This window comes from Anopheles marshallii, chromosome 2 (assembly GCF_943734725.1).
Source record: "Anopheles marshallii chromosome 2, idAnoMarsDA_429_01, whole genome shotgun sequence".
Classification (NCBI taxonomy): Eukaryota; Metazoa; Arthropoda; class Insecta; order Diptera; family Culicidae; genus Anopheles; species Anopheles marshallii.
In genome coordinates this window covers 36,706,641-36,994,998 of record NC_071326.1, presented here as the reverse complement: position 1 = coordinate 36,994,998, position 288,358 = coordinate 36,706,641, and the positions used below count along the sequence as shown (strand labels likewise).

Here is a 288,358-nt window from a genome sequence, read left to right as displayed (position 1 = left end):
TCCAGATTATTGCGCTGCACAACCACCACCACAAAAGGTGGATCGGGTTGTGCATCTCCCTTAGAATCCTTACCAATGCTAGTACAAAAAAAAAGAGGCGGAAAGTCAGCCCCAGCCCCGCACACATCGTGCCTTGCTTTTCCATTTCCCGCAACTGGACGATGCACGGGTCAGTGTGAATGGCTAAATTAAATGAAAATAATACTCGCCTCAATTAATGTGAATCAGAGCCAAAGCCATCTAGTGCCGCAGCTAAATCCAATCGTGCGGTCATTCTATCCCTGGTTTGGGTTTTCACGCTTACCGCATTCCGTTCCGTTGGGTAGTGTGAGTGTGTATGTGAAAATGGGAAATTCTAGCCATGGGGACGGACCGGAAGGCTACTAAATCTAAATGAGTTCTTGTTTAGCATTTACACAAAACGATGTTGCATTCCACGAGTTTTTTCCCCGGTTTTCGGACTCATTTCCATTCTAATATTCATGATCCGGTTTGGCAGTGTCGAGCGTTCGGTGGAATGTAATGGTAATTATATCGACGAACACAATGAATAGAACATGTGCAGCGAAGGTGCACAATGGTGACGATGGAAATTATGTTTGAGGCTTACAATTTGATTCTGTTTTTCGTTTGGAGAAAAATGAGCCACTACGAATTAAAACACTTTAATATTTAAGGTAACATGGTTTTTGTAAAATGTAATTCGAATGGACAAAAAAATTGTTTTTTGTGATAAATTAAATATCTCTCACTGTTCAACTTGATTGCTTTACAGATGTCTCCCCTTACCTTACTAACCGGTAATGTGGTATTGAAGATGCAGCTGGCATTGCATTGATGGTTGTTGCCTTACTACTGATCGCATAGTGAGTTGCCAAACCCAGTGATGTTTGAAACATGCACAGTGCAGTGAATTTAACTAAAAGAAGATAATTTTCCAACTACGGATATAGTTTAACAATTCGCACAGCAAGATCACTTTCGCCCCGGTGCCGCTCGTCACACTGTTCGACTTTACGGTGGTGCAGTGAAGTGCCAGTTGTTGACGTGTTTTCGACACCCTATGTCACCTCAGGTGTGCACCAGAGTAGACGCTGGGTAGCCGTGCAAGATTCTGTCGCACTTTGCGGTTTTTACACCGGCCCTACCATCACCCGGAGGATGCGCACAGTGGTGTTGAATAATTTATGCAATTACAGTTCCCATCAGGTGCATCTTGCCTGCACCGACCAGCCGCAGCACGCTTCACTCACTCGACAACGGCACCATACGTACGTTGCGTGCATTTTCGGAAGCAAACAACTGGAACACACGGCTCACCAGACCGGTAAGTACCAAACAGCGCTATGCATACCATTTTCCTGTACGGCTTTAAGCGGGGACTAAGCGGGGTTGACTTAAACTTGTGTAACATGAAAATAGGGACAACAGATATCGAGTCTTTTAAAACTGGTCCTTCAAGTCGTCGCAGTCATGTTCGCTGACTGTATTATAAACCCGGTTTAAAAGACTCGCAAAGCTCGGTGCATTGTGGTTGCTCGTTCGTTCTGCTAAGCTATCTGTTTCCAGAATCTCATTATGGAAAAGTCTGCGGTTCGATATATATGAGCTAAAAGCATGTCAAACATTATTATGACGGTAGTCGAGTGTAAAATCAGACTGACATTTGAAATTCTTACCACCGTTGAAGCGCACGCGAGTTGCACCAGCACACCACCAAGCCCTTTGCTGGGACGGTGCGCCATTATCTTCCACAGCCTGCGAGTAAATTGGATCCAGCAGTGTGTATGTGCGCAACCAATTCCAATCAATTATTAAAAAGGGTTAGTAATCTTGTGTTGCGAACGACGCTCGATCAGCGCAATGTAGGTCGGATTACGAGCACAGGCACAGGTGTTGCAGTGTGGGCGAGCATATTGCATTTAGCAACGGCTCTACTATTGTGGGTGATTGAACATAATTACGCTCCACGAATACACGAAGCAGTAGGATATCTTGGGATAGGTGCTTTGTTTACACATTCGATACAATAGGAAATTGGAAGAACACAACACTAGCCACCTTCGAACATCCAAATCCCAGTCGATTCACGATCTGACACCTGATTATTATTACTTGAAACACTTAACGTTCCGCTATCTGAGATAGTTATCGACATCATTCTGCAACGATTCATCAAGTTCGACATTCAATTATCTTTGGAATGGAATCGAACGAATTCTAGTTGAAAATAAGTCCCGCAAAGCGCGCACTTCAGTGCCGCCGGGAGAAAGTTTTAAAGATCCCGAGCACCTACCGTGCACCGAGACAAACTGTACGTGAGGACTTTGAGAAATGATTTTTATGCCAGTTTTGCCACCACTCGTTCCACGCTTTCCGGTGGATGAATCGACGCGATTCGGGAAGATTTGCTTTCTATGCACGGGTCGGTAATGGTACGATGTGTTTTTTTTTCTCTTTCCCTCCTTGTTCACTACTTTCAAAGTTCACTTTTATTGTCAGATGCTGGAGCAATGGTGAAAGGGTGAGGATTTTTTTGCTTTGCCTTGCTTACCCAAAACTACCATTACATGATGAAGTTATTGCACCATAAAGCTGTTGCGATAAATTATTAGAACTTTTTCAATTTACTTCCGCGAAGGAGAGTAAGAACGGGAGAGAGATATTAATAGTGAAAGAAAATAGGAAAAAGAAAAATGAGTTCCGTAAACAGAGAATGTCCTTGTTTCGCTATTTTATATAAAAGTGATCAAATACAAATGTAAGTGAAATCAATGCACTTATTGTACTATTAGAAATATATGATAACAAATTCAAGATTGAAATAAAAACATAGGAATAAAGTAAAAAATCTGTCGTTGCTAGCATAAAGAAATTCAGGAAATAATTCAACTGAGCTCCAACTAAATATAAGCAAAAGTCTCGTCATCATCCTGCTGATCGTACTCTAATGGGAGTTTCGAGGGTGAAAGGACACCATAAATGCGAAAGTGTTCGACTTTTATCGATGCTTTAAATGTGTGGCTTTAGTGTAACATTCGCCTAAACGCACATAAGCACACTTACCGCACACACACACAAAATGACCAACTGCAAGCGATACCATTGCGGCAGAAAGTAAAAGTTCAAACGCTTTTTTCGAGTGGCTTATTTACGAGCATTCGTAGCAACTTCCACTGCCTCAGTACTACTAACCATGCTGTGCATCACGAATCGTTCGAATTTACTTTTTTTTTGTACAACTGTCCTATTCAGGCGGAAAGCTTCACACCAAACGAATGCTGCCTTCGAAAGGTTCGTTACTGAAGCATTCTCTACAAATTCAACCACATACAGAACGTCCAAGTCTTAGTCCGTATAGTAAGAGAGAGAGAAAGAGAGCGAGATAGAGAGAGCAAAAGTGGTCCACCCAAGTAAGAAACCAAGGAAGTGAGTTTATAGACTATTCAATTGAAAATAGAGTTTTCCAGAGTTGGACACTCACTCGACCTCAGTCGGGTCAGGATGGAAAAGTGCTGCTTTTGTGGGGGCGAGGAGGGGGGGGGGATGATATAAAAAATGCAACTCCTAAAACCAACCCCTACTCGTCGCAACACATTCGCTGGAAAATGTATTGCATTTCAGCTGCTGGAAACTGCTTGGACGGAGAGCATCTAGCATAAGCGACGTAACCGAGCAAAACAAAACGATCGTGAAGAAAGAACTTCCCACACAAACATAAAACGACCGCTAAGAAAAGTGGAAATCAAAGCGAACCGGAGTGAACGGACGAACGCAAAGGAAACATCTCACTGAAAATTGATTCCGACGGGCAAATACAGAGTTGTATGCACCGAACGCCACCAACCAAAGCCAATGGGTGTACCGCTGTGAAAGGCGACCGAAGTGCAACGCGGACTAAAGAAGCACACGAAGAACGAAACCAGGTAGTTCGGGTGAGTTGAAAGGATTGAAAGCAGGCCTCCCACCGACAGAAATGTGCCGAGCTGCGAAGTGATAGGAATAACGGCCCGGAAGAAAAGCCACAGAGCTGGAAAACTTATTCTCTTCTCGCCTGGCACTGCAAACTTAAGGTGTACCGTTGGAAGAAAAGACTCGACAAGTCTCGCCAGCGGAAAACTCGATCTGCAATTCTTTTCGCCGATAGTGATTCAACCACGGGGCGGCCTACGAACCGTAGAAAAGACAAGTGCACTCGAGTACTGAATTGATTCGTTCGTCAATTCCTTTCCGCCACCGGTGACCTCAGCATGCTTGCGTTACGAAACGGATACGATGTAGCTTTTGCTTCCTGTAACCTGAGCAGCACCTACCGTCTGATGGGCAGGTATGGTGGGAGTCTCGATGGTGAGACGTTTGGTTTAAGAAAACATTTTCAACACCTTTTACATTTCTTCTGATTTGACGCTAGTTTGTTCTCGCTACTTTACCGCCCAAGTTCGGTACGATTCTTGTCCGTCCATACTTTTTTACGCTCTTCTTCCAAGGAATCTTCGGCAAGATAGGCCACTTGTTTTTTTCTAGGAAATAAGGATTTTGCTGACGTCGACTTTCTTGTAGTCGTGTTTTTTTTTGCTTTGTACGACAAGATAGTAACTTTGCAATGGAAGTTGAAATGATTTTTTTGTTTTGTTTTAGCGTCGTCTATTTCATCAAGGGAAAAGGAATAATTCATCTTCCAAGATTGATTCGGTAGATGCACCTGATCACTGTCTTATTTCGCTTAAACGATAGCTATCTGGCAAAGCTTTAATCATTAAAACAGTGAAAATTATCACAACAATAATCAACATTGTGGAACTAGTTGCTGCACAGAAATTAATATTATGAAAATTCATAAATGCGTCGCTATTTTATTTGAAACATAAAATAATCAATTACAAATAAAAGTGCGTACAATTAAAATAACATGAATGAAAATAGCTATGAAAATATTTTCTCACGATAATAAAGTAAAACAAAAAGATATATTGTGGAACTGGTTTGGAATTTGGATACAAAAATAACAATTCTGTATGAGGTGCCAAAAATACTAGGCGCCTCCATTGTTAACTTTTATTTATTTAATTTATTAACTTAACTAGTGTAAACGTGTTACAAATGTTAAAATGAGCGAATAAATTAATCGCAAAATGTGAGCCCTTTCATTTATATAGCAGAACACACATTCCTTTCTTTTTAATTCAAAAAAACATCCGCCAACACCAAAATCAGTTGAAAATACCTCACCGTACATTGTAGCGAATTCCAGCAAAAATGTACCAAAAACCGGCTAATAAAACAACACAGAAACACCATTTCCATATCGATTCCACCGCTTCACCTTAAAGATTTATACTTCATTCTAATTCCACGTCGTGTATTCTTCAGCACCTTTACAATACCCCCTTCCTTCGTCAGTACATTTCGATTACATTTTCTACAATGGCCAACAAAGCACGTTGGTTAACAATTCAAGTACACATCCTTCATCATGGATTTCGTTTTGCGCGGCATTCAAGGCACGGAGCGTTACCGCTGTATGGCTGTCGATTGATTTTCCTTTTTTTTGCGACCGAATGGAAAAGCCGTTTGTGATGGAATAAAATTACAGCCAAATAGTTCACCACAATCAAGGTTCGGCGGCGGCTAAAATCGATTTGCGATCCATGATTGAGCAAAGCAGAGCAACTTTCTCTCGGCAAAGTAACGACTTCACAACCTTTTTGGTAGAATTCCTCTCGAATTTATTACAGGTCTACCGATTGTGTTATGGGTTTTGGCAATTTACAATAATAAAAAAACTATCAAAAACTGTTAAAGTTTTCTAATTACAACCACTTTAGAAACTGGTATCGATTGCATGCAAAACAATGTGCTGTAACGATCGGTATTATTGTTCACCAGTTAGCTTCTAGATTAAATAAAGGTCATTGGAGGAAACTAATGATAGAGTGAAATTGATCCTCAACCGAGAGTTCTAAAATATACCCAGTGTTTTGCATGGACCAAATGTTTGCCAAAAGCGCCTAAAGCGTTGGGAAGGATGGTAAGAACAGCAAGAGACATGGCTGACAGGTGCATCGTCCGTTCAGGGCAGCACCAGCAGCTCTCCATCCATTGCCATAAATATGCAAATGGAAAAAGTGTCGATGCGGATGATTTGTTTATGCATGATTCAAAAACTTTAAAAGCAACACCTATCCTCTGTGCATGTTTTCTCGTTTCTCTCTCTCTTTCTCTTTCTCTCTCTCGCGCGGCCGCTTTTTCTTTCTCGCTGTATCTATCTCTATGTATGTCATGTTTTACGTAGCATGCAGACCTCAAAACTAAAAAGCGGTACCTATTTCCTGCAACTACTCCCTTTTTACTACCTTTTTGAGAACCAGAGTAGGGTCATACGTGTATTCTGATTTTAAAAAGACCCACTCCCTGCCACACTTTCTACCAAAAATTATCCAGGTGTAAAGTGGCACGACTTTGTTGAAATACTGCGAAGTTTTTGAGTGCTACGGTTGACCGTTGGATTTATTAAAGTACCTCGACTAAATATGTAATTTTTAAAATGTGACAATTTTAAATTCTGAATATGTGATCTTTTCCATGGTAACTTAAAAATAAGTAATCCTACGCTAATAATTCATTCAATCGATCTCAATCAGTTTCCTTCATGTTCGTACACCTTTAATCAATACGCTCCGTATTTCAACTCCGAACTGCGATAAGCTGATGATGGTCTGCAATTTAACGACAAGCAGCCGGAAACTTTCATATGCAACATGCACGGCTTATGATGAATTCAATCAAACTCCCTACAGCGTGCATGCGACATTATTTATTCATGCAAAATTTGCGAAAAGAAATCAGCCCGTCCGCCCCACCGAGAGGTGAATGGCCACACCGGTGGGTCGAAGGGGCGGGTGGGTGCGAAAAACTTTTAACTACGTGTTCGGAGCGGCAACGGCAACCGAAAATATGCAAATCGCATTTCGCACTTTCGTGGGCGCAACTCGTTTCCAATTTGCTACAGGAAATGACGCAACACTGGACTTGGTTTGCGCTTTTTTTCCTACTTTGCAGCTGAGTTTTTTTTCTGCCCCAAACCCTCTGCGCTTTCCCTCTGCTCTTTCTGCCACGTCCATGTAAAGTGTGATCGCATACTTTTCTTGTACGATAATTTTACCATCATATCTTGCTCAGGAATGGCTTTTTTCCCTTTCTTCTGTTCCGCATTGGTTGCGCGTGGCCCAAAATGGCATGGAATGGAATTTTCTTATCGTTCCGCTGGTGCGAGCGAGCGTGAGAATTGAAAGCGTTACGAAATGGATTCCCAACGCCTGGCAGGCAGCGTTTTGGTGTGGAAAAATCTGATCCGTTGCTGCATGTCAGATCATTTTTTCTGCTTCTGCTCATTTATAAGAACAAAGCATACACGCGCGCAAAAAAAAAGGTGCATGGTCCCTTACCCGACTGCCCTTGCTTCGACCCACCCCTTTTTGAAAAACTATTTTGCATACACTCATTTAGCCGTGTTGTTGGAACGGTTCCGTGCCCAAGATGCGGGATTGAAACGAAAAACTGACGAGAGAAATATCGTGCCTTCTTCTTGACTTTTGGCATTCCCGGCTCTAATGTACACCTTTTTCCCTTGTTTGACGGTTGGCTGATCCCGCAACCTGATTAAATATTTAAAATATTTTTGTGCCTGGTCTTCGTACCCCCGTGGCCCACCATGGACCACCGGTTTCTTCCCGATCACCGGTTGATTTGGTCAGCACGGCCCTTTTCAGGTCAGCGCAAATTCTTGTTCGCTTTGCCGGGAAATGCATGCTTTACAAGCTGAGCGTTGTTTTTTTTTTCGTTCCCAAAGGCCAGCCAGATTTGGTCCGAAAGCATCGTCTTCACCTCGACTTTATGGTAGATAATTTCTTTCCCCTTGAGCTGTACGCGAACCTGAATCAAAACGAACTCTGCAATGGCCGACGCTCTCTTTCTGGTGGTTCACCTATTCCACCTTTTCACCTCGAAGGAATTCCTCCTCTTCACGCACCAGCGGCCGGCAACGGTTTAGCTCTGTTTCATCCGCTCTTAAAACATTGAAATGCTCCCGTATTTTCGTACCAGTCCTTGACTTTACTTTCGTACCACGACCCTTTTTTTTTGGTCGAGATTACTTTTTTCCGGCCTGTTAGTCATTTCGGGTAGATGGTATCGTTCACGGAGCAAATTAATTACTGCAAAACGGTCACGGTATCTCGGACGCGTGCGTCTTTGCGAACCGGACCGGATAACACACCGATGCGACCTTTATTTATTAGGGCGCTTTAATGATACACAAACGCGGAACGTACCCATGCGCACGATCTTCGTCGCCGTTATCAACGCCCTTTCGAGTGGTGGTTCAAGTTAGGCCAAGCACTTGGACGTTACCCGTAAAATGGGTAATTGGCATCTCTGAGGCGATTTAAGGTAAACGTTAAGCTGATTAATGATATCGGGCTTGTATTTGATTACAGTGTGCACACAATTCCTCTATTTGAAGATTATCAGCCCAATTGTTCACACGATTTACAGAGATTAAATAGGCAACTTTTATCACATTGAACTACTTTTATTTAAGCTGAATAGCTTGTGAGGATAGGAGATAGAATTTCTTTTTGAGAGACACAAACAAACTAAAACCAAAGTATTTCAAACAAAAAGAATGATTAATTGAAATAGTACCTTTTATAACTCCAAGCTTAATTTAACTTGCATATAAATAGACAGTTCTGACAGGTATTTAAGCTGCAGAAGTAAATCCGAAATATGTAACGCATGTTGAGATGTCAAATGCCTCTCAAAAAAAATCTCAATGTTGAGATGTCAATGTAATATAGACTTTCTTTTCTGATATGTGACTTTTACTGCCCTTGGTAAATGAAACCTTCTTTCATTCTAGCGAATCCATTGAGATTTTTTCTCAGTTTCACTGATTCCTGAATTCCTGAAGTCATTACATACTTTATTCCATTTGTCGCAAATTCGGCTATGTGCAAAATTCGTTCCCAACCGTTGTGTTTCAGATCCTTTATTCCAGTTAACCATGAAGTATTTTATTTTTTCTTTACTGTCCATTACGGTAAATAATGTGCTTGATATCATCAAGATGGACGGCACTATTCATGTTAATAAGACATTATTTTCAAGAGATCTGAGAGTAATGCTTCCTCAACATTTTACGAAAGTTTTAGGGCTACGTGGAAGCATTGTATCATCGCAGCACTGGTCGGGCTAACGAGACCACAATACGAAATTGCAAACAAATTCTTAGAAAATGGACAGGTTCTGAGCACCTACAAAAACGGGAACACGGCCGGGCAACCATCAATTTGACGGATTTTATTCGCATTGTGTTTCGTGTCCTTCCACACATACGTCAAATAAAGGGAAAAGAAGAAATAAACCTCACTCACACCCCGGCAAACAAGAACGCCAAAAATTGCTACACCAAATACCATTATCTTACGTCGGTTGTCGTACGGTTCGGTTTCGGTCAACATGATGCTCATGATGCCTGATCTACCGCAACAGCACGTACATCGAAAAACCGTCCCGTACGGACATCACGTATCACCATCACCATCAAAAGCTCTCAATACGCCTCGCCTTTCGTTCTTTGCAGCCCAGCTACCCTGGACAGCGTTCCCTTGCGCTATTGCTGGACCGACCATTACACGGCCACATGCGGCTCTGACTATGAGCCACGATTATTTATATATTATCGTTTACTTTTCCCATCGATCCCATCTATCTTCCTTGCACCCAGCTTTCACCGTACAGGGAGCTCATCCACTTGCTTGGGTGAATTCCTTTCGTCACACGAAAGTCACACGCTTCTCCACCTTACATTTCCACGCTGGTCCGCTTCGGATCGGTAACGATAGCCCTATGCTGGCGGCACATTGTTTCGGTTCACTGTTCGGAACTTCCTGCCACAGCACGATGACGACCGACGGCAATGGCGTGGCTTTTAGTAGTTTCCATACGCGAGCACCCCTCATCACGACGCATCAAACAACGTGAAGTCGTGCCAAACTGGCTGTATCGGAGCGGTGTTTTTTTTTATGTCTCGCTTCGTTCGACGTCCGAGACACATCGCACGCCTGGTTTTGGGCAGTGGAAACACCCGCATGACTGACTTGCCGGCAATCTTTCATCCGCTTCAACTTCCTAATCTTCGCCTGTGATGAAGCACCAGCTTTTTTGACAAGGCTCGTTTGTTTTCGGCTCGTTAGTATACCTTTACCGCAAAAGCCAACTCTTGGCTTCAAAAGTTGGGATAAGACAGTGAGGAACAAATCAGCCATCATCGTCGATAGGGAGTTTCATGCTCACTTGAACGTTTCTAGGCTTTTCCCAATTGCCTTGGAGTATCGATTATTGTGATGATCAGAGTCTTCAACTGTGTTCAAGTGATTATGCAATATTATCCTATAATAGAGTATTAACCCTTCTAAATAACCACGTAAGAATCATTGGCTTACTTCATAGTTGATTAGCATTAGCTATGTTTGACGAATCTTATTCACAAAATTATTACATATATTAAAATTATTGAAATATTATGTCTTCGACTTGAACTTATTTTTTGTTGCAAGAGAATATAATTAAAAACAAAAGATTACGATTACACATCATTCAACGCAGCACAGTTTAAAATATAAAAATGCATTTCCCTGAGGAAAACACCTAACCTTTCACCGATAAGCTCAACACAAATCATTCAAACGTTGCCCTGGTGTTAGAACCAAATTTCCTACATCTCCTGCAACGAAAAAAGACCCTCCTCGTGATGGCCGGAAACTCCCCCCATCAACTCCACTGAGAGTTCCGGTGAGCAGCATCGGAAATTCCCTTAACCAACGTCTGCGACGTGTTGCAAGCAAACCGCAACCGAACCCATCCTGGCACCTGTGTGTGCTGTGTGAAGACACCTGGTGTGACGCCCACGTCCACGACGTATCTAGGTGTGTATCTTGGGAAACAGAATCGTTGCGAAACATCGGTAGGCTAGGGATGTGTGCCGCTGTTCTACCGAATAGCTTCCCATCTGCACTAGACTTTGCTTGATTTCACTTCCGTTTTCAATCAACCGATCAACGTGGCACGCCTTTTGATGGATTGCATATCACGGAGCGTTCCCCTTTCCATTGAAAGCATTTCAAACTGTTCAAACCTGTTTGCAGCTTAGTCGTAAACAAACGATGTTGCTTTGCTCCACAAGGCTCCGTTCATTTCATATACAGAGTTTGAAGTTAAGTGCATTTTAAAAAGCTAATAAAGCTGCAGTAACCGGATAATAAAGATGTAGGTTTAAGTATTCAATTTATGTTTCCTTGAATACGCTAATGTTGGAATTTGCAACAAACAAAATCAAATTCAATTTTAAACAGCTTCATCTTATCAGATGGATTTTAAGTTGAGCTTGATGTTTACCCATTGCCGGTTTTAAGCGGCACGCTGGATATTAAGTTTTCAACAAACTTCATTTGTAGCTACAATCTGTCCATGTAACGATATGATGGGTGATTTTTGCATATAAGTCCCACCTCAGAAGCAAGACTAAAGGTCTCCAATTTGCCAATAACCGATGGTATGGTGTCACTTATCTGGCAAATTGTATCAGCACTAACGGCTAAAGACGTTATCTCAGGATTATCTACGTATGCTTTAGCCGTTCAATGAAGGGGATCTTTGGTCGTATGCTTGCGCAAGAGCGGAAACGATACTCACTGCATCTTATAGCGTATGATATTGCGCTCAAACCTGCAAACCCTCAAACGTGGCATCAACATGTCGATATTTATAGGGGTTGGAAAATCCTTCATCGATAAACCACCATCCTTACCACCAAATACCGGTGGTTTTCGATGATGATCGATGAGTTTCCGCTTCTTTGTGGTGGATTCTTCGTCATGTGTTAGGAATCCACTATGGGCAGGCACAGCCCTGGTGCTCACACACAAATTCATACATCGAAAACGATTCCCTTCCAGTGTAACCTTTGCTCACTTTTTTTTTGCTTTGTGGGTTAAAGTGATTTTCCCAGCATTTCCGATCATGTCTTTATGGCCTTTTGCTTTCTCACTGTGTCTTGTTTTCTTTGGGGTTTTTTCTTACTCACGACTTACCACAGTGTTTTTTTCATTTCTCCGTTTGCTTCGTACGCTGAATGTTGAATGGCCATGCATGATTCCATGCTGCGTGATTTTATCTCTTATAACATGAGCCATGCCCTTTGCTTACAGAGTGCCGAAAAAGGGAAGTGATCGCATGGAAAATACAAACACATAGACACACCAAACACTCTTTTAGGTTGTTTCTTTTTTAGCACGGCTGCTTTATTGGTCGACCTTCTCCATTTTTTCGAGCCCTTACACTTACGTCGGCCACAAAATGGCAGGTAATGTGTGTTGCGATTTATTGACACAAATTGGTTAGCACCCGCAAGCGCGACGGTCGAGCGGATCGACCGGGAGCCGTGTGAGTTATTTTATTGATACTTCCGTTGATAATTTCGTTTCATGACCACAAAACATCAGTTCGATAGCGATCGGAAAGGTTAAGGGCCGATTGGCGAGTGAGCAGTGTGTTCGTTCGGATGGTAGTGGATTGAAACTGACATCTAATCAATTTATGTGCTGTAAACGAAAACCAGCTGTTGATTTGTTGTGTTGCTAAAGCGTGACAGATTGATTCGTTTCGGATTAGATATCATTGTGTTAACCCTATTTGATATGTTTGTGATTCGAGGATAACTTCAATCCGTGAGGTCTTTATACTTGAAAAATAAAAAAAGCCTTCACTAAGCAATGTTATTTCTGCTCGTTTACGATGAATTACTTTATGAGTGATATTTACTTGGAATTTGATTAATAAATTGTGTAAAAAGCGGAATAAAAACGCTTTTGCCAACGCGAAGCACAACACGAGTCAATAAATTAATTCAACAAAATTTTACTTTATGAACCGACATTGTTAAAAAAATGTTTCATAAACTTCAAAAACCGAAAGCATTTTTATTCTTTTTTTTGTATTATTACCATGTGTTGAAGCTGCTACCTTCACGTTCTATTTAATTATTACTTTAAATTTACAATTTCCATGTTTTACACCTATACAACTTCGTGAAACATAATTTGTAATTATCATACATAACTTTCTTTTTTATTCTCAAAAACCTTGTCACCGTTGCGTTATGCCACTGACTGTATTATGATAAAACAATCCAACGGCGAAACAAAAAATAGAACTAGAGTTTTTTTTAACAACGCTACAATTCCTGATAAATTTTACCTCTCTCATTTACCGGCCGTGCCAACGGCGAACAATTTCACCGACGTATGGGAACCGGTTTTCGCAAAAGTAAATGTATCATTTTGTGCTGTGTTTGCCATTTTTGGCCCACAAAAGGTAACGCATTCCCTTTAAACATTCCATTCGATTGGAAACGCCTCTGACCTTTTCAAAGTACGGAGCATTGTGTGTGGAGGAAATAGAAATAGAAACCAAAAAAGGAAGGAACAATTTGGGCAAAAGAACAAGGTTGCACTGGTTGGGTGCACGCCAGTAGAGACACACGGAATGGAACGAATGACAACATCGGAAAGCAATTGAAATTAAAATTGGCATTTCAATAATTGCTGGTACGGTTCGCCACCAAAACCACAGTGCGGTTGATGCGGTGCGAGGCGAACAAGATCGTAAAAGCAAAATAACTTTCCCCACCTACCGTTAGTCCGCTGGTGGGTGCATTCTTTTGTACCGAAAATGGTGCACCCATTGCTCAATGGCACCGTAAAATGACGATTATGAGGCTGGCCACGAGGAGAAGACGGGATATCGAACACATCGGTTCCAGCCACCAGCGAACAAACCTGAAGCCACAGGAAACATTCCTCACCGTTGCAAGCAGTGAGCATTGAAGTTCTTTTTTTTACCTTCATCTGTTATTATTTGCCAACCGCGTTCCCGGCCAACAGTGAATCGAATCCATCTCAAACAACGTTCACACCCAATGCAAGATGAACATTGGCACGTTTTATTGCATCATCACGTGAGTTTCGGGAGTGCAGAGCTCAGAAAGCAAAAATATCGTATTAAGGAAAAATAATAAAAATGTCACCTCAAGCATATCGAAACTGCCATTGACAGTCGGTATAGAGTGCAAGAAAAGTCACATCTTCTGGCAGTGTCGAACGAAAAGGAAACAACAACAAAAAATCCCACAAAATCGATCCAACCATTACCGTTCCTCTGTGCGGGCAGTTCAACAGTGAGTGTGAGGGTTAAATCCAGTCCTTTCACTAACATAATATGATTTCACGACAGTTTCTACCCACTGCCATTGCTTTGTGCTGCCAAAAACTAACACGTCAATCCGCACGCGTGCCCAACTGGCCGGTACCCGTCCAGCAAATGGGCACTTCCCACTCGCGACGACGCGACACCATAAATTTTCCAAGCAGATATGTACGAAGCGTTCGGAGCCGGTACGCCGGCGGAGAGAAGCGTTAGTGTCAGCAAAGGCAGTGACCAAGCAGCCCGAAATAGCCGTTATTATAACGTACATAAAACAACTCAATCAACCCTCGTTTACGGTCGATCGGAAGAAGTTGGGTCGTAAAAGCCAACAGCACCAGGAAACTGGGACGACGTGCGCCACGGGCTGGTTTGAGCGTGTATGTGTGTTTCGGTTGCGTACCAAGCGTACACGATATGTGGTGAAGAAAGTGGTCGTAACTCAAACCGCACCGAATTCGCCATCTCAGCAACGGGTAGGTCGGTTTTCGCTTCCAATAACCCAATCTTTCTGCCGCTGCTCCGACACATTGTGTGGCCGGGTTCGCTGTGGGAGGGCTAAGTGCATCATGATTATTCGTGGTTTTGCCTGCTGCTTTGCTTTACGATACCGTGATTCTGCCGTTGAACTGCTATTGTTCATGGGGATCCGATACAAATACAACAACTGATGACTTTGCCGAGGAAGCATAGAACAAGTGCTATGGACATGCTATCTTCGTAACACTTGCCGACGGGACATTGTCATAAATCTTCCTTCATGTTGCAACCTACAGCAATAGGTTAATTTGCTCATTTTTAAATGCTCCACAGAAAGAACGTTTACGTTAGTACTGATCTTCACGCCACGTACCCACAAGTCCCGGCTACATCCTTAACGGGAGCGAACAGTAAGCAAAGGAATTTATGAACATAAATGATTGAAAGACTATGAACGGCTGATTCGTGTAGCTCATTATTTCCTACCACACTAGCATGGAACGCTTATAGAGCGAGTCTGTGAAAGTTACCGGCTTATAAAGTGTTCCCGACTCATTCGTTCGCAATTTTTTCCCCATCTGTATAAATATCTGTCCGCATCGGTGGAGACGCCCGGTGCTTCGTGAACCCGTCCGTTGTTTCACCTATTTACAGGCGGTCTAGGAGCGCACCGCAAGGCATTTCGCATGATCAGAACCCATTACATTAAATTTAACTTTCTTCACCTCATTCTTCATCAGACAGAGCTTATACTTTTACTGTTTACCCCGGGATCCATATCAGGGCACGTAACCCATAGCCATCCGAAGAAGTGCATTGGATACGGTTCATCTGCACCTTGCAGCTTTTTGTGGTGTGTTCTATTGTTTTTTGATAGTTTTCTTTTGTGATATTTTTTGCATGCGGGCGGCAAAGTTTTCGGCATGCTTGCCACTTGTACACTGTCCAGCTGCTGTGGCGATATGCAACAAGGTACACCGGGGAAGTGTAGTTTCCAAGATTTTTTTTCCTTTCAAACCATGTTTAGTTCCAGTACACGCGACACGAGATGGCGTGATTGCGATGGACAAATCTTACGCGCGGTTGTACCGTCGTTGGTGCTTTAAGCACTCTCATTTGCTAACCCCAAACTGAAACCAAAAGAAAAGTGCTAACAGCGGAAGAAAATAAAGCCAAGACAAATAGGTGAAAGATATAGTGCCCAATTTTCTACGATTTAAACGAAATCCCTAGAATCAAAACCATCGTCGGTAGAGGTGTTGCAGGTATGATTTGATTTTATGCTATTCCTTGTTTCCGTGTCTCCCCAGCCTACTTTCTTTCCATCAACAACACTTTACTTTTGGAGCACTAGTGCCGCTTGTTAAGGAAGTGTTTTTGCTTTTACTATCTTCAGCAAACGATCTGGCTGGTGCAACAAAACTTGTACGAACGACTATGAACGACCGAACGGAGCCTCTTTCGCGGTTAAAGCACAAGTTGAAAGTTAGTCCGTTGATGTGGCTGGCGAATGTTTCGTTGGAGATTTTTTACGGCTTTGTTCCGGTCACCAGACGCTTTACTCTACCTGCGGACAGTCGCTTACGACCGGACCACAAGTTCAGGACACTCGGAAAAAGGCTTCAGTATAAATATTAATGAAGTTGAAGAATATTATAAAACTTGCATGGCGGTCCAAAAAGAATTAAGAGCCTTGTGTTCTGGTTGCAATCATACCTTCGCTTGTGTTGTTGCATTTCTTTTCCAAAGGTGAAGTCTTGGAGTTGACGCGTCAACAAACGATTCGTTTGAAACATGTTTGAGTTATGGTTTTTTTTACAAAATGCACACAAGAAACTTTCTTGCACAAAAGATACAATTATTTTCCCAACATTTTCAGAACCAGTTTTTACAAGTGATGCAGTTGAAAGAAGTCAATCATACAGTTTTTTTGTTAAATAGTCAAGTTATGTAAATAATAATTTAACAATAACAGCTTGGGATGATTTGGTACAAATAATTAAACTAATGAAATATATTTTTAAATAAATTTAAATTAAACCCGATTGACATGAAGATGCATGATGAATATCTAACAATTGAAATCTTGTTAAAACAATCACAAATAACAAATATTTGAGCTATTCGAGGTCACAATCTTTTCCATAAATAACATTCTGTACATTTTCAACACCATTGTTGAAATCTCTTTTAAACATCCAATTTGGTGCATATTAGAGGAAAATGCTAATTTTGCCACACATTAAGGAATTGCTGTACAGGCACAGTCATACCACAAATCGCTACCTACCATCTAACTGCTCAAGGTTCCGAACGGTGAAACATTCGAGGAAGGAAGCGATTAATAGATTCAATCATTGCAAATGTTTCCATCGTTTGCCATCAGCGTCGTACTCCCGCGGGAGTGATTGTGAGCTGTTACCGCAATCGAAGAAATAGGGTTGGGCTGTACGGAAACGGTACGGAAGGCATCATCATTTCGATGTTCAAGCAGAACGACAGACGCGAATACGGGCGAGAGAAAGAGAAACTCAAAGACGAACTCCAATACGAATGTTTAATAGGCAGAGTAGGAAATAAAACTGTTTTCGGAACGATCTCAGAGGTGTAGGTTTACGCTAGAGCAGCGCAGCAAAGTTGTTTGCTTCCGCGTGCTGCTAACTTCAACGCATTGCCGACTACGCTTTCGGAGCAAAAATGTTGGCCTTCCGCATTGGCTACAGGTTTTACCGTGGGAATAAATTATGCTCCACTCAATCCAGAGCATGTCAGGTCGGAATATAATTGAGTTTAATGGCCCTCTCGAGCATTCGATAAACGAGTTTTACCCTAAATTTTCGTTTCCGAATGCTTGTGGGCTCTCATTGCCGGGCTAAGAATAACCCGAAGAGCAATCCAGTTCCCTTTTACGTTATCGCCATGGTGGGCATGGTGCGCTGAACCAAAGCTTTGATTTTCTTGTTTAAGGTTTCCACTCGAATAAGGGTGCTTTGACAAATTTTGAATAATCTTGATTGTGTAGCTTTTATTCATAAATTGCGATTACAGCAATCGTCACATAGCTAAGTGTGTATTGCTCTATCAAAGGAAACAAATTAATCGTTCTGGTTTTTGTTTTTGTCTGGCTACTTTGTTTTAAATTGCTTGAAATTCATTATCTTACATTTTTTCTTTCTTTGGTAACAAATACACTTTGCAGAATTTCTCCATACATAAGATGCATCTTTGAATATATCCGGGATGCCCTTTCGATGTATACCAACCTTAAGGAACTCTCTACCAACCGTTGAATAACCCAATAACCCCCGCAAAAGCAACATAAAATGACCGTTCTTTATGAACGTAACAAAGATTTGGCTGGAAGCATTATTTCTATTCCTTAATATGAATACAATTTCGCGTGAGTTCCAAGAAATTTATTTACCATAATTTAGGATGAACATATGTACCAAGCCGAAACAGTAAAACAAACTCATTTGCCACCAAGTAATAATCCAATAATCCTGGCTCCAGGCTGTATCATTATGTACAGATTCGTAAAGGACATAACATTTGACGCATACATTGACACAAGGGGTCACTCGGTATTACAATTAAAAAAAAAAACTGAGTAAAGTTTAGAAATTTAATTTTTAATTGAATTTATTTGAAACAATATATAAGTCTGATTATTAAAATAATCCTTTTTCAGTTGTATTCGTTTAAAAAAAAAATTACATTTTTTGCACACCTAGCAAACCACCAGCTAGCAAAAATCATTGTTTTGACATTTGTAGAGCTTGGGTTAGCTGCTTTCATTAGAAACCAATCTAATCCTTGTTTCCTAGGGTTAACTTGGCTTGTTATTTGTATGGCGAGCTGTAAGCGGATAAGCCTTGAAACGTCAAAACGCATACAAAAAAACTGGCTTAGAGTATGATTCCGGCCTATGGTGGGATCAGAAAGGTAACATATAATACGAACAGCTTTCGAGTAGTCAAATCAACACTAGGAAATAGTATCGAATTCACCTGTTTAATTACGGTGAATATTGTAGGAAAAGCGGCTCAAAGCAGCTTCGTTGAATAACGATTTTGAAATCAAGGATCTAGGATGAAAAATTCTAACCACCTTCTGTACTTTGCACTGCTTAATTTCCAATTGTACCGATAGATCAAGGATGCTATCACGGGAATCCATTTATTTTTAGTCGAACTAGATACAAATTGGTTTGATTCGTTCAAATGTTTCAAAACCGAAAACATGTTTTGATCAGGTATTTAAAATTGTACAAAAAAAAAGGTTGTGGTTTTTTATCGGAAATACATTGAATTGAAGGTGTGCATTATATGCCTTCAATATTTTCTAATTAAAAAATCTTAATACATATACGAATATGATAGTATTCGAGCCATCAGTCCACTTTATTCTTACTGCGATAACGCTGCACAAGTATTATCTGTATTCTAATTGATCGTTAACGTTGTTTTTATTTAATATTAATATCTTTCTACCCCTTCTTATATGGTATCATCTGCCTTTTTTTAATCCGCTTGCTCCTTATCAGTATTGTAATGTTAGTTCCGGACACCGGAACGGACACATTTTTCTTACTTTATTTGTACTTTTGTTCCTGATTTTACGACCTTTCGGCACGCCAGACTCAGACTGTGTGCAGCAAAAACTGCGCTGAGCAAGGAAAAACAAAATAAACTGTGACCAAAAAAAAGGGACTCACAACGTGGTGGAAACGCTTTGCCAAGCAGCAACAGCAAAAAAAACCCATACAAACTCAACTGGCATCCTTACGGTTCGTAACGCTAACGCACTGTCACGCGGCAATAAATCAAAACATCATCCTTTCGTTTCGTACTAAGCATCGAGGAAAACTAGGGCACACACAAACGCACACGTAGCCCGACGCAGTGAAATGGACAGAAGGGGATAAAAAGGATTTATCTTACGTTTAGTGATGCTTCGTTTGTGTGTCACAACGGGTTCCAGCATCGATCCCTTAGGATGCTCGTTTAGAAAGCGCCCTCAATGATCGTCTTTTCTGTCGTGGCGAAGAAAGGGCCAGCTTTTTCCTTCTTTCCGTGCCGTATCCGATCTGAGAGATGGTTGTTTGTGAGAGTGTGTGTGTGTTTTTTTTTTGCTGTTGGTTAGCATGTATTTTAAAGTGAGATTATTGCGTAGTTTTTACAGCATTACTTTCTCTCAAAACCCCTGTCGGGGTGTTCGTGCTATCAAATGCTTGACTGCCAACGTTTTTCTATCGGTTCTGCACTAGGGTAGAGGACAACCCTTTTCTGCTGTGCTTTATCGCATTCGCAGTCGGTCAGTTTCACACGAAGCTTTGGAAGGGATAAGCCTTATGAATGTTTAAGTGACGTGTCACCCTTCAAGCATTACAATCAGCGAACCGTCTTAGAACACAGTCCAAGCTTCATCAAGCGAGTAGCTTGCATGGGATAACGTAGAACTTAGAGGCAGAAAGATTTTACACTACTAATTTGGGCACATGCGAGCATGTGAGCCATCGAAGTTTACCAAATTACGTCGTGGATATTGAAAACAAGTATTAGCTATGACAGGCATCTTCAACCCTTGTTAAAGTAAAGCAAGATTATTTATAGGAATCCTAGGCAAATTGGAAGGGAAAGTATTTTGTTACCAAGTTTCAACTACTAACTAAAGATATTGGTGTAGGAAATTGTGCTCCAAATGACGAACGAATTCCATTCGTTCCATTTTGGTACACTTCTTTAATACAATAATCAGGAATTATTCATTTACCTCAAGTACCTCAAAACATGACCAAAGCATACCAGTAATCCGATGGAAAACTAGCAAGACGAGCCAAAATCTTATCAACGTTCGCTTCGTCACATGAATTTCGGATGAGATTCTGGTTTTGAAATGTTTACTACCCGTGTAAAGTGGGAGGTGGAAGATCGTTTTGAAAAACTATGAAAGCAACGCTTAGTGTTTTCTCCAGCAATGCTCAACCAACTGATGATCTCCTGCCAAGATGAAGTTAATGTAAGCATCAAGAGTTTTGATAAGGTTTCCCCATGCAGAAGGTGTTGAGAAGCCGTTACGTTTAGCATTACCGTCGCCGGTGTAAAACCACGCCGTGAAAGTGAGAGTGAAAACAAACAAAATAAAATGTAAAATATCACTTCAAAGCAATTTGTTGCAAATGATGCTCCGAAGCTTTTCCGAGCCGTGGCTTCAACATTGGGCGCACTCTCGTTCTAGACTAGCGTTCCAAGCGTGAGGTAGTTTTTTTTTTCTCAAGGCTCGCCGTACTTTCCTGCCTCAAATTGGAGATAAGATACTGTTTCTTTGGATCTTTTGATATCGTTTGATGAGAAAACGGCCATGGTCGGATGCTCACAAAGAAAATCATTCAACACTTCTCTGTGTAATGCAGCCAGGTAATTCTCTACCTGGGTAACACTCGCGAAAATTCAAGAACGTGACGGTTACGCTTCTCACCCCCATTCAATTTGGCATTTTCTTTGGTTAATGTTTTTCTGCAACAATGCGGCATGATTGAATATCTTCAACGCGCCGGCGAACCATAGTCACTAGATATTACCAGACCTGAGTATCAACAGGATCAATGCAAAAGCAAAAGAGATTTATTTACAAGCGAACACACTCAAGCCCAAGCTCACTAGCTTCTGATTGTGTTTGTTCTTGTCACCTGTAAATGCCGCCGTACGGAAAATGAGAAAAGCGTCCGACTTACAACTTGTCAAGGGTATCAAGTTACCAGATCAAACACAAGCGTGTAGGTAAAACGCTCTGTTAACTTCAAGGTGTTTCGAACAGGTCCCTGTCATTTGCATGAAAGGGCTCAAACAGCTGTTATTGAATCCGCGATACCATCCACAGCAAACTGTTTTCTATTCAATCGTAAGCCTACGGAGGTAAACATATTGATATTCCGCAATGGAAAACGATAAGTCAACATGTACACCAAACACCAAAACGAAGGGGCACCGAGCAGCCAACGATTGAGAAATTATCATTTGCCGTTGTGCTTTGGCTGAGCCTAACGAAATGGTACACAGATTTCTTGGGAACGTCAGAAATCAACCCTGAATTGATTGATGCTGATATTTGCGGGATAGAGTTCTATCCACTCCAGGAGGCAAGATCAAAGGTATTATTTTATCCGAAAAAGCTTCATTTCAATGGCATTTGTCAATGTTTTGATAGCATGGAAAATATCGTTGCCTGATATACCACGCGGTTTATGAAAAACCTATTCAACATTAAAAAGTTAACTCATCGCTAGCTTCAGTTGGGTTACACTTTTATAATTATTTATAGTAAAAATAAAACCCTATTCATCAAAACCCCCTAAAAGTATTTTGAGCATGATTATTGCAGCATAAAGTTGATTGTTTAATATTCCCAACATTCAGTGCATTGGATTTAGATACCATTTTCATGCAGCCTGCATACTGGATCTCATGAAGTTTCACCAAAAAATTCACTCATTCGTATTTCTAGATATTTTTCTGTAATTTTACAATTTTTCTCAATAACAAGGACACAAGTTTTTTTATAGAGTTTTTTTTTTTGTTCGAGAAACTTCAAAAACTCTAGTAATGAATCGCTTTAGCAACTAACATTAAAACAACAACCTATGAAGGGTTTATAAATATAACAGGAATCATTCGAATTTACGATGGCACGATGACACGAAGACACGATGTCTACAGATGCGAATGAATTTTAAATTCTAAGGAACTTGAAATTACAAGGACTTATCCCAAATACGCTTAAAATGTGACATGCAATGAGTAGTTTGATTAAAATTTTAATTGCCAACTCCAGCAATGATCAGAAGATGTGGGTAAGATCTTTTCAAACAAAACACGTTAGAACTTTAATCTTATTGGGACAAAATAATTAACAACCCCATGCCACAAACGCTAGTGATCAGAATGGGCAAATTACGTTATGTTATTTGGGTAATATCACTTAAACTATAAATAAAGCCGTTGGTATGAAAGTTTTGTTAGAAAATTTTCCTTAACTGTTGGTGTTAAATATTAAACTCTTGTTGTTACATTTACGAAGATTGTTCAATGTTCTCGTCAATATCTAATCAAACAATCGTCTCGATTGTATAATCGTGATAAGTGATACAAATGCAACACAACAGACAGATAAACACGTACTGTTACTAACATCTAGAGCATGTCACACGATGAAATCCATGAACGATGAAATTGTGGTGTGCTGCAGGGCAATATGCGACAACACATAAAGTTGACGGACAGTATGCACCAGCGAACAGCAATCTGACCGCTCTTTATTTAGATGCTTCCTCCTTCTCTTTTCTACACCCTCCCTTCCCCATCCTCCATTGCATTTCCTCCCCTTTAGTCGAAGGTGTAGCCGTTGTACAATTGCACAGTACACGATTCCTGCACGCGAATATTACCATTTGTTACCTAACCTCGTCAGTGGATCATTCACCACCCATCTTCTGTCTCAGCTGACCAGCACGGCAGCAGTGCAAATCTTCACAGATTGTTAATCCCGGATCAAACTTGTCACATTCACGCCTCCTTGACACGTCGCTTCCTGCCTTTCACGAAGAATGCGCCCCCGTAAGCGTCCTTTGGGCGGTCCGGCATGTAATTGATGGTTCCGTGTTACAGTTTAGTGTCCGTATGCTGAACCATACGCCGGGGTTTGGCAATGGAGGTACTACACGTTCAACATGGCTTCAGGGCATCTGGTATAGCAAGCGAGAGATCAAACACACGAACCGTCGTCGGTGGTGAAATAGGGTAATGGTGAAAACACACCAAAACAGCACTAAAACCCAACCACTACAACCACCGGGACCGGACCGGGACGCTACCAGCGCACTCAGCAATTGCTACCCAGCAGTAAGATAAAATAGTTCATTTTCATGGCAACAAGATTTTTCTCTCTTTCGCCAGGACATGGAGTTCCGCTAAACGGAAAAAATAGAAAAGCATCGTAATAATAGAAATTCATGTCTTTTGAAAACGAAGAAACTGCAGCCTTCTGTGAATGCATCCGACTGCGAATGCAACCGGCCAGCTAGCTCGTTACTTCGGGCAGGTTCCCACTGTCTTAAGCTTGATGATTTACGATCTCCAAAGACCGTTTCCGACCGTTCCGAATCCTGTCGTTTAGCTTTCTTGCAACGCCATCCGGGATATTTATGTGTTTTCATGAGCATGAGAAAGCAACCGCGCTAAGTTAGAGTGTACCAGACGCATATGACGGCAAGGACGAGCAATAGACAGCAGTAAAGGAAGAAAAATTAATAAGAATATGAAAATAGAACCGGGTAAGCGAAAGGGTCACAACCACTAGCGATCCAGTGCAAAAACTGAGTTCATCATGTCTATGAAGCGAATATTTCACTTACTATTTCTTCACCCCATCCTTCATATATCTTCCTCGTGGGGTAAATTCCACCATCGTTTTACAATTGTGCTTACCTCCATTGCATCACCTCTCCCATATCCCGGGCTTGCTGATCCCGGTGGTTCCGCACTTCCGACAGCTCGGAAAAATCGTAAAGTTCCTGCAGTGCAGCAACTGGTAATATTGCACTTTGCATTCTATATGACCGCTGGCTCCGGTTCACTTCCATTTGCTTCGGTTGCAAAGGGCGAGTGCGAAAGCAGAAGATTCCATCCCGTGCAACTGAAAGTGAAAAAGTGAAAACTGACGGACAGAATGATGCCAGACGATTTTCCAACGATCGCCTCACTCGGCAGTGATCTTGGTCGTTCGTGTTCGCCTGAACCGTGTTCCAGGCAACAGCGTGCAAAAGCATGACGCAGAAACCGAAGATCCACCTACCGGATGCCGCCGCCCGAAAGGAGTGTGACAGAAATTTAAATAGTGATAAATCATTCAGAACAATAATGATAATTTATTATGAAAAGCTCATGCGCTAATATTAGCGCTGTTTTCTGTGGCCTGAACAGCGGAATGGCGTGCGGAATTGGCGAAGGAAGTCGCCGGATCCTTACGGCTTATGGAGGATTTGTAGCCGTTTCCCGTAGCCGTGATGCTGCCACCCTGCACGACAGCAGCAGCTGGAAGATTGGATTTGTTCGGGCAACTAGTGGCAGTCATGGAACCGCAGCACCACGGGGAAGAGTATCAAGTAATTTCATCATGTTCCGTAGCATGTACGCTACTTAACCGTAAGCCTTTGCAGCCAGCTGGCCACGTCTTTATGCCAGCCAAATGCCTCGAGGGAAAATGCGGATTCTCTGGTTGCTCTGTATGGAATGGGGCTCAAGTTAGGTGTTAATGCTGCCTAATTAAGAAAAATGACTTCAACGCTCACTGTGCGTGTGTGCGAGTAAGTTTTACTTTAACAAAATGGCCCGCAAACAGAAAGTTTGAAATATCTATCAGAGATGGGTAAAGTGACAACTATAATTAGGGCTGTTGGCAAAACAATGCGATGAAGGTATAAAGGGAAATGGAAGTAGAATTTTCGAGTTCAATTCAAACATTCTGACATAACAAGGTTATAAAAATTTGATAGCGATTTATAACTAATTATTTACCTATGTTGTGCATTTTTAACAAAACAGAAACGATAAAAAATCCATGACGAATTAAAAGTCTCTGTTGAATTAAAGTAAATTGTAAAAGAAAAAACGATAAAAAACAAAATACTCAATAGCCTAACAGGTTTTCCAGAATTTTTGGATATATATTCAATGTTCAAAACGTTGTTCTGAGAAAACCATGTTTGAACAAAGAACCATGCGAATGACTGTGGAGAAGAGTTTATTTTTGGGCTGTAATTACCAGCTATGTTTTCCAGAAATTTACCAAATCAGGCCTGAATTTTCGAGAAAATGCATTTAACAATTTTCGAAACGGATCAAATAGACTGATCGTTATATTCGCTTGAATATTGAGCATGCCCTGTTTGATTAGTGTTAAAATTATTTAATGGAAAATCAAAAACGTTATGAAACTGAATGGATAAGTTTCATCTTATCATATTGTTTTTAAATGGATTTACCCAAGATTAATGGGGATTCGGCTATACCATTTAACTATTTATTGAAGTTATCAACTTACTACTGTACTATCTCGATCTGGCAATACACATTGCCAACGATAAAAACCACTGCTAGGGAAGATATGTGCCAGTCCCATGCTATTGACACACACCACACCTCGCATCCGTGTGCGCTGAATTTGAATACACTGCGCTTTTAATTTAGTATCCTTTCATTATCATAAATGGTGACAATGAATAAATTTAAGCTTCCTTTTTGCAAGCCACTTCAATCCGTGTACGCCCGGATCGATCTGCCGCTGCCAAACATTATGGCTCGGCCATTGTGCTGTTCGTTCCTCACAATTGAATTGCATTTTCACTGCACGGTGCATTCATGCGTACCATGCACTGCAATGCATCATGCATCGATAGAATTTCCGTCCGGATCTGTGCGGCATTTATTTTTTCCGGTCGATATGAAAAATGGCAGTAATGCGGGCAGAAGTGGGCAACAAAAATAGAAGCCCTGACAAAACAAAATGAATCAAAGTATGAAACAAGATAATGTTTATATTTTTCGATACACCTCCACAGGAATTGGACATGTTTTCCAACAACCTCACAACACTTCCTGTCCCTGTCCCCGCTGTGCATTTTCCGATGCTTCGTTGAACGCTTTGAACGAATGCCCGAATAATGCTAAAGTTAGGGACTCGATGCTGCAAATGTGTTTACAAACAGACAAAATAAAACTTTTGCCACTGCGTTGCGCACAAAAAACAAACGGTGGCTCAAAACCGCTCAAACGATTTCGTGGTATAATTTTGCAATGGCGAGAAAAATTATGCAGCAAACGAGACGCATCGAACACTGCCAGACACGAACACACAAACAACGAGTGGTACCATGTTCGGAGTAAAAAAACAAACACATTTTCAGCTCTGATCCTTGCAGCCTCGTCTGATGAAGCACGACGAACGGGATTCGGCACGGATGCTTCTGCAGTGGGGAGTGGCATCTTCCGGGTGGGTTGTGTTGGAAATCGTTTTCCATTAATTAAATTTCGTTCCATTATTCAAAAGCTTCAACAATTCAACATTCGGCTGACGGTGGCTGACGGTACCCGGCGGTATCTTGGTCCGTGATTTTATCGCCATGGTGCACATAATTTCACTCCTAAATGACTCTCGCCGAGAACGGTTGCTGGTGGGAGGCAACGTGCGAGGATGACAAAAGGGGTTAAAATCGGTGACTCCACCTTCCCCATTAGCAGTGGGCCCAAAAACTTCACAACAATCCGCGTAAAGTGATACTCCTCACCAACCAAATGGGTTCGGTAACGACGGGAAAAATCGTGGTTCGGTGGGAACCCCCCTGAAGGAGGTGAAAACCCGGCACCATTGTTATTCACCAATTTATTTCCTTCGAAAACAATGATTGCTCTATCATTGTCGGATTGTGCCGGTGCTGATGAAAAGCATCGAAAATGCGTTCCTCGCGGGTCCCTCTCATTTCTCTTTCTTTTTTTGTTCCCTTTCCATAAAGCATATCTCGCGAACCCACCCATTGACGCACTGGGTCATACTGTATTCCACTGCGATACGAGATGTATCTTTTTTGTCGGGTCATATTTTCGCAGCAACCAGCCAGCCAAGCCTATTTCAATTTAATTGATGCTTGAGAATAATTTACTTTGGTTCGGGCATCGAAAAAGCGTGATAGGTTAATAGACCATTGAGTGGTTAATAAGGGCGCAAAAGTCCAACTGTTGGCATGATCCCGTTAGTGGAAATTATCATTACAATGATGAAAGGCTTTTCAACATGGGGCAAAGGCATTCAGAGTATATTTCTCGTTAGTTTTTGATACAGAGCTTGGATACATTACGTATCTCAGTTTGAGTATTGCATAGTTTAAACAAGCAATACTACAATCTAATGCATGGCAACTTATGTGTAGAAAGTTTAAAAAAACTGATTTTTTTTTATTTAATATTTTTGAATTGAGTTATTTATTTACTTACCGAGCCATCACAAAAAAAAAATCTTAATTAATATGTTAGCAATAAACAGCATAAGAAATCATGAGGAACTAATTGAACATTACTTTTCTGCCATCAAATTATACGGAAGCGACAAACTTCAATAATAGAACTAAATTCCATTTAAACCCATCCGGTTTAAGCGTCGCTTGACTGAGCACTGCTCTTTCCTTTGGTATGTGTATCATTTCTCTTATTCTATGCTCTAACTTTTCAGTAACGGTGCAACGATGTCAGTTATAAATTTGGTTGTTGAAATGTATCAAGAGTGAATCTCATAAGTAAGGAGCTGTGTACAATAGTGTCCTAGAGCTATGTACCATCTATGACACAAATCAAGCAGCAATAGTCAAAGTAGCTAATACGACTATCAGGTCCTTTATATCAGCATTGAATAGGCTACGATCTATGTCTTAAGATTATGAAATTGAAAGTCCTAAAGCAAAAGAATTAAAGTCAATGTAGTCTTATGTTTCTTATTAGGACTATTACAACTTGCAATTAACAGCCTCATCGCGATTAGTAATTGTCAGATTACAGTAATAAAAAAAATCAACATGTTTAATTTCAATTTAAATGAATCGAATTAACGAACCTTTCTTAGTATTAACCCAAAAATCACGAAAAATGGGCTGTTGGTGAAACCTATTTCTGAAACGTAGACATAATATATAACCATTTCAAGTGCAGGCGATGGAGAGACCTGCCACGCTATTGTTACCCTCGTCGTCGAGTGCGGAAATAATACATGCATTATGAAATAACTTCAAGCCAAAAGTCAAACATTCGTGCTTGCTGTGTACACTACTCCGAACGTACGCTTACATGCATAACACACCGACAGCATGTACGACAATGGAAGAAACACAGTAAAACTAAATAAAAATAACCCTCAAGATTACAGCACACAGAACACCACTCCGGTACAGGAATGCGTTTGCTGGAGCAAACAACAACGCGGAGCATCGTTCAAGAAACTTCAAGCCTCCGCTAGGAAGAACGAAGCGTCGGTTTCTTAAGGACGCGTGGTGACGCTGTAACGAGTTTCCTTCACTGTGGGAAGCCACCGAACTCTATGATGAGGAAGTCGATAAACCCTGTTGCAGCTTGTGCTGTCACAAACATTCTTCCACAGAAGTATCGTATCACCGGCGTGACGCAAGTGACGAGAAACTTTGATGCATCGGGAAAATATGACTAAAGCATTGGTGCCCCAAGCTAGAAACATGAATTTACTAAAATGAAATACGTAAAAGTTGTGAATCCTTGAAACATCCAGATCAACTCCCAAACACGCTTTTATAAGCTAATATGTAGTTATGCAAATTTGATGCAAATATTTGCCACTTTATTGTTTGTAATTTAAACTGCTTTTAATACATATAAATTCATGCGAAACGGTTGAAAGACATAACAGCATGATGTTTGTTAAGTGGATGACATTATTCACTCTATTTTACATTGACTCGATTCCCAACTTATAATAGTTGGTGCAGGCAAAATAGAATTTATTGCATTTCTTCTAAGCTTTGACTTTGCAACTATTTCTAAAATGAAGGGAAGTTGTTTAAATTACTCTGCATAAAGGCACAAATAATTCACAACAAATTGTTCAATTACTCTAACCGACTGCAAGCACAAACAAGTCACAACAGAAAATCGGTAAAAAATTATGGCACTTCCACTGGAAGTAGACAACCTCTTTGCCATTAAACACTTTCCCGTTTACTAAATCATCCCAGATAATTTCTGCAGTAACGGTACACAATTCAACAAACTGTGCTCATAGCTCGGTCAACTTTAGGCAACGATACGACCAGCAACAAAATAAACAATTCCATAGTCGCTTTTTACTTGAGAAGATCGGCTTCTGGATCGACTTCATCGGTGAACGATGATATGCTTCAATATGTTTACACACCGACACAGTACAGAGCGAACCAACGACAAACGACCGGACGAGAAGCTAGAATAATGTGCAGAAATGGCGCTCTGGCAGATGATGAAAAAGGTGCACGAGCGGGCAGTGAACGGGACTATTGTTTATTCATGGAATAACTAATAATGGAAAAGTGCTAAATTCAATGTACGACACTAAGAGGCTTAAACCTTTGTTTTCCGTACCCTTGTACTTCACCATCATTATAATACAACGTGCACCTTTCGATCTTCTGTGCGGAAAGTGAATCTGACCGAACGGAACATTCCGAAAGCAGCACCATCAGCAGAGATCATAACAATGAATGGTTGGTTGCAAATATTATGCAAACGCTTAGGTAGTAAATGCGAGCAACTCTATAAATACCCTCAAAGAATGGCCAAACCACGTTTGCATTTGTAAAAGTCTTTGCGGGGTAACATTTTTATAACTAGCTGGTAAATTTTCCTACAACGGATTGGTTGCCGTATCTGTGTTTGGGGGGTTTGCAATGCTATTTTATACAATTGTTGGTAATATCTTCCAGTGCAATGTCAAGCATTAAGTTTCTGTACAATTTAGTAATTATTTTTCAAGATTTTTTATTCTTCTCCAAGTTTGTTTTTCATGTTTATTGGTACAAAATTCATGCAGGATTCGTGGCCATAACTTATGAAGCTCTACCTTTCTTATTTTCATTTGCGCTTGTATGGCCTTGAATAGTTTTCAAAATAAATTAAATTTTTAAAACTTTTGAACTGAAAAATGCAGTTCTGAACTATGCAAACTAAAAATCAAATGAAATAATCGTATTCAACAACGAAGTCAAATTTTCATTAATTGGTTTCACTTCCATGAAATGTCTTTCGCAGCTACCACTTATATGAAAGATATAACTATCCCACAACAATCTAAACCATCCACCTAGTCAGCGATAAGGAGAAAACCATTTCACCTGCTCGTAAACTGCCCGAACAATCTGATCACTTAATGAAGCGATTTGGATTCCAGTGAAGAAACCACATCCCCGCAAAAGTAGAGCGAGATTACGCGTAAAACACTCCACCCAAACACGAACAAAGCTTTTATCACTCGGTGGGACGAACGAACGGTAGCTTATTCGAATGGAGAATTGCATTTTTTTATCGCTCCCTTAAATCGTTCTTACCATCTTACCGCAAATAACGACGCGCGACCGGTGGGCAAAATTGTTCGGGTACGTTCTTTAAAAGATGGATTTTTATTATTCCTTTCTTTCAGCAGGAAAGAAAACCTCCGCAGTCCGTAAGCACATTCGTTGTGAGGACAACAACAACGAAAAAAATGAACGACCACAAACCCGGCCAGAAAGCTTCGTCCATAAAATTATGCTGAAATTGAATGACAGGCTGTAAAAATGGGATACGTTTGCTTTCCCCCCTAAAGCCAGGCGAGCACTAGCGACCGGGATGGTTGGTTTAATGGTGAGAAAATAAACATTTTCATTGTGGGTGTCAATTTTAACACCACACCGTTCCGCCCGTGCCCGCCAATTGTTATATATTTTTTAAAAGAAAAATGAAGGTTACACATCTTGTGTTTGCGTTTCTACAAAAAAGGACGGCGAACACTGTATTTATTTGAACTGTTGCTGGATCCACATGTAACGTTGCTTGTTAATGTAAACCAACAGCTCTTTAAGGGATATCGCGTACAAATAGGGAATAGTTATACAAGTTTGTTTGGACTTTCGCTATGAATAAGACACACGTTACAAGTAATATTTTCAGCATTCATTTCGAATTGAGAGTTAAAGGTGGAGATTTTCGAATTGTGACAGTGAGACATACAGTAGAAAATGTCGGATGCATGTTGAATTTGTAACCTGTTTCCTCATAATAAATTTAAATACCTTTCGCTATATCAAACACTCAACCATCCTCTAGCAATCCCATTTTCTAACCCACGTCTTGGGCAAATAGTGAACAAATACAACCAACCAAGTACCTGCCTGAAACATCTGCAGAAGGAAACAAAGTGCTACATTTTAATTAAACATCACAAACGGCCCGAAATGCGGATCGATCGAGCGTAGTAGTGGGACTCGAATCAAGTTTACTTTATTGCATGCATCATTCCCCATGCTTGCCAAACTGATGCCCATCGTTGCTTTGTCGCCGGTTGGTTTACTTGCTGTGAACAGAACATCGCGTTGTTTCCCGGTTGCACTGCGTAGAACAACTTCCTTTTGCCAGGATAAAGCGCCCACCCGCAAATTGGGTGTACTGTTTTATGAGCCCGTGTGTAAGTGTTGGCGGTAAGCACCGGGTATGATATCGTGATATATTGGAAGGAGTTTCCGACGTCCGCAGGAAAACCGCAGACCAGAAGCTTATTATATTTACAACCAACCATACGGTGTTCGCACGATCTCGTTCTGGCACAACGGGACGGAAAGTTTAAGTACGGCTAAGCTGCCCGTGAACCCGCTGCCATCGCTCGAGTGTGAAGCATCTTAGAAGGCAACGGCGACCGACAAATTTTCCTAATAATAAGGCTTTTTCGCATCATTTTATGGCCTTTAGCAACTTTAAATGAACAGCGTTTCAAAACTTCCCGTACTGCTTGCGCCGCGCCGTACCATGGCAGAAAGGGACTAATAAGCGACCGAGCGTATTACCGGCGTACAGAATGCAAAAGTACCCTATCACACCCTTTCAAAAACTCAATAAAGGCTATTAGGATAATTTTTTATTGACTCGACAATGGGTTTGACCAACGTATAGCATGAGCGAAAACAAAAAGAACGAGATATCCCTTTGCTCGCATTTATTTTGCTTTTGTTGCTCTCCACTGAAGTTTTCCTTTTTTTTGGGTTCCATCACACAAAAAGTTTAGCACCATTAGATATTCAAAATTCTTCTTAAGATGTCCCTGGCCACACACCGCTCACCACCCACAGCAACCTCTCCGATGGCCGGTTCTCTGTGGAATTGAAGCAATTACAGTATTTTTTCCCCTCTTGGACCGTTCCCCCAAACACCTCCAACACCGAAAGGATCGTTTGCGTAATGAACGATTTGGGCAAGCTTTTAATTAACATTCCATCAGATGCAAAGGGATGCCAACGAGGGCTGGAATAGAAGAAACGAATAGTCGGACCGGTACAGTGAAGAAAAACCTGCCGAGGAAGAGTGAGACACATCATCAAGAAAACAGGATGTCACCGGCACTAATTATCTCACTTCAAGAGACAACGACAACGAGTAGCCTCCGGAAGAAAATGGTCTCTCGAAGGCGAGATTCATTGCATCGGGTGTGTTTTTGTTTTATTCTTATCGATTTTTAACGTCCGAGATCGTGTGCGGAGATAAAATACCATTTCATGCTAAACGAATTTCTAATTATTGTTATCACTAGCGCTATCCAATGACGATGTCAGTGCTTACAAGGCGCTTTAAACGTTGTTTTATTTGAGGTGATTAACGTTATCGATAGGTACAGGTTTTCATTTATTTTCACCAACCGTTAATCGGTAAAACATTGATTTCCAGATTGATTGTAATGAAAAAAATATATTAAAGCCACACTAGCGTTTTCCATCCAAACTAAACGAAAGCTCAAAAGCACTTTTTTTGGATATGTATAAGTTTAGTCACTGTTTATAATACAGTGATAAATATCCTGCTGAAAAAAGATCCTGCATAGTTGCGAGCAAAATTGAATTGCAGAGTTAGCCTTCTAATGGCACGATTTTGATTTCAATAGAAAATAGCAACGGCATCAACGTTCGACTAATTTCCGCTCACATATTACTAGACATTTATACTGATAAGCTTCAAATGTAAAAAACTCAATAATTAATCCTGCAAATTACACTACATACATGCAAGCTTTTTCCCATGTTGTCCAATGTATAAAAAATAAAGAAGAGACTCAAACTTAAAAATAAATCACAGGAAAACTTGAGTCAAAGCGAAAATCAGTCAATTGTGCTATGTCGTTTTTGTGATCAAGTTCTTCTTGAAATCAAATGTTGAAGAGAGAAACAAGATTATGTTCCCAACTCACAGATTAAACCATAAGAACGACTGTGGCTACAATAGGTGGAGTGTATAACAAATGATTATTTACAAAAACGTGAACAAACAAATTAATAGCCAGTGTACAAAAGAACAAATTAATTTTACTTAAGAAAAAAACCTGATCCAAATATATTATTAACTCACTTATAGACCGACATGTTACATTTTGCGCTTGACTCATCTATACGACTATGTCCTAAATAAATGCACACCGATTTTTCGCCACTCTCAAGCAACACTTTCCGTCATTCCCAGTAGACCCCACACGAAAAATGGCTTCGGTTTTAGCCTCGGTCACGGCAACACCTAGAACGGTAACTCCCGGCTTGGCTCACCATCGATCAACCACTAGCAGCCATCTTCGTCGGCTGTGCTTGGCACACGGTTTTAAAACGTCGCGCTAGTTCACACCACCATTGCCCGGTCCGTGTGTACCGGGCATCGAAACAAAGACCAGCATCACACACAGACCGCCCTGTTTATGATTTCCCTAACAGGCAAATGCAACCGTGTCAACTCGCTTGCTCCACTGTGAGCAAAGCGTGCGGCGACCATTCCACAGGCCTGCGGTAGCTGACCGTTTTCCCATGACAAATTACAAAACAAGCGTTCACTTCATTACAAAAATGTTTGCCCCGTTGGAATGAAAATAGAATCATCCGGCAGGACGGGTGGCTCAAACCTGGCACAACACTGTGGAGACTGCAAGCAAACCTTCTGCCTGTTTGCATCGCGCCCCGTCGTCCTTCGGGCAATGAATCTGATGATGATACCCGGAGCAGGAACAAACCAGCTGGAACACCAGTTCACAACAGTGAACACAACGAAATTTAAAGTTCTCTCGCACAATCTCGCTTGTACCCACAGCGTGTACCATCCATTTCGGGGTCCGCACAACCCGGTTTTTGCCGACCGCATCTCTATGTGAACTGTGGAATGCTTTTTGAATGTCGGCTGTTAACGCTTTTCTGGCTGGTTCACATTTTCGTTCGCACCGTTCGTTGAAAAGTGGATTCTTTCACACACTCTCTTGCACACACTCATTCAAACACGTATATGCAAGTGCTTTACCACCCACGCCCTCCCCCCAAAATAACCCCACCCTGGAGGATTAGACATTTCCTCCAAAAACTGGTGGCTGAATGGGAGGTAAGCCACCCGCCAGCCAGAGTCAGGGACCCAAAAGCAAACAGCAACAGATGATGATTTTATTTCCCGCGCACTGTTACACAGCTGTCGGCGGTGGCAAATGTGGCAAAAGGTTCCCGCAGCGACCGTGTAATGGATAAGGGCGTCCCGTTGTACGGTCGTGGAAAGATTTCCACCGCAAACACGAGCCCACCGAAAAACATGGACGCTCCGTCGCAAGCACGAAGGGTGGAAAAATGAAAAACCATTTTACCGTTCACCGTACCGCCAGCAATGCGTGAATGCGTTAGACGGGCCCGGGCTTTGGTAGGGTCATGAGCCATTTTAGGTGCTTGTAATATACACACGGCAAAAAAAGGGAACAGCAAGAATGCCCATATTCACAGTATTTGCACGGTACATCCAATGTAATGTGAATTCCCCGATTGTAATATGGGACGGTTTGGGCGGGCGGAAGGGGTTTTTTTTATTTTTTTGGGTTCGGGTTGACTTTTGTGATTGACTGAAAATAATAATAATAATAAAAAAAGATGAACGCCACAAATAACCGACGCCATGTTTGTCCCGCCAACTTTGCGCTCCATTTTCCGGCACGTGAGTTCCGTTTTTTTTTCTGGGCCTTTTTTCTCTTTTACGGAAGGTCATTATTACATTTACTAGTTGCCTCCCGTTTTGAAACCATCTCACCCGCCCTGCCTGGTCGCTACGTACGAGAATGCCCCTTTCATAGCTGTGAAAGTATGCCATTCCATTGTGAGAGATGTTGCTGAAAGCACTCAAAAAAAAAGCTTCACAATCAGTGGCTTCCGTACTTCCGCACGGGCACATGATGCGGTACAAACTGGTACGCGCGTGTTAGCATGCTTTTGTTTGCGCTTTCAACGTATGCGTGTGTGGGTAGTTGTACTTTTTTTTGGGCTTGGTCTGCAAGATTGCCACATGCACAAAATTTGGCGGCGCACGCTGAACGGGCTGATGGATGAGCGTAAAAAGTTTCGCGTATTAATCACTCCACGAAGCGCAAACGCTTTCCATTTTTCAAATGAGTTTCGAAATCCTACCCACTCTGCATGCCCGTTCGTTCCCGAATGACCACTTTCGTTCTGCGGCAGCTAGGCATATTCGGAAATAAACGCAGTTCGTCTCTTTTTTCAATCGTCGGCAAACGGCTTTACGATAAAGTTTGACCAGCGGCGAGAAGTGTGTGAGTGTTCTTTTTCGTTCTGTCCGCTGTCTACCATTGGATTCTTTTTTTTTTGCATTCATTCAAAAACGAGTCCATAAGCCGTATGGATCTCTTTGTTTGGGGCGAAACGATTTTACTATGATCGTTTCTGGAAGTTGATATTTTCTGATTTTTAGTTCCTTTTTTTCTCCTATTCATTCATGTTAATAGCACGACGCATGTTTTTTTTTGCAATCACTTTCGCTGTGTTTCTATCTTACAGTACATTAATCGAACGTATTGTTTGTTGCTTCGGGAATTTTTCTTTAAGTTTTTTCGCTCATCGTACATTTATTTTCATTAAAAAAAAAACGAGTGTATACAATCATCTTAACACTATTTTGCTCCTTGCATCATACTTAAAGGAAAGCGCCAATCATTTTTTACATTTTTTTCCATGCCAAACGCTTTGTTCCAACAAGCACGATTATTACTTAATTAGAACGTTTGCTTCATTTCAACGGCTAGAACAACATTAGAAGGAGACATCGTGAAGAAAGCGTGAACACTCATTTTGTTCACCAGATGTTATGATGGTATCCTCTCAGTTTTTCCGTATTCTCTCCCCAGCTGTACGTTTTACAGCACTACCAATCGTAAAACTGTCGCCAAACACGACCTAATGCTTATGCTGGGCCATTAAATTAAATGGCTTCTTCACTGTAACACTCCCGACACATTCCGACTCCAAATGTTCGGTGCCTACAGGGTTTCTTGAAAACAAATTCTTCCGAAGTTGCCCATTTAACAGTGAAGGTTTTAAACCATGCCGAAAAAAATAAATCAATCAATCATCAAATAAATATATGTAAGTCAAGAATGTTCAGTACAGACCTAAGTTCATTTTAAACGGGAACCCATGTACTTCCCCTGTACCTCAATAAATCCTACCTCAATTTTCAAAGAATCCAGAAATTACTCCAACTTTACCGCGTGAAATTCGAAACCCCTGTGAAAGCTTTTTCACTCAAAACACACAAACATATTGATGCGCTTTTGTGAATACAATCGAAAAGGCATACATAAACAATACCAGTGTAGTACAACAACAAAAAAAACCCCGAAGGATAACAACCATCTCCTTTTGGTGCTGGGTACGGTAAACAGCTTTAACTTTACCATCTTTCTATTAGCTTAAAGCCATCTCTTTCAGCTCATTTCGAACGACTACTTCAACGGTTGCTTCTCGTCTCATTAAGAAAATGTCTCCCATGATTTAACCGAAACTCATGTATCGTTTTAACACCGGAAAGGTGCCTCCACCGATGCAATCAGCACGAAATTAAATAAATAACATGCCATTTCTTATTGAATTCCATCACATACCATCAATACCACCCGACACCCTCCAGCGGTTTGCCGTTTCAATCGCATTCGCTCCACCAGCTTTTATCTTTTATTTATCCTCCTGCATCGCACAGACGATCATTAGCATAGATAACACACCTTTTCCACGCCCGGCGGCGACTACCGAGGAAGCCGTACGAGATGAAGCAAATTAATTCCGTGCCTCGCACTTGCTTTTCCATTTTTTTTTTTTTGGTGCACCAAGTGGTGCAAATTAAAAATCAATGAAACAAGGTCCCCCACATCAAAGTGTGCGCGGATAGGAGCGATGACAGGGACGGAGGTTGGGAGGACAGGACGGTTCCGATTTTTCTCGTCCACCTGAACCGCTCACGTCCCACGGGGGCAATAAAGAGAGCAACCTGCCTACGGTGCGATACGTAAACACACGCATACCGCTAGCGACGCACATAAACACATCTCACATCCGGTGTGAAATGAAACCCCGAGGCGATCGGATCCATCGCCAGGAATGCGGTGATACCCACCACCATTTTATTCATCTCGCACGAACTTTCCGCATTAAAATGCGATCAGAGCAGCGCAGGCAAGGAACGCAAGCACAGGGAGACGATCAGAGACCCGTAGGTAGAGTTTGAGCTCGACTACCACCTAGCGTTGACACCTTCGAGGCGTCAGGTAATTGGTGCTATAATAAAGTGATAAAATCTTACGCAATCAAAATTATGCTCGGATGACAAAAATGTTTAATTTACGACCAATGCTCAATCATTCCACTGGTTTCAAGTAGACGAGAGCCAGTGAGTGCTTTTTATATGCAATGAGTGAAGATGTTTCTCGAGAAGAATTGTTTATGAACGAGTGAGGTAAACGATGCTGTTTAGTAGCTAATCAAATCTTATATAAGAGTGTAGTACATTAGGGTACAAGTAGATTTTCTACGTTTTTTCTAAATCATTTTAAATATTATTTTGAAATGCTGTCAAACAGTATTTTTAATTTGAATTTTTCCATCAAATTATAATTTTTTTTAATAAAGAAATTAAGATTTCCGGAACAAGTTATCGTTTTTTTTTTGAGGCGACCAAACAAATTAGTTGAGTTCTTCACCTTTCCCGCTTAATAGTGTATCCATTTAAAAGTGGTTCATAGTAAATCACACCCGTCTGATCGCTCCATATTAATAGTACAGCAAAACTTCCTGCGAGTGAACATTTCGCTTTGATGTCATTTAAGTAAGTAATTAAGTAAGTCATTTTAAGCAAGTAAGATATCATTTAAGTTTCTCTTGTTTAAGGAATTTTGTATGAAATTTTGGGTTACCATACATTCTATCCAACAAGTTTTCTCTAACGAAAACCTTATCATGATAAACCGTTATCAAAAGATTTCTTATCATCAAATGCGTGCAAACCAAATCTAACGTTCAAATTATTTATTTATTTATTTATTTATTTATTTATTTATTTCTTCCATGATGACGGCGTTTGCCGTATTATCAACAAAGTGTTGAATTATTACAAATATTTCAAATTTTACAAGGCATTTCCTCCTTGCGAATTGCCTTATCCCGGGCATACTCGGTTGGATTGGTTGTAGGTGTAACTTTCAGATTATGTTTAATTAATTTTTGTAAACCCGCAAGAAACTTACTTGAAAACCCAATACAAACATACAGTGAGCCTAAAATAATCACACAGCAGCTAACTTCGGCACTGCCCTAATAAAACTACCAAAACAGTTCAGCAACACTAACTCACAACAGGCGCAGAAATGCAGTAAAAAAGATGAAACTGAGCCTTGATCATCCTTCCTGCCTTCGATCGAATATTTTATACACAGCCAACTCGTCAAAAGCAACAAAAAAAACCGGAACCCATCCCCAAAAGAAAGTCGATCAAAGCGAGCGAGGATAATTTAATCTGCCAACCCCCATCAGGATCGAGGTTTTCACGCGTTCCCGCACACTGGATCGTGTCCTATCGCTGCGTCCTATGTTTCGCACCACGGTTCGATCAAATTACCACATTTCCCTACCTTTCTTCTTCACGTCATCAGCTCGTGGGGGTTCCTCTTCTAACTCACTTTACTTAAAATGAAAATAAAATAAAGTACTTCCCGGTGTTCGCTTTCTCTCACGCTCGCTCTCCACTCTTCCAACCCATTACTACGGGAATACCGCGAATGTGGCAACGGCAACCCACCACGGTCGGAAGGTGCCTCATTAGGTGGAATTAAGTAATAAATTGGGAGTAGCAATACTCGGTACGTTTTACCTTAATGATTCCGCGGGTGTCCGCTGTCGACGAACGTCTTGATGCTGTTGATTGTCTTTGGGTTTTATTTTCGAAACAGACCGCGTTTCTTTAACTCATAACTTTTTGTTTCTTTTTTTTCGTTCTCTTTGCCTTTGCGTTCTCCTTTGCTTTTCGGGTTTTCTCGACTAGTGTTGTTCTGGTATTGTTTTTTTTTTCTTTCTTTCCGCACTAAATGCTTCCAAGCGACCTGAGCGCATCCTGCAAGGAAAAGTTTTTACATCTGGGATCGTTCATTATTTTAACTTTTTCATCGTTTTTAAGAAGGAGGTAGCTACGGCTTGTATGCGCGGAAAGAAGAGGCTGGGTTGGGTAAATAAAACTTTTATTTATTTATTTTTTGTTTCATAACACTTTTCAATAAGAATCATACCGCCACCGTATGTTGGCTCGGCTTGTTCTTTGTAAGTCATTCGAGAAACCTGACATTATTTAGTACTATTTACGGCCACCGCACAGCACTATGTCCGCTGCTGCTGCAGTGTGATTGCAATTTGTTTCGGCACAATCGAAGGACAGAAAAAACAAAGAACTCAGCTCTTTGCCACCGATGCCGATCCGTTCAAACCAGCCCGTAAAAGGGTTTCCAGCTTGAAAAACGCTCCGGAGCGGAGAAACTTGATTAATGGTACCTGCCGTTTGTTGCTGCCAGTTTTCCGGACGATGTGACCGGTAATGGGCAAATGCTTCCCGTTTTATTTGCCGACCCGAAAATTAAAGCTACCGGGAGGCTGGGTTGATGAATATTCCACCATTAAGGGCGGAAGTTTTGTGCATGAAGCACCCGAAAACCGCTTCCTGTTCGTAATGACAAAACTCGTTTGTCGAGCTGGGAATGGGGCAACGGGTTCGCGCATCGGGGCATTATTTTCAGAAATTTGTTTCATAAAACAGGTCATTTGAAGGACCTCATTGAGTCCAATCATCTCATTAGTCGATTGTGCAGCATTGTTTGCTGTGCGCAAAGTTCCGTTCCACGGTGTATTATATCGGTTAATTTTGGATTGTTCAGTATCAAATGCACTTTTTTACAGATTTTCCGGTTTTACGGAATAGTTAATTTATGGTATTAATTATTTATTATTTATGATTATAATTTTTTCTATAATTTTCTGTATGAGAAAATCATTTACTAATTAAATTTGATCAAATTCTGCTTCAATATTACATGTTATTCATATTAATTTCAATTTGGTTATACTGAGATAGAAAGAGATCGATCGTGATTAATCGGGAAGTCTGACGTTACCAGAATATAACAGACAAAAAGAGAAGAAAGCTCATCTTCCTCGGTATCATTCAACACATTTAACGTAAAGATTATCAAATTAGAGTTATTTTCGTGGAACAAAATAACTTTTCTATTTCTACAACTGATCTCCAATTCCTATCCCACAGTATTCTAAGAAACCGTTCGCAAGGTTCGATCGCAAAGATAAAAATTCAAACATTATTCGGTCTTGATTGGACAAAACCCGCAATTGGATTATAATGATGGCACCCAAATGAACTGCAAAGAAACATTACAGCATACATATTAACGTCTGCTTCATAAAATGTATGTGTTATTTCTTAGTATTAAAATAAAATATTAAATACTTCTTAGTATTAAATAGCATTAAAATACTATTTTATTCGAGTTTTTATCAAATAAATAAAAAAACTATATTTAAATAATTAACTAGCCAACTAATCATCGAAATATGTCAAAAATATTTGGAAATGAATTACAGAAATTTAAGGCATTCGTAAGATGTATGCAAAGAACTATCACATTAGTATACTAATCAGCAGCAATCAGCTAAATGTAGGAAAGGGGCGTATTAAGGGGCCTGAGCATAGCATGATGGTAGCGGCGCCGGTCTTTAAACGAACGGACTGGACCAAGATATTATCCGAACAAATCCTCCGTAGCAAGGATTGACTACCCAGCTATGTGCTATAATTAATCTAGTTAGCCATAAATGGCATGCATGAGCTAGTAGGTTGTTACGCCAGGAAGAGAGAGAGAAAGCGACTACAGGGAAAATATAATTGGTATTTATATTTTCAAATCCGCTTCACATTCGGCTATCCGGTAGTCTTTTGTAGCTGCGTAATTTCACCCAAAGTCTGATATCGTTGAAAACTACTCTGTTTCGAAACGATGACCTAAATAGTCACAGCAGTTCTACAAACGAAACCTTTCGTAATATTGGATAAATGTTGGCAATATTGAACAGTTAGTCTACTCTGAACCCGAATTTAAAGTCAGTAGATAAAAAATACAAGAAAATTTATTTCGAGTTGGAAATTGAGTTTTGATCATCCGAAAATAATGTTTTTGGAGGGTTATGTACAACTTCATATGAGTAAGTGCAATAATTTGGTAAATTTGGCTCATTACTCAAACATGCAAATTATTACTATTTTCATCATTTAAAAATAGCGCAGTTATAGAAAACAGTTACCAAAAATTAAGTAGTGACAATACTCGTCAATCTAATCGTTAATCCACTCAGACAGATAATTTAGTTTCATATTCAACTGCAATTGTTTATTTCGAGACTAGGTTTTGCTACTTGGTTAGAGTGAATGCGGATTAATGACCCTCAACTGATGAATCTGTCATTTGGTGAAGCTCTATCTATTTATTATGCCAGTACATTGCAACGCAATCTGTACCATAATCCAGAAATATGATTAAACTTGAAAGAAAAACTATTTCAGCACTAAAAAAATACCTCCACCCGTCTTCTCCATCCCACAGTTACCAAACAAAAACAACCATCGGAACGTAAGCGTTCAGCTACCCTGCAAAAATCCCAGTCTGCACGGAGCACATTTTAAAATGTGTCTCAATCTGCAAAACGATGCGATCGCCGTTGCACTCGACACTTTCACGACAACTCTCGGCCAAACCGTAATGACGTCCACCCGGTGGGTTGTTTCAGCTGGTTGCCACTGCAATTACTGCAGCAGCAAGCGAAAATTTGTCCAACCGACAAATTCAATCCCAGCTCGCTGCAAGACGCTACACGTTGGTTGACCGAACGGGAAGGAAACATGCTATAACAATTTTCCAACACACGAACCGACAGCAGGTTCTAACCGCTCTCCTGCGCTGAAACTCAGCTTTACGCAAAACGGAACGAGGCGCTACGGGGCGAACGGGGAGGATTGGTGGGCAAGGATTGAAAACTGTCGAAGGCCCATCACGAGGGTGAACGGGTTCAAAGGCAACGCTCGTCCTCTGGTCGGTTGCATAAACTCATCTTAAATTGTCACCTAGCTTCCACCAGCTTTACCTCATGCCCAGTGGAAAAATCTAACCCTTGAACCCCTGCTGGGCATCCTTTAAAATGCACGTTTATGAAGAAGAGATTTCGGAGCATTCCAACGTACTGCACCATTCCAGCATGGTTGCCTGCCATTGGGGCAATGCTGGCAACCTAGACTATGTACGGTCCGGAAGCTTTGGCGGGAAACGATGCACCCGACTCTGTCTGCACGTCACTGCCCCCAAAAAGGCACGTACTCGGCCAGTACGTGTTGCTTGCCGTCATTGCGGGGCCGAACAGTATCCGCATGGTCTTTTGCCGTTGCTGCTGCCGCTGTTGTTGTTGTTTCTGTTGTTGGCCTTGTCTATGTCCAGCCACCGGAACCGGATACTGGTGGAAAAGTGAAAAAGACCCGTACCCAGAAATGATGAGGTTTGAAAATCCTAACTGTATGTCCCATTCCACTCCGTTTCCGCCCTCCATCGTCTCGGTACAGCTCACCCTTAACCTTTGCTCATCCACTAGCTTATAGGCAAGCGGCTAAACGATAGCTTCTAAACCAGAACCGTACAGTACGAGGGATTGTAGTGGAACCGTGTGGGGAAGCGGAAAATTGCTAGTTTAAAATACAAATCACGATTTCGAATGCGGTTTCGTCTCACCAGCGTTTGTCCTGTGCGCGCTCCAACAATACCCACCCGTACATCTCGTATCGTGCCGAGCGTAAAATCGGTCTCGATTGCGCCTAGCACGGTTTGTCCGGAAAGTCTCGTCACAAGGACTCCGTCCGCTTTCGGTCGGTCGGAAGAGGAAAACAATCTGGTTTGTGTCCTGTCAGGTGTTATTTGCTGCAGTCTGACACTATGCTTTGCTCCTGCACGGACGGTGATGGCGGTGGGTCGGCGAAAGCTGAATGCTGGTCGATGGAAAACTGGTTCTACCAGCCCCAGGAAGGAACGCTGTTAGCCTCATTTCCGGGCAAGTTTGGCTGAGTGGCTACCAGGTACCACTTCTCGTGGAAGCCATCTCCATGTTGTGGGTCATGGAACTTTGCAGGTAGCACGTTGGACGACACAGCTTATTTCGCAAAAGTATCGAAGTTCCGATTGGCTGTCATGGAAGAGCAACAATCCGATCCCGTTTGCGTTCCATCCAGCTGTCACACCGCCACAGGATGATACCGAGTTCGGCTGAGGGGGGATGAAGAAGTCCCACTGAAGTGTGTTATAAATTCTACACTCGCAACGAGACTAATGTAATTATAAGACAGTCGATGGCAAATTATTGCCATCTTAGCAGAAGAACTTTGGACGAGCCTTGGGCACCAAAACCAATCCTGTACGCCATCTTGTGATGTTGCTCCGTTTCCTGTGAACTGATGCATATTTTCAAAGGTTATCAAATCGGATTACGAACCAGACGTTTCGGATTCTTCGCAAAACGGGTACTACAGAAACCAAACAAGTCCAGCTTTCCAGCTCCAGTACCTGATCTCCATCTCCACTAAGCCACCAATATCGCATTACAACATGCAGCTTTTAAACCGTTGTACATAACCGTTCGTGCACCGTTAATCCCGGTAACTTGAAACGGTCACGCGTATTGTACGAACCCACTGTCGGAACACAATGCCCACCGGGTTCATCTTCATCTGCACGAATGCCCGATAAAACCCAGACACGATGGTGCGGAATCGTCGGTCTGCACACCGGAGACAACGAGATGTCTATTATAACGATATGAATATTAAATTTAATTTAAGACCTTCTCAATTGGCATACGATAATTCGCAGAGCGGCATCTTGGCTCGTTGGCCCAGTAAATCTAAATTACCCAGCAATCTCGTGCCCCTTTTTGCTACGGCCAATAGTGAATTTGCACAGTGCAGTGTTGTGATTTAAACTGAAGCCCCCTTTGAATTGTGGCGACCGTTGCCACTGGAAAGTACAGCGAAGATTTTAACATTCCTTTCTGCTCATTAAATTCAATTGGCTTTAATCGAGTACGGAGATGCTTCTTTGGAGTTGAGGTTTATTTCGAATCCCCGCGGCATTTATCTCATCCAAGAAATCTTTGAAGTCATTACGCTACAAGCCAGCACAACCTGAATGGAAAATAAAACCATCACAAGTGAGCACAATTACTAATCTTCGAAAGAAAATGCGATTTCAATCGAACAGCAGATCAAAGAAAGAACTCACCTAAAGCATGTTCTGACATGAAAGTTGTTGAAAAAAGAACATTTACATTAAATGAAAAGAAACATTTACATTAAATTCTTGCTTTAATAATATCTAGTACAAATGCATTTATGATAGAACACAAATTTTTGTTTTCTATTACAGATAATTAATACAGCTGGACAAACAACAATGGATCCTTCTGGGGCTTCGGGAGCCATTGGAAACATTCTAGCAAGTGTTCTCGAGGGTTCGGTTCGATGTTCTAGTTCAACAACTCAAGTCAATTAAGGTACGTACATTGACTCCTCCAAGTAGCTAATGAAGAAATTGTAACAAATTTCTTTCGATAAAATATGTTATTCTGTAAGCTACTGTGGCAGTACCGCTTAATTGAAAATGCAACCGCAATTAAATATATCGGACTCAATTGGTATAAAAAACTGGATGTGTTTACAGTATGACTAAAAACCCGTACAATGAAAAAGAAATGTTTGCCCACGAAAGTAAACCAACGAAGAATCACGTGCTCGAACCGTTAAATGAAGATTTTCTGACCTTTCGATCCGTAACCCGCAAAACACACACCCACTGGCATACATGGCTACCCACCTACCATTTAATGAACACAAAAAATGCGATTCCGATCAAGTCTAATTGGAATCACCTGACGCGAATGTTGCCGACACGTTCCGAGAGCCACAACGATTTGATGATCAAATCAGCAGGAAAAAAGTAATCAAAAACCTCCCTTAAAAAAAGGGGCAGAAAAACAACCTCCCACTGCTGATCCACAACTCATTTGCCCGAGAGAACCCGAGAACGGTCACTTTCACCTAACGCACGACGCCCCGTCCGACTCCTTGCGTGTAACGGTCGATCTGAGGCGCGTGCCTGTCAGTGTCTGTCGTTTGCAGCACACTGGTGCGATAAAGACGATTTTACCCCTACCCCTCGCCACGCCTCGTCCGCGGGGCCAAAATGCGGCCAGGCAACGAAAGTGGATAAGCGAACTCGTTATGCCGTTACGCGCCGGCTCGACGGTCGCCTCATTTGCAGTCCGGCGGTGTCCTGTATCTGTTCGGCCAAATTTATTCAACTAATTATCACATCATTTTCCCATTATCTACTACACTCGTTTTCTTTTGCCATAACATTCCACACGTTTTACGTGCGCGGGCGGCGGAAACTTTACCACCAGCCGGGAATTTGAGCTGGTCTCTGGCGGGGGACCGTTCACCTTATGGGGTTTTGGGATGCGATGCGGTACATGAGCGGGAAGGGAAAAGGGTGTAAGAAATTGTCCACACGGTTTTTGAGCAGCAGGCAGCAACATCATTACATTCGTCGTTGTACAGGGAACCAGCCGGCAGGACGAAAGTGGCTCAAAAAAGAAGGGCCAAACTTAGAAAGATAACGATAAGTGTTAGTACAGTGTCAATCGTCACATTATGGACTAAGTGGTAAAGCGGGGAAATTCGTACGAAAATCTGATTGTTTGCTTTCGTTGCTTACATGAAAGATGTAATCGAATAAAGGGACATTAAAAGCAGCATCCTTTTAAGCTGAGAACATATACAAGGTAATAAACCAATGTAAATTAATTATGCTTATTTATTAATTCACTCACACAACTTGTATATTAATCTTCTCAAGAGTTTCAATATTTCCAAGTTCAAAAAAATTTCAATGAAACCTTATTATGATCAAACCATTTGTTTGTTATCAAACGATTTTTTTCAGTGAGTGCGCACACTTTAACGCACGGCACTGTAAATAATGAAATATTCTCACGGCATTCCATCCCCGACCCCAAAAACGCAACTCGTCGTTAAAACCGTAAGTTAATGCCGCAATCTTTCACGCCACTTTTTGGCGCTCCCCTTCGAAAAGCTTCCACACGCAAAAAGGTAGAACCGTCGTTGGTGAGGCTTTCTGCAGCTTCCTGCAAACCGAAAGCCTGAGGCTGACACGTGGCTGCCTTAGAAGCCCTAGCTCCGGATATCCATTCTCGTGCGCTTCACACCACCAGCAAGTACGCAGCCACTTTGGGATTTCAATCGCAACATCACAAGGTTCACCCCCTCTCTCTCCTATCCCGTTCTTAACGCTTCCCTTGAGTGGTACCTTCCGGTTCCGGTGTCATTCCGGTGGAAATTCCGGCCCGATGCAAACCAAACCGGCGCGGTACCGACGGGGCGAAACTTATTATGACTAACGTCACTCGGTTGGAAAGTATTTTCCCAGACTTGTCTTTACCGAACAGCAGCAGCCGACCCAGGCCTCGGCTGCGGCGTCGACCAACCATTGGGTCTTGACATTATTTTAGCGACGCTCGAGGTGCTTATCGTTGCCGTGAAATCCTTCTGAAGCCTATCTCCCGAGACAGTGAGGTGTTTGGTTCGCTGTTTTCTGCGCGAGCGTTTTTTTCTGCTTTCCTTCTGTCCCTACTGCCTAAGATTCGTTTTCCTTGCGGAATCATAAATAAGTGGAATGACTTTACATTACAGCAGAGAATATTAATTTAGTACTGCCATTGCGAACGCGCTTGATGGGATCAGCGAAATTGTGAGCAAAATGAAGTGTTTGTCCTCTTCCGGCTGCCGCTTTTGCGGATGTATCGCGCCCCCGTCCTCACCGTGCGTTTCAATTCCACCGGGAACCGCACGCATCTGCGGCTCGCCACTGCGGTGGCTAAAACTTGCTCATCACTTTTACTCATCGCAGGCGTTTTTGACAAGACAGTGGTCCTTCCCGGGGGGAAACGTTGTTTGCCACCTGGAGATGCCATGTATAATGTCAAAAAAAAAGTACTGCATGCTTAGAATAAGGGGCGCCGTGTGCAAATGGTGTTTTGCAAGATGGTCTACGATGCGTGGCAGTAAATGATTTATGTCAGACATAAAAGCATGAAATACTAAGCTTTTTATTTAGTGACACACTGAAATGCTGCAGCCGGTACATAATTTGGAGAGTGAACAAATCCCTTTTATTTCACCGCTTTTAAGCAAGCTGAGCGAAACTGGAATTAAAATATCGCGCCAGTTAGTCAAAATTCCAACGCATATCATTTATCTTTTTATTCGGTTTTTGCAGTAATTGATGTCAGAATGGTTGTTTTGCTTTGCTTTTGTTGTTATTTTTTAAATAACTCAATTCAAATCAGGAACTGAAATAATGTCTCCTTTGTTACAATTTGTGGCGGATGTACTCGCCCAAAGAATTCCTCTTTGATAAGCAAATGAGCTGTACCATTGGTCGGCAGAGTACGGCTCGTGACACTTTCACTATGGCTCTCATCGAGTCATTGTGGATCTGAGGGTCTATGATACTTTATAAAGACTGCAGATTGTATCTTAAGCTATTATCATCATATGCAACAATTATTAGGCTTAAACTCGAACTGATATATTTCGCTTCATTTTTGAATTTCTGAGACTGATGTCTGCCTCGTAATGCCAAGTTATGGTTTCAAACTTGGGTTGGGTTTCACGCTTTTTCGTAACTCTTCCCATTTTTGATCCAAATGATTCGAAACTGTGGTATTGAATCGTTCGTCATTTTATTTTTTCATGTATATTATATACTTACTCTATTATGATTTGATTTATTGCTTACGGTGGTTTGGAACTTTAGTTCATATTTGGGTATGTCGTAGGTTTTTTGGTAGCTAGTGATGGAACTACAAGGAAACTACAGAATTAGTGATCTTTGAAATACTTTAACCATAGGGGAAAGAACGAATCTTTGAGAAAAAAGCAAATTGTATTTTATGTAATTTAGCAATAGACTTAATTAGTAGGCATTGATTGAGATTGATGCATTAAGTTGATTCAGTACACAATAAATGAATACGCAAGTACCCACATCGGAAGAGATCAATTACTAAATGTATAAAGAAAAGTAAATTGAATAATTTATTTTTGTTTTGAATGACCTATTCTCAATCCCTGCCGCATGATAAAAAGAATAAATTATACTTCAACAATGCTGTATGTACGCATTGCTGCGTATTATACAATTATGATAAATCAATATGCGTTTACCACTATAGAAGAAATTAACACAACATTAGACTGAAATGTGACCACATCCAAACTGGATTGCACGGAAACAAAAAACCGACGGTAACTTTTATTTATGTTTTACTCTAAAGCGTGCCCTCGGTTTACTAGAACAATGTTCAACATTCACTTGATCAAAACAAACTCATAACAGAAAATCCTTTAATCCCTGCGAGACCAACAAACCGGAAACCCCCCAAAAAGTCATGACACCGTACAGGACCAGATTCGGTCGGTGCACATGCTTGACTATTCTATCGCTTTGTAATTAGTTCGAATCGTCCAAACTTTTAATCCCTAACGAGAAGTGTCAAGATTTCACACTCGTGTGGTAAATGCTTCATACTGCATCAACAAGACGGAATGGTTTGGAAGCGGTAGCGGTAGCGAACAAGCGAGCTGAAAGTTGGCTGTACTGGTTTTGTTTCCTTCCATAAGCTAGAACATTGAAGGTTGACCGAAATAAATAAAGTACCCAGAACCAGCACAACGAAACGAACCGGGCCGGAAGTTGCACCATGCAAGCATAGCCCTCCGGGTCCTACTCATTAGAAAACACACGCATAAAAAGCGGAAGCTAAAATGTTGTAATCTGTTTATGCTCTCGGAGTAAGTTGCCTGTACCGGCCTCTGTCGTACCTTACCCCACCCATCCCTTACAGCCCCAAACGACGAGTCACCCGTTGGCAATATCCAAAACCGGCCGCTGGATGACATCGGTTAGAGACTGCAAAGAACTTCTACTGCCTGGACAGGTGAAACAACCCGGTCGGTCAGCCAACCGGCCAGCCAGTCAGCTACAAACTCATCTTGAGCTGGCTGCTAGCTGCAAACTTGGCTGGGCTGCACCTTTCAGAGAAAAAACGACACAAGTGGAGTCGTAGTGCCGGTGTAAAACTACGGTAATTTAAAAGAGAAACTTTTCCTACTTGCCAGTCGATGGCCGGTTTTTGCTCATCTCTTGTTTCTCCTTCTTTTATCTGCTGTTGCGTTACCATTTTGTTCAGCTCGGAATTGTTGTGCCGTTTGCCTCCGGTAGGTTCTGGACTGCAGATGTCCTGCCGCGTTACGCCATTCTCCCGATGTAGGACACTCACCTTCAACCGCATTATTTTTTGTTGTCTACTTGTTAACCGCAAATAACTCACCCATTCCACAAACTGCTCACCGGCTAGCCGGCCATTTGCGGATGGTGAAAAGAACAGCACAACTCTGAGCTACTGAGAAAAAGACGATACACACACTGGCTGGCACTGGGCAGCATCAGCCGCAACAGCACAGCACAAAACAAGGCTACCTTCGAGGCGATAAGATACCACGATGGGTTGAGTCTTGCCACTGCGAAACTGCATACAAATGCACTCAAGTAAATAGTGAATAGAATAAATTCCTTCCAGATATTGTACGCCACATCATGCGCACTGGAAGTTGATGTTGGGGCTATTATTGCCCGACACTACCGCAACTGCTTGGGATGACGGTTTCAATGACGATCGTGATGGTGCTGATGATCATGATGATGCTAATCTACCCAAGCGCACCGAAGAGTGTTGGTCGTTGTCGTTTTCTTTTTTGCTTTGTTTTGAGCATTGTCTTCGGCAAGATGCGGGGCACATGTTGCCATAGTCTGCGGCATGTTACCATTATGCCAAGCCGTGTACTACCTGTTCCGCCTGTTTTGTACCGGTTGCCTGATAGATGTTACGCTTAATCCCGAGCGTAGTTTGCTTGGAGCGTTTTGTAGTTCAGCTTCTTCTACGTACTCCGCGTGGCTTCGGTTTATTTTATTTTCCCACCGGAAACCGGTCGCTGCCCGTTGTAAAAGCAGCGCGAAGAAAACGGTATGCGGCGGCAGTAGGGTTTGCAGCTCGTTTGGGTTTTTGCATATATTGTACCCACTTTGTATCCACAAGTTCATCGTTGTGCGCTCTACAAACGCACCGCCAGATGCAGTGTGTTGTGATGCCGTGATCTCAATGGCTGAACTCGAGCAGGGCTATAAATGTGACTGCATTTAAACCGCAGGCTTGTTCGCTACACTACTTACACTTCCCTCACAATGTGTTTTAGTCTACGTGCATTTCCTGCGCACGACGGTGAGTTTATGGACAGGTGGAACGAAATTTGTAGCTTTGAAGTGATTCAACGATAATTAAAGTGATTTATGTGATAGCTGCCTGATAAAGTGTGGAGTATGCTCGAGCTTTTATAAGCAAATGATTACTTTAGAAAACATCACAAAAACAAGTTTCGATAGTTTTGGTGAAGTACATATGGTAAACATTTTCGCGTTTAGGGCTCTAAAGCCTTTGTACCTATTGAGGGACACGAAAAATTAATACAAACATGATTTTTATGTGCGGCAAACCAGGACAGTAAATTAAGTATACATCGTTTTTTTAAATAAAGGATTCGCTCAGCTGCTCAACAAATAAAACCAAAAATACAATAACAACGTGCATAAAACGCAATGGTACAAATGATGCTATATTTTGAATAATTTAAACATAATCATGTTTTCAAGGACATTCTTCATGAAAGCGCTGCAGTACAGTCAACATAACCGAATGATTCTAAAACATTCTTCTTTATGATACCACAAAAATTAAACTTACCGCACAATATTATCTCGATTGTTTCATGGGAGCCACCTTAAAGCTACAGTTTTGCAACATAAACATCATAGACCCCTATATATTGTTGTATGCTATACGGCAACAACGCTTTAGTGGTTACACACATGCTATAAAAAAGAATGGCTGCTTCTAAATGCACTAACGAATTATGTTGAAACCAACACAGCGAAAGATACAGTTGCTATTTCAATTCAAACCACAATCCATGCGGCGCCTGATTTACGGGCACGTGCCGTTTGCTGCCATGATAGTCATCATTCTGAGGCGAGTGAATAAAACTATAAATCAAGGAACGTGCTTTCTCATTCCGTTCTTATGCTTGGTTGACTTACCTTCACGATACGCCTCACCCGCATTGGGTTGAAAGAGTTTTTCTACACGCTGTCGAACAGTCTGCCGAAAGACGCTTAGCCTCGCTTCGCGTCAACCTTAAAGCGAGCGACAGCCTTCTCGCCAGCTTTACAGTTCGACTGTGCTCTATAAATCACCGAAAGTATGCCTTTGTTATTCAATTATGCACGATAAAAGCCCAGCTAAAGTAATCTCACCTTGCTTGCCACGAAACGAAAGCCCTGCCGTGTGGATTGTGCGGGTTAGAAGCCGTTTCAACACGTGGTCTTAATTTATCCGTTCATTGAAGTTTAACGGCGACAATGTGAATTCATTACAGCTTCGTAGCCTCGGATAGCTCAATCACGAAAGCCACAAACATCACTTAACATTCCATTGCTTCGATTGGTTCGTGCCAAAGCTGTTCCATAATCGCTTGTATTAATTGCTTTACTGGTACTTGTACAAATAACCAGGCGTCTCCATGGTATTGCCAGATGTCAATAAACAACGTGTTACGGAAGGGAAAACCTTTTACGTAAATACTTTTCATCCGTTTAAAAAATAAATTGTAACATGCGAAAAATATACTGAAACTGCCTCATTGTTAATTTTATTTTATATTTTTTATATTTTCAGATAAACAATCTCCAATCACCAACGCACCACCATTATGCACCCGTACCATCACGATCGCAATTAATTAGTGAAGTTATGCTGAGACATAAAGTATGAAATACAGTAAAAATTTTGTAGCATTGTATGTAGTAATTTAAACGTTAAGATCACCACTAATTCAACGTTGCCAAAGTTTGCCGATACTGTTCATCCACCATTCAACCAACGACGGCACCAAGCTCTCAAGGTGGCCAAGGAGATGAGTGCAACCTGGCGTGCGGTAGTATTGCTAGCGATACTATGGCGATTTTGCTACAATAGAAGCCTGCTCGTACACTGCTGCCCGTTAGAGTGTATCTGTCTCTCACAAACACAGGTAAATGGTTTTGAGCTTTTTCAAACTGGTATGCACATGTTTAGTTTTATTTTGCTAACTTTACATACTAACGAACTCGCAGGAAGCAAATTGTTATAAAGATTTATTATTTTCCCTTGTGAACCTGAAACAGCTTACCGGTTAAAATCCGAATTTATAATTGATCGTTCATTCAGCAACGTGCTATGTAGAATAAGCAATGAGTAATCTCCATTCTAATGAATTAGCAACCCTTTAAAGGTAGATCGGTAGAGGATTGCTTCTCATATATTCAAACGCGTCCCCACCTCCCAACGGAACACGGAACAAAAGCAAGAGCTATTTTAAATGTTGTTCGATGCTAAACTTGTCAAGCTGCAAAAGCCCACCCTAAACAAGATTAAGCTTAAATCCTTTTAAAAGATCCAAAAAAAGAACCTACACAAAAAAAAACTTATTTCTGCATTCCCATATAACCTGTTCAAATTTAAACTTCTCCCACACTCTGCCTCTCCATTCCTTCCTTGTATCCTCCTTCTTCTGATCGCTTCCTTATAGCACCCCAGGTTCAAAGTGCTTCTTTAGTTACAATTGTGCCTTCTAGCCTTCGTTCCTATCACACCCACTGGCCTGCCATTTACGGTGACACATCGGCCAGCCTTCCCATTTTTTTTTCTGGTCCGGAAACAAAACTCAACATCAGATAGGTGACCCAAACGTTACCGTTCAGCATTTCATCTCTTCACGAATGTCATAATTTGAAATGTTGATTCGCTCACCTAATCATAGTAATACGGGCTGGTCCCTGCGGACATTTGTAGTGCAAGTCCAAAAAAGGGTTTCCGTTCCGTCCCGAATATGTGTGCCCGCTGTGTAACGCCACTCGCTCGGTTACTAGCCTTTCCGCACGAAGGTTCCATACCGGGTGCCCTTTTTTGTTGACCTTCTGCCTGCTTAGACACCCAGGTTCATCAGCTCAAACTGCTATGTTCTTAATAGGACGAAAACGAATGAGGCTGGTGATGATGATCACAATGATGCCGACGAAGCAGCTGCTGTTAAAGCAAAAACAACAAAACCGGACCGCTTGCACGAGGTAGCAAGATGTCTGCACTCTCGTATGCCACCCAAGACGGTTTGTGCCGGCCCGAGATATGCTGAACCCAAACGTTTTCCCCGGGCTTGGGCTTGGGTCGAAACTGGTTGCACACAGGTTCGGTCTAGCGAAGGCGATAAAAGGGCTATCCGATTTAGCTTGAGCTCATTCATTATTCAGCGTGCAATAACGATACTCCAGGACAGGTAGGAAACAAATTTTGGGCAGAATATGTGTGAGCAAAGGTGAGTACGGACACAACGTTACACACCAGCAGACACTTACAAAGTTATGGAAAATATCATCTCTTGAAATTGGTCCACGCTACTGCTACCGCCCACATGAATGGTACGGCTCCCGTTTCGAGACCTTCTTACTGGATGCAATATACAACACACACTCTATATCATCCACACATACATCCACCACACACAGTACGAGTCACCTGCATAGGTTGGTGGTTGGTGAAGAAAAGAAACACACTTGGCTACCTTCAATGCCTCCGTGAACCAAAGCTTATAGGCACATAAAAAATAGATAGCTCCCACTTCACGTCTACCCGGCCCACAGGCAATACACAGGGAAAAACAAGTGTTGCAACTTCAAAATTAGACAACGTGCTGAAACTACGCCATCGCCACTTCAAGCAACGTTTATGGTTCGCAATAGCGTTCGTTTTCGGGTTTCCGTCCATTTTCGGCTACTTCCGGATGCTAAGCGTAAACTCTCCCGAGACAGGTTACAATTCCACACTGTGCTTACTGCTTCCTGTTTTCCTTGTTTTTTGAGGATGGAAAACAAGTTTCAAATTGCCGGGAACCAAGTTCTGGTATTGGTGGAACATACCGTCCGCTCTTTGGTAATCGATTTATGGCGTCTCTAAGTGGTACAAGGTGATAGAAAATATTCCATTACAAACCATTTTCGATTTGCCGGCGAAATAGATAAAACGGTAAAAATGGCATATAACACTTAAGCGTGACGGTAGCAATCGTTTTACGTTGCGTTGATGGTGTGATTGTAGCAATGAAGATATAATCGGAGTTTTGGATATCGTCATGCTGAAAAATAAAAAAAAGCACAGTAATGCCTACATTTATACCAACTGTACCTAACATATGCCAGATTTTTCTTCAATAAACAATTCTGGAATATGAATATTTTCATGAAGCTAGATACAACTTACAATGCTTTTACATAATGTTCCAAGAACATGTTAGAATATCTTTAATACAAGATTTGAACTACAGAATAGGAAACTATTGTCGTTCAAGTTTCAGTAAAATCACTCCCTTACCAACGAGATCAGTCACATATCAGATGAGACATTTCTCCAGCTGTCAATTTTCCATCAACGAACATAAGCTGTCACAAAACTTTCGGTGGAGCGCACCGCTTGAAAGATCTTTGCAACTTATTTTTCTTCATTTCTTTTTGTTTGTTATGGCATCCTTATTCAACTGTCAATTTTTCACACTAACGACCTGCCCAATTTGTGATGTCTTTATCTTCCCCTTTTCGCGTAGGTCATGTGCAACACCGGTGCATTGCGCGAGATACCACTGAAAGCCATCCCGGTGACGGTGGAGCAGCTGTCGCTCACGAAGAACTACTTTCCGATCATCAAAAGTGATGCGTTCGGAGGGCTTCGAGCATTGCGAAAGCTTTCGCTCGATGGCAACAATATCACCACCATCAAACCGTTTGCATTTCGCGGTCTACCGCGACTGCGGGACCTCTCGATCCAGCACACCCCCCTAGCTACGGTTGCCTCGTTTGCCTTCGCTGGGCTGCAGAACGTTTCGCAGATACAACTATCGCACAACAAGATATTGCGCATCGAGGGATACGCGTTTGCCGGTGCCGTTAACATCAGACAGATCCATCTAGCGGACAACCCAACCGTAACGATCGAGACGAATGCATTTTCCAGCCTTAGCAATGTCGATCGGCTCATCCTTCCGTCCGGGATACGATCGATCGAACCGGACGCATTCTATGGGCTCGAAACGGTCGGCTACTTGAAGCTATCCTTCATGGACCTAGCGTCCCTGGTGCCGTACACGTTCCGCGGCTTAACGCACGTGAAGCTGCTGTCGCTGCAAGAATCCGACCTCGGCATCATTCGGGCCGGTGCCTTCGACGGTCTGGTGCACGTCGAGCTGCTCAACATACTCAACAACAAGATTGACGCCATTCAGGAGCTCAACATTACCGCAGCCAACCGGATACGGGTGCTGCGAATACAGGGTAACCATCTGCTCGAAACACCCGAAAGTGGCGCGATCGTGCTCGAAGGCATCGAGACGCTGCATGTAAATAGCAACTACTTCCCCTGCGGATGCCACATCCACACGCTCCTAGATAGTCCGCTAGCGAACGGTAGCTACACGTCGCACGGTGGCCCACCGGGCGACTTCCTGTCGAAGAACTACTGCATCTCGCCGCTCGAGGTGAACGGGCTGCCGATGAGCTCAATCGATCTCTACTCGATCGGTCGCTGTTTGGAGCAGGTGACGCGAGAAAATCTCGATGCATCCAACTCGGCCACACCGAGCGTTTGGCGAGGGAATTCCTGGCACTGGTGGCAGCAGTGGAGCAGTGAGGAAGACTCACGGGCCCATGATAAGACGCTCGTTTCGGCCGTATCGTCAGCGGTGCGGTTCCTAACAGCATCCCCATTGGCGTCGATGTTGTTTGTTGGATGCTTTCAAAGTTTTAGTATAAAAATCAGTTGAATGTAACCCCATTCGGTATAGATCCGTAAAGAGAGAAGATGGTTGCGTTGACAGCAAACTGCTTGTTTATTCTCGTTCTTCTCATTTCTCTATTTGCTTTCGGGGAGAAGCTTTCATGGATAGCTGTCAAAGTGTATCGATACGTCTAGAATAAATAATTATAAACATACCTATATCAGCTCTGTCTTATTCACCATAAACCTAAACGAAGTTGCATCAACGCTGAAAACAAGAAACAGTGAGCATACAGGTGTTTTCTTGATTCCTGCCACAGTGATTCTTTCGGGAAGTAAATGATAACGTGTTCAAAATTTTCGGTATCGTTGCTTAAACTTTTGTTTTGTTTCCATTCCATCCAGACGATGTAAAATGTACGCACCTTGACTGGCTCTTTAACCACACTACCCTTTTAGCTTTCCAATTAAAATGGACGGTTACCACAGAGACAACACTCACCATCCTTTGTGGTTACTTTTTGTGCTAACATTTTATTGCGTGGTTTTTCCCATGCCAAACAATATTTGATCCTTTTCCACAGGCAATCTGATGCGCTTAAAAACCGGGAAAAAAACATACGCACTCAAACCCAAACACTTTATCACAATGCGTTTATTTTGGTGGTTTTTGTGGTTGTATCTTTGATAGCGCACCATCTATAGTGAAGCTCCCGATATAATTATTATTCAATTCCGTACAATGGATATTGTCTAATTTTTATCTCAAATAAACTTCCATGCTGGTAGCAGTAGTTCATTGCGACACCGTATACACCTCGGGACCATCAGCCATGAGAGGTGAGATGGTTAACGAGAGAGATATCGTTTCTTAGTACTACCCCGATGAACACGTGCACTGCGGAAGTGCCGCTTCGTTCAAAACTTGTGCAACTGACCAAACAAACAATCCGTTGGTTGCTCTCTAACCTTCTAAAAGCATCGTCAACAATAGGAATAAATGTGAGAAAGAAAAACATGCATTTTCCACGCTCCGAAACAATGCCCCAAACTCCGTAACCGTTTCACCAACCGTAATATCGACATCATCATCATCACCATCATCGGAACTGCCTGTTAGCCATCAGCCCACAAAAACCTCGCAGCATTTTTGAAGAGGTTTCTTTTTTGCACCAACACCAACTGCCAAACTGCATTATCATCATCAGCATCATCAGCACTGCACCGACCATCAGCAGCCAACGTTGGATGCGCGTTGCTCTCTGCCGCCTGTGTACCCAAGAACCTCAACAAAAATACATTGTGCCGCAGGACGATGGTTTTTTTTTCTCGAAAGATTTTTCCGCTCGTTGAATAAATTAGTTTTGCAGCAGTTTTCTTGTGGGTTTTCCCAGGGTTTCTCGAATGATGTGCCGTGTTATCTAATGTTTTGGTGCTGGGAAAATGGTGTTGCGGAGTCTTGTTGACTAGTATAAGAACTGGAATCAAACATTTGCCCGATACACAATGCTTCCTATTGTGTGCATAACTGTTTGTTCCTTGGATCTGCTCCAATAAATGTGCTACAACATAAGACATCAAACTTTTACATCTGAATCATTTGTCTAGTACACTACGTTTAAATATAGTGTATGTTTACAACGGTCGAGGCAATTAAGAAACGAACATAGTTTGTTTAATATGTTATCCATATCACTCTCTCTTTGACTACCAGAAGGCCATTTGTTCCTCGATTCATTGAAGATGAATTGGTTAACTTGTTGCTGATGGTATCTGAAGGTCTATTTTTCTCGACCTTTTCCAAGAGCAACTTTCAACAGTAACCACCAAATGGGAATGGTTCCACATCAATCTACACAAGTTCAAGTATGATTTAAAGATAATCGAGAATTGCCTCTTTATTTTGAAACCCCTGTTTAATTTCAAGTTATGTTCTATTGGATTTATTTTCATCTATGAAGAGATTCATGTTGCACTATTCATCTTAAATATGTTGATTCATTACGCGTTATACTTCTCTTTCCACATTACCTACCAAGTTGTTAGAAACATAAACAATACCTATCAATTTCATTTTTCATAGCAATTTAAAAGTGTCACCGATCATCATTGTGATCGAGTAGAAATTATTTAAAATTCTTACCTAATCCTGACTGACCTCACTAGTGCTGGACCTGACTGGACAAGTTGCAATACACTCACGATTGAGACTGACAGTATCAGGTCAGCGGAATTCCATGGCGTTTTTGAACATCCATCCTACCAAAAGTTGATCCACTGTTTGTAATCCACCTTAATCGTCATTTCGTCAATAAAGTTTCTAATTTGACATTCAAAACGTTTGGAACACAGTATTGCTTTCAAAAATTGAAACCTACCACCTTACTTACCTCCCCATCGTTTGGTGTGGTGTAATGGCTTTACTTGTACGTATCCTGACTATGTTTGTCGTACGGCATATCTTTGAAAGCTGAAAATGGATTCCTGCAAAGCATGTTTTTCGTCAGTTGTCAATTAGCTAAGATGCAAGGCAGCGAAAACCGATTACACCGTAAGAAATGTTTTAACATGATTGCACTATCTTACGTTCGATTCACGTTCAGCTGCACGAGCGCGGTTTTGGGAACAGCAATGTTTAATATTAATGTAAAACTAGTAGCGAGTCTGGTAGTGAGTCAAAGCAAGCATTGCGTCTTCTTCACATTAATACTTCACGTAGGCTTATCGCATAGAGCAAACGACACAGAATAAAAACCGGGAGACAGTCAAACCGATGCGATAAAAGCAATGTAGTGCATCAATTGTCGAAATATAACAATGAATGTAAATAGTTAACCGTAAGCCATTAGCGAATATATAATTTATAAAATACCAAACAAAGCAGATTCACGTTTCAGCAGGAGCATCTCTGCACTATCAAACTATAAGATCCACGTTCTATGTACCATAGCACGAGCGTTACCAACTGACCGACTGTCTGGCAGTATTCGAACTGATCTAGGTTTATTGTTAACATGTGGACTAATCTTACATATGATTGAAAACTGCGCAGTCAGTATTGCTGGCTAACAAACAAAGTTGGATACGGCTCACAGATACACACTGCCATTGCTGTTTTGAAACACAATATTCCTGAAACAAAAAGCCTAAACCCCGTTCCAAATTTTAGCTACTAACGTAAAAGTTAAACAACATATTTTAGTCCATTACATTTAGTTTCTTAAATTTAGTAACCACGGTAACGAATATTTTATTTTATTTTATTCACATTCCCTGTACCTTGCAAAATGTTAAATTTATCTGTTAAACGTAGCCGCTTTTAGTTTAAGATTAAGATTAAGATTTATTTTTATTCTTTGTTCTTTTCATTCTTTTACCGGCACAACAAGGTCAAAAAGTGTATGCCTGTGATTTTGCGGTTTCTTTAATTTTATTTACCCTTAGCTGGATAGTAAGTCCTCCACATGGGTTTATTGTGTTTTCTAATACAAACTATTTTAAACCTAATAATTCATCCGTTTATTTGCTGCAAAAACTGTGAAGTTATTATTCCTGGTGTGCATCGGTGTTAATTATTTTAAACAAAATACTATCTCTGAATCTACCACTGCGAAAGAACGATGCTGTTGCGAAGCATACACCAACGCAACATAAAACTTTAAAGCAAAAACAAACTAGGCAAAGAATTTAGTAGTACTTTTTTGTCTTCATTTGTTTGATTACATTCCAAAGAAATTCCATAAACTGTAAAACTTTAATACGGTCAACCTCCTCAAATTTTCCAAAAGTTTAATATAGACACCCAAAACAAACAAACGCCCACGGTAAGCTTCTTTAAATATATAGTCTACAGGGATTGATTCAAGGTACTGTTGAACCAAATTATATTACAGCACTGAGATTACAACAAATGAAAATCAAATTAACCCTACTGCAAAAGATAATTGTATAGCTGTGAAGGTTATTGCTCCTGTACACAAATCACAGCGCATACAGGATGCGGGAAACACATGACCGGAAGCAAATATTGCGCTACGCGAAAGCCTATGACGCGAATTTTGGAACGAAATCGAAACAAAAAAAAAACACAAAATAAATTCAATGAAATTAAATGGACCTCATTCAATGAGCAAACTCATCCTTCAGCAACACATCGCTCATTAATCACGCCATTAACACTGATTAATTTGTTTTTGTTTTAACAGCTTGTGCTAACGGAAACGGAATAAAACGAAACATAATACGCGAAAAGAGTTTCATTGTGCTGTAAACATGGTAAAAAGGTTTGTTTTCAATATTTGTTATAAGACCATCATTCATTCCATCCCACAAAACAATACCGGAAACGAAATCAAAATTAATAATATAATGAATACTTTCCAAGGCGGACAACTCTGAAGCAGTACATTCTCATAGTAATTAATGTACACATTCCTTATTCAAATGCATTCAATACATCCCTTAGTTAAATGCATGTCATTCCTCTACAATAGAGGATAAGATGGCATTCGGTAATGGTTCGTTAGGAATGATTTTATTCCTTAGATCATAAGTAGTAACACAGTAAGACAGTAACAGAGAATTAGCAGCAATGTCACACTATCACAACCGAGATGGATTCTCAATGGAATCGGCTGTACATGTTCGCGATAGACGTAAGGTACGCGTAATCACATCTTACAAATAAACCATATCAGCAAAAACAAACGAAACGCTCAAAAAACATATTATAATATACGAAAACTCAGCGGGAGGGCAAATAAATACACAAAACGGCAGAACAAAACGAGCATCAATATTGAAATCCATCACATTTGCCAATGTTTATGCCTACGCGTACGTACGCCAGGGAAGGAATGAATGATTATACGAACATGGTGGAACAATTAAAATATGTGGGAGTTGTTAATATGCACCAAGGAGAATAAATCAATGTAACTTTACCATGTGGTTGTAGTTAAATAAATTAAACGAAATGTTTTATACAAAATATTATAATGTTTCACTGTTCCTTTGCTGGTATCAATGGCATTTGCCACGACTGCGATGTTGAAGTAAGTATTATTTAAAATTTGAATTAGAAACATAATTACAAGTTGATTCGTATTAAATAGTTTAATTATGTTTACATCACTCGACGGACGGATCGCAAAAGAGGAAGATCCTTGTAGAGCAGCTCGCTCGTGACCTTACTCGCCACTCACGCACTCATGCGTGAGCGTGTTTATGGTGTGAGGCCGAGTCCTGTAATTATATGTTACAAAAAATTACTTGGTTGGACTATCTGGACTATGTGTACATTAAACAATCTGCGATGATTGCAGATAGAAACACAAAGCATCATACATAACATGTTTCATCATGAAGTATTCTCTAATATCACCCCACGAAATCAGAGAAGAGATAGGAAGGTTAGAAATAAACGTCACTAAAACCACGGAAACTCACGAAAAGGTATCCATTTCAGTCAACAGGACTTTAATTATCGAACCGCAAACGGAAAATATACTCCCATTATATTCACTTGAATGTGCAGTGCAAGTCGACGGTCAAAATCTTCAAAAAGATTAACCAAAACCGCTCAAATTTTGCGTGAATTTTTCCCATGTTCCAACCAACTCGCGTACGGCAATTGATATCGGATAGGGTGTTGATGCATTTTTTTTTGTTAAAAAGCTTATTAAACTTATGATTCGAGCTGTTCAAAAAACCACTTCATTGTTTAATGCATACGTTATTTTAACAGCATATCGACATATTCCGTTGAACATTCCCAATCAGTTGCTGCAGGATGTTTCAATCCTGACTAAATGGTCATTTTCTTGATTTGCATATCACGAGCTCGTACCTCACATCGTACCAAAATCAACACGCTTGCATCACAAACATCAACGATTGATTCCGATGAAAAGGTACCATAGTGACCTGAAGGTATGCTTGGCAATTCTATTTTACCTACCTCACACCGATATTAGAACACACTCCAGTCATTGCGGACGTTTGTTGTGACAAATGGCTGTATTGAACGCCACACGACTGCATCGGGGATTCTCGGTGCAAAATCGAAACCCATTCATACTTCCGCATACCGGTGAACGTAAACAAACCGGTAACACAAATCGAGGTTGTCGTGTAGCTGCGGTTAAACGTCTAATTAAACTCTCGGGTAAAATGAAATGTAAAACACTTTCGTTTCCCGGGTGATGTGACTAGACCCGGGTGCCTAACGGTTGATGCCATCGATTTGTGCAACCCATGTGTAACGACCGTTTGCCATGAATATGCGGATTGAGGGCAATTTAGCATACGCAAACGGAACGGCTTTCAATTTTCGTTGTACGCTTAACGAAAGAACGCAGCATAATGTTAACACATGTTACTCATTGAATTTGAAAACTTGTTGACATGAATGAGGTAAGCGGTCAAAAGTAGATTGTATGAAGTAGAAATGATTTAGCTGGGTGTTAATTGAACTAAATTAGTTGAGCAACACAGTACAACAATTATGGACTATCTAAAAAATTACATACAAGCAGTATACAAATCATTTAAAAATATTATTGATTGTCGAAAAACAAGAGAATATTATAACATATTTTTTAGGTAAATCGCATGTTTGTGCGTTAAAATAATCAAAGTTGTTTTTTTGTACGCATGATTTTGTTTAAAATTCACCGAATTGGGTCACGAGTTTCATGCATATTTATCACACTCTCGTCATGTTCATTGCTCCGCATATACAACACTACACCCCGTACATTCCCCATTATTGTTCTCACATGATTCAAGATCGCAACAGCTGCTCCTAACGACTAACCGTGCCCGTGCACCTGCTGCTTGCACATAGCGATCGCCCTACGCTTCCGCCCCACTCCGAACAAAACACTGCAACAAAGTGTTGAATGTCGTGTTCTACCAAATCGCTGTCATTAATCAATCTTTAATCAACGCAGCTTTACTGTGAAACGACCGGTTGCACCGCCCCACTCAGAAAATCGGTGTCAGAAGTGTCATAAATTTAAAACCAATAAAGGGAATGGGTGGTGGAAAACAATCACGACGACTTTATTCAAAACCATTATCCGTCCTGATGATTGGTAGCAGGGAAAAACAAACCATCCACGCTGGTGCTTAATAGGTGAATGGAATGAGTGAAATCGAGCATAGAATGCGAAATCGATAGTAAAGAAATTAAATGTTTAAAAAATTTCGCTTTTACCTAGTAAAGAATTCTTAAACTTATGGTGCAGTCGTTGATGCTAAAAAACTTTTATCTAATGTATGTATTGACAATTATAGCAAGAAAGTTATTCAACCGCTTTATATGATATATTTCATTCCTTTACATATTGTACGTAGGCAAAACTTCTTCGTCTGTATCATGTGTGCAGAGTGTATCACCTGTATCGACTAATAAGACGTTTTGTCACTTCAAACTCGGCTTGCCAATCAACGAATTTCTGGTGATGTTTTGATACACGGCTATCCTTTGCCTGACACACTACGCGAGCGCTAACAAGCAGCAGTAAGCACCTGTCAAGACCCATCTCATCCCCAGCAATGGCAAATCTTGCAAAATTAAACGTCTTCTACCGGGTAAACTGCACCGACACAAACCAGCCAACTTCTTTACCCATTTCATACCTTTTCCATTTGAAAACTTCAATGCACCCACTGCAAAAATCGCGCATTGCATGGTATCGTCTAAACCGTTCCTTTATCGCGCACGTCGACCAATCTGACGCTGCTGACGTGAAAATTGTCACAGCATGCCGACGGGATGCGGCGTAATCATTCTAATCAACTCAATTTGCATCCACCGCGCTCGTGTAATACAGTTCCCTGTTTCCATGCTCAGCCGTAAGGAATTTGCTTGCAGAGCATCCTTTTCTAACCTCCCACCTAGCTCCCACATCACCCACAATGGAGCGTTCATAAACTTATCACATTCATTACCAGCAAACGGTGCACCATGCTTTCCAGCTGCACGCTGCTCGGTGTGCGTTTGCCGTTCATTAAAATGCCGCAAAAGAACGGCAAGACGTGCAGACGTCGCTTCGCCGTTTGCCGTGCCCGGGGTGCAGAAACACAGTAACCGGGACTTTGGATGCACTCGGAAAGGAAGTGACATGAATGGTTTGCGTAGGACTTTTAAGTACCGCTGGAAAAGATTGTTTCTATTATGCATCACATACACACACTCATAAACATACGCTCGCAGCATCACATTGGTGGGTGTGAGGAAAACTGCAGTGGGGAATGAGCCATCACGTTCAGCTGCTTTTTTTTTTTTTGCTTGCCAGAAACACTTTCGGAAGGAGCATCAGGGTTGTCTGGAATCAGCGCATATTCAAGCTCAGACGTGGCATAACTTGCTGGAAAGATTCCAACGCCACTGACAACTATCAACAGCACGCCTACCCAGCCTATGATCGACTATATGTGTTTCACCCGGATCTTTTATGGTGTGTTTTGAAATGATGCAGTTTAGGTTCAACCAATAGTTTTTTAGCCAACATTCTCAATAGGTTTTCGCTAGAATGAAACATTTTTTATATTTAATTTTAGCTTACAACTAAAATGTATAAATAACTTCCTAAATAGTTCATGTTTCGGGGCTTCTTAAAAAACCTCTGCTACTGCAGAGCGGTCACGACAAGCCCACTAAAGTTTGCCCAGACCTTGGCCTCTTTGCAGAGAATTTATCGTGCATATCAAAGAGTTTTGAATTGGAACGGCTCCTATAAGGCGACAAATCCTTTTCAGCTATTGGCAATCGAACTTTAAGATGATTTTGACAGTTTTTGGAAAAGTCCATACGCTAAGGACGTTAATAAGTTGTATACCATGTTTTACATATCAAGTGCAACTTTGTTCTAGGACGGTTTATAAGGACGCTTTACGGGCTAGGTTGTCCGGTTATATTACATGACTTGACATGAGTCTGGTGAGTATAATCGTTCTAAGATAGTGAGTTCATCATGCAACTGTTCATCACAGAACTCGACATTATAGCGGCTGCTATATTTTCTTCCTCACATCCGGACCAAAATCTTTCTGAGCATTTTCCTCTCCATCGCAGCTTTGTCATTTTTGATGCCTAGAGCATAGTTAGTGACTAAACTAAACCATACAGCGTAGCAATCATTCATCCTTTTCGAAATGTGTCTAAAATAAAAATGTCATGGTATTGTGACATAATTGTCTTACTATCCTAACATAGTTTAAGGTACGAGGTGATACAATCAATAAATGTAATAAAAATATTGTTTGAAATTGTTGAAACGGTTTAATTATTTGCATGAAATGTTTCACGGACGACAATGGCGAGATTGCCCTAGATCAGATTTTGACGCATCAGCTAGAGCAGTTATGAATTCATTAGGCTTAGCAAAATGAACGATTATACGAAATGAACTAAAAGGACAATGAATATACAGTAGCAAATTGAACTTCGAACGCACAACACGGTATTTTTCTTCTTTCGGAAACTCTGAATATTTCACACCCAGCAACATTTCGCGATAATTCGCACATTTTGGTCCTTCGAACCGGATCGTGAAGTATCAGAGTTTAGTTCTTTCTTCGGTTCCATTTACATTCGGTAAATTCGGAAATTTCGGTACGCTCCGCATCACGAGCACGGTGCAATTCAGTTAAGCGCCATCCCGAATTCACGCGTAGAAGTTCATCGCCCGCACGGTAAGGGCAACGTTCGAGTGCGCGTCATCGTTAAAATCTGCGCCATCGTTAAAATTAGCGTCATCGTGATTGTTGTTAGTTTTCGGTTTTGTTTTACGTGTTAACGAACAGTGAAAGTGAATAATCATGGACAAAAAACTCAAGGCTGCTCAACATAAAAAACTAATCGCGGTAGAGAACATAAAATCGCTGGAGCGGTTTAAGCAGTGCTTTACCAGCGACGATATAAGCCAGATTCCGGAGGCTTTGGAAGGGCTGTAGCAACACTGGCAGGACTTTTTCACCGCGGTGGCGAAACTGGAAGAATGTGACGACAGCAGCGAGGCGATTCAAGCCTGTATCAACGACAGGATCGATATGGAGGAGCGGTGCCGACGGCTGAAATCATTCTTCAGGGAGAATCAACGGAAGGACGCCAACCCACTAAACGAATCTACACTTTTGGCAAATTCAACGCTCGCGTTTGGACGGCCAAGCGCACCCAATCTTAGGTTGCCAAAAATCGAACTGCCAACGTTCGATGGGGATTCAACGAAGTGGTTGTCGTTTCGCGATCGGTTTGTCGCGATGATTGACGCTTCCGCCGATTTACCGCCTATTGCTAAATTACAATATTTACTTTCTTCATTGAAGGGCGACGCGGCTGTTCCCTTCGAACATGTAGCATTAACCACTGAAAACTACGCCGTGACCTGGGCGTCACTTCTTAAGCGGTACGATAACACACGGATGCTGATTCGAGAATACTGGCGGCGGTTACATTTTCTACCGGGAATCGCAGCCGAAAGTGTCGACGGTTTGACCTGTTTAGTGGACGAATTCACACGGCATGTGAATGGCTTGGTCAAGCTACAAGAACCGGTCAATACTTGGGACACGCCTCTGTCCAACCTGCTGCTGATGAAGATCGATCATGAAACGCTCTTGGCGTGGGAAAAACACTCCGTGCATTTCGAAAGGGACAAGTATAGTGAGCTGATCGAATTCCTTCAGGATCGAATTCGAATTTTGAAATCCAGCAAGAGCTTTGAGTGTGAAAGGGTTGCTCCGACTAAGGTGGCCGGCGCACATCGTTTTCCTACACCACGAAGGGCAATTACAAACGCGGCAGCAGTGCAGAAAAACCCGACTAGTGTTTCGCCCGTACAACAACTGAAATGCCCGTTGCAGTGTCCAGAACCGCACCTGTTACGCAACTGTCCAATATTCATCGGCAAGGAGATGCAACAACGACGGGACATAGTCAGGATAAAGGGCTTATGTTGGAACTGCCTTAGCGGATCCCACCAAGTAAAGGCGTGCAAGTCGGACTACTCATGTCGGTCATGCCATGAACGTCATCACACCTTACTTCATCACGCGGTGGTTCAACAGGCATCTCAACAAAAGGTAACCATGGCGGCCCAATGCGAGGATGAAATGGTGTTCCTTGAGACCGCAATAATCTTCATCGTGGACGATTATGGAGCGAAACACGAGGCAAGGGCATTACTCGATTCAGGTTCGATGTCCAATTTCATTTCGGAATCACTGGCTCGGAAGCTAGTGACCCCTCGTACAAGGGTGGATGTTTCTATCTCTGGCATCGGAAAGGCTACACAGCATGTGAAGGGTTCGATCACTGCGTTTATTCGATCCAATGATCTACACTTCGCCACACCGTTAGAGTTCCTCATTCTAGAAACACCATCTGCGGACATTCCTACTTCAGCAATCGACGTGTCTTCGTGGAATGTGCCCAACGTACCACTCGCGGATCCTACGTATCACGTTCCAGGCAAGGTGGATGTCGTCATCGGTGGTGATACGTTCTGGGAATTGCACACTGGGCGTAAACGTTCATTAGGCGCGGGTAAGCCGTGGCTAGTGGAAACCCAATTTGGCTGGGCTGTCGCCGGGAATACTACGCAGTCATCTCATACCCCTCGTGTATGTCACATTGCAACGAATGATGGTCCCTTGGATGCGCTGATGGAACGTTTCTGGGAGAGCGAAACCATCTCCGATGAGCCCGCTCTATCTGTAGAAGAAGATATATGTGAGAAGCATTTCATGGGCAACACAACTCGAGACGATACGGGAAGGTATGTTGTTAGCTTACCACACAAAACTAATCCTAGCATCATTTTAGGAGCCTCAAAGAAAATTGCAGACCGTCGTCTTCTGTCGGTGGAACGGCGACTGAAAGAAGATCCTAAAATGAGAGAAGCATACGCGTCATTCATGGAAGAGTATGAACGGTTGGGCCACATGATAAGACTCACGGAGCCAATTGATGAATCGCATCCACATTATTATTTACCGCACCACGCTGTTGTGAAAGAGTCCAGCACGTCCACCAAGGTTCGTGTTGTGTTTGACGCGTCGTGCAAGACCAGTTCAGGATATTCGTTGAATGATTCACTGCTAGTTGGACCTGTCGTTCAACAAGACCTGTACACGTTAATGCTTCGGTTTCGGTCACATACTATCGCGCTCACAGCGGACGTGGAGAAAATGTACCGTCAAGTACGTCATCACCCCGCGGATAGAAATTTCCTTCGCATTCGGTACAGAACGGATCCTTCAGAGCCCATAGCAACTTTCGAATTACAAACCGTAACGTATGGGACTGCATCTGCTCCTTTCTTGGCCACACGGACTCTGAAGCAAATTGCACACGATCATAGCGAACAGTATCCTCGCGCTGTGACACCAGTGCTTCGAGATTTCTACGTGGATGATCTGTTGACGGGAACAGATGATTTGTCAGAAGCGATCGAAATGCAGAGGCAAATTTCGTCGATGTTACGTTCGGCTGGGTTCTCGTTGAAGAAATGGGCATCGAATAATCCAAAAGCGCTGGATGGAATTCCGCAGGAAGATTTGGCACTGCAAACATCGCACGAATGGAACAAATCACAATTTGTTTCCACCTTGGGTCTCATCTGGGAGCCAGCGGAAGACATGCTTCGATTTCGTATCGAGCTACCACCTGCCGCATCATCATTAACAAAGCGGTTAGTATTGTCGTACATCGCTAAGATTTTCGATGTTCTTGGCTTACTCGGACCAACGATAGTTCTTGCGAAACTATTTATGCAGCAGTTATGGTCGCTCAAGGTAAATGGAATTGCGCTGGATTGGGATAGCGAGTTACCTGCGAACCTTCAGCAAGAGTGGAATAAGTATCACTCCACGCTACAATCACTTCGGGAGCTGCGCATTCCAAGGTTCACTTCGCTTCGAAAGGCAACGGCTCTTCAGTTGCACGTCTTTGCGGATGCTTCACAAGCAGCATATGGGGCATGCTGCTATGTTCGGGCAGAAAACCATTCGGGGGTTTCTGTTAACTTATTGACTGCTAAGTCAAAGGTTGTAGCGTTGGCAAACACTCATTCGATCGCCAGGCTCGAGCTGTGCGCAGCGAGATTAGCCACGCAATTGTTCAGCAGAATCATCCAGGCACTCAATGGCGATATCATCACCTTCTGTTGGACTGATTCGATGACGGTGTTACATTGGCTGAACTCACCGCCACGGCGCTGGAATCCATTTGTCGCCAACAGAGTGGCACAGATCCAACAGGAAACGCGAATAAAATGCTGGAGACATGTTCCCGGGGTGGACAATCCAGCAGATGATATTTCTCGTGGTCTGCTTCCAGACAAGCTGCTATTATCTCATCGCTGGTGGCATGGTCCACGTTGGTTACGCAGCAAGGAAGAAGATTGGCCACAAAACCCTAAAACAGACGAAATAGTTTGCCATGAGGAAGAGAGAGCTGTACAGTTGGTTGCTGCAACTTCTTCCACGAATAGTTTCAGCAGCACATTCTTCGCACGGTTTTCTACTTACCAACGACTTCTTCGAACTACGGCTCATGTGCTGCGCTATCTTCGCTGTCTAAAGGACAGCACATCGTCGGCGTCAGCAGTAATCAAAGGCAACAAATCCATCAAAGAACTCATCGGTGTGGTTCCCGCACTATCCAAAGATGAGCTCCATGACGCTGAGATTCGGTTGTGTCAACTATCTCAGCAAGATTCATTTCCGGAGGAGTTTCGCGAGATCACCAATGGCAGAAAGACACTACGGCACTCACGATTGAAATGGTTATCACCTTTCGTCGATCATGCGGGAACTATTCGTGTTGGTGGCCGGCTTCGGAATGCACAGATCGAAGATAACACGAAACATCCGGTTGTGTTATCGTCGAGACACCCGCTTGCAGCATTGCTGGCTGTCCAGTATCATCGTCGTATGCTACATGCTGGACCACAACTTCTGCTTGCCTCACTCCGTCAGCGGTTTTGGATAGTCGGAGGCCGCACGTTAGTAAAGTCGGTATTCCATCGTTGTCACGACTGCTTCAAGACAAAGCCTGCACTAATACAGCAGACTGTTGCCGATTTACCCACTTCACGAGTGTCACCAACAAGGCCATTTTCGGTGTGTGGCGTCGACTACTGTGGACCTGTGATGATAAAGTCGACCATCCGTAATCGTAGTGCAACCAAGGCATACATCGCGATTTTCGTATGCTTTTCCACGAGAGCGGTGCATATCGAACTTGTCAACGATTTATCAACTCCTTCATTTTTAGCGGCGCTTCGTCGATTCATCGCTCGCAGAGGCTTGATTGCAGAAATCCATTCGGACAATGCTACCAACTTCAAAGGGGCTGCACATGAGCTGCATCGTGTGTACCAGATGCTAAAGTGCAGTGACGCCGATCGTGACGAGATTTTCAACTGGTGCGCGAACAAGGAAATACGGTGGAAATTCATTCCACCACGGGCGCCACATTTTGGTGGATTGTGGGAGGCTGCGGTACGATCAGAAAAGCAGCATATCGTTCGCACAGTTGGTACTGCGAGCTTAACTCAGGAGGGGTGGTTGACACTGTTAGCCCAGGTTGAGCAATGTCTGAATTGTAGACCGTTAGTTCCACTATCGAGCGAGCCCACTGATATGGAGCCACTTACACCAGGGCATTTTTTGGTAGGGTCAAATATGGTAGCACCACCACAAGTCGATCATAGGAACACACCATCAAACAAACTGAAGGAGTATGAGCTGGTCCAAAAGCACCTTCAGTGTATATGGAACCGGTGGTATCCGGAATATTTACAACAACTACAGGCTCGTGCAAAACATATCTCGCCCAAACCGGTAGACCTAAAAGAGGGACAGCTAGTCATTATCAAGGAAGACAACACACCACCTACCTTATGGCCAATGGGTAGAGTGACGAAACTTCACCCAGGAAAGGATGGAATAGTTCGTGTTGTCACGCTGCGAACTAGTATAGGAAAGGAGATAGTGCGTCCTACAGCTAGGATTTCAATTCTTCCGAATCCCGATGTTTTAAACACCGTAGACACGTATACATGTACACTTTAACAATCACGGGCAGAAGGTAAACAATTCGCAGCACAAACACATACACTTAGTCACACTGACAGCTGAAACCCATTTGTATAATAGGAAGGAATTTAATTCATGCAACATTATCGGTAAGGAATATTCGCTATTTAAAGCATCCACCATTGAACTAATTACAGGAATTTAGGATCTTCTTAGTTTAGTTAAAGAAATACTTTCTTTGGTGGCCGGAATGTTTGAAATTGTTGAAACGGTTTAATTATTTGCATGAAATGTTTCACGGACGACAATGGCGAGATTGCCCTAGATCAGATTTTGACGCATCAGCTAGAGCAGTTATGAATTCATTAGGCTTAGCAAAATGAACGATTATACGAAATGAACTAAAAGGACAATGAATATACAGTAGCAAATTGAACTTCGAACGCACAACACGGTATTTTTCTTCTTTCGGAAACTCTGAATATTTCACACCCAGCAACATTTCGCGATAATTCGCACAAATATGTAACCGTAACTTCAATCTGATGAAGATTACATTTAGTTTTATTTTATTGTTAATGGTAATGTTTCTGAAACTCTAAGCTTGTTTAAAATAAAACTTCCGGTGCATAACAAAGCATACACTTTCGCATCCACCCAAAAGAATTGCTCCACTAAACTCAGTACGGCTCCAACGACTAGTTGGCTCTATACCATTGTTCCCATCCGTTTCAGCACAGCCATTTCACGCAATTCACACCGGTTTCTATTGGCGTTACTGAACTGAAACACCCAAGAAGCGAACTGACTGTAGACTTTCCTGTAACAGCGTGCAGGCGCACCATGAATAGCCCGGGAGTAGATGAAAAGCATCCAACAAAGTCAAATCTATAGTAATTTGCTGCCTCATTTTGCTCCGCATGAACTTATGAATTTTTCAAGGACCTTTTTGCGCACCACAGTGGAAAACTGGGGAACGAACACAGCAGATTCACCGAATCCATACCCTGACCCATTCGCTTTTATCGGAACGTAAGAACCCTTTAATGAAAACTACTCACAAAGCTGCATGAATGCTCAAGTGTTTCTTCATTTTCATTATTCTTTTTTGTCAGTTTTATGCCATTCATGCAGCGTCTATTTTGTTACCTTCCTTGAACTTTTAGCTTTATGCTTACCGCCTCACTGGGAGCACCTGTGATTGAGCGGCACTAGGCAATATGGTGAGTTCAGACTATTCTCACGATTGAAAACAACACCGTTTCTCGTAAACATCGAATACAAAATTGTCATGGTCGGAACATCCAACCGGTTCTGGTTGCACCGTTCTTTCTTTCTTCTCGCTTCTAATTAGAAAAAGAAACGCTTCCGGCCGTCTATACCAGCTTACAGCAAGTCTGCAGAAAAGACACGAGCTCCGCATTATGCCTGCGCTTCTTTGCGTTCAACGAGTTGTACTGGTTTCTGAATTTGAATGTGCCGGTAAATAGAAAACTCAACACAGCGCCATAACTGCAGCGCCTGGGAGATCCAAATAGTATGCAAAAAAAAAACATCTGCCCTAGACCAGAATGTTTTATGCAAAATTACAGACACATGAGAACTTAATGGGCATTGGGTATTTTAGTGAAAGCTTCGTCACAGTACCACTCTTTAGCGCATTAATAGTACAATAAAACAGTTGGATGCCCTTGTCCTTTGTGCAACTGGTTCTGCGCTTGTTCTTAGCTTCTTCTAGCTTTTTGAACACGAAGAAAAACACAATTAAAAGACGACCGTGTAGTTGGGTAACTGTAGGCCAAACCTTTAATTGACGTTCTCGTCTTTGTTTAAACATTTCATGCCATGAAGATACTTGTTACAATCCTTCCGTCGTGTTGTACGATGAAGGTATCTAGTATAATTAGTAGTTCCTCCCAGCACAAAGTTTACGTTGCAAATTGTCTTGCTTGACTTGTTGTTGCATATTGACGTTAATTACGATCTGTATAATTGCGGCACGGCAGTGTATGTGGTAGCGGGGCTGTTTCCAAACGACAGGACCTCTACAAAATCTCATCCGGACCGTACCCCCGTAGCAAGGATTGATAATTCAACTACGTGGTAAATAATTTCGATACGATCGTTCTAACAAAAGAAAGAGAACAATCAAGTTGATTGAAATCCACTGTAATTAAGAATTGTTGTATTATTTTAACACGACTGTACGAATTGCTGCGGTGTAATGTGTTTTTTAATAGAATTATTTATAATATTTTCCCATTTTCAACAGCATCTACTACAATTACATCAAAAAGTCTATAAAAAATTACCTAATTGTTTGTATTTCTGGGCAAATATTATTTGAGAAATTACTAATTTAATTCAGTGAAACTATGCAATGATCACGCAAACTGTGGAAATATATAGCTATGTGGTTCATCCGATATTGAACACCACCACGTGGACAAACGCATCCGCGACCCAACAACCACGCGGATAGCAACAGTAAGACGACCCGGCGCATGGCCACGCGCTTCTAGTCTGCGTAAGAAATTTTGTAGTTAGCAACAGCAGCGGGCTCCAACCAGCGACGCCAGTGGGTTCTAGCCAGCACATCGACAAATCAGTTTTAGTTTAGAACTCTGCGAGTTTAGTTCAAATAAATAGTTTTTTTTTTATTTTAAGCTATCTCCACCCGCGCGTGCATAATTTGACGTTTCAAGGTAAACAATAAGAATGAACAAAAATAGAAGCTTTTTGTTGTCGATGATTCTTCATGGAGGTATCGGTGTTCTGGTAAGAAATGCAGTTGCTAACGAAATCTGCAAAAAAAACTCGGATGTCGTAAATCGGATTACAATAAAAAGAATGTACATAAACCGTCAGTGTAAATGTAAAGCCACATGGGCCATTCATTAGAAATAATAAAAACGGTCGCACATTTCAGTCAACATTTTAGTACCACAAATTATATTGCAGCTGAGCCGAAAATCAACCTTCATATACAAAAGCAGTATCATAAAAAATGGATGACACATGAGCCCTTTAAAATAAGTTTGTCTGGCAAGTACTAAAACATTTTGGACGCATATTTTGATCAGTTCAATGTGAATGATGCGTTCTCAGATAGAAATAGAAGCAATTACAACTTAGAATAAGAATTTTAGATTTTTTTTAAATATTGTCGGTACCTATGTTTGAACTCATTGATGACCTCGAATATCAATTCATAAAGATAACTTTGATTGTTATAATTTTATAACTATTTTTCCTCCAAGCTTCTCCAAAAAAAAAACAAAAACTTCATCAAAATCTTTGACGCTTGACAAACCTTTGTTTTCATAACCAGATATACATTAAACCGATTAACAGTAATCTAATTGCTGTGGAAAATACATAAACTAACAACCGGTGTTAAAAAAAAACCCCCCTATTTGATTTGTCCCTATTTGATTGGCGGAACTTCCACAATATCCCATGCACAAACATGACTTGCAAGCAAAACACAGCGCGAAATTCAACAGTGCGCGAAAAAAAAATCGACCATACCACAACACCGAAACCGAAATCAACAGGTAACACAGTTAAACTTATGAATACTTTCGAACAAAACGATTCTGCCACTCCCTTGCGGGCTCGTTCGCTACTTTGTAGCCTGTCAGAGTAGCAATCCGCAAATCGGTTTCACAACTTCATTCCGGCGCGAGTTGTCCGGCGCTCGGGACAAAGTTGCGCCCCGTATCGGCACGGATCTGCACGGGAACGCACCGTAATGGATCATCTTTGGAGCGACACAGTGCCGCCCAGAAGTTGATTCAATTTACAACAAAACTCGTTCAACAAAACCTCTTTTTACTGTTACCGCTCCCTGTTCCGGGCTGTGCTACCAGGTTTGTTTTGCTGCCTCGCACCTCTCCGGTCTTGCATGCTTCCCTGTCGCTATCTGTCGCATTTAAGCCAGTTTCTTAGACAGAATCATCCCCGGTTTCCCTACGGGAAGAATGCAAATATAACTTTTCTGTTTTTCATCAGAAGTTCCTCCACACACAAAACTGAAGGTTCGCACATATGCATGTGTCTCTGGCATGTAGCCTTCATTCGTCCGTCCCATTCGCTTGAACCGGTATTCGGTATGTGTGTGTGTGTTTTTCTTTTTGCTCTCCCCAAATCGGCAAAATGTACAAGGTAAGGAACTCGTAAGGTAGCTTAGTTGATTAGGTTTGGATAAATTTGAAAAATTGATTCTATTTGCTTCATTGTATTGTCGTACGGCAGGAGGCACTTTTTGTTTTGCATGCGAAATAAAACGGAAGTTTTGTTATCTAAACCCAGCATCCGGATAGTGCTGCTGGGCAGGTTCCCGTGAGCAAGGCAACATGCCATACGGCGGGGGTTTGCTGGCAGTTGCGAGTTTGCACTGCCCCGGGAGACATTCAAATTCAATGATGACAGATAGTAATTCCGGAATCGTTCCCAGAATCGGCCCTTGCACGATGCGGTGGGAGTGGTGGTGGTGGTGGAAACCTGATTCAATTTCAAAAACTCAATAAACTGTATATTTTCTACCAGGAATGGTATTTTTCCTGCCAACGAATGACAATATCATCTTTCACAAGAGTTTGGGGAAGATTTTCACAGCATTTGACTGAGCTCGGCACACCTTCGATGCAGTGTAATTTGGTTAAATGTTATACAATCTAACGTATCCTGGTCAGCTGCAGGATATGTGAACGAATGATAGCACTCACATAAATGAAACACACATTCATAATGCAAGGGTAATGGAAGTTTATTTAATATCCAACAATCAACACAACGACACATGATGCTGATTGAAATCGAGGCTGAAGTTACGTACACTCTTGTTATACAAATCTTCATGTTAAAATCCTACATTACTCGTCACAAAAAATTGAAAAAAAGATAAATGTTCCGAGGACAACAATGCACAATTTTGGGACGCATAATAATCCTATTTTAACAAATGATACCAGCTAGACAATGCGTGAAATGAAACAATCCATTTCAGTGCACATGCTGTTTGGCAGTTAAATTTAGATAAATATAACTAAAACACAAATACATTCGTACAATAAAGATAGTGGTTGGAATGGAATGACGAACGTTTTCCATATCAAGGACAACACCATGGAGACACACACCATACTAATTCCTAGAACCGAACCAAGTGTCTGACAGCTGAAATCTGATAGAAGGTATGCGAAATGCATTCGTTGTTCGAGAGACAGTGAGGTAAATTGAATTTTATCTCATTTTTCGCTTGATGTACCATCCACTCCAGAGCGATTCACCAAAGTGTCATTCTACATTTGGAGCAGTACATTAGTGTGTATTAAAAGAAGTTGGGAGAAGTTTCCACAAACACGCACACCCTCCAATGCAGTCGTTTTTATCCCTTGTTAACTCGTTCGGTGTCAAAAAGAAAAACATAGCACCATCTGAAGATCCTGCCAGCCCAGTCAACCATTTCCACCGCAGGTGTTCCCCTTGCAATGTCCCGATATCCCACGTCCTGGAAGACGGATGAAGGCAAGTTAACGGTGGCCATTCTAGTTCATCAGCCGGAACGGAAAGCGATCGAAATATATTGAAATCATCCTTTTCAGGATGGGATGGTTTGACGTTCTTTTGATTTTCGACAGTTTGCTTCTCTCCTTGCTGTCCCCTCAGATACCATCGTTTGGTTGTTGCGTATTAAAGCGGTTTCGCCTGATAGGACATTCTTATTTTGCCATAGCCGCCAGCTTCAAACTCTGCTTCCGAACAAACAAACAATCTAGCCACGGTGTGTGGGACCTTGTTTTCGACTGCGATAAAGTTTTGCTCAATTAACTTTGCGCTAACAGTTCGATTATTTATTGACTGTCCCATGCGTGAAGGGTTAGAGAAAACCCCGAAATTGTTGTCATTTGATTTAGGCTTTAAGTTGTAAATTTAAGTTAGAGGTGGGTCTCAGCATTATTCGGTGATTTGTATTCAATCGGGAACTGTAACTGGTAGCTGTCGTTTCAGATTATAATATGTCAAGTTTAGTTAATTCATTTTTTATATAACCCCATTTAAACTGAAACGTGTGCATATAAGAACAATAACTGCATGACACAATTATTCCTTATGAATACATATTCGTTATGAAATCCTGTTAATAAATATAAAAGCCGAATTAATGAATAGAAATATTTGGTTTTCAGTTTAACAGCTTCAATTATACTTTTCTCTGTGTTCCACGAAAATCACTTATTTGCCGAATAAACAGAACATTATCCTATGGTGCTTGTGGATAATGGAAATGTCGACCATCGTCTATTTGCCAGGAAATGGTCAACACAAGCGTCTGTGACTATTACCCAATGAAACTAACTTCAATCAACTCTTTTTTGATCAACCTTTCGCTGGCCCATGACCATCCGATAGCCTTCTGTACACAGTTTTTGACAAATAAAGTCCTACGGAAGCATTTAACATAACGTATCACCGTTTAGCTCGCGCCGCACATGCTGGCCCTAACTCCACTGCACAATCAAAACTTCGCCATTTGCATCGCTGAACAGCCAAATACCGTTTCCGACCGGTCGGCACAACTGCAAAGGACATGGTAAAAGTGACGAACGTACCGGGGCCCCATTCGACGGCCGATAATGACTGAGCGACAGCCATGATTGAAAACAACGCCATCCGCTGTCGAGACAAGCAATGCACCACCGTACCTTTAACCACTACAGCGAGTTACTCCGGTGCAAGGATTCGCACCGTGCGCTCCAATTATACGCTTTGACGGTAGCAAAATTTGACCTATAAAATCTTTTAATACCTCGATTGCACAACGCCGCTGACCGGACGCCAGTGGCGATGAAGTGAATGAAAATTGACATTTTAAAATTACAAACAATCGGCCCGGACGCTGTCAACCGTTCCGACGCGTCAAGCCCGATCGAAATTTTAATGCTGACAGCCGGTACATGTGGAAGTACTGGGAGGCAAGTTGTACACCGTGTGCGAACCTGTGGCTGTGACCGAACCGTCGCCAGCCGAACAGATCGTAATTGTGTTTTAATTGTACCGCGTATTTTCCTAATCTGTTTTCAGCGTCAATAAACACTTATCCGTTCTAATGTTTATTCATGCATTAGCGGTTGGTAAAATTGGCAATGGCTACCCCGTAACAGACGGCTCCAATCAATTCTCTCACTCTCTCTCCATCTCCTACGCGTGTTCAACGGCAGGTTGATAATCGCATCCCAATGTTTCAAAACACCAAAGCGCGGCCGATTGTACCCGAAGTGGATGTCGGATAAACAAAAAAAAACAACAAACAGGATGAAACAATTCAACTCTCATATAACCCTTCGTAGAGAAAGGTTTAGTAAACGACTCGAACGCAGTGCGGTGGTACCATTGTTTAACCAGCTTGATGCGATGTTTAGCTGTTGCCTTGATTAGAACGATCCGATAAACAAACGATTTTTCGGAGGTAGCTCGTCGACCACTCCATGCAGTCTATATTTAACTGCAACACGGGAAATCAGCTGTTAGTGCGGTGAAGGGCCCACTGTTTGCGTATCGAACGCGATTTAACATATTTCGACACTAATTTGGTCTATTCGCGTACGTGCTTTTTGGTGACTAATAATGCTTGTCAAGCTAAATTTGATGACATTCTTCAATATACCGATGTGGAAAAAAAACTTGATCTCACGCCATCGTTTGCATTAAGTTAATCTTATGTGATGATTACCATACTTAAGCTAAATGGTTGGATAAGTATCATATTGGAAGACCGAGTATAATGATAAACACATTAAGAAAATTTGTTTATGCAATATGATAAATAAAGCTAGAAGAAATGTTCGAATTTTGTATAATGGTAATTCTGTGGTGCAGTAAATGCAAAAAAATCTATACCAAATCCTGTCTAGATTAAGCACCGTAAAGAACGTACTATACAGCAACAGAGTAAACAAAAACTTAAGGAACGGCGGAAAGAAATAATTATCTATAAAAATACTAAAATGATTGAAAAATAGTTTGGGAAATACATAAAACACATAAAAAAGTGATTCATCAACAAATTATTAATCATGATAATGATTCCTTAGCATTTGTACAACAAAAGTCGTGGCTCATAATCCATCCATTTGGGGATCCATTAACTCAACTAGTTGCATTCATACACAAAAGCAAATATTAAATATACCGTCTCACCGCTCCCTCAGAATTGAAAACAACGGAAGCAAATATTGCATCTGCGCAAAAAATGCACCGGACATGTTATTGAAATGGACAAATTATGTCAAAACATTCGCTTCTAACCAATGCTCGAAGGCTTTTGGTTTCATGGTTATGAAACTGCACTCCCATGCACTAATATTTCAACAGTATTTTAGCATTTTATTTTAGCTTTTTTTACTCACACAATATTTGAATAGAATTTGGTATACACATAAGTTTAGCTTTGTTAAGTGCATGATGAATAATTGTTTCTGGTTTGTTGTTTGATTATAATTGATTATTTCAAGCTAAATTTGTAGACAAATAAGTTATATACAAAAATACTAATGGTGCACGAATCATGCAACCAAAAATAATGGTTACGAAATGTAAGCAACTTTCCCCGATGCAATTGAAGTTCACCTAACCTGAAGAACTCTTCACTGACAATAGAGACATATGGGAAGTAATTAAACCGTTTCTATCCCATCCGCTTAACTAAACGATACCGCTGCTCTACTCTTTCCATTATTCCGTTTCAACCGGACATAAGTGTACCCGTTGGAGAGCTTGTCTGATGAAAATAATCAAACCGCCCGTCATAACATTCGGGACCCTTTGCCAAACCGCAATCGTACTGCAATCAACAATGACGGACAATCACAACTGACCCGTCGGCATCTGGCACCTGGTCGGCAGCAATCGGGATTGTCTCACAGCGCAACGGTGCATCGATTTCGTTTGGCTTGGTTTTATTGAATTCCGTGTTTCAATTGACTGTATCAATGCGCAGTCCGTCTGCCTCGGGTATCAAACTAACATCTTGATGGCTGGCAACGTCCTGCCAGCCGGTCCGGAACACACCGTGTCACAGGATCCTTGTCAACATCGGGTTCAAATGTATGAGTGTATGCTTTTTGGGGCGATGTTCCGACACCGAATGGTAAGGCCCTAGGATTTAGTTCCCCGAACCCGAGGGGGTTTTGCAACCGCTCACAACAAATCCGACGATGAGACCGGTAATCCAAACGAAATTCGTAGAGGTGCCGTGACTGCATGCTTTGAACCGGATCGAAAAACACCGTTACCGGACACCGAAGCGTTCGTTCCCGGTAGAACAATTCGAGAGATATTTTAATTCTACCATTTACCGGACGGTATCTAAACCCTTTTGCAAACCGTCGCGAATCGGTATGGCTACCGGTGCCCAATCGCACGGCAATAATGTTTGTTTTTATCGAAGCATTGTGGTTAGCCGTGTCACGCTCAACACGCTTCGATCGATGTCGTACGATGGATGAAGTCATGCGAAGAGATTTGTCAGGTCTGCGATTTGTTGTCAGGTTATGCACGTTGTTCTTTTGACAATTTTATCAGTACTAGCCATCTGTAGGAACTCTAATAACAATTTAACTTAATATTGAACTTTCTTTTAACCACACTAGATGGATTTACAGAACTGAAGTATTCATGCAGTTGCAAAAAAAACTATATAAGTCTTTTATTTTTTCAAACAATACACTCATATTTACTCGCATTATTTTTTTGTCTGTTATAAAAAAAAACATATTAAGACAACCTAAGCGACCAAGAACGGTAACTCAATCTCTTTATCTAGGCACGTTGCACTTTGGTCATTGGTCGGCTTGAATGGTCAAAACTTACTATTTATTAGCAGCAAACGAAACTTGGGCAATTAAGATTTAACTATAACAAACTATAAACATCTTATCTTATTTACTTTACCTTCACATCTGGTTGATTCTTAGTACAAAGCTATCAAGTTTATGGTTTGTAAAACAAATGTTGTATATTTCCCTCTTTTGTTTGGGAAACTTCTAATCCATGTATCGCTGTTAGATAAAAGCTAACCGTAAAATGGTAAACATTGCAAACAATACATACTTATTGTTTTAATTTCTCCCAATTGTTGCTATCGTTCCTCTGATTCTTGTCCATGTTTGTCAAATTTTAGTTAACTAACCAGCATCATTGGGTATTTAAGAAAAGAAAATGTCATTTCTCATAAATTTATCAAAAGATCTCACTTGAAATGGGTTTTGTTGGCAGCAGGAAATATTCATAAGTTTCCTGAACTTAAAAGCTATTTGTTCAGCACCATAAACGAGTCATGATTACGACCAACAAAATTTTTTTTTTCTATTTTTTCTATTTTTTTCTAAACAGTTCTCTATACCGACATTTGATCCAAACTGCCCACTGTGCAGTGGTAACAGCTCTAAGCTAAATAATTGTATTCCCTCTGTCACCATAATCATTCGCTGTTCAAGAACAACGATCGACTACTAAACAAAATCATTCGCCCTGGACCGTTTCCAACGAAGTGATACCCTCACGAGGATAAAATAGACCCTCACCGGGGAAAAACCGTTTCAATTGGCCACTAATGCCCGTCTAGGGCGCACGTTATATTGTTTGTGCTCAATCATCGATTATTGTTGTTGTTTAGATATTATTTCCGAGGAATTCGATAGCGTTTGTTCCCATCGTTAACGGCCAGGTTGAATATTGGCTAGACATTCTACATCCGAGCGGACCCAAGCAACAATGAGCCACCCGGCACCGGTACGTGTAGTCTGCTTGCGGCTGTTTAGCGCACCTAGGAACGATTCTCAGTGCTGCCAGTCATATCGCAAAGAAGACACGGCCACGCGTTTCTCGGAAACATTTCATCCTATCAAAAGACTGAATGTGCATCGGATGTGTGAACTGTAGACACCGAACCGAGCAGAATCGGATGGATGAGTGGCATGATATTATTTTTCCGATCCTCCACCATTCACCACATCTATCTATCCGGGAATCTTTCTGGGCCAATCAAACAAATTCTGAAAGCATTTTTGCATTCGGGAACATCCTGCATCCAAGCACAGAGCATAACATCCCACAGTCATCCGCCAATCGACCCCGAAGGCAACCGGGCACACACGCGCAAACCTTGTGATCCAGCTTCGTGTGATCATTTAAAGTGCATATCTGCAATCGAAAACACAATACGCTGTACCTCGTCATAGTGCCATTCTTAGAACCGACGAACAAAATAATCCTATTATAATGTTCGATAAATAACCTCATCGTATCGTCCATTTGGCTTCCTGAAAGTGTACGCACCAATCGGCCCATTCGGATGGTGCATTGTTGTCGATACGCACAATTGTTTCAGTCAGAGTAGAATCTCATGACTGGACAACCTCGAATGGCCTGTCACGGTTAGGTCGTCGGCAAAGCTTGGCAAACCGTTGTAGAGTGGTACAGACGCAAAATATGCCTTTCGGAAAAGGCCACGATGGAAAGAGCAGCATATGCTGGAAATGCAAAAACGCTTACGCACGAACTAATCCGTTGCATTTGCATTCGCATGCAACACATATTCAATCCCGCTGCCTATTGCTCCCTCTCATCACACACACACACAACCACTCGTGTGTAGATGTTTAAACACAGTCGCAAATATGCATGCAGCTGCACTGTTTAATGCAGCAGGAACTTCCCATTGGCACCTCATCGGTAGCGCAAGAAACACACATTTGCCTTTCTTATTACGCTTGCTCGAGTGCATTTGCCCGGATGGTCACGGTGCCTGGGTACACTGGGATTGTACATTGCCGTTCAATATTAGTCCCGAGGTTTAACTAATTTGCCATTAGGCACACTTACGGACGAGGCTAACGTTTGCGAGAAACTCAGTTGAGCGAGTTTGTTTCTCTTTCGTAAATAAACACACTACCCCAACGGTCAACTCGGTGAGGTTCGTAGTGCTGGATCTACTCTGTTGGCTGCAGTTTAACCGAATCCACTGCTGGAACCCATTACTCTACATCCATCTGGATTGGAGATGTAAACTGTCCGATGTGTTGCACCAGTAACAAGATGCTTGCGGCGTTTAACATGTGTAGACCTGTCACGTTTTGCAAACCGGTTTTATTTCACCTCTAAATCGATTCCAACGTCCAATGTCCAACCTACCCACGTAATCTTTCCCGAAACGTATAGATGGAGTGCGGTATAGTGCTGCACAAGCAACTCTGCCTTCCATCACCAACACTGAAACAAATGAACATTCCTACAGTTAAATAACTTTTTGTTTTTCTATTATTTTACCGATAGTCGATAATCAACACGTGTTTTGAAGCTTTTAAATACTATACAGCTTAAAAAAAAGTCACTATCCGTTTCACACCGAGTTTACAAGACTTGTGATTTTACTTGGCAACGTCGGAGCTTTTTCCTGATTCGATTCAAACAGAACTGGCATTGATACTGATAGACTCTGAATCATTCGCATCATTTGGAACCAACTCAAATAGCTGACTCTTTTCCTGCAAAGCTCACTGTCAATTTGCAAACGCTTCAGCATGACAAGTGTTTCACGAGAGTTTTCCACGCTGTTAAAACACTTGCATGAACGAGACATGAAGCGTTGCAAAAGTGTCAGTCAGCTTTGCGGGAAAAGATTCGGCTTCCAAATTATGCGAATGATTCAGGGTCTATCTGTTTCAATATTAGTTCTGTTTGAATCAAATCAGGAAAAGGTTCCGATGTCGCCGAGTAAGGTCGTAAACTTTGTAATGGATGTCATCTTCTTTGGTCGTGCTGAAAACAACCATGCGTCTCCATTGGATATTTTTATAGTTTGAAGTTTTATATTTTATGTTTACCCAAGAAAAGAAGCATAAAAGGAGATAATGGAGATTATATAACGTACACGTGTAAACACCAATATATATTTTTTCTAGTCTTACAGTAACTGAATCCATCTAAAATCCTCCAAACCTCTGCTAAACTACCAAGCAACGTGAATAAAATACTTTTAGCAAACATTTATTTTTTCTTGCTTTCTTTCTTTGCAATCTTATTCAAAACAGGTCCACAATCTCAAGGAGTAACCTAAATCATGATAAACATATCTCTAAATTGTATTCCTTTCAATATTAACACAATTTATAACCTCAGCTTTTAATTAATATTATCGACAATGTCCAAATTAAAACCAACCATGCGTCTCCATTGTTCATTTGTAAAGGATTTAGGATTTCTTAATTTAAATTTCTAAGACTTACTACACATACGTGGGAAAAATAAAAAAAAAAATGTTTCTGTAATGTTAGCATTAAAATTATTCGAACATATGTAGCTCTATTTAATCTAAAGTAATGTTTCCATCGCAGTAAAATAACCTTCGCTAGCACAATTTGACAAGAACACCCAAAACATTGATAGCATTTCTGATACTTTATAGAGACATTAAAATAAATTTGCTTCATAACGAGCAACCGGTGTACCTTGTTTGCCACGATTCATAGACCCTTTATTCGACGCGCTTATTGAAACACGAACCATCGAAACGTTGTGTGCTGTGCATGAAAACAAAAAAAAAAACAATTTAACAACATTTATGCCACAATTCGCTCCAAAACATCTCACGTACCACTTTTTGGAGCGAACGCATTTTGCCCGATTCAACATTAACGGAAAGATTAATCGTACATACCTAGCAAACCTCGACCGACCTGCTGCTGTGTGAGACACATGTGAACTATAAAATTTATAGCTCCCGATGGGTTAACAATTCACCGTAAAGCATGCCGCTCGCAATGCAGAGCTTTGGGGGGATGAGATTTTTGCCATATTGTTGCTATTTGTGCAGGTATTTGTTTCTTTTTGACGATTGTGCCATTTCGTACCCGGCGATTCAAACGTGTTTGATCTTCTAGAAACGGTGTGTAGCTGCTACGTACACCAAGAACGACCGGATCAGTTTTTATGTTCACAGAATTCATTGTTTTGAATAAACTTGTTTCAAAATATGGTTTATCAATTTATGATTATTCTCATTACATTTTTATTGTTCGGGTTTGATTGTTTAACGTGTGGTTAAGATATGTTTTTTTTTCTTATTACGGTATTCCTACCTGCCCAAAATAATGTATCTTATTGCCTTTGTTCCATTCGTATCTGTTTGTAATCTTATTCAAGATACTCATTCCATCGCTTCATATATGTCGCGCATACATTCCAGGAAGGGTGTGTTAACATGGACATAAACTGCTTAACTACAACTGACATACCCGTGCCCCGGCCTACTTTGCGCACGTTTCGGGGCAGTAATCCCGTTTCGGCATCCGCTCCATCTGAAGCGCGTCTATCTAGCCAAACATTACACGCACTCTACCGCTTAATGCTGGTTGGACAAAGGGAAAACGCGGTAAGTTTTCGCACACATTCAAACCAATACGCGTTTCTCGCTTCGCTCCATCCGTCTGTGCGCTTACAATTGAATTGTTATAATAATATCAATTATGTATCAAAAAAGCGATAGACAGATAAATAGATAGTCTTCTACCCTGGGTCAGAACGGTTTCGGGCATAGCCGCCCAACGCGCGCCGGTAATGATGCTGATGTTGCGTATATTTGGCCAATGGGAGCGTTGTTCGTGTGAGTGTCTTTTTCAGATTTCCAGACGAGTGGTGGGATTTGCTCCACTCGCTCCCAACAGTCCTACCCGTGTGGAGTAGCGTTGGGCGATAAATTTGTACCATCTAAGATAACGGCGACAAACTTAAATACATTCCATTATCAACAACTTTATTGCACTATGGTCTAAAATTTAGACACAAGTGGCTAAACTACACACATTAAATACATTTGTTCACTATTAGGACTTGCTACTTGTACAATTTTTATAGATGTAAAATGTTTTTCTGTTACCGACTGCACATTCATTTATTCTTTCTTATTTCATATAGTTTGTACTCTCTCTCTCTCTCTCTATTTCTGAACTCTCTCGAACACGTTCTACATCACTGCATCATCCACATTTGGGTGATGCTCTATGGCAATCGCCTTGAACGATTTTGACACGGCGTTGACATAATTAAAATGATGCAATAAATAACTAAATTTAAAAATGTCTATACAAAATCTAAAATCGAATATCTATTATAACTAATATAATCTTATAACTTGAACTCCATTTGTATATCCGAAAAAACAACAGTTACTTGTTGCAATGAAACACAATTTCACGACATTTAGCCAGTATTATCGCAATGGAAAAAAAAATAATTTTTTTACATGTTAAGATAATAATTCAATTTCATTTCAATTAAGGGTTTACTGTCAACTTTAAGTTAGCTGATTTTCATTAAATGTTTATTGGGTATCATATTTATTCCACCAAATGAAGAATACCTTGCGAACCCACAGTACTATTCACACTCAAGGCCTTTCGGTAACGCCACCTCATGTGTTGTTCCCTTTTAACAACACCCACTCGAACCAATGGATAAAGTGTCGATAAGGATAAGACGCTTATGTGACAACCGGCCACCCCACGGCTCCGAGTAGCACCGAGCGAACGCGTATCGGAAACTTAATGAAGGATATCGCTCGTCTCGTAATCGAGACTTGTTCCGCTGTAACGGGGTGAAGACGAAACAGGACAACACACTTACGCGATGTGACTGTCTGTATGGACAATCTGTCTCCCTGTTCGGTTTGGTACGCACAGCGACTCAGAGAACTTTGGACCATTTCAACAGCGATTTGCCGAACAACAGTTCCCAAGTATCCTTGAACCGCCATCGAGTTTTCCCATCAATACCGAGCGTGGGGGAAAATCTACTTGGCTGCTTGGCAGCCTCGCCTGTGCAAACCGTATGTGAACTGTACTATCCAGTGCCGGTATACTGGCGTGCTGGGTTGTATCTTCTACCTACCCTGCTACTGCCCTGGTTACGGGGAACTCTTTCTCCCAAACAGGCCTATTCTACCGGAAGCAAATCGGAACAGCTTTTGCAATAGGGTGGTGATGAACAGACGGACAGGCACGGCTGTTGAATGCTAGTCACGTGCGACATTTCTATTAGCTTATTCGCTACAACATAATAATACCGACTTAGGAAGGCAATTTCATTACACATGTAGCACTTTCCGTTCGTCTCGACTGGTGTACCAAATGGGAGTGGACGACCATCGACGCGCGAGGATCAGTGTGTGCGTATTGTGGTACGATTACAATTCATGCTCGGCTGCTGGTAAATGATAAGACCTTTTAGAAGGAACCGGTATCGGCACCGATGCTGCCGAGGAATGGAAGCGTCAGCGGGAGGAACATGTCGAACCAACTTCGCTCGCCCTAAACTCGAGTGCGTTTTCCAAAACTCCCCAGTGGGGTGTGCGATCGTTAACACATCCACACATGCGAACACACCAATATAGCAGCTGTCAAATTGTTGTAACGATACTTCAACCTTGTTCGTCGGGATTTCGAACTTTTCCCATTTGAATGGGAATATAATTTACGATTGGTTGCTTCTAGGTCTATATCTATTGTCCTCGCCATAAGTACTCTCACTCTGCTCTTGTTTTTAGGGGTATTCCTTTTTCCTTTTTCTTTCCGTGAGTGTGCTTTTCTTCACTGACTTATCACCATTGTACACTGGTATGTTGCGTGTTTTACCTACGATACATTGTTCCACCCATGTCCCTTGATCAACTTTCTTCCCTTTTTTATATATTTTTTTTTCCTCCGGCTGTCCCGTTCAAAGCGAAAACTTTTCCAAACAAGCATTACTGCATTAATAATATCGTTTCCAAAGTTCCGAAACTCGTAAAATGTGATACATTATTAATTTGCTGTTGCCTGAATCACTTCGGCTATTTGCTCCCGTAAACGATTTGCAATAATGTTTGTTGTTAACGATGAAGTGTGTCTCTCGTCCTTACTTCTGCAATCTTTGAGCATCAGGAACGATTTTTCTATGGCAATGCTTATGCTTATACCACCAGACAATACAATAAACCATCAACATAATTGATTTTTAATTACCTAATATGAACCGTTCCTTGTTTAGTAGTAAAGAACGATGAAAATTTAATCGAGTTTGACAGTCCCACCACGTTCCGCAAAGAACCTCTCAATTCAACCATTTGAAACTAAACCTACTTTTCGATGCAAGGATGTGCAAATTTGCTTGCCACGAATAATGGTGTCCAGGATAATCCCGCTGTAAGCACAACAACCACCCGCACTTAATCCGAGATTAGAATCAAGAAATCGAGCAATCAAAACAATAACAATCAACCGTCCAACACCTCTGCCCAAATCATCGCTCCCCCGGGGGGAAGAAGCTTTTCTGTTTCGTCCGTCGACTCACCAAAACTTCGCTTCCGCTATCATGGTTTGAATGCGCGTGCAGAAGTGTGCTTTTTTATCGTTTGTTATGTTTTCTCATTTCCCTTTGCTGGTTTTGTTTTGTGCCTTCTGAAAGTGAGACTTACCGCAACGGTACAGTGTTTTGTTTATGTGTTTACGTTCGCTTAGCGTCTTAATCCTCGGGCACGGTAACGAAACGAACACAAACACCCCTTACCGTTTGGCAAAGAAGCATCCGAAACAATAATCAGATAAGAAGCTACCCGGACAAAACTTACCGTACTGCGGGAGCTCGCGGTCGCTGTTGTCATCCACTTTGCACTTTTTTGCGAGGGGTAAAAACGTTTCGACCCAACTGCAAAACGATCCGTGGATTACATTATTCCGCAATCCAACCGTTGCAAAAAGCACCGGTACGGACCACTGGCAAAGGCTGTGAGGCGTGAATGATGGGCGTGCGTTCTGAGGAAAAATCCACGCAACGAAAAGTTTTTTTTTTGTGCGGCCGTCGGTGAAGTTTCGCGCGGTTGAATAATGTACTGTGCGGTGGGTTGGTGAAGTAAGGAAGCAAATAAACGTACTCAGTGAGATCTAAGCCAATCTTATGCTTATCTAATGATTTGACAGTTGTTGCACTGTATGTGGCGATTGTTTTGAGCAATCATGGCCTTCTTATGATGGGATAAAGTTGTTTCTTTTCAAATCATGTAACTGGTTCAAACGAGATAGGTTTTTTTATTTAACCATGCTTATTGTTTTCCAATTGTTTGATTAGATTAATAAATTTTAAAACACTGATTTTTAACTAGCTCTGAAATTATTAGTCTAATTAATTAATGAAATATACAAGCTACATTATGAATCAGTTGAGTACGATTATTAATAAAGCTTTATCTAATCGAACACTTGGAAAACTTCCAGACACAACGAATATTTCCAACCTTACATTTGCCCATAACAACACAACTTTTCATTCAGATAATGAATACAAACTAAACCTTTACCAAGATGTCAAAATGACTTTCCACTCATCCAAATGACAGCTTTATTTATCTCCATTATACTACTGCCGGCAGGATACAACCTCCGAGCAAAGCAAATCCAACACCCAGATTGATCGGTCGCCCAACTTGTTCCGGCGCAACTTTTCTCATTCATTTCCCCTCCCTCTCCTCACCACCACGATCGATAGGACTTTCCTTCGGTCTGCGGTCAAATTCAATTTACTCCACGTTACAAAACTGACCAAACCTGACGATACCACCAGTCAACTCCGATTCGGACGAAAGGTAACACACGGAATGAAAGGCACACTGGTGCCAACTTCAACACCCCAAATCTCGGTCACCAGAAAGTGTTTCAGCCAACAGTTCGGATGGAATTTTGTGTGGCAACAGGATCACCGGCGGCTTCGTACGTTAGGACGTAAAATGAACGACTTTGTTCGACTGCATCGATTACTGCCACCGTTGGATTACGGCCCCGACCGGTACAAAGTTTGAGCATTGGGCGAGTTCTAAAATTTCCGTCGTCCATGCTCGGGCAATGATACGGGCAATCATGGAAGTTCAAAGATTGTAATTTTAATTGATAATTTGTGGTTGTATCGATCGATTACTATCTGTGATTGCTGGATAGGTAAAACAATTATATCCAGGCTAGTCCAAAACGATTATGAGCGTTGCTCTCTCATCTATCCGACAATTTAAGATAAAACATTGATTTTATGGTTTTTTCGCAATTCGAAGCGTGATTTTCTTTACAATTGTTATCCTTTAGGGCAGGGACTTGTTCCATGTTTTTTTTTTCAAACTAACACTATGTAATGCGGGGCGGCCCGGTGGCATGATGGTAGCGGCGTCGGTTTTCACACGAACGGACCGGACCAAAATCCCATCCGGGCCAATCCCCCGTAGCAAGGACTGACTATCGGGCTACGTGGTAAAATAAGTCGATACGGCCAGGCCGTTCTAACGAAAAAAAAAAAAAAAAAAAAACACTATGTAATGTTGTTTATCGAATGTTCGATCACCTATCCGTACATCACCTTTGAGCAAATTGGCATTTGTTGGCAATATTGTTAACTAGTTATACTGTCACCACACCGATGCTTCCACAGATATACATCATCAGACATAGACCAGATGGTTGCCAAAAAATCCCGATGCTCTGGAAAACAGTTCTCTGGCAGGGAAAGTAAGAGAAAGGTAGGGTTTAAGTTACATATAAGATTAGGTTTGGTTTAACTCCATTCACATCTCATGCAGTTAGCAAACACTGGAACTAAATTTAAAACTAAACTAAAAATAACTTAACAATACTTTTTTATGAATCCCTCTTCGTTGTCCACTTACTTATAAGGTATCAGCACTTATAAGGAATTTTTGTAAGCTTATACAGTAGGTAAGTGAGTAAGATAGGTGTCATCTATAAACTTCTATGTCTTTCATCTATCACTTTTCAGCACATTTAGATTAACGCAAAATTCCATCATCATTAGGCTTTGAAGTTTCTTTCTGGTCAATCGATGGTAGGATATACGCGATTTCAAGGACATTGGCCAATTCGTGTTTTTTATAAGCTACTATAGCTTAATTGATGATAAACAAAATCTGACAATTGTTAAGTGGATTCCAACCTACCGGTTTTAATAAAATAATAATTAAGACGCTTTTTCATCGTAGCTTCTTCTTTGAACGTTCGGAACGTGGTACCATAACCAACGGACAACTTTTGTTTGCATGCAACGCCAACTTGTACAGCACGTCAGGTTTCAGCAGCAACTACCCTGTTGCATTCGGTTCGCCTTAATCCCATGACACCGCAAACGGTTCACACTTGCACTGGCGTACGCTTCTGGTCGCCATCCCTCGATCACGAAACATATGCCCCAATCTCACCTCACGTAACGCAACCAATTCGCGAAAGCTTATAAATGTTTATTTCGAACAACATTGTAAACACAATGTAATTTGATAATGATGAAGTGTGGATGTTTTTCGGCGACTGTGCAAATAAAACACCAGCCCAGCTCTGTTTGTGACGGGCAGTGCGGGACAAGCTACATTTTCAGCAACCAACCCAGCAAGCAGTCCGTAGATTATTGCCGAGCTTTACACTGGCCCGAATGAAGCGTTGAACAACAGCCTGTGTGTCGTACCGTTCGTTTGTGGAAACAAAAACACGGTCGAAAAAGGACGAGCCTGCAGCTCGGTCCGCGCCCAAATCCACGCGGTGAATGTTTGGGAATTGCGGCGCTCGGTCGGATTGAAGCCGAATAAACTCCGGGTGGGGTACACCAACCGGTAGTGACCAGATCAAGTTTTATTGCAGTGCATTTTGTGATTAAGCCGTGCAGCAGCTTATTTATCCAGCACATTTTACACTGTCCGTGTCTGTGTCACTCGCGATTGCAAAAAATAAAACGGTACAACAGTCACGGCGGACACGGTTCCTGAAAACAGAAATGACGCAAAAAAGGCATGCTTACGCTTACGCCATCTATTCTGTCCACGGGTTTTGATGTGGATGATGATGATGATCATGTTGATGGTGATAGGACTTTATCTGGTGCACTTTGTCTTTACCACTCAAAAGAAAATACACACACGTACGCACACATTTTCAAAGCACACGAACCAAAACGTGGAACTGTTTGCTGCCAAATAAATGGTCTCACAAATTTAAACTTGTTCCACTACCGTGAGCTGGTTCATTACTTTACTGCAAACAAACAGCTTTGCCGTTAACGATAGCGAGCATGTTTGGCTTATTGTACTTAAACAACATTTACGACTGTTGCCGCCGCACAGTGCTGAACAATGCAACGCTTCATCGAACGAATGGATCCTGTGGCGATGGTTGTTTTGGGGCATCGCCATGCGGTATTGTTGCTTGTCGAGCGTGTTTTCAAAGCACACAAAAATAGTAGCAAATAAATCAATTATGTTTCAGTTGGCAGACCACATTGTGGGGGTAGAATGCTTTTGTTGGAGTAATGAATGAAATATTTCACAAATACCATTCAGTTTGTGGAATCCAAACGTTGCACCTGCCCACGTACATCCCAATTCCAAACTGTGATTGATGTTGTCCTTCAATGTACATTTATAAAGTTGAACTCTTGGAATGTAGAACTTTTCAAGCCGCGGCAAACATAAGCCAACTGTTTGGAGATACGCTAATCAAATAAAGTATTGTTTTATTTGATTGGAGGTATATCAGAGTATATAATCGCATACATAGATGTTATGATTTTTTACGCTAGTTGTTTAATCATGTCGGATGAAAGATAGACAGTAATTGTTACCGGCCAATACAAACCATAACAGGAAGATATATTGCTTTTTTTCGCCTTTTCCAAACACCGGGCCTGAACACCAACAAATTCGAAAACCAATTCGCTAAATAGGAATCAAGAGAAAAATTGTCATGAAAAAAACAAATTTTATAACACGTCAGCAAAATCATTAAGAAATAGCCAACATAGCTTCTGCTAAAAAAATACCAATAAATGTAAATATACCAAAATTATTTATTCAGAAACCAAAACAAAAGTAAGTAATTTAATATTAAAGTACTATTGAAACTAATTGGATAACTAGTTTCATCTCGGTTTTACATGAGTTGCTTCAATTGGCTTACTAGCACGTAGTCGGAGTTCTTAACCTTACCTGTGTATTACATCGATCGACGAGTCAAATGAACCTTTGGACCAGACGAATGGTATAGAATCATATTTCAATCAAACCAATCAAATCCAATCACTAGCAGCAATTATTAACTACCGTTCAGAAATACCTTTTGTACAATTAACATATTTATTACTCTTCAATAAACGTCTTTGAAAATATATGAGTCTTACATCACTTCGTTTATAAGCTAATCGAATCCATTCATAGCCGGAAATTTGTTAAAGTTACTTAGAAAATAACTGCACTTTAATATCACTTACAGCCAACTTAGGACGATCTTTACTCGCAGTAACGGTATCCATTTCTATCTTTGGGTATTTACGGCGTTGCATAGATTCACTACAAGCCATGCTTCGAGCTAGCCTATTCAATTGCTAATCATTTGCCGGTCTTCCTCATGCGAGCAAGATCCGGTTCCACAAATCGTTCCATATACCCGTACGAAAGCAACAGCATCAGTATACTGGGATGCTCTGCATTGATTATCGAACGCACGGTTTTTGTACGGCAGCTAGTACGGAAAAGCTTGCACAACTGATTCCCCCACTAATGACACACTTCACTCCACCATCTTTGGCTCCCACACCGTATACCTGCCGGCTTTGATGAAGCGCCGATGAAGCCGTATGCTATTAGAGCTATTATTCCATTTAGCTTACAAAACTTTACCAAGCGATTGTCGATAAATAACACATGAAAAATGATTATTCCGGCAAAATGCTATCCACTGAATGGTACGCTTTTGCAGTAAGTGAAGGCAACCGATACTTCCTGGCACGGGAGCGAGGACTCTCCTCGCAGCAAAACGTTCACAAAAACGAGCTTGCCTGACAATCATCCAGAAAACACATACGTTCCTTCCGGGGGACACGTGCCGCGCATCGAGTCCAACATGCTGCTGCCAATGTTGCTTTGCTGATTGTGAATTTTGCAGTTGAAATATGCAAATCGAGCACCGGCAGACACACATGCAATGGTGGAAATGGTTGAACAAAGACAGCAGCCGGGGCCGGCAAAGGAAATCATTTGTAAGCTTTTATATCATATTTAAACCGTTGGCTTACCTCCGTCCATCGTCCATCCACTCGATCCGCCTAGCGACGTACGCAAATCTTACTTAACTTCGGTTTCCCATCAAACCCAGTTGCGAACTTTACGGAACACAGTCGACGACACAGTTGAAATTGTTCTACCAACGAGCTGACGATGATGACGAAGATGATGGAACGGTTTGGCAGACCAAAACTTCCGACTTCTGTTCCGCCGTACGGGCACATCCCGCAACTACTGCTTTCTCCGAACGGAAGGCCTGTAACTTTCGCCTGTTAGCCACGATCCTCCTGTCCCTGCTAGCCAAAGCGAAATCCGGCTCGGTACGAAATTTTGCCTCGATATCGCTGCTCGTCGGTGTGTTCATATTGCTGCCGGTTGGTTTTCCGGCTTGCTGAACACTTTTTCTTTCATTTCTCCGGCAAACAAACAACTCAAATAACGTCTAATCAACATGCAGGATATCATTTCAGATGACACTTCCGATCGGTGCCGGGAGATGTGCTTTTACAATTTTTGCATTGTGCTTGTTCTGCAGTTTTTTTTTTCCACTCGTACCTACAGGACGCGTGAGCTGAAGCAGCAGCAACAGCTGTTAAAGGAGTATTAAAAATATGCTAAAATAAGCAATTAAACGCTGGAGCGTGGGTGAAACGAAACCATTTTAAATATATATATATATCTGTAGCTTCGTGAGGGTTGTCTCGTTAGTTCATGATAAAGCAAGAGCGACAATCACATCAATGAGCTCACTCCTATCGCTGTATTGTAACTCCAAGTTCCTACCAAAACAAACATTTTAGAGGATGAAACAAATATCAGTAGCTATTACTTTATCTAGAAACAGCTCAACTGTGTATTGGGTAGCGATGGCGTTCTTCACACAACAGGAACGTTCCAAAGTCCCATCCGGACCAATACCCCCCTACGCAGGATTGATTGTGGATGGGTAAACGGCTATGGGTGTATAAAATTAAAGAAAGCCAGAAATTACACACTTTACTCCTGTTGAGGTTGTTACGCCGGTAAAGAAGAAAGATTATTTAACCTTATTTCCACATTTAATCTATCTCGGATTACGATCAAAACTCACAATTTATTGATTTATTTCTTCGTATTAAAGGAATTAGCCGTAATTTCAAATCCTTAAAATTAAAAATAAATAAATTAATAAATACAACCTTAAACACCCACAGTTCTCTCTATAACATAGGAAACATAGGAAATAGGAACTCATCGATTCTGTATTTTATGCACTCTTGAAGGGAGTTTAAAAGCGTGTCACTATCACAGTTTCGTAACTCCTTTCAGTAGGTCTGTATTTTCGTGGGTTCCAAATTGTGAACCATATGGCCTTTCTGCTTGTGCAGTCACCATTCTTATCAGCTATGGACCATGCGTGATGTACGCCTAGTACAATGAAGGGGTATCATAGACACTGCAAAGTGTTGAACGAAGCACTGATGCAAACATCCAATAAAGAATAGGTTGGCCAAATAGGCTCAAAGTGAACCAGCAGTGCTGTAGGATACTAAAATATATCCACTAGCACGTTACAGTGTGTGCTAGATAATGTCATACTGTAACAAGATCAATATTACATACCCAAGCGGGTTCGTTTATGAGTACAGGTTAATGTTAATATTTTCAATACAGCCACAGACAGTATCAGCAAAGCTAAAGCAAGATCAATATTTTAAACTCATAATGATCAAAACCACATTTATTCTGATAAATAACTATTAAATTCCGTTGAAATCCATTCTGCTATCTGTAATTACCCGCGATTTGAGAGTAATTAACAGGTTGAATCATCGCTTATTTAAACCCAAAATTAAGCTATTCTACTTTTAATCCCTGACCAGCAGGTCCTGACACCGTCTACCCCGAGAGCACAAATGCTTTCCAGCAGCATTAACCACCGATCGAGTGTCTTTCGCCATTCACTATCGCTAGCACGCACGCATTGGCCACATTTGCCATTGCCGTTCATTCTACACGGTTAACCTACGTACCCCCGGTACGGTAAACAATACATCGATTGCAGGTGTCCTCGGTGGTGCAGGAAGAACCGTACATGCAACCACGGTTATGCCCATAGCGTCGTTCTGTACATGTATTCAAACACACGATACCAACGAAAAGGCCTTTATTGAGTGTGTGCCACATGTTCACCAACCATGGCAAGGCCACAGTCACGGGCCGAAACAATATTGCCTTTGTTAAGTCGAGTGGATCGTTTAATTAGATTTTGATTAAAGTTTTCAACCGACGTGTGAAGCGCAGATATTGCGACGGTGCTGTGATAACACTAATAAATAGAGTTGTGAACACGTCTAAGAATTGGACCACATGCAGTGCTTTACTGCAACAGAGAGCGGGGCGGCGAGAGACGGAGCCGGATGCTATGCGGCGGAAGCGATTCTTACGCCTACGGGGACAGGTGTGCCGTAAAAGCCGAAGACAGCATTAAACATAGTTGTTATCTCATGGAAATTCTCCCACCTCACTACAGTTGTGCTCCGGTTCACAGCTTCCACAAATTCCAAACATTTTCATCACCTCACCAAATCGTCCGCCCTCTTCGATTATAATGGATAATATGCTAATGCTAAGGAATCAAACATCTAGTCACTGACGAAATCGATTGCTATGGAAGGCTTTGATAAGAAATAGCAACCCTTATTGTCCTCACCTTCATGATAAATCGCCTTATGGCGGAGAATTTCTGCAGAATTCTAACGGTTCCATAGCAAACGGCCATTAAACCACTGGTCATTTAATGCCACAACAATACACTCCGACCCGAAACAATGGTGAGATGGCAAGAGAATGCTGGACCTGAGTGCAATCCGTGAAAAATGAAACACAATTCAAGACGATTTATACTCGCGGCTTTATTGTGACGGTCGCGATGTTTATTGTTTTGCTGCGAAGCGTATCAATGGCATCGGCTGTAAAGCTGACATTGTTTCACCTTTAACGAGCGTCGATTGTGGACGCCACGCAGAATAGTATCCGATTTCAGGCCGCATTGTCGGTAGATGATTACGGATAATAATGGGAATCATCAATGAATGAGACAATTGGGTAAACCAAACCATCCTTTCAGTGCGCGATACCCCGCCATCCCCGATGGATTGGGGATGGGCCCTTTGGGTGAATGTAAATTCTTCCTTTTCTATTCTTCCTGAGAAGCATTATGCACGGAAAGCATTTAACGCGTGGCATATTAAATTTCAAATGGCACGCACAGACAATCCGTGCTCATTATGACGCGTTGCACGAAAAAGAAAAACAATATTAAACCACGTACTACTTAGTATGCAAATTATTGTTTACCGGTAGCAGGAGCTATGGATACTCTAAGGATCGGCATATTAATTGTTGATCTAATTATCTGAAAAAAATGTCTCAACTGTTCCTGTACCTGCTTTTCAGCATAAGTTTGAACATGACGGATTGGTGGTTGCCATAAATACAACTTCATAGAGGTGGTTTAACACAGAACATTGTATGCTTCAACTGCAGTGAAGTGAGGTGCACTAATCACCATGAATAACTCCGGTGATCTAATATTAACTGCTCCTGTACTCCTCGCTGATGTAAACCTGTTGTAAAGCGCCCAATAGGTGTCTTCAGTCCAGTTTTTGTTTTCGTTGCCGTACAGATGTCGTGACAGATGTGTTGTGAGAATTTCTCACGTAAACACTGGCTGTGATACGGAATTTTCTATATCGTTGATTTCACAAAAAAACTGTGTGTCTTGGGCGCCGTTCTGTTTGCTACTGTTCATTCACTTGTCAAGAGAGTTCATTTTACATTGCTCGGTATCGATTGTCCAAAGTGTCTAGTTCAGTTCTTAGTTGAAATATTTCATGAAACTATTCTTGCTTCCCATTCTTGGAAATTATTCCCTTTAATTTTCCACATGTGTCGTGAAACAAATGTTGTCATTGATGTTTTCGTTTTTAACTTGTCTAAGTATTTGATTAGAGAGCGTCTTCGATTCCTCACTGCCTAGTATTTAAGTACTATTTAAGAATTTCGTGTAGATCACCAAGGTCAGACAATTTACTAATAAATAATAATAATTAATGTAATGAAAAACCATGTTCCACATAAGCAAAGGTAACGTAAAGCGATCTATCGTTTCATTACGTGTACGTTGTTTATTATACACTATGATCTATTGCGACATTTTGTAGACTGTTACTGCATGATCCTTGATTGTAGTACCGAAACAGGTACGCATGTTACTTTTTATGACATTGTGTTAATTGCATTGGTAAAAATACCTATACTATCGTGTGGAAACGACACCGCTACCACATATGCAACTGTGCGCCCTCGGACTCAGGCTCAATCATCTTCAAATTCTGCCACATACCGATCAATATCGATATAACTCTTCATTTGTTGAATATGAATGGAATGGTGGTGATAGGAATGGTTATGATACGAAAATTGAAAATTAAAAACTGAAAACGACTTACACATCTCGCATGAACAAGTGTGTCAAAAAAAACACTACAAATATACAGTTAATCAAAAAAGTTATATTTTTACAAAATAAAGCAATTAACGTTGGGGCGACCCGGTGGCATGATGGTAGCGGAGCCGGTCTTCACACGAACGGACCGGACCAAAATCCCATCCGGGCCAATCCCCCGTAGCAAGGACTGACTATCCGGCTACGTGGTAAAATAAGTCGATACGGCCAGGCCGTTCTAACGAAAAAAATAAAGCAATTAACGTTAAATCATCTAGTTTTCAATAGATGTACTGACCATCATGATGTCAGTAGATGTACTAAAACAGCCAGAGTAATGCTATACACGCTGTTTAGAAGATGGTTCAAATACAAATACAAATAATACAAATTACCACCCACTGCCAATCTCCAACAGCAAGCTCATAAGTGGTTCGATTTTAGTTAAAAATCAATACCATCCTGCTGGATGTTGGACGAATATCTACACCTACGGCGATACCTTTGTTCATTTACCTGTCAGATGCGCGCCGGATGTCGAATTCGTTTTCGCACTTCCGGTACGGCAAACGCGTAGCGCAAGCAACGGTGGGAATTAAATTTTAATGACTTCGCTGCACGTATTCAATGCTAATATATGCCTTCCTATCCGCGATGTATGTATGGTGCCGAAATTCTCTTCACTCACGGTGGACTTGATTTTTTCGTTGTTGTTGCCTTCTCTCGTTCCATTTGCCTTGAACCTTTTTGGATAAAGCTCACACAAAAAGCTGCGCAAAGACCAACACACCGGAACCGTACCATCGGCTTCCGTGCGAGTTGGTAGCTGAAGCGAGGGTTCAAATTTACATTCCTTTCCATTTATATGTGCACCGAGCGGCAGTTTGCCGTCCGTTCCATTCGTTCGGAGCACGAAATTTTATTCATTGCTCAATCCCGAATTGCAAATCAGCACACGCTTACTGGCAGCGACACCTACCCCAAAAAACCCACACCCCTTCCCCCAAACACCAAAAAGGACACCAAAAGCACGCCCGACGGATAATCAAGTGATAAAAGTGAAATAAAATAATTGGATAAATCAATTATTGATAATTTCATGAAATCACATTTCATAAAATCTGCTGACCCATTTGCACTGCTTGTTGCGCTGTCAGCGGAACGGGGTGTTTGGACCGTGTACGGTATATCCCAGTCCGTCTTTCGCGTTCTGCCACAACCGCGGTCCATTGCGGAACGCGCCTGACTCACGGTTTACGGCATTGAAATTTCTCCGAGGGGATATTCTTCTCCGGTGGATTGTAACTAAAATAAAGCTCTCCTTTCACCCCTGCAAGCATGCACGAACTCGATGGCTCATATCGTAGTCATCGCAAATACTGATTACTGCAGTTGGGTAATGAATGAAGGAACGTGTTGAGCTCCTGTCCACCCATTATGGGACAGTTCGGTAGCATCACCTCCACACAAACCGATGCCCAAGACTGTTTTTTAAACTACCAGCACCAGAATCCACAAAAGGATTTACGAGAACGATTTGGCTTTGGCGGGGCCGGGTGGTACATCTTGTCGCCTTCCTTAGTGCTGTGTGCGTTCTCCATCACTCATCGCACGACCCTCCGTTTGTACCTGGGAATGAGCGACAAATTGAGGCACTCGTCCCAAATCCCCGATCAACCGGCATGCAAACATTCCAACACATTAATGATTAATGGATCGAACGAAATCAATAATGCAACTGTTCACATCAACTGGCATCTGTTCGCTCCGTGCCGGTTTCACCATTGGCGATGAACTGTAAGGCCGCTCTTTCACACCCGCACACACACACACATGAAGCGGCGGAAATCAGATGCACTGGCTGAAAATGTTTTCACTCAAATCCCTAAAGGAACACATTTTCATCGCAGTGCGTCCACTATAACAATGCACAGCTTAATCATGTTCGTTGTTTCATCATGTGTTTTTGTTCTTCGTTTATGGTTTTTATAGCACTACGTCCTATTTTGGAGAAGGTTTGCTGAAGCCACGGTTGCAATCGTTTCCTGCGATACGGCCAGATTGAATATTATTATGCGGTAAAAACGGATGTTAATTGCGTTGTGCAGACGGGAGTGTGGGAGTATTTTTTTTTATTTACGGTACGGCATACTTTGCATTTCAGTGCTTCGGGGTGTTGTTTACATGATACTTTGTACAATCAAATTTTCCGTGTTTCAACCACAATTTTACAAAAAATAAACAAACAGAGAGGAAATTGATCCGCCCAATAATTGGAGAAATTTGGGAACGTTCCTTTATTTGTATATAAACCATCGAACGAACGATTTCTAAACCGCAGTGGTTCATCAACAATTTTGGTCTTTACCCATATTGGTACATCTTCAGCCGTCGCATGTGAATCATTTTAATTTAATATAAATTTGATATTTTTACCTTATCACTTCAACCCTAATGTCAACAACGAGCTACATGACTAAGATTTGTGCAATTTTCTGACTTAGATAATCGTAGGGATTTAAAATCCATAAAAAGTGTAGTCATTTTTTGTTCTGGGTATCACATTGATTTCAAAATTACATATGAATAAGATGCAGCTTCAATACTTTTTGGAAACTTTGAGAAACGATTATATTGTTAACTGAAAATAAACGATGTCACTCCGATGTCGATTGAAGCCAAACCCTCTAAACTATTGAACAATTCCCGTTAACTTGAACACATTCTTTCCTTCTCCAAACAGTGAAAGGGAACCATATCGCGTGTGTATTCAGTCAAATGCAGTAATTATGTTTAAACTAGAATCTTTCAAGTTCGGCTAACAATTCTTTTGTACCTCCACTTTGCTACCTTCGCTTTGTACCTTTATTCTAAGAACTTGCAGTATTGTTATGTTGTAGAAATTACAACATTAAATTTGTACCACATCTTAAGGATCGTATTTTTGATAGTTTAATAAATACCTCAAATGCAGCCGATAACATATAAATATTAATTAAGCTCTTTTTAATTTTCTTCCTATTAGTACATTCGATGCAATGTTCTTCCATACTTTTTTCTCCACCTTTTCCTCCACTGTAATTATTTATCTTTTGTTCATGAGATCTTGCATTTTATTATCGCACTGAAAGTTTTAAAGAAGCGCTAAGAGTGTACTATGCTGATAACGGTGATATGGTGATAATTAGAGATCATGAAGTTCCTCAATACAAGCGAAATAGACAGTATTGCTTTTTCATCGAGATAAGTTAAAAATCCAAATTGGTTTACGTGTTCTAATAAATTTGCCTTACAACTTTATTAATATTTTTTAATTTCTTTAGGAAATGCCAAACAATGGACTTTTTTTTTAAGAACAAAATATATTATTAATAGGTAAAACCATTGTGAAGCTTAATAAGCGCTTAATCTTAGCCTGAAAATTTGAACTAACATTGTTGTACTTTACCCTTAAACCCTTCAAAACTTTCCAAACTAAAACTTTCCTTGCAGATCTACTGCAACATTTGTAAAATTGATCTACTGAAATGTCTTACGTCTTCTACTTCAGGGAGCATATGTTCCTTCAATCAATTCAGTTGGCAGCACAATTTTTCTGATCATTGCATAAAACTCCCGGTTGAACAGATCGTTCCGGATGGGGATGTTCAAATTTAGACCAATTCCTGACCATTGCCGAGGCCACATTCTGTTTGCAGCTAAATGATCTTCCACATAGCAACGTGCAAACAGCTTTTCCTTGTCGGAAATTTTGCGAACCAACTCGTCACGTTGTCATTCATCCCTGGGCTGCCTTTTCGGACAATCTGAGTCGGGCAGTTTTCGAGCAAGTGTCTAACACCAGCTCATATCACCGGGAAATCGTTTTCCACGCTACGAGCTATACAACGGAAAAGCGAGACGTTCATTCGGTGGGCACTTTAGAATCATTCGACCGTACCAGTGTTAAACCACCGAAACCGAGGTAGCATTTCTGGAGTAGAGATTGCCTCATTGTTTCGCATACCGTTGCTTGAACAACGTACCGCTAATTTCATACGATGGACGGTGTGTACCAGCAGTGTTCCTTCGTGCAGTGAACGAGCCAGCAGCATAACCTGACGAAAGGGCGCTATCCAAGTGTCTGTCATCATCGCAACTTGGTGCAGGTGGTCACCAAAAACCAAAATGTAGACGTGCGCGCGCGTACACCTCTTACCGCCGATTTGCTTTATCTTCCGATTAAACAATCATTTTGGTAAGGAATGAGATGAATTTATGGTGAAACTGTTTCTATTATTTTTAAAAATTAACCTTTTTAACATGGTTCCATGTTCCCAACTACTTTCGAACGATGAATGCGACTTTGCTGTGCATTTTTTCAAAAATTCCATTATCCCAAATCATAAAATAAGGTTTACTTTTTACAAGGTTAGAAATACGAAAAAATAATGAGGTCTCTATTGTACAGAACATTATACGAATAGATTATGAGGCATTATCTGCTCTGTAACAAGCTGTACAAAGGATAGTTCTGAGGATACGGAGTACCGTTGACTGACAAATAGACTATGGTTTACTGGATACTATGAAGCATAGATTACCTTTAACGTTACTCGCTTAAACAAGTCATTTTACACCGCAATCTTTTTCAGCTCTACCCACTTTCTACCCATTAAATCTATTGTATTACATGATGGTTACAATAACATTATTACGTTTGAAATGTACTGAAGGTGTTTCACACACGATGTCCCATTTTGCGTATCAAAGCAAGCTATGTGAACCGCTGTTTTATTCTCTCTTTTATTTCATCAATTTAATTCTCTGAACCTCCATTCAACCATAACTCCCCATGCCTAAGCAAAACATGTAAAATGATTTGGAAAAAGAAACAAAAGCACACATATTACCAATCTTCATTGCGGTCGTTTATGGGACAGACAATTTTGCAAACATGCCTGCCAGTGTCTTATCATGCTAAGCATATGAAAAACCCTGATTCCAAACTGTGTTCAGCAACACAGTTGCCCACTAAACCTCTTCGCACGGTACGGTACAAAATTCGTGAGTCGTGAAATGTATTTAATGTAAAAGTCAAAAGCACTGCGATGACAGGACACGAGGCGTGTTTCGCGCAACAGGATACCAATCTTCTTATCAGCCTCCGGACGAACGAACGGTCCAACCCATTCCCGGGGTGGGGAAATTTGCTCATCCCACCTGCACCACGTGAGAACTGTTACAGGTTGCTGTCGGATAGCGGAACCAACAGCGAAACCCGTCGGCAAACGATGTCTCGTGAACTGGTCGCACTGTCAGAATGGTATAGCAGGTTCAAACATTGTACCGTGCCATGGTCTGCGAACTTGCGTATTCCTTGGAACTTTGATACTTCCCACCGCAGTGCCGTTGGCAGGTGGTTGAAATTTTGTTAAAGACAGCAAGAAAAAACATGAAAAAACCACCATCCCCGGTACGAAACTCGTCCCCACCGATGGCTTCGTCTTCGTCCTGATTTAACGACACTGTCTGTGACAATGTTGTCTATAGCGGTACGACTTTCATCAAGAAGTACAAAGTTTGGTGGATCGCTACATCTTTTCGTCTGAAGCCAGCATCGTACAAACTGTCGTACTTTCGTTGGCTTATGGGGGCAGATCTAATGCTGTGTTGAACCTTGTCCATCAACAAGGCCTGTGTACACCCTATGCAGTAGAAATAGGCCGTTAACCAACAGAATTTCGTTATAATTTACCTTCTCTTACTAATGTCGTACTGCGTGATATTTACTGTAGATTCGTTTTGTCTTATGAAAAATTCCTTCCATGAGTTGAGTATCAAACAAGAATAGGTTAGCCATACTGTAAATAAATTAGCTTCTTAGACAGTCCAGCAAGCATACCACACACCGTAATAAAATATTCTATACTTTTCGTAATACTTTGAAACTGAATTACGGTATTTTATTGATGAATCTTGATCATTTCTTAATAATAAATCAAAACAAAACTATAAACTATAACTAACAATTTCAAACCATTTTAAATAATTACTGATTGTAACTACCAAAACAAAAGTTTTTTAAGTGTTTTTTTTATTACAATCGTCAAACAGCATAGTTGAACCCTTCCAAATTCCTTCAAAAGACATACCCGCCTAAAGGTATGCAAGCGGCATAACGTGATTTGGGATATTTTCGATTTAAAAACAATCGAGATGCATTATTCTTCGTTCTAAATAGATGAAGATAAGAAAATAATAACCAAACAGCCAAGTAGATGGTTTAGAAAGTGAATAGAATTTCAACTTGTTCAACGGTTGTAACAATAACTAATGAATTGCTATTTATTTAAACAAACATTTGCGTAACCCCTAACCAACTGCAAGAAACATAAATCCCTGAAGGTATGCACGCATTCTTATTGAGTTAATAAGTTAATAATAATTGAGAATGTACAATAACCAATGTATTTTAAATGGAAAATCATTTATATATTACAGTCGCTCAATAATCGCTCATAATAAGTCATGGCCAATACAAACCATAACTAGGTCTAGGGTCAAACTTGCGAGCACAGATTTCCGTCAAATGTTACTGATTAAACAAGTACATAAATTGTGATCCAACAAGCAGCAAAATGTTTAACAAACGCTTGCCAAATTCCGATAACTGTGCAATGCAGATTAATTTTGATAAATATTGGTCATTAGTCACGTGTTTATAATCAAGCAAGATTATTAAGATTTATTGTTAGAAATACAACGTCGCATACGTTGTGAACCATTTCTTCACATTCTGATATATATTTCCGACCAAAACCAAACCACATAGCGTGATGGAAGGGTGGTGTAGTATCTAGTGATATGAAAGTAAGTCCAAGTAAACAGTAGTAACGCTGCCACTCTACATCTGGTTCTTAGCTCCTGTGAGACACTTCCCTTTTTTCGTAGTGCCTCTTGCATCGCCAACATACATTTCAAATCTTTTCTGCAAAGTATCGGATAAATCATCCGTGTGGAAAATTTGGAAAACTGAATAGGCAAAACAAAAACAGGCAGAATTCGAAACGGAGCAGAAAAAAAAATCCATTTAACCTCACCCGTAACAACTAGTGACAGGACCGTAGCGTAACTGTATTGCCAACAGGGAAGGGCAGGGAAACTGGTCGCCAGAAACAAAACAACAGCCGGCCCTGCTGTTCCGCGAGGACCCATTCGCCACGGTCGCACGTTAGTTCCAACGCCCGAAGACACTTCCGCCTTTGCCAGGGTTCAATGGCAATATGTATACACGCTCGGGGTACATACATGTATAATGTTATCAGATTCCCATTTCCTTCCAAATCCTTGACATCACGTCACCCGGAACGTTGGCTCCACACCGTCCCGCGTACGCTGTCCATACATTTTGTATTTGATTTTACAATCTCAACTTCCGTTCAATCGTATTCATTCCGATCTTCTGATATTTCGTGTGCTACGTTTGTGTTTTTGTTTTGTTTGGTTTTTTTCCTCCTTTTTTCTGTACTTTCAATACAACGGCTTCTGTATCTGTAACTCTATGGATGTGTGTATTTGTTTATTTTATTTAAATTTCCTTCCGTTACGTTTTTTTTCCTCTTTTTGTTCAAAATCACAAATCGGCTGTGGGAAAAATTGTAAAAACTTTTCTTGCTTTTCTGTTTTTACTGGCTCCTCTAACCTAACTTTTTTCTCCTTTACTTTTTCCTCTGGTGAACAAACTGCTTTACCCGATGTGCCATGATCCCACCCACCCGGAGAGACGAGTGTGGAAACAAATATTTATAAGCTCGTAAAAGCCCTGTGGGAGATTTTTTCGGCGATATCGTGCGGTAAGCATCGCAGCAGACGAATGCGAAAAACCTGGCGTGAAACGAATTCCATCTTTCGCTACATGCGATACTCTACTTGTACCGTGTGTGTGGGTGTGCCCGCCTGAGCCCGGCTGCAATCTGTTGCATTACATCGTTTACCCGATGCTAGTTGATAAAAACCGGGAAAGTTGTGCGGCATTATTTCTGTTGTATTGTTTTCTGCACAGCAAAGCACACATAGCAGCCACGGCAAGGTGTAATGCAATTTTTATGCGCCCTTCACTATATGACAGGCAGCATAAACCTTCCGATTCACTCGTATTGCAGTTTTCGGTTTTATTTGCTGTCAAACATTTCCATAACACCCCCCCCCCCCCCCCCAGCAGCCGTGAGTGCACCAGATGGATCTGCACCGCTACTTTACCGATCGAAATGCACTTTATCAAAGGTAAATGGGATTTGTGGAAAACCGGGAAGGAAGACTGGAGGGCGGCAGAATGTTTAAAGTAAAGCTGACTGTGCCCATTCGATTACCCTTTTGCCTGCCAGAATGGTGCACGATCCGGATGGTCGGATAAACTTTCGCAATAAAACCAGCTCCTGAAGTATGCCGCGGATGGATACTGCCGGTGTATTCCCCAACGTCCGCCGTTTCCCATGGTCTATTTAAGCATTCCCAGGAAACATCATATCAACATAGACATGTCAGGTCAGGTTTCAAGTATTAAAGATTCGTTGTTTTATTGCTTTTTTTGTTAAAATTGTTCTAAGCACTATTTTATTGCCATTCAACGATTGAACAGACTTATTCCATCCTTTCATTAAATAAATATCTCTACCTATTGGCACAACAACCTCAAGAGGTCTGCCATTTCTGCTATTATTTTACTTTATTCATCCTGTTCACTATCCTCGCTACCTTTACACCTCTCGGCCGCCCCATTTTAATTAGATAAGTTATTAAATAAATACACAACATAAATATAATCAAATAAAATCAATTAAAACTTTAAAAAAGCTGCGTCAATTGCTAAACAAATGATCAAAAAACGCCTTATTGCTATAGCCTGCGTTCTGCAACCTCATCGCGTTCTTCATGTACCGCCCTCTATGGTAGGTACAACAAACTATCTGGCTTTAAGTGATTTCATATAAGCGTTTAATATAATTGTTTAATATGATAATAAACTATATTCAGAGTCGCATAATAAATCAACTCCATAAATACGTTTAATCCAAAGATTCCATAGGCAAAAGTCCATTGGAATGCTGCAATATGCATTAATTCGGGGTTTAAAATGACAATTACTCATTAGCATTTTTAGTGGTTGGGGCGGCCTGGTGGTGTATTGGTAACGTCGCCGGTTTTTATACGACATGATCGGTTCAAAAATCCCATCCGGACCAAACCTCCGTACGCAGGACTGACTATCTGGCTACGGATAAACAAAGTCACAGAAAGCCAGAAATGGCAGAGGAATAAGATTTTAAGTGGTTGGTGTTTTGTTGCCTTTTTTGGGGATTGTTACTATGCTGGAATACCCAATTAAATGATAGGGATTAACCTTGCTTTGTTTAGTAATGTAATGTTTTGATGTCGATCTTTAATATCCATGAATACTTCCCACTTCTTAATATCAAAGAGACTCGATATCATCAGCTTTCATGATGCATCCTTCATTAAATATAGTGACTTAATGTAACAAATGATTTTAAAACCCTACGAGTTCATTCAATCGTTCAACAATGTGACAAGGTTTGGGTATGGGGGGAGTGAAGAAAATGGCAATAAGTATCAAATATAGTCAAATAACTAGACAATTTACGGATCATACATCTTATTTCGAAACAATCATGGGATGCGGTTAACGTTTAGCAAACTAAACCGTTGCGGGCTCCCGGGCGGACACCGGGCTTAGTTTGCTCTTTTTCCAAGAAGCTGGTTAAGCAAACGTGCGAACATGTGCTCTACGAATGTACACAGAGATTAAACCGTGTCCAAGGGAGTGCAATGGAGGATCCGCTAAAATGGATGGCAATGGATTAGCTGACGGTGGCGCACGACCGTGAGCGGTTTTGAGTACTCCTGCAGCTGGCCAAATCCGCGAAGCGGTTGTTGCGCCAGATAAGTAAGTGAGTAAGGGAAGGGGCCCGAAGAAAACTGTCATGTTATTGGATTAATGATAGAAATGGACAGATCATTCCCCGATTCCTCGAACGGACTCGATCAGTCGGTTTTATCTTAGGCCTGCTACGTTTTAAGAATAACATGTTAGCAAAATTGAACAACGCGGCAATATAATTTGTAACGTTTTTAACGAATATCGAAGATTTCTAAATTATACTGTTGCTTCTATTGATCTCTACTACTACGTGCTATCTGTAACTAAGCTAGTGAACACGTCAGAGCGATCTTTGGTGGTCTTGAATGACAGGAAATGGGTTATGCCGCAGAAAACGAACAATATTTCGGTTATCTCTTAGGGTAGTGTGACATTGCTTTCATCGAGGATAGGAATATGAAATGTTGCTTATTATTGATACAATATCATATATCAACTCTCCAACAATAAAACATTCAAAAATGTCGGGGTCAATTTTGGTTTGTTTAGCCAACATAAACAAACTATGCCACAAAAATTAGCAATAATTCAGTTATCTCTTACGTTAGTACTTTAAAACCTTCATCGAGGATTGAGAAAATTTCTTTTATCAGTTTTATAATATCATATTTGAACTCTCTCTTTATTTTAATCGCGGCAGAACGGTCTCACCATACATCTGCATATAAACGCTTCAATGTTTCTTGATTATTCTACAAGCTTCAGTTTTCTGCTGGAAGATTACATTAAACCTATTTAATGCATTTGAGTTTATACAAGTTATCAACTAGTCAAGCTGAATTCCACAAATTCAGCATGTTTTGAAGCTAAAACATGCTTTTAATGCTTTGAACGCCGTATCAAAATAATTCAAGGCGATTTCTTTAGAATATCACCCAAATTTGACGTGTTTGTTACAATCTGTTCAAGCTTATTAAAAAGTAAATGATATTTAAAAATACACATCAATAATGATAATACAGTGCGTAAGTAAAACTATACCGTCACCAGTATTAATTTCACTTCACAATGAAAATATAAGAAAACGTGGAAGAGATATATAAATGTCCAGAAATGATGCATATTTTTATCTTTTCTCTAATTTTTCCAAACATACATTTTTTTTATTTATCTGAAGAACGGCCGGGCCGTATATCTATACAAACATACAATGCTTATTGATAAAAAACGTTGTTTGAAGTCGCCCTTCGATTGGTATAAAACAATTTACACAATTGATTGGTACAATTTCAGAATGGTTTGCACAATTCGTTACCAAACACTTGGCTAAATTGACCAAAACAAGCTAAAATTGAAATTGAACTGGAAATAAAAGAAAACAAGGTTTCCATTGAAAAGGATTATAATTCCATTCGTTCCATGATTTCAATTGTCTTGATAGATATTACCAATAAATGTTAGAATGCTAATTTGATTAGAACATCCACATGTGTGATGAGCATGTTTAATATAAATAGCAAATAAATAACAATGTTCATTCCTTAAATACTCTTTATGATAAGAAATCAATCTCTATACATCCGTTTTTCTAATTTTATCTCTTATTTAAGCAGCCCTTTAAAAATCAATACGGAATAAGTGACTTTTACAAACAAAACAGCAAAGCTCACGATACCAAAAGGCAGACCAACTACAAGTTGCTATACTAACCTCCAACAATATTTAATATATTCATAACTAAAACTTTCCACCACATCCCTCATGAGTTGTCAAAGTCTCTTTCTACTACTTCCACCATTTGATTCTAGTGATGGAAAAAGGAAAAGGCTAGGGACAGATTATTCTATCCTTCGTCCGGTCTATTCCACCTCCACCAACCGACCAGCACATTCCATCACCGAAAGCAGACCAGCAAGCCAATATAGTTTGTCACACTACCGGTGATGAATTTTAATTATTTCTCCTTTTGAATAATGGCACCGTCCACCAACGCCTCCGTTGGCCCCGTGGCCTGCCCTTTGCCTTTAAATGTAAACCGATGCACAACGAATTCAATTAACGAGATGCAACAAACACACCCGCTTTTGAGTGAAACCTTTTACGCTGAAGAACCAATCCCAAAAAAAAGTGGATCCATCCGTTAGGGTTCTGCCACTGGCCCACTCAGGGTATGGGGTTTGAGGTTGCATGCACGTCAAATGAAAAGTTTTACTATCAAAACTTCCCCATTGACGATTGTTTCGATTTAGTTATTATGCAACGATGCAACCTCAGGTCCAACTGGTCTTTTGAGGTCAGTGAGCGAGTTTCGTAAAACGATAAACTTACTTATCACCGGCAACGAGCGTAAAAGCGTAAGACGAGTGGGAGACTGAGTAGCTTAAGCCCAAATCGATGACAGTGGGATTTAAATTTCCCGTCTAGCTCCATGCATCGTCACGAGATTGCAACTATTTGCTACCCAATATGTTACATCTATACGACACATAATTAAAGTGGCAGCCAGATGTAACACAACGGTAGCAAAAGGGCGTTCCTGAGTCGGTTAGTTTAATGGACGACACAAATAAAAAGTTTGATTTATTGACCAACCAATAGCATTCACTCTATTGACACGAATTAATCAACGCGATTTGCAGAAATTACCTTTCAATTTCATACCAATACCACCAGCCACAATCGCTGTGTTTCAGTTATCAGTGGTATGCTGCGCGTAATGAAAATCGAATGTTATCGATGAATTATGCAACTGTAATACGTTTAGCATGAAGCGATGCGGCTGGATTATGAATCTGCACGTGTTTCTTTTTAACATTACCATGCTGCACAGCAAACAAACTATACCGCAAACAGAATAGAGTGATCAAACTCGCACAAAACTAACCGTGAACACAATGGATTTTATTGCTCATCGACGCATAGACGTTTACACTTACAAACATAATGGTAATTAATGCTGCTATTGTAGAAATTAAAATCAACCGGTCTGTCGGTCTGCATGACGGCAACGCTCTCGCCCACGCCGGCCGATGTACGGCCACGCACCGACGCATGCAAAATTATGAACAGAATGAAACAACCGCTACCGCTACCACCGGCCTTAGAACAGAGATTTGCCCTCCATCATGCTCTTGGCACAGAAGTGCGTAAACTGTGCCCCTAGTAGAAGGAAATCGGATATGACCTGCAGACGTAGAAGAAGGACGCACGGTATTAGGATGTGGCTTATGCGTATAAAGCTTTTTCGTTGTTTCTACTTACCGAAATGTCCGGCACGCATACCGTCAGCGGATAGATGACAACGTACCAGCCGGCGCAGAAGAATCCCACAAAGAAGCCGACCACAATCAGCACGATTAGCCAGATGATAGACCACAGTACATTCGCCATTCTGTAGGGATATGGGGCAATAAAACATAACGTTTGCTTAAATGAGGTTTTTATGAACAAAAGCATACAATGTGCATTGATGTAGTATTAATTTAGTTAACAAATTACTAAGAACTAGGGTAGACGCACAATAAGATGTTACACTTAACAAATGTTAATGCACACCCTCATCTGCAACATCTTATTGCCTACAACAAAAGTATTTCAAAAAATTACTACTTCTCATGTACATGCATGTACACTAACCCAATGGGAGGAAAATATAAAAATAAAATAAAATAGTGAAATATTATACTTGCAACTTCATAAAATATTTAAACAAATACCGTGTACCATTTTGTGAAATGTTTAATTTGTTTTTATTCAAAAGTATAACCATGTTCAAACAGGCCTGACTAAAGTCTGAAACGCTTATTGTATGCGTAATATTTATGTTTTCTAGTTTATTGCTTAATTTTACGGATAGCGAGAGTTATAAAAATGATTAACTTAGTTATCAACAATAAATTAATAATTTAAGTTCCCTGAGAATTATTACTTCCTTCTAAAAAGCTTTATATTCGAACTATAGATAAACGACAATCCCAAAGTACGATATTTCTCGTAACCATCCGCACCACACGCGAACAGACATGCCCGACTGGAAAGCAGGACCCCACTCGAAGGGGGTCCAAAAGCAAACATAAAGAAGCGAGAACGAGAAATTCTTGAAAAAAATTGTTCCGAACAAATAAAAAATATATCCTACTAGGCTATTTTTGACCACGCCGCCTAGAGGACAGATATCGACAGTATACCATGTGGTTCGTGTTTGTGCCCCCCTGTCTTTAATGTGGAGTGCCAGGGGGAAGCAAACGAGCGCCAAGAAACTGCAACCATATGGGTTTTTTTTCTCGTTTCGTTTTGTATTTCTAACCGATTCAGATGAATTAACAGACCGCGGAGAAGAAACTATTTTAAAAACACAACAATGCAAAGTGCAGGCGCTTGTTCCATTTGAGCTGATGGGACCTGTTGAAGGGTTGCTCTGGCAAGTGCATTGCATTCAAACGGAAAGGTTTTGTTTCGCGCCATTCTCGTAACATTGGAGGTATTTATTGTTTCTTCTAAGCCCTTCTTTTCTCCTTCTCTACCTAGTGAAGAGACCCATTTTCAATCATATCTATACGGGAATTTATGCTCGTATTAATATCTTCCATCAATCTCTTTCGCACTTGAAAAATAACCCTTAGGGGTGATTTTAATTTCTTTATTCACAGTTGTAACTAATTTTTTGTATCGTAAGCTTGTTGGTTCTATTGAAAAACATTAAATAACTGGTTATGATGCAAAGAAAAATGATTTTCCATGCTATCAGCCTAGCACAATGTTCTTAACGATCCTAAGTTTCCTAGAAACAAACTGCTGACCGGCCCAGATCAGCACGACATGCTTAACTGTGACCGGACCAAAAGGAGAATTGATTGATCAACCGAGAGGAGATCGCTTTGAGTTTCGTAAAAACGATCATTTGCGATTTTTTACTAACTAAATTTAGGCAATTTTACTAACTATTGGACTGGAAGTATTTTCAGGAGAAAAAATAGATTTTTGAGGGAAAAGAGTTTAAAAAAATATTTTAAAGCCTTTTAAAACCGCGACTTTGTGCGAAAACAAAACGGAAACAATTTGTAAATAAACGATCTCGTCTAGTACTAGTAAGAAAAAGTATTTAAAACAAATGCAAATAAACCGGATTCCAGGCATGCGGGAAATTTGGTGTACCGATTTGTAAAACGTTATTTCTAGCAAAAACATTCGCATGGCGATTAGTTGACTTTGTGGGATGTATTGATTTAAGTTTATTATGAGATATTCCTACCACCATAAGCTTCGTGATTAAATATTTACTAGAGATTATTAACAATTCCGGAACATGGTAAAAATATGTTTAGTAAGTCATTATGTATGGTCTCTTAGGAACGTATAAATCCAGTTACAATGGATATTTGTTTCATAACTTCATACCAAATAAAGGAGGAAATTAAACAAAAATCGGTTGTACATCCATGTAACTTTTTGAAGCAACTATTTTTAATACACACAGATTTTGTACTGTGCAAAATTATTTATTCTGCCTTCATAATGTTAATTCATAACGTTTTTTTTTACATTTTCACACTAGCCACCCAAGGGTTTAATCCATTCTTGCCTCCACTTCACCACCACGCTCAGTGAAACGTTTGATCAAAACAAAACCACCACCCACCGTAGCAGAGGCGAGCGTCACCCCTCGGCTCGGGGAACGGGCATCCCCTTACCCTGATCTCTTATTTCCTCGATCAACTGCCTCCCTTTATGTACAAAACCTCTGCTACCGGCGAACGCGTACAGGCAAAGAATAAGAATGAGTTTTTCCACCATTTTCGGGCAGGGCTGGCTGTGCTTATTGTTCTTGTGAGATGGGTTCGTTCACGTAAAGCATTTACAAAACAATGTTTCCACGACTGTTAAAATACAAATCGTGCTTCAAACGAGACCACATTCCGTATACAAACGAACACGCGCGCACACTCACACACTTTTAAAGAATGTTGTGTTTAAAGAAAACCATCTCCCTAAGCCAGCACGGAATGGAATGACCCTCCGTTTTTTTTCCGTTCTTCAACCTGGCGTATGGCGATGTGGGTGGATGTAAAGTGCAACAACAATCAACCGTTTATGCATGGGGTTGCACCACTACCACGCGCACTCACACAGGGGAGCGTATTTTTAAGGGGTGAAACCGCATCGGAGATCGTTTGTAACGTGCGCACGTTGTCGACGAATACGGCGTGCGTAGGCCCAATTGTGACCCACATGTTTTGGAAGCGCCGTTTGGTTGGTATTGGTGGTTCGGTATGCAGAAAAAACAATTACATGGCAACGAGTCAATTAGGGCGTCGCCTAGAAGTATGTATACTATTTATCAGTATTTCTGTGCCGGAGATGTTGTTGCAACGTGCGTATCTAATGAGTTAGAATGACTTTCACGCTGCTCGTTCGCTATTCGCTTTGTGTCAATTGATTCGTTTTTTTTGCATTACGATAAAGTATCACCGTGAGCATATCACGTATCGGTGAAACTCACCAAAAAAATACACCTCCGGAAAGGTGGCGGTGTGCATCATGCGAGCGTTACTCGATGATGATTAGCCCAGAGTCACCCACAGGCCGACCCTAGCGAGAGGCGTGCCACCGTCGCCATCATAAACAGCGTGATCGTGTAGAAGGAATTGGATGCCGTCATCACGCCGCCCGATTCCAGTTTGTTTATGATCTCAACCTGCACAACACCGTGACCTCTGCTTTAGAGCAGTTTTGCGGTATGCACGTAGCAGCAGCATCAAGCTTCAGACGAACAGTGCCGTCGTGCCTAGAATCAAACGAGCTTTTTGAACCTTCCAGGGTGCTCTTATCAAACTACGGACGGTTTGGAAATTGAGCGACCAATTAGCTTATCGAAACAATCCTAAACTTCGTGCCAAAACGCACTCATTTTGCACTACTAACGTGCTGTCGTCGCCCAACGCTTGTCATCTTTCAGTCTGTTAATTTTTATTCGCTTTTTCGCTCTTTTTTGCTTCCCTTTGCTGCTGTAGTCGTACCGAATCGCGTTGTGGTTTGCTGAATAAAATAAAATTAATTCACTTCCATCCTTATCACACATTCCATTGCAAACACGGGGAGTTAAATATGGTCAACCTCTAAAGCGGGGTGAAAAAGCTGGAAAAGAAATCTTCCAAAACAATGTCTGCTGTCTCTTTCGCCACGATATTGGAGATGAAAACAACGGACCGCGAAAAAAAAATAACCCCTCACGCACACACACCAACAAACCGGTACGATCGACACGCGCATGTACGATCACCCGAAAGGCGAGAACGAGAGCAGCACGAAGCAGTGATCGCGGAAAAAGGAAAAACGATCATCATCATCAACCACCAAACAAACGCGAGACGCGTAGCGCCAAACATCTTTCTAAGCATAGCACCGAAACCAGCATCGTGCGCCTAAGTCTTTGGGACTATTTTTTTCAAAATGATGTCACCCGCTAAGCATGCCTGGTGCAGCCCACCAAATAGCAAATGAATATTATAACATGACATCACACGCAAAGTTTTGACCCCCGCGCGCTTTGTGAAACAACGGGTAGAAATAGAGTTTGCGGGTGCGCCCGCGCGTGTGTGTGTGTGAGGATTCTTTCGGATCGCATCTGAAGATCACAACGGTGATATATATATATAAGCGATCTGATATCGAAACGACCCAACAGGCAGGCCCAACATAGACCGCATAGGCGTATCCCACCCCAAAGGCAACATAACCGGTCGGATTATTCTAAACCGCGGACCGGAAACGGAGATTAGCTTGCGCGTGGGATGCCAGGTGAGTGGCGCGTGCGTTTTTATCGTTATCTTCCACACATTGATACATCAATGATTTCGAAATACTTTGGCATTTCCGATGCTCAATCTCAACCATTGCACACATCCAGCTCTACGCCGTCTGATAACAGATAGCGTCCCCACCGGTACATGTGACTGTAAGTCCCTGTTTTGCGGTTTAGCCGGTTAGTTTTGTACTGTAAAATTCTAGTATGTGACTGAAGCAATCGAATCGGTTTTATCAGAATTTTCCCACCGACCACGCCACAGTGGGCAAACCACACAAACCTCACACACTCGCGCCACTTCCATCACCAATCCTAGTTTCCCCTCAAGGTACCTAACCCCTGCATCACGATCACCAACTGCGAACCGTTTTGTTTCTAAACTTTCTCTACCTTCAAGACCCATAAGACCCTTTACGCCCTTCTATGCAAAGTGGTGAAAGTTACCTTGAACCGTCGGTTGTTTTTCGATCCCTCTACTATTTTCACGGGCAGCGATCGCTTGTGGCGTGTAGTTTCTTTCTGAGTCACTTGTCCGCACAACCGAAACACGAACCGTACGCAAAGCCGTCGAAATGCACACTGAATGAGATGCGCGCGCGTTCCGATACTCCAAACGGGATGGTGACGAGATTTTAATGCGGATCGTGGTGTGGTGTGGTGTGGCATTGGAGGTAGTTGTACGCCACGACACGCACACGAACACACGAGCGGACGGTGTGTTGGACAGGCAAGAGAGACCGGTCGCGGGGTTGGGCGAGTAGAAGAGAACCGGTCCCGATAGATGTGTAAACAGCGTACCCTTCTTCAAGCCACCGTTCCGCGCAAGCGTGGGCCGTGACGAACGCACTCGGGGATCGAACCTCTTCCATGGTGTGAGTATTTATTTTCCCTTACAGAATGAGGGTGAGGGAGGAATAGGGGCCATTCTTAAGGCTGGCAGTATCAATAAAATAGTATCAATAAAAGCAACGTACAACAAAATTATATGCACAACATAGATACTATTTGAACTATTGCCTCGACATGCTTATGATGCGATATGTATCGGAGGTAGGAATGTATTCTACAGTTTTTAATCCTCTTAAGCTTGGTGGAGGAAAAGCGATCACGCTATCTCCCTTTCGTATTTGCACATAGTACCGCTTACATATTATACCATTTCTCTACACATTATTTCTAATTCTATATAAAATGGACGTGACGCATAATCGCCTGGAGAGCAATCAACAAAAAACATCGTTGTTATAAAAACGGTTGCCTACTCACAAGTTTGCTCTACAAATCTGTCAATCGATACATTATTTCCAACGGAAAGGAAAGATCATTTAAAAAAACGAGACTCTATTTGATGAACGTGTGTCTGCATAAGGTACAAAGTGTGCAACCGTGCGAGACAGAGACATTTAATGCTATTTAACCTACAACTTTTATCCGAACTGAATTAAGATAAGCGCGTGGCTGTAGATAATACATGAAGTGAAGTTGCGCAAAGAATAACCACTCAGCTCAATCTACAGCAAACAGAAAAAAAATGGAGAGAAAAGCGCTGTTTAAGATGATGTCTAATTTAACAAACATTGTAGATTCATTTTTAAAGCAAAAAAAATTGCTTTGATAAAGCTCATATGGTTCGCCCTATTCATTCAAACATGTTTATTGATTTTCTAAATTATCATCATAGTGTAGGTAAAGCTGGAATCAATTAAAAATGAATTCCCTCATTGAATCAGCATTCTCTTATTGCAGTTATTTTGTAGTTTTTTTTTTTTTTGCACTTATACTATTAGCATTTCAGATGCATTCACCAGAACAACCGAATGGGTGCCCTGTTTCGTTAAATAAACTAAAACTTAATTAGTAGCGAAAATGCAACATTAGAAAGATTTTCTCCGTCCTTTGTTGCTTTCCTTGCTCGTCTTTGCTTAATTTCCTTTTCTCTGTCTCATAGGGCATTGTATTTTCTATAACGACAAATTAAGATAATTAGCACAGGGTAGCCATAGAAAGGCATTTCACGATGTGATAGCTACAAATTGAAATAGTAAAACACAATTTAAAAGTCAAAGAAACACGCTATTGCTACACAAACAATAAAATTTAACTTAAAGTGAGCCGAAAAAGATCTTCTTTTTTCTGAAGATCACGTTCCGAGCCGAAGAACACGTTGTGCTACCATGACAGCATCACCAATTCGTTTCCAGGATATTCGGTTTAAGGCTGTACTTCTTCACCGTCTGCTGCATTCGATCTCTGACATGTTAAGCTCTTACTTGATCCTTCCAAAGAGTTAGACATCCTTAACACCTATCCGTGAGGTCTTCACCATCGTCAGCAAATCTGCTTCGCTGAACAGCTTAGTTAGCGATACATTCTCCTGCTTCACCCGCCATCGACGCCTTATGTAATCCGTAGCTTCCGCCGCTCGTAGATGCCGAGACGGTTCGCTTGCATCGTCAGCATAGTTCAAGCATAAAATTATAACATACTTTCCCAAGCATTCAAATGTACGCTGCAAGCAGCGAAACTAGACCAAAGCTCTTCTCTCAAATCAGACACATTATTTCCCTTCAAATTGATTTCATAAAATTGATTATCCGCTAACGAAAAGACCCGAATTGCATCATCGCAATTGGTGAATTGAACATAAATATTGCAATACTTGCGCAGAAATCTGTTGAGCATCCTGAAATTGGACAAACATATAACAATATTACAACAAAAAAACCTTAGAAAACAACAAAAAAAAAACAACGTACTGTTCGTTCAATTGATTGGTGTTATCAGCCAAAGTCGGTTCTACGGCATCCTGCTGAGACAATTGCTTAGCCGGTCGTTCTTCAACATCAATCGACAGCTGCTCTAGTGTAAGAACGTTGCATTTCTTTTCAATGCTTTCCAAACGTTTCACGAGTTCTGCAAGCTGGTGCTCTGTATCACTGATGTCCTCGTTACAAACCATTTCGGCTTCCCTCATTTTAATCAACTGTCCAAGGCATTCATCTAAAACAGAAGAGCAATGATTCTTCCGGTATGATATACGAACGACAATCAAAACAAACCTCTTTGCGCAATCAGTTGTTCAAAGCGTGAACGAATATCTTTCTCTTCCGCAGCACAATGAGCACCGTTGGAACAATACTTTAGGAGTTTCTGGTGGAATTCAGCAAACGTTATCTTCTCACTGTGTTTCATTGTGGAAGAAACTGTTGGCGAGTGTACTGTTTGTTTCGGCGTCCTTTTTCACTGGCCACATATGCCGTTTGCGGATGTAAACACATGCTTAGAAAATGTTCAAATTTGACACCGCGTTTGATTTCTTTTTGGCAGCACTGCAGTTTCTGAGCAATACCGCGAACCAAATCGTATCATTATTAAAATCTTCCTAAGTTGAAGCGATTGTTACCTTAAATGCGCTTCTAAAATATCACCACACCGAGCACTATTTTATGAGTCTGCTATTCTAAGGACATTTTTGCAATTGACAAAAAATTTCGAATGTTTATCTCGTAATCTTGATGCTTCACAAGGTTGATAGGGCATGGTATGATGCAGTGCTGACATTTGCGAAATCATCCGAAGATTTTCCGAAAATTGACAACTGGTCATGTTTGTAGTTGTGAGTTGTAGCATTCTCAAAACAATTCAGCTTGCTGTGCATTTGCTTTCAATAATTTTGCTAAAATAACTATGTTAAACAAAAACAGCATCGATAAAAACAGTTTCATTTGATAGAAGAAAGCTTGCTGAAGTAGGTGCAATAGAATTTCCAACTCATTGTGCTTCATCCTTCCCGACACAGTGTATTCCCGTGCAGTGTTTTCGGAAACTCGGTCATTGCGTATAGAACGCTTGTCAACGTTTACGGAGCCGGCAATATGTCGGGACGTGTTAATAAATAGACTATCAACTTATCTCTTCACTTCAAGTGGAACCTCAATCTAACTTCAGCATGAGCAACAGCAACAGCGACAACGAGAATGAGGGTGGCCTTAATTTGGCTGGTTTTCTGTTCGGAAACGTCGACGAACATGGGCATCTCGATGGCGATTTTCTCGACGAGGAAGCAAAGCAGCAACTTTCATCACTTTCTCGCATGGGTCTATCGTCCTTCCTGGCCGACGTGCTGCAGGATGACGATGGGGAGAAGCCTTCCCGTGCGTTCAGCGATAGCGATGAATCGTCCTCCAGTGATGACGACCGAAGACACCGTCGCTACGATGACGATAGCGATGGTACAAACTATAAAGTCAAAGCCGACTGTGCAGTGGATTATTCCGACATAACAGAGCTCGCGGAAGAATCGGCTGTTGCACCGGCATCTGCCATCAAGAAGGAAGAATTGGATGGAGTTACAAAGGAGGAGAAAAAGGACATTAAAATCGAAGACGATGTAGATGATATTGAAGCAGCGATTCCGTGCTCTCGTGTCGAAGCACGAACCGCTTCTGACCAGTCCACTGTCAAGGAGGAGAATATCGGGGGAAACGGGGTGGACGATAAGGAACTTATGCCACCACCAACAGCACCGGTAAGTGGCGATGGAACAGCACCAAACTCTTCGCCAAGCACGGACGAAGCGTCCAAAGATAAACCGAAAAAGCTTGAAACTCCTCTGGCCGCAATGTTACCATCCAAATATCAGAACGTGGACGTGCGCGAATTCTTCCCAGATTTTCGACCGGACAAGGTTTTGCGCTTTTCGCGCCTATTTGGACCGGGCAAGCTTTCCAGTCTGCCACAGATTTGGCGCAGTGTGAGGCGACGTCGAAACAAAAAGTCTCAATCTTCCTCGCGCAAACCACGCGATGGGTCGGATTCCACTTCCGATTCGGACGAACCGAGACGTCGTCAGTATTTCACACCAACGTACGCACCGCTGCCACCGAAGGACATGTGGGCATCGGATGACGAGGTGCGCTTTACCAGCCGTGAGGCGGACGAAGAAAAGGAAGTGAAAGATAAAGAATCAGACAGCAAGGGTGATTCGAAACCGAAGGTGGCCGATTGGCGGTATGGTCCGGCTCAAAAGTGGTATGACATGCTGGATGTGCCCGACACGGGAGAGGATTTTAACTACGGATTCAAGCAGGCTGATCCGGTCAAACTAGAAGCGATACCTATGGTAACGTCCGTCACGGACAAGACCTTTCCGGACGACGCGTTCCTGATGGTGTCCCAGCTACACTGGGAAGACGACGTGGTGTGGGACGGGAATGATATCAAGCACAAGGTGCTGCAAAAGCTCAACTCGAAAGTAAACGCTGCCGGTTGGTTACCGTCGAGCGGTTCGCGAACGGCTGGCGCTTTCAGCCAGCCGGGAAAAACAATCCCGGCCTCTCCGGCAAGCACCGGAACGAAATCATCCTCCGCCAGCAAGTTGAGCAAAACGCAAATGATTATCAATGCGGCACAAAAGGCGCAGGAAGAAAATGAAGACGCTTGGTACAGCATTTTCCCGGTGGAGAACGATGAGCTCGTCTACGACAAATGGGAAGACGATGTAATATGGGACGCGGAAGCAGTAACGAAGATCCCGAAGCCAAAGGTACTGACGCTGGATGCAAACGATGAGAACATCATTCTGTGCATTCCGGACGATATCGATCCGTCCAAAATCGTGCGAAACACTGGCCCCCAGCCGAAGGTAAAGATCCCCCATCCGCACGTAAAGAAATCGAAGATTTTGCTCGGCAAAGCGGGTGTGATTAATGTGCTGGCAGAAGACACACCACCACCACCGCCCAAGAGTCCCGACCGTGATCCGTACAACATTTCGAACGACGTGTACTACATGGCAAAATCGACTGAAGCGACACTTAAGATCAAGGTGGGTGGTGGCAATTTGCTGCAGCATTCGACACCGACGGTGGAGCTTCGGGCACCGTTCGTCCCTACGCATATGGGTCCGATGAAGTTACGGATGTTCCACCGCTTGCCGATGAAGAAGTACTCGTACGGTGCACTCGCCTCCGCCAATCCACAATCTGTTCTGCCGCTACAGAAGCACATCAAGAAAAAGGCAAAACAGCGCGAACTGGAACGTATTGCATCGGGCGGTGGTGATGTGTTCTTCATGCGTACCCCCGAAGATTTAACCGGTCGCGACGGTGAACTTATCTTGATCGAGTTTTGCGAGGAACATCCGCCCCTGATGAATCAGGTCGGAATGACATCGAAAATTAAAAACTTTTACAAACGCAAAATGGGGAAAGATTCCGGTCCACCCGAGTTCCGCTTCGGCGAGACGCATTATGCACACACGTCACCTTTTCTTGGCATTCTCCATCACGGTCAGTGCATACAAGCGATCGAGAATAACATGTACCGGGCACCGATCTATCCGCATACGATCCATGAAACGGATTTTCTCGTTATACGCACCCGTAACAACTACTACGTGCGGGAAATGGACGCACTGTTCACGGCCGGCCAGGAGTGTCCACTGTACGAAGTGCCCGGACCAAACTCGAAGCGTGCGAACAACTTCGTGCGTGACTTCTTGCAAGTGTTTATCTATCGGCTGTTTTGGAAGAGCAAGGACAATCCGCGTAAGATTCGAATGGACGACATTAAGAAAGCGTTTCCGGCACATTCGGAAAGCAGCATACGGAAGCGTTTGAAGCTGTGTGCAGATTTTAAGCGAACGGGCATGGATTCAAACTTTTGGGTCATCAAGCCCGAGTTTCGTTTACCGTCGGAGGAAGAAATACGGGCAATGGTATCGCCGGAACAGTGCTGTGCGTACTTCAGCATGATCGCAGCCGAACAACGGCTGAAGGATGCTGGCTATGGGGAAAAGTTTATCTTCGCCCAGCAGGAAGACGACGACGAGGAGATGCAGCTGAAGATGGATGATGAGGTGAAGGTAGCACCGTGGAACACGACCCGCGCCTACATTCAGGCAATGCGCGGTAAGTGTATACTGCAGCTGAATGGTCCGGCTGATCCTACCGGATGTGGTGAAGGGTTTTCATACGTTCGAATGCCAAACAAACCGACGGTGAGTACAGTTTATCAGCTAGCTGTTATGAGATGGTATGCTAATTTCGCAAATTGTTATTGCAGCAACAAAATAAAGAGGAAACAGAAAGCCAACCGAAACGCACCGTTACCGGGACGGATGCTGATTTGCGCCGATTGTCACTAAACAACGCAAAAGCGCTGTTGCGCAAGTTCCAAGTGCCCGAGGAGGAGATCAAGAAACTGTCCCGCTGGGAGGTGATTGATGTCGTGCGTACACTCTCGACCGAGAAAGCGAAGGCCGGCGAAGAAGGCATGGATAAGTTTTCACGCGGCAATCGATTCTCGATCGCCGAACATCAGGAACGCTACAAAGAGGAATGTCAGCGGATTTTCGACCTTCAGAACCGAGTGCTGGCGTCGTCGGAGGTACTTTCCACAGATGAAGGCGAATCGACCGCATCGGAAGAGTCCGATCTGGAAGAGTTGGGTAAAAATTTAGAAAACATGCTCGCGAACAAGAAAACATCCACCCAGCTGTCGCTCGAGCGCGAAGAGCAGGAACGTCAAGAGTTGTTGCGCAAGATCATGGAAGAACAGGGTGGTTCGGGTCAGAAGAAGAAAAAGGATGAGGAAGGATTAAAGGACGAACAGCAGTCGAGTACGGCGAAGATATTGAAAATAACGCGCACGTTCAAGAATGCTGAAGGACGCGAATATACGCGTGTTGAGCTGGTTCGCCGCAGTCCGGTAATTGATGCGTACGTGAAAATTCGTACGACGAAGGATGAGGCATTCATACGCCAGTTTGCGACCCTTGATGAGGCCCAGAAGGAAGAGATGAAACGTGAAAAGAGGCGCATCCAAGAGCAATTGCGGCGCATCAAGCGTAACCAGCAAAAGATCGGTTTGCAAATGCAGAACCCACACAACTCGGTTGGAACGCCTATCAGCCTTGGCGATCGGGAAACAAACACTCCGAAGCCATTTTCCAACCGCTTGCTTGATATATCGGGACGCAATCTCGATAGTCCCGGTGGGGGTGGTGCAGCATCTGGTTCTGGAGGTTTGTCCGGACCAGGCAAGGAACACAGCCCATCATCATCGTCCCGCAGGAAGGCAAAGATAAAGCCAGACTTAAAGCTGAAATGTGGTGCATGTGGACAGGTTGGACATATGCGTACCAACAAAGCCTGCCCACAGTATTCGGGTATTTTGGCGACGCCCTCGCTGAATGTGGCAATGACCGAGGAACAGGAGGAGGAGATCGAGAAGGAGCTTAATGCGGACGATGAAGGCGATCTGGTGAACGTGGATGGTACGAAGGTAAAGCTGAGCGGTAAACTGTTGAAACGCCACGAGGACGTAAAGCGCCGTACACTGCTGCTAAAATTGCCCAAGGAAGCGTTGGGAAAAAAGCGTCGCCGGGTAGGCGGTGACTCACACTGTGACTATCTGCAACGACACAACAAAACAACGAACCGCCAGCGTACGGATCCAGTCGTCGTGTTTTCATCCGTGCTGGAACAGATCTTAAACGAGTTGCGTGATATGCCGGATGTGCAGCCGTTCATGTTTCCGGTCAACGCCAAGCAAGTGGTCGATTACCATCGCATTGTGCAAAAACCGATGGATCTGCAAACGATACGCGACAACATCCGGCAGAAGAAATATCAAACACGCGAAGAGTTCCTGACGGACATTACCCAAATCGTGGAGAATTCTTCGCTTTACAATGGTGCGAAGAGTTCGCTCACGGTTGCGGCCCAGCGCATGCTGCAGAAGTGTAAGGAGCGTGTACAGGAACGCGAAGAACGACTGACGAGGCTAGAAAAGAGCATCAACCCACTGCTGGACGATGACGATCAGGTCGCGCTATCGTACATCCTTGGAGAATATGTGAATGGTCCGCTGAAGGCGATGCCCGAGAGTTGGCCATTCCTGAAACCGGTGAACAAGCGATTAGTGAAAGACTACTACACCATCATTCGACGTCCCATGGATCTGGAAAAGGTGTCGAAGAAAGTTGCCTCACACAAATATCACTCGAGGGCCGACTTTCTAATCGATTTGCAACTGATCGCGGATAATAGCGAACAGTACAATGGAGCAGAAGCAAACTTCACCAAACAAGCACGCCAAATGGTGGAAGCTACGCGGGTGGCACTGGACTCGATGGATCACAACGTAGCGCAGCTGGAGAAGAATATTGCCCTGGTACAGGAACGGGCACGTAACGAGGACGACGACATGGACTGGGAGGACGACGAACAGGAAATGAAGGGTGGTGCTGGTGGTTCACGGGAATCTACACCCGACCTGGACGACGGTGGTAACGATAGCAATCCTGATCGACCGCCTTCATCGACGGACGCTTCCAGGGCGGCTCGATCCGAGGCGAAGCGTGCCCGTGCTCGTCAACGAAAGGCCGCTAAGGGTGATGGTAAGTAGCAAACGAGTAACAAGTCATTTTACATTACATTGTTCATGTGCCTGTGGGTGTGTGTGTGTGTGTTTTTGAACTGTTGTGTCTGATAACATCATTACTAATCATGAAATCTGCATTTCTTAAATGCTTACGATCTCACCTCATTCGGCGGGTGTCTTTATGTACATAAATTCATCGATGGTTCTGATGATCTGTCCAATGTGTTCTACCATACCCTGTGTAACGTGCATTGAACTGATTTAATCGTTTGTTTGGATGTGAACATTTTACACGATTTCACCAGCATGTTCATTCGACAGTGATGCTGCTTAGCAGTAAAGCATGCAGTACTCATGTTTCTAAAATTTGAACCCAAACTGCTCTATACTGCTTAAGATCATGTCTTAACGACTAATGGCTGACTGGTGTGTTGATTGTCGCACACCTGTAAATATGCAAAAGATTATTCCTATTTCGATAACTATCTGGAGAAAGGATTATTTAAACCAAAACATAGCAAATGCATAACTTCGGGCGTGTCGATCCCATGATACAATCTAGTGAAATGACGTCTATAGTGATAACGTACTGATCACTGGTGTTTACCCCAGTCTCTAGTCCAAGAAATATCTTTCTGTATGTAACATATCGTGATACAAAACCTCTATTGCGTACTGTATGCAGAAGATTCGTGTTTCAGGATTACTTACACTGTGGCCATTTAACATACGGCATCTTTTGTAGCTTCGGGAACATGTATCTTCAAAGTTCGTACAATAGTTTACCATTCATTTCCTGTGAATTTGTCCACTTTAACACATGTGTCGTTTCCCAGCCATTTGTTTCTGCTTGCTGTGTTCCTTCATGCCTTTCTTCTCTGTTGGTTAATTCGAGTTACTAAATGCATCTCAACTTCACCGCGTGTCTCCATCGGGTTCCGATATCCATTTTCATTTTCATTACAAATGTACCCAAATGGCGAATCAATATTTAAAGCAAGATTTTTCCTCCCAAACATTTGCGTCAGATTTTGCAGGACGACCATACGGATCGTCCTATCCCGAATCGGCAATGCCATTCCCGATAGTTCGCCCGAACGCTCTTCCTGCTTTCCATCGGTCCGGGCCAATGATCGGTTCGGGCATGGGAGGCCTGAGTGGCTTTATGCCCGGTACGGGTATACCTAGTGCGATATCTCGCAGCAGCAGTAGTACGGTACATGAAAACCCACAAATGATGCATCCCAATGTGGCCGCTTCGGCTTATGAAATGAATTGGATGAATTTGGGCGCAGTGAACTATGACGAAATGGCTGGACCTTCCGGTTACGGTAGTGCCGCTAATCAGTATGGAAACGAATATGGTAGTGGCGGTGGAGTGCCGATCGGGTTTAACGATACACAACCGTCGAAAAATCCGGCGAACATTGCAAATGATGAACAGAATCAATTGTTTCAGCCCTTACCTTTGGTCACTACTCAAAAGCGAGGTAAGTTTTGCACAGCTTTCGAGCTTCAACTTAATTTTCAATGCTCTCGTTCGGAAAATGTGATGAAAGCAATGATGTTACTAGGGCGGTTCATAAACACAATTATGGATATCTTTTTACTACATTTGCGGTGTAAATTATGTTATCTAAAATTAATCCCCTTCTTTGTTCCTACGAGCAGATCATCAATATTCAACGGATGATGAAGAATTCGAGGAAGTCGGTACAAGTGACAATGAGGGTGTTTCTGTAACGTTGGAACAATCGAACACCACCTCCAGCATGATGCCACCACAGAGCGAGGACGACAGTCAGCAAGCAGCCGAAGCGATGGTGCAGCTTAGCAGTGCCCAATACTACAACGCCGCGCAGGATGAATCGATGGAGATCGATCCCAACTACGATCCTAGTGATTTCCTGGGGATGTCAAACCGGCAGCAAACAGCAGACATGAGCCGCAACGAAATCAGCAGCAATCAACCATCCTCGGATGCAAACTATTCGATCGATCACCAATCCAACCTAAACAGTGAATATTCTCAAGAAAGCAGACAGGACAGAGATGGTAAAGATCAACAGCAGTTTCACGACCAACTCGATACATCTCAGGCACCGGACAATGACACGCAACAGCAACAACCAAGTGCCCTTCCGGCACTACAAACTCTACACTCGGATTTGGCTATTTCCGATAGTGATGATGAAAAGAGTAACTTGCAAATGGATGAAGTACGCGACGAGAATGATGATAATGACGAAGGTGGTGATCTGTGGTTCTAGATCAACTTCTGTGAGCTTATGGCGAGTTACAGTCAAGTAGTTAAGCATCGATAAACAAAAAGCAATGCGGGATTTAATATTCAATAAAGTATGTCTAAAGCTACTTAAAAATGGTCGGATGTTCTCTAGAAAAGAGAAAACCAGCGATGACGATTTTCTCCGTAGTTTATCTTCTTATTCGCTTCAATATGTTTTATCGAAGTAGAATATCTGCCACTTGAATGACTGAATAGTCCTGTAGCCTTCCGAAAGGCTATGTGTAAACGAACTGTTGTTGGGTGGTGTATTACCTACTTTACGACCTTATAACAGCTTCAAATGTCCTGTCACACTATCCACCGCCACATTAGGTGCTGGTCCGATTGCGAGCACGGTTTTGGTGTTGGCTTCAATCTGCGTACGACCCGCATCACGTATCAAACAGCAATTTAGCTTGTTTGCCTTCGCGGTACGATAGATTTCCATCATTGCCAACTCCGTATCCACTTTCAGAGCTATCTTTGCCTGTCCGCTACTTTGCCACTTTCGGATTGCCGCTGGCGTATTACGAAGTCCACTCTCGAACGCACCAACGGCCGCGTGACCACACTGAGCGGCTATTTTGCCTTTCCCCATCTTCAAATCATTTCGCACTACCAGGACCATTTTATACTCGCCACCCATATCGGCAAACACCTAAAGAGCAAGTTTGATTACATTAGTTTAATAATTTCATTCGTAACCGGTCGTGTACATTGCATTTCAGTTGATCACCGGCATAGTTGTTTACCTTATCCGTTCCTTCATCTGGCGAAGAACGTTTTTCCGGCGAAGTAGAGCTTGTATCCGCTGGACGTGGTATTTTTGCGATAGTGTAGCCTGCCACGAACGATACGATGGTAGCAGTAATTCCGAAAACTACGCTCGTATCCAACATTTTCGTTGGCAAAAGTTTACCGGTTTCTCGAATAACGAAACGCGTTCAGAATGTTTGTTCGCTGTTGTAATTGACAGTGACAGTTTTCCAATCATGTGGTGCAGGTTTATAACTGTTGGTTGCGGGAACGCCATTTAAAATTTTGCTATGTGTTGTTTATCAAATAGTCTTCTTGTATTTAAATCTAGTGCTATTAGCCATAAAACAACGAACTATTTGTATTTATTAGATGTTCAAATATTTTCACTAAGCTTTTGTACAACACACCCAGCAATTCATTTGAATGATGATCTTTCAGCATTCATCTCCAAATGATAAACCAAAGCACAAACGTCAGCTCCACTGTTTGTTGACGTTTTCATCAGCAGCTACCGCAGAAGATATAAATAACATTCGCACGATTTGTTAGGCAAAAAAAAGTTGCCCGAATTCATGTAGCATCCGCGATCCACTTTTTACCCGTGACCAAACACCCAGCAACCGGCAACGGTTGTGTGGTTAAAGTTCCGGCTAGACAACAGTAGCCCTTCTCTACTCCTTCCTGTGATCCGTGTGTATCCGTGTGCACTTGTACCAACAAAACCACGATGAGCTTTCTGGGCCACGATAGATAAAAAGTGATTGAATCGACTGAAAATTGACGGTGCGTACCAACGTCGCCAACGCAGCAACGCGGGCACGCTTGTGTTCCACATTTGCATTAAGCCAGATACGAGTACAACGGAACGATGGACGCCAAAATAGAACATGTATCGGTGATTCTACCCGTCAGCAATGATCCGGTCATCGTTGGGAATGTTAGCTCTAGGAAAAGCTTAAAACGAGTACGTATGCAACCCCTTGAAGCAGATCGTAATTAGACAGATAATAAATCATTTTCCCGTTTTTCTAGCATTGGAACCAGTTGTCTCGGTTCCAAAAGAATTTAGCCTGCATCTTACTGGCCGGTATGTGCATTTTCTACGTCATATTTTTTGTGCTACCATTCAACGATCCGTCCCGCAGCTCAGATGCGATTGATCCCATGGAGCACATCCAGATAGCACCATTTAAGGAAAGGGTAATATACATTCTGCTTTTATATCTGTCTGTCCACATGATACAAACTGAACCTCAAATTGTCCATTTCCGTCGTTATTTTGTCTCTTCTCACCTTACGTCTTTCTATGCTCGCTTTTGTTCGATGTTTGCTATATTTGTTCCATGTTGTCTGTACGACTGCCCGGAATCGTAAAATCAATTGTAGCATGAGCGATTTGCATCTTCCATGGTGAAAGAGATTAAGCTCACCGACAGTTTAGCAAACCCTCCGACGGAGGAAGCACTTGCGAAACCGGTCGGTCAGCAACCGGAAGCCAATCTTATGCAGCTCGAAATTGTGCACAACGAACCGAAAGAGATCGTCGACAACGAAGAGAACGTGCTGGAGGAAAATCGACGCATGCCGTTTGCTGGTGCGAAAGATTTTAAGGTATGTATGTGCATTCTGGTGGCTGGGTATGTTCGTCCTGCATGCTTTTGTGAATCGTGACGTCCACTTCAAGGTTGGGTGGAGAAAATTATCAAGCAAAAATGATGGTACTTACACTGATCATGTTTTATTGTAGGGTCCAACAAACGACCGGCAAAGGGCCGTGGTGGAAGCGGTACAACATTCGTGGAAGGGCTACAAAGAATACGCCTGGGGCCATGATAATCTGAAACCCATTTCGATGGGTTATTCCGACTGGTTCGGGCTCGGTCTAACGCTGGTAGATTCGCTCGACACACTTTACATAATGGATCTGCAGGACGAGTTTGATGAGGCGCGCAGCTGGATCGAGAAGTACTTAAAGTTTGACATTAATCGTGAGGTTAATCTTTTCGAAGTGACGATCCGTGTTGTCGGTGGCCTGCTGAGTGCGTATCACCTGAGCGGTGATCGCATGTTCTTGGACAAAGCGGTCGATCTTGGAAATCGCTTGCTGCCATGCTTTGATTCACCGTCCGGAATACCATTTTCGGATGTGAACATCGGATCGTTGGCTGCACACGCACCCAAGTGGTCACCGGACAGTTCAACGAGCGAGGTGACGACAATTCAGCTTGAATTCCGTGACTTGTCGCGCAGCTCGCAGAACCCCGTCTTCGAAAAGGTAACGTAGCAATCGCGGGTGAATCGGGCAGGATATTACATCGTAAGTGTTTGATTGTTTTGCAGGTAGCGGCCAGAGTAAACCTTAAAGTACACGAACTGGACAAAAATGAAGGATTGGTACCGATCTTCATCAACGCTAATACGGGACAGTTTCGTAACTTTGCTACTATTTCACTAGGAGCGCGAGCCGATTCTTATTACGAGTATTTGCTCAAGCAGTGGCTTCAAACGGGCAAAAAGGCTGAAGACTAGTGAGTTCCAAAATTCGTGTTTTAAGGTTTGTCCGTGGAAACAACATCTCATGAACGCTTTCCCTTCATTGCAGTCTTATCGAGGACTATCAGCTATCTATGCGCGGTGTCCTGAACCAGCTGGTACGCACCACTCCCAATGAAAAACACGTCTATATCGGTGAGCTGCTTAATGGGAAAGACTTCAAGCCAAAGATGGATCATCTAACGTGCTACCTGCCTGGTACCCTGTTGCTCGGCTACAAGAACGGCATGCCGAAGACGCACTTGCGGTTAGCGACCGATCTGCTAGAAACATGCTACCAAACGTACATGAAGCAACCCACACAGCTCGCACCCGAAATATCGTACTTTAACGTGAACGGAGAGTCTGAAACGGATATCTACGTGAAGACGAACGATGCGCATAATCTGCTGCGACCGGAGTTCATCGAAAGCCTATACTACTTCTACGCCATAACGGGTAACCGCACGTACCAGGACATGGGCTGGACGATCTTTGAAGCGTTCAATCGCTACACGAAGGTGAAGAACGGCTACACCTCGATCGGTAATGTGAAAAATCCGCTCAATACGCGGCCCCGCGACATGATGGAAAGCTTCTGGCTTGGGGAAACGCTCAAGTACTTTTATCTGTTGTTCAGCGACGATCGAAACGAGATCGATCTGGACAAGTATGTGTTCAATTCGGAAGCCCATCCGCTACCGATACGGGAAGTGTAAGGGGGCATTGGGAGGGATTTCCCTACGAACATGGCGTGCAAATGACACAAAAGATTTTATTTATATGTTACGCTACGTTTTTTAAACCGCCTAGTTGGTTGTGGCGCTGTGGGAGCAAATTTCCTCACGAAGGCGCATAAAATTGCTTCTGAAAAGACGATATTAGTTAGAGAGAATGAACCTTCTTAAGATTCCTTTCGTAACTTAACGAAACGCAATAGTAAATGGGTGGGATTAAAATGTACGTTTAGTGTGTATGTTCAACGAAGATGCTACCAAACAAAGGATGAGTGTCACCGGCACCATTGGGTAGATCGATCGCTTTTGACGGCACGCCGTTGTAAATATGTGTACGGGGATTTTAGATATCAATAGCTGGTTGCCTGCGGCTGGTTCTAGCCCACGGGTACGAACACTGCGAACCACTTTATTAAATGTTACCAAAAATGCAGCCGGCGTGTAGAGCTTCGCCGATTTGTACGCCTTGCACGATACGACAACACATTCCCGAGCACGGTTTTTCCTTTGTGTTTCTGTGTCCCCCAACGTACTTTATACACTTTCTCTCCACACTCTCATCTGTCTCCACTGTCTTTCGTTTCCTAACTTACTACTTTCCTAGCGTTTCCTGCAAAGAGCATTTGCTGGCGAGCATTTGCACCAGCGCAAATCGGGCGTCAAAAATCGAACGATTTAAAAGCTACAAATTACTAGAGCTAGTGATAGGAGTTTGATTTCGATTCCTTATTCTCTTTCGTGTACACTGGTTTTCTAGTCCCTCGGTGGTAACGTAGCGAAATAAAGTCCAACTTAAGGATGAACCGAAAGCGAAAGAGATTTGATTAAGACTTAGCCACAAACAGCAACTCTTATAGATGGTTAAATGATACAATCATAGATTTTTGTTTTACAGTAAGATTATCGATAAACGGTTAAATATTATCCACTGTCTTAATTAACAATCTTGAGCAAAATTTTAGGAAAAGAAAATGGCGATATTTCGGAATAAACAATCAAAACGTCGAAAATACATGACGGTTTGCCTGACTGGAGAACTGAATGTGAGAAATTATTACCCATGTAACACTAGCTTGTTGATTTTTATGTATACCTTTGTTCTTGCCGTTAGTAAATTAAATCAACTACTTGCCGGATCTTCACCATACAACAGATACTGGAAAAGATAGCATAGCAGCAGTTACCAAAGATTTATTTTGGGGTGCAGGATTTACTAACCAGGCTTGTAAGCATGACAATGACACTACAGCTATTCGGGGTCAAAAACCTTCTTCTATAAGTAGATGCGGGGTTTAGTATACTTTCGAGACATAGACTGCTGTTCGCTCCGGAGTGTACTAGATGCTCGCATTGGAACAACGTTTTAAAGAAGATCATTGAGCTCTCGGGTAAGATTGACAATACGACCAACAAGATTATTGCCCCTGGCGACATCGAGCTCAAGATGATCCTTAAAGGGTAGCCTAGAATCCAACAGAACTCCGAGATCCTTGACGCACTGCAAGCGTTCGAGAGAATGGTCCAGCGAATCGAATGGAATGGAAAGTTGATGAACAGTAAAGGTCCGAGATTGCTACCTTGAGATTTTCCAAGGACGCCTGTATGGTAGGGAATCACCTATCCGAATAGGAGCGATCGCTGAGATAAGACCATGCCAGTAACAGATTGGGAAAACCCACAGCATTAAGCTTGACCAGCAGGATGGGGTGAGAGACGGTATCAAACGCAGCTTTTATATCATTGTGCACCACATCAACTGGAAGTATCATTGATAAGAACACCAAAACGTACGCGCAATCAAATTGGAAAGCCGACGAAAAGCCTAAAATTTGTAATTTTAGGAAATAAGAGAGTCCTGTGTCCTCATTGATCCATAATTCTGTTACAATTTCTTGATTCAAATTATACAGGCAAACAAATTTCTTGATGATGTACTGAAGGGAGAAAAAACAAACAGAAGCATAAAATAATTTTCTTTTTCCCTGTTTGTAGTATTTCGAGTTTTTCGTTGGCTCGCGCTTTGCGCGTTGACGTCGCGCGATCGCGCACACATGGCACACACAAGCTAGAGGATTCGCAACACTGATGTCGCACAGTTGTTTGTTTAAATTCGTGTGCCACACGCCACCACCGCACATGTGCCCGTTCTTTGATCGGCATGCTAAATCAAGGATGAAAAAAAAAAACCACGAAACTACGACTCGCACGTGTTTCGCGCTCTTATCATCAGGAGCGTACATTTGCTGACCCGATCCAACCCCCCCTTACCGCTTCCTCCTAATATGATTAACGTTAACATATCGTTGATCTGCCACACAAACTAAACATAATCCCGTTACCAGTAAGGATTCCCCCAATGTTATGTGACTGCAATGTGCTGAAAACCGAAGCAAAAAAAAAATTATAATAGAAACGAGTGGCGTACAACAAAAAAAAAACCGGCACATAGCTTACAATGATATGTTTCAGGTTTATTTTCGGGTTTTACTGGTTTCATGCTGCTTTTTGGAAGAAGATGTCCACATTCTTCTTTAACGCAGTGTTGCGCTGATGCGCAACCGGGCATGATATTGTCAGTGGCGATAATTTACGAATGTGTTTTATCGCTTCGTGCGCCAAACTGGCTGCTTATGTCAAGGAAAAAGAAATTTAATGCGACCATCATCGTTTTTTTTTTTTGTTTCACCGTATTAGGCACAGATGAAGACGCAATGTTACGGTAGTTCGATAGTCAATTTTTCATGGGCAAGGCCGGGCTATGTCTAAAGCGATTTAGAGAAATAAATGAACATCTGTGAGTTTAATAAGTATTGTTCTAACTGTTGACTTACTTAACCTGAAATATTAGTAAGATATAGATCTGTTTTTTTTTTTTTGTGTAAATTAAACCTAAATTGAGAATTTCACAGACTGGGACAGTTGTACGTCGGATATCTTTCAACGATAGCCTCCACGAGTCTTCTAGGTTACCCTCCATTGATGTAGTGGTCAGACGTCTTAGCTTTATGACCACCACCGATACTATACTTACTTACTTATCAGACACTATAACCTCACCGGAGCATGGCGAGTCTAATCCGCTGTATGACAGTCAGTTCGTCGCACAGTTCGTAGAGCTCGTCATTGTAGCGGCTCCTCCATTGGTCTTCCACACATGCGGGGCCAAAAATCCTTCTGAGCATCTTCCTCTCAAATGCGACTGAGAGGGTTTCGTAAGTTTTGGACGAAATCTATGTCTCAGAGGTGAGCACTGGAACTGTATAAGTTATTTATAGTCTCAGCTTCGTTCGTCGCGACAGGTGTTTAGTTTTGAGAAGTTACCTCGGACTGTAGCAAGACCGGTTGGCAGCCAGCACCTTAGCGCATATCTCAACATTAATTTCGACCCCAGATAGCTCGTATTGGCATTATATTCCTACAATTACTGACATTACTACTGACACTACTGGCAGGTGTACTGAACTTCATGATCAGTCTTAATAGCTAGAATGCCCGATTCCTTGACTGATAGATGTTTATGCCAGGTTTGATTAATCCCATCGTTGGAAACAAAAATCGGTAACAGTAAGTTATCTTCATCTTATTCCTTAGAATTAGTTGTATTTCCATTAATTACAAAATCTTTCTATTTTCGCTAATCATAGCCAGATCATCAATTATAGAGACACCTTGAGATGAGCGATTTTGATGTTTTATATCACGAATTGCCATTTCACTATGATATTGCTATTCCAATCTTAAGGTGGGTTTCTTAGTTTTACAATTTCCATTGAACGATCACTACCCCCAGAGGTTGATCTACTGGGTGTTTTCTACGACGAAACGATCCCTTTTACGATTACTTATGTTAAATACGGTGTTCAACCGAGTGGCTTCTAATAGAACGAATGAACCACATAGACCTGATTTCAGTTTCACTAGAATCCAGGATCGATGCTTGATTATCCTTGAACGGTCGTAACGAGAGCCACTCGATGTGTTGCTTTAGCTGGAATGTAACACAAGTCAGTCTCTGATCCAATGCATTATTTTCCTGAAAAGGCGAACGACTATTTGAAATTAATTGCTGATCGAGTCCATATCCATATTCACAAGTGCATTACAGTTCATACTGGATCTACCTCTCTACATCTTTACTGATAGAAACAAGCGTTTGCGCTTAACTCACACATTACAGAAGCACAAATATTGGTTTAGCTCATAACGTGACCATAAACCACTTTATGAAGGTTATATCCTGGAACATTAATCTGCCATTAATGTTTATGGTAGTGCTCCGAACTTGCTTCTTGAAATGATCTGAACCCTTCCAGAGTTGCAGAGGCTTCTCGTTTTACGATGTCAAGGGAATTTCGTCTAAATTACAAGTCCGGGACGTTGGAGTTAACCGCAAAAAAATAAGGTTGAAATCTTCATCTTAAAAAGCATTAATCAACGAGTACTCCTTCCGTTGCGTGCTGCCCTCTTTTCATAATATTGTTTTAAAAAGCTACAGTAAATCAAATTTATTGTTTTCTAAGCAAAAAAAACACACCCAATAAAACTGGTCAACGCTGGTAAATGTGTATATTTTCGAATTGAAATCTCATGTGGTCGATGTCTAGCTGTAGCTTTACATTCGCCTTCAAACCCGATCGTTCGTCGTTCGTCCCGTGTACTTCAGGAGCAATAAAACAAACATCGTGATCCTGTTTTTCGTATGGTAGATCACTTTTTCCCTTCCATCCCTTGTTCCACTGCTCTGTCAATGAACGCAACGGAACAGTCACTGTCACGGCATATCCTTGCCGGGCCACCGGTATCCTTTTTCGTCGACACGTTGTAATTATCCCGCACATTGACACAGAAACGATGTCATCATTCTTTAGCTGGTTGGGCGTTTTTTTTTTTTATTTGTCCTCTCTTCACAGTTCAGTGCATGCACGGCTCAGCTCGCAGGTTCCCACCGTTCAGATGCACAACCATCAAGGACCACCACCAACCATCAACCGTGGCACCGATCGCGACGAGATGTCATCGACTTGCGGCCGTTAGAGCGATAATTAATATTATTTTAATGTTCCCTTAAAACGGCTCCTAACGGCTTGTTTGGAGATGAAAACGATCGTAAAGGCGAAGAGGCCAACTTCCCGGCACAGGATCCGCCAGGGACTGGGTGGAGGTGGTGGAAAGTCAAAACAACACTCGCATTGACTCCCGAAACTGTCCCGGGACGAGTGTCTGTTTGGACCTCATAAAAAGGAACCTGATAATCAGGGATGAGCGAGAGAAAGAGAGAAGCGAGAGAGGGAGAGAGGATAAAAAAAACAACAACTTCGGTTGGTTGGAATGTTGGAAAATGGTCCATAAAAAGCACCTACCATCATTAAACCGCATACAACACTTGAGAAGCACCGGAATGTTGGATACATGGATGGAAGAGGCATCAATCGCGACGGGGGAAGAGTGGCCCGGATCGGTTAGGAAAAACACCTAATTTCGAACGCGACCCAGCGACGATATGGGAAAATGGAACTGCAACTCTGCCAGCTCGTATCGTATCGCTCTGCGTATGATGGATTTTCATAGCCTTTTTTTATAGTCCTAGCACTACAGTGAGTTCTTTATTTTCTGTTGGAAACATGTCCTACGAGTTATTAGAAGCGGATCGAATCCTTTTCGGTGGAAATTCCACGGTAGCTTCCGGAGCTTCTGATTCTTGGTTGTTCTTTCTGTTTTCGAGAAGAATGGGTTTCTTTGAAGATGCATTCTACAGCGTATCCTATCTCTAGCACATGTTTATGATTTAAAAAATGTATTACATTTTCATTTTTCATATCTTTTTACATTAGTTTAAAGATGATTCGTGTTATTGCTGATGTTTCTTATGGTAATAATATTCAAAAGTTCAAATGTTTTAAATGATTCCGAACCTACTAGGTTCGTTCCGCTCCTTTTGTGGAACGATCGAACCTAGGCGTGTACAATTTCATAAGGTAGGTTTTATGCACCTTAATTTTTTGTTCGTCTTGCGAAGATTCTAACGTTAACGTTTACTTCTGGTACTCTTGCTCAAAGCTGTGGTGGAATGTAAGCAACACTTATAGTGCACGTTTGTTCAATGATCTTCTGCGAAGTTGATACCCTTATTTGTTCGTGAGCCATTTAAATAACCAATTATGTTCTATTCCATTCTCATGGGTCCGTATGCCACGATATAGTTGGGTAGGCTTAGAAGGTTAGATTCTGTGGGAAACGAATTTTCTCTAAAACTGAACACATATTAACTGAACGACGGAATAGACCAACGTTTGAGAAATTTTAAACCAAAACCACTTATAAATCATAACTACGTTCGTCAATGGTTGTAGTTGCGATCGGGTCTTATTATTACATCGTTTAATATACGTCTAAAGTTTTTCCTTCTGTTTAATGATGTTTTTAGAACTCTGATAAAAACTATCGTCAATAATAGTGAAGAATTAGTAGTAATAAATTTACATTCAAAACTTTTAGTAAAACCGAAAACTTTAAATGAATTATACGTTTAATAATGGTTCATGAATGTATAAAAATCATATCATGCATATGATTTTTTTTATTTTCTCGTGAAAGTAGATTCAAGGAATGAACCTTTCCTTTCCTTTAAGAAAGAACCTGGTTCCGTTCCGTTCCGGAAAAAAATTAAAGTTTTTCATCACTAGAACCAATACGTTGACATGAGTACAGGAGCCTAGTAACATGCAAAAACAGCGGTGCAAAAGGGATGCGTTCAGACGAAAATAGCACAAACACCACTACAACAATGTTTTAGTAAACCCAAAATATTTCCTGCCAATTATTAGAATCAGTACCAATCATCATAATATATTGACGATCGTTTTATTATCATACTGCCCATTTCATCGATCATTTCCACTCACAACAAACACTCAATTGGACCATTTTTCCATCCATTACGATCACCATACATCAACTTAACTGCTATGTTATAGGTTTGTGCAACTTGCATCTGACTGTACCGTGGACGTGAAAAAGCAAATAGCTGCACCCGTTTACAGCGGGAACGAATTGAACGGTCTCAAAGCCCGTCTTCCGAGCGCAAGGATGCGTAACGTAAGTTCGATTACAGTGCCATAAAATCGCTCGCAACGCGATAATCACGTGGCTCGTACGGATTGTGGAGGTTTTACGATTGTTGTTACAATGTTGCACTGTAACATAAAAATGTTGTAAAACGTTAAACCGCTACCGCTCGCATTTGCTGCAAGATCGTACAGCTGACAGTAACGCATCCCTGCTAAGAATTTTACGACCCTTTCCCATACGCTTTCCCTCCGAAAACTAATTTCCCTTCGATGCAAGGGTGAATATTCGTTGCGTTACAGACTCTTTCTCCGCCAGTGGTTGGGAATTTTGGGTGAATTGAATCGATTGATCGCGTCGCGGTTCGGCTTCGCTCCTTGTACAGTGGCCGCCTTGTTCCAACCATGGTACCCGACGTACCAGCGAACAACGCGCACATGGAAAACATTTCGTTACACATCATAATTTTCCCCTTTGCCACAAGCGCGTATCGAATCACGCCTACGCGTTCAGGGCCGTTCGCTGATGCATTCCACAAACGCTGCGATCCTTGCCACACCATTCGAAAGTCGCTCACGCAGCCCTGTTCACAGCACGAACCTTCTAACCGAACAAGTGTCACCGGGAAGTGGATACGAAGGGATTGGTTTTAAACATCGGTAGTGTCTAGGCTCAAGCCGTTTTCGATTCAATCTCACTTAATCCGGCACTGATTCAGACGGACACTTGGTCGCAGTTAGCATCAGTGCGTTCGGTTGTGAAAAATGTCGCACCATAACAAACACCGAACACCGAAGCCTAAAGTTCAATTTATGAAGCGTGAAATGAACCAGGACGAGCGGAAGGAAAACCGTATCCTGATGGAAAAGCGAAGCGAAGTGGGAAAATGGGAAATCTTTCGTACAAATTATGTGACACTTGAAATAAGATATCCAATAAGTTCCAAAGAGCGATGGGCTAGTTTGTAGGAAACATTTAACACTCAAACCAATTGCTCGATTTCTTGCAGGCGTTACATGAACATTTTTTCCCCGCATTGCAACACTTTACTGTTAACTTTAAAATTTTTGTTTTTTTTTTCGCTATCTAAAATAACGTCAATTTAAAGTTTGATAATCGTTCGAGTAATATCGAGTAATAGTCGCATCGTTTCAACATGTAAAGAGGATCTTCACTCTTTATTTTTAAAGCTGTCGTACTGTTCATTTAATTGTATTTCATGTTTTTATATCTTGGAACTTTTTTGGGAATTATTTGAAATTTTTAAATCCATCCCAGTGTAGGAATCTGTTGCTACCAAATAAAAGGCAACCAATTGTTCCAACGGTTTCACACAACAGGACCGCTCCAAAATCCCATCCGTACTAGTGTTGTGCTTTATAAATCATTTCAGAAGAGTCATTCGTATGCATTTTTAGCGAGGAGTCATTCAAAAAAGAGATCGAAGAATTCGTGAATCCTCAGAGCAGTGTCGGAGCAGAGTGTTGGATCAAACTGTATGAAAACCGTTAGCATTATAGTGGTTTAGCAACCGATTACCGGAGGGAGGAGATTATTCATAACTCCTTGGACAAGCTCCTTTAAGATCATTAATCTTGGATGATTCATGATTAATAAAAGATTCATAAATCTTTTTAATAGATATTCAGATTATTTGTTCATGTCAAAGATTCATTCAGATTCATGAATCTGAATCAGCTATGAATCGCCCAACACTCATCCGTACCAATCCCAGAATAGACTTTCCAGCCTATGGGAAAATAATGTCTAAGAAAGGCCACTTCAGTTTGTTGTGCCACAAAAAAAATAAATCTCTACCTTTGGTATTGCTTTTTAATCTTTACCGAGTTTGACCAACACAGGACTTGAATCATATTAATCATCACTGAATCCTTTCCAACGGTCAAAACAAAACATTTACATTTAACAGTTTTTAGGTACAATACTCAAATACAGATACCTATGAGACATGGCCTCTACCTAAGGCTGACAACCATCTTTTCCAGTCGTTCCCAACGTCATCGATGATCTTTTTTTTTAGCAGCTGACCATGATCATGCCTGAATTGGAATTGGCTAGGAGGACATCCAAAGCTAGTACGGATATTCTCCGGTATTTATCGTCCATGCGAGTTCATTTCATTCTCTTCTTCCGTAAAAATCAATCGCGATATATTCCGTAGTTCCATTACTTTGTTAAGGGAACATTCCACTAAATAATTATCTATGATTCTATTTCATAAACTTAGGACACAAATGTTATGTTTAATCACATTCAATAGGAATCTAAACATAAATCCCGTCCGCTGAATGCGTGTAATTAAGTAATTACTTTAGTAAGTTATGTAATTGTTTCACTTTAAAAAGCATCTACTTACTTACTGATTCGACGCTACAACAGCTTGACGGTCTTGACGTGCTACAGGAAACCGTTCTAGTCCGTACTAGTCTGATGAGTTTAGCCGGAGTTTCAAAGGACCTCATTGCGTCGTAAAAGTTTATCTTTGCTATGCTATCGTATGCGACTAGGAAGTCAAAGAGAAAAACCTGTTGTTCGGGCAACTTCTCCAACGGTACTGGAATTTCCGTTTCGGACGCCTCTCTGATAATTTCCATTTAGATGTACATAGGTAATTAAGATACCAATATCAGTTTGGACCACAATATCGATTTACCAAGTAAACACATTATGTATTTCTGTGGTAAATGGGTGTAAAACATGTCATTTTTCTCACCCACAACTCTCATCCAGTCTATCTGTCTGTGCAACCATTGTTAAAGAGAATAAATCGAAGGATTAACGCAAGTTCACCCGTTCGTGACACACAAGTGAGAATAATATTCCCATACACCCACCCGCTAGGGAAAACAAATTTTCCCAATGAAGGTCGTTTAAGCGCTCGGAAAGGATTTGATCCGTTCGCGCACGATCGTCAACTAGACAGCGGAACAACAAAATCCACTACATCAACTTTCAAGCACAACATCAACATCCAATTCATGCCCGCGTTAAGAGTTGTTTCACCCTCGCAACCCCTGCACAGTGCCAATTCTGGCAGGATGTTAGGGCATTATTTATTCTCCGGCGGTTCCCACCGTTTAGGTCACGTTTCGTAAGCGTCGTCGCGTTAGTGGCATCGATCCCTCCGAGCTGCATTCGCCCCTCGCAGTTGCAGCAAATGGAACGATCGCGATGATTAAGATGTGACAGTGTCGGTAAGTGGTTTTTAAGTTCACACTTCTCAAATTAGGTTTTTCCCCTTGGATGGCTGTGGTGTACACGCTGCAGTCATCTTCGTTCTCCCCATCGGCAGCGCCAACGATTGCCGAGATGGATGGACTGTTATTTACAAAACAACACGACAATGTGTTTATAAACTAATTTGATGAATCTCCGAAACCCGAACGGATGGGAAGGAAGGAACAAAACACCCAGCAGCATCCGGATTTGGATACCCTGGCGGGTGACACCCGTTGCACACAGTTCCGGAGCGACGGTGGTTGCCGCTACGAGCGGATGCTAAATTTATGGCCCGCGTTCGAGCGCCTAATCGGCTCATTTCGTGGATGAGTTGAAGGACGTTTCGGAATGATGAGTGGCTTTCGTTGCAAGCTACCGGATGCAACGGAAGGTTTGCTGCGTTTACTGCATCGAATGGCTGCAATTTGTCAAGTAGCATAATTTTCAACCCGATTTTCATGAGCGAAAGATATGGAGTGGAGTTAAGTGGTCTATTGTAAGGTTTTTTTTTGCTGTTGTTGATTATCATTATAAAATTCAATAAGCACTGATACGTATACCAAGACAATAATACATTTTATTACAGCTAATAATTGGTCTAATTGCCATATGTCTTAACTAGTTCTAGTTAGCATATTTTTCGATCTCTTACTTACGTTGCCTAATTTGCTGCACAATAATGGAGTCAGTTAATATTTGTCTAAACTATTAGCGGAAGTCTTTTCACATGTATGAAAAATCCTTTCGAGCATCTTTACCTCACACGACAATAAGAGATGTCGGTTATTGGTCTGGAGCCCTTTATCATAAGCAACAGGCAGCTATGAGACAGGAATCCTGGTGGAGCTATAAGCAACTGCCACCGATCCATTATCTACAATTCGATACTATTTATACAGATATAAAAGCGGGTGTCTACATGTTTATGGAATTCATTCTCGGTAAATTCCCAATCCTGGAGAAACCCTGGAATTTCCTGAATATTGGATTATTTAGTCGAAGTTCTAATCTTATTTTGAAAGATCGATAGTCAATCTATAAGATAAGGCCAGACACCTATTTGCCTTGGTCTATACATAAGGCCTGTACGGTCTACAGGGCCAGCAATCTAAGTTCATTGGACAACATTTGGCTCATACGACCTCTTTCCACTATAATTTCAACACTTTATATACTGTGTGATCTTATTCAGTATCATAACAACATTACTTAGTGTACCTTTACGTACCAACGTTATCACGATGAAGTAGTACTCGACTTTCAAGATAAGAGCATCTGTCTGTTTACCATCTTCTGTGTTTGAACTAGCCTAAAAAAATGTCAAAAAATGATATTCAAGGTCGGAGTCACTGGATAAGAATACACATAAAAGTTAAACTTATCGTAACATAATGAAGGTACTTACAGCTCAATTCCATTACATTGCAGAAAAACCGAGATTTATTGTGCAGGTTGTCCTGTGTTTTATGCTTTGATTCCACTTTAATAGAAATCGATATAAATAGTGTTTTGATACATTTTTTTTTTACTCACATCCACGATCAATCTCCAAGCATGTTGCTGAAGATAAAAAATAAATATATCACCAAAAACCTCCAACATAGCTGCAAGAAAAATCAATTTTCATTCATGTTCGCCACGTATGGGGTAAAGTCGTGTGTTTATTTTTATGATTTGCTGCCGTTCTCGTTGTACTTCTCCCGTGCTGTAGCTCTCCCCTTTGGTCCGCTTTCGAAGACACCAAAGTATGAAGATCATTGTGATTTATAGACGATCACTTACGCACTTGCCTCAACGGTAGCGTTTCGTTGTCTGCACCGTCAGCGCATTGCTCCTGGTGGGGTACTTTGGAATCGTTGTGCACAATCGGGCACAGGCATCCTTTCGGGGGGCTAGGATCAATGCGCTCCTCCCTTCCCGCCCTAGCCCACGGGCGATCAACATTCGTGAAAAAGATGAGACAAATTGCCCTACGATATGCATTTTCCATTTGTCGCTCATGAGCTCACGCTTTCGTCAATTCAATCGCAAAAAAAACTAACAGATGTAATATCACTGTATAGAGAGAAACGAACACGGGAAGGCACGTCCCAAAATCGGAACATATTCAACCACAACAACAACCGGGAAAATCTCATTAGACGGGAACGCTTGCTCGCTGACAGGTTTTTGGCATGTTTGTTTAACTTGTGACGCATGATGAACACTGATCGACTAATTCAATTTCATGTTTGGAGGCTGGCTGGCGCAGTGATCCTAACCAGATGGTTTAATTTGTTTTTTGTTTTTTGGATTCATTATGATTGAGAACGCCTAATTGATTCGTATTCGCTATGATTGAGGGGAACACGGAGTTTTCCCATGACTTAGGAAGAAAACTATGAATTCTCAAGTTTTCTTATATTATATCATTATTATTATTATTATTATTATCACCTAAAGCCTTAAAAACAGTCGTAGAAGACGCAATATTTGTGCTTGTGCGTTTAATGGAACAGACGTCTTGAGGTGACTAAGACCGTCCTGAGCTAGGACTTGTGATATGGATATTATTTATTTATTAAAAAAGCTTATCAGTGGTAACTAAGTCGACATCAATCATCAACAACTAAATGAAACTTTTCAACCGTAAAAGATCCTCATGAAGATATAACATATCTATAGATGCCATAAGAACCAAGTGATCGCGAAAATACTGAAGCTTTTTCAGCTTGGTGTGGTCCAATGGTTCAAAGGATCATAAAAGATGAAATGTTAACATAAAACATTGTTGATGTCCCGAACGCTTGCAGGGCAAAGAGACGGGGCTATAATTTATCGTATACTGCAGGACTGCACATCCTGTACTCCCGACATGGGCCGGAAACAATTTGTCCCAAACAGCAACATGTTGATGCAATTTGAATCACTCAAAACGGCATTAAAATTTCCAACCGTTGCATTACTCTCCGCACCATCAAATGCATTTGTCCCTAGACGGTGCTTTTCCTAACAAACACGCCTTCTGTACATCCACCCGTACTACTGGAAGCCATGCCCAAATGTTTAAAAACTACTAAAAACATGCAACATTCATAACTCGTAAAAAATGCATAAAATTTGAGCCACCAGTAAATCTTGCCCTCCACCATCTCCGCGCTCCGATACTGCGAGATTAACATTTCGCTCGGGCGTTGGTTGGTTTTGGTTTTCATTTTTCTTAAAACGGTTTGTTTGGAACACCACGTGATACCCGAAATTTTTGACACCTCGTACTGACGCGCCGCTAATTCTCCTTAGTGGCCAAATTTATGGGGCACCCACCGCACACAGCCGGTCGGTGGTGTTAAATGTAAACAAATTGTTACCTCATCCCCGTCCAAACGTCGACCGAACGATCGTTACCGAAACCGTCGCAAAATGCCGAAAAGATTATTTTGTTAACGCCCAAAAACTCCTTCCCGCCATCGCATTGGGTGATAAACTCTCGATTTTGATTGTCATCAACACGCTTCTGGAGGAACGTACGTGAACGTGCAACACGCTTTGGTAAATGGAGGACACCATCTGGTGCGAGCAGATCCAGCGATCCGGAGGGATAACATGGAGCGGAACCTCGACAGCAATGCAAATGTGCAGCGGAGTAGTGCATCGCTGCAATGGCAGCAACATATCGCGGTCGGCATCATCCTCCTCCGGGGGCCACTTTAATTGCCTTCAGATGCGCCCGAACATGCGCGTCTGTTTAACCGGGCTCTCTCTAGGGAAGATAAGGGAAACAAAGGAAGGTGAGAAAATCAACCAGCAGATATGGAAGATTGTCGCTTTCCCGACGGGATATCCACATTGGGACACGTGATCGAAAGGGGGAGTACTTTGCAGGGCCCAAGCCAAACCTGCCGTGACGCCGTTTGCGGTACGCAGCGGAACACAAACCTCCGACACTCAGCAGATTCACCCGCTATCAGAAGGGGGGGAAATAGCTCATTATGTTGATGACCTTTTCGGCGTCTCTTCCCCCGACGTCCTGTTTGCTACTCCGGCCCATCGCGGTAACAAGTGCAAACCCGGTGCCCCGGTACTTCGATGACGATCCCGCGAAACATGAGGAAAACCAAAAGACATTTTACTCGATCGCATGCCACCATCAACGTCACCAGTGCGGTGACATGGCACATGTATTGTGCACTCGAAACCGCACCAAGTCTACACCTACCGCGATCCTCTAGCCGCACTGCTTCCAGCATCCCGAATCCTCGCTGCTGTTGCTGCTGCTGCTACCAGCACATCTGGCACAATCGTTCTCGCCTACCATGGGCCAAAAGGTCGTCGCAACTGTATCTTCTTGCAGGGACCTTACGCCTCTTCCACTTGCCACGAAAAAAGGGAACGCAAAAGTCCTCGACGCACTCCCGTTTTGGTTGCTACAAAAACAATATTTATGATATTGTTTATACCGCTGACGGTTTTCCTTCACTTGCTCTGTCGCTCTGTTCCTTCCCGCCTCATGTGGGCTTCGGAAACCAGGGCCTACGGTGGAAACTGTTACGCAGTAGAGTTTTTTAGCTGCTTGTGGATGATTTTCTCTTGATTTCTAGATGATGTTGAAGCAAGTTCTAACAGCATAGATGCAATATTATTTATTAAATCCTCAAGACCACATCTTCATATTCTTGTAAAGTACTATTAGTGCTGTCGTGAAGTCTAATGATAAACTTTTTAACTCTTATTAACTTAAGGAATTAAAATGATCAGTAGAAGTAGCCTTTTGGTAGTGCTTATCTTTACATGTTCTGTTTCAATTTGTCCAATGTCTTGTTTATTAATTGCAAACATTTAGACATCACTTAGACAAACAATCCAATATTTATTATTAACTATTGACACACTGCTTCTGAACCGTTCTCGCAACGAAAGAAACCACATAAACAATGCATGTGGAGACAAAAAAAAACGCCAGAAGACTTTCATTCGATTATTCCAATGCGGTGTCATTGTTCATTGCGCGCGGTTTAAAAAATCAAACGTTCAATCCTCGTGCACCTACTACTATTTATAGACGAACGAACCTGGGGGACATTTGAACCGATTCTTGCGTTCCCCATATCCTCGTTTCACTCGTTTGATTGCCTTTCGGGTAAGAGATTTTTCCTTCTTGTTCCTTCTAACTTCTGTTTCATGTCGTAAGGCCGTGGATTTCCGTGCCACCGTTGAACTCTTTGACTTTCCACCCGTTCCTTCTCGGATACGCCTCGGTACGGCGATTCCACTTGGTGCAGTGTGTTTGTGGAAGTTGGTTTTTTTTTGTTTTGTTTCTCTTGCATACAGATTTTTTTTTGTTGAGTCTCTCCTTATCCTACCCAAACGATCTAAACTCAATCATTCTTTACGGTTCATGTCACCACTGGTGACACTTCACCTAGATAACTACAACAGTAGCAGCACCGGGCAGCGGAGAGACACGTTGGCAGCACCAAACCCAACCGAACGCTAGACGATCACATTTTTCTACTAATGTTTTTCTTTGGCTTTTTAAACCCCTTATGGTTTATGATCGTTATGATGCCACAGCGGGACTCGATTCGTGGCAAGAAAAATGGTTCAATCTTCCATCTTCGCTTAGCGTATGCTCTTGCCGGTTGGGCTCCGGTAAACCCTTTACCCGCCATTAGCTATCCGTCAATCTATGCAGGCCTAGCATTCGTTTCGATCTTCGTGTGCTTGCGCTGATGTGCACTTGTACGTCGTAAATGTAAGATCTTTAATGAGTTCCAAAAACCCCCCTCAACCGATCGACCGTTTGAGTGTGAAGGATGGACCGATCATGCTTAACCGGTGCTGCTAGCTCCCCGTGGGTGAATGTGATCGCTTCGAATCACGCCACCATGGAGAACGGGCAAGCTAATGTGTCTAATGCTTCGACTAATGTCCTCGCGTATGTTTAAGTACCGAGAGTGCATTAGTACTACAACGAACGCACAACTCATCACCAAGGACACATATGGTGTTCGTTAAGAACCACGGAAGGATTCCATCCTCTCCCATTTTAATGCTTCATTTTATTGGTCCACACTAAAGAGTACGCTTTCAAGAGGACACGTTAGTTTGATGACTTGCGACTGGTGATGGGCAACGTAAAGCTGTGCCCTTTTACGTGTGACCCAACAGCTTCGAAAAACCACAAAGAAGTCGATGATTCTTTCCATTCGAACAGTTTATCGGTGTGTTGACGTGGTGTCATCTTTCTTCTCAAGCAGAAACTTGATACAACCGTAAGGAAGCTGGACGCATAGATGCCGCATCCTTGCGGGAAGGACAACACGATCGTAACGATTGCCACAAACTAAAGCAAAACATGGCAATTGTAATTCATTTAGGAGTGTACTATTTATTTAGTTAAATCTGATCCTTTTTGTCACATTGACACTTCACGCATAAACTTCTTGTGTCTTTTTTTGTGGAATTACTAGAGCTAACGTAAACTACTGCTACAAAGCAAACTAACTAGCTCTTTACTTTGCATTGCAAATTGTATACATCTTTTGAGAAAGGAGCATTTGGCTTATTGCACTAAGCTTAGCATTCTTTGCTGCCGCATACTTGCATAATACTACATTGTCTAGCAGAAACTTTTTACAAAAATTTTGGTTTCGTTTCACTTATTGCCGAAAATCACATTCGCTTCAAATGAACGTCACATGTGAGGAAGATTTTTACATCGATAATGTGTCTTTTAACAATTATACAAAGAAAAACGATAAAGTTTTTAAATTGAAAACTCATCTGAAATTGCTTACCTAACAAATTTGCTTACATATTAAAAGTTTCCCTTAACTAGCACATTTTTGGAAATGTCTTTAGCATGCGTAATTACTAGAACAAAGCACATAACAAAGATGGAAGATCATTTTTGAAGATGGAAGACAAAACGCTTAAAATCCCTAAGCCCTTCGCTACTACTGCGACACTAATGGCAACAAATTTCATATCTTTGGAAGCAGTTTTATGATCTTAACTAAATGCAACAAACTGCTGCTAAAACTATGTTCCAGTGTGATGAGATAATGGAAGATCAAGAGAGATATTTAACAGTTCTCCAACCTACGATTAACTAACACTAGTTTGTCTACATTTCGCTTGCACGCTATAAAAGTTTACTAAAAGAATGAAAAAGTAAAGGTTCTTAGGTTGTAACGTAATTAAGTCTAACGTCTGCGAAAGGCATCAGTAACTCAGACAACTGCACCGAAATAGTCAAACTCAGTGCCAAACGTTGGAAGTGTCTTTTCGCCACTACCATCGGTGTCGTTTGCAAGTCGACAGGTAGCAACTCCCAGCACGGTACTCTCATCGTTCGAATAGTTCGCATCACTTTCAAAGGAAAGTCCCAGATTCTCCATCAGATAGCGATTACTTTCGATCTCTGCCGTGCTGTTGTCGGTGACGGCAGACGGCAGTTGCAGAATCTTCATGAAACAGCTGGACATATCGTTAAAGTCATCCATAGTGGTACGACGATCGCTCCCATTGGTCCCATCCAAAGCAGAACCGTGCAGTTCCTGCGCTAGGTTGGACGGTTTATTCACAAACACATCGTCCAGCACCAAATCGTTCGATGTGTTCGTGTACGGTTCCAGGTTAAACGCATCCATGGTTGATAGGGTCGGTTCGGAGTATCGTCTTGTCGCGGGAATGTCGTGCTGTGCCGGTTTTCTCCGTATCGGTACGTCCGTCGGGCGCGTTCCATGATTCTTCACGTGCTTCCGCAAGCTGGACGGATCGGTGTAACGTTTGTTGCACCCGGGCAGTTGACAGGCGTACGGTTTCTGCGTGAGAAGAATACAGCAAACCATTAGCATGCTGGCCATTTAGCCTCTGAGATGTTCCGCACAACATCCGCACATGTCGCAGTTGCCTTACCGTGTCGTAATGCGTGCGCTGATGCTTGGCACGATCCGAACTGTTGCTGAACGCCTTGGTGCAGCCTTGAAACTGGCAGTTGTACGGACGCTCGCCCGTGTGCGATCGTTGATGGATTTTCAGATTTTCCAACCGAGAGAAAGCCTTCTTGCAACTGGGGAACTGTAAGCGTAATAAAACACAAAGAGGTTTTGGTACGATCATCGCAGACGTACAGCCACTCCGCGAGCAATTATCCAGGATTATGGCTAACGGACACATGCATATGCGTAACGCACAGCGAAAGAGTGGAAAAAAGTGGCGTAAGCTAACGTATGCAAGCAAAAACCATAACCCGGACAAGCCGGCAAACATTGGTGCGCGTTTCGTTTGCTAAAAAGTGATCACTCGCATTGCTCCATGTGCACCAGATGTTTGCCAAGAGTGTTCCGCTCATGGTTCTAAGCCCCCACAGCCGAAGCCTACCAGGGTGCCCGGTTATTCGCTCACTTACCGGACATTTGTTGGGCTTTTCCCCGCTGTGTACACGCATGTGGATCAGCAGCTTGTAGCGGGCATTGAACGGTCGGTGCTGCCGTGGACAGTCCAACCACTGGCACCCAAATACTTCGCCCCGTTTCGGTTCCACGTGCTGCTTCTCGATGTGGGCCACTAGCTGCTGCTGGTCCGCGAGCTCCAGATTGCAACCACTCCAGAGGCACGAACGTGGCGTTGATGCCGACGGGAAGGATTCGTCCATTTCGGCCGGTTCGTCAACCATATCCAGTGGTTCCACTTTCGCAACCATCGGGGAGGTTGGTGTGTGGTTTATAGACGTCGCGGGTACGCTTGCAGCATTTCTCCAAATGTCCTTAAACTCTCGATTCGGTTTCTCCACACCCTGGAGCGGTTTGTAGTAGTTTTCAGCCGAGTAGCTGTACGAATCCGGCGCTGTGAGTGCCGGGTCCGTACACGTTTCGACAGTGTTGCAACCCCCATCCGCTCTATTGCCGTTGCTGTACTGTTCCAAAAAAGAGCTATCCAAGAAATCCATAATGTAGCTCATCGATGGTTCAACGCCGGACGACATATCGGGTTTGGAGGTCGAATTAGCGCACTCAAACTGTCCACTGATCGTTCCACCGAAGGCACTCCGAATGGAGGGCAGTGTGGTGGTTTCGTTTTTCGTTGGTGACGTCGTACCACAACTGCCCATTGCCATCAGCTCGCCGTTGGATCTTTTCGGCGAGCAACACCCGGCTCCGTTAAGATTCATCAGGTTCAGAGTGAATCCATTATCGATCCACGCATCACCGTCGAACGGAGAGGAACAAGGGGACTGGTTCTTTGACTGGCAGTTTGTCTCGTTGTAGTTGTAATAATCCGTCGCTGTGGTGCAACTGCTGGCGCAGCTTAGCAAACTTTGGCACGTGAGCGGTGTGCTGGCAATCGTTGCCGCCGGAGAGAGCAATATACTCGAGGACGACTGCAGCTTTTCGATGTACTCCGGATCAAACTTGAAGAACAAATCGTCCCCCCCTTTGGCGGGGGTCGTATAGAAGCCACCCACTTGTTTGAACGTGTCCGCCTGCGGTAGCTGATGAAACTGAAGGGCTTCGGAAGGAAACTCATGCTCCGCACTGTATCCCGTAAATCCCGGCACCGGTGGAGCGGAAATCGGCGTGTAACTTTGGTGCAGCATGTTCCGCCCACAGTCAGCACCGTACGCACCGGACTGATGGTTTGCTTTCGCATCATTCATGCCACAGCTGATGGCACTGTAGCACACGTCCATAGTTGTATCGTCAGTAAGGCAAAAGCCATGTTTCAGATCGAACGATTTTAAACTTGTAGCGCACAGATCGACCGTACCGGTCAATGCCGAAGAGGGAGTTGTCGGTGTTAACAGTGCCATAACGATCAGTAACTTAATCACACAGCAATGCGCAACATTAGTACACGAAAGGAGTCTTCACGAAAAAAAATTTTAAAAGTTCCCTCCAATAGATCTCACACGTCACAGGCCGTTTTACACTGAGCACGCTTGAAGCCTAACACGCACAATAATCTCGTAACACGATGTGCACGGGACGAGCAATGGGAAAATACGTCCGTACCGGTCGATCGTTCGGTTGTCAGTGATTCCAACGGGATCTTCGCGGCATCAGCGAGTCCATCGAGATCGCGCACGCTATGTTGTTCCCTTCGACTGTTCGTTCTCGACGAAGTTTTCCCGAAGATCGACCATGTGTGATCGTTCTTTGCTGCTTCATCTCCTCTTCATCGTCATCACCATGCAGCAGGATCATCGTAGTTCAGGCAGATCGTACCCTCTTGCTTCGCGGTCTGTACATGATCCTCGTCTCGATCTCGTACCCCTGCCCCTGTGTACACAGAGTGTAACAAACAACAAATTATACGACTGTGACAAACCCGCCCGGGGGCATCCCTCTCCGCACACCGCTCACTCGTGTCACGTTCCATTTAATCCTGTTCTTCTTCATTGGCTCACTCTTCCGCGGATGGGAAAACGAAAATCCGAAGCAAAGCAGAACGATGAAAGGTTAGGTCAGGTTAAGCAACTGGAAAAGCTAACCATGCGCTGCAGGTTCGGAGGACGCATCGTCTTCGTGAGGGAAACAGCGAAGTCCGTGGGCTAGCGAGGTGTGATTGCTTTTTTCATCACGCTCGGTCATGGCAAGTGCCGAAGACCGATCGTGGCCCAGTGACATCGCACAGCTACACTGCTTTTATGCTAAAGAATGTTGTTGCATTTTTGTTTGCGTGCAAATACATTTCTACGGTTTAGCCAGTGCGAGATCAATTGTGGCAACAAAAAAAAAAAAACAACAATCCCGCCAACTCGTACGCAAAATGTGTTATAAGCGATGGAAATGTCACCATGTCTTCAATGTCCTTACGGCAACAGGCATTGAACAACAAAAAATGGGCCCATGTGTTGGAGAAAGCGGGAGAAAGTGACAAGAATTTGATATGTGCGCAATTATTCTAAGCTATTCTTCGTTTCCCTCTGCTGTGTTGCTGATGGCAATAGCTCTCGGCTCGACTTATTTATTATTTTAAACCACATTTCTTCACTTACGAGTCACTTGTTATGATGTGCACGGATTATGAGTCGGAGGTTTTTTTTTCGACTTCATTTTCCCGCTTTCTTCTTGTACCGATTAGAGCTTACTTTTCCCGCCGATGTTTACCACCCGGTGAGACCGTGCTCGGAGTGAAATTTGTAAAGAAATGCTTATAATAAGAAACACGACATGCGGTAGCAGCGGCAAAAAGAAACCTACTTCACAGACAAATTATGGACTGGACTAGAACTGGGACACGCTTTTTTTTTTACACAACTATGCCGTACAGTAGAAACAGACAGATACAACTTTACCAGATGGACGTTCCGCATTCTTTCGCGTGGAAATGTTTTCTTTCTTCGTAAATGGAGTTGTAAATGGAATGGAGCATAATTTAACTGTTAAAAGAAAAATATTATTGGATGTATATATATATTAGTTCTATAGCACTCCGTGTTTTTTTTTCTTTATCGCACAAGATCTAGCGTGTAAATTTCACTTAAAAAATTCATCAAAATCGTGGTGAACATACACACGTCTCAAAACACTATCCCCCTAGTGTGTTGTCTTACTTGGTTAAAGGCAGTTTAAAAAAATAAAATGCTAAAATGCTTTCTCTTCGTACACCGGCGCATCATAAATCGACTACATCCATCACCAAACGGGTGCGCCGTGTTCGCGTCTCACGATCCCCCCCATCTGTTGCGTCCTGTTGGCCAGCAGCATCGCTGCCACTCCCCCGCCCAACAAGCTCCGATTCGTAGATGATTTTCGATTTCCGGTTGTGCCGTTTCATGCGCGCCATAATTTCGTACATCTCCTTCAGGCCCGGGTTGCGAGCGATCATCTGGTTGTAGTCCCGTTCACTATCCCTAATACTGCTGCTGGTACCGGTTGCCTCTTCGTCGGCGGAATGTTTCGGTGGATTCGGACGCCGTCGCCTTAACGTCACCTTTCCACTTTTAATATCTGCTATCACCGAATCTAGACCTGTGGGAAGGGAATAAAAAAAAAAGCCCGGTACGGCAAACAATTCAATCAACGGGAATGTAATTACAGTTGAATTAAATTCGGCCAAATTCGGCAAACCGGAAAGACAAGCAATCGACTATGGACAATGTACATAGAAGCAATATGAACACGGGAAGAACTAGGCAAGATGTGATGTTTTAGCATGTTGAGGATTGGAAGTTGTTAGAAGGATGATGATGATGATCATAAACTATACAAGCTTTCTGTAGGACGCCGAGCAAACACTTCAGATAAAGAATTAAATACTTAAGGGGATAGAGTACACAATAGTTGAACAATAGTTGGATAGAGAGTTGCGTCAGAAGAGACCCCGAACTGCGCAATGTATGCTAAAGTTTTAATTTTTATAACCCAAAAAACGGCAGAATTATTATTCTATATTTGTACTGCATTTATAGTTATTTTTTATATGAAAAACTTTAAAAATCACCATTTTCAAGGTGGCCCCCCAACGAGCAACGCTCTGAATCCTTAATACCCGCCAACTACAAGCACAGCAGCAGGTTCATTCGGTCAATTCACTATCCGTCCAGAAATGAACACAATCCTTAAGGACGACTTTCGTGTCCCTACGAGGGGAACGCGCAAATGTGTGGTCGCTTTGCCAAACAGCAAACAACGCAGTCCTGTGCGAGCTTCCGTAACGAAACGACCGTTCTAACTTCGATCCACAGCAAAAAAAAAATCGCGAACGGACGGAAACTAAACCAATGTGTCCAACAGGTGTTACGGTTGCCAAGCGTGTATAGTGTGCGTGCCGTTTTAAAAGCATCCCAACCCCAAACATACCTCATCAAAGTGCAAAGCAAAACCACATCAAATGCCATGATTCTACAGTGGGTGTGTTTTTTTTGTATTTAATTTAATCCGTTTAAAAAAAGACACCAGAGATCACAGAGCGGCCACAGCTAACAAAATCAGTAGATCTACGGTTGATGATAATTATTATGCGTTACTAAAGTGAGTTATGGTTTAGTGCATTAACATTACCATCTACAGCTACACCCCCACAGAACAATACTCCACAATCATGCATGCTTCGGATGGACAGAGTACGTGCATTTCCATAATACTCTAAATGACGACGGGTTCAAGTTTAAAGTGTCTCTTCACGTCCACTTCCGGTCTGGCTGTTATCCCGCATTTCGCATGTCCGAAGAAACATTTGGTGTATGGCGGGCGGGGTTGTGAGGGGGGATAGGGGTTTCCGTTTTGTTTTCCCATCATCAAGCGTAGCGACCTTTGGCCGCTACATAGTAGGCAGCTCAGTACGAGTACGAGCGGCCTGACCTTTGCGTCCGGAATGTGTCATCAATACGACGACAATACCGAACTGAACGGTAGCACGCGCCACCCGGTAACGGACGCTGCGGTTGTTTAAAGGGCTTCTGGAAAACATTCTATTGGGAGAGAACTTTCCATATACCATAACCAGCTGACCCACTCGCGCGTACCCGGATAGTGGATGGGATCTTCCCATTCTTACCGCCACCGGGACAGTGGCACGAACATCCCAAAGGATGGTGCTGTGGAAATGTGACTGTTGCGTCAGATACACACACACACACAGGCAGCCGAACGGTTGTTGCCGTTCGTGCATTAACGAAGTCGCAAAGGATGGTCTGCCAACGGTATGCCAGCGCTGTATCGAAAGCGAAGCATAAGCTATTAACAACAACAACCAAATAAAAAATACAGCCGTGCGAGTCTTCGAACGGCTGAGTAATTGATTGGGTTTGCGTTACAAATATGATTATAGATCAATTTGCAAATCGAATGGTTCGGTTGCGAAACAATATACGTCCTATGGGGGGAACAGCATGGATGGAAATGGTTTCTATTCCTTTATGTGCCTTTCTATCTTAAACTTTGTAAAAAAATGAATGTACATTGTATGTCTTATTTCTAGAAACGACTTACTTTCAGCTTGTAGTATGTTTCACTACAGTAAAATTACTTAAATATGGCAATGGTAATATCTATATGACAATTTTACCGAAAGCGTAACGAACAGCTTTATACACACAAGATAGATAATTTACCGTTTTACTAGTTGTCGTGGAACCGTTGCAAGAGAATTTCTTACGAGAATGGTAATAGTGGTGATGGCAATATGGATGTTTAATGCTGTACAAAACTAGGAACAACTTGTTGTGGTTTGGCTGTTTACCGTGTCTTTCTACGACACTCGCTCAACAGCGTCGCACTCGTTACCAATCCATCCGGTTTATTGTCTGCACTACAAGCAATGTATGTGTGTGTGTGTCCTTATGGCAAATATTCATCGGGAGTAGTAGCTAGATTCAATAAACCGACTGTGTTGTGGTCTTCGAAGCGACTTGCTACCACGGGTACATGTTAGGATAGCACAACAAAGGAGGAAAAAAACCGACAACTCCACTGATTACCGTACGCAATATTCCACACTATCGGTGCCCCTTTTATCCTAAGCACAGTCAAGATTTTAGCCGAAGGTGAAGGAAGGAAATGGGAAGTGATTGTACCGCACGTGGCTGATTTCCACGGAACTTCTGCTACCGGTACAGAGGGTTAGCACCGATAGAACAACAACAGTTGGTACGAAAATAACAAAACAAGTGAGAGGGAAACATGCAATAAAGCACATGAAGAGCGAAAATAACAGCAAAACTTCAGTGTGAAGTAGCGCGCCAAAACAACCAACATGCGTACTATGGTTACAATCGATAAAAAAAAAACCTACCTGTTGCCCGGTGCGGACTATTTACATTCGTTATTGCTACGTGATTTAATTTCTGCTGCGAAATCGCCTCGCTTAAGCCAAGCGCCCGGTCACAGCCAGTCGTTAGATGGTTGGTGTTAGCGAAAATGTTAGCCGGCAGCGGTGGAGCGGGTGGTGGTGGTGGTGGTGGAGGAGGAAGAAATGGAAGTGCAGGTGCGGATGACACGACCGGCACACAGGACGAGCCGGACGGGGAAGCTTCGGTAACGCTGCAGCGCCGCAGCAAAGACGCCAACGGATCGTCACTGTCCAAAACTTCAGAAATTCCGAGGATGCTCGCGGAACCAGGATTGGAACTTTGCCACTCACGGACCCGGCTGATCCGGAGCTGCTGGCGCAACGATTGGACCTCCCCTTCGGCCTGCTCGGCCCGCTGCAATGCTTCATCCAGCTGCTGCCGAAGTCCCTCGACTTCCAGTTCAAGGGCAACGATCTGATCGTTCGTCTTGCGCTCGTGCTCTTCGCTCATGAGACTTTTCTGTTGGCCGGAACATGGGAGAAGTAGGTAATCTGCGATAAGTTTCGCCAAGCGAGAAAATGCTTTTCCATGGTAAACATACGACGCGTCTACACTATTTGTTGAGCTATGAATGAACTTTGCAACCGTCACAGAGGGAATTTGGAAACATACTTTAAACTTTACGCTCTCTCACGGTCACTTTAAACTAGCCGAAACAGCAACATTACGTTTGCTATGTGGGAACAACATCGATATCAAAATTTTGACATTGGTTGCAGCCTGTAGAAAGCGCCGATAGTAAAGCATTACGGAGAAGCGAATTTAAAGCTCGCTGTATCACCAGCACCAGCTGTATCAGTTCGCATCGAAAGTAATTTTTTTTTAACAATACTACCAGCTTAATCAAGCCATTATATTAATTACAGTCTGAAGTAGATTCCAATCGCCAGTTTTATGGTGTTAATGTGAAGTAAATATCGATAGCAGAGTTGTAGTAGGCGGCAATTTTTTATAGCCAAATGTTTGTTAAATAAGATACATACATATCTACATTTGTCTATACGGTCTAAACTTTCTCACAAAACAAGATACTTACATATTCGATAAACTGTGCTTCATAGGTTTTCCGCTGTAGCTCAATTTCCGACCGCATCTTCTGAATTTCTTCGTTGGAGCTCGTTTTCGAATCGACCGAGTCCCGATTTTGACGGACCAGCTGGTCACGCTCACGTTGCACCTTGATGAATGTGTTTTCGAGCCTGAAGATTTCGAAAACAATAAACATTACTTGTTGCGGTTAGAAAAGTATCGTTAGTTTACTGAACCAGTTCCGTACCTTTTACTAGTATCGATTGATTCCAGCATGTTTCGTGACATAAGCCGTGCCACCTTGTTCAACTCGGCGTTCTCCTCCCGCAACTTTCGATTGTTTTCCTCATACTGTTGCTTCTAATGGGGGATAATAGAAAAAAAAAACAAAGATTAAGCATTCTATGTAGCCTACTTCAATTACTAAAACCCCATGAAAAGCGTACATTTTCCAACAATTCGGAGATTTTCTCGTTCGCCTCGTACAGCTGCAGCTCCACGTTGTTCAGATAGGATTTAAGCTTTTCCATCTCGTTCAACAGACTGTCCACCTCCGTACCTTTGCCGCTCGATTCAGTACCAACCACCTGGGCTCCAGCTGCACTTGCACCCGGAAGCACACGAGCGGTCGCAGCAGCAGGTTGTTCTTCGTCACTTTCTGCTGCATCGATGGCGGTGATACTTTCTTCGCCGGGTGCTGGTGTTGGAATGATTTCGGACAGCTTGCGCCTAAGGCGACGGTTTTTCTCCGTAAAGTCCGTTAGTACACGTTGCGAATTTTCCAAATCGCCAACAAGCTGTTTCACGTTATAGTTGAGCTGTTCGTTCGACTTTTCCAACAACGCATTTCGCTTCGCCACTGAAAACAAGCAATTTTTGAACGTGAAACGCTTTTATCAAATCTCTATGTTCCGGTTATTCAAATAGGTAATTTCTTTAAAACCTACACTGTTCGCACTTTTCCATCAACCGGTTATGGGTTTCCTTTAGCTGGACGTGCTCGGTCGGTGTGGCGCCTCCACCGGGTGGTGATTCTGCCTGCACGAATGAACCGAGCATGCTGCGCGTGAACGAAGGTTCATCGTCGTTTATCGAAGCCGAAGCCGAACCGACGTTCGACGATGAATTGGATGATGAACCACCGCCCGCAATGTACAGGTGTAGCGAAGTTTTACGTTTCGGTATCGGAATGCTGCTGCGCTTCGAGGGCGATGATTGCGAACTGTCCATTGTTGAGGGAGTCTACTTCAAAAAAAGAGGATTGGAGTTCCTTTGCTACGCGCCGTCAAACACCTGCCGAGATGGAAATTAAGTTGGACACAACACAGTAAGTCACAGAAATCACAAACAAATTAAATTATTATCATTTTCGCCAGTAAGGAGCGGAAAAACTGCAACGACCAATAGATGGTAGACGACAAACGGAAATGTTTTACATCGTAAAGTTAGACAAAGACATTACCTACTTAAAGAAATGCTGGAAGAACAGCCCTTGCTGTGCATGTAATGATAAAATATTTCGTTAAAGCTGTAACAGTGTGAGTCATTCAAGTATTTTTTTTTTTATATTAGCGGTTTAAAGTTGCAAAGTATGAAGAGTACTTGTGGGAAACTACAGAATAAAATTCAAATATAAATTACAATAAGAATAATTTTTGATAATTATTCGTCGAGGATGAAATTTGAGCTTGTTTTTTTTACTAATGAAAACTTTCGGTTTTATTTTCCACTTTTCAGTTTATAAGAGCCATAGATTCGTTAACAATTATTCATAATTGAATTAATGCTTTAGTGAACAATGCTGGACGAATGTTATACTCACAACTTTTGTTTGATAACCTTTTTTATTTACTCGAAGCTCTATTGTATTAAACATTTATTTATTGTCAGTTAAACCCTATGAATCAGCTTTCATAAATTTAATATAAACAAAATGTGCTCGTTGAAATCTCAATTATACATCAAATCAAATTGAAATGTTTCCCACAGTGGTATATTAAGTTAAATAATTGTACAATCAGTTATATTTTGAAATATTTTTTTGTTTTTTTTTTTTAAATTCCCGAAATTAAAAGCTGAAACTTAACGGCGATGAGCACTACTACGAATTCCATCTGGAAAGTGCCTATTCCATCGCACATGGCCAATGTGCTCCAAACCTGGCTTGCGAACGATTTAATCGACTTCCAAAACAAAAGCTTTGTGATCTCCTAGCTCTCCGGAATTGAACCCTCTTGGACTATTTTGTTTGGTTTAATATATAGAACGAATGCAAAGACCAGACCAGGAACACTTTGGTCCAGTTCAAGAATGTAATTTTCCAACATCGAGATGATATATTCGAAATTATTGAACCCCAAGCATTCTGATAGGTACACTCTGTAAAACGTTGTATGAGTGGTAAAATAGTATACAAAGAATTTAACATGTCTTTGTATACATTACGCAGGAATCGCAATGGAAAACCATAAATTTCAAAATGGCACAAACATTGATAACCACTGACCATAATCAGCATCAGGTCACAAATCAATATCGCATGAGTAATGATTATTTAAATTACTTGCTTTGTTATGATTCGCACAGTTCGATGTGAATCAATATTTTTCTGTCACCTTCCTGTTGTTGCAATAAAAAACAACGTACAAAACCTTCAAAACAAACAACATAAAATTAGAGATAAGATATTGTTAGGAATCAAGCAACACGCTTGCAGCTCTATTCTACCATTTCATCTATCACGCTTCGAGGTTTGCAGAATGCCTGTGATGAAGTCACGCCTTCCCCAAAAACGATAGTCCAATGTCAATAACGGTGTCCAACTAACGTCGCGGAAGCACAGTCCAAAAATTGAACTTATCAAACCTACGTGGCCGGGCAAGAACGGGGGAAAAGTGCGTCACCGAAAGGGTGGTCAAGCTCTCATGGGCGTTAGTTATAATATTTGCGTGCCATGAGAACGAGAAGACAGAAAAGTCGCCACCCCACCGTGAGCTTCAACTACTCAATTATTCAATGACCGAATGTGGATCGATTTGAGGCGGATAGGTTCAACCCACACACGACGACGGCCCACCACCACAAAGCGCACGATCATTCGCAATGCAAGAAATCGCTTGCCTATGTGTCCTGTGGTAAGGCAGACCAAGCCACCACCAAAACCATTTCCGTTGGCCGGTTTCATTTAATGATCCATCTGGACTGGAACGGTCGTTCTTCACGGCGCTATCAATACCCGTTTGCGGTAAACCCACGTTACAAGCAAACACGTTTTGATCTCCGCAATGTACATTTAAGGATCTGCACTGTCTCCGTGTCTGAAGTGGTCTACAATGCTAGATCAGATCTTGATTAATTTTATCTTTTCTTCTACATGTGTGTACCAAGAACTGTACCAACACGGTAAACGATGTATGTACCGCAAGCAGTTTTCTTTACTTTCGTTCATAAATTCTTCAAATGACTCATTGTATGCAAAATCGCATTCAACACACGCACACACACACACACAAAGCACCGGAATGTGCACGGTTGCTAAGCAACTTGATTCTGTGTTTGCTACATCCCAATGGATGATAACATTCAGCTAAACCCCAGTGCGAATGCAAAATATGATCCGCAAGATCGAAATACATCTTTCTCACAATGCACTTTACCTTTTGTTCAACCGTTCGTACAAGATGCGCAAGCGTTCAATCGAGTTTTTTGCCTTTTTCCCTCTTTAACAACAGAAACATGCCAAAGTGAAAGGAACCAATTATGCTGCCCGGTTAAAGGGCTGCTGAACGAAACGGTATACCAGGCAAAAAGGGTCGTCGAAACGGTTTCGGGCGCGATTTTCTGTTTGCTAAAATGTTTAAAGAACTTTCTCTCGGGGTTTTTTTCTTCAGCTTGCCCTTATCGTTTTACAGGTTGGACAAATTCACACATTCACACACTGCACGGTGTTGCACATTCCTATCGCAGGCGCCTATCTTATTCACTTGCGCACACACCTGTGTGGCTTATCAGAACCCTCTGGACTTTATTGCGTTTATCTGCACTTGATGGAGATGAAGTGAAATTGAAAAGCAAGTTATGTTAACTATTTCCTTAATTTTGCTCGCATATGTTTCCAACCACTGAATACAACTCACACTTAACACGCAAATGAGTTTTTTTGGCGGCGCTATAGCTACTGAAGAACGTGGCCAGCGAACTCGCGACAACCTCTCTCTCATAACCTCTCTAGCATTAAAACCACCAGTACCAATAATGTTACCTTACTACCTTTACACGGTGATGCGTCACCCGTACGAAAACGGCCGCGCTTGCCTATGCGTCACAACAATAGCACAACAATGGAAACACGCAGCATCGCCCGCGGCGTTACAATGAAAATGAACTGCAAAGGAAATGCTAAATTGCACATCTCTTTCTCTCACCTGTTGCTACCTGTGTCTCTAGCGCGCGGAGATTTGTTTCGTTTTTTCTAACACAGCTCCAAACCAAACAGCCAAACAATGGCAAATATGCACTTTTTCGGGGCACCAAACTCCATGCAAATGGATCACACGAAAACGCGACACTGAACGTTTTACGGCACTAGCTGCGCGGAAGATTTATATTCGATAAATTCGATCATGTAAGCGTGTTGTTTCGATCGCGACTGTTTGCATCAACGAAATGGTGCTTTATTCACCATCGCCATTCGCCTAATGCGGTCCAACACACCGATGCCATGAAGCACACACGGTGGACAATGAGAGAAGAAAAAACAAGATCCGATCGCGCAGCTTACCGCTGTTACAAACCTGTTTTTTCTGCAGCACGATCTTACACCACCCGCGCAATGTTAACGTGCACCAGTTGTGGAAAAGTCACAACCCTACTTAAATTGCAATTGCATTTAAGACAAAAGCGTACGACACTTTTAATAGAAAAGCACTTTAAAATTACATGCAATTGAACAAATGGTCCAGCAGAAGGTTTCAAACAGTTTTGTTTTGTTTTTCTTTTTTTGCTTACTTCCAAATGTCAAATCAAAACCATATTCGAAAATGTCGAATGGTTTCGAAATTAATTTTTCCAGCTTCGAACCATTTTTTTCTTCATTACCTTAAAAAAGATAGAAATATTGAAAACACAATTAAAACGAAACTTAGATTACTATTATAGGTTTCTATATCCATTGAAAGTAAAATCAATCTGATAAACAATTTATTTAAAAAATATGCTACCGGCTGTTTACTTTTGGTACGCACTGTATTTCGAATCGGTTGTTGTCTTCGCTATCAAATAGTGCGTAAATTTTTTGCTGCGAAGCTTTTGGCGCTAGTTGATAGTGTTGCAAGTTAAAATTAGTGCGTTCCGCTAAATTTTCTTCAAATTTCTTCAAGATTTTTAAATAATCAATTTATTAAACTACAGAAAAGTAGACGGTTCAATTAATTGTTAATTTGAGGTGTTTAGTGCTCTTTAAAAAAACATGGTTTAAATTCTAAGTTTAGCAATAAAATGATTTAAATCTGCGCAAAATGAAAATCAATTTAAAATAAATATTGCAACATTTTAAGAGAAATAGAAACTAGTTAAACTGGAGGATATATGTGTATGTTTAATATGCCTCAAGAGGTTACTCCATCTTCTTTTAGCAACTTTTTTGCCGGGGCATGACAATTGAATTTTAATGTGGCCACCACAATGCTAATTCCCATTGCATAACTTCGTACCCATGCAATGTGTGCCTTTAACTTTCAATTGTCGGCAAATTTATCACCATACTCTCACTCTCTTTCAAGCATCCATTCTCTCTCAATTGACTCGGTGACTTCAACGATGGCGTGTAAGGAAAACCATGTTCAAATCATTTACCTTGTCGCTTAAGAATGCCTACGGGCATATCCGGTTTGTTGCGCATTTGTAAGCAATAGAACCATTGATTATTGTTTCAATTGTTACAAACGAAAGAACCTTGCACAGATTGATTCCAATCGATTCAACAATTTTACACAAACATTCAGTACGAGTCGATACTTATGCGCATGCACCGAATTATTCAACATAGAACACTGATGGAATTTTCAAGATAAGTTGCAGAACGAATCATTTCATACCATTCCGGTGCATCATGACTGTTGTTGAGAGAAAAACTAACGAATAACCTTACTAATGATTTCTTCTGCATCGATCCAATTGCGCAACATGTGTCAAAGGCAATCAATTAGCTTCCAAACATATACGCATTTATCAGCCACACAAGAATCTCCCCAAAACAAACACATTTTCCCCACATAAATGGATGACACCATGTCTTGGGTGTGTGAAGGTATCCCCCGACATGCGTACTACAAGTGCGGAATGTTCTTGGTTCTCTCACGGAGCTGTTAAAACTTTTGAATGAATCCATTTTATGAAACTTCAACTAAGATGGTGTTTTGTGCTGTACAAACAACGAATGCATTTTTTCACCAACTTCACGCTATTGTCCTTGATGATCGTTAAACGAAAACGAACAGAATGGTTTAAAACAACTAAAAGTGTTCTATGATTTTATCTTCATTTCGTTTTTTATGCAAAAGAATATGAACGAATCGGAACACGTGCAGTAGCACAAGCAACCGAAACAACTCCCATCAAATGGTCAGTAATACAGGGGCCAGAAACAACACTACGGACTGGGTGGTTTTTTAGCAAGTCAATGGACAAAGTGTGTTTATGAAGCTAATTTCTGAGCTGGTGGAATTGGTGCAAACTTTCTCTTTGTACTATGAACCATTTTTTAAGCAATGCTTTCTCACTAAAAATCCAAAAGATGCGAGATTTAACAGTGCCGGTGTCTTGCAAACTCACGCAAGAGTAAGAGTAATAAAATGCGTTTGGAAGAGATGCTCAGGATGGATAAAGTACTGGCACAGTTTGGTACTAACAAACATTGCACGTGTTTTGGTTTTAATTGTCTTTTTTCTGTTGATGCAATATTTTTCGATTAATTTGTTTATGCTATGTGTGAGTATAATTTTTGTGGTTGTTTATTTAAAAAAATAATTTTACTTTTCAATATTTAATTTATTTACTTTTTACGTTAATTGTTCTTATTCTTTCATTAAGCGTTGCTACAAACATTCTTACTTATCTTTTATATTCAGAAATATTTCAATACTTTTCGATAAAACTGTCTTGCCTTTCTTCAATTTTATGACAAAATATTGTAAAACTACCGAATATTTCACTATGAAATATATACTTTGGACATCAAAAGAGCAATACAAGTAATTTAAACATTTTTTAAAAAATAGTTTAACTTAAGGATAAACTATAGCTCCTAAGCTATAGAAGAGAAGTATAAATAAAAATAAAATAAATGATAAGGTGAAATAATGTGACAAGCTTTGTAAATCATGAACGAACAATTTGTCCAGTAGTGTATACGATGTAACCAATAGCAAAAGCATCCTTTTCATTCCATTACCAAACTTACGCACACATACACACACACACACACACACACACACACACACACACAACCATCCATTAATTCACGGACCGTGAGCGAATATGGCCGCCGTTGAAAGAAAGGCTCCCCGGCACAACGAACAACACGCGCTGGTTAATGCTGGCCCCCAATGTGCACGCATACTATTCATTCCATCTTGTACGCATGTCCCATTCATCCCACCAACTACCGAAACCTTTTCCCCCTGGCAACCGTTTCCAATCCGAGACAGCTCCTCCGTGCGGGTCGGCCCCCGCTAGACGCGTCCCCGCCATTCAAAACAGCGGCCCAGCAGCCGACCAATATACCGCGGAATCACTTTCTCACCGTGCACAAGACAGAGAGAAAGAGCGTAATGCGCGAAGCGCAGAGTAAGGGAGAGCAAAGCCAGGCTTTCCCTTTCGGTGATTCGGCCAACAGAATGGAAACCGCCGCTTGAATGGGGAATTTTGGTCGAAGCAACTCCGAACACCGGGCTTCTTCTTCTCCGGGTTGGAGAGGGAGTTCCTCTGTTTTTTTTATTGCCATCGTTTGCTCACAGACGTGTGTCGGGTGCTGGGTCTCGTGCCAGCGATTCCGCTCGCGGACGGTTTGCTGTGCGCGAACGCAAACATACCACCAGTCCGAGACGAATATCCCTGGCGAACGGACACGGCCACAGAGATCCTAAGCAAAGCGGCTACACTTGAGGGTAGCATTCGTTGTATAAAAGTTTAGATCTCTCCCCCCCACATCTCCCCACTATCGCTCATCCCCCTTTCAACGTAAGTGTATGCGTGTGTGTGTGTGCATCTTCGTGCGTGAATAAGGCTGAAGCTTTTCGGCCATTTTTGTTTTGTGCACTACCATTGTTACTGATAACGCTGGCCACAGTGACGATTGCATCGAGAGTTTCACCAAAAAGCAAATGCGAGTGATTGAGTTTTCACTGATTTTCCACCACGACTGAACGATGGTAAAGCAAAGCCTTCCACGACCGTAACATTGGCAACGCCTCCTTCACCGGCTCCATCCCGGGGCCGAACTCTGGCGCCCGGAACGTGACTCCCGATTCTCCCAGGAAAAAAAAACAACCGAACCACCCCGGACGGTTCTTTCAATGCTAGTGGCCACACAATTCGCGCCACGGAAAGTGACCGAGCCCCCGTCATGGAGTTGGTACGGTGAAGAGACAAGGATTTTACGCTAGAAGCGGAACACAAAGAGGAGCTTTTGTTTTTTTCCCCGTTTTCCATTTAGTTCGTTTTGTTATATTGTTTCCTTTCTTCTGTTGCAAGTTTCGGCTTGATTGTTTGACTTACTTTCTTCGTTTTGGAGCTTACTTTGCTGAGCTGCTGGGTGACGAATGGGTGCGGCTTTTAAGTGCATTTCACGGTTGTTGTGACGCAGTGTCGGTGTGATGTGGTGTGTCCCAAAAAAAGGGTCTGATTGTGCGGTAAAAAAAAGACTGTGGCAAAGAAGCGAAGAGGTCCTGTGGAGGTCTCAACAAAATGCAAAACCTGAAGGTCAATATTCTGTGATATAGTGGACAGTTTTTGTCACCCCTTCGTTAACACAAACGAAACAACGATTGGCATCGAAGCTTGTGCGTGAAAACCCAACGTCTCCATCAGCAACGAAAAGAATCGGCGTGAAGTATTGCCTTTGCTATCAGATAAAGCTACCCGAAGGCACCGCTAGCAGTGTTTGTTTATCTTGATTTTCTTGTTTATCTTGCTTTTCTTTGCGTTACTCTCCGTTTTATAATTTCACTTTTACGTTTGTTACTTCTGTTCATTTATGGTTTCATCCTTCCATCCATTGCCGTACACGCACAATAGCCACCACTTCAGCAAACCCGACCCGAGAACAGTCGCCTGGAGGGAAAGTAATTTCCTGTTCCCCCCGGAAAAAGAAACCGTCGCCGAGCGCGCGCGTCATGTGCTATTGACCGCCATTTTGGAAAAGTGCAAAACCGCGAGCTGAACAAATTCTACCCGCGCTCGGTACGGTCGGTCGGGTCGCGGGCACCGCGAACGGACCCGGAACGATCCGGAAAATGATGGCCGCCATTTTGGTGCGCGAAAAACCGCGACAAACCCGTGACGATGATGATGCGACCGTGAGTGAAAGGTACGCGAGCAACGGTGAGAACGGTGGGTGGTACGGCATGGAGCAGGCGCCACAACCGCACGAAAGGACTCCCCAACTGTCCTCGGTGTGGTCGGGGTCGGTGGAGGAGGGGATGGAGCACGAAGAAAGGGTGAGGATGGAAGATGGCCGGAACTACTGCACCGGCGGTCGCTGTTTGGTGGAGGATCGGCCAAGGGGGATTGTGACCAACAGTGCGAAGGGCAGGCATTGGCCATGGTCAGGGTCGTGTGCCAGGGATACGTCGCTTCTGGTAGGACTAGTGTTGGTGCTGCTACACACCGTCAAAGGTAAGTCCGATTAGTCGTGTATATTGCACATTGCCGTTTTGGGGTCAGGATATCATAGTAGCCAAGCGTGAAGCGAAGCGAGAAGATACTCGTGGAAGATATTTTCATATAGTTTTTTTTTCTTCTCTTTTTGAATTGTTGTTATGTTTTTTTTATATTGCTATAATAAAAAAACAAACAAACAATTGCAACATGGATGCGGATTAAAAATACCAAAAAATCAAAATAAACGTGATTTTGTGTCAGGACTTGTATACACTTAATGGATTAGTTTAATTTAATTAACTTAATTTTATTAGTGATAAAACTAAAAGCATTTTGAAACAAATTTAAATGCAAACAAATTAAACATCGAAAAGGACTACATTTGCTAGTAGCTACCGTACAATTAGTTGTGTGACATGTAGCTAATGTGCATCCAGGCGAAATGTCATGAATTGTGATGCATATTTTATGCAAATCTAATGAAAAAAAGAAGACTTTATTCTGCATGACTAAGTACAACAACATTCCTATCGATCTGTACTACTTTGACTTTTATTCTCAACAACACCACTAGTAACCGTATGGTACGGCCTGTAGAAAACCCTTTCCAGTCATGGGCTTCCTCCTTACATAAATCTAATTGAGTGATACAACAAAAGTTCACACACCGCACCGCAAAACCCTTCCCCGTTTCCGTCGCATAAAAACAACCAGCTACAATTATGCAATTCTCCATCCACAGCGCGTGGTAGCGCTGGACAGGGGTTATTTTTAATGTGTACGAGCCCAGCATAGCATACTAATCAAGCCTGAGCAAACTCGCTTTTCCACATGATGGGAGCATAATTTAGCGTATCAAACGCACAAAACAATAGAGCCAAAACACCAGCATATCAGGCATCGTGTGATGGTTGGGCTGGGGGATAATGGGTGTTGAATACGTTCAACTCCCGCGGGTTTATAGTAGCAGGCCACTTTCGCGAAGGGCGCTCACTGCAAAAATACATACAAGACAAAAAAAGGTTCTACATCATCGCGCTTGACGAATTCATACCTTTTTTTTTTCGCTGTCGTTCTATACAATGAGCACCCTTCGGGTAGGTTAACCTAGACAGAATTAACACACAAAGCGTTACAGGAATTTATTACATCCCTAGACCCTAGTCCCTGGTGCTTAACAGTGTCTGCTTTAAGTGATCGTAAATGTTTCATGCCAAAAAGCGTACTAAAGTTTAGAGTCCTATTACCAAGTGCCGTATTTATCCTCTCGGGGCTTTATTCTGTTTGTTGTCCCATGCTGAGTCAAGAAGATCAGAATAATGTTCATGATCATCATAACGATGCTGTTCCCTTTTACGATCCAACCAATCGATGGTTGTGGCATTGACTTTAGATTGAATGATTTAGGATTTCTTTGGATAGAAATTGTAACAAATAATGTATAAAAACAAATAATTTAACAGCAGTTTAATTGTCCATTGTAGTGTAAATATTCCAAGAAACCTCAGCCAAACGGCAGTCCGGGTAAAACCTTCATCCAATGACCTCATCACTTCACGCTACTCGCCACTCGCCATTTTCCTTGAAACCTTCCCCACCAACATGAATCGACGACAGACGACACCTGAGCCGCAGGAATTCTATTTTTTGCACCTGTCCTCCATCCACAAAACCAACGTTCTGAGTTCGTGTTTGTGTTGCGAGCGGCACAAAAACCGTCTCCACAATGATTTTGAACTATTGCGCCAACCAAGTGCTCGTGGAAGATGTTCGAGTTCCTTTCACTTTTTGCCACCTCCATCTAACGAACTCATGGAGTAAGCGTAGCCACAAGCTCTCCTCTAGGGGCTCTGTTTCTGATGTAGAAAAGAGCCTATTCTTTTCTCAGTGGAAGATAAAAATGTTTCCCAACCACCGGCAGGAATTATTAATCAACTCCATCCGTTTGAATGTCACCATTCTTCCACAACGAAATAGCAGCAACGCTGTGGAGGAGATTGAGTACCGCGTTTAGGCGGCACCATAAACTTACCCACCGGTTAGGTTAATCAGACCGATAGAGCGTAACTTTTCTTCGCGCTTCCAAGTTCCAGCTCGAATCAACCAAGCGTAACTACCGATAACCTGAAACCATCAATTTCACCCGTTCCCGCTTGAACGATACATACACGATGCAGTCAGCATCACATCTCGCTCCGGCCGGCAGCTCCGAACCGGTGCAACGTAAGCGAACGAAAGTAAACTTGTTTTTTTATTTTGCTCTACCTTCCCTTGCACTCGGCACCCGGCCATATCCCATTATTGCAACACCGCGTTTCGTAAACAGCGGTGCAACCTTTCTCCGTTGTGTTCCTGGACTTCTGGGCCGATGCTGTTGTTCTATCGCAACCGTTGCCCCACCGCGTTCGTGGCTGCTAATTGCAAACCACAACACAGCGCGGTGAAAGTAACGCCAACCGAAACATCCCGAAATGGAGCGAAATGTATGTCAATCGACCCGGGCTGGGTTCGTCGCTGTACGTCGATTGACTTACAAACGGTGGGTTTACTTTGCGCCGTGGTACGACGCAGAAAGTTGGCGATGGAATCAACTCCACTTCCGTAACCCTTTAGTTTTCTGCTCGGTTTTGGCTCTCTCTCTCTCTTACTTTCCCATCATCATAACGCCTCGTTGTTGTTGTTTTGTGTCTTGTTTTTTTTTCTAGCTGGGAGCCAGAAAGGTTGGGCGCAAATATGGGTTGTGCGGGAACCCCACGTTTGGGGATCGTTTGCGTTGCGTAACGTGTTTTTCTTTTTTGCTTCAAAAGTTGCTCACGTTGATCTTTCGCCACAGAGCCATTTAAAAAAAAGAAGAAACGGTACGATATTGATACACTTATTGAGTACTGGTCAGATGTGAACACCTTTGACCTGTGGTGGTGCCAAGCGAAAGAAACCAAGCTGGTGCGGTCGAGCACCTTTTGGCATTTCTAGAAAGGCATGGTAGAAACCACATTTTCTGGACACGTGGTCGATGTGTTGCATACTCTTCATCGCATGTTATTTAATGGGAAAATGTACATAAAACTTTAAATTGGCATTTTAAACGTGGACAGATTCAGTAGCATTAAAGCAAGTGTTAAGAGGTGAATATCTAATACATTTGTATATTTCTGAACTGTTTAAAGGTAGAGCACTGGTTATACAGTGCCGAAGCTAAAGATGTCTTAAATATCTGGTAAAAATCGACAAAAAACGATAGTTTAGCGCAAAGAGTTAACTGAAACGCATGTAAATTCGCATATTTTCAAAGTTCATGCCGATTTTCCTCAAAACATTATTAATCACAATTAATTAATTAATCTCAAAATTAAACCCGTGTACCGGATAATTCAGGTCCACATTTTAATGCAGGTTTTGGTCTTCTCGCAATTTATTGGTACAGCTTTTACTAATTCATTTTCAGTTGGTGAAAAAGTATTTTTACAAATCTTTAATAGTTCGTAAGTATGCCATAAGTGAAATGTTTATTAATATTATGTTTAAGACCTGTGGTTATTCCAGCTAAAGTCTATAAAATTTTCATCTTGTTTTTATATTTTACACACATTGAATGAATTGAGTCTCGTGACAATACTCGAAATCCGACATTGTAGAAAGATTTTCATTCATATAGTAACCCTATTAATGCATTCCCTGTATTTATTTTCAATATTACAAAACTTTTATAGAACTTGGAATCGTTTTTACACGTAGAAATTTAGAGGATTGTCGAGCTCATAATGGATTACATTCGAACTCTTCTTGAAGTTGACCTGGAATGCGGCATGGCAGGAGCGAAAACTGTGTAAGGAAAACTGTTGTGGGTTGTGCTGGAGAAAGCATGAGCTTTCATGCTCCTCATAATACTCTTCCAATTCCATCAATCATCTTGTAGGAATAACTACCGCTTCCACTTCCTTCCGCTAATTGGCTACATCCACTCCGGACAATCGTATCAGCTCCCGACCGGCGACCGATTTGTTCAGCATAACAGCGCACATAATTAACAGATCATAGTATTTACCGCCCGGAAACGGCAAACTTGGGACTATAAAATTTGTTTCCCACCTTCACACACGAACATTCCCCTTAACGTACGAGCCCGAGCTAATGAAGAGGGTTGCAAATTTTACGATATATCAACGGCAAACCAGCGCACCAGTTCTTGCGTACGGGAATCGTCGAGATCGTACGCTCGTTCTCGGTCCGTTCCCGTGCCGATAAGACTTTTATAATAACCGTATCGATGGTAACACCACAGGGCCGAACGAATTGCCTAGCGGCTTTCGCTGAAGGGGGGTGGTGTATCGTAGCGCGTACCGAACAGTAGGAAACACTCGGCGACACGGGGACACTCAGACAAGTGTTGATCGCCAAATTAAGTCATAAATCATAAAAAAAGCAAACCCCTCCATTTTGTGATGCTTCCCAACCGTAGGGTATGGTGCTATTGTAGCAAATTGGAACATATACAGTGGTTTAACGGTTATCGTTATAGAAGATGGTGCAGCATTTCGATTTGTTTTCGGGCAGAAAACTGTTCATCAAATGGTTTTATAATTCGGTTTTATTTATCTGGGGCTGGTAAAACATTGGTCACCACTTTTAAATGTAGATAGGAACACTTGCTCTATTTGCCGTTTATATGTGCGAGGCCGAGTATGCACGATCCCCAATTAGACGCAATTAACTTTTATCCACCGACTAGCAAAAGCCAGTGCTGCGTCCAGTGAAGTACAAAAATATTTAATTCTTTAAACCGATGCTAAGGTACGACGGCAGTCACAGTGCAATAGTTGGCATTATGTTTCTTGCTCCAGGCCGGCAGACCGACGGGAAAAAAGCGAGACCTTTTTTTTCCTTTGCGCCACGTGCAGCAGCAGTATCATCCCGCGGTATCCATGGTAAGATCATGGTATGAAAAATTAGTTTCCTATCCTTCGCTCCTTTGTTGCCGGTCTCTGTTTTCCTTCCTTTTTCACCCCACGCCCCATCAGCCCACTACGTCCCTTCCAGTCGAGCTTTATCTTCTCACTCCAATGAGGCCGAATGCACTTTGTTTATGATTGTTCAGGTGGGGAGTGTTCCGGTGCAAAAAGGATATAGCAAGCTGGTGCCCCATCTGCGCCCGGTGTGTGGCTACATCGCTCAAGGACGTGCGAAGCAAAACTTGTGCTTTGCATTGCTGTGGCCCGAGCGCCCAACGGACGCACCGTGGGTGAACATGGGCGACGGAAAAGCGCCCCCGTTCCGTTCGTATCGCTCTCATTAGAAACGGTCGCAATACAATGCGAAACTGTGCAATGTGATACTCGTGGCTGTTCATTGTGCTGCCGTCTAGCAGCGGACAAATTAAGCGGAAAAGTGGATTCTGTAATGAGGCGCACAGTAGAAGAAAAAAAAACGGCACGTTTTGCACTGGGGCAGAGAAAAAAAAATCAACAACTTTATGATGAAAACACTTTTCCGCCCCGTATGTGCTTACGGGTTGGTAAAGTTATTCGAACCTTCATAGCGGTGACAAAAATGGAATGTCTGATAAGAAGGCTTGACATGCATTCTGCTCACTGTTGCATTTGTTACAGCGTTTCTAATAATTTACATCTGAATTAGCTGTGATTCAACAATGTTTGTTACAATCTGTTGGCTATGTTTGTAAAATAATGTTTCATTTGTCTTGCATTGTTAACTGTTCACAAGTACTTTTTTTTATTAGTGGGAACTCTGGAAACACCATCCAGAATAATCTTCGAATGCTATTTGAAAATTCCACCTACAACTCTGAGGAAATTTCAGGTTCGACTACGATGTTCTGTAGACTTCCTTCTGCTGCTCTAAATACTCCCGACTGCTCCTAATTATTCTGGACAGCTCGGACGTACCTCGAAGTACTTAGAATTTCTCGGGCATAGTTCAAACTGTTATGTACTATTCCAATCGTACCGGACTACTAGAACTACTACATAGCTGTCCCATTATCATGCGGATCAACTCTCAATTTACTACCAACGTTGTCCTCTCTCTTGTATCATTAAATATACCTTTTCCAAAGGGACAAAGACCTTTATTCTTCCTCCTATTTGTCGCATTGGAAATATTGATCTCGGAGCATTGGCCTTCCATTTTGGGCCATTTCAATGACTTTTGTTTGCCCATAGTGGAGTAGTTAGGAGCTAAACGAAATCCATCAGTAAACGTTCAAAAGAGCGCAACTTTACCCGAATTGCAAAGGTTCCATGAGTAGGATCAATCAGACTCCATCGACTGGACGGACAGGCATTCTAATCATCACTGGTGGCTACAAACATCCGATATACTTTTTAAATATAATTTGAATCACTTGTTCCATCGGTAGTTCCGCTTAATAGTAAAACAAAAAACAAATCCAACTTAATTGTCTTGCAACTCTACGCCCAAGAAAAGTTCCACTACTTCATTTCGACCCATCAACTGGAAGACAAAGTTTAACTGATCACACACCAATCCACCCAAACCGGGACAAATCCTTTCCGAATCCGTGTCTTATGCAACATCCCCGGTCCCATTTATGGCGGTGCTCGTAATGAGCTCACCGCTTCCGAATAAATGTCGGTGGTACGGGCACCCGAAAAGCGGGGGAAAAAAATAAACCGTCACAGATTATATCGATAATAATCATCCACTTTCCTTTGCCATCCCTTTGCAACCCCCCCAAAACGGTCGCTGTGTGCCAAACCGGAAAGAAGTTCATTAAACATTATTAGTTCGGTGCGGTGCCGGGCGCACATCATATTTTTACCATTTTTACCCGATAGTCGCTAGGGCGAACCTGCCAACCCTCGCCTAGTACGTCCCAGTTACGAGGGGCCTACAACCGGAACCAAAATAAGGGGAAAAGAACGCAACATCGCCCTGTATCATTTCGTCGCCTTGTTATTGCCTTTGTGGAAGAAAACATTCTTGTCATCCTTTTGCCCGGCCTGTGTTCGGTGCTTTCCCTTTCGGTGCTTCTTTATCATTTGCAAAACGGAAAAATAATGATCCCGTAGTCGGGGTCGCTTTTTGATTTCTCCTGTATCTGTCTGTTACAATCTTTAAGGGTAAAATTGGCACAGAGATTGTTAAGGTGATCCCAGACTCATACTTTTTTACCGATCTCCATGCAAACCGTTCAAACCATAACCCGTTTAGCTGTAGCTGTATTTTCCTCCGGTCGTTATCCATCACAGTGGAAGTAAGAAAGAGGGAAATTTAAGGACATTTTTCCGGTCGTAAATGTTTTAAAATTAGATATTTCCGACCTTCACTCGATCGTAATATTTATAAGTATTGTTATGCTTGTACATTTAAAGATATTACCTGTCAAAGGCGCAGAACGCACCAAATGTCTTTAAACATAACTTACCGATCAGAATACAATCGATTCTTAATGCTTGCCAATGACTTTGCTTGGCTCTCAATTTTCCACACAGAAACACAACCCATCGAGACCGAGAAAAATCGATGAAATACGAAACCAGTAAATAGCAATCGTTTGTTGCTTCGCCATCATCGTGACCGGCCGTTGACGTTTATCAGACAGCTCAAGTGCCACCGGGTGGGGGGGAAGTCAAGTTTATTGATTTATCCGATTTTCCATTATGCATTCCGTTTGCTCACGGCTTGGGATAAGGATTACCACCCTTCCGAGGTCGCCTTCGAGCGCCTACGCACTGTTATTACCGTTTCGGTAGTAAGAGAAGCGATCCTCCTCCCACATCTGCCAAACCATACCAACCGCACAATGGTGTTGACCTCGTAAACCCGGACTCGGCGGCCAATTGGAATCGTATCGATTGTACGGCAAATATTTGAAACCATTCAATAACTGTCATCAATGAAACACTCGCCCCCATCTACATTAAGCGATGCTACCGGTATCGAGGAGTTTGCTAGCTTTAAAACGCTGCTATCAGTGTCGGGAGCGTCTCCAGTGAATCGTTCTTTTAGTGCAACGCTCAAATTTCTGCACTGCCAAACGGGCCAAACATTTTCCAAACGTCGTTTCTGGAACGCGCTCGATCTCCGTTCCAGCCCCGGCCAAAGCTATCTCGGTTGCTCGCATTAATCAATTTTCTCGCCTTCACGTTAGGTGCTGTTGCACGATGATATGAGGATGATACGAAACCCGGTCGCACGATGCTGATCTAATTTCCCCGGGCAAACGTAATAGGATTTGGTACGGTCGGTCGTTTTGAGCTCGTTTAGTCGAATTGTCTGCCACCGACCTGACGGTTTAAGCAACCGGAATCGTTCATTACTAGTTTTGTGTAGCAAGGCTGAGAAGAAACAAGAGACGGTGTGCTTCAAAAGGACGAATCGTACCCCAACACCCTCAAACGACACACGCACACGAGCATTATATCCATCTGGATCGTTCTGATGCAGGTTTCATAATTCAATGAAGCTGAAGACGGATGAAGGAAGAACCTTCAGCGACGGGAAGCCGTAGAGGATGGTGAAAGCGAATTAATCCTGCCGAAATGATTTCGTGTATGATATCTGTGTCCTTTGAACCTTTCCGGTTACAAGAAAGAAAAATACGCACAATGTTTCATTCGCGTCACGAATATTGGAACAATGTTTATTGTGCTGGGATGTCTTATCTATCGCGGTGGCTCATTGGTGGCAGCGCGGGGCTCCAGGTCTTTCACACGACCGGACCGGTATCAAATATTATCCGGGCCGTTTCTTTTTCAAATGGTGGGTACATAATACAAAGAACATGTACTGTAAAGAAGAGTTTTAGCATGACGTTCTCGACTTCACGAGAATGTGACCTTAGTATGATTTAAGACTGAATTTTTGGAAAATGCTCTTTAAATAATTGGCAAAAAGTGTAGTCAAATATGACACATTTAGTGTCGTTTCATTGATTGACAGAGAAGCATTTTTGATGTAGCAGTGACGAGATCTTGTGTTCTTCGTGAGGCCAATCAAAATTTTCTATCGGTTCGGAGTTTACGGACCAACATACAAAGCAGGTCGTGTAGCGAATCTCGCCTCAACCGGGCAAATTGTAGCAGTCATTAATCATCCGAATTTATTTTTAAAACTATTTTGACCAGGCTTGATGCCCTTTTAGATCATTAAGTAACACAAAAATCGCGTTAGGTCGTTGCAATTGAAATGCAATTATGTCACGCGAAAATGTGATAGTGAAGAAGTAAAATTTTGTAAAAGAAGTATCCATAGTTTCACTACTTCTTGTCTCAATGTATTGCTACTGAACTACTGTTGAATGACATATTAAAGGCGGCCGGTGGTGTATTGGTATAGTTTTCACACGACAGGACCGGTCTAAAATCCCATCCGGACCAATCTCCCGTAGCAAGAACTGACTATCCGTCTACGTGGTAAACTTAAGTCTAGTAAGCCAGAAATGTCAGGCATGACCTTAGGAGGTTGTTACACCAAGAGATTGTTGAATAATGTGTATCGTTCACATACCTTCAGAATATACACTTGCCACGAGAAATCAGCTCACGAAATATCGAAAGATTTACATTAATTTATCAAGATATTTTAAATTTTCCCACAAATTTACAGTATATTACATTCAACTCATGCAATAAAGACATTTTCAATTCTCACACGAGTTTTATAGAACATTAGTACACTAGCAGTGTCTAACCTGTACGGTTGCAATTGCTTAACGCTGTAATGTCGTTGTAGTTCAATCACTAAACATCGTCCGAGAGTTCGGGATGGAATGTAAAAATCATTGACAGGCACCACACTGGTTAAACGTAGGAACAAGATGTACACCACTGATGATGGAGCTGTGGCATCGATTTTCCCCGTCGTCGTGCGAGTTTCCTTCGAGTATCCCTGGAACCGAAAAAGGAACCGAAAGTGGTACGGAAAGCAAATGCGGAAAACCCCCTCCCCATTCAACACAGCCAGCCCGTTTAATATCGTTAAAAGTCTTTTGTTCCCGGTTACCACGCCATTAAGCCGATGGTGTTTGCCGCTACGGCTGCTGCTGCTGTTGTACTGGTGTCTCCCTTTTTTAGCGCACGGTTGGGTGGGAAAATACAAAAAAAAAACGTGGAAAATGAGCGAGGGTGGATAAATAAATGTCCCATCACATCGTTGTCGTTGTCAGCATTAATTATCCAATCGCAGGACGTTTCATAGCCAACGACAGTTTTCATTTCCTTCGGCCGAGGTTTTACCTTTCCTGCTACGGCGGTTGTCGATGGATGGATGAAGTTTTCCTTCCGACAAAGAGATTTTCTTGTACTGTCCCAGTTAATGCTTGCATGTAAAGTGTTTAGCAGCAGTGGATGAGAAAAAAAACCTAACACCCTTTCGACGACTTTTCACGACCGGCCTTGTAAGTTTTCCTTTTTCCCTTTTGCAAACACCACCTGACGTCCCTTCCAAATTGTGCTTCCAACTGCATTATCGTACTCGGCTCACCTATATATTACCCTGCTTCGCCAGTGATGAATAGGTGGGAGACTATTTGCTTAGCTTTAATATTACTTTCCTAAGCTGGCCTCAGGGGGAAAAAAAACTTCAATCCAGTCTCAAGATGCAATCTGGATCGGCTATTGACCGGATTGAGAGGGGATCGCTAAAGCGCACGCAGCCAACGCTGGAAACCAGGGCTACGGATGACCGGAACGGTGCCGTGCAGGATGTATCCATTTTAACTCCGGTGTGTTTTGGACGTCGGTGTCTGTTTGCTTAAGCTGTTGTCTCCGGAGGCAAATCCTTCGGTTCGGAAAGCCGGCCTCGTCCGGGGGTGGTATAGCTTCCCCCGTTTTCGCCTAAAGCGTGCGACAATATTTACACAACAGTCTGTGATGCGCCTGCCTGCGAATTTAGTGCTCGTTCGGGCAAGAACCGTTTAAGCATCAAGCAGACAGGTTGCAATTGAAGAGCGCTGGCATGGAAAAGAATGAACCCCGAAAGGGTGCTCAGGTACCATTCGTAATCTGGTTGTTCAACGATTTACAACTTGTTTTTACGGTCGGTCATGATTTGATGGAAGATGCGCTAGTTAAATAAGCCGTCAAAGATATGCTGAGGTTGGCTGGTTGTTGAGTTGAGTTTATATGTTATTGTGTATTAAAATACTTTATTCGTGTGTTTTACTTACAACGAGTGATAGAGTAGTGACGAGTAGTAGAGTGATCGAGGATTAACAATGGATTATACTTACTTTTGATCCCAAAAACGCTTCTTTAAATTCAAAACTCCATCATTTTATTTAAATGAGTAAGAGTAAGAGATTGAAAATCCCACATCGAAATCAAACCAGGAATTGATGGACTTATATTTAATTCAACTGAAAGTAATGCATAACATTTCGTGCATTTAACAGTTCATACGACGTTTGAACTAGAAAGTTTAAATTACTCTTGAAAATAGTAAAAAAATGTATTCTTTAAATTTTATTTTCATTCTCCAATAAATATTGAAACAATAATACTTATCATTCAAACTCATTCTATCTTCTTTGTATTTTGCAAATTATAGTTGATTGTCGAGCTCCAAAGGAACCTTACTACGGTCGCGAAATAGGGGAACTGGCCAACTTTGGACATGGCATCAAGGTAAGGTTAGCGTAACTGTTTAACAACTTGTAACAATGTACAGAGGGAGAAACAATTTGTTTAATGTGTTCTAATGTACTTCTTTTTTTATTATTATTTTTGCTTCACCTAGGGACATGTGTACGCCGTCGATGAATCGACACTGTTTGTCAAAGGATTCGCCTACGACGGTAACGCACCGGATGCGTTCTTCTGGGTTGGCAATTCGCCTCGCCCAAGCCCGGAAGGATACATCATACCATACCCGGAGGAGTACAGTGGGCGGTAAGTTCTGATGGCACTTTTGGGTTTTCTACCTCCATTGTTTAATGCAGGACCCTCCTAATGGGTATGTTATTGGATGTAATCGTTAAAATTGATATTTAGTTGAAATTATTAATCTCTAAAATGATGGTGAAAGGTTAAAAGTAAAAAATCACAGCAAGGACTATTTTGCGTAATAGATCAAGTATTGAAGTATTGGAGTAATGAACATATTTCAATCATAAGTAACTTTATATAGCCTCAATATTTTTTAATAAGTTTTAAACTTTCTAGAAGCTATAATTTCATATTGCATATAACGAGTTTCTCGTAGGTTGTAAATTAATGTTCATTTTTGCCATAAGTCATTAGTTCCTACTTCAATAATTGCATGATATGGACGAACATTATCGAGTAATTAATTCAACATTGTTGCTCTTTGCAACGGTTTCTATTTCATAACTTAAATTGAGTTGCTAGTGGCATTTCCACTTTGATCAACTGTTACACAACTTCATATTTTTCGTCTTTATCATCATGTTTTATGAAATACCCCTAAACATGATTCATTGAATGCACATCAACTTAATAAGATCAATGAAATTTACTGGATCTTTCTTATTACTTACATATACTTAAGATATGTTGTTCGTGTTCTTTTATTGTGTCTTGTAAAGTCCAAATGTTTGTCTTCTATATGATACCCAATCTCAACTTAAGGTCGCTTTCTATCATCGTCACTTTACAAATGAAGAAATCTCCATACTGAACATTTATTCTTTGGGAGCCTCTGGACGACTGTCGGCCAACAACCGTTTACAAAAGATATTAAACTTACTTCAATAATATCTAAACTAGAATGTAACTTTTGAAATACATTTAAACAAGTAATGTATAATTATGACAAGTTAAGAATTAATTTCTTCAATTAACACTCACACATCAAAACAGCAATCGCAATGCAAAACGTAACGCAACCACCAACGATATCTCTATTTTAACACTTTTAACTCGCATCACAACTTCTTCGACAACAAAGCAAGGAAAGAGTAAAGAAGGCTACCGCACCCATCCGCGTCTGTCGTCTCATACGCAACAGGATACTAGCGGGCGGTTGAGCCACGCAGAGCCGCGCATAAAATTCACATAAATTTTTATTTCCACCACCCTTAAACCAACCCCCCAAATCGAGGGAAGTCGGCTCACACTGCAGGAGGAGTCACAAAATAAATGAACTTCCTGCAGGCGGAGCACACGGCACGGCACTGCCGGGCTTCCGGTTCTTATCCACACGAGCGAAAGGATCAACACCATCATCCACACCCGCTGTGTGTGTGTCCTCACGCACGGCAAACTCTCACGTCTCGACCCTGGGCCGTCCTGACCACCCGCCGTTCCACCCCAGGACGGAAGCGAACGATAATAGTCCTGCATCCTATCTAATCTATTTTTATTTAGGGCTTTGGCCACAACCCCTCCGGAAGTGCTCACCCCGATGGTGCTGCATTCTTACGGGTTGTCCAACGGTGGGGGTATTTTTATTTTTTTTTTCTTTACGGAAGGTTTGGCAGTGCGTTCGCTGGGGTTGAATTTTCACGGACGTTTCCCCTCAATGTTGGCGCGAGGAATTTGAATCATTTACTAGAGATTAAGTACCTTAATGTTACCACACTAACATTTCGTCACGTTTTCGGCATTTTGCAGCCGGGTGTGCCGAAGCCACCCAGCGTGAGAAGTATATTTCCGTGAGATTAGCGTGCAGGTTGCTGTTTGCAGTAGTCGTCACGCTTCTTGTCGGCCAAGAAGAGAGAAGATCTGCCGGCAGTACACTTGCGCCTGGGCGAGACAGGGCGTTGAGTTGCAAAATTAAATATTCAACAAAACGGTCGGTACGTTTAATAAGTTAATTAAATTATATCTTGATAGTATCGCGCCTGCTACACTCGGGCTCGGGCTTTTTTCAATTTAACGTCGAGCACGTTTTAAGATGACATAATTTTAAAAATTCCATCTCATTGCCAAACACACTTTTTTTCCTCAAACAGCGGTGCTCTCATGTTAATGCAGTGCTTATTGTGACGTTCACTTCCATTACCCTTCTGCCCGAAACTATAGCCCCACTGCCGAAACAATTCTCAATCGTGCGTGGTGTGGTACGCTAGACCATCATTGTAATGTCACCAGCAATTACTCACATTACCCACCAAACCGTTCCGCTTTTCGGTCCCGTCTGTCGTCGCGGACAATTATTATGCATTTCGGTCTTGATTGGATGGGCCTCACTTACCTACTCATTTTGCCATCGCCTCCTTCAAAACCCGGAAAACTTTTCCCCCCTGGCAAACGGCAGCCCTCGTTCGCGCACATTGGCAAATGGCACTTTGCCCAAACACCGGCCGGAAGATTGAGAGTTGGAGAATGTCGCGTTCGAGGGCCGCCGAAAAACGTGTGGTATTGCCGGTACCTGTTCAAGTGGTGCCTCAACAGCAGCGTGTCAAAGCGGCCCTCCGTTGCGGCTTCATACTACGCTGTCGCACTTCAGCATTTAATTGAAATGGATTATGATTGAACAGGCACGACAGGGTGATGTGCCGTCGTGTACTACCAGTTGTGCGCCATTTTGAGGACACTATTTTTTGGTAGAAATCAGAAAAGTTTAATTTTCCTTTAGGTATTGCCGTTTTTTTTAAGTAATTCATTTAAACTAAGCTGTACTTCTAAACAGCGTCGAAGAGACTGTTAAGAGACTATTAGTCAATAAGTCATGATACTCTTCCTCCACGCTTGCTAAGATTTGTGTCCTTGATTAGAGAAAAAGGGGTGATATGTTGGCAATTTCCATTCCAAGTTTAAGAAAATGTTGAAATAAGATTGATTCTTAAAAGAAATTTTTACTAGCTTTTAGGTACATCTTTTTGTACTTATTCGGTGATTAAGGTGTTTGAAATGCTGCCCTTCACACGAAAGGATAGCAAACCGAATCCCAACTGGGACTGAAGGGCTAAGGGTAAACATTTGAGGAAAAACTAGAAATTGCAAGCAGCAAGAGTGTTCATTGGTCCCAAATGAAGATGAAGACACTCTATGCTACACTCAGCAAGAGTCTGCTTTTCATTTTTTTCAAGTTCGTCGATTCTACTCCATCATAAACGTCATTTTACGTTGATGTTATGAAGCGGCGAAGCAGTTGCCTGCTTTAGACAAATTATTTTGTATTCCAAAAATGGTATGATAAGCGTATATATTCTCTTTTTTAATGTATAGTTCTCAAAAAAATTGTCTAGCTATATAATCTAATGTTGAGTGGCAACAAAGTAGATATTTATTTTTAACGTTATTCTTCACGTTTTCATAGACATTTGTGCCATAATTCGAATTATTTCTTTGCTCCTTTTGAGTGACATTTAACGATGACACGGAAAGATTTTCTCCTAATACAAATAGATTTCCGCTATCAATTATTGTAGTCACGTTCGGATAACCACCACGGGAAGGAATGCTCCTTGCTAACGGGGTTGATGACCTAAAGCTACGAAGGACACCGATGTCGATTCGATCTGATCCCACACTTGTGACAAACATTTACCACGAGTATCACGTTCATGTTTGCGCCTAAAGGTCGGTTCCTCTTTCTAGTGCGATAACAAAAACGATCACCGTCCAAGATTTACCACTCCAAACCGGCGTGAATCTCCTGAAAGCATCCTCTTCCAGCTCAACATCACATCTGCTTACGCTAGGATTCAATTTATAGCATAAGCTTTGCGATTCGAAATGCTCGATGGTGACAGTTTTTCTCCGGTGCTCTACACCGGTTCGGGACAGCGGAAAACAAAGCCCGAACAAATGTAATATAACTCCGCGACTACTCCCGGTTGTAGATTGATTTACTCTGCGTACCCTTTTCGTGGGCCAAAGTAAGACGCCTTCCGCTTGATTTTATATAAATCCTACTTCAACAAGGTCGTCGTGTTGGTACTCTGTACAAACCTGCTCAAGTGTACCGTGCTATCAGTCCACAATGCTTGGAATTGTTTTCTTTGCACCATACACGGCACTAGCCGACAAACCGACAGCTGCGATACCGTTTTTGCGTTCATCTTCCCTCACTTTGGGATGATTTTTTGTTCTCCCGCGCGTGTATTGCTGCTCCCGATAAGTGATTACGTGTAAAAGGATTTGTTTTATCGATCGGACATAACGAAGCCAGCTTTAAGGGGGAATAGGCCCTCGAATGGGAAAGCGACGAGAAAAGGGAGCACTGTACAGTGCGTGTATAAATTGCAAACGGCTTGCCCATGGGAAAAGCGGTGTAACTGTTACGGGAGGTACTTGTTTCGGACGGGATTGGATTTTGTTGATTGGTCCTGCCTTTGTACCGTTCCCGCTAACCGGGTGGATCATAGCGATAAGCTAAACCAAATACCTTTTTTTTTTTTGTCCCGATAATCGTCGGGCCTAACGATTCGTTGGATAGTGTTCGAAACAACAAACCTACAGCAAAGCGTGAAAAAAGTTGTTAAATTTCATACATGTTTGAACGTGCGAAGGTACGAATGGTAAATAAACATGTTTTGTTGTTTAAAAACTTTAAGTTGTAATTCACTTCACATCACAATTTGTTTACCTTTAATTTGACAAGCAAGATCGTGTTGCATAGTAAAATATTAAACATTGTTTTCGAGACATTACCTTCTCCGTGAAAGAGCAACTCCACTGCGAGTATAGGGAAACATGTCCTTTAACAATATACATTCGTAAAATATAATGTTTTTATATTCTATATTCTGAAATATGTTGGTAATTTTCGAAAAACCTGCTTTATTTAGACTCCATTCAAGCATTAAGTATTTCTGTGAGTTTTCTGAAAAGTACATTAGAATTTATGTCAGTTGGTGGACAACTTAAGGTTATCAACCATGCTAACAATAGGCCTTAGAATAGCATTCGAACCCACATACATTTTTCTTCCTCGCTCTAAGTAAGTGACACTTTCTACCAAAGAGCTCCTGAGACTTCACTCATTATTCCATTCGTATATGCGAATATTCAAGGTATCTACGAAGCTTTAAGATAGACTACGTCTTAACCACAATTTAGCTTATAGGACAAAATGGGACATCTAGAATTTTTCAGACCTACATCTTGCACCTGGCATTTCACTCATTATTCCATTCGTATATGCAAATATTCAAGGTATCTACGAAACTTAAGGACTGCTTTAACAATGTATAAAACTTTATTTAGATCCTAAATGGGATATCTTTATATTTAGATCCTAAATTGGACATCTAGAGTTCTTAAAAGCTGCATCTTGCAAGATGAATAGACAACTGTTTCAATAAACAACTATTCGATCTGTTCTAATAAACAATTATTTAATTTTCTGATAACATATTTTAAGTATTTTAAATATCCTAGAGATAAATTCGTTCCTCTCAAGCTATTCTTGGGGTAAGAGGTGGGTGTCATCATCATCAAGCGTTTCTTGTAGGTATTCCTATTCGACACAAAAACGTTTGAAGATATCGTGTACGCAAATGCAAGGCATCTACTCCATTTATCCTCTAGAGAGCAATTGATCTGTTCTGTGCACCGGAGATCCTCAGAATCGTTGTGGAAAGACAGCCACAATGAACAATGAGATGGGACTGTGAAACCGTTCCACAAAGATCCCGAAGAACGAAGACATTAAGTAAACTCGAAAAGTTGTCGAACCTAAACAACGTTTAAGATATTCCATGTCCCTGACCTTCCGCTTGCAACCATAAAGATGTTTGAGCACGTTTGATCAAAATGGGGGTTAATATTTGTGCCACTATCATTGTTAAACTATGATCTGCAATGTTTTAAACCGATATGTTGTTCAAGTGTTTCGGGACGATATTTTATTATTTCTCACTTGATAGTAATTGTATATTTTAAAACACTCACAGTATATTTAAAAATTAAGGCAGCACATTTTACAAAAGATACGTAATTATTATTTAACATTGTTTCACTGGTGCAATGAAAATTGAAGTAAATCCCATACTGGCGATTCACATCGATGACAGCCCCACCATAACGTTGCAAGCGTGACAAAACGAGAAAGGATCGCCCTAAACACGGCTTCAATACAAATCACTGTATTAATGTTTGATGAATACTATCTACTGCTATCATCACTAGGAAATGAGATTATGCTTAAGCAGAAATCATCATATTGAAATGCACATGCACATCATTAACGCGGCAGTACGACTGCCCCTAATAGTGCCATCAACGCAACAGATATAATTTGCGGCACAAACACCCAGTGCGCAAGCATGATCGTGCCTACTGCCGCTTTTGGCACGCGTGTCTGATAAATTTTCATCCTCCAGCCAGGACTCATGCGTTTGCCGCTGTCCATTGTTTTTGCTCGTCGGGCAGAGTAAACGTCCCCGGCCACCACTGCCAACCAGGCCGACTACGTTAAGCTGCATGAAAAAGGAACGATTTTGGGGAAAAAACGGCTTAGACAACAGCCACCAGCGCTGTGGCACGTTTCGGGGGAACTTAACAACCGTATACCGTGGTACGGCCACGGCACTAGAAAAGCACTACCCCACACTACACCAGCCACGCCAGGGAAATTGACGCCAACGCACGTGAGAAATGGCGAAATCGGCCCACGGTACACCCGGGCGACAGTATCGGGCGGCTCCGATATTGAAACGCCTAATGCACTTCATTGTTGACGCCACGTGGCCGGTTCATAATGAAAATTCATTTTAAATTATTATTGTCGCTACGTTACCGAGTTTTCCGTTCGCTTTCCCTGCTCCCGGGCGCGTGCATGTTGCCATGCCGCGCTTCCGGTTGCTGCTGCCGGATGCTCCGTCTAGGGTGTCGGGGTGCCCGCTTTTTGGCACTTTATGTCACGGGCATTGATGCGCCAACGTGCGTACCCGTGCCTAAAGCGACAGGGCGGCAAACAGCAACAAAAAAAAACGCTACCCACTCGTCGGACCATTTTCCGTTTCCTACATGTCTGTTGCGGTCTCGGGCTAGGTCGGAAATGCGAGTGCTCTACGTGTTGGGCACGGTGCGAGCACGGGTTTAATGTACTTTGACGACACGTTCGACACATCATTAATAATTGTAGCGGGAATCAGAAAACGGCATCCCGTGGTCGTGGAGAGTCGCCTGCCACGTCGCACCTTCCAAGGATTTGAGAACCATTTTCACCATTACCGATACCGGTCAGCAGTGAAAGGTGGATTCAGGTGGAGTCCGACCGGGTGCGTGCATGCTTTGTACCTTTGAGGTAGTAATGGAGCCCGTTGTCAACCGGTAATGGATTGAAGTCATTTTTCCATATGCCACCCGCTGGTAGTTGGTTTACGTTCTGTTCTGTTGTGATATGATTTGTAAAATTGCTCCATGTGTCAGACCGATGAGTCATGAGCGTTAATACGTGTCACCATATTTATGATAACGGCTTAAGTTTATCTAAAATCGAGCTCCATTAAAAAAAATAGAGTCTTGCGTCAAAAAGCGATTCTCTCGGTTGGTCGTGCGATGTAAAAACCAATTCAGAGTTTAATCGATCTGAGTCACAGTTCAATAGACGTTTAGCACAATAATGTGTTTTGTTTTTACTGCAATAGATGACGATGTGTTTCATACACATTTTGGGCATTTTTTTATAAGTTTTTATATAATTGTTGCTGTAAAAAATGCTCCTTACTAAGTTGCTTTAGAACATCATGAGCTCCTGACCTACAGTTTACAGCTTTTTTCGCCTTTATTTATCGAAAAACTCTTGCGTACGATAATACTCGTATAATACTAATTCAGCTTAAGGAATATTAGGATTTAGTTCAGCAAATATTTCATTTTATTGACATAGTTTACAATAAAAATACGATACGTTAAATTAGATATTATGGATTGAATTGAAAGGCAGTTTGGAAGATTTATTTTTTCATGAAGAACACATTGCTTATTGGTGATTTTATTCAAGACGAACGGCTAGGTAGCTTAATCTAAGACAAAATTCACATTCGTTTGAAAACATTTCCTTCTCCAAATAGTGAAAATTCACCTTATCCCGGGTGTTAATTGGCTGCTTATTGGCGATATAGATAATTTAATTATTATTTATTTATCAATTTTAATTTAATCAGGGGCGGCCCGGTGGCATGATGGTATCGGCGCCGGTCTTCACACAAACGGACCGGACCAAAATCCCATCCGGGCCAATCCCCCGTAGCAAGGACTGACTATCCGGCTACGTGGTAAAATAAGTCGATACGGCCAGGTCGTTCTAAAGAAAAAAAAATAAAATAAAATAAAATTTTAATTTAATCAATTAACCCTCCGTCTGGTGAATCTAAAAACTAATTCTTACCGACAAGCTCTAGAAATATCATCAAATAAACACATTGTTTATCATAAATTATCTATTTTCATTTGGTACGTTGTTAGGCAATAAGTAATGCATACCGTTTCATTGAAAATTGAACTACCAAACCGTATTACATCCACATCAGTGCACTGATGCCACAAAAACGCTCCATGATAGGTAAAGCTTAATCTTTCACAGCAAATATTTAAAATATTGTAGCTCAATGTAACAACCCTTTGAACATGTTGCATATTTGCACCACAAACAGGTGCACAAACACCCATCCTACGCACAGGACACGGTACCGTGCAGAGATACGGCTCACTCTGTTTTTCATGGTTATCATTTGATTTTGCCAATCATTTTACGTTCATCAAATTATGCTCGTCAAACAATCGGCACTGGATTTAGACGTGCCAGCTACAACAACAACAACAGCAACAATACAACCCCCCCGACTCTCAAGAGCATACTGCCGAACAACAGCACCCTCGAACAATTCCTCAAAAACGTCCCTTCGTCTAGGGCTGCTCTTGCAAATCCGGAACCGTCAGCATATGAATTCATCAAAGCATATTACCCATGGAAAATACAATAAACCTCCGTTTGGCGCGCACGAGGGGAATTGGTTGGTTTGCTCGTTCATCCCGTTTCGATCAGGCACGCTCTCCGTCTCGTTTTGCCTTTGGCCAGAATGCAAGGATAACGAACAGATTGCTGGGAAATCCACTTGCACCAACCCAGCTCTTTACTGTTTCCTCCCTGCATCCGGGCAGGGATGCGATGTGATTCTTTCAACAGAGCTTAACTTAGATACGTAAAAATAAGGCTCGAAGATAGAAAAAAAACGCGACTCTTCCCTTGATTCCACCCTAAAAACTGTACGGAAAATTTGCCGACGGTGGAAAATGGCTTAGAAATCTAACCGGCCCCTCGGTTGCGGACATGCGTGCGAAATCATTCTACGCTCCGCCGTTGTTCCCGCCGTCCCGTTACAAACTGTGGTCGTGTGTACGCAAACACACAACATTCACACTCGTAGAACAAAACCCAGGAAAGGAATCACATGGCGCGTACTCCGGCAGCGCAACGGGTTGGACAGAAGGACCGCGCTGAAGTTCTAACCTCAAAACCGACATCCAAACCGTCGACCGAAGCAACGAGAAAAAAAGGACCTGCCTGCATAAAGTCATGAAAAGCTGAACATCTTGCGGGTAGAGGGTGGAATGGGGTGCGGATGGGACGGTACAGAGATGCATGACGTTTTACTTCATGCTTGGTTTGTCACTCGGATTCGGAAAATCCCTGGAACTCGACGGTGTACTCAAAGGACGGTTGCAGTATGGGAAAAGGTGATGCATGTTTCTAGCTACAATATTCCATTCGACCCGGTCCGTTCGGGTAGTGTGAACTCGCAAAAGAAAACTCTACCATGTGTATAAAAAAATATGGTCAATATGGGAAGGTTTTTTTTCCGGCAAAAGAAATTGAACACTATTGAAACTCCAAACGCAGTGGAAAGTGTCCTGAAACGTTGCCACTGTTCGGCTTTTTGGACGAGTCGGCAGAAAATGGGTTTCCATCGTTTTCCTTTACCCACCCACGGAACCCCCCCACCCCACTACCGGCTCGAATGTGAGCATGAAAAGCCAATAGTGGCCGAAAGTAATGATTCTGTTTTCCCTCTGTTGCGTTTTTTACCCTCCCCATTTTCCAACCAAACAATCCCCTGAACGAAAAGGCACATAATTCGGCGAACTGCACGGCAATCTGCACGGGAAACAAGCATAACGAATTATATATCTTAGATTACACCTCATTAAATAATGATCGATTAAGGGCGCATGGTGACAACGGACACCGAAACCGCAACAGAAAGGGATGGATGGGGTGGGTGTGAAGCGAACCGGTAATGATCGGAGGGCTCGATATGGGCCCCTCGGTGGACGTATTGTGGAATTTGTATCAACTTACAAAAAGCACAATGTTGCTGGTGTAACCTGACCCCCGGCCGGTCGGTCGATGAAACTCGAACGCCACGGGCATGACAATAAAACCGTGTTTGGCAGCGGAAAATCCGATTCCGAAAACATTGGAAAGCTATCTGGCAAACGGCTGGCCCGGACCTCGGCCCAAATCGCATATCGCAGCTCATCGGTTTCATGAGTCGTTCGAACATCATCAGCATAAAAATGTAAACCGTGCATAAATGTGGACGATGATAACAACGCAGCAACGCCCTTTGACGTGCAGACAACGGACGGTCTGGGTGACCGCATGGCACAATGAAATATGCGGCAAACCAATGCATGTTTAACTTTATTCTTGATTGTGCAAGGACCTGTCATGGTTGACCGTCAGCACCAAATGGATCCATTTTGTTCAAGTAGATTTTATTACTTTCGTGACAAATGAGAGCTAACATTTAACAGTAAATTATTCAACGAATTACTATACTCTTTTTGAACAGTTTAACCTTTTCAAAGCTCAATAACCTCACATAGCTCAAAATTCTTTCTGTCTTTGTTTGTTTCATACTATCGCGCACAGTGAGCCGCCGGTACTGCAACAACACAACAACACGGACATCATTCTCAAGCTACCGATGGGAAAGCGGATCCGTGACATTCTATGGCTGTCGGTTTGGTGTCGCCGATTTACGGTAAGTTGTGCATTTTATAGTTTCTGTTTCATTAAAAGTTTAGCTTATTAAACAAAACGTTGAGTTGGATACTGATAAAATTCTTTCATATGTTTAAACTGTAAAACTTTTTGTTTTTCTTACATAATTGTGGTTTTGAATTATAGATAAAAATCGTAACGATTTTGGTTTATATATTTTTTTACATTTCGTACATTACAATAGTAAAAAATCTCTCATGGTCCATGTAAACATTTGATGATATTTTTGATGTTGTTTAGCATAGTTTAAATTTGCAACAAATAAATTTTGCCATAAGCATAATGTTGCAAATTCACGTCCCAAATCATATCGATATTCATCAATGGAAAGTTGGGTGGACTAAGTGGAAAATGAAAAAATAATCAAATAAATATTATTTTTGTGAAGACGGTCCCGTAAATCTATATATAAAATTTCGTCTGATATAAATAATAATAAGAATCTGAATTGTTGAGTCATCTTCCACAAACATCAAATGTAAGACGAGCAAAACATCATCCTCTGTGTTTAACAGGCATTACAAAGTTTCAAACTACCTTGTACTCCTTTTTCAGTGTACTCTTTTGAAAATTTATCAAAGTTCTGTTACTGTTCAATATTAAATGGTGCAAACTAATGATAAAATAAAACATTTCTTTAGCCCTTTATGAAGCATTTTCAAACTAAATGGCATGATTTGAAATTTTCTGATTAGTTTTTTCTGATTAACTTAAATCGATCTTCTGGCTTTCAAAAAATACACAATTGCATAGCACTGTAAACCCGAAACGTATCAAAAACAAAATAGTTATCCAAAACCTTCATCACCTTAAAACTGCCTCACTAGTTAGGTTTAATGTTTGGAAAAACAGTCCCAAAAATTATAGCAAATGGTCTGTTAAAAATATTAATCTGCTGTTCCGTTTAGTCCTTTCGAGTTCGGAAAATTTGAAATTAAAATCTAAATTTCATCTCCATAAACAGAAAACAGCTCGACCGTCGGTTTAACAAACTTATAGCAGGTGTTGGTTTCATTGTAGTTGGAAATCCAAGAATTCTCGTTAAAACTCGCTACACATCACCAATCCTTTGATCTATTTTAGTGGAAACGCGTCACATTTTACCGTTCCCGTTTGAGAAGCCCCAGCTCCCATTTCGGCAGCTTATTGTCGTTTTTAATCGCTCGCCATCACCATGGCGACGGCAAATGGATTGAATGTAATATTTCCTTCAATTGATTGAAATACGCGAGACAAAAAAAAGAATCACAAAAACTTCCACTCCGATGCTACCGATAAGCACTGGCCACCATCAACCATCAAACAGGGACTGTGACGCTGTAATGCCGGAAAATGGAAACGCACCAAATCACAGTTAGCCCTCATTCCGGTGTCTCTGCCACCTGTGCTCTCTCCCTGTACACACACACACACACCCACAGCTACGGTAAATGGATTGATAATTTCGATAAACGCACATTTTCGTCCCGCTTCGGGGGTTTTGTTCGCACAATGTTGTGTCCTTGCAGTAGTGCGCGTGCGTGGCACACAGCAACCCGAAACGGAACAAACGGTGAACACCTTCACATCATTATGGTCGTCTTCGCCTACCCATTTCGTTCGTTCGTTGCTATCGCAACCGTTCCCGTTTTGTGCGGCCGGTTTTGCTACGTCTCGAGCGTTACGTTCCGATTGCTACGACCGTGTATTCACATTGCCAAACATATGACGATTCGCTTTTTGTCCTGGGCCGTCCTTGCACCTGACTAGTGTCGGAACGAATACTACTGGGCGCAGTAGACGGGTGCAGCAGTAGCGAAATGCAAAAGTAACTTTTTTTAAAGAATCCGAGAGCAAATCTAGGATGCTTTCTGAGTGGTTGTTACTCCAAACGCTGCACAGTAACGGACTAAAATAACTTGACGGTACGCTTGTGGATTGGAGATATTGAGACTCTTTAAAGAATCAAAATAAACAATGCATTCTGCATTCATATAAGTGCAACTAACGCAATGACATCAGTATTAAAGTCCAATGTCCTACAACGCTCTATATATAGGGATGTTAGGGCTTAATTCCTGGTTAATTCTGCACTCCAAGTACAAGATTGATGAAAAATGGCAAAATTGTCTTAAATTTCAAGTGAATATTGGAGGGTTTTTCTTGATCTGGCCGGGAATATACCACTCTTTCCGAATCCCTTAGCCAGGCTGTTCTATCGCGACCATTTTGTTTTTGGCTTTTCATTACACTAACAAAGGATAAGCATGGATCTTCTAATCCGTTTTCATGCAATAAACGCATCTTCTTTCGTTGTTGTGGAACAAGGACGACCGTGACTCCATGTTTGAGACGTACATTATTGAAAGACAGATTTTTGAAGAGTAAACGAGAGATTGTTGGCTTCTTTAAGAATTTTTTGCCACCTACATCCACTTGTGACTTTCATTTGTAGAAATTCTTCTCGATTTTATCGCTTAGTTGATCTCCGAGAAAATTTCGGCCCCTTTTGCCGCTACTGATACTGGGAGGCTACTTTTACACAAGGACATCAAATCATATAACTACATACAACTTCTCTTGTAATCATACACAAACGAAGTGGTTAAAAGATCAACGTCTTTAAGAGATATTTAATGGGAAATCGAGTTTTCAAAATATTTCTAAAATATTTTGCTCTAAAAATCATTTTCTAAACTCAACAGTAATCGGTAAGGATTCCTTGCGTTTCTGATGTGTTTTGTATAAACAAAATTAACTCCAACTATTCATGAGTCATTAGCATGTTGTTTTGTTGAAGAATAATGCTTCAGAATCAAAATTTTGAATCATTAAAGGAAAAGAAAAAATCGCACATTTAAATATCCTCCATTCGACCAAGATCGAGTGGCAATTCAATTAAAATTACCATTGCAAACAAACGAGGCAGCTCTAATAAACGTCAGCCACATTCGGCTGGCAAGTTCGTTCCAAAAACAGATACCCCAATTTAGCAGCAAACGGACCGCAGAGAGTGTCTGCCACGACAAGTGGCATTTGTCAGTAGCAGTGTGGCAGTTGGAGAAGTTCTACCGATTTGCCAACATCAACGATCAACACTAAGCATTCCTATCGTTGCCTACTTCTCGCCAACAGGTCGACTTTGGAGAAATCTTCATCCCACCCGGACTGGACGTGCCGAAGCCAAGGGTACTGCCGGAGTTCAAGCGTCTGGCGCACGGGCTGCGCTCGAGCAACATCAGCATCCTGGACGCGAAAACGTTCTACATTCCCAACCTGCACTACGACGGTGCTGGCCCGGATGCATACTTCTGGGTTGGCAACGGTTCCGAGCCAAACATCATGGGCACGAAGGTACCGAACGAGATCGGTTCGCTCGAACCGCTGCGTGGCTACCAGGGTGAGGACATCGAAATACAGCTGCCCGGCAATCTTACCGTGTACGATATCGATTGGTTGGCGGTTTGGTGCGTCGAGTATCGGCACAACTTCGGGCACGTTTACATCCCGAAGGATTTGGATGTACCGCCCGCGCTGGGACAGACTAAGATAGCGGTAGGTTGCGAATTCGGGGGGGGCATTTTTTTTTTGTGGAAAAAAATATTTCAAAATGTTCTTTTTGCCGTTTTCCTTCCACTAACAAGCCGCCATGGTGGTACAAACCGGTAAATAATCACTACTGTTTAATATAAGCATTTACTGATGTGTCTCTTTTGATTTTCAATTCCTACAACAAAAACACAATTCAATCATTTTAAAACTAATTTACATTAAACGCTGCACAGTAAAGTAGTTATAGGTGTTTGTAACGCTGTTTCTATGGGTCCAGCTGTAACGATTTACCCTCGCTTAACTCAATTCCTTGCAGACAACCACAACCACATCCACGGTAATAACGCAGCCCACTAGCAAACCGGCGAATGCCAACTGCAAGGAGCTGCTGCGCGGCAAACTGAACGTCATGTGGGAAGTGATGGATGACTACATCGTTATCGAGCTGGTTGGCCGCATCCAGGAGGACCAGTACATGGCGTTCGGTATTTCCGGCAGCCATGGCCATCCGCAGATGATTGGTGCCGATGTCGTGGTGGCATTCTACGATCGGCGCCAGCGTCGGTTCCGTGCGGAAGACTACTACATGTCCTCGCTGTCCCAGTGCGACGGGAAGCTGGGTGTCTGTCCGGACGAGCGAATCGGTGGTAAAAACGATGTGGAAATATGTAAGTTTTGTCTAATGCAGGACCTTCGGTTCGCTTTACTCACACAACAAACTTCATCCGTTTCACCACTCGCATTGCAGTGTCGGGGGATCGGAGTCACGGTGTGACCAGGATCAAATACCGTCGGCTACTGCAGACGAACGAAGCCGTCAACGATCGGGCCTATCCGTTGGATCGCCAGATATCGGTGATTGCTGCGATCGGGCCGCTGAATTCGCGCGACGAAGCCAACGCACACTCGCACACCGGCACGGAGGTGACGGTCGACGATGTACAGATTGACTTTGCGTCCAAGAACGATCACACCTGTACGGATGCGCTCGATAGCTACCGGGAGGAGAACGGTCCGGAACCGTGGCCAACGCGCACCATACTGGGGGAGAAGACAATCACGGCCCGCATTGGTCCGACCGGTGGGAAGCGGGGCTACACGCCCATTACCGGACATCCGTCCTGGGGTATTGCCTGGTACATGAACGATCTGCTGATACCGGAAATTTATGTCGAGCGAGGACAAACGTACACGTTCATCGTGGAGGGTGGTGACGAGATGACGCAACCGGCCAAGTAAGTACCGATGAAACTCGAGGCAATTGCATTCCGTTACGTTACGTTACGTTACGTTCCGTTACGTGTGTTAATGTTTTGATTGATTAGATATTGCGGAATTTCTGTTAAGTTTAGTACAATACTAATTTGTTACTTTCGAAAAGCACTAATCGTAGCATTAATTCTTTCCAACACTTCTCTTAAGCTTTCACCGTTTATCGCCCTCAGCACTGGATGAATTGCGCAGGTGATTTTTCGATTGATGTTTGTTGTTTGCATGGCTTTGACTTTGATGCTTCGTTATTTCGACCGTTGATGAACCTATCGCGTTGAACAAATTATACTATTTTAATTATATGATTACAAAATCGTATTCTAATTTTAACGTAAAAACTCAATGTTATCGAGAAAGGGTTCAAGCTCTTCAAAGATGCAGAGATTTTAACAATAACGAATTCTTCGAGCTTATTGCTTCAGAAAGTTATTGAAGCGTACAGAAAATGGGCACTGCTGACAAGCACAGCAGTTTAGGTGTTGGTCTGCAACTTTCTGTGCTTTCCATGCGTCAGTTTACTGAACAGTTACTGATTACTGAACAGCCAAATAGTGCTTGATAGCACCATACTAAAGGATTTGGTATGCTTTCATGTTCAATATCAGACATAAAAGTCCAACGAATAGGAAATTTGCCTCTGTTGATGCTTGAAATACAATAAGTTTCCTTGTTTTTTTTGCATTTGGATAGAACGTAATTAAATGGGTCTGCGGGCTGCATGTAGCAACAGGACAAGTTTGAGATTTACTCGAACCCGTGGCACGAGAAAACTTCCACGTCCTTGCCCGTACATCAAGGAGATTTCCTTCGAAAACCATAAAGCATGCAACAGAAACCCCAAAAAAGATAGCCTCCATTAACCGCAGCTGTAACTGTTCCAATCTGCCGCATGATGTACAATATGAAAATAACTCACAGTTTTTTTACATTCAATGCTGCCCGCCGGTCAGACTGTAACGTTGATGGCTTACTTTTATCCTTCATCTTCACTCTTTGCGTTTTGAAGCTTTGTGAATTTGAAAAAAAAAGAGAACGAACCTCAAATGAAATGAAGGAAAGTTTAATAACGTTCGAGCACCACACTGCCTGTCTGTCTGGCACGTTGCTCCTGCTCATTATAGCATTACCCCGAAATGCCACATGAGAAATGGATGCATCCTGATTAGCTTCATGCCGGTGCTGGAAAACTCGGGCGTTTTTCTCCAAAGTGGATGGATTTCGTATCTATTTGCATCACGGTGCAACCCGGAACGCAATGAGTTAACTTTTCTGTCCCGTTTCGTTGCAACAGATATCACCCACTGTACATTACCAGCTCGAGCGAGGGAGGCTACGGTCAGCTAAGCGAGGCCAAGCGGCGCCGGGAAACGGTGTACGCCGGCGTAGAATATGATGCCGATGGGTACGCCTATCCGACCGCGGGTAAGATGGATTCTCGCATTATCGGATCGGACACAACCGTAGCGTAATTTATTTATTTCTTTCTAACTTATTTGTACGATTAGCTGGCCGTTACTGCGAATGGAAGCACAAAACGATTGACCGATCGACCGAAATTGCCACCTTTGAGGAGTACAAGAAAACGCTCCAACTGTCCTGCGACGATCCGAACGGTCAGCCAGCGTACCTTAACTGGACGGTGGTGGAGGAAACACCCGATCTGGTGTACTATCAGGTAAGTAACACCTTGCCAAAGCGACGTTTATACAGTCCACGAAATAACTGTGAGGTTACTTGTATTTTTTTTAATAGCAGTGCTCAACAAAATAACATGATGTTTTATAATGTTATAAAATATCCTTTTACATAAGGTTAACAAACAATACTTTTTTGGTTTTAGCATAGGTTTTTGGAGAGCTAAATTTTACAGAGTCCGTTTCGTAGATTTTATTCCATTTAAAATTCGCCAAAAATTACAGAAAAATTTTATAATTGTTTGAATTTTTGCACTGTAATAGAATAAATGTTAATCTATTACATACTATCAATTGACTTATCAATTTTAAACGGTTATTTACATAACATTGTGTAAAAAAATGAAACCGTGAGAATTACCAATGCACTGTAAAAAAGTCACTAAACAATTTTTTACGAGACCTGAATCATATCATTACATAATTCTTCAGTTATATAAATAAAAATCACATAGTTCAAGATGCTATAAACCAATATTTCACTCTTTAGAATTTTTAAAATGATTCTAAAAAAACTATTTTACATAAATGACAGCATATTTAGTTCTGGTGCATGGAGCAGTTTTCACCAAGACCTAAAAACGTTAAAAATTCTGTGGAAAGACAAAAATCATAGAAATTTTTAATTTCTTTTACATATTTCGTAGCTGTATTACTAGGAGTCTCTTCACCTTGATCTATTATTCTAACTAGTGGTCTTATAATTTTGTTATGCACTGTAGCATGTCACTACATCTACAGGATAAACCAGACAATATATTCTTAATGTTCAACTCCATTCTCGTTCCATAATCATTCAACTCCACATACCATCACGTCTCTCTCTCTCTTTCTCTCTTCAGTGCTTCACGCATCGTAATTTGGGCTGGAAAATTCACGTCGTCAACCCGGGTGAAACGAGTAAGATCAGCGGATCGCATGGTTTGTATGGGTCGGGTTCGTCCATCCTGCTGTACACGCTGCTCCTGCTGGCCCTCACACCCGCTTGGTGGCTGGTGCCGAGACAGCCGTACCGAGGTTTTTGATAGTTTAGTGCGCACGTTACGCCCGCCCCTATGACGCACCTATGACGGTCACTGTTGAACACGTCGCTGCGCAATACTGCGTTTGGAGCAATATTTATGCCAACGCAACAACCACACACAAAACCTTAGATTAGAGTGAGCAACAGGCCGTGGCTATTGCCCGCAAAAACATGGGGTGGGAACCTATTGGTTCACCGCTCATTTACAACCGCTGTACTATTTTGCCGTCACCATCGTGGTGGCCATGCTAACCGGTGAAGCTGCTAGTAGTGGTGTAACGAATCCTTGTCTGTTCGCGCCATTTTGCGTCCGGTTTCGTTTGTTCCGAACGCGTTTCATTTCCCAAGCCTCTTTCCACGTGTTGCCTATACACGCGCGCTTTGTTTCCGGCTCATCGCTCGGGCCACCATCCGCACACAACGAACGGCAGTGAGGGATGTTAAAAATGTCTTTATCCGTCCACATTACTGATGCACTGCATTGACGCGAGCACACGTTCAACACCGTACGCCCCCGTCGGCACCTGGATTGTGTTGCCTTCACTGCCCGGCGAAGCAACTCGCAAAAGCAAAAGTTAAATAGTCCGCAACTGGCGCGAACGGCGAACCATCCGCCAGTGGCGGCTTCACCGGTCACATGGTCGCACGGGCACACACAAAATGCCTCCACCCAACGGTAGGCAATCTTAGGTAGGCCAAAACAAAAATGGAAAACAAACATACAAAATCGCGCTAGAAACAATACAAGACGTTTGCAGGATGTGAAACGAACGTCACTTGCTTCACGCGCGTTTTTGAAGGGGTGTCGTTCGATAGGGAACGTCCAGCAACGGCAAGCTGCCCACCGGGATGGGGGTTTTGACCGGGGCGCTGTTTCTCCAACCCGATCCAACGTGATAAACCCGTTTTTGCAAACACTTTGCTAAAGCAATGCACCACTTGGACATCTTTACGGGGTTGTGGCAAGCAGTTGCAGGGCGCAGGGCGTGTAATTATTCAGCAAAACGAACGAATTGCTTGCAAAACCATGCATCAAAACCAACCCCATATACAACCATGCGATATCGCCGAAAAACATATCTTACTACGTTATATGCATCTGCGGAGGAAGGCCGGAGAGCGGAATCGGCAGTCACCAAGACACGTACACCGCGCCGGATTAGTGACGAGTAGTTGGGAGTAGTTGTGTAAGGAAAATGTGGGAATTACTAGCTAAACGAAATGGTCGTCTAGACTTCGGTGGGAAATGGAACGAATTCAGCAAAAAAAAAACCCATCGCAAAGCAAAGCTTTGCAAAGCACCAGTTAGTTAAAGGAATTTACTAAACTCGTAAACCAAACACGTGGACAACGTTAAGTTACAAACGAGTGTAGCGCCCAGTTGCGCTTAAAGAGCAGACTTTATTCGGCTAGGGCACGGTGGAAAGCTGATTTACGACAAAAAAAAAAAAAAATATTCGTACACATTATGAACAATGTTACCTTACTGTACTTTATTTTAATCGTTGAAAATACTACACTTTACGTTTAACAAAAACGACAACCTGTTTTAAGCATAATTTACAGTAAAGTTTAATCGAAAGACGAAAAATGCTTTTAATCGACAAGTGCTACAAAAGTAACGTGTTACATTACTTTTTATTAACTATTATGCATCTTAGCAGATAAATCTCGCTTTGGTTACTTCTTTGAAAAACTAAACAAGTTTAATTAAAAAAAAACGTTAAAAATACAAATTCATACATCTAATGCATAAAACACAAACATCACATCACAAACACATCGAAGCATTTGTTTGAAGTAAAAGGCAGAAATGAGATGAAGAAAAGCATCAACCGTACAATTGCGTAAAGCACATTTATTACTCCCTTTTTGCACGTTTCCCCGATCGGCAAGACACGAACAACCGAAACGACAATAAAGACTAGTGAACCAAACAAAGAAAGGTGTCAAAAAGCCAGACAATAACAAGAAAAAAATGAAGAAGCTGAGCACAAACACTATTTACAGTGCAAACGACAATAAACGTATATGCGATTAGCGGAGAAAGGAAAAGAAGTAGCAAACGGGGAGTTAAGGATTAAATAAAAACAAACAAACGTAACTTAAAGAGAAAACTACAAAAAACAAGTGAATCAAAAAACGATGCGACAATAAGCAGTAACGTTACCACGGCTGCGTACTGTTCGAAACTTTTCAAACCCACATTTGCATGCATATTTCAATCAAAAACAACCGTCTGTGTATGAAAATTTAATCATTAATTAATTAAACGTTCCACAACTAGTGCAATAAGTATGGGGATGCATACGGTAGGGAGGTATGCTAATGCTTGCGGGCACCCCGAAAACTATGTGACAATAAAGGGCGTGAACCGTTTAGCACAGATAGCGCATCCTAGATAGTGATAAGTAATGATGGCCAACGGCTACGGGGAGGCGTGTTTCGGTTCGGCGAGCCACGCCGCGCAACGTTGACAATAATGAACAGTAATGAACATGTGACACTAAAGTAGCGTATACACGGTAAAGCAAGTTGGGTATGTTAGTATTTCTTTTTAACGTATATTATACGTTCATTCGCCGTAGCTGTGTAAAGGATAAGGTCGAGAAGGGGAAAAGCATACCGATACAAATTTGCATTTGCACACACACTTAGAATACTTTCCCGGTAAGGTAGCTAAACCCGGGTAACTGCAAAACATCCGAGAACATCCCAGGCTCCCAAGGGGCAAGTAATAATTGCTAGCAAGCAACACACGTTCGGTCAATACAAAAACAAACCAACTAACCAACTAAACCATATAGATATAGCAGCTACACATACTAAAAAAAAATCCTCCCATGCAAATAAACCCTACCAGCAATGCGAGGTTAGTGCGAGTGTATGTAAGGCATGCGTTAATTTCGCAATTCAAGCGACACTGTCTGTCGGTTCGACCGAGCGAAGCTCAAACATATTAAACTAAAATAACTAACAAACAAAACAATAACAAAAAAAAAAGAATGCGAAATGGCAACAAACTTTACCAGTAACTGTAAATTTAGCAAACGAAACTCAAAATAGGCTGGCGAAATGCAATTCTCTCAAATTAATAAACATACAAAACATAAACGGTGCACCCATAATGCATCTAAAGCCACCAAAAGTACAGCAAACACCCACCGCATTCGGGCCTGATCGGGGGCCGAGTGCGTGCGTGTGTAATGCGATCATTTGGTGGATCATTTTATTCTACTACTTGTAGGTAAGAGGCGCGTCAACAGAACACACTAACACTGCATCATGCACACGAACACTAAGGACAATAAATAGTACCGTTAAGGGGCTGATGTGTACACCGTAAGGAATATAAGCTATAGGGCCGGTATAGGACAGTAAAGCTAACGCTAACCGATATAGAAGTTGTGCGTGTACATTTTACATTCGTGAGGTGAAGAATAAAAAATCAATTGATTTACATGTGAGTGAGGCAGAGGAAGTCAAAACATGAATGCTACATCGCATCAACGTGCTATACAATGAAATCGTGCTGTAAAGCTTGTCTCTGTTAAAAGCTTGCAAAGACGTGTTGTTAAATAAGACTTTTCTGTTTTGTTTAGATAATGTTAATTATTGCGTTACGATGTTAAACCATTTTTATTTTCATTAGCTTCTAAACTTTTTAAAACTCTTAATGGGATGTATCCTAGGTAGCATTCATTTCATCATACCACAACAACACTTGGTAGTTAAAGAATACAGTAATTGTCATAAAAAAACAACATAACACAGCACAAATTCATTGGTTGCATAAATCGATTGGGCCACATAAAAAGGCACTCCAAGGCAAACGCTACAAATAAGTAATGATAACAGTAAGACGCGCCAATAGTTCGCACAACTTTTTGATTACTTTATGTGTCTGCATGTAAAACAGCCGTGTGTCAATTACATGACAAATAGCGTATAAGCTGATGTGACAAATTAGATGCGAAAGGGGCTGCATTACCGTAAGACAATAAAACGGCGTCGGAAGGGTAACACTGATCACATTAGCGTTGGAGTTGAATAAACTGGCGAACTGGAGAAGCAAACCATTTACAAATGTTCGACCTGGCGCTAACAATAATGAAACAAGATTAAGCAAACAAAAACGGAACACAATTAAAGCAATTTCCCTACATTCTCTCTATAACTGAATGTCAATCGAAAAGCGAAATACCGTCAAGCAGTAAAGTAGCAAAAGCAAACATTTCATTCGAATTGATTTTGAGCCGTTTTTTACCTTTTTGCGCCCAACCAGTTGACCAATTCGAAGCATAATTTCGAACGCCACCGGTACGGAAAAAAACACAACTCCAACAGTAACACAGAAAGGCATTTGTCGGAGAGGAAACATTGGCACACCTAATGGAAAACTGATGATTGTGAGACAATAATTCTTTACACTTTGCAGTAAGCGAACAGGATTGCATTGTAAGCAGCAAACATACACTAGTTTTAAATAAAGCATTAACGGTAACTAAGCAACAAACACGGTCGGTCGGTGAAGAGGCGTTGTGTTTTACTTCGTTTAATGATCGATCGACCGGCACAAGGAGGCTGTGGGCTCGTTCAAGAGGGAAAGAAAATATTAAAACGGTTTCAGGGTTTACATGTGTGGTTGGAAAGTGGTAAGTAGTTGAAAATAGTATTTTCATTAAACATGATCTACTCAATATTGTTAAAAATGCGAATTGAATAGACTGATCCAAATCATTTGTCCATGACTATCAAGACCACTATGGCAGAAATGAGCTCTTGTACTACACTGTCTGAAGACGTCAACGTTGTCGTCATTTTCGAGCACACACCAACAGCTAGTTAAACCGGCTAGTCTTCCCATTTGAACTAGACAAATATAGCATGAAACTCTCCTAAAACATGATAAGGGGACATCTGATCCTTCGACATTCGGTCGATCGCAAAATCTGTGAACAATACGATTTGATCTATTGGAGAAGTGAAAACAGTGCTTGAAAAAAACAATAGTCTGAGTTATATTAACTTCTTAACCGTCACTGATCCCATTACGATCCTATTCCTAAGAATTGACCACAAATCAACGAAAATTCTATAACATGAGTAAACTTCCTACTGACCGACTGCTTTCACATGAAAATCGATAGATTCTTGGATCATTTTTGGCCTATCGAAACATGTTCGAAAATGCCTCGGCTCGAGAGTTTGGGGAAATTGCTTCCTTGGAAAAACCTCTCGGGTCGAAAGTTTGAGCAAACCATCAACACGTTTCACACGTGCACTATTAACACGTGCACATATATTTTTTTTAAATCGAATAAATGTCGCCCACCATTTCGAAAGTTTCGCCCAATCGCTAAACACCGCTCTATGAGGCGAAATTTAACTGTCAAAGCCTATCAGCTGTTGCGTTGTGAGCAATAGCAATCTCGTGCGAAAGAGAAAGCAGTTAATGAGGACAATGTCCGATATAAACAGTGCACCGAATCGGACTAATAACGCGACACAGAACAACAGTGTTCCTGTAAATTTCGTGTATTTTTATTAAGGTAAAGTGTCTCCATACAGCAAGCAACAATGATGGAACGTAAACTTACCATCCTGTACGGAAGCCAGTCCGGAACGGCACAGGATTTGGCCGAGCAAATATGGCGCGAATCAAAGATGTACTTCTTCCGCGGGAACGTACTGCCGATGGATGAATACGACGTATCGCAACTGATCGGAGAACGATTCGTGGTGTGTGTTTGTTCCACCTACGGCCAAGGGGAAGAACCCGACAATATGAAACGGTTCTGGAAGTTTCTGCTCCGCAAAAATCTTCCTACCGATTCGCTGCAACAGGTACACTTTGCCGTCCTGGGGCTCGGTGATTCGCGCTACCCGAAGTTTAATTATGTTGCGAAAAAGTTGCATAAACGATTGATACAGCTAGGTGGAACGGCACTGCTTCCTGTTGGTCTCTGTGACGATCAGCACGATCTGGGATATGGGGCGGTATTTTTGCCCTGGATCGATCAGTTGTGGGACGATCTTGGACGCATAGTACCACTACCAGCCGGTACACGCAAGCTACCAGAAAGCCCACGAGAGTTCCGTTGGAAGGTGGAAATAGCCCCGGCAGGCCAACAACAAACAGGTGCAATCGATCTGTACGCTGACATAACCATGCCGAACGGGTTTCAAACGATGGTGGTGGAAAATCGACGCACCACGGCACCGGACCACTTCCAGGACGTTCGGATGATAACGTTCGAGAAACGGGCAGTTCCTTGGAGTTCGGGCGATGTGCTTTATGTTAGACCGCACAACTCTAGCGAAAGCATTGACCAGTTGTTCGAACTGTTCAACCAGCATGAGTTGCATCTTGACAGAGACACAGTTGTTCATGTGAAAGCCATTGATTCAGGTAAGTAAAGCCAACCGCATCATCTTTCTTTAGACAATGTTACGCCAAAAAGCGGTATGGAGATCAACTGTTGTACTGCTGCACAATGGAGTGTACTGATTGTCCCACTAGATATCTTGTTGTCTAGATCAAGATAAGAATGATGGATTGGAGGCATTAGTGCTGCAACATTGCAATCAAACGCTGCACTCCTTTTCCTACTGTTTAGAAATGTAGATAATAGGTATTAACGGATGGTAGAACTGAACAGAACGACACGCACGCTTTTATCGACAATATTTATCTTCTTTATTACACCATCCACATGGGCAAGCGGTTTATTCCTGCACTTGGTTATCCTCCTGCCAACCATCGTCATCCGAGAGGAAGCGTCTCTTTGCCGCCGTATTCATGTACGGTCGATAAACCCATTCCGTATCGGCCGCATCCAGTTCGTCCAGCGTGCCCAACTTGATTTGATAAAGCTTCAGCTGAAACCGTGGCCCACACTCGGTCAGTTCCAGCTGCTTATCCACCGTACGATAGGTGTGATGCCGAAAGCTGATGAAATCGTCATGGTTTGCAAACGTCATGACACGTTTCGAGTCTTCCTTTGGCACCGGGAACAGATATCGCAGGATGGACATCGTCCGTTCGGCAAGCTTCGTCTTGAAGTTGTGAAAGATCAGGTGCGGTTTCTGCTCGCTCATCGTCCCAATGTCTGGAATGTCGTGACGCATCACGATGCCCGAAATGTTGAAGCTTGCCGTCGGACCGTAAGGCAGGTGGCAGATGATGAGATTGTCCGGCACGCCGCCATGTTCGTGGACCACGATGAAATCGGTCACATTGTTTGCCCGGCAGGCGTGTATGAGTTGTTTCATTTCGAAGTTACCACGGTTCATTCGTTGCGCATTGGGAAAAATCAGTCGTAATTCCTTGACGAACTGTTTCAGCCGGGAGGATGGATCGCGCGATGTTGTAATCATGATCTTCGGATCCTCGCAGCCAGCGTACCGATACTCGTCGTCCTTCGAATCGGCCGTATTCGCTCCACCGCTAACACCACCAAATTCTGCGGCACGTTTCGGACCCTCGTCGGTCCATTTGAGCTTTTCCTGTAGCGCTAGTGCATCCTTCTTGAGGTCCCCATGTATCGGTATGTGTTCCTCGAGCGACCGTTTAATTCGTTCCTTTTTATCCTGTACGATTTTGTGTTTGCTTTCAACTGCTTTCCGGTAGAGATACTCTCTTCGTAAACGTGCTTGTCGGCGAAGCATTTTGGATAATTTTACTGTATTTTGGGCACAAATCGTTAACAAAACAGCGGAGGAACCAACTTAGCGTTCTTGGTGAAAAACATATAAACAGTTGCACGTTGCTTTTATTCAAGTGACATTTGTGGTGCGTTTCGATGTCGTATGTTCGTATGTCGACTTGGTCGCTTTTTGACATAAGAAACTTATCCAGTCGCGTGGATGACAGAAGTCAACAAATCCGTACGACATGTTCATTGAATTTCGTTTGAAAAATAATATTAAATATTGTTTTAATCCATTGCAGAAATGCCCGTACCGTCCATTCTTCAAAACCCTCTGCCCTTGGTTGCCATTGCGGAACAGTACTGGGATTTAACGGCCATACCACGTGCGAGGGCGTTCGCGGTATTGGCTAAAAACTGTACCAACGAGCTAGAACGGGAAAAACTGATCGAGTTCAGCCGCTACGAAGGGCAGGAAGAACTATTTGCCTACGCCAACCGACCGAGACGAACGATATTGGAGGTACTGATGGATTTCCCGCACGCAACCAAATGTCTGACGCTAGAAGCACTTTTTGAATTATTCCAACCGATAAAACCGAGAGCATTTTCGATCGCCTCCGCAGTGGAAAGTGGAAAGTTACAAATTTTGGTGGCTATTATTGAGTACCGGACGAAACTCAGTGTACCCAGACGCGGGCTGTGTTCAAACTGGTTGAAACTTTTGACTCCGGGCCGTGTAGTGAATGCGTGGGTACGAAAGAGCACATTCCAGCTCCCTGCAGATAATGTAAGTAACATTCATGGGATTCGCCCGTGGGAATACTCGTTTGTTTGAGTCCTTTTTTCCTTTTTGATGCAACAGAGAATTCCACTCGTAATGATCGGGCCAGGCACGGGTTTGGCACCATTCCGTGGCATACTTCAGGAAAGGGAACTCTCCGAAACACCTACCTCTGCACCGTTGGTACTGTTTTTCGGATGCCGTAGTTCTACCGCCGACTTCCACTGCGAAGAAGACCTCAAACGAATGGAACAGAGTGGTATGCTACAGTTATTTTGTGCCTTTTCACGCGATCAACTGGACAAAGTTTATGTTCAGCACCTTATCAAGAAGCAGGGTGTTCTTTTGAAAAAGTTGCTAGTAGAGGACGGTGGTTATGTACTGGTTTCGGGTAGCTCAAAAAATATGCCTCAAGCAGTTAAGGAAGCTCTGGCTGAAGCAATTGACGATGCACAGCATATAGAGAACATGATTCAAGCCAACCGTTATCAGGAAGAAACTTGGGCATAAAAACACCGTTTACATGTAAATCTTATTCGAGAGATCCGCGTATTTTATCTGCAAAAATGGTTGCTACAGAGGAAAAAAAATAGCAGTACGAGCTAATGATGATACTGATTTATATTTCCATGAACACTTATTCCGAAAATCCCCACACTTTTAAACTACCGGCATCCCTTCGCCTATCGTTCGTATCCTTATCATCGCAGGCATATGCTAGGATATATTGTTTCGGGTGCCAAGCAACGGTAAAGGTGGCCGCATCGACAGAAATATCTGCCACCTTCTCCCCAGTTTCCGTGTCACCTATGTCGATAATCAAATCCTCGCTTGCCGAAGCCAACAGTTTTCCATCGTGGCTGAAGGAAATCGTACGCACCGGCCAGTCGAGCCGGGAAAACACCCTCAAACAGGCCAACTCTTCCGCATCCCACAGTGAAACCAGTGCGTCGGCAGAACCGGTCGCAAAATACTTCCCAGTCGGATCAAACTCGATGCAGATGCAGGTGCTTGGGTGCGCTTTCAGGACTTGTTGGAGTTCCAGGTTCGGGTAGTTCAGAATGTGCACACATCCCTGTCCATTGGTGAGGAAAAACAAATCACTTCCATTGCTCCAGGCGATTTCATTCACCTCAAAGCTGAACTGCTCCTCGGCACGAATTTTGTGCGTGCGCGTGTCGATGAACGTGACCAAATCCTCCTTGTTGCCGACCGCTATCGTGTGCCCATCCGGGGACCAGGTAATGTTAATGTTTTCACCTTTCGTATTTATGAATGTCGCACATTTGCCCACCCGTACATCCCATATGCGGACCGTTTTATCGCCACTGGCTGTGCTTAACAAATCCGGCATCGACGCATGCCAACACAACTGATCCACTGAACCGGTATGGCCGCGGTAGGTGCTCTCCTTGTTCTGTAATTTTAATTACGCACCAATGGTTAAAAAGCTGCAATGTATCATCCCTACGACAGTGTTATCAATACCAAACGATCACGGTCAAGCGTAAACACGGCCACCGTTTTGTCGAACGAACCGGATGCCAGACGGCGTCCATCGCAGTTCCAGCCGACCGAATGTACCTTCGCCGTGTGTGCCTTTGATGCTTCTCTGCTTTTGTTGTGCCCTTTGAAATATTCCTGCAACTCGGCAAGCTGTGTTTTACTGCTGACCATTGTAAGTTTTTGGCACAATTTACGTTTTCGGCGGCTTGTGAGGTTTTGTTGATTTGTTTACTCGTTTGAAGAGCTTCCCGAATGTCAATGTTTTACAACCCAGTAACCCAAAAAACAAAATCCGTCCCATCCAATTGATTGAAAATTGACAGTGCCGTTGGTCGTCAATTAAGCGTCTCATAAGAATAATCTATGTCGACACAAGCACGATATAAGAACCATCGAGAATCATAAAAAGCGTACTGAAAAAGAACAATCCTGAATTTTTTAAGATTTAATTTTAGTGTCTAATGAAGTCAAAACTAATCACATTTCCATTTTCATATTTATTTAATTTTATAGTTTAACATTCTTCAGCACTTCATCGAGACACCGTGTAAACTGTACTTCACGTTGGTGGACGCAAACTCGACAAAAAAGGAAGAAGTCTTCTTACTTGCAACAACACCAGCAACGTTCAATACGGATACTGCGTTGAGCCGGAATTGCCGCTACCGTCACTGGTCATCACGTGAACGGGGGAAACACCGCTTAGTTGGTGTTCCTTAATCGGCCCACAATTTGTTAAAACCGTTTGTTGAGCAGGTAAGTTAAGCACAGCAACCACTGGATCCGCCAAACATCGCAACCTACTGGTATCGATTTTAGCTAGCGTAACAAACCCACAAAAGAAAGTGGCACCGTGTGGGCTACCTGCTTCTCCGTTTATTAGGTACAATGGAAACATACAAACGGTATACTAAACGGATGTTTTATGCAACATTCTATCTTCCTGTTATCAAAACGATGATGTGGTTGTGAGTGATTAAAAGGAAAGTTCCATAAACACGGACGAACAAGCGGTGCCAGTGCAACAGCGCTAAACAAGTGGACAACTTTCACGGCCGATGAATGTGAATTAGATTACCAAGCGGAGCCGACTCGGATAGACAATCCGCGCTCGTCGCGTGGTGAAAATGTGCTCTGCTAAAAATAGGCCCTAGAAAATTTCATCCGAAAATCGATTCTTATCCAATGGGTCCTCTTGTCAACAGCGGAGTGTGCTTTTGACATGTGCTGTTTCCGGTACGCGAGTGTTCAACAGTTCCATGCCACATTGGCCGGGTGCGTTCCTAGAATTACAAAACATAAAGCCCCTATGGACCACTTCCCACGTGTACATTGTGCAACGTAGTTGCCTTATCTACTGCGATACGAGAATGATAACACGCGGTACATACTCAGCCGTATGCTGCACAGTGAATGCATTGATTGTGATTTTCCTCTGTTGGGCAGATCGTAGCAACAGTTCGGAAGAAGAAGCAACAGTCTATGCTTAAGAACCGGGGAAATTTATAGGCACAGTTTTATGAATCACTCGCATCCTACGAATAGAACGCATGAAGGGAGGAGTCTATCGCGTTGAAGCAAATATTGCAATACCGCCTGCAGCTTCAGTAAACAATCGATACACATGCGTGTATGCGCGTTGTATGCCATGGATCCGGCACCAGCGTAGTGTTGTTCGCGCCAAATACACACATCATAGAAGGCGTTGCATTCAGCGATAATATGCAAACAAAACCTGCAAAAACGGATCACTACAAACAACCCGAGCCTACTTGATGCAAAACACGATCACCTTGTGCTGATCGACGCTTGTAAAGCGATCAGAAAGGTTAACTCCTCCAGACGATAGCTCTTTAAAATGCAGTTGTAATGATCGTCACGTTGTATAAACTCGCGGTTTATCTGCAAAAATGGTTGCTACAGAGGAAAAAAAATAGCAGTACGAGCTAATGATGATACTGATTTATATTTCCATGAACACTTATTCCGAAAATCCCCACACTTTTAAACTACCGGCATCCCTTCGCCTATCGTTCGTATCCTTATCATCGCAGGCATATGCTAGGATATATTGTTTCGGGTGCCAAGCAACGGTAAAGGTGGCCGCATCGACAGAAATATCTGCCACCTTCTCCCCAGTTTCCGTGTCACCTATGTCGATAATCAAATCCTCGCTTGCCGAAGCCAACAGTTTTCCATCGTGGCTGAAGGAAATCGTACGCACCGGCCAGTCGAGCCGGGAAAACACCCTCAAACAGGCCAACTCTTCCGCATCCCACAGTGAAACCAGTGCGTCGGCAGAACCGGTCGCAAAATACTTCCCAGTCGGATCAAACTCGATGCAGATGCAGGTGCTTGGGTGCGCTTTCAGGACTTGTTGGAGTTCCAGGTTCGGGTAGTTCAGAATGTGCACACATCCCTGTCCATTGGTGAGGAAAAACAAATCACTTCCATTGCTCCAGGCGATTTCATTCACCTCAAAGCTGAACTGCTCCTCGGCACGAATTTTGTGCGTGCGCGTGTCGATGACGGACGCACGACTCAAATGCGAATTGCATCGTAATGAATGATACGTTAAATGAATTTTCATGTTTAATTAATTCCTTTACGTTTTACGGTAAAGAATGAGCGGAAATTGGCTTAGAACCGATCGGAAATTGTTTAAATGCTTTATATAACGAACAAACTCTGATTGTGGGCATTCGTTTGCTTCGCATCTCCTGGTATCAACATGGTGATAGTCCCGTTTTCCATTGTTTTCGAACATTATCACTTGGTTATCGGTAACCTTCGCTACTTTCGATTCCGATTTTGGGCCTCTTTCGTCATGCAATAATGGATCCCCGAGAGGAAAGCATAGTTCGCTTTCGGTGGGGGGTACTATAGCAGTAGGTGCTCGTGCTTCCCATTATTATGGTGCACCAAGAAGTTGATAAGGCCAATCATAAAAAGTATAGACAACCTTCTGTTTCCAGGCGGCCCACAATGGCCATGCCGAGGTGAATGGGATGGAAGAGGGAAGAACATAATCATAACGATTGATTGAGACACTAGATAGTAGTACTCCTCCAACAACCTTATCAGCCATTCCGACGTCACTGATTTTATCTCTTGCGATTTCACTGTTCCATTAATTCGATCGTTCATTCTTCGTTTCATTCCAGATTGAGTCGGCAACGGTGTACGAACGTTGAAACTAGACCGGGCAAGGCAAATCTGCGGTTAGTGCTCAAGTATAGAGAGAAGAACCTGTCCACAGCCTTCCACACCTTCGAGTGTTTTCCATAACCAGCACCAACACCAGCAGTGGATAGTGTATGCTATCGTAGCATATTTATACACCGAGCTCACCTGTAATTCTATACGGAGGAATGGTTAAAAAACCCGCATATGTTGCATAATTCTAATCGAGTACTGCTCCCATGACCAGTACCGCCACCGCACCAGTTAACCAAGGAACGGCATTTCGATGCCGAAAGACTCGTCCGGAACCAGTGTGTCTTGAAGTTGGCAACATTTTATTAACCGAAAATCGCTGAAAGGCAAGCTCATTCGATTGCTAACATGTTGCAAACGTGCGTTTGAATGGCAACAGCAAAGTGGACAGCCGGTTAAAAGATAACACCCGCGTGTGTTTGGAGGTTATGTGGAAGAGGTAAAAGGCCGTTAGCAAGGCACCACACGTAAAGATTCTCCGAACGATCCCTTATCCCCCACGAGCACGATGGCGTCGTACGATAGTCAAAACCTTCTCCCCGGCAACGGTGGCCGGATAAATGGAGGCAACATTAGCGTCGTTAGCAGCCGTAGCGGTGGTGAGTATTGTGAAGCACATGCTTCATTTAGCACGCGGATAGGGGTTTGCGTTGGGCCGGTAAACAAAACGGTTTGTTTGGTCAACGGTTTGGACAATTTTAGCGCGCAGCGCACTACTCTGTGACCGAGTGAGTTGCTGTTGTGCTCTATGTGACGGTACATCTAAACATGCTAATGCGCTAATTTTAAACTGTGACGGTTCCGTTTCAAGTACAGCTCTAGTTTCATTGTTTAAATTTGGAGAAAAGTGCGCGGAATAATAATTCCAAAAGCTTTACGCGAACACGTGGCATGATCGTCATCGCTAATGCTATTTTTGATTCTGTGTGGTTTTTAGGTACGGGGTGTGTGTTGTGTCTATACCGAATTACGTGACGTTAAACATTGGGTCCAGCGTACAAGCAATCGGCACAAAATGATTAATCTTATCATTGACATTTTAAAATGTTAATCAAGCTAATTTTAGGACCCTTTTCTTCACGGCAATTATGTTCTTGTTACAGGAAGTCTCACAAGTTCTGAATCTTGCTTACCACAATGATTGACGGAAATTACTTGGCGTCCGTTTTTTTTTTCTCTCTCATGAATAGAGATTACTGCTTATGCATGGCGTCGGCATATTTTCGAGGCAAGTGATAGTGTAGTGTCGGCCGGACACAACCCCGGTACTGCCATTATCACAAGGCAGTCTTTTTACCGTTCCGATCGACAAAAGGCCGAAGCGAAGAAACTGGTGCCACTCTCTGCAGAAGATTGATTGATCCAAGTGACTCGCCAGCATTTCTTATCGTCTACATGAGTACCATCTTGTTATGAATTTATTTTTCTCTTTTCCCCCCTCAAGCCGTCTGTGCTTCTCTCGACATAATTGGCTAATAAATTGATTGAACTTGGTACGTGCACGCGCGCGCGTCTCATGCCTTATACATCATGCCGGTTGGGACTTCCGATCGAGGTGCTCTCTCTTTCGACCGATCTTCACCAGTCGACTAGATCAAAAGACATTCTTTCGCTAGCATACATGGTCGCTGCCATGGGTTTGCTATCACCACACATTCCTGGCCCAATTGATCTATTGTCCATCCATCGCAAGAAACCCCAACCTGACGGGGCTGTTTTAGCGAAAAACCGTTCCCAAGCTGATGGGGAGTGTATTAGATCGTGCCGGGGAGGGTGGAAAACAGTAACCCAGGACATAAGGGCGGTTTCGGGACACGATTTAATGCGCGCGGTGGATAAAAATAGATCTCGTAACTTTTATTCTAGTCATTCATCACGCGTATCATCAACGGTGGTAGGAAAAAGGCGATCAGGCAGTGGCGTACACATCACAGGGGTTTTTGTTTTTCATTTCGGAGCGGTATGTGCATTCGTGCAAGAAACGGCCGATTGGATCGACGTATCTTGTCGTGCACGAAGCGAACCGTTCCTCACAACCTGATCGTGGTTGAGCGAATGGACGAGATTTATTTATCGTCCCGTCAGTACAGATTAAATGTGCTTGAGATTTTGCTTTATGCAACCAGGATCGAAACGATGTGCTCGTACGTTGCACTTGAAGATCGGGCATGGCGCGTAAGTGTTGATTGTATGTGACAGCGTGGGGTTGAGCACTCGCGATGCAATTATCAGCCATGGGAAGTAGCCAATAAACGACGTTTGAAGATGGTTCGCATGCAATAAGCACTAACTATCAGCCAACTATCTAACGGTTAAAAAATAAGTTATTGTTTATACAGTACGGATGATCACAACAACGTTCATATTTGCTTTGAAGACTGTCGCTCGGAAGATGAATGTTTGCGAAAGCTCTCAACCGCAAGTTTAATATGAGGCAATCTGAATAACCTTCCGGTATTGTGTCATTACCATGACTAATGCATCATTGTCTGTCCCGTTATGCAACAAAGGGATTGATTGAATGTAGGACAAACGAGGTTTATTGTTAAGCCATTATCACCCACCCCATATCAGGCCGCAGCCAGACTTGCGCGGTCAGTTTTAATTGCACATTAGCGTTGATTGCAATGGTCGCCTGGTTTCCCACTTGGGCATATGATTAATGAAGGGTTTTTCTAAACATAAATAAAATTCCATCTAACACATTTCGCAAAACAAAGCACTTTATTTACGTTGACGGTTTCTTCTTTTCAGCAACGACAGCCCCGCACAATGAGACAGAAAAGGCTCCGTTCTTGGAAAAAATGGAACCGGTGCGGCTTACACCGGCCTGGGAAGAGCACAATCTTCCGAACGATGAGCTCAACTTCAGGGGTAAGTATTATTGTCTTCCATCCTTCCATCATGTAACAAAAAAAGGGATAGTTATGATTTAAGGGTCGCGCCCTGCGTCGCTGTGTAAGCCTAATTTGAGTAACAAAATACAGCAAACGATTCGTGTTTTCAAAAAACAAACAAAAAAACAAGCCCACCCCCACTGAGCCGTGTGTTTTTTTGTTTTGCTGCTGCTCCACTTTGGAATGCAATGTTTTATACCTGATTGTTTTTTTTTGTACTGTCGCATCAAATGTCAGCTTAAGCACACAAAAACTATACAACCGTCAGCAAAAGACACGCTTCCCAACATGCATGCATGCAAGGGTTGGCTCGGTGTGTTAATGCTATCACTGCTGGACGGGAACAAATTAAGGTATAGTCCACCCAATTCCTTCTCTTCCTCCTGCACCTACCACCACCATCCCTTGTGCCCGTGGTGGAGTAGTTTGCGTGAGTGTGTGAATTATTGCTCGATTGGAAGTAATAATTTATTGGTCTCTGTGTTTGCGTCTTGCACAATGGTTTTGCATTGTCGAAACCCCCCCACACACTTTCGGGTGTGATCAAAAAACGAGGCAACCCGGCTGGAAACCGAAAGAATGTTGCCAATTTGTGGCTTAACTCTACGACACATTCCGCGGCTGCACTTGCGAAGTTGGAGGCCGCGGTTTTGCGTAAGGGCAAACACAGTTGACACGGTTTATTTTAAATTTCCTTATCAAAAACATGCCTCGAGTTGGCATTTCATGCCACTTTACTGTATTGCGCCTTGCGTGCTTAATGTGCCTGAAAAGTTATGAGGAATTAGTAGTAATCTTTTTTAAGTTTATTAAACTTTTGGTGCAAGTCCAACAGCCATTTTCGAATCACATAAATAATGTGAATTATTATAAGCCTTTTTTATACTTTTTTTCTTGCTGATTTATTCATTCCTTTCCTTTGATGCTCTTCTTCGATGCTGTACCATTTCAGTTTTCGGCGGTGTTGTGTCCTTGTTTTCCTGTTTTTTTTTCTTTCGGTTCGCTTACCTGCCAGCACGCCGTTTAATTTATCGTGCCTGATGAAGTTTAATTTTACCAAAAGGAATTTAAGCGATCGATCAAACTTATCGATTATGTGTTGAATTGGGAAACGCAATGTGCTACTATTTGTGTTTTTTACTACTTTTTTAATGATTGAGCAACGTTTTGCATGATTATGAAAATACACAGTGTTGTTTAGTAAGAATCTATTTTTAATTAATTAAAATGTTTGAATTATTTAATTTTTCTCTGATGTTGTTCTCTGAATCGTTCAGTATCAAAAGGCTTAACTTTTTCGATGGTTTATTATACTTATCATTTAAAAAAAATCAATATAGCTCTCAAATCTCAGGATCGCCCTCTGGGTGGATTTCTTCCTCCGGTAGACATAATTTCCTCGAATTTTCCCTGCGGCGCACAAAAACCTCACCGTGCAGGAATTTAATGGAAACGAAACAAACACGCAAAAAACAAAGCGGAACGCGAATTGCATCTAGACGTGGACACACAGCAAGAGAAGATGATGCCCGCTCAACATGCAATTTCATGTTGTGTCTTTCTTCTACGCGTTGCACACACGAGCACAAACGGGGGAAGAGATCCAGGAGCCAAGTCCGATGTGCTATGTACAACACACATTGGGACTATAATTTTGCGTCTTGCCTTTTGTGGTCCAGCGTCTTGCGTGTTTTTCCCCGGGCTCTGCCGTTCCGTGCCCTGTCCGGTTTCGAAAATGCGCTCGATCCTTCGGGAAACGGTTGTACGTTCTCGGGATCGATCATTCATTCCGGTGGTATCGTCTTGCTTGATCGGTTGATAGTCTCGTTGGAAAAGTGTTACGCGTTCGCTACATATTTAAAGCTGCAAAGGAATGTATGTCCTCTAAGAAAAGGACTGGACAGTTCGAACAAAGTGCGTACATTGCGGACAGCATTTGCGGTGCTGTTTTGTAGTGGTTGTGTTTAGCGGCTCCGAGACCCGTGTGATGTGCCTTGTGTGCCACCGTTCGCTCTTTGCCCTGCCACAGTTGACAAGTGTCGTTGCCGAAGTGCGGAGGTCATTTTGACACTCCGTCCAGGCTAGTGCATACCTAACACCGTCCATACACGAAAAAGGCACGCGATATACGTTGACCATTTGCTGGAGCCATTGAATTGTTAAACCCAATTGGTGTTTCGGGAAAGCCAACATGATTTTCACCCTGTACTATTTGCTAACACGATGGAACCTGCTTCCAGGGATGACAATGGAGCGGGCCAAGATGGAGTTAAATCCACCGCGCGACAAACTACGACTCGTCTTTCTCACACTGATGATCCACGGCATCGGTACGCTAATGCCCTGGAACATGTTCATCACTGCCAAATCAGTAAGTTGGTGTTGCGTTGCTGTAATTATTGGATCGAAAGGAAGCTAGTAATCGCGTGTTTTTTTCCTAATTTTCTCCCCAGTATTTTGTAGATTATAAGCTAAGTCAAAACTACACGGGCGTCGAGTTAGAATATGGAACGTACTTTCTCGCGTACGTTGGATTTGCTTCCCAGGTTCCAAACCTTCTGTTTAATTGGCTCAACATTTTTATGAACCTTGGGTAAGTGTGCAAAAGGCAACTAAATAATGGGGTGTCGAAACACGATTATAAATAATTATTTCATGTATGTTGATTTTTTTTTCCCATTACAGTGGCAATCTCACGAAACGGATCGTTTACAGCATTCTCATAGAGGTGATCGTCTTTGTCGTTACGGTAGTGCTGGCCATGATCAACTCGTCCGAATGGCCCGGTGCATTCTTCTGGATCACGATGACCACAGTGGTGATATTGAACAGTGCGTTAAGTTCCTTCGTGCGCTATTTGCCTACAGGGTGTACCATATTTGACGTATGCTGCTAATGACTTGCCGCTCATTGGTTAATGATTCGTCTGTTGTACCCTCTTTCCAGTGGCTGGTGGAATTTATCAAAACACCGTGTACGGGATGGCCGCAAAGCTACCGTTCAAGTATACGGGCGCAGTCGTTCTTGGTTCGAACATTAGCGGCACGTTTGCGTCAATCATCTCGATTCTCAGCTCACAGTTTGCATCCTCCGTGAGGACGGCAGCCATCTATTACTTCATTACCGCAATGTTTGTGCTGTTGCTTTGTTTCGACACATACTTTGCGCTACCATTGAACGTGAGTGTTCCGTGTGACGGTGTTCCCTTGTGCTGAGATTTGTTAAATGTGTGTGCTTTTGCTTGTAGAAATTCTATCGCTACCATGAGCTGCTCAAGGAAAAGGAAATCGAATCGAACCAACGGGCAAATGTGGGTTCCCGTCCACCGTACTGGACCATCTTTAAACAAGCGTTCCCGCAGCTATTCAACGTGTTCTTCGTGTTTTTCATCACCCTGGCCGTGTTTCCGGCCGTGCACTCCGACATCAAGCGCTCGGATAGCAACTTCATCATCGAGGACGATCTGTTCGTGAGTATCTGCTGCTTCCTGACGTTCAACGTGTGCGCCATGCTCGGTAGCCTGCTGACGTCCTGGGTAACCTGGCCCAAGCCCAAGTACCTGGTATGGCCCGTAGTATTGCGGGCAGCCTTTCTGCCACTGTTCCTCTTCTGCAACTATCAGCCGCTCAACATTTCGCGCGTCCTGCCCGTCTACATCGATCACGACTGGGTGTACTGGGGTATCGCGATCGTGATGGCCTTCAGCTCCGGATACTTCAGCTCGCTCGGTATGATGTACGCACCGCAATCGGTGGAACCGCAGTACGCAATGACGGCCGGCATGTTTGCGGCCGCCATGCTTATTACCGGTATCTTTACCGGCATTCTGTTCTCGATGGTGTTTCCAATGGTGGTACAGTATAACTTCCTCGAATGGCTTCACTAGGCCTGGCTTTGGGGAATGGACGTGTACGACGGGTACGTTTCGTAACCGGCATTCGTCCCATTCCCAACGAAAGAATAATGTCGCAGCACGATGGTCTGATTGTGCGCAGCAACACAAGGTAACGATCATTCAAGGATCGTTTGCGCACACGGTTAGGTTTTAAAGTCTTCACCCTAAATCATATCTACTTGCTCAGATGGAAAGAATGCAAGCTATGTTTTTAAAGACTCACTATCGTTGCTACCCAACTTTCACAGAAAAGTTCCGTATCAGTGCGTGGTGATCAAGAATCGCACAAATTTCTTCTATTCCCATTTTATTTTGCTTCTATTGTGCTTTTTATTGATGTTAATTTAATTTCATTGAGGGGGTTTAAGCTTTAATTTAAGATGTTTCAAAAGTTAATAATTCTCCCAAATATGGGTTTGTATGGTAGGTTTAATGACATAATCGGTCATGTACCCGGTGGGCCCGGTGGTGCAAGTAGTAGCGGGAACAGTCTTTCACACGACAGGATCGGTAACAAATCCCAGCCGTCACTATCATGCTTATTCCGGGTCTCGAACGGCAAAAAATGCACATGCTTTCTCACTCTGGCAGGTTTGATTGTTAGTTAGGCAGAGCGAGAAAGGTGGGTGGGTTGTCCGTTAGAGAATCGTTAAAACAAGGACAGACTGTTCGGCTATGTGGCTATAAGGTAGTAGCTGATTATGCCAGACATGACCTAGTACATCGTTACACCAAGAAGAAGAATATCACGAAGAAAGGGAATACTCAGCAAAAAGAAATTTTCATCGGTGAACCCCAACAAATCCATATTTGGGGTGATTAATTGTTAATACTGCTAAGGAAACTCTTTGGGGAAGATGAACTTTCTGTTTGTCTGTTTGTTTGAAGCCAATCAAGGCAAGTAAGCTTCATATATCTTCGTGTTCTATGTAATGATAGTAGTAGCTTTGAATTAAATTTATTATCACGAGATCACATCTATCACGATACGATCGTTTAAAACACATTAAACGCCAAGCCTATCCTTAGAAAGTGGTGTTAGACTTACCGTTCAAGCCACATTGGGTCGTACGGAAGCGGCGGCAGACGTTTCAGCTTACTCATAAAGCCGTGCGCCTTTTCAATCGGTAGATAACAACAACAATGTATGATAAGAAACACAAAAAAAGCGATCGCCTACCGCCGCCACGCAAGGAAATGGTAATCAATCAGTGTGGCGTCAACGGCAAGGCTCGTTAAAATGGTTTGTCGTTTAATGCATTTTAAGCAGATGCAAGTTACTTTTGTTTTGAGCTATTGTTCAATGCAGGATAAGTACGTCAATAATTAGCTTTGTATTGTACAAGATCATTTAGTCAAACACATGGTTATATATGGATTAGGCAATAGCACACTATACCACACCACCACATTGGTCGCCTAAAAGATCATAGGATCGGTTTTATAGCTCGTATTGTACGGCTTAGCAACCAGGTAGATTGGGATTCAAATGTCGACCAGCAAGCCCACAAAAGTCACATGAATGTGCTTGTCAGCAACTTTCCGACAACCATGCGGCAATTTAAATGGAGTCAAGTAAAAAGGGAAAACTAACTATAGTAAACCTTGACCGATGTAGGCTTTAGTGTGAAAGGACGGATTCAGTTGTAGAAAAGTTATTTTAGACACACCCATACAACGACATGCTAAGTCCAAGGCCGAAATGGAGCTTGTTCAAAGAAACGTACTAAACCATAGTCTGATTTGTTAAGTAGTAAAACCAATTTTCAAAGTCGTCATCATCAACATCGAGAACCTTAACTGATTCACTACAGTCATTACGCATAAATATGCTTCGCTGTTTAAAATTAGGCTTGTTTTGATTTGTGTTGTTCATACAATATGCGTATATGTTGTGGAAATGATAAGCTCCATCAAGAGTAGTCATATTTCAACGAATTTTTCATCTCATTCATAAAGCGTCGTTATTCGTAGGATAATTTTAGGATCTCTGGATTATGATACTAGCAAGCGATAGGCTTATTCTTCTGTATCGGTCAGTCCAACGCACGGGGGATTGGTGTGGATGGGATTTTGGTCCGGTTCGTTTATGTGAAGACCGGTGCCGCTACCATCATGCCGCCTCAACAAGCGATAAGCATCCGTCAGGATATGGAAGAACTGCTCAAACATGCAATAAGTTGAATATTCGATCCTAAATTTTAATTTGTTTCTATTATTAATGTGCAACTTACTGAAACCAATCATATGTCAAATTGTTTAGCTTATTTAGAGTTAGTGTATTTCATCTTTTACGTATACGTATTTTTAACACAAACTGTGGCCGCGCGGTACAAGTTCGGTTTCCGTTTTTAACATAAACTATCTCTTTAGAGAGCGTAACACCGCTCTGTCACAACCCGCAATAGTAATAAGTGGGATTAAGTGTAAAAGTAATGCAGGAGATGAATGCAGCGACACACCTCCGTATCATAATTTTCCACTCAGAAGTCATACAAAACGCGCTTTAATACCGGATCTCAGTGAACCCTATTTCGCCACAGCGTTAAGTGAAGCAACGGAATGTAAACCAAAAACAAAAACACACACACAAGCAAATCTTGTTTTCTTTTCCTGTTTTGGCAAACCTCAACAATATTTTAATGCTTTTTTGTCGGTTAAGTGATGTTTAGCTAAAACAATGAAACGCGCGATTCCTAATGTCCTGATGAAACATTCACCATTCGTTTGAGTACCAAAATTTTATTCTGTAAGTCGCTAGTTGTGTGCACGAGTCTGCGTGCCAGATTTGGCATAACACTATATTTAAACTATTATCTTTATAATATTGGACTGACTGAAGCATAAGCGAGAAGGGTTTTACTATAGCGTTAGTCGGTGTGTGTGTGTGTTTAGTCTTGTAGTGTTTGATTTCAATTTTGATTTCGCTTAATTATAATCATTTTATAATGATCCAAAGTCGTGCAAGCGTATCGTCCATCTGGAAAACAAGTTTTACGTTTTACCGATATGTTTCAATGTGTTCTCCTGCTCCAAACAGCTTACTTTAAAAAAAACAACTTTGCTTTACTCTCTACCCGTAATGTGTTTGTTTTGATTAGTATGCAATAAAATACTTCCAAAAAGTGCTGTTTTATTTTGTTTTTTTTTTTGTAATTGTACTATTTCATTCATTTATTTCCTGTTTGCCCCTCTATTGACTACTTTATTATTTTATTACACATTTTCAGCCTCTTGCCGGAAACACGGCTAGTAGTGAACACTTGCTGAAACGTGAATGCATTTCCTAATCGATCTGATGATGGGGCATGTCCCAACCTTTTATCACACTATTATCATGAAACTACTGTACTACCGAGCAAATGGAACACGAACATAATCAACACATACAAGTAAGCGAATGTGAAATGTTAGTATGAAGCGGTATTTCGCGGTGAGTGTTGTGTGGCAGCGACTGTGCCTCAGCTCGATCGTTCAGTTCAGTTCTTCATAGTGAGCAAGTGATCGGGCCACGTAGCTTACATGCGTTGAGATAGCTAATGGACTAATCGGACTTCAAAGGAGCTATCGTTAAGGTAGTTTATGAGCCCTAGGTACGTATCACTAGGTACCATTTTGTTTCCTTACAAAACAAAACAAATACGCATTTATGATTAAACGCTCAAGAGCGATCGAATGTGCAAGGAATATGCGAGATGATAAAATAATCTTCCCTTTCGTTGATGTCTCCGGGTGGTAAAATCGTCCAAGAACAATCCATTTCATCATTGCGAATTGCAAGATTTAAGAAATGTATAAATCGTTTGCGAATTGAATGATTGCGGCAGGACTTTTTTATGTCATGGTTGTTATAAGAATGTTATACAAATATTGTTTAACGATGATTTTATCTCGTCGAGACATTGATTAGCATCCACATTTGAACAGGATAAACCACGCCGAAATAATGGTTACTAATTAGTTGTTTACTGCTTTTTAAAGATGTGGTCTTATGTGCAAAAATGGCTTGTGTTCTTTTAGATAATACATCTTGCATAAAATTAAAAAAAAACAGATTTAATCTCGCGTCCCTCGCGTGAATTACTTCCCAGATCACTTCAAGCCACATCACTGCGTGTCAAACACACGCGATTGATCTTTCTGTTTAGTAGGCTTTTGTTTGGTTTAGTTTAGTATTAATCTACCCGTTTGATCACTGTTCTGTAATTAATGTTAAAATATCTGTTGCTTTTCTGAGCTAACTGTCGAGATACGAGCTAGGGCTCATGAGCTACCACAACCATACTTCAATAAGTGATTAACCGGTTGATCGTATGAGCTTGAGGTCTGGTCAGGATGTTTTATTGATAATCATACTACCACGAGTAGTACTCCCATGAATATCACAACTGGTAGATGTACTACCATTGTATTTCTTGATACTACCTTTTTGAAACTCACGATCGCTTATAGAACTATCGCCACTCGAGTACCCCCTTTTCCGAGTATTAGACCACCTACCAACCAACCAGTTTTGTACGGTTGTTAGACAGCGACAGTGGCACACACTCGGCTCAAACTTGTATCTCGTAGCTACTGGTTGGTAGAGACCATAACAAATGATATGAAAGCATTTGATAGTACACACACTTTAGTAAAAACATAGTAGCAAAGGATGAAGATAACAGCATAAAGTATTAAACCTCCATATATATACACACACAATAGGTACAGTGCGCGTTTAACTTGTGTTCGAAAAAAAAAACAAGTAAAGTGAGCAAAAGTTTATAGTAATGGAGGAAGCAAACGAAAATGTTAACGGGACGTATGTTAACTTTATAAAATTATAAACATTACAGTAAGAATTTATTAAAACATAGCGAAACTAAATGGAACGAATCAATAGATAGCAAATTGAAATGAACAAACGATCCGTTTTGCAAACTGCAACAATACATGCTTAAACACACAAATGTGGCTCTACAGCGTTTCGGAAAACTGCACCCAAAAGCATTATAGTCTTTCTCTCTCTCTCTCTATTATTCTCCACTTCTCTTCCCTTACCTCATCTTCCTGGCCGGTTGGGAACATGTAGTTTGCCTTCTTCCGGTCCGGTGCAGTTTTCTCCTCACTCGCGTCTATACTTGTTGCTTACTACAAAGCATGATCCATCTTAAACATTAAAGTACTTACAAATAAAAGCAAACAACACACACCGTAGTAATAATATTAGCGGGGGTTTTTTACTACAACAAAAAAAAGAAAGCAAAAGATAATAATAGAATCACACATAAAAGAGAAAACATTTAAAAGTAAGAATGAACTACCAAATTTCGGTGAACATATTTCATAGTGAGTAAGTAAACGTAAATGCGTAAAGCAGCAAAACTCATGTTTACGGATCTTTTACAAAAAAAACAGTTAATACTAAAGTTACAACAACAGGTTAAACATGAGTCATCGACTGTGAAATTGAAAGTGAATTTTTACTAGTCAGGAGTAGAATGGGTGGGAAGAGAAGGAAGGGTATGCAATGTCAACCTTGTCCTCGGTAGCTCTCGTTACTTATCAAACTAGCACACAATCAATCATTCTTCTTAATACCTCAAACAACCATTTCAATAGTACTTTGATACAGCCTATCGCTACGTAAAACTACACTCCGCTTTTTTTTAACATTTCCACTACATATATTCGAGCATACTGGTGTGAGAGTTTTAGAAGAAAAATAAAAAACGACAAACCAACAAAACCATTCCTAACCAGGCACAATAAACCGGGGGAGGAATATTTTCCTAGCACCCGGGTGACAATAAAAGCGACATGCAACCGCACGGACATAAATCCTCCTCCAGCATATGCTGCTATTTAAGCACATGGGGAGATGAGCGACATGGAATAAAACCGAAATATGCCTTCCGGTGTTTTTGGACTTTGTATGGAGCGCATTTTTTATCTTAGCAAATGTCTTGGCCGACACGTGTTGCAACCGGTTTGCGGTTGGTGGCAATGTGAAAGATAAATCTACTTTCACGTTTAGTATAACGTAAAAGTACACACACGCACACATATGGTAGCAGAGAAAGAGAGAAATTGGAAACTGTTAAATGGTACTGTTTAGTATAAGACACAAAAGAAAGGGAAAGTGAACAGAACATGTGCCACAAAAAAAAAGCTCTAGCGCTCAAAAGATAACTTTACAAACTAACTCGTACATATTACACTGCGAGCAGGACACGCGCAAATAATCATACCGGCTCGACTGGACAACACAACATTATTTATACATAAATATAGCATACCTTCGAAAAGAAATGATAAACTACAGAATACTAATAATAAAACAACAAATAACACAAGCAATGGACAACGTGACAGCAAATGGAACCAATTTAGGAAGATATATACTAATATTACTACTACCACTACTACTACTACTACTACCAACATACTAGAAGCGAGCAGAAATGTCCTTAATCGAAATTAATATTCGTATTATCACAATAGGGAGCTGTTATCTTCGCTAAGCCAGGACGATATATCGTCTGTTTTCTTCTTCTGCTTGGTGGCAAATCAGGAACACTTTTAAAACGACAACCTCTTTTCGGGCGCAAATTGCATTACAGGGCCGTTCTTTCCTTCATTGAACTCATTATAAAAGAAAGAAGTAACAGAAGAAGAAGGAAAGTAATAGAGAAAGTTGATAAATATATTACTAAACAAAGAACTTTCTGGTCCACCTCTTTAAATGGGTTTCGTTTTCATTTGCCTGTTTTTTTTTTGGTTCTGGTTATGAAAGAAAATGGTGGAAGTTTATTTGTGATATTACAACAAAAAAAGTGAGACTTTACATCTGCTGGGTCAAACCTGCAGCTGCAACGATTCCGATGGGTGCGCGCAGTCGAGTTTTGGGTGAAAATTTATGACAAAGACAAGGATGACAAATTGATGACAGAATTCACTGTTCCTCGTGTTGAAGGCATCAGAATCAATCTCTGAGGATTTTTTTTTTTGAGGAGCATTTTAGTGATCCCGTCGAGAATCGTGCTGCTTTGTTCTGGATCCATGGGCTAGAGAAGGTTTTCATTCAAAATCTTGGTGATTGTGATGGGTACATAGTTTAGATGACTTTAGGAACATTTGATCCATATTATTGGATCGGATCGGATCAACCAGATCCACGTCCAATTTCCCATCACTATATCATTTGCAGCAGTCTCTGAAAGAGCTTGCTTGGATAGTCTTTTTTCCTTTGGTTTCTATGGAAACCGCTTATGGAACATATGTAAACCCTAGACAGTATCGTGTACGGTGTGCAAGAGAGCTAGCAATGACCAGTACTGTTTGCCTTCCAAGGAACCTTAATTAAAAGCAAGCGTAAACATTTTCGGAATCGCGCAATTCACCTGCGGTAGAAGGGTAACATGTTGCAAAGCACGAAAAATCTAGTCTGGAATTTACGTTCGGTGGCCAGCATCGGTTATGTCCGTTTGGCTAATGTCCCCACAAGCACACCCTCGTCCAGCACACTGTTGGTTGCTCACAGGAAAAATAATCTTCTGCACACGCGAGATGGGAAATTGATGCCACACAGCGTATGCAGAAGGGGGATGTTTATCCAGACACAGGACACACCGAACCCGGACAGTTTGAAGTTCCTGCCCGGAGTGTCCGTGCTGGAAAAGGGACAAACAATGGACTTCCCAGCCGTATCGTCGGCTCGGTGTAGCCCACTCGCAAAGCTTCTGTTCCGCGTCGAAGGTGTCCAGTCGGTGTTCTTCGGCAGTGAATTTGTAACCATCACCAAGCAGGAAGATGCCGAATGGCGCACCATCAAACCGGAAGTGTTTGCCGTAATAATGGACTTTTTCGCGTCCGGATTGCCGGTGGTAACGGATGCAACGCCCAACCTGGACACGCAGTGCAACGAGAACGACGATGAAACGGTGAGGATGATTAAGGAGCTGCTCGATTCACGTATTCGCCCGACCGTGCAGGAGGACGGTGGCGACATCATCTTCGTCGGATTCGAGGACGGGACTGTAAAGCTGAAATTGCAAGGTTCCTGCTCGTCCTGTTCGAGCTCGATCGTGACGCTGAAGAACGGTGTGCAGAACATGCTGCAATTTTACATCCCGGAGGTGGTAGCGGTCGAACAGGTGACGGACGAGGTGGACAAGATGGCGGAAGAGGAATTTTCCCGCCTGGAGCAACAGATTCGCCAGAAGGAAGAACCGACGGCGGAGAACAAAACTTAGTCGCGTGAAGCTTTAGAACAGTGGAAACAGTTTCTCAACCACACATACGCACGCATAAACGTAAATAATAAATCATAATAAGGAAAAAATAAACACCCCCAACCGATTACGTTTTTCGTGTATTTATTTCAGGTTTATCATTCGTCGTCATTTTTCTCTCCCGCTCGTTACACCATCCTTTAGTACATCTTAGCTCCTTGTTTTGTTTGTTTTACCTTTTCTGGTAGCATCTGCACTGTGAATGTTTCTTCTTCTTTTTGTTGTTGCTGTTGCTTTAAGTTTCTTCTCCTATACTTTCTTCGAACGCTTAATTTCACGCTTACTCTGTTTTTGTGTGTTGTGTTTCTTCCTTAAATTTTAGCATGTTTTTGTCTCTTACAGGTCAAACACAGATTTCTTTACCGAATTTCACTTACCTTTCTACTATGCTAACCATACGTTCTATTCTTTTTTTTCTCCAAATCGCATTTTCTCTCTCTCTCTCTCTCTCTCTCTCTCTCTCTCTCTCTCTTGCTCTTCTTTTCCATGTTACTTCCCTTCAGTTAGAGTTGTTAGTTATGCTGAAATTTCTTACAATACTCTTTCGCTTCTATTCTCGCTCCCTTTCTTTTTATCGTACTCCATTTTGTTCTAGTAGATTCCTTACAATTGTTGGTTTGAATGTGTATGTGTGTGGGTGTGTGTGTGTGTGCGTATTGTGTGTTTTGTTGTTCACATTTTCATTTTACTGGTTTACGCTTTTCCTCGTTTTTTTCTCTCTCTTCTTCTCATTTATCAGTTCATTCAAGTAGTTCCCGCTAAGAGTTTCGCAGCAATCTCTGAAGGGATGAAAGTTGAAGAAAGTTTCTCATATTATACCATGTTGGAACTGGTGCATGTTTACACTACTCTTCTGCAGACGCAGCACGAGCAAAGGGAGAGGGGGTTTGTGGGGGGGAGGAAGAGTTACAGGATTTTGTTGTTGGGTGTATGTGTGTGCGGTTGTATAGACATATGTGTTGTACGTGTGCGTTCATGTGAGATGTATGTGGTTCCGGGTGCGGGATAGGTAAGGATGGGTGTATTTGAACAACAGAAGCCAATGGAGGAGAGAAGAAAAAAAACAAAAACAGTAGAGAAGGAAAGTAAACAAATGAAACAGTATCGATTTACATGCGCTTATTATTTGGCATTGCCCGTTTTGTTTGAAGGAGTGTTGTTTTGCTTTGTTTTGTTGTCGCCTTTTTCAAGCTGTTGTATATACTTTTTTTGTGTTTTTAGCGGGAGATGTTGTATATGTGGAGTGCAAATGAGTAAGAATACTGTGTGTTGTTAGTGTTTCTACGTCATACAATATCAGCCATTTGTTTAGTCCATTATTCCAAGTCCACTATGCACGGAACAGTTCCATCATTCTTTTCCTCTCTATTATCTTACTTCTGCAATAGTCAGCCATCTCAAACACACTTGTAAATGAACCAAAATTGCAAACAAAAAAAGAATACAAAAGAAAACAATGTTTTGCACCGATGCAGCACAAACACACCATTTAATCAATATCACATCAAATGAGATCCATTCCTTATCAGTTTGATAGTCAAACGAAAGGAATTTCACACATAATGACTTTTGAATAACTCTGATCAAGATGAGTTTCTAAAAAAAAAAGGAAAACATTCACAACACAAATATTCTATATCTTTCCGCCTTATGTTACATATAAAGTCCCTTCACGGGTGTAAATGTTGCCAGAACGGATCACGGAACACAACCCGGAAGTGGATGTCAACCATAAAAAAAATATACCGCGAAAGGTGATCTGAACAGGAAGATAGCACAGATAAAGTACAACGGCTGACATGCATATTGACGTACAAAAGGATTAGTAGGAGGCCGGGTGTGGTGTGGTTACTATGTTAACTAACAATCACCTCGCACTATGTCGCCGCATACTTTTCCGTTTTCCTCTCACACATTTTCATCTCGCCTAATAGCCCAAATAATTGTTGATTTGTTGTTTCTGTTATTTTCGTTTGCCTTTTCTTTTTGCTACGAGTTTGTTCCTTCTGCGAAGGTTTACCAAATAGTCAACCTGTTTGTTTGTCCTTTTCGATCTTTTCTAACACCACCTCTCCATGTCCTTTAGTAATGTTTCTTCATCTAACCAATGCATGACACCCCCTAGATGCAGCATAACATAGCAACATCATCAAGCTACTATTGCAACATATCATGGCCTACTACTTAAGCAACAGTGTGTGTTTGCGTATGATGTGCAGTATGCAAAGAAAATAAAGAATGAAGCATTATTTCATTTTCACTTCCACTATTCACTAATGTCAGTGTACGAGTGAGTGTGCGTGTACGTGTGCATGTGTATAGGTGTACAAGGAAAGATGGGATCGACGCTATGGGAAACGCTAAATACACACCAACAATGTCGTGTGTATGATTGTACTGAATTATGACCAACCAATTAAGTATAGACGTCCGGGGTATGAAGTGTAAAGCGAAAAACAAAACATTACACAAATAAGTAAATTACACTCCGCTCCGTTGTCTGTTGGCGACGATATTTCGCTTACGTGGCGGTTAATCGCAGCATGCACCACACCGCCTACTCATTTTTATCCGTTTGCCCTAAGCTCTGTGCACACCGATGTGTTTCTCCTCCTTCGTTCGTTGTTACGTTCTGGTCCGAACGCAGCCAAGCGCCAGCTTTGCCTTCATCTTGGACGAGGCTGTTGAGGACGAAGTCTACTTTGCCTCGAAGAGAACTTAACACACGCACACAACCCCTTCCTTTATTGATCCATATAGTGCGTGATCATTTGGTTTCGAATATATCCGAGAACCATCTTGCTCTTTCAATCTCATTTTACCCCCTACATTTTCCCGCCGTAGATACGCAAACAGAAAAGAAAAAACGACCATTCTACACACACATTAGCACGTGTTTCGTCAAGAATTAATTTTATTGTTTTTTTTTGTTGCTGTTTGTTTTTGTTTTGACAAATGAAGCCTTTGCATACTGTGAACCGAGCGTATTTCTCTCTTATAGACAATTAAAAACAAATAAAAAAACGAAGCACATTGGTTTGCATTACTATGCAGCCGCTACTATTTGCGTCGTCCCTGCGTGTTGTGCCTGGTCACAAATTTGCATAATGTCTGTGTGTGTGTCACTCTACCATACAGAAGGACAGTACTTAAATTAAAAAAAACACACATGTATGCTTGCTTGTTTGTTTTGGGACCAAAAACGAAAAGTGAAGGAGTTGCTCTATAAAGATAACGCAAGCACGGTGTAGTTGCGCCTGTACATATATCACACCACGTTTCCTTTGTATTATATATGCAACTTGGAATTCCATAAGAAGTATTTTGTTTTTATCTCTAGACTTTACGTTCTAGAAATACCGCCAATGAAGGAAATGGTGTGTGCAGCAGACAATCTCTAGGCTCGGGGTTCAATTATCGCATGGTTGGAAAATTATAGGATCCAGTAACTTCTGCTCTATTCGTACGCTTATGATCCGTGGGGAAATATTTACGCTTCTCGGTACCAGCTCCTACTTTAATCCTTTTCGCGCAAAAGATACAATGCGCATACACACACACACATACTCCCCAAACACACATTGCGGGGAGGGACTGTTCTCCTTAACTGTTCCTAACATTCTGACATTTCTGTTCTAGTTACCATTGGTCTTGCAGGATGTTTTTTATTGATGTTATTCTCTGACTTGCTTTGATTGCTTCTCAATCAAGATGACGACACCCTTTGGGGTGTGACACGCCTTGGTGTCACGTGGGGATGTATTACAATTCAAAAATGATCATTCATCGCTTTCGCTCACACATCACGCACACATTCTCCCGTTCATTTACAACCATTCAAACCTTATGCTAAACAAATTAACTTGCTGCGCTCACCTGAGTGGCTGAGTGTTGTGTATTAGCGTTTCTTCAACAGCGGTGTTTTAAAACTGTGACTTCTCTCTTGCTTGCTTTTTACCACTAGACTATCTTCTGCCCGATTACAGTGCAATTACGGTGCGCGGTTCAAATCACGTTTCAGAACTGTCTAATTAAAGTCACAGACAGTCCGCCTCCTTAGACAAAGCTAGACTGCGGGAGGGGCCTACGGTCCGGTAACGGGTATGAAGCCAAATAAAAGGAAGAAAGAAAATAGTTGTGTTTTTTACATTATTATTTATCGACAAAACTCCTCAAAAGTGTTATGTATATCCTTCGTTACATTGCCTACTGCGAAAGAAACTATTGCATATTATTTTTCTGCCTGTCTTGCAACGTCGTGCAAGGGTTTTTTGTGTTTATGTGTACTGTTTTTATCCCTTTCTATGCCCCATTCTTTTGCTACCTCTTTTGCTTCTTCGTGTTTGTTGCACTAATGTATAGCGCAAGTGAGTTCACACCACTTTTATAATTATTATCAATTATTATTATCAATTACACATTAATTCTCTTGTTTTTATCCCCCATAATTCATATCTTACCTACCTCCGAATGTGTGTGTATATGCATGTGTTTTATGTGTTGTTGTTTGTCTTCTTTTATCTATTTATTGAACTGTGTAAATTGTGTATGTGTGTTGGCAATTCAAGTTTGTGTTTGTGTTCATGTGTTGCGGGGGAGGAAGCGTTGTCAAACACTCGTGGAAATATACTTGTCTTCACCTACCCCTCCTACTACCGTTTTGTATGTGTTGTGTATGTATTCGTTACTTGTTTATGGATGGTGTGTGTGTGTGTGATTTTGTATTTGTATGCGTATGTAAGTTAGTTAGTAGTATGTTTAATAGCATTATCATCTTTCTACTCTTAATTTATTCTAAATTTTCGTACACAATGTATTTCATTTCTCTCTCGCTATCCTCCTCTCTTTCTCTCTCGCTTTTTGTCAAGGACAAAAAAGCTCATTAAACAATAAAAAATAAAATCCTTTCTTATATACGTAACTAGTGCTTGCTTTTACCTTCTTTTTTTTCTTGAATTTCGCTGTTTTTCTATTTCATATCTCAACTGCTTTTATTTATAGAATTACAATTCACATTTTGTTTTGTCAAATAATAGTATATAAACTAATACACCTTTCTTCGTTATCTTTTGATGCAATGTTACCCAATATTTCCTCAAATTGCTGGCTGTTATGCAGTTTTTTTTTTTGCTAACGTTTGTTTCCTTCTGTTGCGTATGTATGGAGATGTACGTGTGTCTGTAGTTTTTATTGCATTTTACAAGTTTGCCGTATTTTGCGCTGTTATCATCCGTTTTTTTAATGTTTTTTGTTGTTGCTTTGCATTTGCATAAGAGTTTCTCGATCTAAGAAAATTCTTCATATATACTTCATTATTCTTATGCATTTCTACAGTTCATTACAAAGGGGTCACATTTGCTTATTTTGTTTTCGTTTTACATACATATATTTTGCCCTGGGAAAGTCTGAGACCTCTAGTGCTGGATCTGTGTTTGTGTGGCTGTGTGGCTGGGGGTTCATGTATCTGCCTAACTCTCCTTTCCTGGTTCTCTTGCCAGGGGTGTGTATGTGTGTGATTGTGTACATCATGGTGTATTTTAGATGAAAATTTTCTTCATTTTCTTTTTGCATCTTGTTGTTACATTGTAAAGGTAGTAGCAGCATATATATAATATTATTTTCATTACGATAAAAACTAATGTACTTCTGATGGTTCCGGCTTAACCGAATGATGATTACTTGGATCTGGGGCACTAAGAGGCTGTTGATTTGTGTGCATTTTTTGTGTGTTTGTAATTCGGCGCGCAGAGGTAGTAGTACAGTAGAGGTAGTTCGAATCGCAGCGAAAAATGGATGCGGATGCGGAAAAAGAGGATAAATGGATAGAGAACGTACCGATTAGTAAGAGTTAGGTGTATGAAAACACAAAAAGAGATTCAACTACAACAACCGATACCATCTGTTGTTCACCAGCAACACACACGCAGATGGATTTGTGGAGGAATGTAAAGTAAAACGAGAATCATAAGGAACCATCCTGAGTTTGATTACGATGGGGAAGAAGAATAGAGGAACAGAACGGAGGACATGGGAAGAAAGAAAGAATACATTATCACTATACTACTGCTACACACAAAGAGATTGTGTAGGGAGAAAAGAATATCAGAAAATTAAATCTTCAACTCTTATTAAAGTTCCATAGATGGGTAAAATAACTCTTTTGTTAAGTTACCCTATTGCCACCAACTCATCAACTCAATAATCACACTTTTTTTAATCAAAAATAATACTAAAAACTGTCGCTTTATAAACCAAGGACAAAAACGCCAAGCAAGAATCACTGGAGCACAATAATCAATGTGTGTTTTGTAAAAAAAATAGTTCTAAAAATGGTCAGATTATAACAAGAATTTCTTTAATTAATGTTAATTAAAGAAATCAATTAGAACTAAAGTAACGAAAACTTCTTTGGCAAATCCCTTTCACTCCGTTAAAAACTCTTTTTTTATGATCGTTCTTTCTTCGTCCTTTCGCTCTTCGAAAATTCTCGTCCCGATCATTTTTGGCAAGTGGGCCTTACTAACAGCGCTTTCTATAGGCAATTATATAAAGAAAAATACCGTATACACTCATGTAATAACATGGAGAGGCGACAAATGCAACTTGCTAACGAAACTATAAAATCGGAACAGAAACAAAACGGAAGATACATGGATAAGGGGTACACACGGTGGTAAAAGATAAATCTTACTAAAAGGTAGTAAATGTGTGCGGCACTAAATGTACGTAGAAGAAACAACACGATATCACTGATTGACGACAGTGTGGTTTAAGGATGATCGTTAAACTAAAAATTAAGAAAACAATTATTGCAACGAAGCAAAATTGGTTAACGCTGTCGCTGGCGTTTTTCATGCTAAGATCACAGACTAATCCTAGACATCAACAGATCGATCGTTAAATTGATCACCACTCATGATATTCTATTGTTTTTCTGCAACATTTAGTTTGGCACAGCTTACCAATTCGCTCCTGGTAGCGAGATTAGTTAAGGTAGTGGGGTTAATGGTAATGATCGTGATGGTGGTGCCGACAGTGGACGGTAGTTGTTGTAGTAGTTTCGGAGAAGGAGGAGGTGGTATAATACCTTGTGGTGGTGGCGCTGTAACAGCGGAAACAGGCGGTATTACGGCAACGGACGGTGGCGGGGGACCGCCGCCGCTGGGTGGCGCATGCGATCCTGCACTGTGTGGTGCCTCGAGCGGTGTTGTACTATGGGCTTGCTGTAATCCACCTGAATAATAGCCGCCATTTATACCAGCTATAAGTTTTTTTCTTGATTTGTAAATTATTATTTCACTTTTTCTGCGTATATGAGATTTTGTTTTTCATTAAATAGAAAAATTTTGTTCTTCAATGTACTGTTTTTGTTTTTTTTTTGGTTTAGTATACAACAATTTGGTTAAGTTTGTGGTTTGTTTAGAAATTAAAAAGCATGACAATGAACAACATCACTAGGGGACAGTAATAGTTTTTACTATTTTTGTTAATCATTGTTTTACTGTTTTGTGGGGATTTGGCATTTGTGTGGAATCAGTTGTTGTTGGTGGTGGGAGTTGGTTGTGGGTGAAGTTTGGTGGGTGGAGATGTTCATCGAAAAGAATCGAAGCGAAAGGTGTGAGAGAACGCAAAATCGCTTTCAGCTATTTTGTTTCTTCTGTAATTTTCTTTTGCTCGAAATATACACAAAAAATATGTAGGACAAGATCACCAAGTCTTTCTCTAGGCGCTTCATTCAGTCTATGAGTTTCGCCCTTTTCACAATTAAATGAAAATTTACGGAGTTTAGTATGTTAAGCAACTGTTTTAATGTACGTTCTAGTAATTGTGTAAAAGTAGTGTAGATGTGTGTGTGTGTTTTTTTTTTCGTTGTGGATGTGTCTGGTTGTTGTGTGAGCTGTGATCGATGACTGCGAGTAGGAGTTTTTATGGAAGAATTTAATATTCTTGTATGTGTGTAATGTTTGACATGTATGTGTGTGTAATATGTGACCCTGATGCATTATCGGCAGTAGAGCAATGGAGAGCATGTGTTCGTATTGTGTATCGAAGTAAAGACAGCGTAACGACAACGACAACAAACAGAAAACAACAAACAACAAATCGGACAACCTGTGACTACTAACCTTCTGAGTATCCGCCGGCTCCACCGCCCGTCGACGAACGCAGGAAGTATTCCTTGTTCACGCAGTTCCGGAGACACTCCGGTATATTGCCAATGATTGCCCGTCGGATTTCGCTCGCCGCCATCTCGCGCAGTTCCGTCGTGGCCGCTTCGCTGTAGAAGGCAGCGTGTGGCGTGCAGAGCAGGTTGGGGGCATCTTTCAGGGCACCCTGTGATTCCGTTGCGTTCCAGGTATTCAACATTCAAATCCATGTTTTAGTAGGGTGGCGTTCGTTACGTACATAAAAAGAGAGAATTAACCATATCACATTAGCAAAAACTGATTGTATCGAATCTGCAAATGACTTCCTCCCGATTCTCCTTTCAGAGCGGTTGAAGCCATTGGCATACTTGGGTTTTCACTCGCTACATTCTTTGTCCTTTCCACGCAAGATTGTGCAGACGTGCACGGGTTGGTTCGTAGATTGGGCTCGTCATGAAATTATTGCACGCATTTCAAAATTAAGCTTGCCAGTGCGTAGCAATTGTTGCTATTGAATATCGCGATCTTCAACGATCTCTCCCTTTCCACGTCTGCTGCAATCTTCGCATGAAAAGAACTTTGTTGTTCGTTAGTACGCAAATGAGAAATGATGCCCTAGCCGGAATTGGGTTAGTAATACTAAAGCGCGTTTGTGTACGTATGTTGTTGTTTTTGATTTCAATGTCCCCTTCATTGCTTAGCCAATATAGAACTAAACATGTTATTGGATCGGTTATAGGAAAGTTATTTTTATCATCTAAAATACCTTACTAAATTCGATCCTCGAATTGGCTTAAAGTTGATACGAAGTTAAATAATGTTCTCTTATGGATAATGTTATTCTATGGTTAATTTTATGATATGCATACATGGGATGATATAAAATCCTGAATGAATCAAGCGTGGTAAAGTAATTTGCATGAATAAACTGACTCAAGCTACTGACTTCTTATGAAAATTCGTTATCTTGAAACTACCGATGTATTCTTGTACGAACGGTCAGTACAGAGGGATGAGAAAAGCGGTATGGGTGATACAACTAACAAAAACAATAGCATCAACACAAACGGTATGTAGAGAAAAAAGATAGTATAAGTAGTAGAATAAACCTGAAATACATTGTATGGCTCATTCTCATGAACGTCTAGTGCTGCCGCCCGGATTCGACCTTGCTTCAGTGCGACGGCTAGCGCCTCGTCATCCACCAAGCCACCGCGTGCCGTATTTACCAGGAATGCACCGGGTCTCATCTACAATGGTAAGCAAACATTAACATTGATTGATACACACGTTGTGATCGAGTTGCGAATGGGATCGCAGAGCATCCGTACCTGTTTAATCGTAAACTCATTGATAAGGTGATGATTATGTTCATTTAATGTACAGTGCAGCGAGACGCAATCGGAGTGGAACAGCAGTTCTTGCAGTGTGTAGACGCGGTTGAGTCCGAGCGATTTCTCGATACCGTCCGGCAGGTACGGATCGTAGAAGCTCACATTGAAGCCGAATACTTTTGCTCGCAGCGCGACCGCACTGCCAATGCGTCCCAGTCCAACCAACCCAAGTGTATCACCGCGTATTCTGGCACATCCCTGAAACAAAATATCGTAAAAAAAATCATTAAACTTTCAAGCATCAACTCCAAACGTGATGATCATGAACTAGCCAACTTTCTGAGCCGATCTGGTCCACAGTACCATAAACTTACCTGCGCTGCATCTCGCACCTGTTCCGGGCCCGTAAATTTCTTGCCTTCTCGCACCATGTTCGCCAACCAATAGGTCCGCCGGTAAAGGTTCAGGATCAAGCACATGGTCGTGTCGGCGACCTCCTCGACGCCGTACCCGGGCACATTGCAGACGGCGATACCGAGCTCGCCGGCCGCCTTCACGTCAATATTATCGACTCCGCTTCCAATCCGGACGATTATCCGGAGGGCTTTGAACTTTTCCAGATCCTCCTTCGTCAGAATGATTGTGTGCCACATCAGTGCGCCGACGGCTTCGTTTAATACCTGTGTTGTGTTGTACAAGTACGAATTAGTAAAAGCGACCCGAGTCGAGTGCACTGCATGGCAAATGCAATAATGCTTACTTTTTCATGAATCTCTGATGTGCTCTGTGCATCGCAGAATGCAACCGTGGCCACATCCTTCAGTATGGGCATCTCAATCGAACAGTCGCGCCCATCGAGCAGGGCGACCAGTGGGCGCGATTGCATCGGTCCGTTCGAAATTGGCCCGCGGACGTCACCCAGACGTGATCGTTTCGGCATCATTGTTGTTCCAACCAACGCTCTTCTGCCCGGCCAGACGTTCGGCTCGGTTTGTGCGCTTGTTTACTTCCGCGTATTCCGCCGCGTGCGAACCACCTTCCCAACACCAACCAGTCCAGTTCCGCGTCCCGTCCTTCTTCACTCACTCAACACACAGGAACACAGGAAATTCTATCCTGTCCTATTGTTGTGATTTTTTCCCTCTCTTCTGCACTCTTTGTCCTCCAAACAAGCACTTACTGTAATGCACCAAATGTTAAGAAGAATTCACTCAGGAGAACAAACAAAAACACCAAGACTGCCGGAAATGCTAGTAGTTCTTGGTGTTAAGAACCAAGGATCTGTTGCTCGCGCTACTATGCAAGAGCAAAGCTGTTTAGTACACGCACACAACACCGTCGTTGCTTTCGCATGCACTACTGCATACACACTTCCCGCTGCTGTTGGTACACACTTTTCCCACACATTCACACTCGAACACACACTCGGCGCTTGTTATGATCTGTCGCTTTTCTGCCGATCATACAGTAGTCCCCGAGTCCTTGGGTACGCTTCTGGACGAATGTGTCGAAACAAAACACCATAAACATTTGCTGTTTCAACTAAATAAAACAAAAAAAACAAAAGGAAACGATCGCTTTAATTTTTAAAATCGTATAATACACGATTGAGAAATGTTGAAGTTCAAAGGGAGGAATCTATAGCTAATCTTTTAACGTTCATTCATTCGGAATGAATCAAACATTAAAAAGAGAAAGCTTATTCCTCTATGCATGGATTAAGCACAGTGTGTTCCTTCCTATGGGAGTTCCTTGGAAAAAATCATCTCTTTTCTGAGTTGATGCAACTGCAATAATCTGTAATGAAAGAAAAAAAGCGAAAGAAAACTATTATTAGTAACTATGTGCAACGGGATCATATAACAAGAAGACACAGCCGAGCGCATGCCGAGAAGCAAAAGAAGAACAAAAAAAAACGTTAAGAAAACAAAACCAACTTAATCACTAACTTTTCTCATTTACCCATTTTGCCGGGTGGAGCAGACTGCTGGTAAAGAGAGGAGGTAGAGTTTGCCGGCACACATCAGTGTGCCATCATCATATCAGAAACAGAAAAGTTTATTTTACTTCCCTTGCACACTTTTAGCTTTTCTTTTTTTTTTTTTTTTTTAGCAACTTTCGGTTGGAAAGTTTTCCCCCTCTCCGCAACCACAGGTTTAACTTTGTGCAATCTTCACAATCTTTTGCTTTTTTTATTGTTGTTTTGCTCCATCTTGCCATAAACCACCCACGCATTTCGAGTGCTTCAACACAACATCATGCACTTGTCTCAGGCCTCGTCCTCTCTTCCTAGCCAAAGCCATAAGGACAACAAACAAGCACAGAAAAAAAATGGTTGCACAATGCCGTTGTCTTTCGTACTGAGATGCTTTTTTGCATATTTTCCTTCGCCCTGGCTTGGTTCTAGAGTGGTTGGACGTTTGCACTTCCCAACACTCAGGGATTGTGCATATCTGGTAAGAAGTTTGCCAAGTTCTTAGAAATTGGAGGGGAATGATGCACGAGGATAACAGCAAGCGTACGGTTTATCCATGGGATCGCAGGATAAAAGCAAAAAAATACCATCGCCGGAAGTTTGATGAAACCGACATGGTACATGCACACCATCATTCGGGAAACAACACAACAAACTCGCGCGTCGCACGGAGACTCTTCGTACCGATCGGAAAGGCGCACACATTACACCTTACCGTTTTGGCAGAGTGCTGAACGGGAGAACACGCCGACAGTGCGAGGGGGAGGAGCGTTTGTACAATAAAACGAAAAGTTTTAATTAAAATGTAATTAATTTACAAGCTCCCGACCGTTCTTGGTAGAAGGTATAGGGAAAGAACCAGAAATGGAACGGCAGAGGTGGAGCCATGATTAAAGACGAAAAACCACCTCCACAAACCGGATGGACAGGGAACGTCACTGCTGGACAGAGGTACACGGGTGTTGGTCCCTGGCTCCTTTTCCGTCTTTTTCTCGCACCACCCCCGCCATGCCATGCCTGTATGGGCGAGCCCCACCAGGAAAATGCCATTCGTGTGTCGATAACAGGGAAGGGGGGAAGCACCCACGACGATGAGGGTGACTGCTGGAGAGGGAGATGGTGGTTTGTTTCCATAGTTAATAAAATTGAAAAACAAGAAACAAACAACGGTTGTTGTGTTGTGCCGAGATTTTGCTTCCCTTCTCCATCCAAAAGTTCGATGAAGCGAGTTATTCGGTCAAGTGGAAAAGTTTTGCACCAAGCACAGCTGGAAAGGAAAGACGACCGAGAGGAAAAGAAGGCAAACGGGTGCAATTCGAGGCAGGGAGGAAATAACCAAAAAAGGGAAAGGAGAAAACCCCAAAAGGCAACAGGAACTTAGCATAACATTAATTAATTTCTTCTTTCATCCAACGCAAAGGGAGGAAATAGGAAAATTATTATGTGTGGGGATGTGGTGCGTATTTTGGTGGCACTTAATTAGGCAACGAAGTTACCAACATTCGGGTAACTGATCGTTCCGACGATCAAATTAGCATATTAGCATGTAAGGATGTTTAAGTTTATTTGTGATGACAGCCGCTGTATGTGGATGTGAAGATATCATACTGGTAAACATCCTTCACCATTAAAGATTAAAGTAAAACGTTCGTAAATGTATCCGCGTTGATATCTTTCAAGCCAGAAAAGTGATACAGAACGCCCAAGAAACGTATCCGCAAGGAAAGTTTCACCTTAAAGCTGAACATTGTGCGCGACCCCCTGTGGCGGAAATGAGAGATAAAGTTGTAAAAGTATTCAAAGGGGCATTAAAAACCCAACGTACACCACACAACGGAGCTACCATTGCGAACAGCGCGATAGGAGGGGAAGGGGAAGAATCATTTCCCGACCTTCCATGTCATTTGGGCTGGGAGTGAACGAGATCGTTAGAGTGTGTGCTGACTGTACCATTCTTTCTCTCTCTCTCTTTTTCTGTGCCTCTTTCCATCTCTTTCATTCTTCACTTTGAACTTTCTTTCAGCGCTCCCGTTAAGCGCAGGAAAACTCATCGAAAAGTAGCTTTAATGGAGGCGAGTAGAATTTTTTCGTCCGTTTAAAGAACATTCGATCGAATCCTGTAGCATTTTTTGCAGCACGGAAAGCGAAGATGGGATCGAAATTGCACCGGGAGCTTAGTACAGAAGTGGCTCAACAATTCGGGGGTTTGTAGTGCTGAGTTTCCACAGCACCAAACCAAAACCACACGACGAAGTTAACGATTTTCAAGCCACATTTCACAATGGTAATGATCGTTAATATCGTTTTTAAATGACAAATCGTAGATGACAAACAAACAGTACGCAACAACAGCCCCCAGCAGCGGCTAGCGATGGATTTGTTTGATTCATCCCACACATCGCCTCCCGCAATGGAAGTTAAAAGTCATCGCTTTAGAAGTAGACCTCCTACACAGTGAAATGTCTTCAGAACATTATTGGATCGTCACGCACCATGCCGCCTGGTCTAGGAGCAAACAGATATCATTGTCATTGGTGCCTTTTAATACCAACTTTTCAACATTTGTGACTAGAAAATGGCACCATAACGGAATTATTACATTTAATGACAGACAAAACAGGTTCAGGCTTTTTTTTTTTATTTTACAAGATAAAAATGCAAGATTTTGACCGGCATTTTGGGCACCAATACCAAAACATTCTCAGTCGCGGTATGGAATGGCGTCACACAGCCTACTGGAAAATGTGAGGCGGCAAAGCGCGATACTATCGCTCTCGTTTCAGCGGCAAACAGTGTTGCCAATCCAAGGTTGCTTTGCCCGGAATCGAAGCGTGCGCGTTTAGTGTTTGGTGGAAATTTCCATGTTGTTTTTTTTTTATTAATTCATCCTCTCTCTCTCTCTCTCTGTTGTCCTTGCCGCACATTTTTCACCCATTTCCCTCCCACCGGCAGTACATGATACGAGAAAAAGGGGACAGAGAACGAGAGCGTTGAAATTGTAATATGCTTTGTATATCTCTTTTCTCTCTATGCAAACACACACACACATTACAATCATGCCGGCAATTTCGCTAAGGGTAATATTGCTTCTTGCTTTCTACATAATCACCCAAAACTTTGTGTGGGTAAGTTTGGGCAAGCTTTCGATACAGTTGGGGCTGTTTGGTTGGTTGGGTGACTGGTGATGGAAAAGCCACCATGCGATGATGACTTTGCCGGGACTTTTCCTCTACAACCTCTCTAGATACACCACACACGGGTAAGTAGAAGAATGGAAGTGCGCGTAAAGTGCCGCAACCGAAAAAAAAAACACACAATTTTCCCAACTTTTCCCTAATACTTTCGCATACAAACGCCGGGCGAAAAGTTAGAAAAGTAACTTTTCGGCATCAGCTTCAATTGACCTCGGTGCGCGCGAGAGAGCGCTCTGGTGCGACTGTGAGACTGGGAGACAGAGCACATCCTCTCCTCCTCCCCTTCCTCTCCACCACCACCACCATCATCTTTGTGTGTGCCATCCGAAACAATCTGATCGGAGGCAGAAAAGTTCTGAAGGGAAAAAACTTCAACTTCGGGCGCTGCCGTAGCAGAAGTTTGTTGTGCGAACAAAGTTTGCACCGGCGACAGAAGTTTTGGTTGCGCGAAAGTTTGATGGGAAATTGTACGCACCAACTACCCTTCCCCGAACCAGTGCCCTCTCTCCCTTATCCACCATCAACCCCCCTTTCTTTATGTCCCCGACCTAGGGAAAAGTTTCGGCGCGGAATGGGGGTTTTGAAACTTCCATAGGCAAATGGGGAGGAATGATGGTGTTGCAGTCGTTTCCTGCATGTATGTGTGTGGGGCACTGGGCGGCACGTTTGTTGTGATCCCTTTACTCCTTTCTACTGACTGTTCCTCCCTCCCGCAAGAAAAAAGCCGGTTCTGAACGTTCTCTCTTTATGAGATAACTTTTATACCCTGCTCTCTGTTCGCTCTCTCTCTCTCTCCTCGCTCCGACGATGTTAATCGGTACCGGTTTTACGGAAACCTTGACTTCCGTCCGCTCCTCTACGTCCTTTTCTGGTCCATCTTTCATGCAACACTTTGGAAAATGTTTGTGCTCTAGGTCTTAAGCATACAGCGAGATAAACACGATGGCATGGTGTGACGAAGAATGCAGGTGCGGCGGCACACCGGGGAGAAGTTTTGTAAACTTCCGTCAACTAACTTTTCGTTGAGCCGTGGCGCGGCGGCAGTCGAGAATGGTTGGCAACAACACCGCTGCCCTCATCATCCACCCACTCCCCCCCTTAAACCATATACCCTGTTGTAGCCGGGAAAGTCGGGAAAACCGGGTAAATGCCGAAAGTTTGGTGAGAAAAGTTTAAAAACCCCGACTAACTTTTCATCGCGCGAGGCACACGGACCACGAGACGCTGCAGAACTTCGTGGAAACTTTGGCAGCTCCGTCCATAAGACACAGAGTGTGCAGAACAGGGAAGGAAATGAGGGAGCGGAAGGGGAAAATGGAAAGAAATTCATCGATCGTAAATTTCTAGCTGGTTTCGCTTTATTAAACGCTGACATTTTTGCAATAGGAGCAGACACTGAAAGTGCTTTAATTCTAAAGCCCGGGTGAAGATTTCAGTAAGCCTCTCGCTCTTTCTCGCTCCGCTGCCTATTAATGAAATAGCTTCCAGAAGTTTAACAGCAATTGATCCAAAAGCCATTAAGCACAACAATACATAATTATCTTCCTTTCGGCCTCTCGCACTCACTCCCTCTAAAGAAAACTCATCCAACGGTGACAACATTTGGAGGCCATTTTCCTTCGTCCACGCGCGCTTTAGGGAAGTGGGACAGAAATGGAGATTAACGCACGAAAAAAAAACAAAAGCGAGGGTTTTTTTTGTCGTGTCCAATTGTGTACACTTATTCACGGTGCAAAAGTCTAACGTCACCAATATCAACCGTAATCATCAGCACAACGGTTGGGGGGAGGTGTTCGTGGCGGTATAGAGTTTGGCTTGACGGTGAAGGTGCCGGTCTGCTCCCTCCTACCCCCTGGAATCTCCCTGTCACCCTGTCTGTCACCCATCTCCCCCCACAGTCAGCGCTATGCCGCACATGCGCAGCCGCTTCCGGAATGTTCTCTTCTCCCACACCTCCTCTTTGGTGGTTCCATACACCGCCGCGGTTTTCCCACACCACTACCATGTTCTGACGGTCACCTTCCACGCCATCCCAGCCGGGACGGGACGATTGGAATCCATTATCCGGTTGCCACCTTCGAAGGACAAAACCCCACACACTAAGCATCATCCAACGGAAGGGCACGGCGAAGCAACAACGGCATGAGTCTCCACTGGATGATGGAAAGGCGAAACAAGCGAACAGAGGTGGAGGGTTTGAGAATACCGTGCGCCTCCATACGAAAAGGGTCCACCAGGCGTCACAAAACCGGCCCTCCCCCCCCTTCCGGTATGGTGCCACGGGGTACAGCAATGAAATTGGTAGAGGAGATACAGGGAGTTGTACACGGTTTTTAGTGGATAAATTTATGAATCCCTTTCCCAATTTCCTGCTTCCTTATCCAGTCTCTCGGTGAAAGTCCGCATTCTCATTCCGAGAGGAAGAAATTCGAGAACGCGCATAATAACAAAAACAGGGAAACAAAGTGAGAGTGTGTATTGCAAGTAAATATTTATTGCTGCAAAAACCTCGCCCCCGTTTAATGGCTTACTGTTTTTTGTTTTGGTGTTGTGCCGCCCCATCTTCTTGCTATTTTCCCTACGGCATGTCACCTTTTCACCCTCTACCCTAGCGCTAATTATTGAAGTTAAAGTATTATTTGCTGCGCGAGACAGACTTTAACAGTTAATTTGGATCCTTTTTTTTTTGCTTCGAATTGAAAAAGGGAAGGAGAAGAAGGTCCAGATGTTTCGACTTTACATTTAACAATTCAATTAAACTCTATTCTTCAACATAAGTTATCATTCGATCGCAAAACAACTTTTTAAAAATTATTATGATTGACATTTAACCATAAATTCCACACGCCACCATGCGCCTCCATCCAAGTGGTGGCGCCTGGTTTTAAATCCCCATTTTGCTTACTTTGCATTCGCAAGCTGCTCATTTTCATTCATTAACAACAAAATACAGTCGTCTATAAGTTTAGTAGGGAAAAACAAGCCTACTACTGTTTGATACTTTGCATAAAGACAAAAGAGTCCGCCGTACTTACTGCCTGCTTGCAACCAAACACACCTTACAACAAAAGGATTTCACACTTTCCTTCCATACTTGGCAGTGGCCCAACTAACGCTGCCAAAAAAAAAACTAACCTACCCCGCCAAGAGAAAGGACCGACACGTAATTGGGAGAGTTTGGGAAAAACAGTTTCCGAAAAAGTTTGCTGCACGACACGGCTTCGACGCCGCGTCACGCGCGCACACACACAGCAAGACAACCCCAAGGAGGGTGAAAAGTTTGCCTTGATTTTCCCCAAAACTAGTTCGAACTTCGCCCGACCCATTCTCCCCCAGCAAACAACTAAACACACGCGGCCGCTGTCGCTACTCGCTTTCAACGGATGGGAAAAGTTTTGCAGCCAACTTTGATTCCTTTCCACAATTTGTCTTCCCTGCCGAGGTATCTCTGTGTAACCGACCTTTCCATTCCGTAGCCTACTACTCTTTACCTTGGCAACCATGCGTTCTGTCTCTGTGCTCCATTGCTCTTAAGGCTTTCAAAACAGCGTATGCTTCGATCACACTACCGGAGAGAGACAGACCACATCTTCACAGACGGCAGAGTGGTGGATAAAGTGTCTCGCGGCAGAAAAATAATACAACGTCCCCCCATCTACTCGATCCCACAACACATTAGTGGAGTAGCAAGAGTTTTACCCGGCCAAAAGTTATGTAAGTGTACAACAACACCAAATTTTCACCCTTTTCTATCCACCTCCTGGCTGGTCTGTCCTTTCTGTCCTGGAGAGAGAGACAGACCACTGTGGTCGAAAAAGTATCCGGTTTGATTCATGCAAGCGTACTGAGTTTGCAGAAGAATGCCATCACATCGCTTGCTACATTGAAGCGAAACAAAACACCCCCTAACACACCCATCATTGATCGACCATCCTGGTTTTTTTTTTCTTGGTGAAACAAGGAAAAGTAGGCGAGCAAAAATTGTTGAGCAATTTCGTCCTTTCCTTCCACTCGGACTGTTGGTACCACCCCTCCCACTCTTTCTGTTGGAAGTTTTTCCACATTCCATAAAGTTCGGTAAACCGGAAAAGATGCTCCGCTCACTGGCGAGACGACAGCCCGCGACAATGTTTTTTTTTTCTTTTTCATGCAAGTGTATGTGTTACTAGAGGATAAAGAGGAAAAATAGGACGTGGTGTACGAGAGGCGTGCACAGGGTGACACACACAGTATGTTTGTGCCGAGGAAGCACGATAAATTCTCGCAGGACACAAAACAGCAGCCAGCAGTTAGTCGTCGTCTATAACGACGCGTCATATGGAAACTTTTGTTTTCTTTCCTTCCCTTACTCTTTTGCGCCAATCCAGGCAATTCTCTGTAAAAAGATTACGCCAAACGAGTAGATGAAAATAGTACGAGCATCGAGAAACCGGAGGGCAGAAAAACTTTTCTGACTTCACTCATTAAATGTAGCGCGCAATAATAAAAAAAAAGCTGGCAACCTGAACTGGAACAGGTGTGCGGGACTACGACAAAACTTTATACTATGTAATTACAAAAAGAAAAGAAATTTGTGCCAGTTTTAAATTGAATCGGAATAATAGTGAAACTAAAATCCATACTCCTTCCTTCGAACAAATGGTTCTGGAGACAACTCGGTTCAAATGGCTCCGAAGACTCCGTTCAAATGGCTCCGGAGACGACTCCGTTTAAATGGCTCCTGCTCTGAATCTGACTCTCACTCTGATTCTGACTCTAACTCTGACTCTAACTCTGACTCTGAATCTGACTCTGACTCTGACTCTGACTCTGACTCTGACTCTGACTCTGACTCTGACTCTGACTCTGACTCTGACTCTGACTCTGACTCTGACTCTGACTCTGACTATGATTTCGACTCTTGTTCTGACTCTGACTCTTGCTCTGACTCTAACTCTGACTCTGACTCTGACTCTGACTCTGACTCTGACTCTGACTCTGACTCTGACTCCGACTCTGACTCTGACTCTGACTCTGACTCTGAATCTGACTCTGACTCTGACTCTGATTCTGAATCTGATTCTGATTCTGATTGTGACTCTGACTCTGCCTCTGATTCTGATTCTGATTGCGACTCTGACTCTGATTCTGATTCTGATTCTGATTCTGATTCTGATTTTGATTCTGATTCTGATTCTGATTCTGATTCTGATTCTGATTCTGATTCTGATTCTGATTCTTATTGTGACTCTGACTATGATTTCGACCCATGTTCTGACTCTGACTCTTGCTCTGACTCTTGCTCTGACTCTTGCTCTGACTCTTGCTCTGACTCTTGCTCTGACTCTTGCTCTGACTCTTGCTCTGATTCTTGCTCGGACGCTCAGGTCTGCCTTTGGCTCAGGGTCTGACTCGTATTTAAAACCAATTTAAAAAGAGCATTTATTTTTGTCTATGTTGTTGTGTTCCTGTACAATTTCATTAAACGCAAAAAAAATCATAAAAAAAATTTATTATACAGGCCGTCAGCCCGTAGTTTTTGCATCCCACAATGCTTTCGTCGTTCGATGTTTTGTTTGTTGTGTAACAACATTTAACAACAAATTGTTACATTTAAACCTGATGCACAATACAGTACACAGGTAAAACACAACACCATCTATCACTACACGCGTACAAAGGTCAGGTAGCACCGGTTCCGGCTACAGCCAAGTGTAACTTTTGGAACTGTGCATGGAATGTTTTGCTGCAGCATTCTCCACACCGAAGCTACCCTTGAACATCAAAACTTTTGCTCCAGAGAGTTTCTCCCGGTGGACATAAAGCAATGTAGTTCAGTAGCGCCGCTGCCACCTTGCCGTTCGCTAAGCAGAAGAACAGGCACGACGACTTACAATCCTTAATTAAAGATGTACAAAAAAAATGCTAATCCAGCACCGCAAACAGAGCGAAAATTCCAGGAATTTTTTAAATCCAAGCATTTTTTTACGCTTGAAGCACAGATAAGGACAGAGAGAAAATTCCACAGAAAAACCAACGTAGAAAATGCGTCCCACGAACGAGGCTACACTTTTATCTAAATTGCATCTACACTCACTTTGTGCAAATGGGCAACTCTTAAGTAGAAATAGAATGAGCAGAGAATAACAGAAATATATTTTATTTTTAAATTTTAATTACTACCATACTTTTCCTCTTTGCTTGATGATGTCGTTTCTCCCGTCCAAATCCATCATTGTTGTTGTAACGGTTAAAAATCGTGGGACCACGTCAGCTCTATTTCATTTTGTTTATCACGCGTAATTTTCCTCCCTCCTCACGTACGTTGTTGTGTTCGCTTTGCGCTTGCCAATTTCGTTCGAATGCAGCCTCAGCATAAACAAAGCAACAACAACCCCACCAACCCCCAGAGTTCGGTTTGCGAAATATTGCAATTTTCTTGAAGCGGTATATGCCAGACAGAGCTAGCTAAGCATGAATGAGCACGATCATAAACACGTTGCGAAAGAAAAATAAACGAGTGAAGGAAGGAGATAAGCGAATGGTGGTGTTGATAAAGGAAGCTAACAGGAGGCGGCTAGGGGTGGTAAACAATTTATAATCTGGCAACGTACGCCCGGTTCGATTGCAAGCCGAATTTGGTGCTGTATTATTGCTAGTGACATCCATTGTCCTCAAGGTGAGTTGGCAATTGGGGTTTTTGTTTTGTTTACATCCTGGGAACCGAATACGTATAAACAAAACAACGAGAAGAGCCCTTGGAGAAACATTTGCTACTAGCGAAGACAAACATTAACAAATCTTTGCGTAACAGTTTACCTTTTATCGATAACCGATAACGTTGTTACGCCCTCCTTAAAATGCGCACATTGTACTACCGACATGTAGATATGCAATTCCGCTATCTTGCTGTAACTGTTGCTGACCTTGTGACTTTTCGGCCGATAGTCCCTCCTTCTGGGGATGTTTCATTCACTGGGCACAACAAACGGTTCTTCCCTTTCCCGTTCGTGGGTTGTTGTTTGTGGATGTGTCAGCAAAAGCGTTCACCTCCCGCCACCCTCCCCCCTCTCATTGGCACTATAACATGTGTATAAGGATACAGTTTTTTGGTATGGCCTAGCGCAAAGTGAAAGCCACACAAAAAGGAAGTCCGCTGGTGGTGGTCCCCACACAAACACAGGAGAAACAATTTGCACCGGATAGCAATATTTGAAAAACAAGTTCGGTTTGAACATGAAAAAGTACTGGGCAAAATGGTAAGGCAATACAAAAAACAACCAGCATGGCAGATGGCATAAGCCATCGAGAAAAGCACATTCGACGGGGAAAAGAATTTTCGCATCTTCCATTGAACGATGTGTTTTACACTCTCTGCACATACACTCTTGACGATACGGAAAAACCGAAATGCTTATGCAAACGACGACGATGACCCCTGAAAGAGGAGGTTTGGGAACGACACATTCGCTTGTTGTGCGCTTTTCGTTTGTGTTTTTTTGTTTTGTATTTTTCTAGCCCAAATTGTAAGAGCTAAGAATAGAACGCGATAACAGAGCACTGTAGCGTGCGAAATATTTTGCATGCTTTTCATATTTTTTTTTCGCCCATCTTCCCCAAAAAACTTTTCCCCATTTTCTCGCCCTTCTTGTCCTCGGGTTGTCATCTGGCCATTTTCCTCTTCGCGTGCGCTATATTTTTACAGACGCCAGGTGAAACGAACGCTGTGCCACAAACAAAACACAAACAAACACCCCACCAAGGGAGGGAGGGTGTAGCACAACCCCCAAAAAAAAACCCACTCCACACGCTTACGATCAGATGTTCTACGGAACGCAAAACAAACGAACCATATTCCACCGTAAATTGAGCGAACATTTCGCACACTAGAGCGTCATCACAATTTATGCGCTACGACGACGACGGGGTGCGCTTTTCTTATGTGTGAGTGTGTGGGGGGGTGTTTTAGGTGTTTTTTTGGGCGGATTGGTATGAAGTATTGAAAATAGAACGGAAACAACCAAGCATATCAAACGAGAGATCGTTTTAGGAGCGATCGTTCCCTCTCGAGACAGAAAGGACGACACAACAACTCCACCCACTCACACTCAAATGAGTTTTCTCAACATGTTTTGGGACTTACATGTCGCACAATGCCCATTAGTCGTGTCTTATATTTTATAGCATCAAACAAGTGCATATTTTCCGTGTATGACACACGAGTTTAGGCTTGATTACTATTGTTTGAATAAATTAAATGTATCTCTTCTCTTTAATTTCCTTAGTTCCTAGCCTCATCCTAAACCACCTTCGTCTAATTTTAATCTAAATTTTCAGTTACAAATACGATTATGTGTTTAGCCACTAAACAGATAATAATTAATAAATATCCTATTGAACTGCGTTAATTAAACCACCCAAACTGTCCATCGTAACAAATACGCATTGAGTTCTTTAAGAAAAAACTTTAAGACTTTAAAAAACAACAATTATTTAACTAAACCCAATAAGAAGAGTCATCAGCCTAAATGGCGGGGCAGTAAATATTGGAACGCTTGATTCGCTTTCATATCTTCATTAATCACCTCTTACGCGCTTGAACCGATGGATGATGGTTGCATACTGAACAGCGATGCAAAAATGGTACCTCCCCATAAGCAAAATCCACACATCTACGTCCATTTCTGACACAAATCCAAATGGGTTTTAAATTTAGTTCATATTTTCTGCTGCTGCTGCTGCTGCTGTGTATTCGCGACGACCATAGTAACAACAAAAAATGTCCCACACTACCCATGCTCCAACCCTTCAAAAGAAGCACGGTCTCATTGTCTGCCGTGTCGTCTGGTCTTTCTTTGCCGGTTGAATATTTATGTCGCTGCGCAGCGTCAATAACCGCGCGCCAAACCGGGTGAAGAAATGAAGGCGGCCGAGGGAACAGCATGCGCTTGCGGATCGCGATCGTTTTTAGCTGTGATGATTGTGCAAGGAGCGAACGAGAGAGAGAGAGATGGAGAGGGCAAGGGACACACAGAACACGATCCGCGATCAAGCCAAGAGTCCGCGCGGCACTAGAGGCACATGCTAACTACGCAGATGTTATTTAAATATACAAACATCGTTGAAGCTATTTTTAACCCGAACATCCCAAGAGCACAGCAGCATGACGCTCCTTTCCTTCCTTCCTTCCCTTCTGGCCATCTTGCCTCATTATTATACATCATTCCGGCATAGGTGAAGCTTTCCACCCGATCTGCATTTGCCAGGCGCGGTATATCGTGGAGTATGATAATGATCACACCGACACGGGCACCACACGGTGCGTTTTGCAGGTTTTGCTGATGATGGATGATGGGGCGCGATCGTTCTATCGAACTCGTGCATTTCTCGTAGAACGACTCGCTAAAGCATCTGCATACTGGTGAGGTAGTAACCGCAGTTACTTCGCTAGAAAAGCTGGCGTTTACAACATACGGACCCAACATGTTGCACTTCTCGCTTCCATCCCTGTCAACGTAGCATTACGCAATATGCTTTATTTTGTGAAGATTTTTTCACCTTCACCTTCCATCGGGACGGCTGTTTAGAAAATTAAAGCGACGCGTCAGCGAACTTTTAACAACCGCCATCAATTTCTCATTATAAGCGTCACACCCTACACACGCGCCAACCCCATCCAACCAGACTGGTCATCATGGCAAATATGCGCACACACACAAACACACACACACACGCAGACAGCAAACAAGCGGAACTTAAGCAATGGACGAAAATATTATTCGTGGAATTTCCCATCTGCCCAGCCAGTGGAACACAGGAATCAGGGGGGGGGGGGGGGAGGTGGCAGGGTGGGTGGATAAAAGGGTGGCAGCATTTTTCCATCGGGTGTGTGGGAATGTGCGGCCGAGCGGGCACACATTCCAACAATGCATTCAACAACATTGAACGAAACCGTTTGAAGCTGCGAAAATTTGTCAGATAACAGCAGAATCAATACACATCAATCCGTTTTGCGTCAGGGTTAATGCAAAAAAAACAATGACTTTTATACGATACAGTTGCAAGCAAAAGTGAGAGAAACACGGTGAGAAAAAAAGGGCTAAGCAAATGTGAGCTCACCTCCATGCTCGACCGCCTGAAAACGAACCAGTGTGCAGCAGCAGGTGAGAAACTATTTTCTCACCCTGCGCTCATACATGCATGCACTTTTCGAACGAGCGTGCTCTGGTGGTGGGGTTTTGCTTATCAGTGTCCGATAACTGATGTAGCACAAGATTCATGCGCGCGCGTGTGTGTGTGTGTGCAGGGAACGGGTGAAGAAAAAAAAGAAGCACACACCCAGCGTCTTCCCTCGCCGGACCCGCCGTTGTCTTCTCTGGGGGGGGGGGGGGGGACACACACCCCAACCCACCATCAGATGCCCTTCGAAACAAGGTCTTGTCACCCGCGTGTAAAGTACACAACAACCTTGAATCGACACGAAACGGTACACACATACCCTTCTCCCCGGGCCCGGTTACCCACCCTCCCGCAACTGTTCCCACCCGACCGTTTCAACCCAACGAACGCGGGCACGACGCGAACGACGACGCGCTTCTCTCTCTCCGCTGTGGGCGATGTGTCAGTGTTGTTTGTGGTTGTTGTGTCGAGTGTTTCGATCATCCCCGATCCGGGGGTTGGCATGGGAGTGGGTTGGAGGGTGCAGCAGTTGCAGAGAGACCACGATGGCAAACTATGCACAGTGAGGCACAGAAGCAACGACAACAAAAGCTACCCCGCGCACAATCAAACACAGCAATTCACTGCGTCTCTGTGTGTGTGTGTGTGTGTGTGGTTTGGGGCAACAAAAAAAAAACAGAACGTGACACATATCAAAAGAAGACGACGGCATTAATGATCCCCAACGGGGGAGCTGTTATGTTTTGTTAATCACTGTGTTGTGGACATTGTGTTCGTTTGCTATTAATATTGATGATGGAAGATGGTTACTGTGGTCAATGATGCAATAAAAAAATCTTCATAATTATCTGCTTAACAGATTAGTCCGCCGAGGGATCGAATATTTTGCTACGTTAACAATTATTATCCCAATTAATAAGATTGATTGCTTAGAGTTGAATAATTTACCAAACATTGCTGTTTGATTCACTGGGCATGACGAATCGAGTTCCAAGTTGCCGACAGGCACGGTTAGATTTGACAACTGAATCATAGTCATAGCGCCACCCTGACTTCAGAGCGTTGCACACGGATGGATTCTGCAGAGTTGCAATCCAGTGCCGCAATGTAGAACCGGGTTAACGGTTCGTACGATTTTGGAGAATCGATCGATGAGAATCGAAAAGATATTTCCAGAAATTATTAATAATATAATTAAAACATAATTTGAAATGTATAAAAAGAAAGGAATTTGTATCACACATGTCATCAAACATGGGATAAAATGGATATAAAAGCTAACAATTGACCACGACGAGCCATGGTTTAAGAAAAGTAAACACACAAAAACGCTTCTTTTTTTTAATTCGTAAAGTGTACCACCTCCTTAAATTAAGAAAGCAAATATCAAACCACTGAGCGTGGAGGTGGGAATTGCAGAAGAAAAAAAAATAGCAATAAAACCCATCACCGTCGTCATGCAGCCAAAAAAACCCAAAAATAAGAACTCCCAGTTATGCACCGTTGCAGACGTGTTGCGAATTAAAAATAAAAATGCTAAAAAGTACGAAAAGTGAGGTCCGCAAAATGTGTAACACACCGAAAGAACGGGTGTGAGGGTGGAAGGGAGGTGGTGGAGAAGCGGAAACTGAACATGAAAATAAAATTTAAAGAAACAACAAAAAAAAACATACACCCAACAAAAGCGTCGCAGACCTTCACCAAACCACCACCACACCGTGAACAATAACGAAAACCGCTCAAAAACTTGCGAGGGGGGGGAGGGGGTGGACGGGCGTTTAAGGTGACCGAAGATCAGGAAAAGAAACATGAACGGAATCATGATGAAATGCAGCAGCAGCAAATCGGTCAAAAATAATAAAAGTAAACGCGAACGTGAAGACAGATAGGTAGAAACGGGGGGGGAAACCAAGAAGAAGAGCGACACAATACTTCCACGTCATCGGTAGGTGGTGCGTAGCCGGAGAGGACAACACAACGGGAACACTAGCAATAAAAACAATACCAATGAATGGGGTAATGAAACGAACAACAGCACAACAACAGTGAGCGACTGCGAATGGATAATATGTAACAGAGCAGGGACGCAAAGCAGTAAGAAACGTGAGCGCACCCAACAACCACCCAATCGATCGGAGCACGATAATAATCGGGGAAGAAGTGGGAAAGGTAACTGGGGAAGCTCTGAACTTGACAGCGGCAGAAACGGAGGCACGGAGACAGAGAAAAAAAAATGGTTGGTCACCGTCGTCTTCTCGCCACCACCTTCATTCAACCCCCCTATCCACCCCGGGTGTTTTACTTCTTCTGCTACACCCTTCTATGCATGATCTTCAACTCACCGGCGATCTTTCCTACACCAAACCCGTTCGGACGTTCTCCTTCTTCCTTCTTTGGCGCGCTTTGCCATAAAAGTACACCGCGCACCGTGAATTGCCGCCGCAGCGTATCGGACTATAAGGCAAAACCCACCAGAGCAGCGTTGTGATTTTATGACGGCACACGGACAAGGGTGTAAACGAAGAAGAAGAACGCATCCAAAGCGCCGAAGATGGCAGCATAAAGCGAACGGCGGACGCACAGCAAAACAGGACACGGCGCGGGAGAGCGAACGAGAGATAATGAAGGCTGAAACTCGTGGGCAGCTACTTCACCGAATGTCGAGATTTGGACTACAATAAAAAAAAAATAAATCACACACGCACACACGGCCACAAACAACCGCCAGCCAAAAAAAAAAAAACGGCACACCAGAAATGAAAGGAAAACACACATTCGCACGAGACAGGTACTGGAGGGGACGGTAATGGGGCAACAGCAGACCCTCCCCCCCCCACCCCGAGACACATCCGATGTTGATCTTGGAGTTGGTGCAGGGGGTGCGGCAGCGTGATCAACAATGAAATAAAATGGCATCCAAAATTCACATCTCGTTGGAACCTCCCTCTTTGGGAATGGCAGAGTTCTCCCTTGCCGATCGATCCCAACAACCTAAACTGGACCGGCAAACGGAAACTGGCAAGAGATACCTGCCTGCTGTCCTTGATGGTTTGATGCACCTTTTTTTTTTGTAAATGTGGTGTGCATCTCTTCGCATTACTCATGTTAGTGTGGAAGTGTTGCTTTCTGCTTCATTTACTCTCATCTTTCGGTTATCTTTTAGCAAATCCTCTAAATATAATTCCCACTGTGCACCTTATTGCTGCAAGCGTGCGTCTTTTGCATCACAGTTCCACCCATTCATGGCGAAAATCTCAATCGCAATGCTAGAATTAACAGCGACAAAGAAGGGTGCCGTCACGCCACCCCCAGAATCCGTGTTCGGCACTAACACGAAAAATGAAATGTTTCACATTAAGCGTAAGCTGGGTTTCGCACAACGCACAGGGCAATCGCGCGACGGAGCTGCCTGCTGCAACAGGCGCAAAAAAACAACGAAAAAAAAAACCGGCCACGCCAAACACATACCACCGCGGTCTCGGTCACGCAATAAACAAGCGCGCACCGTTACCGACGCCGCCGCGCTTGACGATGAAGATGAAGAACAGCGCTACCAAAAACATCATGAACGCTATAGCAAACCCCCCCCCCCCCCACACCTCGTGCTCCCTTCCCTTGTGTCCCTTGGCATCATTACTCGCGAAGTGCCTTTTTTCGCACCGGAAACGGATCGAAGTAAGCACAGCGAACGAGCGCAGAACAACAAACCAAACTTCAAAGACAACAGGAAGAAAGGGAGGGGGGGGAGAAGGAGAAGGGGTGTCCGTTTCCCGTTCCGTCTCACTCCCTCTCTCTCTATCTCTTCCAGCAGCGTGTTTTTGTTACGCCTGTTCCATTTTCAATATTCCACTCACCGGCGAAGAACGGCGTCGCTTCACCACGAGACGAAGGTGAACGCAAAAAAGGTGAAAATCGATAAATCACCACACCATTTGACCATGCCCCCTCCCCTCCCCTTCCCGTTGATCACCTTTCTTGCGTATGGCGGTGGGGCTTTTACACCACACATTACTACACACCACAAAATCGAGCCAAACCAATCGAAAAGGAGGCTTTGAATGAGGAAACAAAATTGCCTGTTCATTGAAGCGGTAGCGGCAGATTATAATAACTTGCCGGTGTTTCTTCGCTAAAGACATATTGTGCAATATGTTTAACCGGCCCCACGGTTTAACGAAGATGTTACTTTAACAGACCCGTAAGCCAACATTCATCGCAAACACTTTTAAATCGGGCCATAGGCATTGTGAATTCGAACTGAGGCGAACGTTGATTGAAGCGCCGAGAATCCAGGCTTTGAGTGAGCCGTTGGTACCGTGGTACACTGGTTTTGCGTGAGCTTCGTGCTAATTTTGACGGCTTATAGATGTGCGAGAAGTTGTCCTGCTATTATACGGCAAGTCTGCCTTCGTGAGATTAATAGACTCAGAAGCAGACAACGTTGGTTCTATGGTGGCAGTATGGATTCGTTTCTCCAGCCTTACTCTTGCTGATGGTGAACCGCGTGTGTACTTCTTCTGTACGGTCTAAAAATCCATTAAAGATACAGAAATATACGGACAGATTGCAGAGTGTTCTTTTACCAGATGAACCAACGAACAAACAATGTGGATCATTAAACATCAAGGTGAAGCAACAATTGCCAAACTATCGATTACTGTTAGACTACTCGATCGATTACTAGACAACTAGAGTATATCAGCACCGCGTTGTTATACGGCTTAAGTTAGTCGATTCCTTAGAGAGAAAAACTGGTACTTGCGCAACAACAACAAGCTGTTAACTAGAACAGTTTCACCTTAAACAAGCAACTTACCTTGAAATGCCGAGATGAGATGAAGGTAAGCCAAGGAACATCAATTCCAATCTGCAATGAAACCAAGAAAATTTAAAAATTAATAAACACAAAACATAAATCTCATTATTCAATTGTATTGTGCGAACCTCCATATTATTAAAAAAAATCTATTATTAACACCATTTGATGATTATCAACACTCATTAAATTTTTAATTTCTGCCAATAATCGAGTTGATAAAAATGATAAAATTGTCCAAGACCTCAGTAAAAAAAAAATCCTTAATATTGTTTAAGAAACTATGAATATTTGTTCGAACTTGTCTCGATAATGCTGTGGCCCTGTTTTCCATAGTACCATCAAAGCTTTAAACCTTCCAACCCTTAACCTAGGCACAACGATGTGAGAGAGTTGCCTTAAATTTTAACAGCTCATAATAGTCAACCGCAAATTGAGTCCCACCATCATTCCGTGTACATTTGAGACGAACGTCGAAAACAAATATGTTTCTAATCGTTAAAAAAAACACTAACATCAAAAAGCATTTTACACAACGCGTGGAATCAGTCGCAGGGAAGCAGCAAGCCAGATGATAACCCGGAACACGCATCTGTCCGTTACACCGCCATGTGCAACGCCGACAAAAACAAAACAAGAAACACGATCGCCGCAACCGCCATAACATTGATTTGTCAAGCAGTAAAATAGAGCGTCCAAAGAACGGGGAAAGGAATAAGAGCTTTGTTAGTATAATTATGACTGCATAAAGAGCAGTTTGAAGCCGACTATTAAACCAAACAACAACAGCAGCTTTAAAACGGATAGACGATGATAATTACCACCAATGAAGTGGGTGGGTGGGTTGGGGGGGTTGGGGAAGCTTATCATAATCCATTCCCACATTCAAACACATACGGTCGTGCGCGTTTACCAGCGATTAAACAGAAATACAATTTAGCCGGATAAAGGAAAAAGCGGACGCGAACCACTTTAAACTGCACTGAAACAAACAGCAGTGCCGAAGTAATGGTTTTCTTTTCCAATCCTGACCACCTTCGGACGGTCACGGAGAGAGCCATCCGATGATAAGCCACCCGTATTTGCAGCCGAAGCGTGATGGGCGGGGTGTGGTAATGGCGATATGGGTTTTGCCGCGAGCAGATTCTGGCGCACACCACAGTGGTGTACGGGTGCACAGCTTTTGCAACTGATTATCACACATGCCGCCTCGTGGCGCTTTAAAGATGATGTCAATGGGACAGCGACGGTCAGTCGAGCCATGAGAATGGAGAGCCCGCGCTGGAAAGCAAAGGGGGAGCACAGAACGAGGGAGATAAGTATTTTTAGAAAAAAAAAAAAAACCACACACACACACACACACACATTGTCGCGTCTCGTTGCCGCTTCCCTATTTTGTGTGCTACTGATAAGCGTCCCACCGTGCAAAGGGTTGACGATGGGTGACCAGGAGAGTAGGTTACAGGTGGTGGTACAGTAAAAGTGGAAGAATTGTAAATGATCGAGACAGCAACAACAACAAAAAAAACGGACAAACAATCTCAATCGATGCCCTACCGGCAAGGGCGTCCAGGAACACACCACACGTACGGGTGTTACGGTAGGGGACGAGCAATAACACAGAAACGAGTTGTAGACCAATGTGTAAATATTGAACATTTTGATGCCGGTGTCTTAAAATAAGAAGTGTTCAACTTCAATAGTAAATTGTGTAAAGAACACACCAGATTAAACTATCAAGTGAAACGGATCACAAGATTTCATAAAATTCTGGCAACGAATTACCTAGATATTTTGGAATTTTAAACAAAACCGCTTACGCTTACTTATGGATGAGATTTTACCCTATAGCAGGATCTTTGTTTTACTTTAGTTTAGTAAACTATCATTAAAATTTTCCCATAAGGGCTCTTGTCCCGTACTTTCGTTTCATAAAAATGCCCAACACAAAAAAATACAGACTGCATAATCTCGCCTTTTAAAGGCAGAGTGCGCGAGAAATATGTTTGCGTTGCTTAATCGTTGCTGCATCTAGGCGATGGCGATCACGTGGTGCAAAAGCAAGCAAGCATAACGAAACCACAAACCGATAATTGACGAAATGGAGAAAAAAACGAACGGCAAAAGAGGCGATATATGCTGGGAAGATCGATACCAACCTCCCCTACAGCGTTGTGTCTTTACCAGAATCGAAGCACTTAAAAGGTTACTTGGATCCGTTCTTCCATCGACCTTCCATTCCCCTTTCTCCACCCTCCTATCCTGGTTGCCCACGCTCCATCACCTTAACAACGACCCCACCTCCCCCCGTCGGTCTTCCCCCCCTCCTCCCAATCAACACAATCATCTCATCTCACGTAGCCTGTTCTCACAAATGAAAAGCTCACATATCTTCGCTACCGCAGGAAACACTCGAACGCGGGAGAAGCGCACCACCCAGCCGACGCCACCTTCAACGTCTACACACACACACACACGTGGTGCACGCGGGATGCGAAGAGCGGGCCAAATAAAATAGTGATTTTTAACCCCGCACACATCCACACGCCCTACCAGCGTAGCTGCTCGCATAGACGGGATTCAGGCAAGAAAAACTCGTTCCATAATGTGCCGGGCGCGCACGATAGTAACAACGGTGGGAAGAAGCGGTATGAAGAAGAAAACAAAACGCGAGCGTCAGTCGCATCGTTACCCCCCCCCCCCCCCCTCCTATCCTGTCTTCATCATCCCCTTTTCTATGTTCCCAAGGAGGTGGGAGAGTGGAGGATGAGAAAGGCGAAGGGGGTTATGTCTGTGATGGATGTGATCGTAGGTGTGAAGGGGTGTGCGGATGTGGCGGGAGACAGCAGTAGGGTGCGCGCGCGCGCTCGGTCCATTTTGGATGAACTCGCTGTGCGACGCTTCTCCCAGGGGGGCACTGGAGAAACCGGTTTTTTCACCCCCTTCCTTACCCTTCTTTCTCGTCTAGAGCCACACACACACGCACAATGACTTTAAACATTCGACCCTTTTTCTGCCGGACACAACCGGCGTCAGCGTGTGTTGTGTATGTTTGGTTGCCTTCTAGCGGCTGTACACGGTACCGCCACCACCATCTTCTCCCGGCTGCTTCCGTTCATGCGGCCACCAGGCGCTTCATCACCAGCGGCGCGAGAGACACCACGTTCGAGAAGTGGTTTGTGGAAAACGAAGAATACCGCAGCAGTCTCTTTCTTGCATTTGCAAAATGTAATGCAACCACCACCCCACCCCGTACCCGGCCGCATCTTCCCTCCGGTGTCGAGTGCATACACATTTGCTCTCCTCCCCCCCCTGGGCGTACCACCTTCCCCGCCTTTGCGGTGGTGCCTTCCTCCCTAATACGCTAATTGAAGTCTTGCGTCCGTTTACTTGCCTTTCTCCGTTCTGTGCACCGAAACAAGTAATCGAGAAAGCGAACCGAACTCATCGCCGCCCAGCATGCTGGATACTCAGGGAACCGTCTTTCACCAAGCTCTCACGTGAGATGCATCATCGTTGCCCGCCCGAAAACGCGAAGCAGAGTCTGCTCTACCCTCTACAAATCCACTGCTCACCACACACACACACACACACGCACATGTACAACTCCGTCATTTCGCGCGCTCTAATCTTGGCATCATTCAACGCACGCACACACACACACACGCGCGTACAACCAAATCCAGGGGAACATTCCGACATGGTGCCACTGGGGAAAAAAGGGATTCTAAGATAGCGGGGTGACCGGTAGGTTGCTATGGGCTACAAAAGATACCCACTACCAGGCTGGAGGATGGGAGGATGAGAGGATGGGTATGCGCGACGAGTGTATATCATCATTAGCCCTAGCAGGCGAATAAAACGACAAGCAAGCTGGCAAGAGCAAATGTTTAAAATTGAATGGGCTTCTTTTGGGGGGGTGAGCATTGGAGAGGGGGGGGGGGGGGGAAGGTGATGAACATTTCAGCATAAATAGCCCTAAATTTTAACAAGCACAATATTCCACCCGCCACCCTCTTTCCCTTTTTCTCCCTTTTTTGTGCGAAGTGGAAAAAATGGAACTCAAGAACGAACGAGGGAAACGATTTCCCGTGTTGCATGGGACGGGGAGGGGGATGTTTGCTGGTTGTATGCTACTCTGCGAAGGGGGAAAAAACAACGAAGAAGCGACCGTTCCCACCTACACCACCAACCCCACAGTTCCTACCGGTTTCGGGTTGGAAAATGAGGATTTATTTATAAATCGTTTTTCGCCAGCGCTATCGATACACAGCAGCGACAAGGCGGGGGGGGGGGGGGGGGGGGGGCAGACAAACCACCTCCTACACACAGCCCACACATTGCGATGATGATTTTCTTTCCATCGTTCCGCCTGCAGATTAGTTCCAGTCATCCAGAGGCTGTATAAGCGCGCGAGAGAGAGAGAGAGAGAGAGAGAGAGAGAGAGAGAGAGAGAGAGAGAGAGAGAGAGAGAGGCCAGCAGCGAAAGAGAATATCACAGTAGTTTGGATTTTCCCGTCCCATGGCCTTCTTGGTGGCTTTAAAGTGCTGTTCCTTCGATGGGTTTATAGCAAAGCGAAAGATGCTTTCCGTACTGCAGCAGCCCACCACCATTTTCCATGCTTTAAATAGTGTAACCATGTGTGTGTGTGGCTCAATGGGAAGCGAGAAGGAAATTGCGCTAGGAAAATATGCCGCCCCGTCTTGAAAACTAGGGCGGCGGACGCCCATCAGAGACGCCATGCACGGACCATTTCTATTCCTTATCGCGCCACCACCAAACAACTTGCGCCACACATTTTTCTTCCTTGTGGGAATAGGGGGAGGGGGGGGGGGGGGGACCAACAACAACAACAACCATTTGTTTTTTGAAAGGTAATCAATTTTTACAACACTGAACGGGAACGGGAACACCAATGATGGAACACGTTGATTAGGTGTAAAAATGTACGAACTGCAATGCACAACATAGTTTTTTGTATAATTTTACAATAGTGCATAGAACGAAATAAATAATGCAACTCCATTAGATAATAAACATCAAAAGTACACTTTTTCCTTATCACAATATTACAGATATAACACATTTAAAGACTGAAACAAATCCAACATTAAACGATAAAAAAAAGTTGTAACAGAATTTCCATTGCACTTCATCACACTCATCGGTGCTTTAAAAGCGTGTTGCCCCCCCCCCCCCCCCTTCTTGGCTTGAAAAGAACGCGCATATACGGGAGCGGCCGTGTTAAATGTGTTATTTAGTAGATAACGTTCCATTTTCCAATACCAAAAGCAGTTAAACAACCGTCGTCAACACTGTCCGGTCCCGGCGGGGTTAAGCCCGAAGCAAACACTCTGCTCCGCACTGTTGATAAGCTGGAACGGGCTACGAAAACCGACCCCACACCTCTGCACACGCCACCACCCCCCCGTCGACAGTTGGTGCCGCAATGGAGACGACCCTCGCTGCAGCGAAGTGCATTCTCGACCCGTCGAGAGACGTGTTGCACCACACCCGACTCCACCCCCTCGCCCCAAAGCCCACGCTCGCGCGCTGCTGCGGTTCACACACCATGCACGGGGAGTTTTCTCCACGCTTTCGGGCCCGTGCCCGTGAAGAAGAAGCGCAACAAACGGTTTTGCATGAAAGGCATGTCGCGCATTCTCATGGTGAGTAACACACACACACACACACACACAACATTACTTCTGTGCGGTGGCGTTGTGAAGCAGCGACGAGCGCCAACCATCATCGACCCCAAGCGCGAGAAATGGCAATAGAAATGCAACGGAACCGGATGAATATCGTGTGGCGCGCACTTCTGTGTGTGTGTGTTGGTGGTTCTTGCGCTTGTACCGCGGATGGGGAGGATATAATCTCTTGCAAGAGCTGCACAGAGCCGTAACATAGCTTCTTGCGGAAGGTCATAAGTAATGGATTGGTGAGCGTTGGTGGTTTCTATTAACGGCTTTTTGTTTTCCTATTCCTTTGTCACTATTTTCATACAAAATTATTAGTGTGTTAACGATTTAGATTTAGCGAATGGATGATTATTAATCTTTCTCTTCTTCTTTATCGGCCCAACAACCTCAACAGGTCTAAGGTTTTCTGGCATTTCTGGTTTTCTGTGACTTTATTTACCCGTAGCGGGTCCGGGATTTTGGACTGGTCCGGTCGTGTGAAGATTGGCGACGCTACCAATACACCACATACGACCACCCCGTTTCGATCTCCAAAAACCCAAGAATTACTGAATTTCAAAAAGAAATACAATAACTCCGTAAAGATGCTCTGGATCACAAAATATCCAAATTATTCATTAGATATTGCAGCTTTTCAAACTATTAGAATTAGTAGTATTTAGGATTTCTCCTACGTTGAAAACAAAATCCTCAGATAATCTTCAAACATGCAAAAACCTTCAACTATTTCCGAATCCTTATAAATTCATAACTCCGAGAAGGCAACATCGTCAAAGATGATCTGTTTTTTTTTAACTTCAAAAAATTATTAGAACGTAACTTAACTTTTGCAGTCCATTTTTTTTAAACTAACTAACAATAAAGACACGTTAAACACTGGATGTAAATAAAGAAATTAAAACACAATTAAACACTACTAACGCAATCGTTTCTCCTAACCATTTGCACATGTTCTTGCAAGTGTTGAACAGTACATAAAGTCTTTCCAAATGTACTTTGCTAAGATTAAAAACCTTTTAGAACATAAAATTAATTCCATCATCAAAACAAAACCCCAAAGTAAGATACCTTTCGCTCACTTCTCCGAACGACCTTTTTCCATCATAAGAAACCGCCATCCGCCATCCATTCACGTGTTTACATTTGAATGCTGACCAGGAACGGACACCTCGCCCGGCAAAAAGTAACTCGGGCAAACTAAGTTCCCTACTGAAATACTGGGAAAATACAGCATCTTCCCACACCCCATTTCGGTACGAAATCTTGGTCCCATGGCGCGTGTGTTTGTTTGTGCTCCAGTGTCAGTTTGTTCTCGCTGAAACGCAGCACACGCCTGGGGTGCTAGTGCGGTGAACATTTCCGGAATTACCCTCGACAAACGCCACCAAGATATGCTCCTCCGGATAATTCCTCCCTCCGGGTGGTGGCGGACATTTTGGCGAAAGGATCGCGGATGAACGAAGGTTTCACCGTTTACCGGTGCAATGCATGAAAGGCAGAGCGCTGCGTGCCATAAGAGAGAACGAGATGAGAAACACTAACGGGGTAGAGTACACGCAAAAAAGAGCATGCTTGAAACAAACAAACAAAAAATGAAAGAAAACACAACAACAACCAAAAAAAAGGTTCAAATGGAACAGGTAAAATGTAACGTTCATCTGCACACCCCTTGGGAGAGTGTCTCTCCCTCGCACACATATTCTCTGTCTCGCTTTCATCACAAACCAACCACCTTTCACTTTAACCCTTTTTCAGGTTCGAACAGCCTCACTTCCCACCCCCAGCAGACACAGCCTGTTTTATGCTACGCATCTGCCCACCGCCCCCCAGTGCTGCCCCGAACGTCATACTACCCCTCGATCAAACGTTTCCGTGTCCGCCTGTTCTATATGCTTCATCCGTGGGTTTAGCAAGCGAAGCATGAACGGCCCGTGAGAGAAGGATAGAAAGGGGTTCTTCTTCCCTGTCGTAGCAGGCGGTGTGTGATGTGTTTGCGCTTGCTGTGTGTCTCGCTTCAAACACCGCACCGCACGCTATCCACATCCCCTGCCGGGATTTTGCTTGCAATCCTCTTGAAGGGGTGATGGTCGCCACACACACACACGATGTTGCAGGACGACTGCCATGGTGACAACACACATATGCTAATCGGAGAATGTGATTGCAGCGAATGCAAATGCGATGGCACGCAGTCTCTCTCTCGCTCGCACACAAACGCGTTTCATACAGGCACAGGGTTGAATGCGACCCTGCATGGGAAGAATGTTTGCAACGGTGAGGTATTCGATACAAAATACACTACAAAACACAACCTAATGTTAGTTAACATCAACAGTACCGAGACCAATCCTATTCCAACCATATTAATGTTGAAACTTCATTCGTTCTACCTTAGTTGATCGTTGAGGATTCCTTTGAAAGTGAATTTTCAAATTTCAAAACGCTTCAAACGCTTGATAAATTAATTAATTAATAACACATTAATTAATGGTGTACTGTTTTACCATAGCTGATGCACGACCTTTGCATACATTTGCTGTAGTAATAACCCAAAAATACATTACAACATAAGGCAAATCTTCGTGAATTGTTTGAAAAGTGATCATCTATGAAAAACGCTTAAATTGCTTAATAGTATCTGTTGTCAACACTACCAGAAATTAGAATAGTAATGAAATCATTATTTTCAATATCCATTATTCATTTATCGCTTGTTGCTCTAATTAGATGACTTCATGTTTAATTAATTTAATAAACAGCGATTTCGCTCGTTCTTCAGGATATAGATGATATGAATGATTTCCCTGCGCGTGAATGATTGATATACTGTTCCCGATTTTCAAAACTAATCAATGACACGTACACATGGAGACAAACGCGCCGCTGCGGTAAACGGTCCATATTGGAATTAAACGCTAACGCGAAAACGATCCAACCAGCCAGATCTCACACTAAACGCACCTATCTTTCCCCCCCAATCCTACCCCTTTGTTGACCCCCAGCCTTCCCCTCGCCGTGTGTGTGTGTAACATACTCGCACCGTCATTTTCCGATATCGACGGCGATGAGTAAAATTTCATCAAAAAATGTTTTCGAATCGATCCGGAAAACGACCATTGAATGTGGCCAACCCCGCCAACGGTGGAGTGGGTGGTGTAGCCCTGCGAAGGGATGATACAATTCGAGATGAAACAAAGGACAACCTCCACCCACCTCACCCGAACACGGGTAGCTCTACCAGCCACCTGACGCCTTTTGGTACACGGAGGCGTGGGAGGGACATTGCCAATCGATATCGTACCCTCTCCACTATCTCTCTCTCTCTCACTTTCTTTCTCTCTCTCTTCCATGAAACAGGCCGTCACGTACAGGCAGAAGGAAAAGCGCACGCAAATAACAAACTGTGACTGCAATGATGCAACGGTATTGTATGCTGTGGCTGTTTTCCCTCTACATAGGAAAATGAATGGAATGACAAAAGAGCCCCCCCTTCCCACCCTCTCATCCTTCTTCGTCCGATGAATCCAGAGCACGTGGTGACTGGAACCGGTGAATAGGACGTTAGACGACGAGTCGGAATCCCATCCCGCCAGGAAAATGCTGCCATATGCAGCATCGCCAGGAGTAGCTTGGCAGGACTCCAAATCTGCTTCCCCTCGCACCGCCTCGCCCCTCCACCGTACACCTGCTTGTATTGTGTGATGGCAAATTTTATCAATTTCTGTATCTGTAACATGCAACTCGCAAGTGGCGGGTGGTGGAATGGGGATCGATAATGGTGGATGGATGGGTGGTGGATGAGTTGGCGTTTTTCTTACCATTTTTCACAGTAAGAGTAAGGGTAGAGTACCTGCTGCAAGGAAGAAACCTTTCGCACACAAAACAAAAACATGGGAATGTTCACCTACCCTCCCCCGACTCGGTCATCCCCCGATCCACGGCCACAGCAATACATAATTTGGGACAAAATCGATAATTTTAATTATTTCCCAAAACAACCACAACCAACCGGGGCCGGAAATGGTACTGGAAATGACAAAAAGTGGACACGGCATGCGGGGTAGGAACAGGGAGGGTGGTGACGGAGACTGAACGGAGGTTGAAATCAATTGCGAACGTTATAGCAAGGCGCCTTTCCTCCTAGCGGCCATCCACATTTGCTCTTCTTGGGTAGGGCCGGATGGGAGGGATGATGGTCGTGGGGTATCGCGATGTGATACCATTCCGATCCCCATCATTGCCAATACATCACCTCCGGTGCATTTTCCACTGCGCAATGGCAGCGAGAGGAGTGGTCGGGAAATTCAATTAACTACAAATATGCAGGTGCAATGCAATGCTTTACGAAAATGAAACGAGGAAACAAAAGAACATATTACTAACAGTCCCTAAATGAAAACAACAGAGACGAAATCGCCGGGGTTTTTTTTTTTTTGGTTGCAGGTTATCTGTTTAATTACTCAGATTAAGTGGAGTTTACGGTACGATAGAGCGAGCCATATGCATGGTGTGTGCATTAATCCATTTACTGGACATTATGGCACACAGTTACTCTCTTGACCTTCTCCAACAACAGCTGTATCAGAGGGAAAACCTCCATTCGGCTATAGCACCGAAGCGCAATAGTTACATTTTCAAAGGTTTCTGGCCTCAAATCGCATTGTCTGATCTGCCAAAAAAAAAACCAATCCAACCAGCAACCCTCAATCCAAGTAACCAACGGACCGTGGAAAATGACATTAAATCATAGACGCGCATACAAAAGTACATCATTGACAGATGGTGCTCTGTTGGCCACTGTGCGTAAATCGTGGATGCGTTAATGCAAATGGTGATGGCGCTTCCTGCCGCTGCTCTACCGCTTGATTCGAGCTGCGCATTCTATCTTCGAATAATAAATCGGGATATTCATGGCCCACGGAACGAGGAACGAACACAGTGCAATAAAAGAAGAAAAAAAATTGAATGCACAACAACAAAAAAAAACACAGTAATATCTCCGTCTTTTGGTTGAAACGCCGGTGTTAAACTACCAGCAAGACCAACTCTCCGTTCTCCACACTATCCTTTTCCATTCTCGGTTCCTTTAACGAACGATCGCGGCACAACGAGGGATAGGGAAGTAAAAACAAAGTAGCGTATGAATAAAATTATGCGCGCGTCCGACACCCTCCTATCCCTTTCTTCTTCTTCATACCGGGTTCATCGCCTACAGGGCTCTCGCTCTTTCGTTAATGTTTTTTTTCTCATGTCTTCCTCGTGCAACAAGAACAACAACAACAACAACAGTCAAACGCGTGCAAAGGTGTGTGCGGCGCAAAGCATAACATACACAGCGACGCACACACGCACATGTAGACGGAAAACATAGCCACAACACGACAGACAGTGCACGAGGAGGGGGGGGGGGGGGGGGAATGGGGGGATGTTTTCTTAGGTAGGCAGCAGAGTAGCGAAAAGTCTGAAATGGGAATCCACACACAACACAATCTCGAGGTCCACCGAACGGCAAACGATGACAAAGCACGGAACAGCGAGCGACGCGGCTTAGCATTGGCATTTTGGTAGCAACCGCGCCACGCCGGAGAAGCGGACCATGGACGGAGGCCAACAAAAAAGCAAGAACAAAAGCAAAGGGAAAGAACGACAACAGGGAGAAGCCGTAACCCGCGCGCCACGCCAAGCAAAAAATAAAAGACCCCGAATGAACGCATGAAACACGAACAACAGCAGCGAAAAAAAAACCAACAACCACCCAAATGAAGAGCAAAATGGAGGGAAAAAACGGGCCAACCGATTTACGTTTGTCGGATGGCTCTCCTGTTCCAACGGGGCGGGGAAGCAGTGGTTGAAGAGGGGGAAATAAATCGCCTACAACATAGGAAACCCGGCCTCGAGCACACGGCCGGCCAGGGTGGATCTGACCCCACGCGACCCTCCCTCTCCCATTCCTTTTTCTATGCCGTCCTTCTGCCCCCTTCCCGTTCCCCTTAATTCGCGTCACATCATTTTCGACCACGGTGTGAGAGATACGCTGTACGAAAATGTAAGAAAAAAAAGCTCGGTCTGTCTTTCGCTGGAAATGGGAAAGGGATAAAAGCAACGGCTCGCGCTTAATGGCCAAAGAAGCAGAGTTGGGTCAACGTAAATCGCTCGCGAACCACACAGCAGTATACGACTGAGGGTGTGAGAGCGAGAGAAAAGTTCAAAAAGAAAAAAAACACCCAAGTGCACCCTTGACCACCGTGCACTAGAGCAGTACATAAAACATTTTAAGAAGCAGTGAAAGAGAGAGAGAGGCCTACGAAAGAATAAGCAGGCGAATGAGAAACAGTGGAGAAACCGCACAAATCGAAAGACAGAAGTTAACTTCAGGAAAATAAGGGTACGATTGAGAGGGGGTTGATGAGGTTTGCCAGAAGGTTTACGCAGGGGTAGGTAAGCCGGAATGTACAAAAAAAGAGCGACGCTATTTTTTTACTCACTCGGTTTTCTTTTTGTTTGTGTTATTCCTCATCCAGCTTAGCTTGATGTGTATGCGCGCCGACGACCCTTTAGTGTGCCGGGAGGGCTGGAGAAAAGCAAGAATCCGGTTCAATTGCTTGAAGCGTGGATGCTGCGTGTGAAATGGTGGCAACAGCCCCAGCAGCAGGAGGTCGTTTATTTTTACAAACACACGCACACACACACACCAACGGAACGGTGAGATGGGTGTACATGCGCATTTTCACGCTACAACGTCGCGTAACTCAAAATCATTCATCGCGGTGTAAAAGGTGAGAAGATTACACAAATTCGCTGGAGCACCTGTTTTTGGGCAGGTATCCGCAGTGTCCGCCGGGTGTGCATGGGGTGTTCCGGCGTAACACAACACAGCGCGTACAACAACCACTCTCCAAACACACGCCACTAGTGTTACCAATAAAATTCCATGCTGAGCATACTTCGATGACAGCAGAATGTTGATGTCGGGCGCATTATCATTCTCGGTGAGAGGAGCGTTAAGAATTCTTTAACCATATCCTATCGTAAACTACCAAATTAATCCAAGAAATTGCAGCGAGCGGTGTGTGTACCACAAAATGGAATTATGTGCGTTGTTAGTATCTACCAGAAGTTGAACAGTGAATAATAACGAAATGAAGTTAACGGTTAAATAGTGATGTCGATGTGTTAAACGGTTAAATAGTGATGTCCGTAATGTATCTTTTGAGTAGAGTCATTTATATGAGTCATCACTCATTCTTCAAACATTCATGTGTCCTCATCTGAAGGGCTCAGGCGTCTATAAGGATTCGGAATTCGGAGCCATTTGTCCAAAGATTCCCTCAGATTAATGAATCTGTATCTCAGATTAAACAGACTTACCACTAGAAACATAATCGTTTAACTCAAATTTCAGTTTGTACATCTTATATATATATTTGTTGTTGCGTATTTCATATTTTTTGACGTTAAGAATTTACAATGATCGAACGTCTACAAATTTAATTTTTAGCTTCAAAGATAACAACAGTGAATTAATAGGGCTGTATGTCACACTTACCGTTCTCTTGTTTTTATTTTGCTTTTTCCTCCTTTTCATCGATTTTTCCCACGTTCGATCGCTGTCTGAACGTCTGGAACATTGCGCAATTGTATGCGTCATCGGTGGTTTAAATTATATCTATCGTAACAATGCGTTCCACCAGACGCAACCAGTTTATGGGTGCTTATTAGGCTCTTAACGTACTTTTCCGTCCATGCAGAGATGGAATGTGTGAGTCTTCGTATTGCTCCAGCGGCTCCCGGCTTCTGTATGCCGGCGGCACAACACTAGACGGACCGAACATCGTTTCTCGCGGCACTTACAAATTGACCTTGCTCTGTGTGTCCAACGAACGCAAACCGGTGATGGTGGTGCTGACAGTGGAGAGGCATTGCTGGGGCTACGTTACTCACCGAATGTACCAGAGACTCTTTCCCGGTTAACAAACCAAACAGCACAAGCGTGGTTAAAGACTATCTCACCAACACGATGTAAGAATGACAAGAACCTCACAAGCCATCATGCATGTTTTACACTTACGTGTCTGAAGGGTTTTTAATCGTAAAAATCCATCCACAAATAAGATTTTAGAAAACAACACTCACATTTTCTGTTCTTACTTGATCGATGCGTGTCATGCATCACCGTTTTGTATTTAAAATTCTCATACACTTACACGCACTCATCACCAAACCATCAATAGAAGCAACAAAATAATCAAACTAACGTCACTAGCAAATAATGAAAATGACGACGCAAAGCCATGTTCTACACACACACACACATTCACACAGTTTTCTCATGAAACGCGCGTAACCTTAAGCGCGCTGCATTACAACAAAAAGTGACAAGGTGAGATGAGATGAGTGACCGTGTAAAAATAAAGCCGCATCTCACCGTTCATCTTTTCAAATACGTCTACCACACGTTTTCTCACCCCTAGAGAGTAGCACTTTCCATTATGCGCTTCGCGCGACACACACACACACCACACACACCCACACATTCACACAATGCGAAAAGAAATGTAGCACACACCTATTCCGGTCCCGTTCCGTCACCCGGAATGGGTAAGAAAAAGTGAGTGAATTAATGGAATACGAGAAGGAATAAGCAGTAAGAGACAAACTAAACGTTCTCTTCCTTCGTGTCTCGTTTTCCTTCGCTTTCGGCGACCGATGGGTGTTTGCACAAAAAAAAATCAGGAACCATAAGTACGACGACGATGATGATGATGATGATGGCGACGGGTGTAATCGAGAAGAGGTTAGAATATTTGAAGCTATATATCCAGCCTGGCACACCTATACAACACAAAAACGGCGAATTAAAAAAAAAACACCGCATCAACGAGCGAGGAAAATCGTAGCCACCCCGTAGATGCGTTGCTACACACACAGAGAGCAACCACCACCACCACCACCACCACATACGCCACTTTTTCATCATTCGAGTGAGGCGTTGCTTTTTCTTGCTTTCTTTCTTCGCTTCTTTCCTGCTTTATTCGCCAGTGGCTCTTTGCAATCAACGCGCGCGGCATTCGCGCGATGCCTTGCGGAGTAGCCATCAGCGCCACACACCACAAAAAAGAAACACCAACACTCACTCACTCACACACGCACGCACACACACACACAACAGAGGCACGCACGCAGTGGGCAACGCGCGCGCTTGCACACATAGCCCGGTGTGGTTCCCGGTCTGTAATTTGCCCGGTTAGGTTTGCTCTGCACCCCGACCTGTGTTCCACCGGCAGCGTGACGACAAACGACAAGCCTGTCGCTCTCCGTTTCCTTTCACCGTCACTACCACGACCACTTCACTAGCACCGTTCTTCTCCGGGGGAACCCACCAGCCCTAGACCTTTTTTCTTCTATGTCTCACACTTCATCTTGATTTACGGCGCGACCACAGCGCCACATTTGCGAGTTGTGCTCATTACACGGGATTCACTTCATCGTTTCCGACTTACGATATTGGAGCCAGCGTCCAAAATTACGGAGGCACAATTCTTTGCACGCACTGCGATACAGTAACTCTCGCACAACGCGCACACCTTGACTCCAAACCACCATTAAAACCGGATCGGCATCGGCACCGGACGCGACGGCGACGACTAACCAGCAGACACACACACAAAGAAGGCAGCGAATTGGAAAGAAAACCGCGGCGGCCTACGATGACCTCGCATACAGGAACGATGGTTTTTAGGGGAGAAAAATATGCCACTTTTCTACAGCACAAACCCGCACACTTACGCTGCATCTAGCATCGGATCGGTCTTGCGATCGATAAGAACGACATTTGCACACCGGAAAAAACGCCTGGAAACGATTGGGAAGCAATTTTCACCGCCCGGTACGATTGGAGGAAAAAGCAACGCGTCGTCCTCGCTACCTTTCGAGTTCGAAAATGGTGGCGCGGCGGCCATGTTGTACAGAAGCGTTTGACAACCGTGCACACAGCGTGCGTGCGCTGCTGGACATGAGCCGTTGACAGCAATCATTTTTAGCATTTTCGAAACACCGTTTTATGCAGTCAAAAATTGCTAGATTAAACGGTAAATTAACTTAATTTCTAAAGTGCCATATGATTTAAGTATTCCAAATATTTTTTTACAACTGAAAAACTTGTGTGCATAACATATTTAAGTAGTTCAATTCATTTCTGCTTGCATTTTATTTTCGAGTGGGACAGTGCACGAACGAAATTCTCGACTCTCGCTCAATATGTGTGTAGTGCCTAATAGTTAAACTCAATAAAAATACCATGCAGAATGTATCAAACATTCATAAATTCTGTTTCAACAATCTGTTTATGCTTCAACAAAAAAAACCCATCCAACCAAGCTTTCACGCAAATGCACAGGGTGGTTCCCAAATTCAGAATCATGTTGTGGGACGATAACGTCAAATAGTTCATCAGAAAGGAATCATACACAACTTGACGTACTGTGGTACACAGCAGAAAAAAGCGCAGCAATTTACCTAATCCTCGATTATTCGGCTCGGACTTTTTTGGATTTTAGTTTAACGGATACCAGTCTGATCCAGTGAATATTAATCCCGAATCAATCGGTACATATATCGGTAAGTAATGTTATGCTAACTACCTGCCAATTTTACCAAACAAAAGTTGCTGCAACTAACAAACAGCAGCTGGTTCGCATTGACTGACTCCCAATAGAATGGAGTGTTTTGTTGTTGAATTGCAATATCCAAAAGGTAATGGTAATGTTTCTGCCTTTTACGTTTTGCTTTGGTGCTATATTTATGTTGAGTTCACTTTCTCACTTTTTGAAAACATTTGCAGTTACGACGTACGATCGCAATGGAATCCCACACACCAGCCATCCTTCGACGTCGAAAAAAAACCATGCTAACCATAGAGCAAAAGATTTCGCTCATTCGACGAAGCGACGCTGGCGAATCGCCCCAAGATCTCGCCAAGAGGTACAAAATAGGCGAACAGACTGCTCGCGATATTATAAAGCAGCGGGACAAAATATGGAAGTTTATGCAGAATTGCGAAACTTCCGAGGGACCCGCGAAGCGAAAAAGCATGAAGGTGTCTTCCTTCGAGGAGCTGGACGCAAGCATGCTTAGCTGGTACAATGAAAGCCGAGCGGCAGGCATACCGGTGACAAGCGCGATGTGCATCGAGCAGGCGAAATTTCTTCACGAAAGGTTAGACATGAAGCGTTCATTCAGCGCATCGTCCGGATGGTTGACCCGGTTCAAGCAACGGTACGGCATCGCGGGTGTGTACACACATTCGAAAACGAAAGCCGGCAGCTCGTCCAGTGCCGACAAGTTCTGCTACCAGTTTCAGCAGGTCATGCAAAACGAAGAATGGCTACCGGACCAGATCTACAATGTCGATGAGACGGGCCTGTACTGGAACTCTCTACCCTCCAAAACAGGAACGGACACAAATGCAACGAACGAGCGCATTACTATACTATGTTGCACGAATGCTACCGGGACGCACAAGCTCGATCTGACCATCATTGCAAAATCCAAATATCCCTGGAACCCGAAAGATGAAGAATTTCCACAAACCGCCGTCAATTACTACGAGGCGAAGGGTGGCTGGGCGAGCAAGGAGATCTTTCAACACTGGTTCCAATACAAATGGATTCCGGAAGTGAGGGCATATTTGACGAATAAAATTTTACCCCTACGAGCGATGTTGCTGCTGGATACCGCACCGTGTCATATTACCAACACTGCACTACGATCGGAGGACGGTTGCATGATCGTACGGTTTATGCCAACGGATGTCGCTAACTGGGTGCAACCGATGCAGCAAGGAATTGTATCACTGCTCAAGTGGAACTACCGGACAGATCTGCTCAAAAAGTGCCAAAACGATGATAAGCACATGATGCACCGAAGGATAGAGGATGCTGTGAAAGAGCTGGAAGCAGGTTGGTCCAAAGTGAACTCACAGTCGATCAAGAGCGCCTGGAATAAACTGATCCCGGAAACGGAACAGTACGTGGTGGAAAACGAGATCATACAGACGAAGCAGGAAGCTGGTTGGTCCAAAGAGAACCCACAGTCGATCAAGAGCACCTGGAATAAGCTGATCCCGGAAACGGAACAGTACGTGGTGGAAAGCGAGATCATACAGACAGAGCGGGAAGCTGGTTGGTCCAAAGTGAACCCACAGTCGATCAAGAGCGCCTGGAATAAGCTGATCCCGGAAACGGAACAGTACGTGGTGGAAAGCGAGATCATACAGACGAACGGGGAAGAAACGTGTGTCGTGATGGTGGATCATCAAACGGGTGTGGTGATGGACTTTGAGGAGGTCGAAGAAATAGATGGCGAGGAGCAAATAGAAGAGTGTATGCCCGAAGGGGACGAAATCGAGGAAGATATCCAGGAAGAAACGGAAGAAGTCGAAGAAGAAATACAGCAGGTCGGCGAAATAGAGCATGTCGAGGTGGAACAATGGTTTAACTCGGACGAGGCGATTATTGTGAAGGAAGAAAATATGGTTGAGGTAGCGGTGGAATTTTCCGAGCTCGGTGACAACCCCGAAAGTGGGGACAATTCCGGCGACGAATCTAAGGATAAACGGCTCGAACTGCACACGGCACTGACATCGGTCGAGACGCTGCTGGGTTTTGTTGATCACCGAGGACTTACAAACGATGATAAGAGGGCGTTCAAAACAATTCGATCCGATGTGAGAAAGTTGATGAAAAGTTTAGAGTCGAAAAAAAACAATCCTGATATTATTCTATCTTAAGTAGTTGCTTATCAAGGTGGGAGTTTACAAATTAGGTGTTCGCTCCAGCTCAGGTGATTGAGCTCTTTGCGCAGATAACGGGAGAGCAACGTGCGAAGCAAAACAACTAACAAACTCACACTAGCGCCGCTCGCAAACAATCCCGAACGCTAGGATGATAGCCGATGATCATCGGTACCATCATTGCGCGCGTAACAGAAGCTACATTTGTTCCGTTTTCAGATCCTTCTGGAACATTCTATTTGTAGTTGCCTCCAGTCTGGACATTTTTCCAGTTGCCTGTAGTCTGGACATTTTTTTTTTGTATATAAACAGACCAAAATCCTCAACTAGTTCAGTTCGATCCGACCCGGCAAAGGACCTTAGAGGCAACCCGGCGCCTCTACATTAGGGGTTGCTAAAATCTCTAATAATTGGCGGCCAGGTGGATTATTTTTGTTCTGCTTTAGGTTAGCATTCTATAGTGATTCTTCCTTTTTAAGATCTATACGATCATTGTTGATCGTAGTCTGACTCCGCTTGTTTAATATTTCCATTCAGAATCCGGTAGAGATTTGTTTCGGAAATGAGTCGAGTTGTTGCTTCGTGTTTTTTTTAAATGTAAAATGTGTTCTACAATGATTTAAATTGCGAATGGCGAATCCTGCGTAACGATCCTTATTCTATAAATCAATCAAACGTTGGAAGTAAATATTCATAAGCTGTATATTGCAAGCAACTGCAGCGAAGCTCGCTAATTTTATAATTTTTACTGCAATGTTACTGTAAATTTTTCCACAATTTTTAATAATAAATAAAATAAACTAATATTAAGATCGCTGGGAATCTTGACTTCGTAGCGAGCCACTGATAAATGTGTAATACCGTTTTGCCTCCCTAGGATTTAAAAAAAATATTTGGAAATATTCCCAAGGTATATAATAATTAGAAATATATTACTTTTTAGTGTAAAAAAAACGCTGATGATATAGACGTTATTGGTTTACGGCTCTCCTACGTTGCGGATGCTTACTAAAGGATTGAACAGGCGGCGGAAAACCTCGGATTGGAGATTAAAGAGGTAAAAACCAGTAAAGTTGATGGTGGCACCACTAGCGGCATTGCTGAGAGATCCTAACTTACGCAGGAGTCACGTACACATAGGTGATTGCACTGCTAAAGTCGTCTAAAATTTCACCTATCTTGGGTCAAAAGCCATCACCGACAATAACATTAATGTTGAGATACCGGCTGCCAACCGGTCTTTCTACAGTCTGAGGAAATTTTTCCACTCAAAACACCTGTCGCGACGATCGAAGCTAGGCCTACATAAGTTTTTTTTTATTATTGGGACAATATGAAACTTATGATAGTCCCAGTACTCAGATACGCCTCTGACGCATAGACTTTTTTTTCCAAAACTGACGAAACCCTCTTAGCCGCGTTCGAGAGAAAGATGCCTGAAAGGATTTTTGACCCCGTATATGTGGTAGGATTAGTAGCGTTGGATAAGTATGAACCTTTCACTTTCACCTACCTTTCAGGACAGGAGAACCTGATGTGTGTTAGGTTCTTCTTTAGTGGCACTAGGTCCATGTCAAGTGATCGAAGGCCTGTCGTTTTTGGTTTCTGGTTTTGGTTTTCTATTACTTTATTCATCTCTAGCTGGATATTCAAGTCCGGCGTACAAACCGCCCCGTATTTATTTGGGGTAGGTGACGTGACGAACATTAAAGGATGAATGTAACAGTGACCTTTCCAGAATGTCTACTTCTATGCGCGCATGTCTCAAGCCTATGGCGTCTAGGCCTAGCGTGCCACCACTACTATTGAGACTCTCAGTCATTCTGATTGTTAAGGTCTGTCGTCAGTGTAAAATAATGAATCTTTAGGAGTGTCCAACCGAAGTTGGGTCCTATTTTTATTCTTCCTTCCAACTGCTGGGAGTTAGGTCCTAGACAACTTTGCTTCCCTACTACACGTTTACTGGCTGAAGGATTTTCTTGTCGAATATCGGAGCGATTACTCGCAGAAGGTCTTCCTCGTCGGAGATCGGAGCGATAACTCGTAGAAAGTCTTCCTCGTCGGAGATCGGAGCGATAACTAACTTTCGTTCGGACATGCCACCGCTTTTATACTGTGCTGGCCATGTCTCGAACTTTCCTGTCTCCTTACAATTCGTGTTTGATCCTGTCTGTTTTTCGTTTGTCGCCTATTCTTTCGTTCCTCTCCTACAAACAAGGATCTTATTGTTCTAGCTTTACCGGTTGCTAGTTTGGGTTTACCTAGGAACAAAGGACTGATTGTATTCGTCGTGTCCAGGCAAAACTTCCCAACTAGCAATTTGTTTAGTACCCTCTTTTTTGCCTAGGTGGCGCTATTTTGTGTCTTGGCTATTTGCGATGCTCTGGTCGCCACAAATCCTTTAGACGTGCACGCGGGTACGATTAACACAGTTACTTTATTATTCTATCCTAAAGCGCTGCCGGAGAGAGAGTGATATCTTATCCTCGCACTCTTGATCCTGAACCCCCACAGCATCTCACGGGACGTAGGTACTCACGCTGTGAGAGCCGTGGTGAAGATTCCAGGTTGTATCATCCTATTATTTTCACCATAACACTGATAACCTGCTAGCAGGTTGGTTTCCTCACTTTGTTTTTTGGTGCAACAAAAAAAAAAGGAAAATATCTCTTTCAAAGAGCAAATGTAGATACATAGATTGACTTTTCGACACACGCGGAGTATGTATCATTTTTAAAAGAGATTGCAACATTTCTCTGAAAAGGTTAAAAAAAACAACAGAAAAAATAAAGCATCAAGCTTTAGCTTCACGATGCATAATTTAAATTTCCAACAAACTACACAAAACGTCACGGTATTACAGAAACTCTCCTAAAATCATCATAATCTACCTTCGGCGAACACGGAAAATTTCATCCACTGTGAAGTCAACGATTGTAGCAACACTGCAATTTACCCAAGCTGTTCAACGAGTAATTTTGAAAAACTTCACCACGCATGACGAAAGCACTGCTGTTGATTTGGACTAGTCCAGCTCATCCTCGACATCGCTCGCGGGTGGGGAATTTTCTCTGTTCGAATGCACGTAGTCCTGGATGTTCGGTAGCCCGGATACGGTGACTGCTCGGAATGCGGACCGCATCATGCTCAGGTCGGCTGCCTCAAACCATTCGTTTGTGTTCGGGCTGTAGCACTCAACGTACGCGATCGCACTTACACCGTCATAGCCACCGATCGCGAACAGCATATCGTCGATAGCTTCCAGACCAAAGTTGCTCCGCTGGTGGAACATCTCCGCGCAGGCTGTCCAGCGCCTCGTAGCCAGCTCGTACCGTTCGCAGCTATTCAACCGGATGAGCCCATTGAATCCACCGACCACATATAACGCTCCACCGAGAGCGGTACAAGAAACGCCCGATCGGCGATGCAGCATCGGTGGCAGCGGGGACCAGCTGTTCGCCTGCGGGTCGTACATTTCGGCAGTGTTGAGACACTCGTGCCCATTAAACCCGCCGGCAATGTAGATCATGCCGTTCAGTGTGCAGGCGTCAGCATCCGAACGCAAAGAACCCATCGGTGCGATCAGCGTCCATTGGTTAGTGCGGGGATCGTACCGTTCGACTGAGTTGTGCCGATTGGAACCATTGTAGCCTCCCATCGCGTAGAGCATACCGTCCAGGGCGACCACACTGACGTAACATCGTTTGCAGTGCATTGGGGCAATCTGAAACAAAAGGAAAAAGATCATTAAATATAAGGCTTAACTACACTGGTTTTGGTGGTCACTAACCTCCTGCCAGTCCTTAAGCACCATATCGTACCGACGACAGGTGTTGAAATGTTCCACTCCGTCATAGCCTCCAACAAAGTAGAGATAGCGCCCGATGTAAGCTGCCCCGTAGTATGCGCGTGGCCCAGCCGGATCTTCATTGGACACCTTTATCCAGCGATCTGCCCTCGTGTCGTACGTTTCAACGATGGATTGCGATTGACCCTCGCCCCAACCGCCGACAGTGAATATCACTTCGTGCGGTAACCGAGGCATTGCGATTGCAGGAGTTTTCATCTGTAAATGTTGAATTAAGAATTTAATACAATGCTATTACTCCACATTGGTTACACTCCACTGAATCCAATGTCCACAATCCACTCCAATCCAATGTCCTGATCTTTCTGGTAAACCCCTACGTCAACACCTAGATTTAGTTCTAAGACACCTAATCTGCCCGAATGAACGACCTAAAAAGGCTATACGGATGATGTCGTCCAATGTCATTCAGAGTACAAGGTCTGCCCACCGGAGCCTGGCGAGTCTTATTCATTCTACGAGAGTGTGGTCTGAAGCGTACTGCCACTCACAAGGACGGGTTTTACAGCAGATTCCATCGAGAGATAAGGTGGGAGTGTACTGTAGATTAGTTAGCTACCAACCGTATTGTCATTCTACTAGTCGAAATCAAAATGGCCACTGATATATCTAAGTCTTCACTATCATTAATACGATCCATTCGAAATTCGAGGCCCATATTAGACGAGTTGCTCAACCATTCATTACCGTATATGCTATTGGGACGATCAACAGAAGGGTGATCAATGCGTTCAAGTACATGGTAGATTGGTAGATCATGGTAGACCTAGATAATATCCGGTTCCGAAAGGGAAAATCAATCTCTAATCAGATCTGCACCATACGGCAGATCTTGGAGAAGATCTCTTCATCTGTTATGTTAGCCAGGGTAGCTTATCTACTATTCAACCTAACGATAGAGAGGGTCCTCCGCGACTGGAAGGAGGCAACCTCGGGGACCGTCTTCTATAAGTCGATCCAGATCCTGATAATACGCTGATGACATAGATAACATTGGATGAAAAGGATGATAATGTAGAAAGAGCAAAGATCTTAAGAAGGAGAATGACCAATATCTTCGCACGACGTTAATTTCTAGAGAGTAGCCTGTCAGATATCTTACATCAAACACTGCTGAGAAGAATAGCTAAAGTAAAATATGTTCGATTCTACAAACATTTACCTCTTTCATAGCTTTGGTACTGATCATTTCTAGGTCGTACAGAAAGGTTAACGCTTCAATCACCAATGGTTTCGTCTCATCGCTCGCCAGCACGTACTGATTTCCTTTCACCTTATCTAGGAAATACTGTAAAAAACGAAAAAGGAAAAAAAACGGGGAAAATCCGTTCAACCTGCCAAAATAATTTCCTTCCCCAGTTAGGTACCTCCGTATTTAGCAACCCGAAGCGAACCGTTTTCATCAGCCGGCAGATGTGTTTGCTTCGCTTGGCTGGATCATGTTCGATCCAACGCAATAAAAACTCCCAAGCCGTATCTTCTTCACGCACATTCAAAAGATCATCAGCGAGCAGCTGGCAGATATCGTCCACGTCGAGCTGCAGTAGCTCATTACTATTGGTGGCGTCTTGGGCGAGCCTTGGGAAGTTCTTCAGAATAAACAGCCGGGCCGAATCTTGCAGTGTTTTTGATGCACGTTGTCTAGAAAGTCGAAAAAAGGATTTCAATAACACCTAGCATTTGAAGACCGTTTGTGGAGGGGAATTAATGTCGAACCTGCCGAATAACATCATGGTGACACAGTTGTCTAGACGTAACCGGTCCAGTATGTACACGGAGCAATGCTCTATAAGGCTGTTCATGAGCAGAAAGTCGGCCGCCGCGTACACATCGTACACGGTATCCTCAGTCAGATCACACTCGCGCAGATACGCGTACCGGATGGTCTGTTCCATCACGGAACTGGGTATACCCGGTATCGCAAGAAGGTATTTCTCGCTCGGCACCGACGTCGTGAACAGGATGCTGCAAATAGATCATAACCGTCGTTAGAAAAGACGTGTGCGATGGCACGCGGACAGTAACTTCCCGCCTGAGGACCTACCGGAAATATTCACTGCACGATCCCACGATGACACGATGTACGCGAAACTCGTGGCCATTATCTGGCAGCACGATGGATGCATCGCAAAGCGTCTCACTCAGCCGCATATCGTGCAGCGTCTGCATCGTCATGTAGCTGATGCATCGCTTCGGCTGGAGGGACACATTGGAGGACGATGCCTCTATTGTGGTGGAGCACGATGTCGAGGATGAGGTATCTGTGCGCGATGCTCGAAGTTCACCAATCATTCTGGTTCCTACGCTCACAATTTGGTTCGTTGGGTATCGATAAGAGGGGGAGCAAAATCGATATACCAAACGGTTCAAAAAGATAGTAAAAAAAAAGGATCAGATGGTCAACGATTCGGAGAGCACTGTACACTGCAGGGATAGCTTCGATCCCAGTAAATAACCCCCGTTCCTATGTATGCTAAGGATAGCATAGTGAGATACCCTTAGAAACAAGGCGGAAAGCTACTAGATTATACATGTGTATAATAGAGAGTGTAAAAACGATGATTTTTGTTTCTTCTTGCGCGCAGGAGGCGATTTCTATTTTCCTATAAATAGTCAGTGCAGATATCTCTCTGGCTAACTGCAAGCCATACCGGTTGCTTCCACGAGCTAACGGTCGAGGCTTATCGTGCGAAGCGAAAGTATGCCCGTTTTTTCCGACATACCTGTTACTTTTCATGCCTATTTGCTCATCTGGGTTTTGGACTAAATGTTGTTGTCACAAACGGTGCGAAAAATTGTGTTTTCTAGAGCGGATGATTACAAAGATTATCCTTGCAGCATGTTGGAAAATGGTAAGTAAAGCTAATGTAAAACGCATCGTGTGTTAATAATGGTTTCACATCATTTCGCATGAAAATCGATGTTTCACCTTCTTGCATGACGATTGTCATCCACATTACTGCCGAAGGAGTCGATCAACAAGTGTGTGTAGCATGTAGCTGTCGATCATCAAGATTTTTTCGGAGAGAGATGATGATCGGCTGATGATTACACACTAAACCTTTTTCGTCGCAGTTCAGTAAAAGTTTAATAAATTTTGTTGTACGATAGATTCCATAATCTTTTCAATGGCTTACTGCATCATTCAGTAAAAAAAAGACAGGACAGTTTACTAAAACCACAATAACTGGAGTCTCAGATTACTAATCGTGTAGTAAAATATTGTTCTTTTTTACTGTAAATCTAACATTTTTTTTTAGCTTAAAAACGAAATTGCAAAAAAAAAAACATTATTGTATCATTGTATTGTATGTCTTTAACAAATAAATTTTAACTTTATTTTAATTGCACTTTTAGCCATACGGTCTGACCATTCCTTACCATAAAAAAATAGGTGCACTTTTTAGTCTTCATCAGAAACATGTTCGGTTTGTTGGTCGTCGTCAGACGTCGTGCGTCGTCCTTTTTCTTAACCGAGTGTTTCGTTTATTCGGAGAGAGAATTTTACTTCCTGCTGCTTCAATTTCACGAAATTTGTCCTTTTCAATAACCTTCAATTCACAGTAGTTCACTTAAACAACTTGCACAGGCACATGTGGACTTTAAACAAACATTGACACAAGAATTGGTACGATTAAAAAGAAATGAAAATTTTCTTACTTGATTTACGTTTTATTTTACTGATTTCCAGTGAAACAACCAATTTTTGTTCAAGTTTGCTGATTTTTCAGTAAAGATTGGAATGCTAAACGCCATTTAGTAAATTGTCTTACTGAAGTTCGGTAAAATAGTGCCATTAAAGCTGAAAATCAGTAAAAACAATCGATTATTGAGCGGTTTTCACTAAGAAACTTTACTGAAACGAGATTCGAAAATATGCTGTGCAGACCTAGTGCAGATGTACTAGGTCATTTTTGTTATTCTACAATAGGAAACCCAATTCTTTCTCGTGTTTTTCGTGTTACAATCGCTTTATGCCATTTATAACATTCAAAAATATCATTCCTATCATCCTATCTCAATAGAAATAAATGGCAGACATGACCTAGTAGGTCATTACGGGAAGAAGAACCCTTCGACAAAGACTTACGGTCGCGTCATCCGTGGTGCAGTGAACATTTGATCGGTACTGGATGCCACTCCAACAAACCAGACTAGATAGCTTCCGACGAAATTTGTGACCCGTTCTCACCAACACGTTGGGTACGATTTAAGGCATCTCTACGATTAGGACCCCTTGAAGGATGTATTCGCCCCCGAACACATGGTAAGCAATGGAGACAAAATTCACATTTCCAGGATCGAAAACGAGATTTCTTGGTGAACTGGTTTTGTTTAAAACCAACATCGGTATAACTTTATTGATCTTCTACCAAAAATGTTGCGCACGCCAAACGACGTCCGAAGATTAATTTTGAGTTTACAAATGGACTGATTTACTAAAGTTGGTCCTCACGTTTGCGTTTCGATGGGTTTTTAGATGAAGCCCTTTCGTCTTCCTTTAATTAGTGATTAAACTGTTCTCTCATCACACTAAACTCACAATTGGTTTATCAATATTTTAATTTATAAAACAGACCTTTTTAATTCTCTCTCTATCTATCTATCTATCTCTCTCTTGTCGCTCACTCTTTATCTCTATCTTTTTTCTCTCTCTCTTTGTCTTGTTCTTCTACTTAGCTTCTCTTCATATATAGGCAGTCCCCGCTGACAGCTGAGTTAGTGTATAGCACAAAATCTAAGCAAAAGGGTGTAAAATAGGTCTAAAATAGCTTTCTTTGCCATATAAAACATTTGTTTTTAGTTCATTTCAATGTATTCTATCAAAAAGTAGCCTGGTTTGCTGAAAAAATTAAGTGCAGAGCAGGAAGTCAACTATCTAACTTTGAAGTATAAACGGTTTTACTCCCGTATTCGACTTTCGCGGAAATTCGAGATACGCGGATTTTTCCCGGGTTATAGCGGACTATAATAGCGTATCTCGGGGACTGCCTGTTTCTTATTTTTTTGTTAGCTTACCACCCTGTACAACAATACCTGTTGTCTTATATGAACTTGGTAACTAATAGGACAAACGAGAGAACAAGTGAACAAGGGTTCGATCTCGTTTTGAACATTTTGAATCACATTATTTTTGATAGGACAATTTTTAAGCCCTTTTTATTTATATTTTATAGAAGACGTATAGAATCGATACCAACTAGCAGCTACATTTTATCGATTTTGTATTCATGTGGTGTTGTAGTGTTACCGCAATATTAAATAAAAAGTAAATAAAATACGTGTTGTGAAAAATGTAATAAAAAAAACCAAGCAAATTATGTTGTACGATTTAATGCAATCTTAAGCAAAACAGAGAAAAGGATACTTTAGTATCAGACGGGATAGCTTTGCAGAATGATAGACTTATAATATTTATGGTTTGCGCTTTGAACTGGTCGTTTCTTCAAGCTTATCACTGATAGCTTCAACAAGCTTATTTCTTCGGTACGGTAACGACTGGGTTTGTGAGTTTTTGTGAACATTAATTGCGATGAAAATGAATTCGTATAAATATTAAATATGAGATTTTAAATAAAAAGAAATGCACAACATGTTAAAGGCACATATGGAAGCAATTCAAAGGCGCCTAGCCGTACTTAACCCAGTTAGGCTTCACAGCACTCAGTACCTACGGTACCCGTAAAATGATAAAGCATATTGTTCCCCTCACCTAGCGGTAAGGTTAGCCACGGGTTGTGGAAGGTAACTACATTGTTTCCACTTTTCTTCTTCACGGGGTTTTAGGTCATTCCCGATCATCCCAACAAAACAATCGACTACTCGAGGCTCGGAGGCATGTGATCATAAATAATAACAATTTAAATCGATGCATGCTGACCATACATCACCGCTCTGTAATGCGAACTATGGCCACTGATACAGTGTGCGTTCCTACTAGTAGAGCAACCATCGCTTATGGCTGTGGCTAGTTGGCTAGCCTTGCTAATATTACTTTTTAATGCAATTAAATATGCCTCTCGCTCAATAACTACGAGAGTAAGAATGCGAGTAGATTGAGCATTTTGTTCTTATTCTAAATTAACATTGAACTGGAAGGATTCAAAATCTTATGATCCAAATGGAATCTAACAGATGTAATTTTGACAAAAAAAAAAAACCGGTGTCCTAAAAAATTCAATTGTTCCAAAAATTTTAGCCAAACTATCCTGAAGGTACTGAGGTCGGTTGTTTCTATACCCGATTTGCTTGGGTGTTTACCTATAATAATATTGGTGAATAAGCAAATAAAACCTAATCACCTCAAATATATTCTTAGGCCTTGTTAACTTAAGCCATTTTCCGCTCAATTTTGGGTGCTTGAGATCTGCATCGTTTTATACCATTAATGGAACTCCATTAGGTTTTCTAATAGGTACCCCGTACGAGCATGATAGATATCATCGTCTTTCGCGTCAGACTTATCAAGAGATATCAAGATCGTTTGTCGTTCTACCTTCTCTGACTGAGGGTTATGAGTAATACGTTCCTTGCGAAATTTACGCTTGTGACTGCCGATTAGTTTGGTGGATGTAGGTTGCACCGTCAGTGCCTCAGAAACGATTGCGGGAGACGATGCTGGCTGTGCTGTTGTACCGATCGGTGTACTTCGGACTGTAACATCCTCAGCCAGCACGTCGCCGGGAATGTCAGCTCGGGGCATTGCTGCTTTTGACTGCTGCGTTTTACTTCTTTTGGCATTCCGTGCTGATGCTGTAGGATATAGGGAAAGCGTAGAAATGAATAAATTCTCAGCGTGATGGTTTGGTTACACCGGACATTAGAATTGATACATACTTGACGACTTGCGTTTTCTTCTATACTCTATTAAAACGCTTAAAAAGTGGTCAATGCTCAACGGAGATAGTTCTGCCACCTTTGAGTACAATTCCGCGATCAACTCTGCTTCGGTAACTTTGTTTATGTTTGAGTCTGCTGTACCGCTGTTTGTGATAGTTGACTGGCAGTTGCTGGCAGGCCTTGGAGGCTTACGGGGTGCTTTTGGCGCTTTATTCGAGCATTTGTTTGTGCGTGGGTACATATGACTCATGATAGCATTGTACCTGTTTGCTCTACATGATCGTGTGGCTTTCGGTGCACTTGCGCCTTCGCCAGTTTGCTGCACCAAACCACCAAAAGAAAGGCCACTATTACACGGTGCCATCATTTGGGATGATCCATTGCACCGTGACTCCCATGTCTGACCGGGAACTAAAAAAAGAAAACGTATAATCAGTCATAATGAATAGTATTCGAACACAGAACAAAAAAGCTTGGAAAAAGTTAATACAGAAATAGATAACATATAGCTGGGTAATAAGAACACCGACCTGCCAGTCCACCAGACGGTTGCGTACCGGTTCCGATACAGAGATCCTTTATGCTTCCCATGTTTGATTCGTCCGCCATCTTGAACGTGGTCAATGGTGCCACCTCCACGCTTTTACGCAAACTAACCAAAGCTTCTGCCGCTTTCAAACATTCGTCCGTAATGATGGCATCGTCAGATACATCCATCTGTACGGTCTGATCCACAATCAAGGATGTGTTTGCACCAGCATCGTCAGTAATTGGAGACGCTTGACTGTTTGCCGGCGTACGTTTACCCCACTGGAAGTTTGGGTTCAGAGCCAAAAGCTTGGCCCTGAACTGGAAAGATGTAAACGACAAAAGAACGATCAACATTAGTGTTCGAACGCGACCCGCGGTGCAGTGTTAAAAACAATTACCTTCAGCGCTAGCAATTGGTATGGAGATTTTTGTTCTTCTGTAAGCCCATTCCACCATATGCCGAGCTTTTCCGTTATTGACCTGTAGGAATAGAATGAACGTGAATGTGTAATATTGGGCGCAGCTCAAAGCCCAATTACAAACAAACTGTGTACCTGTTTTCCTCGTTGAAATAGTTACTCAATATCGATCGGTGTCGACTGCAAAATAATAGGAACGAATTCATCGGACGTTTCGGCACGCCCTCCTCCTTCTTTTTCGTTGCATCCACGGCAGTGGTCGGTGTTGGTAGCGTTGTTCCATCCGCTAGTACCCCAGTCTCAGCAGCTTGCTCCAACGTTTCGACGATTTCCTCCTTGGTAAGCTCATCTTTGGGCTGCGATACGTCGGGCAGACTAGTAATACAGTCATCATCAGTCTGGTTTTGAATATTGTGCGTCCAGTTCCACTGCTCTTCATCCGTAGTTTCGTGTTCCTGTTCCCGGATGGTGGTTTCATCGTGCTGGTGATCATCGTCCTGTTTAGCGTATGTGTAGCAAAAACCTCTCACTGCAAGATTGTTGTTACTATCCATGTCGATTATTTCGCTTGTCGGATTTTGATTTGATTGCAGGCAGATCTGCCAAAGTAGCGATTCGCCATCCAGTATCAGATTTCCGTAGGCACTGTTTTGTATCATGATGGTAGTGTAAATCTTGCTTTTCTAAGAGAAACTTAGTTCCGCACAAAAAATGAAGCCGCGTACTCCACAGTAAAAAAAAATCCAAACAAAGAGCTTTCTGAAATAAATAACTGCAATAGAAATGGTTGTGAGATTCTC

At 42.5% G+C, this 288,358-nt stretch overlaps 20 protein-coding genes across 27 annotated transcripts; 9 read left to right on the top strand and 11 right to left on the bottom strand.

Moving 5' to 3' along the window:
• Nucleotides 1-53,192: 53,192 nt before the first annotated feature.
• LOC128707670 (leucine-rich repeat and immunoglobulin-like domain-containing nogo receptor-interacting protein 1) lies at nt 53,193-57,122 on the top strand. The gene is made up of 2 exons (XM_053802628.1): nt 53,193-53,309; nt 55,911-57,122. The coding sequence occupies exons 1-2, from the start codon at nt 53,193-53,195 to the stop codon at nt 57,120-57,122; spliced, it is 1,329 nt and encodes a 442-aa protein (XP_053658603.1).
• Nucleotides 57,123-68,173: 11,051 nt separating this feature from the next.
• On the top strand, nt 68,174-95,871 carry LOC128717922 (uncharacterized). Its single transcript, XM_053811598.1, has 2 exons — nt 68,174-69,777; nt 95,826-95,871. The coding sequence occupies exons 1-2, from the start codon at nt 68,174-68,176 to the stop codon at nt 95,869-95,871; spliced, it is 1,650 nt and encodes a 549-aa protein (XP_053667573.1).
• On the bottom strand, nt 83,654-238,273 carry LOC128709835 (C-terminal-binding protein). 8 transcript variants are annotated; one of them, XR_008409893.1, is made up of 8 exons: nt 238,025-238,273; nt 237,639-237,944; nt 237,262-237,522; nt 237,040-237,180; nt 235,910-236,117; nt 234,871-235,044; nt 233,386-233,484; nt 83,654-83,663 (listed from the first exon to the last, which is right to left on the bottom strand). XR_008409893.1 is itself a non-coding variant. In XM_053804853.1 (7 exons), exons 1-7 carry the CDS (start codon nt 238,205-238,207, stop codon nt 228,528-228,530), a joined length of 1,308 nt encoding a protein of 435 aa, XP_053660828.1. In that variant the 5' UTR covers nt 238,208-238,273. The 8 variants fall into 8 exon arrangements, 7 of the variants coding, with proteins under 7 accessions (XP_053660832.1, XP_053660828.1, XP_053660829.1 ...); XM_053804853.1 differs by lacking the exons at nt 83,654-83,663; nt 233,386-233,484 and adding an exon at nt 228,528-228,562; XM_053804854.1 differs by lacking the exon at nt 83,654-83,663 and having other exon boundaries at nt 233,365-233,484.
• On the bottom strand, nt 112,734-113,023 carry LOC128719636 (uncharacterized). Its single transcript, XM_053813264.1, has 2 exons — nt 112,895-113,023; nt 112,734-112,817 (listed from the first exon to the last, which is right to left on the bottom strand). Exons 1-2 carry the CDS (start codon nt 113,021-113,023, stop codon nt 112,734-112,736), a joined length of 213 nt encoding a protein of 70 aa, XP_053669239.1.
• On the bottom strand, nt 119,913-120,629 carry LOC128719634 (uncharacterized). The gene is made up of 3 exons (XM_053813262.1): nt 120,497-120,629; nt 120,194-120,437; nt 119,913-120,120 (listed from the first exon to the last, which is right to left on the bottom strand). The coding sequence occupies exons 1-3, from the start codon at nt 120,627-120,629 to the stop codon at nt 119,913-119,915; spliced, it is 585 nt and encodes a 194-aa protein (XP_053669237.1).
• LOC128709827 (transcription initiation factor TFIID subunit 1) lies at nt 121,387-129,094 on the top strand. The gene is made up of 4 exons (XM_053804845.1): nt 121,387-124,437; nt 124,503-126,840; nt 127,853-128,314; nt 128,496-129,094. The coding sequence occupies exons 1-4, from the start codon at nt 121,387-121,389 to the stop codon at nt 129,092-129,094; spliced, it is 6,450 nt and encodes a 2,149-aa protein (XP_053660820.1).
• LOC128719635 (probable peptidyl-tRNA hydrolase 2) lies at nt 129,398-130,010 on the bottom strand. Its single transcript, XM_053813263.1, has 2 exons — nt 129,864-130,010; nt 129,398-129,769 (listed from the first exon to the last, which is right to left on the bottom strand). Exons 1-2 carry the CDS (start codon nt 130,008-130,010, stop codon nt 129,398-129,400), a joined length of 519 nt encoding a protein of 172 aa, XP_053669238.1.
• Nucleotides 130,739-133,121, top strand: LOC128709831 (endoplasmic reticulum mannosyl-oligosaccharide 1,2-alpha-mannosidase). Its single transcript, XM_053804849.1, has 6 exons — nt 130,739-130,834; nt 130,903-131,070; nt 131,257-131,481; nt 131,618-132,145; nt 132,211-132,398; nt 132,473-133,121. The coding sequence occupies exons 1-6, from the start codon at nt 130,739-130,741 to the stop codon at nt 133,119-133,121; spliced, it is 1,854 nt and encodes a 617-aa protein (XP_053660824.1).
• Nucleotides 150,656-153,237, bottom strand: LOC128709830 (uncharacterized). The gene is made up of 3 exons (XM_053804848.1): nt 151,837-153,237; nt 151,344-151,505; nt 150,656-151,249 (listed from the first exon to the last, which is right to left on the bottom strand). The coding sequence occupies exons 1-3, from the start codon at nt 153,235-153,237 to the stop codon at nt 150,656-150,658; spliced, it is 2,157 nt and encodes a 718-aa protein (XP_053660823.1).
• Nucleotides 155,046-160,482, bottom strand: LOC128709832 (shootin-1). Its single transcript, XM_053804850.1, has 6 exons — nt 160,200-160,482; nt 159,699-160,111; nt 159,500-159,612; nt 159,260-159,422; nt 158,166-158,682; nt 155,046-155,401 (listed from the first exon to the last, which is right to left on the bottom strand). The coding sequence occupies exons 1-6, from the start codon at nt 160,480-160,482 to the stop codon at nt 155,046-155,048; spliced, it is 1,845 nt and encodes a 614-aa protein (XP_053660825.1).
• LOC128709829 (protein Skeletor, isoforms B/C) lies at nt 168,765-199,558 on the top strand. Its single transcript, XM_053804847.1, has 12 exons — nt 168,765-169,146; nt 180,661-180,737; nt 180,850-181,001; nt 191,905-192,016; nt 195,151-195,570; nt 195,660-195,680; nt 195,884-196,235; nt 196,316-196,802; nt 196,990-197,031; nt 198,131-198,261; nt 198,345-198,514; nt 199,376-199,558. Exons 1-12 carry the CDS (start codon nt 168,765-168,767, stop codon nt 199,556-199,558), a joined length of 2,529 nt encoding a protein of 842 aa, XP_053660822.1.
• Nucleotides 205,138-208,503, top strand: LOC128717920 (NADPH-dependent diflavin oxidoreductase 1). The gene is made up of 3 exons (XM_053811596.1): nt 205,138-205,969; nt 207,512-207,999; nt 208,075-208,503. Exons 1-3 carry the CDS (start codon nt 205,138-205,140, stop codon nt 208,501-208,503), a joined length of 1,749 nt encoding a protein of 582 aa, XP_053667571.1.
• Nucleotides 206,287-207,228, bottom strand: LOC128709839 (U3 small nucleolar ribonucleoprotein protein IMP4). The gene has a single exon (XM_053804863.1). The coding sequence runs from the start codon at nt 207,226-207,228 to the stop codon at nt 206,287-206,289; it is 942 nt and encodes a 313-aa protein (XP_053660838.1).
• Nucleotides 208,631-209,670, bottom strand: LOC128709837 (THO complex subunit 3-like). Its single transcript, XM_053804861.1, has 2 exons — nt 209,482-209,670; nt 208,631-209,410 (listed from the first exon to the last, which is right to left on the bottom strand). Exons 1-2 carry the CDS (start codon nt 209,668-209,670, stop codon nt 208,631-208,633), a joined length of 969 nt encoding a protein of 322 aa, XP_053660836.1.
• On the bottom strand, nt 211,481-212,089 carry LOC128717919 (THO complex subunit 3-like). The gene has a single exon (XM_053811595.1). The coding sequence runs from the start codon at nt 212,087-212,089 to the stop codon at nt 211,481-211,483; it is 609 nt and encodes a 202-aa protein (XP_053667570.1).
• Nucleotides 213,224-219,498, top strand: LOC128709833 (equilibrative nucleoside transporter 1). The gene is made up of 7 exons (XM_053804851.1): nt 213,224-213,314; nt 215,470-215,589; nt 217,853-217,983; nt 218,066-218,205; nt 218,298-218,443; nt 218,559-218,791; nt 218,860-219,498. Exons 1-7 carry the CDS (start codon nt 213,224-213,226, stop codon nt 219,496-219,498), a joined length of 1,500 nt encoding a protein of 499 aa, XP_053660826.1.
• Nucleotides 226,911-227,744, top strand: LOC128709840 (NFU1 iron-sulfur cluster scaffold homolog, mitochondrial-like). The gene has a single exon (XM_053804864.1). It carries the CDS (start codon nt 226,911-226,913, stop codon nt 227,742-227,744), a length of 834 nt encoding a protein of 277 aa, XP_053660839.1.
• Nucleotides 238,274-274,199: 35,926 nt separating the features above from the next.
• LOC128717918 (tigger transposable element-derived protein 2-like) lies at nt 274,200-275,897 on the top strand. The gene has a single exon (XM_053811594.1). It carries the CDS (start codon nt 274,200-274,202, stop codon nt 275,895-275,897), a length of 1,698 nt encoding a protein of 565 aa, XP_053667569.1.
• A 3,028-nt stretch (nt 275,898-278,925) lies between these two features.
• LOC128717916 (kelch-like protein 10) lies at nt 278,926-282,060 on the bottom strand. Its single transcript, XM_053811593.1, has 6 exons — nt 281,813-282,060; nt 281,485-281,733; nt 281,136-281,409; nt 280,931-281,056; nt 279,691-279,966; nt 278,926-279,624 (listed from the first exon to the last, which is right to left on the bottom strand). Exons 1-6 carry the CDS (start codon nt 282,058-282,060, stop codon nt 278,926-278,928), a joined length of 1,872 nt encoding a protein of 623 aa, XP_053667568.1.
• Nucleotides 282,061-286,153: 4,093 nt separating this feature from the next.
• Nucleotides 286,154-288,217, bottom strand: LOC128717915 (uncharacterized). Its single transcript, XM_053811592.1, has 5 exons — nt 287,694-288,217; nt 287,538-287,619; nt 287,139-287,457; nt 286,885-287,019; nt 286,154-286,521 (listed from the first exon to the last, which is right to left on the bottom strand). The coding sequence occupies exons 1-5, from the start codon at nt 288,215-288,217 to the stop codon at nt 286,154-286,156; spliced, it is 1,428 nt and encodes a 475-aa protein (XP_053667567.1).
• Between the last annotated feature and the right edge of the window lie 141 nt (nt 288,218-288,358).

Bases quoted from the DNA above. Each gene is read 5' to 3' on its own strand.
- LOC128707670 (XM_053802628.1), top strand. From the start codon at position 53,193: ATGAGTGCAACCTGGCGTGCGGTAGTATTGCTAGCGATACTATGGCGA. The intron at 53,310-55,910 runs GTAAATGGTTTT...CTTTTCGCGTAG, and splicing joins TCTGTCTCTCACAAACACAG to GTCATGTGCAACACCGGTGC.
- LOC128717922 (XM_053811598.1), top strand. From the start codon at position 68,174: ATGGCGGCCCAATGCGAGGATGAAATGGTGTTCCTTGAGACCGCAATA. The intron at 69,778-95,825 runs GTTAGTATTGTC...TCGTACCTACAG, and splicing joins GCATCATCATTAACAAAGCG to GACGCGTGAGCTGAAGCAGC.
- LOC128719636 (XM_053813264.1), bottom strand. From the start codon at position 113,023: ATGGCGAATGTACTGTGGTCTATCATCTGGCTAATCGTGCTGATTGTG. The intron at 112,818-112,894 runs GTAAGTAGAAAC...CTACGTCTGCAG, and splicing joins TATGCGTGCCGGACATTTCG to GTCATATCCGATTTCCTTCT.
- LOC128719634 (XM_053813262.1), bottom strand. From the start codon at position 120,629: ATGAAACACAGTGAGAAGATAACGTTTGCTGAATTCCACCAGAAACTC. The intron at 120,438-120,496 runs GTTTGTTTTGAT...CTTCTGTTTTAG, and splicing joins ACAACTGATTGCGCAAAGAG to ATGAATGCCTTGGACAGTTG. The intron at 120,121-120,193 runs GTACGTTGTTTT...GTCCAATTTCAG, and splicing joins ACCAATCAATTGAACGAACA to GATGCTCAACAGATTTCTGC.
- LOC128709827 (XM_053804845.1), top strand. From the start codon at position 121,387: ATGAGCAACAGCAACAGCGACAACGAGAATGAGGGTGGCCTTAATTTG. The intron at 124,438-124,502 runs GTGAGTACAGTT...TTGTTATTGCAG, and splicing joins GAATGCCAAACAAACCGACG to CAACAAAATAAAGAGGAAAC. The intron at 128,315-128,495 runs GTAAGTTTTGCA...TCCTACGAGCAG, and splicing joins GGTCACTACTCAAAAGCGAG to ATCATCAATATTCAACGGAT.
- LOC128719635 (XM_053813263.1), bottom strand. From the start codon at position 130,010: ATGTTGGATACGAGCGTAGTTTTCGGAATTACTGCTACCATCGTATCG. The intron at 129,770-129,863 runs GTAAACAACTAT...CTTGCTCTTTAG, and splicing joins CAGATGAAGGAACGGATAAG to GTGTTTGCCGATATGGGTGG.
- LOC128709831 (XM_053804849.1), top strand. From the start codon at position 130,739: ATGGACGCCAAAATAGAACATGTATCGGTGATTCTACCCGTCAGCAAT. The intron at 132,146-132,210 runs GTAACGTAGCAA...ATTGTTTTGCAG, and splicing joins AGAACCCCGTCTTCGAAAAG to GTAGCGGCCAGAGTAAACCT. The intron at 132,399-132,472 runs GTGAGTTCCAAA...CCTTCATTGCAG, and splicing joins GGCAAAAAGGCTGAAGACTA to TCTTATCGAGGACTATCAGC.
- LOC128709830 (XM_053804848.1), bottom strand. From the start codon at position 153,237: ATGGCACTGTTAACACCGACAACTCCCTCTTCGGCATTGACCGGTACG. The intron at 151,506-151,836 runs GTAAGTGAGCGA...TTACGCTTACAG, and splicing joins AAAAGCCCAACAAATGTCCG to TTCCCCAGTTGCAAGAAGGC. The intron at 151,250-151,343 runs GTAAGGCAACTG...CTTCTCACGCAG, and splicing joins AGCGCACGCATTACGACACG to AAACCGTACGCCTGTCAACT.
- LOC128709832 (XM_053804850.1), bottom strand. From the start codon at position 160,482: ATGGACAGTTCGCAATCATCGCCCTCGAAGCGCAGCAGCATTCCGATA. The intron at 158,683-159,259 runs GTAAGTATCTTG...TCCGGCCAACAG, and splicing joins AAGCACAGTTTATCGAATAT to AAAAGTCTCATGAGCGAAGA. The intron at 155,402-158,165 runs GTAGGTTTTTTT...CCCTTCCCACAG, and splicing joins TAGTCCGCACCGGGCAACAG to GTCTAGATTCGGTGATAGCA.
- LOC128709829 (XM_053804847.1), top strand. From the start codon at position 168,765: ATGATGGCCGCCATTTTGGTGCGCGAAAAACCGCGACAAACCCGTGAC. The intron at 196,236-196,315 runs GTAAGTTTTGTC...CTCGCATTGCAG, and splicing joins TAAAAACGATGTGGAAATAT to TGTCGGGGGATCGGAGTCAC. The intron at 196,803-196,989 runs GTAAGTACCGAT...ACTTCTCTTAAG, and splicing joins GAGATGACGCAACCGGCCAA to CTTTCACCGTTTATCGCCCT.
- LOC128717920 (XM_053811596.1), top strand. From the start codon at position 205,138: ATGATGGAACGTAAACTTACCATCCTGTACGGAAGCCAGTCCGGAACG. The intron at 205,970-207,511 runs GTAAGTAAAGCC...AATCCATTGCAG, and splicing joins TGTGAAAGCCATTGATTCAG to AAATGCCCGTACCGTCCATT. The intron at 208,000-208,074 runs GTAAGTAACATT...TTGATGCAACAG, and splicing joins TCCAGCTCCCTGCAGATAAT to AGAATTCCACTCGTAATGAT.
- LOC128709839 (XM_053804863.1), bottom strand. From the start codon at position 207,228: ATGCTTCGCCGACAAGCACGTTTACGAAGAGAGTATCTCTACCGGAAA.
- LOC128709837 (XM_053804861.1), bottom strand. From the start codon at position 209,670: ATGGTCAGCAGTAAAACACAGCTTGCCGAGTTGCAGGAATATTTCAAA. The intron at 209,411-209,481 runs GTATTGATAACA...TTAAAATTACAG, and splicing joins CGCTTGACCGTGATCGTTTG to AACAAGGAGAGCACCTACCG.
- LOC128717919 (XM_053811595.1), bottom strand. From the start codon at position 212,089: ATGAAAATTCATTTAACGTATCATTCATTACGATGCAATTCGCATTTG.
- LOC128709833 (XM_053804851.1), top strand. From the start codon at position 213,224: ATGGCGTCGTACGATAGTCAAAACCTTCTCCCCGGCAACGGTGGCCGG. The intron at 217,984-218,065 runs GTAAGTTGGTGT...TTTTCTCCCCAG, and splicing joins TGTTCATCACTGCCAAATCA to TATTTTGTAGATTATAAGCT. The intron at 218,792-218,859 runs GTGAGTGTTCCG...TTTTGCTTGTAG, and splicing joins ACTTTGCGCTACCATTGAAC to AAATTCTATCGCTACCATGA.
- LOC128709840 (XM_053804864.1), top strand. From the start codon at position 226,911: ATGTTGCAAAGCACGAAAAATCTAGTCTGGAATTTACGTTCGGTGGCC.
- LOC128709835 (XM_053804853.1), bottom strand. From the start codon at position 238,207: ATGATGCCGAAACGATCACGTCTGGGTGACGTCCGCGGGCCAATTTCG. The intron at 237,523-237,638 runs GTAAGTTTATGG...ATTTTGTTTCAG, and splicing joins AGGTGCGAGATGCAGCGCAG to GGATGTGCCAGAATACGCGG. The intron at 228,563-234,870 runs GTATTATACCAC...TCATCCCTTCAG, and splicing joins TACAGCGCCACCACCACAAG to AGATTGCTGCGAAACTCTTA.
- LOC128717918 (XM_053811594.1), top strand. From the start codon at position 274,200: ATGAAGGTGTCTTCCTTCGAGGAGCTGGACGCAAGCATGCTTAGCTGG.
- LOC128717916 (XM_053811593.1), bottom strand. From the start codon at position 282,060: ATGATTGGTGAACTTCGAGCATCGCGCACAGATACCTCATCCTCGACA. The intron at 281,734-281,812 runs GTAGGTCCTCAG...ATCTATTTGCAG, and splicing joins TCGTGCAGTGAATATTTCCG to CATCCTGTTCACGACGTCGG. The intron at 279,625-279,690 runs GTTAGTGACCAC...CTTTTGTTTCAG, and splicing joins TGCTTAAGGACTGGCAGGAG to ATTGCCCCAATGCACTGCAA.
- LOC128717915 (XM_053811592.1), bottom strand. From the start codon at position 288,217: ATGATACAAAACAGTGCCTACGGAAATCTGATACTGGATGGCGAATCG. The intron at 287,620-287,693 runs GTACACAGTTTG...CTATTCCTACAG, and splicing joins TATTTCAACGAGGAAAACAG to GTCAATAACGGAAAAGCTCG. The intron at 287,020-287,138 runs GTCGGTGTTCTT...TTCTTTTTTTAG, and splicing joins ACCGTCTGGTGGACTGGCAG to TTCCCGGTCAGACATGGGAG.